Source organism: Marmota flaviventris, chromosome 10 (assembly GCF_047511675.1).
Source record: "Marmota flaviventris isolate mMarFla1 chromosome 10, mMarFla1.hap1, whole genome shotgun sequence".
NCBI lineage: Eukaryota > Metazoa > Chordata > Mammalia > Rodentia > Sciuridae > Marmota > Marmota flaviventris.
This window is the reverse complement of record NC_092507.1, coordinates 118,508,549-118,754,617: the sequence shown is the minus strand read 5'-3', so window position 1 is coordinate 118,754,617 and position 246,069 is coordinate 118,508,549. Positions and strand designations below refer to the sequence as shown.

Here is a 246,069-nt window from a genome sequence, read left to right as displayed (position 1 = left end):
AAAATCATACTGGAACAAAAGGCCATATGTGATATGATTATGTGACATGTTGAGAAAAACAAAATCTGTAAAGACAGAAGGTAGATTAATGGTTCTCTGTTGCAGGGAGGTAGGAACAGGGAGATATATGATGTACAGAAAACAAAAAATTTTAAGTAAAAAATTTTTAATTTGTTTAAAGAAATTTAAAAAAATTAAACCTCAATAAATAGTAGAATATGGATTAGAGGCATTGATTCTCCCCAAATTGATTTATGAAGATATGATGCTATCCTGACCCAAATACTAGGAGTTTTTTAATTTTGCTGATCTTGACAAAATGATTTGAAAATATTTGTGCAAATACTGCTGTGGTTGTAGCTCAGTAATAGGAGCACTTGCCTCACATGTGTAAAGCCCTGTGTTCAAACCCCAGTACTGCAATAATTTTTATTTTAAAATGTTTCAATCCTACAGGAATGTTGGAATACTCAAAAAAATAATAATAAAGACAATGTAATCTTCACCTACATTCAGTTGTTAACATTCGTGTTATTTTTATACACATTTATTTTGTTGCACCGTTTGGAAGTAAATTGGAGACACAGGACAACCCGCAAGTACATCAGTACATACATCTTAAGAAGGGTATTCTCAGGCTGGGGATATAGCTCAGTTGGTAGAGTGCTTGCCTGCCATGCAAATAGTCCCTGGGTTCGATCCTTAGCACCACAAAAAGGGGGGGGGGGGGGGGGGTGTTATTCTACATGACTATATCATCATACCCAAGAAACTCATCTTGATGCACGACTCACTTTCTCCAGTTCAGGTACCAATCAAGGATTTCACATTATAAACTGTCCCACAGTCTAGATTTGTTTCCCTCAGATTAGATAAAAGTTGAACGGTTTGGGTATGCATAAGTCATGGGTTATATGTTGTACTTGCCACACTACGTCATTTTAGTTTGTTGCATTATTGGTGATGATAAGGTAATCACTTGGTTAAGTATGATATCCATTAAGTTTCTCCATCAAAATTTTACCACTTCCCCAATTGTTAATTAAACAATCTGGAGTGTTACTTTGATATCCTCTCACTGTCCTGTTTCCCAAGAAATTATCACATGATGGTTTTAATATCCACTGATGATAAGCACCTGAATAAATTCTTAACTTGATAAATGCAATTTAAAAATTTAAATCTACCATTTTTAGCTGTCTTTCCCCCCCGCCCCCCTGGTCACTCCTAACACTTATTTTCCTCCTCCCCCAAGCTTTCTTAGTCTAATTATGTAGATTTAGGGATGTAAGGTACCTTTTTAAGCAGGGCATCAGCAGACAGATCAGGCAGAAGGATCACCAGTTCAAAGTCAGCCTCAGAAATTTAGCAAGGCCCTGAGCAACTCGGTGAGGCCCTGTCTTGAAATAAAATATAAAAAAGGGCTGGCGATGTGGCTCAGTGGTAAAGTTCATTGACCAGCTGGAGAACCTAGGGAAGATCCCGTCTCAAGGGGATGTGGCTCAAGCTGTAGTGCGCTTGCCTGCCATGCGTGCGGCCAGGGTTCGATCCTCAGCACCACATACAAACGAAGATGTTGTGTCCGCCGAAAACTAAAAAATAAATATTAAAAAATTAAAAAAAAAAAAAAAGGGCTGGGCCGGGCGTCATTGCAAACACCTGTAGTTTCAGCATTTCTGGAGGCTGAGGCAAGAAGATCACATGTTCATAGCCAGCCTCAGCAATTTAGCAAGTCTCTATCTCAAAATAAAAAGGGCTGGGGATGTATATAAATACAAAAAAATCATTTGTGATATATTCATACAACGGACTAGTCTGCAGCAATGAAAATGAAGTAGATACGTGATGGAATACGGATGAATTTCATAAACGATATTGACAGAAAGAACACATACTCTGTTACCTAATGTCCTAGCTAGACCAGTCCCCTGGGTTAAAATCCAGTAAGGCTGACTTTGGAAGGAGTGTGTGGGAGGATTTAAAGGAGCTTGTTTCCTGGCAAGGTGTTTTGTTCGCGAGTTTGTTTTCGTGGGGGGGTGGGGGGCGGCAACCCAACCGCTGAGCTACGTCCCCAGCCTTTTATAAATATTTCATTTGGAGATTTAATTTAGAGACAGGGAGACAGGGTCTCGCTGAGTTGCGTAGGGCCTCGCTAAGCGGCAGAGGCTGGCTTTGAACTCCTGATCCTCCTGCCTCAGCCTCCCGAGCTGCTGCGATTACAGGCATGCGCCACGCGCCGGCTCTCACAGGGCTTTGTGTTGTCTGTGGAGTTATTTATTAACTGGCATAAGTGTGATGGGACAAGAGGTGAGAACCTTTGTGACCCTAGTCATTGGTGGCGCCAGATGAGGCGCAAAGAAAACCGTCGAAGAATGCGCGATGACGCGCAGGCCTGTAATCACGGCGACTCAGGCAGGAGCATCAGAAGTTCGAGACCAGCTTCAGCAGTTTAGCGAGACCCTGTCTCAAATTTAAAAATAAAAAGGTCCGGAGATGGGATGTAGCTCATGGTGGAACATCCCGGGTCCAATCCCCAAGATCAAAAAAAAAAAAAAAAAAAAAGTCCGCAGCATGGCGCCGCGGCGCACGACTTCCGGCCCAGCCTGCGGTCGCGGGGCCCCGGGGCAACTACGGGAAAGCGGGACTGGACCACGTCAAGGAAGAGGGGCGGGAATGATGGGCAGGGTCTCGAAGTCATTTACCCAATGGCAAGGGACGTGTTTGTGGACCAATAGGATGCAGAGGACGAGGCCACGCCCACAGGCCTGTGGAGCCAATCGGCTAGGAGCAGCGAGCGGACTGGCAGGGGCGGTGGGACCGAGTGGAGTGGCGAGGCATGGCGGGCGGGGCCGGAGAGGTGCTTACGCTGCAGTTGGGACATTTTGCGGGTTTCGTGGGAGCGCACTGGTGGAACCAGCAGGTGAGGTCTCCTAGTGGCTGTCCCGGCGAAATCCTTGGGGATCCACAGTCCTGACGTGCGGCCTGCGCCGCTCGCCTCCTCTAAGTGCAGTCCTCCCTCCTGCCTCCCCCAGGATGCTGCGCTGGGCCGAGCAACCAGCGCCAAGGAGTCCCTGGGAGAACTGTGCCCTGACGTCCTGTACCGGACGGGCCAGACGCTGCATGGCCAGGAAACGTACACGCCGCGACTCATCCTCATGGATCTGAAGGGTGAGACGGTGTCAGGGGTCGGCCAGTGCTCAAGTGTTTCCATTTCGCGTCCGGAGTCTCTAGCATCCCCTCTCTTAAATTAAAACTCTATAGTTAGGCGTGGTGGTTCACGCCTGTAATTCCATCTACTAGAGAGGCTGAAGCAGGAGGATCGCAAGTGTGAGACCAACCTCAACAACTTAGTGAGACCCTCTGTCAAAAAAGAACTAGGGATGTAGCTCAGTGTTAAAGCGCCTCTGGGTTCAATCCCAAGGATCCACCTCCCACCCCAACCCACCCCCAAAATGACCTCTAACCATTGTAGGTTGAAGGACTAGAAATGAGTATTCTAACACCAGAGGTACGCAGGAAGGCAAAACTTTGCTCAAAGAGCCATCTCTAGAATAGACTGCTTGCCTGGAGACAGGTGTTAAGAAATGCCACACTCCTGTATGACTATTGGAATTTTTTTTTTTTTTTTTTTTTTTTTTTTTTTTGCTCCAAGTACCACATCTACTGATTAAGCCGGGATCAGAAAGAGGAATTCTCCTAAACCAGCTCCCCACCCACCCGTGCAAATGGGCGCCTAAGAAAGCCTGGAAAGCCAGTGCAGGAGGGATGTTGACAGCAGGTTGTCAGGAGATCAAGATTACCCCTTCCCTGGGAAGAGAAAGGATGCCCTAGGATTTGACAAAGCATTGCTTATTCTCTCTGTACAGGCAGTCTGAACTCCCTAAAAGAGGAAGGTGGACTCTACTGGGACAAACAGCTAGACGCAGCAGTAGCTTGGTATGTACCTAATATATGGAGAGGGGTGGGAACAGGCATGTGCACAGAAAGCTAGAGCTCTCATCACAATGAGTTTCTTTGATTAATCTTGAAATCTTTTCAAGGCATGGGAAGCTTACCACACACAAAGAGGAAGTCTATCCCCAAAACCCTCATCTCCAGGACCTTCTGAGTGCGGAGGTGAGGGCCTCTATCCTGAACCTTTTCACCCCATGCTACAACCAGAGTGCCTCCACTGGGGTAGAGAAAAGAGGATTTTAATCACCTTAAATGCCTTAGAATGGTATTTTGAGAAAAAGCACATCTTTTCCTAAGGATTGTTTCAACCTAAACAGGAGGAGGCTGCAGGGATGGCCAACATGCTCAGGGAATATAAATCAGCCTTTGCTTCTAAACTATCTGAAACTAAATATAGATTTTTCTCACCTGTGCCAGGGAGTGCGGAGTAGTGATGGTTTCTGGAGGGTCAAATCCATCCCTAATGGCAAAGGTGAGAATTCTGCAGATATTAGATTTTCGCAGTACAGATGGGGACCTAAGCAGAGAAGGAACATGGCAAAGGTACATCTCTCCGGCTTTTTCTTCAGGTCCCCCACCAGTCACCACTGCTGCAATTCCAAAACCACTAGAGAGCAGTGTCAGAGTCTGGTCAGACTTCCTCAGAGTCCATCTCCATCCCCGGAGCATCTGTATGATTCAGAAGTACAACCATGATGGGTATGGGGACCTCAGAGGCTGTGAGGCAAGAGGCTTACCCGCCACCAATGCTGGGGATAAGATTCTTTGAGGCCATCTTTCCCCAAAACAAGAGATCTGGGAGTTGGAGTGGGGAGAGGATTGGAAGTCTTGCCTCCTATTCGTTTGTGGCAGGGAAACAGGTCGGCTGGAGGCTTTTGGCCAAGGGGAGAGTGTCCTGAAGGAACCCAGGTATCTGGAAGAGCTGGAGGACAGACTGCACTTCTACGTAGAGGAATGTGACTACTTGCAGGTAGCTGTGGGCAAGGTGGACAGCAAGGAGAAATTCTTCTCATCCTGTTCTCTACTGTCTTTGATCCTTTGCTTCTCTCCAGGGCTTCCAGATCCTGTGTGACCTGCATGATGGTTTCTCTGGGGTAGGTGCCAAGGCTGCAGAGTTGCTACAAGACGAGTATTCAGGGCGGGGAATAATAACCTGGGGCCTGATCCCTGGTTCCTGCAGTCTTGGGGTGAGTAGAACATGGGAGAAAAAGAAGTCACAGTGGGGAGGAGCAACAAGAAAAAGTCGCCATTGAGAAAGTTGCCTGATGCACACCCCTCATTTCACCAGGAGCCTCAGAAAAACATCTATCGCCTGTTGAACACAGCATTCGGACTGGTGCACCTGACTGCTTACAGCTCTTTCGTCTGCCCCTTATCCTTGGGTGGGAGCCTGGGCCTGCGACCCCAGCCACCTGTCAACTTCCCTCACCTGCATTATGATGTAAGGCTCAATGCTTGTTCTGACTACAGCTGACCCTCATGTTCCCCAAAGAAGCCTCTGTTAGGAGGTCTCTTCTTAAACTTAGCTTGAACTCAGCTGTGATGTGGCCTCTTAGATCTGTCTTGTGCTTGTCCACTCTTGGGCCAACCACACCCTTGCTTCACTCTCTGGACCTCTCTGTCATTAATGCCCTACCTCCACACATCCTTTTCCAGGTCCCAAAGGCTTAAGTGCTCCTCTTGTATCCTCTTTGTAGGCCACTCTGCCCTTCCACTGTAGTGCCATCCTGGCCACAGCACTGGACACAGTCACTGTTCCTTATCGACTCCGTTCATCTCCAGTTTCCATGGTCCACCTGGCTAATATGCTGACCTTCTCTGGGAAAAAGGTATGAAGCTCTGTGTGGGGCTTGGGTCAGCACTGAGAAAAAGATCTGTAATCTTATCTCCTCCTGCTCTTTAGGTGGTGACAGCAGGAGCAGTCATCCCCTTTCCCTTGGTTCCAGGCCAGTCCCTCCCTGATGCCTTGGTGCAGCTCGGAGGAGCCACCCCATGGACCCCACTGTCTGCATGTGGGAACCCCTCGGGAACACGCTGCTTTGCTCAGTCAGTGGTACTGAGAGGTATAGACAGAGCGTGCCATACCAGGTGAGCACTGTTGGTCCTTAGGAGCCCTCGTCAGGTTTTTGTTTATGTCCTCTTCTCCCTAATATCCAGGCATTCTAATGACATTGCTTCCTCCCACCCCCCCAGCCCCCTTACTTTAAAAAAAAAAAGAATGAACAACCTGATCCAGCTGATTGTATCCAAGAATTCTTAGTTCTTATTAAGCAGCCACAGACTAAAGGTGGTTTTGGCTTTGTTCTGATAGTCAGCTCACCCCAGGGACACCTCTGCCTTCTCCTCTCCATGCGTGTACCACTGGAGAAGAAGTCTTGGCTCAATATTTACATCAGCAGCAGCCTAGAGTCACAAGGTCAGTGTGATGCTTGCTCTGCCCTCCTCAAGGACCTCCACCCTCCCCTGACTTCTTGCTCACCGAACTGCCATTCTCTGTCCCCAGTTCTTCCCATCTGCTGCTGACTCCCTGCAGGGTGGCTCCTCCTTACCCCTACCTCTTCTCAAGCCTCAGCCAGCAGGGTATGGTTCTGGATGGTCCCCCCAGGGGCACAGGTACGTAGGAGGTGAAGAAACCTAAGATATCAAGCGTGGGAGCAGTTTTACTCTCCCTTCCTGGATTAAGAGTGCTTAAAATGTTCACAGTTAAAACATTTCTTTATTGCCCTAGGGCTCCTGAGAAGTGTTCTTCCTCGGGAGTACTGATATACTAAGGGGGACAGCAAACAAAATTCACCGAGTGTGCTTTACAGTCAAGTCTTTCAAGTGCCCAGACTTCCCTATAGACATGAGAGTCCCAGGAAAGAATATGATCCATTTGGTCTCACTCCTCTCTCCCTCCACAGCAGTGCACAGCATCCCAGTGTTTGGGGCTCTGTGCTCCTCTTCGTCCTTGCACCAGACCCTGGGAGGCTTGGCCACAGAGCTCACCAAACTGGACCTGCGACGCTGGGCCAGCTTCTTGGATGCTGGGGTGGAACAGGATGAGATGGAGGAGTTGCTGCAGGAGCTCCACAGTCTGGCCCAGTGCTACCAGGATGGCGGTGGCCTCATGGACTAGAGTTCCCGGGCAGGGTGGGGGGAGGGCCAGAGCTAGTTGGCAATAAAAGCTGCTGAATTTAAGAGCCCAGTGTCCTCAGGCAGAGGAGCTTAGTGTCTTGGGACTGGCAACACGACACAGGCATTTATTACACTTGGAAACACTGTGAGTAGATCACAGAACAATAAATATGTACCATCAGAAAAAGAAAACTGTCGAGTAAGCCCCACTGTCCCTTGATGCTATTTACAGAGTGGATTTATAAGTTCTTCATGAAAGATCCTGAATGAGGCCCAGGATGTGGAGCTCCAAGGCCCTCCTCCAGCCTTGGTGTGTACGTGTCCTCAGCTCTGCTCTCTAGTTCCGGACAGCACAAGCAAAGTACAAGCAGCCTCTCCTGGAGTGCAGGGGCCTGCTGGGCTGGTCCTATGTGATAAATCCACGTGTCCCCAGAGTCTCACTCATCTGCATCCTCCTCAGAGAACAAGTCCCCATGATCAGATAGTTGGTCCGTGTTGCTGGTGCTGGTCGCATCGTCCTCATCCTCAGAGCTGGCCTCACAGGCCGTGTGGAAGAGCTGCATGAGTTCTCGGAAACGGTGGGCAACCTGGCACAGGAGAAGGGCTGCGTTCACTGTTCCCAGTTGGTAACATTGTGATATTATCAAGCTCCAGGTACCAATTTTTAAAACTTTTGTATTTGTTTACACAGTAAGGTTGTGAGAACTATGTCCTCCTTCTACATAAGGAAACTCCAGGGACTAAATATTTCCCCAAAGTTATACTCCCCAAAACAACTAGTAATGGAAACCAGATTCTACCTCTGAATCCAATGCCCTTTCTTTTCTAGAATCACCACCACCCAAGAAGTCAGGCCCTGAGGTCACCCTTAACAAAGCCCTTGTCTCTCCAGTTGGTACCCCTTCCCCTCCTTGCCATACCTTCTTGGTTCCTCTGGGCTTGAGGCTCAAACAGGACATCCCCACCTTCACACACACACACTCTCTCTCACACTTACCTCAGCAGGGGTCTTATTTCCCAGCTGCTGAGAGATGATGCTAAAGGTCTGTGGCTGTGCTCCTTGTTCCTGGCACATGGTGAGAATCACACGATCAGCTTCCCTGTAACCCACACAAACAGGATTAATCCTGTAGAGCCTCATAGATGTGTTCTATACTCTTCTCAAATACTTCCTATATCCTCACCTACCTTGTCCATAGGACAACCTTCTCCCCAGTGGAGCTGACCTTGCTGTTGTTGGCACAAACTGTAGCTTCTGTGGCTTTTGGCTGCTGCTCCCACTCTGGACCCCTGCCCTGTATTCCACTGTCTTTAGCCAAAACCCCTCCTGGGGCTTCAGGAGAAGCCTTTGAGGTGTCAATTCCTGATGAAGATTCAGGGACGGGAGACATCCGGTTTGCTGTCTTCACCTCAGCTCTACTTGAGGGCTTCCAGTTCTCTTGAGTATCTGGTTTCCCAGACACATGTCTTCTCCCTACATCTCTGGTCCTTGAGGAAACAGGACTCAGGAAGGAAGCAGGGGTCTCAGCAGCAGTAGGCAATTTTTCAGTTTCTGGTGCATCCCAAACCAGCATGGAATCCTCTGAGTCACCCACCACCTTTTGGCCTTTCCCTTCATTCTGAAGTCCAGAATGTGCACTGGGGCAGGAAAGAATCTCAGGCCCAGCCTGGTTCTTCCTCCCAGGGTGCAGTACAGCTCCAGTTTGTAGGGGAAGCTGAGGAGACTCTGGTGAGCAAGATGGTGGGCCGTCCAGAAGCTGTTGTGTAAGGGTCACTTCTTCTTGAGGGGATGAAAAACTGCTTCCCGCTAATAATCCTGCTTTGGAGGAAAATTAAAAATATCTGAGGCTACGGACAGGATCAGGATGCACCCAGGGCCTGAAAACTACCAGAGAGACATTGTGTTGAGCTACTGTGATAAGGTTTCCACTGGAAAGAGTGGGTTGCAGGTGAGGGGTAAAGTCACTGACATAAGGATACCAAGCTGATAAGGATCCAGCCATTAGAATATAAGTAGAAAGGATTTGTATATAAGGGCAAGGGCATCAGAATTAAACACAGAAAGAGAATGCTGTAGCATGTGGACTCAACAGCACTCTTGATTCTCCAAGAGAAATAAAGCCTTAGAAGAGAAAATGCAGGCAGAGTAGCAGTAGAGTTCCGTCAGTCTACCAGGGAGAGAGAGGCTATGTCCACTCCTGGAAATTCTGCTCCTCATCCAGGCTCAGAGGTTCCTCCTTAAATTATGAGAATGAAACAGAACTAAGGGGAGAAGGGCCAGCAGTGAGATCACTCACCTGGAATGGACGCCTCTCCCTTCCTGGTGGTCCTGCCAGTCCTGCTCTGGGTTACTTCAGTGCTCTCCTGCTCCTCGGGGACTTCCTCTTCCACCACATCCATGCCCTGCCCTGCTTCCTTAGCACCAGGCATAGGACTGGCCTCTCGGTGGGGGCTGCTGCCCACCAACTCGTGGAGCTCCTTGCTCTTGTAGGATTTGCTGTCACAGACCTGCAGGGATGGCTTTCTGGTCAAGCGTATCCAAACCTCCTATGTCTAGAGGACCCACCAAAAAGAAGCCCTGTCCCGCTGCTTAGCAAGTCAACAAATATGTACAGGCTCCAGGGACATTTAAATGGCTCGGAGTACAGTGTGGGGTTCCACCCGTCACTCCCTCTCTTGGGTTGCCTTTTTGCTGCCAACCAACTCTAAAGAACCAGAATGACCTTAAGAATCTACATTCCTGGTTTATTTCATTAAAAAATAAGAAGGAAATATTCGAACTGTGACTTTTTTCTTTTCCAATTCCAAAAGCTTGCCTTACAGAATTCTCTTTAGAATGCAAAATCCAGGAGCTGGGGCTCTAGCTCAGTGGTAGAGTACTTGTATGAGGCACCGGTTCAATCCTTAGCACCACATAAAAAAATAAAGTAATAAACAAAGACATTGTGTGTCCCTCTACAAAAAAAAAAAAACAAAAACAAGATCCATCATGTATTTCTAAAAGATTCTATTTATTTTACGTATGTACACTTATGTGTATACTGCTTGTTATTTGTAGATGTTATATGTTTTAAGAAATCAAGAAGGTTCAAGTTTGTGGTAGCAAGCAATACCTCAGAAAGCATGTCCCAGAGTTGCCCTGATGTCTCTCGATACCCTGAGTCCTAACACCCTGGTACCTTCCTCACCTTAGTGCTACAGTGGCTACAATTTCTCCTCTTGCTCTTCTTAAGCTTGGAATCAGGGCCTCCTTCATGGCAGGAACAGGAACAGTCCTTGGCCCCATCTGTCCACTCAGTCTCCTAGGAGATACCTGGGCTTGATTAGCAATCATGTATTTTCAGTACTATAAGAGGAAGCTGGGCTGTGAGCCATCTGAAGAGGTCCCTTCCCACTACCTCCTCCCCTTTCTCTTTCATAACACACCATCTCATTACATTGCCTGGGAAAATCAATGCCCAACCTGGATTGAAGCCTATTATGAATCCCTGAAACAACCTCTAAGTGACCCAAAGACACATATCCCAATTGTCCAGATGTTTTGAGACACATATAAGTCAAACAGATTTTGAGGCAGTCCCTGGAGAGCTCCACTGTGAGATATGATCTCATCTTTGTTTCTGACTCCCTGTGCCTTGAGTTCCCTGCCCCTTCCAAGTCCCTTGAGAGAGCGCTTTGTACATATTGAAGGCTCCCGGAACTATATACTCTCTACTTAATAAATCCAAGACATAAGTATCATTATTATCCCAATTCACGATGAAGAAACTGAAATACAGGTTAAATAAGTCATCCAACATCACTTAGCTACTAAGAATCAGTTTCTCCCCAAGAAAAAGTAAAGACATACAATAATTAAAACAAAACAAAAAAAAAATCATGGATTTAAAAAACTATTTCTTAGAGCCTGGTGTACCTTATCATGATTTTGAACCCCAACTTCTTTTCTTCTCTTGTTCTTGGAGGCTGAGGGTATCTTGGGAGGTTCTTCTTCCTCTTCCACGTCAGGCAATGCCACCTCTTCAAAGCCATCAAACTAAGGAGAATTTGGCGCCACTGAGTGCAGACTCTAGGCTGATTTCCCTCCTGAAGGTGGCGCCAAGTAACCCCCTCATTCCCCTTCACACCCCTAGGGCAGCCTCAGGGCCTGTACCTCATACTCTTTCTCCTCAGTCCAGTTGATCTCTTCAAAGTCACCCATCCGGCTAGCTGCTGGGCGCAGATGGTCAAAGAAGACAGAGAACTCATCCTGTAAGTGGTCGTGGCCCTTGAGGAGCTGCCACATCTGTGTCTTGAGCTGAGGAAAATTGTAGAGGCAAAGATGGGTCTCCAGAGCCTCCCCAGACCACCCTTCAAACCACTCTCTCCACTCCTACATTCTGCTTTCCTAGACACATGGAGGCCTCTCTTTGATAAGTAAGAATTGTCAAACTTCTCTCTGCTTGCTCACCCACAGGAGAGGAGTGTTAGTCACAGATGTGATTCCCAATGATAGCACTCTTTACTGCTGCCTGACTGGTCCCCAGCTAGGGTAGAGCTCAAGCGGAGGAAGGAGGCTGAATCCCTTCCAGTCTCATCACTTCCTTCCTGGAACATTCCTTCCTTGAACATCCCTTCCGGAGCACTGAAAGCACGCCTGAACCCCTGAGGGTCAGTCAGGCTCTGGATTTGAGTGGCCAGCCTCTCTGTCCTTATGCTTTACGCTTTAAGTAAACCTAAGAAACCCCTACCTTCTTCATCTCCAGGAATCCCTGGTACTCCAGGGGCAAAAGGATATGGTACAGGTTAAGGAGAAAGAAAAGGGAAGGGCCTGAGGTCCAAATGACGATAGTAAGGAAACAGGACAGGAAGGAATACCTCAGTGATCTCCTGAGGAAGACAGTCTGCACAGCCCTGGAGGACCTTGATGATCTTCTGGTGATGGGAAGGGTTCTCTGCAAAGCAAATCTCCAGCTGCCGAAGGAACTTGCGACTCTTCTCAAAAGCCTGCTGCTCCTCAAACTACCAAAGTGGAAGGAGGGCAAGAGAGGAGTCACCCACACATCTAGAACAGGACTTGAGGGCCCTATGGATGAGAACTAAGAGCAATGACCTGCAGGCTTAGGGGATGACAGGACTCTAATAAATTCTAACACCCAACTACCTTGGGCCCCTGGCATCTACCAACTTAAGAAAACTAAGATGTGAATGAAAGATTCAAGAGATGTGCATGTCTCAAGTTGTTTATTATTTTATGGGTTGTGAAATCAAACACACACTCTCACATGGTACTTCACAATTTACAAAGAATTTTAGCATATGTGTTCACCTGATCCTCACAATAATGCCAGAAGAGAAGATGAACATTATATGATCACTCCAATGTCATTTAGCTGCCATAAGACTATCAGAATGCCCTCATATTCCCTTTATTCCTATTGTCACCCTTATGAAAAAAAGCCCAGGGCTACGAGAATATCCCTCATGCTTATTTGTCAACATTGCAAATATCATCTTACTGCAGGGGCCTTGCCAACATAGCCCATTCCCTTTACTTACAACTCACTTGTCCCCTTTTCTTTAGTTTTCTATAAACCATTATATTCTAAATTCTATTCACTGCTTTTTTTTTTTTTTTAAATATTTATTATTTAGTTTTCGGAGGACACAACATCTTTGTTTGTATGTGGTACTGAGGAACGAACCCAGGCCGCACGCATGCCAGGCGAGCGTGCTACCGCTTGAGCCACATCCCCAGCCCCTCACTGCTTTTTTTTGTTGTTGTTGGTACTGGGGATTGAACTCAGGGGTATTCAACCACTGAGCCACACCCTCAGCACCATTTTGTATTTTATTCAGAGACAGGGTCTCTCTGAGTTGCTTAGAGACTCGCTTTTGCTGAGGCTGGCTTTGAACTTGTGATCCTCCTGCTTCAGCCTCCCGAGCCACTGGGATTACAGGCATGTGCCACGGCGCCCGTCTATATTCATTTTATTTTCATAACATAGATGTAGCAAAATTTATATATTGTACATATTATCACCTGAGTTTCCCCATGAAAATGTAAGCTCCATGAGGGCAGGGATTTTTTTTTTAAAAACGCTATATTCATAGCACCTGAAACTTTGCCTGACATTCCATAAACATTTATTAAAAGAATGCCTGTTATACAACTGTGAGGAGCAGAGAGCACATGACTTACCTAAGGTCTCCACTGGCAACTCAAAGTAAAATGCTCTCATTTCCCAAGTAAAGAAAATGGAAGAATGGGGTTGGAGAGAGCATCTCCCGAAGAGAGGGGCAAGGGGCAAGAGGAAAGGGGCAAGGGGCAAGGGATAGGCCTGTCTGGAAGCAGTCAAGAGACTGGGACAGTCTTACTTGACTTCATCCGACCCCAGTCACTCTGACTTATGAGTCCTGTGTACTGTTTCTGCCCATCAACTTACTAATCCACAGGCCAAAGCTTGCTCAGGCAGCAGGAAAGCAGCAAAGTCCTTCAACAGTTGAGGCCAGTCTTGGAGCAGAATTTGCAAGCTTTTGTAGAGATCCACAGCAGTCTGCCTCTGGGTGCTCGACTCAAATTCATAGATGACTTGAAGAAAGTCTTCATACTTGCCAGGGATATGCTGTAGGGCTTCTCGTACCTACACAGGGAGACTTCCAATCATGAGCACCCTTTCCTTGGGCCCCAAGAAGAAGTAAGGATACAAGGGAGAAAGGTCACAATAAAAGAGCTCCAAGAAGTATCCTTCAGAAGCAAGGCCCTGAACACGTTTTTCAGATCTGATGGTTAATAGAAGACACAGAGAAATGAGCAGGGTAGAGTTCTTTTTCTGATAGTGGGCAACAGGAGAACCTTCATTTCCAGAGGCCAGAACCCTGACTTCAAAACTGATAATGCTTTTCTCTAGGCTCTAAGTTCTTCTTCCTGATTTCGGTCCCATAATGATATAGAAAAGGAGTGTTTCGTATTTCAGCATAGTGTCATCTGAGGGCACATAATACATACATTTGAAATGTTGGTTGAACACTGGGAGATAAGAAAAAGCCTCAACTATGCTGCTACTACCTTCCTTTGCTGGAAGGATAAAGGAACCAGCTAGTTACTGAAAGAGAGCTACTAAGGCACAACTAAACACAGGTGGGCTCCCATCTGAAGACCAAGGTACTTCCCTGAAATCTGCTCTCTGGCCAGTGTACCAGCTGTCTTTTTTCCTCAGGCCAAAGGGCTCAGTGAAGGTTTTTATTACTCCATAGATAGTAAAGACACAATGTTCTACTGATGATAAGGTATCACTCCCCCCCTCAAAATCTGCACAAAAGGGGATTATTTTTGGTGTTAATCATCAACTCACACTAAGCTCTGTGCCTTTGGCTCTCTCACAAGACCTCTTTTGGTAGTTCCATGCAAGCTAAGGCAAAGACAGACAGTGCCAGCTATATAGTCTTTAAAAACAAAAACAAAAACAAAAAAAAACCCACCTTTTTTCTTCTTTGCAATACTGGGGATAGAACCCAGCGCTCTGTGTATGCTAGGTGAGTGCTCTACCACTGAGTTATACCCTCAACCCCAGACTTCATTTTTCATTTTTTTTAATGTTTTTTTTTTTTAGTTGTAGATGGATACAATAACCTGATTTTATTATTATTATTATTATTATTTTTTTTAATGTGGTGCCAGGGATCAAACCCAGTGCCTCACACATGCTAGGCAAGTACTCTTCCACTGAGCCACAACCCCAGCCCCTCAAACTTCATTTTTAAAACATCTCCCTTGCCAGGCAAGGTGGCACACACCTGTAATCCCAGAAGCTCAGGCAGCTGAGGGAGGAAGATCACAAGTTCAAAGCAGCCTCAGTAACTTAGAGAAGCCCTAAGCAACTTATAAGACTGTCTCTAAATTTAAAAACAAAAACAAGAAGAGGTGGGATGTGGCTTAGTGGTTAAGCACCCCAGGTAAAATCCCCAGTACCAAAAAACACAAAAAATAAATAAATAAATAAAGCATCTCCCTTAAAGGAGAAGAAACCACATTCATAGGGATTAACAGTAACAGAAGCAGCATTTGCCTACCCTAGTCAGATAAGCCTGGGCAAAGGCCAAGTCCTTCTGCTCCCTCAGTGGATCCCGCTCAAGAATGTCCTCATCGTAGAGCAACAGCAGCTTGGAGGTGTCCTTGCTGGCCCGAGCCCGACTTCCTCGCTTGTTGCGAGCTCGATGATTGCTCCGGGCCTTTCCAGCAGCTTTGATGCTTTCTCCTTGGAGTACATATGAAAAGGATTGTTTCTTGGTCCCTGCAACCTCTGCTCCTCCCATCTACCACATGTGCCCCCTCTCCAATCCTAGTCAATGTCACAGAGCAACTTGGGAAAAGAGTGGCAGGGAAGTGGTAGGAGAGGCAAGTTGGCCTCTATCAAGTCGGCTCCATGCAGAGGCTCCAGCAGAAGTGGGTTAACTAGGACAATAAGGAGAGGAATTTCAGGGTTTTTTTTTTTGTGTGTATTTTTGGTTTTTTGCTTTTGTGGTAGTGGGGAATGAAGGGTGCTCTACCACTGAGCTACATTCCAGACCTTTTTATTTTGAGATGGGATCTCATTAAGTTGCCCAGGATGTCCTCAAGCTTTGATCCCCCTGCCTCAGCCTCCTCAGCAGCTGGGATTACAATTATGTGCCACCACACCTGGCAAGCCACATCTTGAAAAAGGAAGTCTAAAAGTAAGTGTGGCTTTATGCTGGGCTCCCAAGAGACTTGATGAGGAAACAAGCAGTGTTTTCTGATACAAACACAGCTCTTTGCCTCATCCATGATAAACGAGGGAAGAAACAGTATGAAAACTTAGAACAAACTATTACAAACCCTGCGGCTGATGAGAATCAAAATTTTCTAATCATCTCTTTTCTGCAAAGGTACCACATTAAACATCTGTTTGGGGGAAGGGAGGCTACAGGAAAGATTCAGATTTCCTCTAGAATCATCCAGCTGATTTGTAAGCAACCCACTCTGCACACCCTCACAATGAAGCCCAGTGAGACCTGACTCTAGGCACAGGCCTGCCACCCTCACCTGGTGGGGTTCTGCTGGTCTCCACTTCTGGAGCAGTCTTTGGGGAGGCCAAGGTGGAAGGGGGCTTCTCAGCAGCATCTCCAACTGCTTCATCAGTCATCTCATCCTCTTTCTGTAGATTTTCCATTCCTTCAGCTTCTTCTTCCTCCTCTTCTTCCTGCTCAGAGTTCTCCTCCTGGGAGTTCTCTTCCTCAGACTCACACTCCTGACTCATGCGCCTTTCAGATGCCAGCCAAGTCAGCTTCTCCATTGTTTCCTGCCATCCCCCAAAAGAGTATTTATAAGGGCTCCTGGTAGCTCCCAAATGCTGAAGCATAGAGCTGTCTCAGGAGAGTCTGAGGTTAATCAATGGGCCCACTACTCCCTGGGTTAGGAAATGGGCCTGAGAGAAGAGGAGAGAAAAAGAATGTGCCTTTTGAAAGGGTTCTCTATTCCCTTAAGATAAGTTTTCCTTTGCCACCATCCATACTTGTTTTTAATTTATTTTCTCCCTTCTCTTCTGTATTGTTGGAGGTCAAACCCAGGGCTTTAAATGCTAGGGATTTAAGTGTGCTCAAGTGATTATATCTAATGTTTTAATGAGTTTAGCTCAAACATCATGAGTGAAATTCTACCCTTTCCCTCAACCTCAATCCCAAAACTATGTCCTACATTCAAAAGCCAAATACAAACCGATTTGGAACTATCTGTAGATAAGAATAAGCAAGCAGATGGCATGTCAATAAATTAAACATACTACTGAGTCCCCAAATCTTTTAAAAGTATTCCCTGGCTCTTACTTGTAGTTCAGGGACAGAAAGCACAGATTCCTCAGAAGCCGATGACATCTCGTCTTCCTCATCTTGGGTGAGGTCATCAAAGTCTTCTTCTTCCTCTTCCTCTGGCCCATCCTTCTCTCCCCCCGTTTCTGGCCCAGCTGGGGTCCCCACTGAGTGGCCATCAACACTGGATGAGTCTTCAGGCTTCCCTGGAGGACTGCTTAGCACCATGTCAGGGTCCATGGAGGAGGGCACATTCTTTGGAGACCCTTTGTTCATGTCTCCCCCGGTGTTTCCCTGGGCAGTAGGCGCTTGCCAAGTGGCAGGGGGTTGAGCTGACTGTCTCCTCTCCTCCTCTTCCTGCTGGCCCGCCTGTTTCTTCACCTCTCTAGCATCACTCAACTCTTCCCTTAGGGAACCAGTGTCCAATTCCAAAAGCTGCTCTTCTTTGATTTCATTACAAATGTCCTGCTCAGTGGACCTACTGGAGATCTCCTCCCCAGGGTCTTCAGGTTCCATCTTGATGATTGTCTTTAAATCCTCACACGGAGACTTTAGAGATTCCTGGAAGCCTTGAGGCACTGGCTCCAGAGCCTGCCTCCCCTCCTCTGTTTTCACAAGAGTCCAGCGATAGGCACTGTTCTCCAACAGTGCCTCCTGGCTTTCTCCATCTGCTGGCATTGGCCCTGGGCTGTGCTCCTCCTTGGGGAAGACAGCAGTACACAAAGGAGCTAGTTCCTGGGGTTCTAATTTGGGTTCCAGGGTTTGAAAGACATTTTTCCTTTCAGTCAAAGGACAAGCAATGTCCACATTCCTTTGGGCCTTATCTTCAGGGGTGGATGGTACAGGAAGATTCACAGAATTGCCAGAAACAATTAAGGGTGAGATGGAGGAGGCCACAAGAGGCTGGTTCAATGGACAGGAAAAGGAAGTAGGGTTGACCAGGAGGGTGGTGATAGGAATGGTCTGGGGACTTGGGGCCACAGCTGCATTGACAGGCTGGATTACATTACAGCCACTGGTAAGGCTCACCACCTTCACAGTGGTGGCAGGAACAGTAAAGATAACAGGTGCAGGGTGGATGAGGTGGGCAGTTTTCAGACAGGGAGAGGCCTTGGTCCCCTTTCTTCTTGAGGGTTTCCGTCTCACACATGGCTTTCGAAACTTAGAAGGGGCAAGTGCAGGCAGCATTACTTTGGGCACAGGGGCAGAGGAGAGCAAGGTCTGTGGCTCAGACAGAGGGAAGCCAGTCCTAGCCTTAGGGGGAACCGTAGACATTGCTACAGGAGACTCAAAACTGTCGTCCCCAGTGACCCCCAGTGTAGGGACACCTGAAACTGGCTGTAAGACAGTGGCTGGCTGGATAAGGTGAGGGAAGCGAACAACCATTTTGCTTGGAGGGGCTTCGCATTGAGTTGACCTGGCTGGTGTTTTCCCAGGGTTGAAACTAGGCTGGAGAGAGGGGCTGGGTCGGATCAAGAGGGGCTTTAAGACCGATGATCGCTTCTGTCTCCAAGCCTTCCTGGAAAGACGGTCAGCAACTGGCTTCAGTTTCAGTACTACACCCTTGGGCAACAGCAGTGGGTACTGAGTTTCACTTCCCAACTCTGATCTGGCTTTTTCAAGGTCTTGTTCTGCTTTGATCTCAGTGGTTCCAGTCACAGTTCCTAGCTCTCTAGCACGATCAGCCATGTGCCGCAGTTCATCCTGGATAGATGGCAGACTGGCCTATTGGAAACAAGAATACTCTGATCAAGCACATGTCAGAATTTGGTGAGAAAAACAGGGCTTTCTTCATTTTAGGAACCTTTCAAACAGTTTCAAGATAACTTGAAGAAGAAGGGTTTTTCTGCATATCAAATTTCTAGGATGACCTCATTCTAATCATACATTCTACATACCTCTTCTCTGAGTTTCCTTTAGAAAATCTGTTATTTGAAAAAGGCTATAAAATCAGCTGGAGGAAGGGAGGAAAGGAAGGAAGGGTGAACGAGGAAGATTTCTTAAGTCCTAGTTTTATGACTCAAGTATTAGAACCTTAAAGTAGCCCTCTACAGACTTTGAGAAGGAGAACTGTACCTTTAACCAGAATGGGAGCCGGTGTTCTTCCCTCTCTACAGGTGGCTTCCACTGATGGGGCTGGATCTCCTCACAGCACTTTACCAGTACTGGCAGCTGTTTGGTCTTCTTATAAAACTGAGTATAAATAAAGCATGAGTTATATTCCTTCCAGAAATTCACCCTCTGTCAGGCTGGGGCATGGGGTGGGTATTGAGTACACACGCACACACACCAGTAGCATATGCTGAATGTTTCTGCATTTCAAATTAAACTCACCTATAACTAATAATGATTATATAATTACTTGATCTTTCCCACCTGACAATCTCCATTCCAGATACCAGGAAGGGGGGAAAAAGTTAAGGTCAAGGAAACACATGGTCAGAATATCTTACATGAGATTTGCTCCTGTTTAGCAGCTGCAATAACAGAATCTTAACTGTCATCTTGGACACATGAAAGCTTCCTTTTATGTAAATGATTGTGTGAAGGGCAATAGAAGGGAAGGGAAAGAAGAAAAAAGACTGTGGCAGTCCTGTTTTAAGAGTAAATGGAAAGGAAAACTGAATTTAAACCTCTGACAAGAAGCACCATGTATTCCACATATAGTGAGTGCCTTCTATGTGCCAAACCCTGTGCCACAACCTGAGCATACAAAAAGAGAAGCAATTCATACTCAAGGAGCTCACTTGCAGGCTGGTGGGGACAGTCAAGCAAGTAGACCAAAAAAAAAAAAAAAAAAAACATTCTAGCAGGGTGAGGTAATCCCAGTGGCTTGGGTGACTGAGGCAGGAGGACTGTGAGTTCAAAGCCAGCCTCAGCAATTTTGGGAGTTCCTAAGTAACTCAGTGAGATCTTGTCTCTAAATAAATATAAAAATAGGGCTGGGGTTGCTGGGGTTGTGGCTCAGTGGTAGAGTGCTTGCCTAGCATGTGTGAGGCACTGGGTTCGACTGTCAGCACTGCATATAAATAAATAAAGGTCCATCAACAACTAATAAAAATGTTTTTAAAAAATAGGGCTGGGGATGTTGCTCAGTGGTTAAACACCCTTGGGTTCAATCTCTGGTACCAAAAGTTAAAAAAAAAAAATCTAAATAATAAAGAAAATACAAAGATGCTCATAAAAAAATTACACAATTCAAAATTGAACAAAAAAGTTTTTTCTGCAACAGGTATAACTAAAAATGGATCTTTTTTATTATTATTATTTTAATTATTATATTATTTAATTGTACACAATACCTTTATTTTGTTTATTTATTTTTACGTGGTGCTGAGGATCAAACCCAGGGCCTTGCGCATGCTAGGCGAGTGCTCTACCACTGAGACACAATCCCAGCCCTAAAAATGAATCTTAATGGAATAGAATTTGCTACATGAAGCATGAGAAGAAAAAAGTTTACAAAATGGGCAAAACCATGAATGTGTTTAAAGAACCGAAAGAGATTGGTCTGGCTAGAAATAAAGCAATGTGGAGGAGAAATTTCAGGAGACAATGTCACAGGGAGGGCGGTAGGATAGTAGGCCTATGTGCCAGGCCAAGCAAGCTGATCATTACCCTGGAAGTAGAGCTGTCTATGGCATCCACAGGAAGGACAGAATCAATGGAGAAGAATTAGAAACACCAATAAGAAAACTACTTCATTAATCTAGATATAATAAAGCCCTAAATAAGGCAGTATGCAACAAATCAGAAAACAGAGTAAGATCACTGAGGATTGTGACAGACAACCTGTGAGTGATCAAGCAGAAAGCATCGAGGATAAGGCCCAGGTTTATGGACTGTAATGTCACAAACAAGGACAAAAAAAAAAGAATACAACTTAACACCAAAAAAAACCAAATAACCCAGTCAACAAAAGGGCAAAGGAACTGAACAGACACTTCACAGAAGAATAAATATGAATGATCAACAAATGTATGGAAAAAATGTTCAACATCACTAGCAATTAGAGAAATGCAAATTTAAACTACACCGAGATTTCATCTCACTCCAGTCAGAATGGCTATTATCTATAATACAAGTAACAATAAATATTGGCAAGGATGTGGAGGAAAAGGTATACTTATACATTGCTGGTGGGATTGCAAACTGGTGCAACCACCCTGGAAAACAGTATGAAGTTTCCTCAGAAAACTTGGAACGGAACCACCATCTGACCCAGTTATCCCACTTCTCGGCATAAACACAAAGAACTTAAAATCAGCACACTATTGTGATCAGCGACATCAGTGTTCACAGTAGCTCAATTCAAAATAGCTAAGCTATGGAACCAACCTAGGTGCCCTTCAATAGAAGAATGGATAAAGAAAATGTGGTACATATACACAATGGACTATTAGCAATAAAGAAGATAGCCTCCAGTTCTATCCATTTATGAGCAAATGCCATTTGCTCATAAATGGATAGAACTGGAGGCTATCAAGCTAAGTGAAGTAGGCCAATCCCAAAAAACCAAAGGCCAAATGTTCTCTCTGATATGCGGATGCTGACTCACAAATGTGGGGGCGGGGGACAGGGGAGGTTCACCGGATTAGACTGTGGGAATGGGGGATAGGAATGGGAAAGACAGTAGATGGATTCAGACATAAATCTCCTATGATCATATATGAATTCACGACCAGTGTAGCTCCAAATCATGCATAACCACAAAAATAGGAAGTTATACTCCATGGATGTATAATATTTCAAAATATACTCTACCTTCATGTATAACTAAAAATAACCCAAAAGAAAGAATTAAACTGGGAGTGGAGGGAAGAATAGAAGTTCATTGGATTAGACAAGGGGAATGAAGGGAAGGGAGAGGAGATGGGCATAGGAAAGATAGTACAATGAATCAGACATAACTTTCCTATGTTCATATATGAATACATGATCAGTGTAACTCCACATCATGTACAACCACAAGAATAGGAAGTTATACTCTATGCATGTATATTATGTCAAAATATACTCTACACTCTACTAAAAAAAACAAATAAATTTTTTTTAAAAGAGAGAAATCATAGAAGTTGAGAAAAAATTTTGATTACTATTAAATAGTCGATTGTCCTAAACATTGTTTATGTATTTGAAGCAATATAATGATACACATAGAAGAGTTTTTGACCTTCAATATAACTGTGTCCTGGATTGGCCTAAAGGAGACTATTTCTCTGATCTGAAAATTTATTTATTTTTTATTTTATTTTATTTTTTGTAGTTGTAAATGGACAGAACACCTTTATTTTGTTTGTTTATTTTTAGGTAGTACTAAAGATTGAACCCAGTCCTTCACATATGTTACACAAGCACTCGGCCACAGAACTACAGCCCCACCAACCCCGATCTAGAAATTTTGATTGGAAATAAAAATGTCTCAGAGACTTAAAAAAAAAAAAAAGTGACAATTATTAACTTGCTACCTAGATTATATGTGGAGATAAACACCATTCCCCCCCCCAAAAAAATGCTGGTTAGCAGAAAAAAAAATCTTTTTTTTTTCTCCATAACAAGCTTCATAGACCACTCTTAAATCATTTAAATATTTGACCTTTGATATATACAGAAGTTTGGTATAAATATCTAAATAAAAATGCAGAGTTAAGGGGAAGAATATAAGTGGAATATTTTCTACATTTATAAAGTTAAAGTAAAAGAAACAGACTAGGCTGGGAATGTGGCTCAAGTGGTAGGGCGCTCGCCTGGCTTGCGTGCGGCCTGGGTTCGATCCTCAGCACCACATATAAATAAAGATGTTGTGTCTGCCGAAAACTAAAAAATAAATATTAAAATTCTCTCTCTCTCTTAAAAAAAGAAAGAAAGAAAGAAACAGTGACTGGCCAGAAGGAGTCAAGGATTTGTGAAATCTTTTAAGACTTGAATATCTTCATACTTAAGGGAAATATCCATAAGAATACTGAAGGTATTCCACACGAAAATAATGGATTAATGCCCCCAAAAGGGCAAAAAGGGAATTAATCTAGTGTATACGTGGGAAGAATTAGTCCTACATATAAGAAGGTCCCTCTTTTAAAAAGAGAGAAGGATAGACACACAGAGGTGAGGTAGTGGATGGAGCTTTCTGGAAGCACTCACTTTAATGATGTTGTCGGGAGCTTTGTTCAAGTTGAGGTTCTTGATTCTCACCGTCAGCTGGTGGGCAGTCTTGCAGGTTATTAGGTACTTGCTGATTAGAGGCTTTGGAGACTCAGTCCCTTCAAAATGCTTCAATCCTAAAGCTAACAAACTGAGAAAGGTACAATGAGGCTAAATCTCACCTTGCAGTCCTTTCTTCTAAAAACCCTCCCCAGACGACTCCATACATTTTACAATCCACTTTTTTACGTTTTCTTCCTTCTGCTTTCCAGTACTGGGGATTGAACACAAGGATGCATTACAAGTGCACCACTGAACTACATTCCTAGCCCTTTTTATTTTTTGAGACAAGGTCTCAATAAGGTGCTGAGGCTGGATTTAACCTCCTGCTTTAACCTCTCAAGTCCCGGAATTATAGCCATGTGCCATTGTACCCAATTTTCAGTTCTCTTCTTTACATCTAATTCTTATACATGTTGATGGCTACTCTATATAAAAGTTCAGCTATTTAGAAAGCTCTAAGAACTATGAGTAAGCCGGGAACAGTGGCACATGCCTCTAACCCAAGGAACTCAGGAGAAACAAATTCAAGGCCAGTCTCAGCAACTTAGAGAGACCTTGTCTCAAAATAAAAAATAAATAGGGCTGGGAAAGTAGCTCAGTGGTAAAGATCCCTTGGTTTCAATCCCTAGTACCTCTTCCTCCCGAAAAAAAATAATAATTAAAAACTGAGAGTAAGACCAAACAAAAGGGCTGGGGATGAAACTCAATGGTTGAGCTGAGCTCGGGGGCACACACCTGTGATCCCAGCAGCTCAGAAGGCTGATGCAGGGAAGATTGAGAGTTCAAAGCCAGCCTCAGCAACAATGAGGTGCTAAGCAACTCAGTGAGACCCTGTCTATAAATAAAAATACAAAATAGAGCTATGGATGTAGCTCAGTGGCCAAATGCCCCTGAGTTCAATCCCTGGTACCCCCCCAAAAAAACAATAAACTCAACGGTAGAATGACTGCATGGTATGTGTTAAGTGCTGGGATCAATTTCTAGCAACACAAAAAAAGAGCGGGATGGGAGTAGGGGTGGAGAGCTTTTGCAAAAGAATCAAACAGGAGTTTTCACAAGTAAGCATGAAAAGGAGAAATAATGCATAAAGCATTAATAAGCCAGGCACAGTGGTGTGGGCCTCCTGTCCCAGCTACTCAGAAGGTTGAGAAAGGAGGATCACATGAGCCCAGCAGTTTAGGTCCAGCCTGGGCAACTTTTTTAGGAAGTTACCAGGGATGGCACTCAGAGGCACTTGACCACTGAGCCACATCTGCAGCTCTATTCTGTATTTTATTTAGAGACTGAGTCTCACTGAATTGCTTATCGCCTGGCCTTTGCTAAGACGACTTTGAACTCATGATCCTCCTGCCTCAGCCTCCAAGCCACTGGGATTACAGGCATGTGCCACCACTCCCAGCTCTGGGAAACATTTTTAAAACAGAAAAAAACCATTAATAAATATAAGATCATAATGAGTTTTACGCTTTTTTAAAAAAAATTCAGTAGTAAGACCGAGCCTAAGGCTTCACACATGCTAGGCAAGCACTCTACCACTGACTTAGATGAGCTTTATATTAACCATACAAAGAAAATTCAAAGGGAATACAAAGGAAAGAGAATTATTCTAACAAAACAAACATAAAATTAATAATGGGTGCCACTGACAATTAAATCAACAACATGATCCCTAACATCACATACAAGATTATAATTACATGGGGGTGACAGTTTGGTTTATATATCAAGAACCATGATAACAGACTTTATTTAATAATTCCACTATTGAAAATTTACCGACAGGAAAGAACTTAAAATAATTTAATGCCAGATATAGTGTTATATGCCTGTAATCCCAGTGACTTGAGAGGCTGAGGCAGGAGAATTGCAAGTGTGTGGCCATTCTGGGGAACCTGGCAAGACCCTGTCTTAAAATAAACAACTATATAGCATTGTGTAGCTCAGTGTATAGCAACCCTTGGTTCAATCTCCAGCACTGAGGGAAAGAGAGAAAAGATTTTTTTTTTTTTAGTTGAAGATGAACACATTACCTTTATTATTTTATTATTCTTTTTAATTTTTTAATATCTTTATTTATTTTTATATAGTGCTAAGGATTGAACCCAGTGCCCCACATGTGCAAGGCAAGCGCTCTGCCACTGAGCCTCAATCTCAGCCCAATTATTTTATTATTTTTATGTGGTGCGGAGGATCAAACCCAGGGCCTCCCATGTGCTAGGCAAGCGTTCTCCTATTGAGCCACAACCCCAGTCTGAGAGAAAAGATTTAAAAAAATTTTTTTTTTAAATTTATATATGACAGCAGAATGCATTACAATTCTTATTTTATATATATAGAGCACAATTTTTCATATTTCTGGTTGTATACATAGTATATTCACACTAGTTCGTGTCTTCATACATATACTTTGTATAGTAATGATCATCATATTCCATCATAATTAAGATTTTTTTTTAAATATTTTTTTAGTTGTAGATGGACACAAGACCTTCATTTATATGTGTTGCTGAGGATGGAACCCAGTGCCCTCCACATGCAAGGAGAGCACTCTACCACTGAGCTACAACCCCAGCCCCGAGAGAAAAGACTTCTAAAAGCTGTATGCACAAAGATCCTAGTGTAAGCCCCACATACAATAAAAAAGGTGGAGGGAAAGCTAGGTTGTGGCTCAGGGAAGACAGCTTGCCTAGTATGTGTGAGGCACTGGGTTCCATCCTCAGCACCACATAAAAATAAATAAAATAAAGGTCCATCAACAACTAAAAAAAAAAAAAGAGGGAAAAAGTGGTCAATGAAAGGATTATAATGGGGCAATTTAAATGGAGAGTAGTTATACAAGAAATACAAAGAGTAAAACCATTGTTTGGGGTGGTATGAGAATAAAAACTTCCTCATCAAAGCTTTTCCTTGCATAGTATTTTTTTATTTATATATGACAGTGGAACGTATTACAATTCTTATTACATATATACAGCACCATTTTTCATATCTCTGGTTATATACACAGTATATTCACACCAATTTGTGTCAAATGAAAAGTCTGAATTTTTTTTTTTTTTCTTTTGGTGCTGGGGATGGAACCCAGGGCTTTGTGCACGCAGGGCAAGCACTCTACCACTTGAGCTACATCCCCAGCTTCCTTGCATAGTATTTCAAGGATGGTCTTATGGTAAGTAAAAGATAAAACAATGATTCTTAAACATTTCAAATCAGCAGTATTTAGCACTGCTTGAACAAGTACACACTACAGAACTCAATCCACTACACTGCTTTTCTTTTTGTTTTTGTGTCCCTGACTTATTATACATGTTTTATTTCCCCTAACCACCTGAAGAGGAACTGCCTTCATAAAATAGTTGGTTCTTCTGAAGCCCCACAGTAAACACTTACTTGTCCTCAGCCTTGGTGAAGATGATCTTATCCTGAGGATTCTTTGCCTTCAAGGAACATACTGGAAGTAGCTCTGGATACATGAAAACCTTACTTGTGGCCAGGACCCAGGCCACTTGCTTGGGCAGACAGGGCAATTCACAGGCTATAAGAAAAAAACATCTGTGATAAATAGAATTCTAGGACTAAAGAGGACTTCAAAAAAGCTTATGAATGCATGTTTGTATTTAAGTAGAGCTGCCCTTATCTGACTTGGTCCCCTCCCACCCTCCTTCCCTCACCAAAATGTGTCCAGTTTTTCTCGACCTAATATACACCTAAGGGAAGTCCCAAAGTCAATAAAAAGTTGATTCTTTCTTTCCTATGTGGGATACTTAACACACTAAGTAACATAAACACAAAGCATCTAGTAATACCTGGCACATAGTGGATACTCAAAAAAATTTTACCTCCTTCCCCCTTTAAATCCTTGAAAGATAAGAGACCTTCAACAATGCTTTCTTTCTTCCAGGATAAGATTCCAACTTCTTTTATCTCCCTCACAAATCTGGTATTCCAAATTTTTATTTTTATTTGATTCTTACTTAACTTTCATTAAGTTCTCCCAGATTCCTCCTGAAGTTGGGAACAAAAAAACCATAAAAGGAATGAGACAATTCCGTCTCATTCGTTTCTGTCTTCCTATCTTAGCCTCTTAATTTAAGGTACCTCTAACTTTCCAGAGACAGAAACTACTATATTTACACTTAGACCGTAAAACAAGCAGTCAGGGCAATGAGCCCCATAAAGCCTTTTCTAAATGTAAAAGTCACTCCCTAAAATTAACCTGTATAAATATTCCAAACATTCCAGCTGACTGCTTTGTTCTAGAGTGGTGGGAAAATTAGAATGGGCCAGACCTGAGTGAAGGCTATAGACTCAAGGGCTAGGAGGGCACAACTAATCAGGAGGTCAGGAGCCAAATCAACAGCCTTAATTAGCACTCTTCTAATAACTGTTTATCTTTATAACTTTTATTTTTATCAAATAAAAATACCTATTTAGCACTAGACAGTAATCAATGACCCTACCTGCTAGCTATATTAACCCCTAGACTAGCACACCTGAATGGAAACCTGCTATCAGGTCCCCTCTCGCCTGGCAAGACCTCTGTTTCTTTTCTTGCTGGAATAAATCCTACTCTTTCACTCCCACCCTCAACTGTCCATGGGTTTCACTCTTTGAATTCATGAGACAAAAACCTAAAGGTCATTGGCAGGTGGCCTGGGTTTGCTGTGATGCTAGAGAACTGGAACACAGGTCCAACTCGCCAACACCCAAGAATCTGTCCTGTCGGCTGAGACCAGTCACTATGGTGAGGGTACCACTTGTAGCAAACAGCTACAGCTACAGCCAAGGGGTCTAATCTAACTACAGAAGGAGAGGTTGATTATCCCTTTTCAATACTTCTTCCAAAACTGTTATTTTTAAATCACCAATAAAAACATAGAACACTAGGTGTAAAAATTATTACTATGTTTGGTATTTAGTCAAGTTTTCATTACCAAAATACAGCTATGAAAGCAGGATGGCATCAGTGCCATATTTAAATTGAACTATATTCAGTTACTATAAAACTCATGGATATATTTATTTTATTTTCATTTTTTTTTGAGACAGTGTCTCACTAAATTCCTTAACCAGGCCTTGAACTTGGAGTTCTCCTGCTTCAGCCTTCCAAGTCACTGGGATTACAGGTATGTGCCACCACACCCAGCAAGATAGGGATTTAAAATCAAATCCATACACAACCCCAAATCCACAACAACACACAAATAATTTGCTAAATCAGAAAACAAATAAGAAGCAAATATTTGGTGTTAGGGAACAAAGAAAATATTTTCTTAAAAAATTTTAAACCTACACAAGATAGAAACTAAACCTGAAAATTTCTTCAAAATATTGAACATGGCAAATGTATAACATCTCTAACTTGGGAATCTAACTGCCCTATCAGCATTTCATTCAAAATGAGGATATTACCTTCTCTCTATAATCATTATGGGAAATAAAATAATATGGTCTTATGAGGAAGAAAATAAAAATCTTAACATGGACAAATTTCACCACTTGACTTACATCTTTACCAGACCCCAATTTTCTAGACAGGATAACTAATACCTACATATAATTCAAGTCCACTTATTAGCAGAGTCCCACATCTCTACTCGTATTCTGTCCACTGACTCCATGCCTTATCAAAGCACAAATCTTATGTAACTCTACAATACAGATAGAGTGCAAAGGAAGGATAAAAGAGAAAAGAAAGAAATTATATGTATTCTGTGTCCTCCCTCCTAGGAAATTATCCCTAGGAAATTATTTAAGGCTCCCATCTTTTGTTGCAAATAAAAACTTGAAGTTGACATATTTGTCCCCTACCAGTCTTCTTGACAGTTTTACGAGGGCTCCAGTCAATGCTGACATGTGTGTTGAAGTCTTCAATGAGCTGCATAGCTCCCATTAAGTTACAGGGTTGAAACAAGGTCTGAAACTTGGGGTTGAACTGATGATGCAGGGCAATGGAGCTTTGAGCAAAGGTTCCCAGCTCTTTCTAGGAAAACAGAACATAAAGAAGAACATAAGAAATTCCTGACAATTAATACCAGCAGCCCTTGGCCTTTGAATGATAAACTGTCCCTCCTACTTCAGAATAAAAACAGGTAGAAATTATAAACTCTTTCATAATTAATATTGTTCCATGAAGAATTCTCTCTTTTTTCTTTTGGTACCTGGGATTGAAACCAAGGGCACTTAACCACTGAGCCACATCCCCAGGCCATCCCACCCGTTTTTCGTTTTTAATTTAGAGTCAGAGTCTTAATTGATTAGGACCTTGCTAAATTGCTGAGGCCAGCTTTGAACTCACAATCCTCCAGCCTAAGCCTCCCAAGCCACTGGGATGACAGGCATGTGCCAAAAGACTTCTCTTTTGCTGAGTTCTCAGATATTAAGGGATTGTGTAACAAATACTTGATTTGTTCATGTTTTATTCTCAGATTAGATGTTCAGCAGACTTGTCAATGTATGGTCTAATTACCAAGGTAGAATTAAGACTCTTAAAATTAAAGGTCATTATTTTTATTTATTTTTTTAAATCTTTTGGTTTCTCTGAGTATCACCTAAAAAAAAAAAAATTCTCCTCATGATCTTCTGAACACAGAGGTGAATACACCCTGCTGGACCACCAAGGGACCTTGGAGCACTAGCAAATACACTACTCAAATCCCAAAGAGGTTTATCCAAGGAGCAGAGAATATCATCATTATCTATCCAAAATTACAGAAAATTTCTCCAGAATACTTTAAAGTATCACGCAAAATTAATTCTATACATAAAGCACTGATATTGAGTCTAACAAATGAACGATTATTTCAACATCTATAAATATATCAGTACCTAAATAAATAAGAAGTCAGGATAAATCCAAAGATAAGGAAATTGAATACACATCTATCATTTCCCTGGAATCAATGGCTTATGTTCTGTAAGCAAATAGGAAGCTGCAGGACAGAGTAGGAATAGCAACCAAAGACATGCAGAAAAGAAGAACAAATGTAGATTATAATCAGTGAATAACATGAGAAATGACTTGCCAAGCTAATTTTACACTCAAGTCTTTAGAGTTAGAAATATCTGGAACCTTACAAGAAATATCCTGGTGGTACTGGCCTCCAAACTGAGGTTGGGGTTGGAGATAGCGAGAAGGTGGATTTGGGTCAAAAGCTGAACATGCTGGGGAGGGAAAGAAAATAAAACATTGACATGTTATGTTACCATTTCAGGTACACAAGGAGACCTTACCAAGATGTTGCAAATTTATCACACATATTTTGCTTTCTGGAGAAAATATGAAGAACAATGCAGGATCTTGGCATGAATTTCTCAGACATATTCCCTTGAGCAAAATGATAGAACCAGAGAAAATTTAACCTCAAACCAGAGGGACTGAGATCAGAAAGAAGAAGAAAAAACAATGTCTGATATTGAAGGCTATTAAATTTCAGAATGGGTTAAAGATTCTTTGTAATCTCCAGTTCTGTTTTTTTTTTTAACTTTTTTTTTTTTTTTTTTAATTTTTAGTATTTATTTTTTAGTTATCGGCGGGCACAACATCTTTGTTTGTATGTGGTGCTGAGGATCGAACCCGGGCCGCACGCATGCCAGGCGAGCGCGCTACCGCTTGAGCCACATCCCCAGCCCAATCTCCAGTTCTGAATACTATCAGGATCCTTATGTTCATTCTTGCCTGAGCCATCTAGGAATGAACATGAGGATCTCTCCAAAATCCTAAGTGATGTGAAGATGAGATGCTCCCCAGTTTCAATGGGTAGTAAGATGGCCATCTCTGACTTTTACAATGTTGCTTATTTGGGGCTTCAGTGTCAGACCATGAGATAATCCAAAAATCACATGACCAAGAAGAGTGTTACCTGCTGCATCTGCTGTTGGAGTCTCTTCCTTTGTGCAGAGTCTAGAATCAGAGTCTGATGAACTTTCTCACTCTGAGGCTTAAGCCTCTCCACCTCCTGTTGCTGTTTGGCTGAAGATTTCTTCATCTTCAGTTGTTCAAGTAGCTCCTTCACTGTCCGATGTTGTTCATTTAGCAGGTTGGCCAGTGGTTCCTCAAAACTATCCCCAAAAGGGAGATGATTTATTTAAATATTTCTCTAGGTCATCAACACATTCAGTTCCTCCTAATAGTATGCTAAAATAACCTGGAAAATGTCTACTTACTGCTAATCCTCAAATCCCATTTTAGACATCAAACTCCCAATACTGTTACACAGATTCAGTAAGATGATTCTGGGGCTGGGAATACAGCTCGGTGACAGACAGCTTGCCTAGCATGGTTGAAGCTCTGGGTTTGATCTCCAGCACCCACTTGTATAAAACTTTCTAAATAAATAAAATGATTATGAATTGTGTCCCCATCATATTTTTCTACAATTACTCCTCTAAGTAGTATACAAATAGAGAGGAAATTAAACAAGCAAGGAAAGAAAAATAGGAACAACAAAACAGCAAAGAGGCTGTGGTCACTCATTATTCTTGCATTATACTGACACATCCATATTACTCTGTGACTTGTTCTAACAGTGATACAGAATCTTCCAAATGAACAGCATTTGTTCTCTAATTTACCTACTACTCCCATCTTAGGTCTAACTTCTCCCATGTACCTCTCCATAAGGCTTCCTAGCCTTCCCTTCTTAAAAAGTCAAAGCCCTTCTTGAATAAAGTAGAAAGAATATTATTAAAACATATGATTTTATATACTGATTACTATATCTTGTCTCTTCCACTAAACTGAAATGTTTATGAAGGCGTAGCTTTCAGAGGAATCCCAGGCTTTTTACTAAGGTAATATTGTTAAGTGAAACCACAGGACAGGGGCTGGGGCTATAACTCAGAGGTAGAGAACCTGCTTCACACATATGAGGCAGTGGGTTCAATCCTCAGCACCACATAAAAATAAATAAAGATATTGTGTCCATTACAACTGAAAAATAAATTAAAGGGCTGGGTCTATACCTCAGTGGCAGAGCGCTTGCCTATCACGTGTAAGGCTCTGGGTTCCATCCTTAGCATCACATACAAATAAAATAAAGGTGATCTGTCCATTTACAACAACCAAAATTTTTTTTAAAAAATAATAAATTAAAAAAAAAAAAAACAAAAAAACACAGGACAGCTGGCACAGTAGTGCATGCCTATAATCCCAGGGCTTGGGAGGCTGACAAAGGAGGATCCTGAGTTCAAAGCCAGCCTCAGCAATGGGAAGGCACTAAGCAACTCAGTGAGATCCCGTCTCTAAATAAAATACAAAATAGGGCTGGGGATGTGCCTAAGTGGTCAAGTGCCCCTGAGTTCAATCCCTGGTACCAAAAAACAAACCAACACTGGACAAATGAGAGGTCTGCTAGCTTTTGCTGTGCTCCACCCATGGTACACACTGCATCCTAGCCTTTAGCCATCCACCTAATAATTGTATGCTGCTACTCACAATGGATAACAATAGATTAAAGTATAGATTCAAAACTATTACAAAATTATTTTCTGGGTTTAAGAATGCCAACTTCACTGGGCGCAATAGCACATGCCTACAATCCCAGAGACCCAGGAGGCTGAGGGAGGACGACTGGCAAGTGCAAGACCAGGCTCGGCAACTTAGCAAGACCCTCAAGCAACTTAAAGATACCCTGCTTCAAAGTTTAAAAGCACCTCTGTTCTGAAAAGAAAAAAGAAACACCAACTTCCTGTGAAAAGGTCAATACATGTGTTTCAGGCTCCTAGGACATTATTGCAGGTGCTTCATGGTTTGCTCAATCAATGTGTAAGTGACTAATAATTTTTAATAACATCTACTAGATATTAATGGCAAATAAAGAAAACAAAAGGGACACACTGAATATTATAATTTAGGATAATTTCTGTGGCTGGCCACACAGAGTCCTTCACACCTCTCCAGTACCACTCACCTGGAAAGGTTGCTCTGAATGCCAGCTACTGTTTTCTCTCCCTTCCCAAACAGATACAGCTTGCACTGTAGCTGCACTGCCCCATAACAAGGAGACTTTTTACTTCACACCTAATTTCCCACAGGACTCTGCGTGCTTATAAAAGTAACATGTGGTAGTTGAAGATGGGGAAACTGTTAATTATAACTTTCTAAAAACTTTTTCAGAAATAGACTTTTTCTCCACTCTTAAGCCTCAAGGTCCTTGGCTAGCCTACCGTAGGGCTTGAGGGGTATTGAAGTTAGGACGAGACTCAGCCACTCGTTCTTCCTCCTCTGGGCCATCATCTTCCATGTTGGAGAATCCCATCTCATCTTGAAACTATGGGCAAAGAAAAATTAAGTTTTCCTGGGAAATGGGCCTATTTAAGTCACTCCAGCAGTTACATGATTAAGTGAAAATTAATAAGAAAGATCAACCAAGATAAGAATGACCAAAGGTGGAGGAAAAGACATTGGGATACAGTCACAGAGGTGGGTAAAATCAGCTTTCTCAAGAAAACAGATGTGTTGTCAGCTGCCTCAGGAGAATAGTCTGTCTCAACCCTGACACACAGGGGTCCTACAAACCTCAAGGGCATAAGAAAGACTAGCAAATATGTAACTCAGAATCATCAATCTTTTACACAGAAATATCTTTCATGAGACAAATTTATGAAAAGGTTATGTATTTGTGCTCGAGTATTTAAACTATAATCTTTAAGGGAACACAAAATGATAGTTGGGGAGGACATCAAAAATTTGTAAGGAAAATCTCACTAGGAATAAACTACACATGAAAAATCAAGAATTTCCTAGTTAGTAAAATGTTCTCACCACAGTATTTATTTCTGGATGGACTAACAGGGGAATTACTCAGGCAGACCACCTTTTGGAGAAAGAATTCCATAGACCAAAGGTCAAAGCTTGCTAGAGAATCTACTTTCCTTTCTTTTTCTTTTTTCCCCCATTATAACAAATTTTCAATTTATTTGAAGCAATTCAGTTTCAAAGACTTTAAATTATAGCAGTCACAGAAAAAAACAAGGCAGAGTCAGAAACAATAAAAGAATGATCAGGAATACTGTTTTTTTGTTTTTAACAGTCATGGGTTTATTCAAAAACACAGTTGCACAAAAGTATTAACTTTGAAGTTTTAAAAGGGAGATTCTTTTTTAAAAAATTTTAGTTGTAGATGGACACAATACCTTTATTTTAGTTTTGTGGGGTTTTGTTTTGTTTTGTGTGTGTGTGTGTGTGTGTGTGTGTGTGTGTGTGTTTTTAATGAGGTTCTGGGATCAAACCCAGTGCCTCACGTGTGCTAGGTAAGCACTCTACAAGTGAGCCACAACCCCAGCCCTAAAAGGGAGATTCTTAAGGAGCTTTACATACCACATCCATACTGCAATATGAAGAGCATTAAAATGGGACCACTAGTCATTTACATGAAAATACCGACCACAGGGAAGGAGGAGTGATACTGGCCAAACTCTATTGTTAAATTGTGTACATGTGCAAAGACATAATGACAAATCCCCATCATTATGTACAACTATAATGCACCAATAAAAAAATATGGAAGAAAAAGAAAACACCACCCACAAAACTAAATAGGCTGTATATGTGGAATAGGATGTTTGTTAAAAAAATCAATATATACATTTCATTTTAAAATAAGTATTTTAGCCAGTGCAGTGGCAGATGCTTGTAATCCCAGCAGCTCAGGAGGCTGAGACAGGAGGACTTCGAGTTCAATGTCACCCTCAGCGATGGTAAGGTACTAGGCAACTCAGTGAGACCCTGTCTCTAAATAAAATACAAAACAGGGCTGGGATGTGGCTCAGTGGCTGAGTGCCCTGAGTTCAATCCCGGTACAAAAATAAATAAATAGGTATTTTATAATATGGCACAGCATGTAATGAGAATCTTTGAGATTAAAACAGGGCATTTGGGGGCTGGGGTTGTGGCTCAGTTGTAGAGCGCTCGCCTAGCACATGCAGGGCACTGGATTCGATCCTCAGCACCACATAAAAATAAATAAAATAAAGGTATTGTGTCCACCTACACCCCCCAAAAAATTAAAAAACAAACAAACAACAACAACAACAAAAAAAAAAAAAAACAGGGCATTTCAATTGTTAAAATTAGGAGCAAAATGTTAGCTTTTTGTAGTTTCCAATCCTTCCATAAAATTTATTCCAAATGTCTTCCTTCAGTCAATTGTACAATTGTTTTAGTTTCTCCACAAATAATATAATAAATTTTATTTTAAAATACCAAACCCTACATTTTAAACTAAAAAATAAGCAGCAGCAGTACCATACTAAGTATTTTAAATATGTTCCAGTACAGAATTATAACTTCAAATAATTTGCCTTTTTTTTTTCGGTACTGGGTATGGAAGCCAAGGATTCTGTGCCACTGAACTACACTCACAGTTTGTTGTTGTTTGATACAGGGTCTCACTAAGTTGCTCAGGGCCTCACTAAGTTGCTCGCGATCTTCCTGCTTCAGCTTCCTGAGTCACTGGAACTACAGGCATGTGCCACCCTGCCTGGCACTAACTTTTTAAAAACTTATAAATACTTGGGCTGGGGTTGTGACTCAGTGATAGTGCACTTGTCTGGCATGTGTGAGGCACTGGGTTCAATTCTTAGCACCACATATAAATAAATAAATAAGGGGCTGGGGCTCAGTGGTAGAGCACTCATCTCGCATGTGTGAGGCCCTGGGTTCGATGTTCAGCACCACATATATAAAATAAAAAGGTATTGTGTCCACAACTAAAAAAATATTTAATAAATTAATTAAATATAATAAATCGTGTCCATCTACAACTAAAAAACATATTTTAAAGAAACTTACAAATATTTAAAGAGAAAAAACTTTAGATAGTCAAGAGTAAGCACTTATCTTAAACATGGAGCTGGCATGACAAGAAGGGAAAAGTACTTATCTACTCATTATATTTTATTTTTTTAAATGTTTTTTTAGTTGTAAATGGACAAAATACCTTTATTTTATTTTTTATGTGGTGCTGGGGATCGAACCTAGTACCTCATGCATGCTAGGCAAGCATTTTACCACTTAGCTACAGCCCTAGCCCCTATTCATTATATTTTATAGTAGCCATGTAAGGAAGCATACACTTACCCTTAGGCCAAATATTTTCTTCTATTTTTAATGGACATTTGCTTAAAATATATCTGAATTTTAATATTTAGCCCCAAATAGTTTTCTAACATCTATTATATTCCAATTAAATGCTGTATCTGGTAATGCTTTAAAACAATAATAATAATAACTAATGGTTCTATTCAGAAATTATAAGTATTGTGCAGGGTTCGTATCCATATCATTGGTGAAGCCAACTTAAAAATATGATTTGAAGCCAGATGTGGTAATGCATGGCTGTAATGCCAGCAGCTTGTAAGGCTGAGGCAGGAAGATCCTGTGTTCAAAGCCAGCCTCAACAACTTGGTGAGGTGCTAAGTAACTTAGCAAGACCTTGTCTAAAATTTAAAAAAAGGCTAAGAATATGTCTCAGTGGTTAAGTGCCCCTGATTTCAATCCCTTGTACAAAATAAATAAATAAATAAATAAATTTTTTATATATATATATATATATATGATTTATGATTTGAACATCTCATTAATTATCAACAGGCAATCATTCTGACTATTGAGAAATACTGCTGCTGCTTCCAAAGCCTCCCCTGCTTTTCTTCTTCCTACTAATTCAGTCTTACATGTTGTCAGTCAAGAAAGATTTACAGGGCTGTGGATGTGGCTCAAGTGGTAACGCGCTCGCCTGGCATGCGCGGGGCACTGGGTTCAATCCTCAGCACCACATAAAATAAAGATATTGTGTCCACCGAAAGCTGAAAAATAAATATTAAAAAAAAAAAAGAAAGAAAGATTTACAGGGCGGAGTTGTGGCCCACTGGTAGAGCATGTATGAGGCCCTGGGTTCAATCCTCAGCACCACATAAAGATAAATAAATAAATAAAGATATTGTGTCCATCTACAACTTAAAAATAAAAAAAAAAAATAAAAGATTTACAGTAAGGAGAGCTTGCTACATAAAATTGTACCTATAGCAATATTCATTATCTCAGAAAATTGTCAATTTCTTCCACTTTATTTAAAACCCAAACAGGTCTGAAAAAGTGGTAGAGGCATAAGACTAAAGGTTGTCTGGGTATCCATAAGTGCCTAACATTCTTTTGGTACAGAGAAAGGAGAATGAATCAAGAAGGTTTTAAGGTGACTGGGCTGGGGTTGTGCCTCAGTGGAAGAGCACTTGCACATGTGAGGTGCAGGGTTCATTCCTCAGCACCACATAAAAAGAAATAAAATAAAGGTATTGTGTCCATCTACAACTAAAAAAAATATTCAAAAAAAAAAAAAAAGAAGGGAAGGTGATCATAAAAAAATTGTTAAGAGGAGAAAAATGCAGACCCAAAACAAACGAAATAAACAACCATCGGCATGTTATGATTTGCAACCTGAAGAAAGGGCACACCTGCCTGTCTCTGCACTTAATATAAGCAATTTTTCTTTAAAAAAAAATCTTATCAATCATTGCAAAATCCATGAACTATTCAATCTCCAGCACCACCAAAAAAAAAAAATCCATGAACTATATTACTGACTAGAACCTCCTCCCAAATCCACAAACTCTATTGCTGAATAGAACCTTTATTATTCTACATCTATTTTCTAACTAAATTTGTGTAGAAGGGTGGGGGGTACCACTCAAATACACTTAACCATAAAAAAAAGCCAATGCCTTCAAACTAAAGATCCCTGGATCACCTCTAAGAAAACAATCTACTTCTTTACAAGACTACTGTATTTTCATATTATGGTAAGTCAGGTATCGTGATACCCCCATCATTGCTTTTTTGGCTCTAGTTGCTTTGGCTATCCTGGATCCTGGGCCTTTTATATTTCCAAATAAATTTTAGGACTGTTTTTCCTAGTTCTATGAAGAACACCATGGGTATTTTGATGGGGACAGCATTGAAAATATATACTTCTTTTGACAGTATGGCCATTTTTAACAATTTATTCTGCCTATCCATGAACATGGGAGGTCTTTCCATCTTCTGAGGTCTTCCTTTCTTCAATGTTCAATAGTTTTCATTGTAGAGATCTTTCACCTCATTGGTTAGATTTATTCAAAGCTTTTCTGTCGCTGTTGTTGTATTGAATTTGAGGCTACTATAAATCGAACGGTTTTCTTGATTTCTTTTTCAGCAGATTCATTGTTATATAGGAAAGTTATTGATTTTTGTATGTTGATTTTGTAATCTGCTACTTTGCAGAATTTGTTTATTAGCTTTAGTAGTCTTTTGGTGTTTTTTTGGATCTTCTAAATATAGTACCATATCATGTGCAAACACTGATAATTTGACTTCTTCCTTTATTATTTATTATTTTTGTCCCTTTTATTTCCTTCTCTTGCATAATTGCTATGGTTAGAATTTCAAACACTATACTAAATAGGAGTGGTGAGAGTGGACATTTGGTCTTGTGCCAGATTTTAAAGGAAATGCTTTCAGTTTTTCTCCCTTTACTATGAGATTGACTTTGGGTTTTTCATATATGGCTTTGTGATGTTGAGGTTAGTTCCTTATATTCCTAGTTTCTTCAGTGTTTTGTTGTTGTTGTTGTTTAATCATGAACGGGTGTTGAATTTTGTCAAAGGCCTTCTCTCCATCTATGGAGATGACCATTTTTACTAAGTGATTTTTCTCTATTGCGGTGGTGAATTACATTTACTGATTTGCATATGTTAAACCATCCTTGCATGTCTAGGATAAAGCCTACTTGGTCATGATACACAATCTTTTTGATATGTTGTTGAACACAATTTGCTAATATTAAAAAAATTTTACATCTAAGTTTGTCATGGATATTATTCTATAGTTTTCTTTCTTTGATGTATCCTTGGTTTAGTTTTGGTATCAGTGTGATACTAGCTTCATATAATGAATTTGGAGGTGTTACATTCCTTTCTATTTCATGGAATAATTTGAGGAGTATTGGCATTAGGTCTTTTCAAAGTCTGGTAAGATTCAACCAAGAATCCATCTGGTCCTGGGCTTTTCTTTGTTGGAAGTCTTGTTATTACTGCTCCTATCTCGTTAAGTCACCAGTCTCCCTATGTTTTCTATCTTCTAGATTGAATTCTGGCAGATGGTATATGTCTAGATTTGTATTCAACATAGTCCCTAATGATCTGTGATGTCTGTGGTGATTTCTACTTTTTCATCTCTAATTTTATTAATTTGGCTCCTCCTCCTCTTTTCCCTCCCCGCTTCCTCTCTCTATAGTACTAAGGATTAAACCCAGGAGTGCTTTAACACTGAACACGTTCCCAGGCCTTCTTATTTTCTTTGTACAAGATCTCGCTAAGTTGCGTAGGGCCTCACTAAGTTGCTGAGGTTGGCCTTCCTTATGATTCTCCTGCCTCACCCTCCTGATCGCTGGGATTACTGGCATGCACCACTAAACCCAGCAGATCTTCTCTCTTATTTTGGTCAGTAAAGCTAAGGGGCTTATCAATCATGCTTATTTTTTAAAAGAACCAATTGTTTCATGATACTTTGTTTTTTTATTCTCAATTTTCATTGATTTCAGCTCTGATCTTAATATTTCCTTTTTTCTACTGGTTTTGAATTTTTCTCCCCCCCAAGGACCTTGATAAGCAACACTAGGTATGTTGCACTTAGGATCATTCTGACTTTCTCATGTAGGCACTCAGTTATGAAGTTTCCTCTTGGAATTGTCTTCATAGTGTCCCAGACATTCTTGTATATTGTATCACTGTTTTCATTTGAGTCTAAGAATTTTTTAATCCCCCCCCCAATTTCTTCTACTACCCATTCATCATTCAAAAATGTACTGTTCAATCTCCATGTATTTACATAGTTTGTCATGTTTTGTCATATTGATTTTCAATTTCATTCTATTATGATCTGATAACATACAAGAAATTATATCAATTTTTTTGGATTTGCTAAGAGTTGCTTTGTGATCCAGAATATTGTGGTCTATTTTGGAGAAGGTTCCATGAGCTGCTAAGAAGAAAGAGTACTCAGTTGTTGTTGATAAAACATTCTATAGGTATCTGTTAAGTCCATTTGATTAATACCATTTTTCAGGTCCAGAGTCTTTACTGAGTTTATATCTGGAAGACCTATCTAATGGTGAGAAAGGTATCACCCAGTATTGAAATCATCCAGTATTATTATACTGGGGTCTGACACTTCAATTTGAGTAGTGTCTCTTTTTTGCAATTAGTTGCCCCTTTATTGTTATTGTTATATCATATTTTATTATTCCCTTTGCCAGTATAAAGTGACCCTCTTTGTCTCTTCTGATTAATTTTGGTTTGAAGTCTGCCTTATCAGATATGAATAGCTATTCCTGCTTATGCTGGGGCTCCATTCACATGGAAAATCAATTTCCATCCTTTCACTTTCAGCCTGTGGCTGTTTTTGCCTGTAAGGTGAATCTCTTGCAAACAATATATAGTTGGGTCTTTTGTTTTGTTTTTGGTACTGAGGATTGAACCCAGGAGCACTTAACCACTGAGCCACATCCCTAGCCCTTTTTTATATTATATTTGGAGACAAGGTCTCGCTGGGTTGCTTAGGGCCTCAATAAGTTGCTGAGGCTGGCTTTGAACTCATGATCCTTCTGCCTCAGCCTCCCAAGTTACTGGGATTACAGGTATACACTACTGTGCCTGGCGGGGATCTTATTTTTTAATCCATTCTGACAGCCCATGTCATTTAATTGGAGAGTGAGACCATTTACATTCAATAGTATTATATAGAGAAGTTTATTAATTCCTGACTTTTTGATTTATTGATAATGTTTAATTTGGTCCTGTTTCTCATTTGCTTAGTTACTCTTGAAATGCAATTTCTTCTTTTGTGAGTTCTAGGTTTATTTTTATTTCTTCTGCATTGACTATTTTTTTTAACATTTTTTTAGTTATAGATGGACACAATACCTTTTTTTATTTATCAATTTTTTTTTTATGTGGTACTAAAGATCGAACCCAGCACCTCACATGTGCTAGGCAAGCATTCTATCACTGAGTCTTCCAATCCTTAAGTTTTTCTTAAGTTCTGTAGTACTGGCCTAGTAGTTTCTGCTTATTTTGGAAGGCTTTTATTTATTTTTGATTTATTATTATTATTTTGGTACCGGGGATTGTATTCAGGGGTGCTTAACAACAGAGCCAAATCCCCAATCCCTTGTATTTTTCCTTTGAGACCGGGTCTCACTAAGTTGCTTAGGCTAATCTTGAACTCATGGTCCTCTTGTCTTAGCCACCCTAGTGGAAGGGATTATAAGTATGCACCACCATGGCTGGATCTTTTACAATTTTGAAGGATAGCTTTGCTAGCTATAGGAAACTTGGTTGACAGTTATTCCATTCCCCCCACCATAACCCCCTCAGGACTTGTAACGTCATTCCAAGCTCTTCAAGGTTTTAGATTTTGAGCTGAAATCTGAAGTAATTCTGATTGGCTTATGTCTAAATGATACCTGATGTTTTTCTCTTAAGGCTTTTAAAAATCTGTCCTTATTTCTATATGTTATATGTCATGGAGAGGTTCTTTTTTTTAAACTTGTCTATATGGGGGTTAATGCCTCCTGTATCTGGATGTCCATCTCATTCTTAAGGTTTAAAAAATTTCCTATTATTTCCCTAAAGAGGTTATCCATTCCATTGGCCTGCATCTTACAACCATCTTCAATTCCAATCATTCTTAAATTTGGTCTCTTAATGTGGTCCTAGAGTTCTTGTATAATCTTTTAAATACTTTTTTTTTAGTTGTCAATGCACCTTTATTTTACTTATTTATATGCAGTGCTGAGAATCAAACCCAGTGCCTCACATGTTAGGAAAGTGCTCTATAGCCCCAACCCAAGAATTTTTTTTTTAATATTTATTTTTTAGTTGTAGTTGGACACAATACCTTTACTTTATTTATTTATTTTTATGTGGTGCTGAGGAACGAACCCAGGGCCTCGCACGTGCTAGGCAAGTGCTCTACCACTGAGCCACAATCCCAGCCCCGAAGAATTTCTTAATGAGAAAAGGATTGATGAAAAATTTTTCTCTACATACAGACTAGTGAATCTTGGAATGATAAGCAAAAATAGTAAAATCACACTTTTTCTATAACAAATTACACATTATCTTCTATAGGAATAGCTGTTGTACGTGAAAAAATAAAGATGTAACCACTATGTTGCACACCCAGAAACATTAGGGAATTTGGTCTTAGAATGATTTAGTTACCTTTTCCTGTCCATCATCTTTTCTTTTCCTTTTTTTTTTTTTTAAAGAGAGAATTTTTTAATATTTATTTTTTAGTTTTCAGTGGACACAACATCTTTATTTTATTTTTATGTGGTGCTGAGGATCGAACCCAGCGCCCCGCGCATGCCAGGCAAGCATGCTATCGCTTGAGCCTCATCCCCAGCCGTCTTTTTTTCTTTTTTTTTTTTTTATTGTTGTTTTTAGTTGTAGATGGACACATACCTTTATTTTATTTAGTTAGTTTTATGTGGTGCTGAGGATCAAACCCAGTGCCTCATGTTAGGCAAGCGCTCTACTACTGAGCTACAACTCCAGTTCCCTATCTATTATCTTTAATATCTCATTTCTTCTTCTTCCCCAAAAGACCTTCTTCCTCTTCTTCTTCTTCTCCTTCTTCAAAATAATCATCAGCATCTCCATCCTGAATTCCTTCATTAAATATAATAAGTTCACTTCCTCTTCTCTCTCTCCCAATTCTGGCTCTGCTACATCTTCATCCTCCTCCTTATCTTCCTCTTCTTTCTCATACTCTTCAGATGAACCAGCTTCATCTTCTTCATCTCCATCCTATTCATCTTCCTCTTCTGAGTCTGGTCCTTTGTCACCCTCCTGACCAACTCTATCTGAGCATGTAACTTATTGCAGCAGTTCAAAAATACTTTCTCTATAATTTTCTAGGTTTGTGATCTCAAGGTTAAACAAGTCAAAACTCTTCAAATTTTTAATGTTTTGCAGAGCTTCTACTATATTGAGATGTTTGATTTTATTTCCATTCAGACTGAGGTAGATAAGATTTGGACATGGTTCTGCCAGGACTTCCAAGCCTCCAGAAATTAAATTGTCAATAAGTTCCAACTTTCAAAGTTTAGATAAGCTGATAAGTTGGGCCAGAGAACTTAATTTCATGTTGGCTATACTCAAAAAATCTAGTTCTTTAAAAGTGTCATTCAGGCCCTCAATTTCCCCACTGACACACAGGTAATTATCAAGAACTAACTCCACCACCTCCTCCACACTTTGTTCTTTAATCCTTGCTACTCTCCTCCTTTCCCCATTCCTGCCACTCCCACTATCCCCCAACCCTAAAATTTTAAAACATTTGGAAATCAATGAAAAAAAAAACAAATATAAACACACACTACCCCCAGATAGGTGTGGGGGACAAAGAAAAGAATTAGCATATGGAGCCAAGGAGTTGGGACTCCAGCGGCCCACGCCTCCTTATATACACATGCATGCATGCACACACACACTAGACATTCCTTCCCCTTCAATGGCTGAGCCTCCAAGACAGGGCAGTGCCAACCAACCCCCTACTCTACATTCCCAAGAATCTACTTTTGCCATCCCATGTTCTCACTCAAGGATCATTACTCACAGTTTCAAACAGTTCTTCCATCAGTTCATTCACTTCCTTTTCTGTGAAAAAGCCAAAAAGTAGGTTGTTGGCAGAAATTATTTTCATTTTGCAGTAAGGGAATATCTATGGAGACAATGGATGCTGTTTCCCACAAAGCATCTAACAAAATCCTCATCTCTATCCTTCATTTATTCAAATCAAAAACACTTATGGAACAACAACTATACTACCCGTTCAAGGTATCTGGGATACAGAAGAGAATGAAAGAGAAAGTTCTCCTTTCATGAAGCTTAAATTTTAGTGAGAAGACATCAGAAAATCTGACCTGAATGATTTTACAATTAGATACATTCATAGTTGGTTGGCCTGTTTAATTATACAGCACTGACTGGATTCAAGAAGCAAGTCTTACAGGGCCCGGTATATATACCTGTAATCCCAGAATACCTATAATCCAGGATACTGGGGAAATTGAGGCACGAAGATCACAAGTTTAAGGACAGTCTGGACAACCTGGTGAGACTCTGTCTCAAAATCAAAAATAAATAAAGGCTGGGGCTATAGCTCAGTAGCAGAGTACTTGTCTAGCAAGTGTGAGGCAATGGTTTCGATCCTTAGCACCACATAAAAATAAACAAAAAAATGTATGCTGTCCATATACAACTACAAAAAAATTAAATACATAGATAGAAAGGTAAATAAATATGACTGGGAATACAGCTCAGTGGCAGAGTGTTCCTGGGTTCAATCCCCAATAATGCAAAAAAAAAAAAAAAAGAGAGAGACAGACATAAGTCTCCAAAAGTGTGTCACAAAATTGATGCATCTTTGAATCTAAACCATTCAGCAACTACATCAATGATTTAGAAGATTCAGAAAAAACTCTTATTAAATCTGTAGATAACAGGAAGCTAGAAGGAAATGCCAATCCAACTAATCACAGATTTAAAAATCAGTATTCTCAAATCACCTAAATAGAATGGGTGGGGATAAATTTAAAGTCCTACATTTAGGATTTTAAAAAGTCAGTTTCTTAAGTACATAAAAAGTTGACATGGTTTAAAAACAATTAGTCTGAAAAAGACCTAAAAGTTTCAGTTTACTTCAAGGTCAGTATGATACAGTTGCACCAAAATGATGCTCATATGCAAGAAGACAGGCATATCACTAACTACAGCAGAGCCTTAGATCACATCTAGAGGACTCTGAACTATAAAAGTCCTTCTTCAGAGAGCATAAGAAAGTGTAAAACTGCTAGGGATATAGTTCTGTGGTATAGCACTTCCCTAGCATGTATGAGGTCCTGGGTTTGATTCCTAGGATTGGAAAAAAAGAAAAGGTTAAAATCCAAATGTTTATTTTTTTAAAAAAATGTTTAATAGTAAGTAACAAAAGCTAAAATTCATTTTAAAAGTTAAAAAAAAATTGAAAAAAACACCTTGGTGAGGATGTGGAACAATTAGAACTCTAATAATAATATAAAATGGAAAACTGCTTTGGAAAATGATCTGGAAATTTCTTATAAAACTAAGTTATATAACTATCAAGGATTTACTGATTCCTCATCTAAAGAGTTGACTCAGGAGAAATTAAACATATAAGCACAGAAACCAACACAAGAAAGTTGAGCAGAATATATTAATGATAGCCAAAAACTGAAAAGAATCCACATGCCCAGTAACACAAAAGTAGATAAACTGTTGTATATATACATGAAATTCTGTAAAATTCTGTAAACTGTTGTATATATACATGAAATTCAGTAAAAGGGGACAAACTAATGACATATGTTATGAAGGATTCTTAAAAATATACTAAGTAAAAGAAGCCTCACACCTAGAGCACAAATAATCTGATTTCATTTATATGAAGTTCTGAAATAGGCAATTCTTATTTGTGATTAAAAAAAAAAACAGAAAGCGGGGGAGGCGGGGGAGGGGGGGAATGACTGACTTGGAAGGGGCATGAGGGAACTTTCTACAGTGATGATTCTATGTCCTGATAGGAATATGAGTTACACAAATAAAGGTATGTCAAAATTCATTAAATGGTATACTTAAGAAATGTGTGATACGTTGTATATAAATTTACATAAATGAGAAGTCACAAACAAATATTGAGCTCTAGTTCATGATATGCAAAGAGAAGTGTTTTTTTTTTATTTTATTTTTCTTATTTGGTACTGGGGATTGAACCCAGAGGTGCTTTACCATCAAGCCACATCCCAGTCCTTTTTATTTTTGCTTTTTTTATATTGAGACAGGGTCTCACTTGAGTTGCTTAGGGCCTCATTAAGTTGCTGAGGCTGGCCTCGAACTTGCAAACCTCAAGCCTCAGCCTGAGTCGCTGGGACTACAGGGGTGCACCACCACATTCGGCTGGAGAAGTGCTTGAAATCAAAATATAACTCACTCTTAAATGCATTTTTTAAAAGATGAATTCATAGATGAACAGAGATAAATGGAGAGCTGCATGATAAAACAAATGCATATTCAAAGTTTCCCCCAGGGCTGGAGTTGTAGCTCAGCGCTTGCCTTGTATGGGTGAGGCACTGGATTCGACCCTCAGCATTACATAAAAATAAATATATAAATACATAATTAAAATAAGTTAATTTTTAAAAATAAGTAAATAAAAATTAAAAGAAAGATATTGTGTTAATCTACAACTAAAAATATTTTTTAAAAAAGGTTTCCCGGGGTTGGGGATGTGGCTCAAGCGGTAGCGCGCTCGCCTGGCATGTGTGCGGCCCGGGTTCGATCCTCAGCACCACATACAAAAAAAGATGTTGTGTCCGCCGAAAACTAAAAAATAAATATTAAAAAATTCTCTCTCTCTCAAAAAAAAAAAATGTTTCCCACTTATTCATTCTTTATAGCTATGCTAAAACATTTATATTAAAACATGTTCACTATACAATTCTTCTAATTCTTCTACATGTTTAAAAAAAAATTTAGCCAGACATGGTCATGCATGCCTGTAATCCGAGCAGTTTGGGAGGCTGAGGCAGGAGGAATGCAAGTTCAAAGCCAGTCTCATCAACTCAGCGAGGCTTTAAGCAATGCAGCAAGACCCTGTCTCTAAATAAAATATAAAAAGGGCTGGGGATGTGGCTCAGTGGCTATGTAACCCTGGATTCAATCCCTAGTACCATAAATAAATAAATAAATTCTTAATAAAATGTAATGGAGAAGTTTAAAGAAAAATAAAGGTTAGAATCCAGAGGAAGTAACATGGATGGTGCCCTTTGGAGAACTAATGAAACTTGGCATGTTTTACATAGGAAAAAAAAAAACAACACTTAGGAAAAGAAATATCTTTGTGTGTGTATGTGTGATACTAGAGACTAAACTCAGGGTTTTGCACATGCTACACATGCTCTACTACTGAGCTACAGCCATACCCCCAGCCTTTTTTTTTTTTTTTTTATAACTTTTGAGACCAAACCTTGTAGTAAAGTTGTCAAGGCTTGCAATCCTCCTGCCTCAGCCTCCTAAGTAGCTAAAGAAACATCTTTTATATGCACAAGGGCTGGGGATGTGGCTCAAGCGGTAGCGTGCTTGCCTGGCATGCGTGCAGCCCAGGTTCGATCCTCAGCACCACATACAAACAAAGATGTTGTGTCCGCCGAAAACTAAAAAATAAATATTAAAATTCTCTCTCTTAAAAAAAAAAAAACACAAAGAACAAACAAGAAGAATATGGAAATGTTAATTGAGCAGTTGTTCAGACTAGAACACACTGTATTTGCAGAACTGATGCACTCCCTCTCACTGAAGATATACAAACAGAGATAAAAAGGTCATATCACAGAAATTATAAACAAATTCTCAAGTGGGAAAAAATATGACCCCACAGAACTTTAAAACTATGATTTTATGCTTTTTTATTATTTTTTTTATTTTAGTCACCCATATAAGGATAAATCCTGTTGAAGGGATTATAATTGAATAATATCACAATGTCACATTTGTTTTATGACAAGGAGTAGGAAGAAAATTTATATTTTACCCTAGTTTTCACAGATCTCTCACTAGAAAGATGGCTCTTCATTCAGGCATCTCAAAAAAGTTCTTTACTTAATTGGCAAATATTGCCAGTACTGTGCTAAACGTTGACTTTACAGCAGTAAATAACACAAAGCCGTGGAGAAGCTCCCAGTCCAGGGGAAAAAGAGAGATGCTAAATAAGAAATTATCAGAGCAATGAGTATATAAAAAAAAAAAAAAAAACATTAAAAAATGGTATGAGAGTGCGAAGCAAGATGATCAATTCTAATTGAAGAGAGTGTCGCTAAGAAATTATATGTAACCAGAAATAACAGTAGATAAACAATAAGGGAAAACAAGTATGTTCCAGCTGACGGATGAACAGAAATAAGATAGCCTGATTTTCTGCTTGAAGCAGAAAATTTCCTTACCTGCAAATGACACTACAGACAAACTCCTTTTAAAAAGATTCTTTCCTTGTCTTCTATGACACTACATTTTCTTGTGGTTTCCTAGTCCCTCCTTCGATGTTTTCTCAAAGCCTAAACCCTCCAGCCTTTTCATTCCACGCATCCTCTTTAACTTCTGGTGCTTTCTTTCCAATGCTTCCTCTAACTCTTTTTCCCCTTGCAGTACAAGAGATTGAATCCAGAGACTCCCCACATGTTTAGGCAAGCATTCTACCACTGAGTTACATCCCCAGCCTTTTTTTTTTTTTTTAGTTGTAGATGGACACAATACCAAAGGTATTTTATTATTTTTATGTGGTGGTGAGGATCAAACCCAGGGCCTCACATGTGCTAGGCAAGTGCTCCACCACTGAGCCACAACCACAACTCTCCCCAGCCCTTTTTATTTTGAGACATGGTCTCACTCAATTGGCCAGGCTCAAACTTGCAATCCTCTTGCCTCAGGCTCCAGAGTTGCTGGGAATACAGTTGTGTGCCACTAAGTCCTACTCCTCTAAATTTAATTGTTACAATAGATAATTTGGATAATTTATCAAAATAAATAGAAGATCTTCATAAAGGAGATGGTATTCTAATCTCAAAAGCAATAAAATAGAAAGTCTAAAGTACTGTAGGAAATATACTGCATTATTTAGACACACAGTAAATATTTCTGGAGGCCTAAAAAAAATCTCTGTACAACTTGGTCAAAAGGTAAGACCTTGCTTTCTCCACATTGTACATATTACTCCAGCACAGGGTCATGTAGACCCTTTGTAAAAATCAATGGGTTTTTTTTTTTTTTTTTGGATACAGGGTCTCACTATGTTGCCCAGACTTGACTCCAACTCCTAAACTCAAGTGATCTTCCACCTCAGCATTCCAAGTAAAAATAAATGATTTCTGAAATATAAATTTTCCATGACTGGAACACTAGCCAATGATACAATTTTTTAAACAAATTACTCAAAGTTATCAAGATTATTTTATATACTACAGTCTTGCAGCAGGTTGTGGCAAAAGTGATCTGCCATGGAATTTATCTGGGCCTATGTCCTCAGACTAGTTTAATATATTAATTTTACCCATCAAATACATTAAACTAGTATTAAATCAAATACCAGTTTAATCTTTCTAAAATCCAACTCAGTTTCTATTGATTTTCTACTTAAAACTTCCCCATAATCTGAACACTACTTATGTTTAGTACCACCTCTCACACAACTCCACCTAATTAGATATTTTCTAAACACATTTTTTTGATGCTTTATAATTTTGTGGTTTGCAGATGCTCTTGTGTTTGCATTATCCCTCTTTGTTCCCAATCATCAAAAATCTCTCATACCTTCTTGAAAGCTTGGCTAAAACATCTCATCTTATGAATCCTTTCCTAAGCCTCCTACCCTATTCCATACCATACTCTAGGAGATGACAATCTCTTTAGGTGACCAAGTGTACTTTACACTCAACCTGTTTGGCACCTATCATGTTATACTGAAATTCTTTCCCTTGACTAGTCTCTCACAGGGCAGGGACTGCTCGAATTTTTCTTGGTATCCCAACTACAATCTTTGCCAAATAATAAGAACTCAATACATCACTATGGGATATAAAAATAAAGTACTGCATTCTGAACATATACCTAAATTTAAAGAATTACAGAAATAAGCAGTAGAGGAAACTTAAATGTCTTAACTTAAACATGCTGCAAATTTCACCAACAAAAATCTACAAAATAAACAAAGGTAGATGCAGAACAGACAAAACCAGGATTTGATAAACATACTCACTGGTAATTCTCACTGCCCGGTCAGTACGGAAATCCTCTGTATCTGGTTCATCAAGATCTTCTAGAAAATTATATTCTGGATCATCATCATCATCGGCTTCATCTAGGGGGGAAAAAATGTTTTATACATTCCCAAGTTCTGAACTCATTACCAATAAAATCTTAGTATTTTCGCTTTTTAAATTTTTTATTCTTTTTAGTTTCACATGACAGTAGAATATATTTTAACATTATACATACATGGAGTATAACTTCCCATTCTTTTTTTTTTTTTTTAAAGAGAGAGTGAGAGACAGAGAGTAAAGAGAGAATTTTTTAATATTTATTTTTTAGTTATTGGCGGGCACAACATCTTTCTTTGTAGATGGTGCTGAGGATCGAACCCGGGCTGCACGCATGCCAGGCGAGCGCGCTACCGCTTGAGCCACATCCCCAGCCCTAACTTCCCATTCTTGCGGTTGTACATGATGTGGAGTCACACTGGTCATGTATTCATACATGAAAACAGGAAAGTAATGTCCAACTCATTCTACTATCTAAAATCTTGGTATTTTCAACACCTTAAGAATCTGTTCCAATAAATAATGTACATTTTTTAACTTTTTAAAGAACTGGTTTTCTCCTCAGTGCCTCTGCACAGATCATTTCCCACAGCTGTCATCTCACCTACTTTCTCCAATAAACCAGGTTCTGCCCCTCCTTTCAAAATAAACTTAAGGCTATCAATATGTAGCAGAAGACAGAAAGCTGCTAATCTCTCTTTGAGTAGTACATCCCATGAAAATGAGACACAGAAAGATAGACCACCCACAGGCAGTTAGGGAAAGGGTCACAGAGAAGGAGGAAGACATGATTAGAAAATCAAGCTTCAGACCCCACCTAGTCCTAACCACAGGATATTTCCTTAACTACCCTTAGCAATGACTTACCTAGAGAACACTCACCCCCACTGTTATGCTAATAAAGGCTCAGACACTACTCTCTCCAGGGGCTGGAGTTGGAGCTCAGCAGTAGAGCACTTGCCTCTTACTGTGAGTCACTGGGTTTGATTCCCAGCACCATTCATAAATAAATAAATAAAAATGGGTCCATCAACAACTGATATAAAAAAAAAAAGAAAAAGAAAAAAGAAGAAGAAAGAAAGAAAGAAAAGAAACTGCTCTCTTCAGATTAGCTGAAGTCAAAATAGAATTGATTGGTCCCTTTCTGAATCCTATATTTACATGTCATCCCACCAATCACCTACAGAGACAGATCAAGCCCATAAAACCCCCTAGACAGAAGACAGGCCCCTGAGACTGTACCTTCCCTCAGAATCACTCCTGTATTCTGGGAGCCTTTTCTGCTTTAAATAATCTTGCTTTTCTACCCTTCACTTGTACATTTGTCTATGGATCTCATTCTTTGAATTTGCCAAAGAACTCACCTGACATCACACTCTGTTTTTCAAAATTAGTACTTTTTAGCTGGATGCAGTGGCATATGCCTGTAATCTCAGGAGGCTGAGGCAGGAGGTCCTAGGTTTGAGGCTACCCTCCTCAACTAAGTGAGATTCTGTCTCAAAATTAAAATTTTAAAATATAAATAAATTACTAAAAAGGGCTGGAGATACAGCTCAGTGGTAGAATACTTGCCTGCCATGTGTGAGGCTTTGTGTTCAATCCATAGTACCATCAAAAAAAAAAAAAAAAAAACTTTTTGTAAAAGCTATTTGTACACTATTGATGATAATAATAATAATAAAAAAGGAATGGCATAAATTACATAGCCACTCCCAACAATTAGGGAGTGGCTATATAATTATAATATCTTGGTGTGATAAAATAAAAAATGTGAACATACAGCATTCTATAAATGCTTAATACATGCATGACAGTAGAGCATAATTTCTGCATACATAATGACAATAAGTATGAAAGTTACATATCTGCAATGATAAGAATCATAAATAAATAAAAATGTACAAAAATAATAAATGTTATGCTAGGGTAGTAGAAATACTGGAAATACAGGTGTTTTTCTAATTTTCTTTTATTCATTGATTGGTTTTTTTTGCAGTACTGGGGACTAAAGTCAGAGGCAGTCTACCACTTAGCCACATCTCTAGGTCTGCATTCATTTATTTATTTTTAAATTTTGAGACAGGGTCTCACTAAGCTGCTCAGGGAGGCATCAAATTTGTCATCCTCCTACTTCAGCCTCCCAAGTCACTAGGATTACTGTGCTACTGTGCCTAATGTTTTTCTTTTTTTTCTTTTCTTTTTTTGTGCACACTAGGCAAGCTCTCTATTGCTGAGCTACATTCCCAGCCCCCATGATTTTCTTTAATGTTAACATTATGACATCTTTTCAAATTTTTTTTTTTTTAAAACTGGCATCTCACTATGTTCTTCAAACTCTTAATTCCTATGCTCAAGTGATTCTCCTTCCTTAGTCTCTCAAACAGCCAGGACTACAGCTGGGCACCACTATGCCCAGTTTCTTTTCAATTCCTTAATAAAAACTGTAGAGTCATTACATTATATTTTTTCACTCCTGGAAATTGAACCCAGGGGCTGGCACATGCTTAGGTAAGTACTCCACCACAAGCTACATCCCCACACCTAGATTACAGAATTTGAGGTGATATTTTTCCCAGACAACTTTAGATCAGTATTTTCTAAGAAAACTTTCTGCAATCATGGAAATGGTCTACATATGTACTGTGCAATACGATAGCCACTAGCCACATGTGATTGCTGACAACTTGAAATGTGGCTAGTGAAACTAAGAAAATTAATTTAAGAGAAAGAAATAAACTACAAAAAAGAAAAGAATTAAATTCATAACAACTATGTATCCATTAAACAGGAGAAGAAATTTCTAGGTATTATGATGAAAAAAATCTAAATTATATCATTAAGTAAAAAGAACAATCTGCAGATCAATAGGTATAATAAGATTCTTTGTGTGAAAAACTTTCTCACTTAAGAGAAATATATGCTTAAGTGAACACAAAGAATATCAAAAAGCGCATGAAATTAAAAAAGACTGAAAAATAAAATGCTTTTTCACTTTCTACCCTTTCACAGTATTTTGTAATATGAAATGAGCCTCTTCCGTTAAAAATAAATATGCACTTTTTTTCTTTAAATATTTTTTAGTTGTAGTTGGACACAATATCTTTATTTCACTTTTTTATTTTTATGTAGTGCTGAGGATCGAACCCAGGGTCTCACATGTGCAAGGTGAGTGCTCTACCACTGAGCCACAACCCCAGCCCCCACACTTTTTTTCTTTTCTATAGTTTCTAATATGTTGGCCATGCTAGCCTTCAACTCTTGGGAATCCTTCCACCTCAGTTTCCCCATTCAAGAGTCCACAGATGCTACCACTATGCCTGGCTTACATATACTTTTTTCTTGTATGCTTTTTCTAGAAACAAGGTCTTGCTATGTTACCCTGGCTGGCCTTGAACTTGCAATCTTCCTGCAAGCCTCAGCAGCCCAAGAAAAATGGCATCAGAGGTGTGTGACAGCCATTGCACCCAGCTTTGTATATACATTTTAATTCATTATCAATTGAAAATTTATGCTAATTTACCCAAATCTACTTTGATAATTCTTTTATTTAAATATTTATTTATTTTTTAGTTGTAGTTGGACACAATACCTTTATTTATTTATTTTTATGCTTGCTGAGGATCGAACCCAGGGCCTCACATGTGCTAGGCAAGTGCTATACTGCTGAGCCCACAAACCCAGCCCCTACTTTGATAATTCTTGACTCAATATTTGTACTCAATTTGCTGGGCGTGGTGGTGTACACCTATAATCCCAGTGGCCTTGAGGCTGAGGCAGAAGGATCCTCAGTTCAAAGCTAGCCTCAGCAAAAGCAAGGCACTAAGAAACTCAGTGAGACCCTGTCTCTAAATAAAATACTGGGGATGCGGCTCAGTGGCCGAGTGCCTCTGAATTTAATCCTTAGTACCCTCCAAAAAACATGAGCAAATAAATTGTACTCAATTAATAATATGTTAATTTGCATTGTTAATTCATAGCTATTTAAATATCAAGTTTTTTTCCATCTATTTCTGGGTTTATCTTGCCATTACAAATTCTTTGGTTCCTAGGAAATGAAATCCTATCTTCCTAATCTCCACAATACATTTGATGTAGATCTCTTTACAGCAAGATCTTTACCAACACTGTTGAATAATCAAAGTTCTCGGGAAAGCCTATCACATATGGGTAGTGTGTACAGGTTTGGATCCCATCTGTTTGGGTGCAAGAAGTGCAACAGATGGCTTCTGCCCACACCACGCAAATGGGTCAGTCAATATTTTTCTCCAAGAACTTATTTGGCAAACATGCTGAAAAATCATTTAATAGGATTTCTTCTGAGTTCTGCTTAGCTCTTGATATTGTGGTGGTAGAATGTGCTCATTGATTAATAATGTCAACATTTACCCAGATAACCTTAAGTTGGTATGCTCCTCTAGTGATGTTTCTTAATTATTTTCTGCAAGTAAGATTCTGACTTTTGCCAGGTATGGTGGCACATGCCTGTAATACCAGCAATGTGGGAATCTGAGGGAGGGGGATTTCAAGTTCAAAACCAGCCTCAGCAACTCAATGAGGCCCTAAGCAACTTTCGAGAACCTGTCTCAAAATAAAAATAAAAAGGGCTGGGAATGTACATCAGTGGTTAAGTACCACTGAGTTCAATCCATGGTTCCAAAAAGAAAAGACTGACTTTTAATAACATGTAGATCAAATGGTACTAGGAATATGTGAAAATAACCAAAAATGCTATAAAAAGTATATAGGCCTATGGCATAAGTTTGGTACTAGGATACCATATCAAGCATCATTTCCTGTTTACCAGCCCTGAGTAAATTCAGCTGGTAGACTTAGGGGCCAAACACTCTAATCATTGGCTGTGTGTGTGTGTGTGTGTTTTGTTGTTGTTCTAACAACTGAACCCAGGGATGCTTTACCACTAAACTATATCCTCAGCCCTTTTTTATTTTGATACAGGGTCTTGCTAAGTTACTGAGCTGGCCTGGAATTTGTGATCCTATTGCTTCAGCCTCCCAAGAAGCTGGAATTACAGGTGTGCACCACCATGCCAGGCCTCTCTCCATTACTCTTTTTTTATTGTTCTTTTTTTTTTTCCAGTTGTCAACGGACTTTTATTTTATTTATTTATATATGGTGCTGAGAATCAAACCCAGTGCTTCGCATATGCTAGACAAGTGCTCTACCACTGAGCTACAACCACAGTCCTGTCCATTTCTTTTTGCATAGATTTGGAAGCTTGGTGTAAAAGAACCTCAGAGAGGGCTGTTAGAAAAAATAAATTCAAAAAATGAACTTCAAGGGCTGGGGTTGTGGCTCAGTGATAGAGCATTTGCCTCACACACATGAGGCCCTGGGTTCGATCCTCAGCACCATATAAAAATAAGTAAATAAAGGTATTATGTCCATCTACAATAAAAATATTTTTTAAAAAAATGAACTTTAAGAAATATGTAGAACCAAAAACAAAATATCATAAAAATTTTTAAGTCTGTATAGGGAGGGAAAAACTGCATAGTTCTCATCAGATTCTCAAAGGAGAATTCCTTTGAAAGGAATAAATACTAAAAAATTCAGAAGCTTAGTATTATGGTTTGGATGTGAAGTATCCCCCGGAGGCTCATATGTGAAACAATGCGAGAAGGTTCAGAGGAGATAGGATTGAGTTGTAAGAGTATTAAACCAATCAGTGAATCCTGACAGGGATTAACAGAGTGGTAATTAAAGGCTGGTAGGGTGTGCCTAGAGGAGGTGGGAATTGGGGGTGTGGCTCTGGGGTATATATTTTATTTCTGGGAGTGGAGTCTCTCTCTTCCCCTCCTGGTTCACCATGTGAGCTGCCTCCCTCTGCCACACTCTTCCACCATGATGTTCTGCCTCACCTCAAGCCCCAAGGAATGGAGCCAGCCTTCTATGGACTAAGACCTCTGAAACTATGAGCTTTTAAATAAACTTTTCCTTCCCTAAATTGTTCTGATTGGGTCCTTTTAGTCTAAAACATTTAGACTTCTATCAGAAAGACTAAAGGGCTGGATGCAGTAGCGCTGGCCTGTAATCCCAGCAGCTCAGGAGGCTGACACAGAAGAATCATGAGTTCAAACCCAGCCTCAGCAACAGTGAGGCACTAAGCAACTCAGTGAGACTCTGTCTCTAAATAAAATACAAAATAGGGCTGGGGACATGGCTCAGTGGTCAAGTACCCTTGAGCTCAATCCCTGATAACAAAAAAAAAGAAAGAAAGACTAGTAGGAGTGTTGAAGATGTATCTAAGTGGTAGAGAACTTGCCTAGCATGTACAAAGTCCTGAGTTCAATCCCCAGTACCACAAAAACAAAAAGAAAAAAAGGCTAGCGGGATAACAAATAAGTCACTGATTATTGAAGAACTGATTCTCCAGTTTATTTGATCAATTTCAAACTTCGTATTTTCCTTTGTATACAATTTTATGCATTTTGAAACCTATTAGTGTCCCTGGAATAGAGGAAAAATAGAAAAAAAGAAAACGGCTAAGATTCAAAACAATCTGTTTCTTGTCATCTATCTTTTCTAACTGAATGAGAAAAGTCCTAAATTTAAATTTAGGACTAGAATTCTATTCTTCCTCTTCCCATATTAATGTAGAAAACTAAAACTAACCAACTACGTATCTGAAAACTCTTACAGATGCATCTCAAACTATTATCAGGGGTCCCTCTGGGGAAAGACAGTGTCATCCTGGGGAAGAGCGTTAGCACTTTTTTTAATATTTGATTTCTTTATAACAAGCTTATATTACTCGTATACTTTTACTAGAAAAAAAAAAGAACTCTGGGAAGGATATATCCAACAGAATCCACTATGCGTATTTATCTGCCACCTCTCTATCCTTCCTTCCTATCATGGTTTTCAAAAATATTTCAAAGGTCCAGTTCAATTACCTACCTCTTTTATGTAGCTATAGTTTGTGGGGAGCCACACTGAGTTACCACACCTTCCAGTCCTCATGCACCACAGGGATCTGAAAGATCACTGTAGTCTGGTGTGGTAGTGCCATGACTCCTGACTCAGTCTTTTCCCCTGCTGGATAGCAAGGCCAGTTTCACGAGTAGGCATACCCCTGGGGTTGAGCTACACTCACCTATTCTTTTGTAATCCTACCCCTTTGCTCTGTTTGGGATAGAATGTTCCATGAAAACTCCCTTTTTGTGTCCCTTTCTCTTGCTCTGCCTTTGGGTGTGCCTTCCTAGATGTCAGTCAATCTGCTGACAGCAGACATCACCAAGCTAGGCTCAACCCCCTGAAACCTGACCCCTTGCCTCATGGCTTCCCCTCAGTAAAAGGGTTCAGCATGTGCTCTCAATCTCTGTCTTTCTGTGGACCCCTAAGGTCAGAGGAGCAGTCACAGGACCCAAAGAAAAAGGTATCTGTCTCTTGTATGATTACTTCCTACAGCCCAGTTCATCTGGGGTGACCCTGAGTGTTTTAGTCATGGAATTGGACAATAGTTGATCATCCTAAACATGAATTATCTTCCCCTCTTCTAAAACCTTATAACAAGCCCGGTACAATGGCCCACACTGGTAGTTCCAACTATCAGAGAGGCTGAGGCAGGAGGATCACATGAGCCCAGGAGGTTAAAGCCAGCCTGGGTGACATAGCAAAACCTCATCTCTTTAAACAAAACAAACAAAAAAATTAAATTAAATGTATTTAAACAAACAAAAAAATTAAATTAAAATAAATGTATCATGAACTAACAACAGACCAGATGTCCTTTCTTTTTTTTTTTTTTAATAATTTTTTTTTTTAAGTTGTAGATGGTCCCAATACCTTTACCTTTATTTTATTTTTTTAACATGGTGCTAAGGATTGAACCCAGTGCTTCACACATGCTAGGCAAGTACTCTACCGTTGAGCTACAACCTCAGCCCCAGATGTCCTTTCATTTTCAATATATGAGCCTTTATCCCTGAAGGATCCAAGTACAATGCCTATATAAGAAAAGTATTTATTAAATTTTGCCAAATGATATGCAATATGATTTTTAAAAAAATTTTTTTTTAGTTGCTTAAGACAATACAATGATCTTGACATATCATACATTTGATTCAATGGGGTATGAATTCTCATTTTTTCATGTGTACAGATTGCAGGATCACATTGGTACAATATGATTAATAGTATCAGAAGTACATTCAAGTGCTGGGGTTATACCTCAGTAATACAGGGCTTGCCTAGCATGTATGAGGCACTAGGTTGGATCCTCAGTACCATATAAAATAAATAAATAAATAAATAAAATTAAGGTATTGTGTCCATCTATAAGTAAAAAATGAAAAAGAAGAAGAAGAAGAAGAAGAAGGTATGTTCAAACACTTAAGAGGATAATTGAATAAGTCACTTGCCCTGACATTCCTGGCCTCACCTATCTACCCATTTACAGTCTATTTCCATCCAAACTTTTATTTCATCAATATTCCTTCCCCACTTCTGGTAACACTCTTCTTTTGGGTAACAGCATACTCCAACCACATTGCTCTATGAGGTTCTGTCAACCAAGGACTCCATGCCAAAACAGTCTCCCTATGGGTACCACACACCACCAACAGACCGGGCATGTGATCAAACCAAGCCATTCTGAGTTGTTCCCCAGATTTTTCAAATTGGCATTTATAGTGCTGACAAAGTAAAAAGTAGTCATTGCGGGGGGGAAAAAAAATTGAGAACTGAACTATGTGATAAAAAGAAATACAGAGGGGGCTGGGATGGTGGCTCAGCGGTAGAGCGCTCGCTAGCATGGGCGGGACCCGGGTTCGATCCTCAGCATCGCATAAAAAAATAAAGGCATTGTGTTGTGTCCATCTACACCTAACAATAAATATTTTTAAAAAAAAGAAAAGAAAGAAAGAAATACAGAGGGAAGGAGAATCCTAACAGTTCCACTGTGGGTTTTCCTGTCTTTCCCAAAGCTTGGTCTTATTTAATCTCAACAAGATAGAGGTAGAATTCTTTTACTTGCATTATAAAGACCCTTAACTAACACAATGTTCTTGTAGTGAGCCAGTGAATCCTCATGAAATAATATAGAAAATTATGTGTGTGTTTATGTTTCAGAAGAGGATCCATAATATTCAAAAGATTGCTAAAAAGGAAACCAATAGACTAGAAAAAAGGGATCCAAGAGAGGGAGAAGGAGAGAGAAAGGAAAGGGAAGTGCATCAATTTAAAAAGATGACCTTAAAAAGATGCCCCCCAAAAAATTCTTAACCAAGACAGAGAGAGAGAGAGAGACAGAGACAAACAGAAAACAGAGAAATTACTGATTTAAACTAAATAACTTACATAAAAATTAAACGAACTCAAAACACACCTATGATATGACAATATGTATATATACTTGGATTTGGTTCTGTTTTGGTACTGAGCCCAGAGGAGGTTTACCACTGAGCTACATCCCCAGACCTCTTTGAGACAGGGTTTTGCCAAATTACCCAGGATAGCGTCAAATTTGCAATGCTCCTGCCTCAGCCTCCCAGGAAGGCTAGGAATAGAGGTGTGTGTCACCTGTGGGTTTTTTACCACAATTCCTGGCTCATTAACTTCCTTACCAGGGCACAGAAACTCTAATCTTCCCCTGCCTTTAGCTGGCCACAGGAAATTTTCTGACCTACCCTATTTGACAGTAGACCATGAAACCCTCCTTGGAGGAATGAATGCTCTACAGAGAGGCCAATCTGAACCATCTCTAGGTTGACAGCATTAGAACTGAATGTGATTAGAGGACATCCAACTGGTATCCACTGCACAGAATTGCTTACTTACTGGTAAAGAGAAATCCCCACACTTCCATACCTTTTGAGGTCTCAGAAGTCCTCTGTGTGATTGTAGTGTGAAAATAAGGGGGAAAGTCTTCTTATTTTTTTCTTTCAACACAATCCCATTCTTTTTTTTTTTTTTTCAGTATTGGGGATATCTAGGAGTGCTCCACCACTGAGCTATATTACTAGCCCCTTTTTGTTTTGAGAAAGGGTCTCACTAAATTGCTTAAGGCCTTACTAAGTTGCTGAGGGCAACCTCAAACTTGTCATCCTCCTGCCTCAGCCTCCCAAACTGCTGTGATTATAGTTGTATGTTACCATGCCTGGCTACAATCCCATTCTTTAAGCTTTTGATTAACAAAAATTTTACAACATAGATAGTGGACAGAAATAGATAGTAAATGCAAACATCACTTACCTTCATTCCCCACATCATCATTCATGAGTCCCCCCAACCACATCTTCCAGTCCTCATCATCAGCTGTATTGGGATCATACATATCTGGGGTGATATCTGGAGCTCGGAGCTCTGCCTCTAGTTGCCCCAGGGGAACATCTTTCAGGGGCATCTTAGAACGGGTTCGGAATGCAATGAGACTATCATCCATGGGCTAACCAGTGGAGAAAGAAAAAAGCCACTAAGCAAATATGTTTTCAAATTCTTTGAACTTCATCCATTCCTCATCCTGGCTAAAACCACAAGAACTCTTCCCTAAACAATTTGGTTTTTTTTGCTGTTTATCTGAAAATATTAAGAAAAACGATGTGTTTTAAACAAACATTTCAAGAACATCTATTGAGATATGTATTTATACACCATAAAATTCATCCTTTTAAAGGGTATAATTGAGTGGATTCAATATATCACAGAATTATACAAACATCACCACTAATTCCAGAATGTTTTCATCATCCCAAAAAGAAATTTCATACCAAAAGTGCTAGGGAGGGATACTGACCAAATTATAATGTTATATTGTATATTATGTGCATGTGTAACAAAAATCCCATCAGTATGTATTAACTATAATGAACCAATAAAAAGTGTGGAGAAAAAAAAGAAGTCCTAAACCCATTAACAGTCACCCTTTTTTTCGCTCTTCCTCCCAGCCCCTATTAACCATTGATCTTCTTTCTATCTATATGGATTTTCTTCTACTAGACATTTCACAAAAATGGACTCATACAATGTGTGGCCTGTCTCTGGCTGCTTTCACTTGGCATAACATGTTCAAAGTTCATCCTTGTACCATGTATCAGTACTCTACCACTGAGCCACAACCCCAGCCCAGTAATTTTTTTAAATTACTGGATCCTGACTTGAGTAACTACTGTGGTAATATAATAAGAGAATTAATTTTTAGAAAACACACGAAAAGTTTTTAGGGGTGAAAAAACATCATGGGGGGGGCGGCTGGGGTTGTGGCTCAGTGGTAGAGCACTTGCCTGGCATGTATGAGGCACTGGGTTCAATTGTCAGCACCACATATAAATAAATAAATTAAATAAAGGTTCATTGATAATATATTTTTAAAAAATCATGGCGGCAACACAGCTCCAAAACAATTTTTTAAATGTATATATAGAGAGAGAGAGACAGAAAAAACAATTGTGATAAAACAATTGTGATTCTCAAGAATCTAGGTGAAGGTTGTTTCTATGATGCACATTTCGTAATGCTGTCACAAAGTTTATTCCTTCCTTAGAAACTGCAACTCAGGGGCTGAGGTTGTGGCTCAGTGGTAGAGAGCTTGCCTAACATGCTTGAGACACTAGGTTCAATCCCAGGCACCCCATACAAATAAATAAAATAAAGTTATTGTGTCCTTCTACAACTAAAAAAAAAAATTTTACAAAAGAAAAAGAAACTGCAACTCAGGCAAGACAGAACAAAACAAAAAGAATATCAAAGATTAACAATTTCATGACTCTTACATATAAGAATTTAATCTCTTTCTCTTCTCCTCTAGACATGAGCAACAACTAAATTACCACATTTCACTTTGTCAGTGATTTGGAGTTAAGACATTTACCTGAAAAGAATCCATGCAGACAGGACTGGACGCCAGCTCCTCATCTACAGCATGCAACTTCTCCATGAAAGTACTATCCCTGGTCTGTTTTGGTTTGGGAGGGGGCGGGGGCCCCATAGGCACTACCTCAGCACTGATGTGCCTGACAGCTGGTGTGGTGACTTTCTCAGCCTGATTAAAAAGAGGCACCACGTTAAGGAAGGAAGGAAAGAACAAAGAAATGAAGGAAAGGAGAAAAAGAGAAGGAACTAAGAAACAGGAGAAAGAAGCAGGTCTTCCATACCCTATTGACCCTTTTCTTCTTATCTAGACAGAGGTACATGAGAATATGCATTGTCAAGCATATAGATCTAACTAGGTTTTATTCTATTTCCAGTGAAGTCAACACAATGCTACTTAGGTTAGCAAAACATAGGAAATCTAATAAAATGGCTTTAAGGACAATATCAAATAGACAGGAGAAAAGAAACTCTGCTAGTACATTTTTTTTGCCCCTTAAGAGAACTCTGAAAAGCTCTTTCCCTAATACTAAGTTCTAGTCTTGACTGTTCCTTGAGCTAAGGGACGTGGAAAAATGGTAACAGCACAGAATCCCCAAAAATAAATCATCTACTTAATTGGTTAATTAATCTGCTTATACAGTTACATCTAAGTCTCTTTATTTGATGCTGATTTACCTCTGATAATATGCCACTCTCCTCATCAGTTTCAGTCATCTCAGAAGACTGCCTCAGTTTGCATTTCTTTGCCCCACGTGGAGATGAAGCAGTGCTTTCAACATCACTTTCCAATAAGCTCTACAAGACAAATTCAGTCCACTTTTATATACATATGCCTCTGTCTCAATCTACCGAGTTTGACATCTCAACAGAATAAATAAAAGAAGGAGAAAATAAAAATTGTTTTTGAGAAAATAAAATTTAAATAGCTTAATATCCTAAAGTAGTGAGGAGGCCATGGATCAGATCACTATCCTCATTTGTATTATAAACTCTATAAAAGTATAAGGCAGGGGCTGGGACAGTAGTTCAGTGGCAGAACACTTGCCTAGCATATGTGAGGCACTGGGTTCGATCCTTAGAACTACATAAAAATAAACAAATAAGGGTTGGTATTTTTTTTTTTTTTAAAGAGAGAGGAGAGAGAGAGAGAATTTTTTTTAATATTTATTTCTTAGTTTTCGGCGGATACAACATCTTTGTTTGTATGTGGTGCTGAGGATCGAACCCGGGCCACACGCATGCCAGGCGAGCACGCTACTGCTTGAGCCACATCCCCAGCCCCAAGGGTTGGTATTGTAGCTCAGTGGAAGAGCACTTGCCTCGCAAGTGTGAGGCCCTGGGTTCAGTCCCCAGCACCACATAAACAAATAAAAATAAAGATATTGTGGGCTGGGGCTGTAGCTCAGCAGCAGAGCGCTTTCTAGCATGCGTGAGGCACTGGGTTTGATTCTCAGCATGACATAAAAATAAAATAAAGGCATTCTGCCAATCTATAATCACAAAAAAATAAATAAAAATAAAAATAAAAAAATAAAGATATTGTGTCCATTTAAAACTAAAAAAACAATTTAAAATAAAAATAAAAAAATAAAGGCATGCTGTCTATTTACAACTACCAAAAAAAAATTTTTTTTTAAATATAAGGCAGCAGTTTAAAATTTCTTTTACAAACAAGTCAAAGAACAAATTAACAAGCCTTAAAAATGCACAAAGTATGCTACAAACAACAGCATACATGATTTTCAAAAGCATAATATTGAACAAAAATAACAAAGCCAGAAACAAAGGAACACATACACTACGGGTCCCAGTTACATAAAATTCATAAATAATAAAAATAGAACTATAGAGAGATGCATACTTAGGTGATATAACTACAAAGAAAGACAAGCAAGTAATTTCCAAATAATGATTATTTTTAGGGGGAGGGAGGTGACAGGGGTTGGGAAGGACATACTGGGGTAGTCCTGGCATTGTTAAAATTCTCAACTTTCTTTACATTTTATTCTATATACATTTATGTGTGGGGCTGGGGATGTGGCTCAAGCGGTAGCGCGCTCGCCTGGCATGCGTGGCGGCCCAGGTTCGATCCTCAGCACCACATGCAAACAAAGATGTTGTGTCCGCCGATAACTAAAAAATAAATGTTAAAAAAATTCTAGCTCCCTCTCTCACTCTCTCTTTAAAAAAAAAAAAAATACATTTATGTGTTATGTGTTACGTTTCATAATATGTGCTAAAAAATGGAGGGAGTATGAAGAACAGAAAAATACCTCACAGCAAAAAACTCATTAGAAAAAAATAACAATGGGCTGGGGATGTAGCTCAAGTGGTAGCACGCTGGCCTGGCATGCATGTGGCCCGGGTTCAATCCTCAGTACCACATACAAACAAAGATGTTGTGTCCGCCAATAACTAAAAAATAAATATTAAAGAAAAAAATAACAATTTTTCAATCCTCTTTATAGATGAGGTAACCATACTAAGAAAGCAAAGCATACCATGTCATATTAAGCAAAACTTTTTCTCACTAACCTCTTCAGCAGTCTCATCTTCCTCTTCTTCATCTGGCTGGTACTCTTCATCAGAGGAATCATCTTCTTCAAGGTGGATATCCACAAACTGTGGAGGCTACATTAGTACAATTAGAAAGAAATGGAGGGCTGGAATTGTAGCTCAGTGGTATAGTGCTTGCCTAGCACATGTGAGACACTGGGTTCAATCCTCAATAGCACATAAAAATAAATAAATAAAATAAAGGTATTGTGTCTATCTATAAGTAAAAATATTAGAAAGAAAGAAGGACAAGCTGCCTGGGCACAGTGGCACACGCCTGTAATCCCGGCAATCGCGAGTTCAAAGCTAGCTTCAGCAACTCAGTGAGACCCTGTCTCTAAATAAAATACAAAATAGGACTGGGGATGTGGCTCAGTGGTCAAGTGCCCCTGACTTCAATCCCTGGTATCAAAAAAAAAGAAAGAAAGAAAAATGGAGTAGGACTCAAGGGTGGAGTATGTGCTTAACATGCACAAGGTCCTGGGTTCAATCTCCAACAGCACAAATAATGAACTAATAATAAACACAAATTATAAGTATTTGGAAAAGAAGGGGAAGAAGGCTGGGGTTGTTGCTCGGTGGTGGAGCTCTCGCCTAGCACATGCAAGGCCCTGGGTTCGATCCTCAGCACCACATAAAAATAAATAAATAAAATAAAGGTATTGTGTCCAAAATAAATATTAAAAAAAAAAAAGAAGGTGAAGAAAGCAGTGCCGGAAAAACAAATTCTAAGAATATAATGTGCAGCTACAGCAAACAACACAAAGCAGGGGTTAAATGACTCCATGAGATGCACACCCTACAGCAGTGGAAAGGGAGAAATCAAAGTCAAAATTTAAAGAAAAAAAAAAAAAGGTTTAAAAACAAATAGAAGAGAAATAATGAGGCTTCAAAACTGAAGTCTTTCTGGAAAACAAGAATGACAAAGACCTCTCCCAAGTTTACCTTAATTTCATTGGCCTTCTTAATTGGTGAAATATTCCATGTTGGAATTACCTACCAAAAAGAATATAAATAATTAATTGAAATGGATTAACTTTCTTTTTTACTTTCTCTTTACCATTACAAAGAGCCATCTACCTAACAAGTAGCTACAGTGATCTAGAGGTGCTGATTATTCTCGGTATCTTCTCAAATGTCTGTGAAAGTTTAACCGGAGAAAAAGAGGGAAGAATCTATTTGTCATTTGCATTTATGCTGTAATCCTAGTAAGATTCACTTTTATCTATAAATGGAGGAAAAAAAAAATGTATGTCTTGCAGCTCAGGCTCATATGGGGCAAACGATAGGAAAACTATTTAACTACAACACTATACAAAAACTTAAGATATTATAGTTACAGCAGCCATTTGACATCAGTATTTCTTTTAATCAATTACATAAATCTGCCACCAGTATGCCTCTAAAAATCCAACCATAAATAGCTCTTACAGAAATATTTAAGTGTGAAGTATCATATTATCCACTCTTATTTTCAAACAGTATAAGAAAAAACAATAATTATAAACATAAAGCAAATATGATAAAATGTTAATCTTGGAATCTAAATTGTAATACTCTTTCAACTTTTTGTTTGACATGCTTCACACAGAGTTGGAGGAAAGGCTTTTTTGTTCTTTTAGGTTGGTTGTTTTTTATTTTGTGGTGCTGGGAATTAAACCCAGGGATTTTCTACCACTAAGCCAAATCCCTAGTCCTTTTTATTTTTTATTTTGAGAAGGGTCTGGATAAATTGCTGAGGCTAGCCTTGGGGACTTGTCTTCCTCCTGCAACAGCTTCCCAAGTTGCCAGGATTACAGGCAGGCACCACCATATCCAGCTCTATCTATCCATCTATTTATTTACTTATTTATTTATTTATTTAATCTCTTTATTTATTAATTTAATTTTCTTTTTCTTCTTTTTTTTAAATTGTCAATGAACCTTTATTTATTTATTTATATGGGTGCTGAGAACTGGAACCCAGTGCCTCACACATGCTAGGCAAGTGCTCTACCACTGTGCCACAACCCCAGCCCTTATTTTTATATTTTAAATTTTGAGACAGGATCTAAGTTGCCAAGGCTAGCCTCACATTTTCACTACTCCTGCCTCAGCCTCCTGAGTAACTGGGATTATAGGCATTTACTACTGACTGTTACTGAATTTTTTAAAAACTCTTATTATATACTGCAGATAAGATGCCACTGAGAATATATAATTTCTTGCCATTCAATTGTGACCCAAACAAAATCATCTTATGAACAAAGACAATCAACTACTAGGTTCTGTCTCTAAAGAACCTTAGGTCTTCACATTTCCTCAGTCCTACCATATTCTGACAACTTATGTAGTTCTGTATAACTCGGACCAGTACAGGGTCAGCAGTATGACTATGATTCAGGTCCAGTTCCCTTCCCACGTCATTTTCTTAACCTATTGCCAAACCCATCCAGAAAGCCAGCCAGCATTTAAAAGTGTGTTGGAGTCAGTCTATTAAGCATTAAGACCTGGACTCTTCACCTTTGCTCTCCCACATAAATTAATCTTACGGCCTCAAATCTGTACACTATATTCACGGTCAAAAACATAATCCAAAGTTTGATGTGGATCTCATTGGCTGTTTTTGTTTTTCTAATCAAACACAAAATCATTGTTAATTATACTCTATATGTCATGTAGATATCACAGAACTTCTGTCTCATCATCGCAACCATATGTTCACTGGTGATTATTTTCTGAAGAATGATGAAATTTCAATTTATACAACAAGGATTATTTAACTAGACAAAAAGTGTGGTATGTCTGCCCCTCCTGCTCAAAAAAAAGTCAACATAGCCTTGGGTTGTATTAAGAAAAACATGGTCTCTAGAACACTGAGGAGATATCTAACTAATGTAGACTGTTAAACCACGTTTGGTTTAGTAGATTCCATTTGGGGCATACTTTTTTTTGGTACTAGGGATTGAACTCAGGGGCATGTTACCATTAAGCTAAATCCCCAGCTCTTTTTACTTTTTATTTTGAGACAGGGTTTCACTGAGTTGTTGAGTGTCTCACTAAGTTGATGAGGCTGGCCTCAACCCTATGCTTAATTTCCTGAGTTGCTGGGATTATAAATGTGCCCTACCACACCTGGACTACAAATAAATCTTTTAAAGGAGCAAACCCAGACCATAATTTTTCCATATTTCTTCCCTATGAATAACCTAGAATTAGATCCTATTTACCAAGCTAAATAAATAACAACAAAATAGGGCTGGGGATGTGGCTCAAGCGATAGCACGCTCGCCTGGCATGCGTGCGGCCTGGGTTCGATCCCCATCACCACATACAAACAAAGATGTTGTGTCCGCCAAAAACTGAAAAATAAATAAATATTAAAAAATAATAATAATAAAATAAAACACAGAACACTTACCACTCCTTTCTCCACCACTTCCTTCAGTTTAGAGCGAGTCATTTTAGGCTCCTAAGGAAAGAGAAACAGGATCAAAAATCAGGGCTTTTGTGTTTGGGTGTTTTTGTTTTGCAGTAGTACAAACTAAACCCAGCAACACTCTATCACTGAGCTATATCCCCAGCCCTTTTTATTTTTCAGACAGGGTCTTGATAGGTTTCCCAGGATGGCCTCAAATGTGGAATCCTCCTGCCTCAACCTCCCCAGAAACTGGGATTATAGGTGTGCACCACCACCCTGGCCATAAACAGGTTTTGAGATACTAACTTTGCCCCAAGCTATTAAAAGGTTTATAAACTCCCAAGTGACTTCCTACACTTGGCCAGTTTACAGGTAATTCTTCCATGACATTAAAAGACTGATCATCAACTACTTACAAACATTGGCATGTCTTCTGTTTCACTGATGGCTGCTTTCATCATAGCTACCACATGTTCATTTGTGATTACTTCCTGGAGAAAGATGAAATTTCACTTTATGTTCACATAAAGATGTTGTCATCTAGAAAATACTCATCTGTATGTAACTCTGTTAAACCTACATGGAAGATTAATGAAAGCCAGTCTCCAGCTTCAGACTGGGATAAAGCAAGTTGACTCACCACAAAGAAGGCAGAAAAAGTTTTAGATAGAAGCACAGAGTGTGAAACAATGTAGTAGCAAATAAATCAATCATATTAGCTGCTACTAGGAACAGCAATAAAAGTTGATTCTAAAGTAACCATATGCTACAGGAAACAGCAAAATCTTTATGAATAGCTGAGTTTGCAACATATCTAAAATACTGTTGATAAGTGTGCTAAGTACAATCAAATGCTAAATGGGTTTCTTTTCAGATGTATCACCCCACATAAGTAAATCCACTATGAACATTCTTATCTTCAAATCTGCTAAACACATTAAGCAAACCAGTGGAAGGAAGCAAAGACAGTTATCTTCACAATTAAGTTCTTCTTTAATATGTGTTCAGATTTCAAATTTGTGCTAAGTGCAGAGAAAGTTATCTTAAGATATAAAATGCTTTGTCACAGGTAACCCACAAAACTGGTAATTAATCTACCAAGAGTCAAGAATTTGCTGAGTCTGTTTATTTGCTTTCCATAAGTTTCCACTGCAATGACAGAGCGGCCCAGTCTTACTCACATGAAGAATGTTTCGCACATTGACTGCTGTCAGGTTGTGCTGCTTGGCACCATCCTCTAAGGTACGATCAAGCATGTCATCCAATTTCAGGTCACAGGCCAAGGTCCCTTGTTCTTGACCCTTTCCTTCTCGTTTCCTCTTGGTACCCTTCTTCTTTTTTCTCCTTTTCTCACTTTCTTCATTGTCTTGTTCTTCTGTTAATAAACCAACTTTATCACCATAATCTCCAAAATAGCTGCTCTTAGAACTAAGCCCAAAAAGGCAATAGTAAAAGAAAATCAAGCTAATGGTACTGTAGTAGCAATAATAACTAACATTCACTGAATATTTATGTCAGACACTTTTTTTTTTTTTTTTTTTGGTACCAGGGATTAAACCCAGAGTGCTTAATCATTGAGAGACATCCCCAGCCCACCCACCATTTTGGGGGGTGGGATACCGGGGATTGAACTCAGGGACACTTGACCACTGAGTCACATCTCCAACCCTATTTTGTATTTTATTTTATTTTGCAATTGTACATGGACAGAATGCCTTTATTTCATTTGTTAATTTTTGTGTGGTGCTAAGGATTGAACCCAGTACCTTCTCACACATGTTAGGCAAGCACTTTGCTACTGAGCTACAGCCCTAGCCCCCTATTTTGTATTTTATTTAGAGACAGGGTCTCACTGAGTTGCTTAGTGCCTTGCTTTTGCTGAGGCTGGCTTTGAACTCGTGATCCTCCTACCTCAACCTCCAGAGCCACTGGGATTACAGGCATGCGCCACCTCACCCAGCTGTCAAATACTCTTGTACATACTTTATAGATCTTAATTCATTTACTCCTATGAGGTATTAATTCACTTGCCCTATCTGGTAGAGACTATTATTTTGCTACCATAAAGATGAAGAAACTGAAGCAGAGAGGTTAAGAAACTTTCCTAAGAATAGTAAATGGCAAAGTCATATGTTGAATCCAAGCATGCTGGTTACAGAATCTACAACTGAAATTATTACTCTATACTATCCAGATAATATATCAAAGCTCCCGGGTTTGTGCCCTAATCCTACAACCTAAATGGGTTACCTTGGTAATAGGATTTCAACTTTTTTTTTTTTTAATACTGGATATGTACCCTTTAGGGAGATCATGCAGATCAAATAATATTTAATAATCAAAGTACTTTATAATCAATAAAATATCATACAAATATAATTTATTATTACTATTATACTATAAGTGGAAAACAAGAAGGGCTGGGGATGTGGCTCAAGCTGTAGCACACTCGCCTGGCATGCACGGGGCACTGGGTTGGATCCTCAACACCACATAAAAATAAAATAAAGATGTATATATTAAAAAAAAAAAAAGGAAAACAAGAAACAAACCAATAAAAAATCTACAGGAAGGAAGGAGAAAGAGAAGGAAAAAAGAGAGAGAGGAAAGGAAGGTGAAAGAGAAGAAAGGAAAGAAGGATGGAAGAAAGGAAGGAGAGAGTTGAGTATCTTTATTCTTCAGGGAAAGGTCCACATATATAACCAAAGGAAGAACTCTAAAATTCTAGTACACCTTGGAATAAATAATATAGATTAACATAAAACACCAATCAAACCAATATAACTTTTTAATAATATTTTTAAGCAATGGGGAAGAAAAAAAACCAAGTAAATAAAGAGTGGAAATTATCCTAATATTGATTTTAAGGGGGAAATTTCAAAAAGTACCCCCAAAGTAATAAAACTCTTTACTAGTGATCATTTAAGGAAGCAGCATAGGGCGAATTGCATGGCATAACACATAGTAAAACTTCCTACAAACCTTGGTATACACTACTTTCGCCAAAGTCTCTGTTCTCACCTCATTACTCCTTTTCTCCATAAATTCCAAAGCTTCTCTCTCTTCACCACTCAGATCTCCTCTCTGTCCCCGCTTCTCTCTTACATCTTTTCTCATATAGACCAACCTAGCTGGTTCTTGGTTTCTGCCATCCACCTTTCCCTCATTTCACCAGCAATGTAACAATGATCTGGTAGTTGCAGAGTAAGAAAAGGACTTCTGGCCAGGGAGGAAGTTTTGATTCAGCTTTACACTCATATCCTATCCTGTTGTTAAGTCACACGGTTAACAGTAAAACTGATCCAAAAAATAAAAATTTGAGGGGCTGAGGTTGTGGCTCAGCAGTAAAGTGCTCACCTAGCACATTCAGGGACCTGGATTTGATCCTCAGCACCATATAAAAATAAATAAAATAAAGGTATTGTGTCCAACTGCAACTAAAAAAATGAATATTTTAAAATAATTTTTGAGGGGGCTGGGGATGTGGCTCAAGCGGTAGAGCGCTCGTCTGGCATGCGTGCGGCCCGGGTTCGATCCTCAGCACCACATACCAACAAGGATGTTGTGTCCGCCGATAACTAAAAAATAAATATTAAATAAAATAAAATAATTTTTGAAAAAATATATAAATTAAAACTATGAAATGATGCTGTAAACAATAAAATTTGATGTTAACTAAAAATGACTCAGAGGAATCAAATCTTCTTTATAAAAATTAGATATACAAAATTCATAGGAATAAAGGCCAAAAAGGGAACGTTTTAGAAGCAGCTAAAATTCATAAAACTTTGTATGTATAAATAACTGATAAAGAATCAAAATGAGCCGGGTGGGGTAGCGCATGCCTGTAATTTCCAGTGCTTGGGAGAATGAGGCAGGAGGATCATAATTCAAACGTAGCCTCAAAAGCAAAAACAAGGCTCAAAGCAATTTAGTGAGACCCTGTCTCTAAATAAAATACAAAATAGTGCTGGAAGATGTGGCTCAGTGGTCAAGTGCCCTTGAATTCAATCACCAGTAACACCCCACCTCCCCCCCAAAAAAAAATCAAACTGTCCTTTAAAACACTGTTTTCAAACTATTTATTGCAAAGAACCAGTTTTGCTTTGTACGAATTCAGTACAGACTTACATTTTTACAAAATAAAAATGTAGCCATTGTTAAAATATTTAACATTTTTTCTAAATTTTATTCTTAGTTGCCCTTAGTTTTTTGAGGTTGCTTTTTTTCTTGGGGGGATGGGTACTGTTGGGAGGCCATCAGCCACGAATGAATTAGCATGCAAAGACCACTGAAAGCCATACAGAGCCTTACACTGGGGGCTTGGTACGTTATAACTTCCCCCAGTCTTAAGAACCCTACCTTATCACTGAAACTATGTCACAACTCCCAAATCACCCTAACAACCAAATATCAAGACCTTCACAAAACTTGATGAGGCTATTAAAAGGGAGCCCCAACTGAGCTGGGGTTTGGCTCAGTGGTAAAGCGCTTGCCTAGCACGTTACGTGTAAGGTACTGGGTTCGATCCTCAGCACCACATTAAAAAAATAAATAATAAGGTAAAGGTATTGTATCCATTTACAACTAAAAATACATATTAAAAAAAAAAGAAGCCCCAATTAAGGGAGCAGGAAACTGAGGCAAAAACAGGGTGACTCAATTTCCTTAAAAACTCCTACCCTATGAGTACGACACCATCCATTCTCAGAGGTGGTACATGCAAGCTCCTAGATTGTCAGTCAAAAGTCAGAAGGTGGACTTGGGCGGAACTCCAGAAGCTTTCCTGGAATTCCCAATAAAAATTAGGGAGCAGGAAGGGCTCATACTCCCTCTTTCCCTCTGAGAAGAACCACACTGTCCCTAGAGAGTGGCCCCTTTTCCTTTTATCATACCTTGAAATAAACTCATGTTACTAGGGGAACATATCTAAAATCCTTCTGAATTGTTCACTTCAGGGTTTGAAAGAAGCCCTTCATGCTGCCTCAGTTTCCTGGAAGCCCCCAGCTCTGTAATATTTGGCTTTTCAACCCACTCTCTGAACCCCTCTCACTTGGCAAGAGCTCTGTTTCTTCTCTTTTCACACTCACACTCCATTGTCCCTGAATTTCATTCTTCAAGTTCATGAGCCAAGAACGCAGAAAGGAATCTCAGGAAGAGCCACTGCTGAACTATAACACAAGCAGGCATGGGCGTGCTCTGGAGCTGGGAGAGCTGTTAACACAAATGGGTCCTGCATGCCATAATCATAACAGCAGAAAATCCAGTTTCAGCACTGGGAATTAAATCCACAGACCTTTAATCACTGAGCTACGGCCCCAGCCCTTTTTCTTTTTTATTTTGAGAAAGGTCTCGCTAAAGTTGCTGAGGCTCTGGCAAAGTTGCTAAGGCTGGCCTTCAACTCGGGATCCTCCTGCCTCAGTCTCCCAAATTCCTAGGATCAGAGATAGACACAACTCTGCCCAGCTGCCATTAGCTATTTTGTATCAAACCTGTAAGAGTATACAGATTAACACAAGTCCTCAGACCACACTTTTGAGTTGCACTGCTTTTGATTTCCACCAAAATGCACAATCCAAATAAAAGTAAAACAAAAACGCAAGATACAATTTAAATGAATTACAAAGAAAGTTTATAACAGAATTTAAAATAATAAAATTCACTGCAGAAAATACTTTCCCATTGAAAAACCATCAGGATTATCATAATTACATTTAAATTACTATTTAACCCACACACACACCTTTTTTTTTCACTGCTATGTTTCAAACAAACCCAGGACCTTCCACATGCTGGCAAGTGCTCCACCACTTAGCTATGCCTCAAGGTCCTAAAATAACTATCCCATAAACATGGAATCAAAACTGGAACTATGGCCAGGAGGGATGGCACACACATGTAATTTTAGTGACTCAAGAGGCTGAGACATGAGGACTGTAAATTCAAGGCCAGCCTCAGAAACCTAGTGAGGCCCTAAATAATTAATGAGACTGTTTAAAAAAAAAAAATACAATAAAATAAAATAAACTGGGGATGACTCAGAATGATAAAGCATTCCTGGGTTCAATCCCTACCAAAAAAATAAAATAAAATACTGTCACTATGGGTTAAACTATCCCCATGTCAAATTTACATCTGTTTTCTGATTTTGATGTTGAGTATATTGTGGAATGTGAGTCTATAAGACAAATCCAAAGAATTCAAATTCTAACACATTGCACAGATAATCTAAGAAAATATAACATGGTTACATCTTTTTCTGTTATGGAACTAATCCGTTATCTTACTTTTTAAATACTGGGATGCCAGTGACTCTAAAGGGAAGGACAGCAGAATAAAATAGACCTTATTATTGCTGTGGGTATACACGTGACTGCATGACCAATGTAATTCTGCAACCTGTACACTCAGAAAAATGAGAAATTATATCCCATCTGATTCAAATGTATGATATGTCAAGATCAGTGTTCTGTGTAACTAATTAAAACAAATTATTAAAAAATTAAAAAATAAAATTAATCATAAAATTAAAATAAAGAATAACTGAAAAAGATAAAAAAGAAAATTTTTCCTTTCATAAAACAAATTCACTAGAGAAAATGGCTAGAACCAAAATATCCCTTGAGAAGTAGACTTAATAAAGTAACCAATAAATTTAAAGTAAAATGCACGATGGTAAAGTGGAGGAGATCAGTAAAAATATGGGGTAGATTCTGTTAATATCTAAATCAACAAAATTGCTTTGACTTCTTAAAATGTTGCTTAACATTCCAACATTAAAAACAGTCCCAGGACATTTGGTTTGGGTCATAACAAAAAAAATTTCTTTTTTCTTTTTTCAGAACAACCATTCCATGAAAAACAACTATAAAACTACATAAACACATACACATATACAAAGACGGTCTAAAGGCACTGGAGAATAGCCACTGAAGACAGGATGTAAAGAGTTGTGATCCTTGAAATAAGGACTTCTAAGATGAAAGCATCAGTTTTGCCTGGCTAAAAAATCATTTGGGGCAATTGAAGAAGCCAAGGCAACCAAAGCAGCTGAGTTAGAGAATCAAATCCTAGAGAGTACCAGCGGCTCAGGAGGCGGAGGCAGGAGGGTCTCGAATTCAAAGCCAGCTTTAGCAATTTGGTGAGATGCTAAGCAACTCAGTGAGCCCTGTCTCTAAATAAAATTCAAAATTGGGCTGGGGATGTGGCTCAGTGGTTAAGTGCCTCAGTCTGGCTGGGCACAAATCACGAGCCACTCAAGCAGGAACAAACTTTATTTCTGAACTCCCAGAACGCCACCCTCCAGGCCCTCCTAGGCACACCACACACCAACCGGAACTCCCTCCACCGGAACTTCACCAACCAACAGGAACTCCCCAGGAATCCCCACAAGAACTCCAAAGTAGCGGGCGCCCGAGCCGGACAGCAGGGGTCTATATACAATTGAATACACAACCTGTTTCATTCCAGCATCATCTTAATGGCTCGCCTCTCAACCAGTACTTCTGGCAAAATGCCAGGGGCCATTCCAACTCAGCTGTGGCTCTTAACACTCACTCTCACACTCTCTCTTTAAAAAAAAAAAAAAGAAGATGTATCCGCCGAAAACTAAAAAAAATAAATATTAAAATTCTCTCTCTCTCTCTTTTTAAAGAAAAAATAAAAGTAAGAAAAAAATTTCCTTAATCTGATAAAAATGTTTCTATGAAAAGCCTACAATTATCATCATGCAAAATGGAAGAATACAGAACATTTCTCTCCTATGTTCAGAAACAACATGATACGTACTTCCACTACTTCTAACCTACGTAATAATGGAACTCTAATATAAAAAAAAAAAAAAAAGCCAGCACAGATGCTCACTTTAAAGCCATTTGTTAAGATGAATAAATGTCTATTTGTCTGTACATATTATATTTCACAATAAAAATTAAATATTTTGAAAGAATATAAAGGTGGCCTAAGCCTATGAGCTAGCATCCAATATAAAAAAAGTGAGGGCTGGGGTTGTGACTCAGTGGTAGAGTACTTGCCTATTATGTGTGAGGCACTGGGTTCAATTCTCAGCACCTCATATAAATAAATTAAATAAAGGTCCATTAAAAAAAAAAAGTGAGCAGGTTCACACACAAAAAAAAAAAAAAATCCTGGTAGCATATTCACAGCAACACCTTTGAGCGCATCATACAACCAGAAACTATCAAAATGCCCATCAAGAGTTGGATGGATAAAGAAAACAAAGAATATTCAAACAACAGAACATTAAATGACAATGAAAATAAACAATCTAAAACAGCATTCTGCACCAATGTTGAGTGAAAAAAAGGCAATCACAATCCTATGCGGTACATGCCTATAATCCCAGTGGCTCAGGAAGCTGAGGCAGGAAGATTGAGAGTTCAAACCAGCCTCAGCAACAGGGAGGCACTAAGCAACTCAATGAGACCCTGTGTCTAAATAAAATACAAAATAGGGCTGAGGATGTGGCTCAGTGGTTGAATGCCCCTGAGTTCAATCCCCAGTCCCCCGCGACAAGAAAAAAGAGGCAATCACAAAAAGCATGTACATGTGATTCTATTCATACAAAAGAAAACAGATGAACCAATATATGCTACTGGAAGTCAGGACAGTAGTTACCCATTAGGTGGGGGTGAAAATGAAAGAGAATAAAATGGACTTCTGAACTCAAGAAAGAAACTCAGGATATCTTAGAATATGTGCAGTTTTCTACATATTATACTTCAATAGTTTGTTGAAAAGAAAAACAAAGCCTACCCATTGGGATAAAGAGTCCACCATCCTCTATCTCTTCCTTAGCTTGGTAAGCCAGAGTCCTGAGTGGCTTTTCTTGAGGAGAGGCACAAACATCTGGCTGGGATGGTTTCCTAGGCTGGACTCCTGGTTTTGCAGATTGGCTGCCTGAGGGCGGTAAAGGAATCTCCCCTCCAGAATGCATCTGAGGTTTCCCTAGAAGAATCACAAACATTGCTCCATACTTTGCCCATTCTCAATTATACTCTGTTGTAAAAAATCAGCATCTTGTTATAAAGTCTTTTTTGTTAAACAACTTCATGAATGAAGTTTACTATACATACAAGTATTCCCCCTCTCTGAGAGGCAAGAACCTAAGAAAAACACTGAAATCGAGGTTCAGACACAAATGACCCATCTGTAATACCAGGGAGTTGAACTAGATAATTGCAAAGATCCTTCCAGTTCTAAGATGCTTTGAGCTTTATAATATTTCCTATAGAAATATCAGATTCAAGTCTGCATGCTGGCACATGCCTGTAATCCCAACAGCTAGGGAAGTTGAGGCAGGGGGATTTTGAGTTCAAAGCCAGCCTAAGCAACTTAACAAGGCCCTAAGCAACTTAGCAAGAATCTGTTTCTAAATAAAAATATAAAAAGGAGCTAGGTGTAGTGGCACACACCTGGAATCATAGCAGCTCAAGTCCAAAGCCAGCCTCAGCAACTTAGCAAGGCCCTAAGCAAATAAATGAGACCCTGTCTCTAATTTAACTACAAAAAGGTCTGGGTATGAGGCTCAGGGGTTAAGCACCCTTGGGTTCAATGCCCAGTACCAAAAATAAAAGAAAAATCAGATTCTTATTTGGGAAAGGGGTTCTGATAACAAAGGAAATTTTTTATAGATAACCATTAACACTACTGATTTAGTCAGCTTTTTCATCACTATGACCAAAAGTTCTGACAAAAACAACATAAAGGGCTGGGTACAGTGGTGCATACCTGTAATCCCAGCAGCTCAGGAGGCTGAGGCAGGAGGATTGAAAGTTCAAAGCCAGCCTCAGCAAAAGTAGGGCACTAAGCAACTCAGTGAGACCCTGTCTCTCAATAAAGTACAAAATAGGGCTGGGGATGTGGCTCAGTGGTGGAGTGCCCCAGTACCAAAAAAAAAAAAAAGAACAACAACATAAAGAAGTTTATTTGGGGTTCATGGTTTTAGAGATCTCAGTCCACAAAAGGCCAACTCCATAGCTCTGTGCCCAAGGTGAGGTAAAACATCATGGCAAACGGGTATGTCAGAGGAAAGCCCCCCAGAACATGGCAATAAGGAGAGGGAGGGAGGGAGAGAGAGAGAGAGATATCTCCGATCACCAGTGACAAAACAGGAAACTCAAAGGCAAGCCCCCAGTAACATGCCTCCTCCAGCTTACCTGCCTACAGTTACTGCAGTTAATTCAAATCAGTGGATCACTGACTAGGTTATGACTTTCACAATCTAATCATTTTACCTCTGAATGTTCTTGCATTGTCTCACAAATGAGCTTTTGGGGGACACTAACTATCCAAATCAAACAACCAAATTTATCAACTATAAATGATATACATATAAAATGTCTTGACTATCAACCAATGTTACAGAACATTGTAAATATCACCATAAATTACATAGTTCTACAGTTCATTAGACAACTTTCTCACCTTAACTCTTCTTGGGGATGGAAGGGAGGCACGGGTAGCATTAAAAAGGGAAAGAAACCTTCATGCAATATAGAAAGCGAATCAAGAGCCAGGCATGGTGGCGCATGTCTATAACCCAGAAGCTCAGGAGGATTGCAAGTTCAAAGCCAACCTCAGCACTCAGCACTCAGCAACTTTGCAAAGCCCTAAGCAATTCCATGAGATACTGCCTCTAAATAAAATATTTTAAAAAGAGCTGGGGATGTGGCTCAGTGCTTAATTGTGCCTGGGTTCAATCCCCAGTACCAAAAAAAAAAAAAAAAAAAGCACGAATCAGTCCTGAATTCTATCAATGTCATTATGTCTTTTTTTTTTAACTTCTGGAGCCCATAATTACTTCACAGGATCAAAAGGCTAAGAAATCCCCCTTTTTTTTTTTTTTTTTTTTTTTGTAGTTGTAGATGGACAGAATGCCTTTATTTACTTGTTTGTTTTTATGTGGTACTAAAGATCAAACCCAGTGCCTCACAAATGCTAGGCAAGTGCTCTGCCACTGAGGTACAGCCCCAGCCCCCAAGGCTTTCACTTTAACAAGGATTGTACATCAATCCATAAAAAGTTCTTCTCAGCCAAACTGGGAATCTCAATCCATACCATGGCATAGCTTAATCAATAATCTTTAATAATTTTTAGAATTAATGATGTCTACATTTTAAAAACTAAACCTAGGCAAACAATTTTTTAAACAAACATACCAAAAACTTCAAATTATGCAAGCATTACCCTTCAAAATAGAGAACTTTAAGCACTGGTATAGCATGCAGGAGACCTGGGTTCAATCCCTAGCACCATTGAAAAAAAAATAAGAAAAAGAAAAAAAAAAAAAACAGAAGTTTACTTTGGTACACAGAACTTCTTCCACTCCCACATCCCAGTGGCTTGGGAGGCTGAGACAGGAGCATCATAAGTTCAAAGTCAGCCTCAACAACAGCAAGGTGCTAAGCAACTCAGTGAGACCTTGTTTCTAAATAAAATGAAAAATAGGCTGGGGATGTCGTTTAGTGGTTGAATGCCCCTGAGTTAAATCACTGATTAAGGAAAAAAAAAAAAAAGTTGTTTTTTCAGGTATGTTGTCCCACTGACAAAAAGCTAATAACAACATATTTGGACTACTCTAAACAGTCCCTACAAATATTTTGTCAGCTGCACCACAAGATCATTTTTTTTTTTTTTAAATATTTATTTAGTTTTAGTTTTCGGCGGACACAACATCTTTGTTTGTATGTGGTGCTGAGGATCGAACCCGGGCCGCACACATGCCAGGCGAGCGCGCTACCGCTTGAGCCACATCCCCAGCCCCCACAAGATCATTTTTCATGTATCTATATTAGTATTCCTTTTCTCTGCAACCTCTTTCCCTTAGACTCCATCACATTGGTTTTCAATTTAATTCATTTGCTTAAAAACTCTAACATCCCCACCCTTTCTTGACTTTTTAAATGTTAGGTACTTAAAGATCTCAGAAAGAGAAGCCAAGTAGTATGAGAGAGACAGAAGGAAAAATCATAAACAGAGCATTGATAAGTTGTTTAATAACAGCCTGATAATTGTAAATTGATAACACAAAAATCATTAGCTGAGAACTGTACAAATCAAGGTGAAATCTGACTATACTAATCACTTTTAAGAGGTAAAGAAAAAAAAGGGATAAGTAGAAAATAAAGTACAGGGCTGAGGTTATGGCTCAGTGGTTGGGTATTTGCCTAGTACGTGTAAGGCACTGGGTTCCATCCTCAGCACCACATAAAAATAAATAAAGGTATTGTGTCCATCTACAACTAAAAACAAATTTTAAAAAAAGCAGATGTTAATTCACAATAAGGGAAGACTAGGGAAGAATAGAGGTACTTTGAATTAGACAGAAGGAAGTAAAGGGAAGTAAGGAGGTAAGAGAGTAGGAAGGTAGTAGAATGAATCGGACATTATTACCTTTTGTGCACAGATGATTATACAACCAGTGTAACTCTACACCATGTACAACAAGAAGAATAAGAAGTTATGGGCTGGGGTTGTGGCTCAGAGGTAGAGCGCTCACCTAGCATGTGCGAAGCACTGAGCTCGATCCTCAGCACCACATAAAAATAAATAAATAAAATAAAGGTATCGTGTCCATCTACAACTAAAAAAAAAAAAAAAAAATTAAAAAGAATGAGAAGTTATACTCTATGTATGATGTGTCAAAATGAATTCTACTGTCATATATAACTAATTAGAACAAATTAAAATGAAATAAAAGAAAATAGAGTAGGGATTAGAAATAGAGCTTAGTGGTGAGCACTTACTTAGCATAAGCAAAGTCTGGATTCAATTTCCAGTACCACAAGGAGAAAAAGGAAAGAAAAACAAAAAGTAAGGAAAAAAAAAAAAAGGAAGGAAGGAATAAATTAGTGTACATAAATAAATTTAAAAAGAACAAGTAAGGCTGGGGGTGCAGTCAGTAGTAGAGCACATGCTTACCATGTGCAAGGCCATGGGTTCAATCCCCAGCATTAAAAAAATTAAAAACAAAAATACATAAGGGAATAAGTAAAATTCTATTATAATAAGCCCATTAAAGAGAAAGGTTTAAGGGGGTGGGGGATGGGAGGATTAAATGAACTCTAGATAGGGAAAAGGGGAGGGAGAGGTAGGGAAGAGGCATAGGGGAAGGAAAGATGGTGAATGCAATGGTCATCATTATCCTCAGTACATATATGAAGACATGAAAGATGTGACTCTACTTTGTGTACAATCAGAGATATCAAAAACTGTGCTCTATATGTATAATATGAATCGTAATGCATTCTGCATCATATATAACAAATTAAAATTAAAAAAAAAAAAAAAGAGAGAGAGAAAGAAAAATGTTTAAGTCTGAAGCTGGAGGATCACATTCAATACCAACCTGGGCAACTCAGCAAAACTCAAAATAAAAAACAAAAAGGGGAGGTAGCTCAGCAGTAGAGTGTCCCTGAGTTGAATCCCCAGCACCATGAAAAAAATAAAGAGAGAGATTTAGGGGCTGAGAATGTAGCCCAATGATACAGTACCTGCCCAGCATGTATAAGGACCTGAGTCCACAGGTCCTTTTTAGTGCCACAAAAAATTTTTTTTAAACAATAACAAGATTTAGTCAGCTATGGACATTCAATGCCTATAGTACAAGCTAACTGTGGAAGCTGAAGCAGGGGGACCACTTGAGCCTAGGAAATCAAGGCCAGCCAAGGCAACATTTTCCTGTCTTAAAAAAAAAAAAAAAAAAAAAGGTGTGGGGGGTGGTTTTCACCACTCACACCGGCAGTCTAGAAACTTGCTTTAACTATGTACAACTTGTAACAAAATGACAATACCTCAAAATTGTGCAGATGTCTTTTCTACATTTTGTTCACTTTTTCTACAATGAATATGATGAGCTGCTTTCATATCAGAAAACTAAAATGTTACTTGGAAGAAAGCAAACCAAGCCCATCTATAATTACAGACATTCAAGAGGCTAAAACAGAGGGATAGCAAATTCAAGGCCAGCCTCAGCAATTTAGCAAGAACCTGGCTCAAAATAAAAAACAATAATAAAAATAAAAAAGGGCTAGGAGTATAACTTAGTGGTAGAGTGCCCCTGGGTTCAATCACCTGTACCATCAAAAAGAAAAAAGCAAAACAAATATAAGAATATGCACTAAAACTTCAGTAGAAATTATTCTGAGTAGTAAGATTATGGGTGATACTTTTTTTTCAAAATTCTCAATACTTCCAAAATGCAACACGTATTTTTTTTTCTTTTTTTTTTTTTAGATGGGGGGGGGGGGGTTGTTCTCACTATGTTGCCTAGGCTGGCCCTGGATCAATTTGGTTACCCAACTTAATGAAGTGGAGCAATATTACAGATAATCCTAAACAAAATTTTTTTAATTTATCTACATTTGGATATCTATAAAATAACCATTTTTTTAAAGAGAGAGAGAGAGATTTTTAATATTTATTTTTCAGTTTTCAGTGGACACAACATCTTTTTCTATTTGTATGTGGTGCGAGGATCGAACCCAGCGCCCCAAGCATGCCAGGCGAGCGCATTACCGCTTGAGCCACATCCCCAGCCCTAAAATAACCATTTAAAAAAAATCTCTAGCTGGGCATAGTTTTGTTTTGTTTTTGTTTTATATATTTTTTTAGTTTTTGGTGGACACAACATCTTTATTTTTTTATGTGGTGCTGAGGATCGAAACCAGCACCCTGCACATGCCAGGCGAACGCCCTGCTGCTTGAGCCACATCCCCAGCCCTGGGCATAGTTTTACATGCCTGTAACCCCAGCAGCTTAGGAGGCTGGGAGGGGATTGCAAGTTCAAAGCCATCCTCAGCAACTTAGCGAGGCCCTAAGCAATTTAGCAAGACCTGTCTGAAAAAAATAAATAAAAAGGGCTGGGGATGTGGCTCAGTGGTTAAATGCCTGGGTACCAAACTTTCAACCCCTAGTTATTTATCAATTCCTTTTCTAGCATTTTAATCTTATATTATCCTCCAGCTCCTCCTGTCTTCAAGTGACCTACCTTGAAGAAAATTCAATAATATTCCTGCTTCCTCTAGCAAATTCCCATTCTCCTACTGCAAAAAGTATCATTAGTGCTTTCCTCCCTACCTCTTTAACCCCAATATGACATTCTCTTTCCAAAAAACTCTTCTGTATCTATTTTTGAAGGTCCTTATCTCTCTTTTGCTACTTACTTATTTTTGCAACACTGGGGATCAAACCCAGGGCCTTACTCTAGGCAGGTGTTCTACCCCTGAGTGCACTCCCAATTCCTACCACTAAATTTTAAACTCTCCTCCAGCCTTTGACATTGTTGTTGTTTTTTCCCCTCCCCTTTCTTTCTTGCTAAGTTGCTGAGGGTGAGCCAGGCACAGTGGCACACATGAGCAATGAGCAACTCCGGAAGTTAGACAGGAGGACTGCAAATTCGGTTACAAGTTCAAAGCTCACCTCAGCAATTTAGTGAGACCATGTCACAAGGTAAAAAATTTAAAGACCTAGGGGATGGAGCTTAGTGGTCAATGCCCCTGGGTTAAAGCCCCAGTACAAAAAAAAAAAAAAAAAAGCCAGGTAGCACATGCCTATAATACCAGGCTGAAACAGGATGACAACAAGTTCAAAGGCAGCTCAGCAACTTAGCAAGGCCCTAAACAACTTAGTGAGATTCTGTTTCAAACCAAGATTTAAAAAGAGCTGGGGATGGGGCTGGGGATGTGGCTCAAGCGGTAGCGTGCTCGCCTGGCATGGGTGCGGCCCGGGTTCGATCCCCAGCACCACATACAAACAAAGATGTTGTGTCCGCTGAAAACTAAAAAATAAATAAATAAATAAAAATAAAAATAAAGATATTTTCATATATACAAATGAGTATTAAAAAAAAAAAAAAAAAAGAGCTGGGGATGTAGCTCAGTGGGGAAAGTGTCCCTGGGTTAAATCCCCAGTATGGGGGGGGGGGGGGGGAATTGAATTGCTCAGGGTAACCTTGCATTTGCCATCCTCCTGCCTCAGTCTTCTAAACAGCTGCGATTACAGATGTGCCCCCACTGCGCCCAGTCCTCCTAGAACTTTTACTGTAACTTCTCCAGTCATCTTCCTCAAACCAAGGTAGTGTTCAATCTGCTGCTCCTCTCCTTCCAAATGAAATATAGTGCTCCAGAATCAATATGCTAATACAAATTACTCTGAATGTGGTTATAACAATAGAGCCACTTCAATTCCCAGTATCAAAATTGGGGGGGCGGGGGGACACAGCCTTGACAAGGGCTGATTCTATAGGAAGGTACTTTTCCCAAAGATCTTCCATCTTTGAAAATGTGCTTCAGATAATTCATCTACTTCATCAATTTTCAAACACAGTAGAGTCAGAAACACGAAATTTTGCTGTACAAACACAGTATCAGTACTAACACAGTATGTTTACTATGAAAAAAGTCACCAGAAGGACAAAATAAGACCAAGGGGGCCGACTTAAAATGCAACAAAAGAGAACACAGCATAAGGGGCTGAGAATATAGCTCAAATGGGAGAGTGCTTGCCTCCCATGTACAAGGCCCTGGTTCAATCCCCAGCACCACACACACAAAAAAAAAAATCAGCATAGGGGCTGGGGTTGTGGCTCAGTGGTAGAGCGCTTGCCTAGAACATGTGAGGCCCTGGGTTCGATTCTCAGCACCACACAAAAATAAATAAAATAAAGGTATTTTAAAAAAAAAAAAAAAAGCATAAAAGATATTGAAAATAAATGATTAGGAAGAGTTGATGTCTTTTCTAAAGCATACATGTGTTCTGTTCATCCATTAAACAGTTATTTCCTACTTTCTAGAAAAGTTCAAACACCTTAGTACAAAAAACAACACCCTTGACAACCTAAGCACAATCTACCACTCTGAAGTCAGCCCCTACCACTTTTTCCAAGCAACTATGTTCCCATCCTCTTCTACCTTTGCACGAACTATTCTTGGCCTAGGTGCCCCTGTCACCATTCTGTCAAATGCAGCTCAGCCTTCAAGACCTAAGAGTTTCTTGTCTCCACTGAGTTTCTCCCAACATCTCTAACAGTAGTCTCTCTTTTAAGTCCCTTACACTGTTGCCTTTCTCCCACAAATCTCACTTTGTGGACATCCATCTAATCACAAGACTATTATTCACAGTTTGCCTCTACAGACATGCAGAATAAAGCATGAGAGAAAGTAAAGAGATAAGGACACAGATCAAAAGAATAAAAAGGGAAAAGGAAATCTCTATTCATATAGATCACTGCTGACAATAAGCTCCATGGCTCCCAATTCCATAGCAAATCAGTAAGCCCTTTCGGAAACAGTGTCTGTAAAGGCACTACAGAGAAAGCAATGACAGAGTAATACAGAGGTTGAATAACCCTTATCCAAAATGCACGAGTCCAGAAGCTTTTTGGATTTTTTTATTTTGGAGGATCTCAGAATATAATGCACATAATGTGCTATCTATCTTGATGACAGGATTCAACCTAAACAAAAAATTCATTTAGTTTTCATATGCACCTTTTTAGTATAGCCTGAAGGTAATTTTATACAATATTTCTAGTGCACCTGCATTTTAACCACAATGCCTCACATGAGGTTAGCTTAGAATTTTCCACTTGTTAGCATCATGCCAGCACTCTAAAAGTTTCAAATTTTCGAACATTTTGAATTTTTGGATTGGAGATACTCCACCTATACTAACGAGGAAAATATAACCTAGAGACCTTACACATCTTACCTTCTTCTTCCTTGACTTCTTCACTAGGCTCTCCTGTAAAAGGCTCCTTTATGATAGAATGATCACTTCTGTCTTCTTGGGTAACTGACCCAGGCCTGAGGACAGTTTTTTTCCCTCTCTTTGAGGCACTGACCTGGAGTTTTCCTTTACCAATGGATATATTAAGGGGATGGGAAGACACCAAGGAAGGTAGGGTGATTTCCTGAGAGATAGCCACATCAACAGCTTCCAAAATTGGCAAATTTGTGTCCTGGATGAGTGTCCTAGAACTTAAAGATGAATCCTCCACACCAAGCTGATTTCCTGCATCCTGCAAAGATTGAACTTCAAGGCCAACTGCTCTGCCATGATTTGGACCCCAGGATATTGACACAGACCCCAAGTCTTTAGTCTGGTTAGATTCTGGTTTAACAGCTGACTCTACATCTAAGTTGTCTTCCTCTGGGTTGCCCTTATGCTGTGGAGATTCTGTTGCTGTAGTTCTTCTCTTCTTACACGGCATCATTTTAAAAGTCCCACTTTTATTCCATCCTAAAAGGATAAAAAAGTTCTTATCAACTTCATATTAATTAATGATAATAACATTTTATCAATTATCTTTTCATTTTATTCACATCCAATCACAAATACAATTCTTTACACAAAATGCACAGTATTCCATTAGGTAGAAGAAGAGAAACAATGATTAGAGTGCCTGAGTTCAAATTCCAACTTTACAACTGATTAGTATGTTACCTTGGCCAAATGATTAAAACTCTGTAAACTTCTTTTTTCTCAACTGTTAAAAAAAAAAAAAAAAAAGTTCAAAAAAATTATTCTCACCTGAATTGTTACAAATATTAAATGGTAGCATAATATTTTTTTAAAAAAATTAAATGGTGGTGATTAATAAATGTGTTATTATTGTTACCATCATCAAGAAGGTAGAACAGTATGATGCTGAAAGCAAATACATACTCTAACTGGATTTGTTTCTCAAGTTAATTTCACTCCAGCTTTGTAATCTTGCATCAATAAATTAACCTAAAGTTTAGTCTCTCCAGCTATAAAATGAAATAAAAAGTGCACCCACATCATTAGCTGGTAAGAAAGATTAATAAATGTTTGCTTCTGATGTATTCATAAACAAGTATATCTTTAACAGAAACAATCCAAAAGCAAAAGCAAAGTGTGTTTAGTTATATTAACACAAAATTTCTTTTGGAACGAGGAAGAGATTTCTACTGTTCTCTCCATTGTTACTCCTGGACTCTTGGCTTCAATTCTAGTTGTCATATTGTAAGGACAATAACTAGCCTAAATGCAGCACACCTTCCTTTATATCCTTAGAGCACCTATTTGCAAACTGCTTTTATAGTATTTACTACCTTTGTAATTATATCTTTACTTTTATGTCTTCTTCCTCCAAAACTATGAGCTTCTTGAGAGAAATGACTCCTTCACCTGGCATCCCTAGTATCCAGTAGTATTTGGATATTGGAAATACTCAATATATATTCCCTGAGTAAGTGAATGAATGAAAGAGGGCTTGAACGACTGCGCAGCACTTGGATTAAGCATTATGTGGAAACAGCATTGTTCAACCCAGGAATACTTTACTCTCATAAGTAGGTCCAAGACAGAATAAGCTGCCTTGAGTTAACAGAGGATTCTCCATCAATGACAATATTCAACCGAAGTCTGAATGCCCACCTAATAGGGAAAGCCTGGAAGCCTGGACTACCTCTGAGAGTTTGACCTGTAAGATTAGTATTAAACCTCCCTAATTCCGTTTCTTTAGAACATCGGTGGAAACGCCCAAATCAGCCAATGTTCTTATCTTGACAAACTTCAATAACGGGAAGATGTCTGGTCCCTGTGAGGGAGGGTGGTAAGGGAGTAAGGAGTGGCGTGGGAGTAACTTACACGACTCCTTCATTTACAGATGAGTTACTGAGGGCCAGAAGAGAAAGGGAAGAAATTAGAAAAAGCAAAAGCTGCTACTATTCAGTCAGGAGCGTGCAGGGGTCGGCTCCAAGCACCTCACACACTGCAGTAGCTCAAGAGTCCACTCCCTCGGGAGCCTGAGTCCGACCCCAGGATGAATGAATGCCAGTCCAGAGGCAGCCGAGGCGCGGCCTCCTCCAGGGAAAGCTTTTCAAAAAGAGGTCCGAAATGCGCTATTCGCCTCGGCGCCAAGCGCTGGCCAAGTCCCACTACCAACCAGACAACGTCTCGCCCCTAACTCCCGTCGCGCACCCGGCACCCACCTACCCACCCGACGCCCCTCATCCTGGACACCCTACTCACAGGCGCCCGGGACCCCACCTGCCTCTTCCCGCCCCACCGCGCACTACCCAGTACCCTCACAAACCGGCCTAATCCCGCGGAAACTCAGCTCCTGCACCAGCGGAAGTCAGGCAACGGCAGCGACTGACGTGCGCGCCCCCGAGTCGCGGTGGGCGGCGACTAAGAAAGTCAAGGAGCATGCGCAATATGCTAGGCGCCATCCTCTTCAGGGTCAAATGAAGCCAGCGCTAGTACGTCGGTTACTGGCAAAAAAAATTAAAGGCATGACTTCGCTTTTTCTATCGATGAAACTATCTTGCTCAAAACTGGGGATTGAGATTCAAAACATCCCTACATCCCTACGAAACTTCCGGGACACAGGAAGAAACCAAGACCTAAAACTTCAGAAAGAGGGATCTAGATTATAAACAATACTAGTTCCTGCCGGCGCCGCGCCAGTCTGTAATCCCAGCGACTCATGAAGCAGGAGAATCGCGAGTTCAAAGCCAGCCTCTGCAAAAGGGAGGCTCTAAGCAACTCAGTAAAATAAATAAAATATAAAATAGGGCTGAGGGTGGTAAAGCGCCCTTGGATACAATTCCTGGGGGGAAGGGGGCCCAGATTCCTAAATAAAACTAAGGCTGATTGGGGCGCAATAACACACACCTCAGCACCGGGAGGTTGAGGCAGGAGGGTCGCAAGTTCGAGGCCAGCATGGCAATTTGGCGAGACCCTGAATCAAAATAAGAAATAAAAAGGCTGGGAAAGTAGCTCAGTGGTAGAGCGTCCCTGGATTCCATCCCCAGTAAGGGGTGGGGGACTGGGACCAGCAGGACAAAACAAACAAAGGCCGATTTGGATTCAAATTACAGCAAATTATTTAGATCTATATAATACTCTTCATTTTTAAAATGCTTTCACTTACATCATCTTAGATAGTTTGGTCTTCAGAATAAACTGTGAGCCAACGGACATTATTATTTAATTTTCCAGTTTGCAAAGGACAAAGTTCTGGCTTAGCTGAATAGGTGATTTTGCCTAGGTACACCCTAGGAAAATCAAGGGCAATCAGGCATCTGGTATCCTAACTTTATCTCCTAATGCGTGACTCATGAAGGAAAGTTTCTGGGGGCATAGTCAATATTCAATAATTCGATTCATGTATTTTGAATGAATGAATGACATCTAGGACCAGGGTCTTTTTGTGTGTGTGTGTATGTGTGTGAACTGGGGCTTGAACCCCAGAGGCGCTTTACTATTGAGCTTTATCCATATCCCCACCCCTTTTCGGTTTCCGTGAATTCCTTGGGGGCCTCACTTAATTGCAGAGGCTGGCTTTGAACTTGCAATTCTCATGCCTCAGCCTCCACACGCCTGGTTCTTTCCACTTTTCTGGAAGGACAGAATGACCAAGCTAGGAAAATGCGACAGGCGTAGTGGCGCACTCCTGTAATTCCAGCAGGTCGGGAAGCTGAGGCAGGAGAATTAGAAGCTCAAAGCGAGCCTCAACAATTTAGGAGACCCTGTTTCAAAATAAAAAGGGATGGGTATGTAGCTTAGTGGTTAAGTACCATTAGGTTCAATCCCTGGTATACCCCTTCCCCCTCAAAAAAAGTATTTCGCTCCCTCATTTTACAGGTGAGCAAAATAAAGGGTGAAATTAATGTAATCATGGCTATAATCGCCAGTAGTTTGACGAGAATCACATTGTCTCATAAATTAGCAAGGAAGTGTCCAAAAGTTTGGAAGTTTCACTTCCGTTCTCTCTCTCTCTTTTTTTTTTTTTTTTTTTTAGTGAGGGGAAGACAAGAAATCTGGGGATCTGAAGTTGCCCTGACTGGCCTCCAATTTATAATCCTCCTGCCTCGACCTTTGGGTAGCTGGAATTACAGGTATTTTCCACCGTTTCTGCCTTGTGTCCTTTTGACCTACAAAATACACAGATCTTTTGGGTTACTGCTCCTACTCCTCCTTTCCTATTCAACCCTAAGCAGTTACCACTCATAGAAGAAGAATATTCAACACTAATTAGGCACTTTAACACTAATTCAATACTTAGGCACTTTCATAATTTTTTTTAAATGGTGGGTTTTTTTTTTTTTTAATTTATAAACCACAAAAATCCATCAGTTTTCCATAAAGAGTTCAATGATTTTTGTAAATTTTCAGAACTATTGCACCTCCTCTCCAGGTGTGGTCTTTAATCAGAGTTTCTAGAGTTTTCTACAATTACCTTCAGCGGTCTCAGAAATGTGAGACAATAATGGCAATCAGATACTGAAATCCAGGCAGTATAGGATTTTTCCAAAAACCTGAACCCACAACATTCTGCTCCTATAAAACACCCCTGAGAACCAGATCTAAAGAATCGATGGACTCTCATAGAATAATCTACCTACACTTTCTCCCTGCCCCGCCTCCAGAGCCCAGGGTACTGGGAATTGAACCTAGCGGCTTTTTACCACTAAGTTGGCATCCCAGCCCTTTTTCATTTATTTATTATTTTTTATATATATATCAAGACAAAGTCTTGCCCGAGACTGGCCTTGAACTTGAAATCCTTCTGCCTCAGCCTCCCAAGTAGCTGGAATTACATACAGCTGGACCTTCCTACCCTTCTTTCTCTGGTTTGGGGACTTTCGCCTCAATCACCCACAGCCGGCCAGTGGGCGGGACCTCATGCTGAGGAAAACTCGGTGGTGGGAGGGGTTCCCGTCGGAGGTCTTCCGGAAAGGGGAGGGACCTGCATTCCGGAACCTTTCGGACAGAGGCGGAGTCTCCTACCGAGGGCCTTTCGGAAAAAGGCGGAGCCTATCTCTCATCAGGACCAGTCTGACTGCACCTGCATCCTTAGCTCAGAGCATCCCTGGAGCATCTTAAGAGGAGGGCGCAGCTGGCAACCAGGGATCGGACCGTCGCAGGGGACGTCCGCCAGATACCTTCCCCCTCCCCTGACCTACAGCTCCACAGCGGCGACCTCGGTACTGACCAGGGGTTCCCAGAGTTGTCTGACCATTACGAGAGCATTTATAGCAACAGCCTCTGATTACGACATGGCTGAGATCACCAATATCCGACCTAGCTTTGGTAAGTAGAGTCGGGAAAACTAAGCTGGAGGTGGTCAGAACCGTGGCAAAGCCAAAGGGCCCGGCAGTGGGCTGGGAGTGAAGCCCAGACAGAGCTTTCAAAGTGCCAACCCTGCTAGGATCGGGCCTCTGGTGGCGGGTAGCGGGGAGTGGACGGCGCCTGAACTTGAGCTGTGGGCTGCAGGGGCTGGCGAGGCCAGAGCGACACCGAGGGCGGGGAAGTCCAGGGTGCTAAAACCTTGTGTGGTGCACTGTCAGCACTGCTGGAGGTGAGAAACGGCGACGGTGCGGAGGACGTGAACCCTCCTTCTGGGGGAGGAGAGGTGGGGTAGGCCGAGCCCTCCCCCTTGGGGCACGCAGGGCGGTGCCCCTACCTCCCCCTCCCACTTCTAAGGACTGCGGGGGAGGGAAGTGGCAAGGGGGATGGGGCATCAAGATGGCAGCTTGGAGACTGTGGGCTGTATGGCTGGCAGCCAGGGGAGGCGGCGGCCTCTGGGGAAGAGGGGTGCGGGGGTGGGAGCAAAAAGGAAGCCACTCCTTAAACCGGTCAGCTGGATGCTGGTTCTGGGAGGAAACGTGAACCCTGCAAGCTCCATTCTGCATCGTAATGGTGGGGTCCAACTGATGCTACCAAATGGCGCTAGGCGCTGCTGGGCTGGGGGATGACGTGATGTCTATTTCTGGGCCTCCTGGCAGCGCCTAGGCTCTCCTTTCGGGGCCTTTGTTCCCTGTTTCCCCGGGCTAGCTTTTCAAAAAGGGGACTCACCCGCGCTGGTGCTGGCGGGGGTGCGTTCCAGGCCGGAGGGGGAGGGGCGAGAGAGGCCCAGCCCTGGGGAGGCCGCTTTGTGTACCAGAGAAAGCATTACGTCATCTCGGAGCGGCTGGTCCCGGACCCAGCCCTGTGAGCTTCAAGATCAGTTTTACACTCCTGGGGCAAAAAAGTGAGTGGAAAATAGAGAAAATGTGAGAGAAAGACAAGGTTAAGAAGCAAGTTTTTTCCTCTTTGGGAATTCCTCCAAAACGTACTAGGAGAGCAAACTTCTTATGCTGTGCTTCCTGGTCAAATAAATAAATTAAATTGCCCTGCTCCTTCCTCTCTTCTACTACAGTTTAGATTGGGGGAAGCGAATTAGAGTTGCTGCCAGACTAAGAACCTTGCTGTCCCTTAGGGATTCTATCCCTCAGACAGAAGGTTTGAGGCATCAGATTTCAGTATTTAGGGTAGGCACATGAGCCAGATAGAAAATGGCTTTTCTCACTCCCCAGTAAGAACTATATGGAAATAAGCAGACTCTTAATGTGCTCCAGCCCCTGGAAATAAGGAAGAACAATCAGACTAGGGGAAATAGCCAAAGAACAGATCTTCACACCCATTAACTGCTTGTTCCCATCTATTCCACATGGCTGAATCTTGATGGTATTTCTTTCTTCCCCTTCACCTCCTGCATCTCTATCCTGAGTCCTAAGTTTCTAAAACTGAAGTCCCTTTTTGTGATCACATGAGCAACCCATGATTTCTTCCTGCTCTTTTTCTCCTTATGTCCTCTTTCCAAAAGATACCTTTCTCTAAGTGCAGTTCCAGAGTCCTTGAAAAGTAGATGATGCAGAATACAATACAGTTATTTCCTTTATAGGGAATAATAGTAGAAAAGGGGAAAATACATTTCAGCCATTTGCATACAACATTCTATTTCGTCCTAAAAAGTACCTTCTGTTGTAGGTATAATTACATAACAGATAAGCATACAAGCTCAAGGAACTTGGCTAAAGTCAAAGGAACTAGTGAGGGTAGTGCTAGAATTGAATCAATGTCTGATGCCCAAATTCATTCTCATTTTACTATATTATGGCCAACTAGACAGTGAAGGGCTATGTTTAGGAAAAGAAGGTGTAAATAAGCTGGTGTGAGCTGGTTGTGTGGCATTAGCCTGTAATCCCAGCAACCTAGGAAGCTGAAGCAGGCAGATCCAAATTTGAGGACAATCTCATCAATTTAGTGGGGTCCTAAGCAACTTAGCAGAACTCTGTCCTAAAATTTAAAAAATAAATAATAAGAGCTGAGAATGTATTTTAGTGACAAAGCAGCTTTGAGTTCAATCCCCAGTAAACCACCCCCCATTGCCAAAAAAATCAGGCCTTCTCAAAGATGAAGTAGCTAGAGTAGTTGGATTTGGCCCAGATGTGTCTTGCAATTCTCTAGACACTTACAGAGTCTCCTCCATAGAGAACTGCTGCTTCTGACTTCTGGCTTCTTCACAACTCATTGAGTACTTCATTTAAAACACTCAGAGCATTAGGTGAACACACCAAGCCAACAGTAAATTATCCATGACCTTGGAGGACAAAAGGAGCAAGCAACACAGGTCATTGCAATGTACAGCCACTTTAAATCACTCACTTCAGTCATTAATTCCAACTTCCTTTCCCACCAGGCTTTTGAGTAAAGCAAGACAGAAGGCTTTGAGTTTCAACATATCAGATTTTTCTCCTTCACTGCCTTGGGTGTTGAGGACAGAGGCAGGAGTTAACAAATTCTGAAATAGAGAAAGTAGGGCAAAGGTAGGAAACAGGATGAGGGAGAGCACCTGGGTAATCTGTAGATGGGTTCACCTGTTTCTCTTCTTTCCTTCTCTGTCCTAAATTATGAGACTCTTTCATCTCTCTTTGCCATCTTGTCTCCATTTTCTTGAAAAAGTGGATGTATTTAAGCAGCAGTTAGTTCCTTCACAATCCCAGAGTAAATCTATGCTAGTGCCAAAAGAATTGCACAGATGTTTTCCAATCTGGGCCTTTAGTCTTCCCTTTCAAATCATTCTCAAAAATATACCTTTCTTTGTAGTTGTCAGCTTTTCTCTTTTTACAGGCAATTAGTGTTGAATTTCACTAAGCAGTAGAAAGCAATTTGTAGGAAAGCCCCTGATTGAGGAGTGAAAAGCCACTCCAGATTGTGGCTGATCTGATTGACAATGAGAATCTAATCAGTTGTTCAAATATTTACTAATCTCCCATTAGATGTATAAGACACTCTGAGGGATTCAGAGACAAACAAAGTGTTATTCCTGCTTGCCCTCAAGGAGCTTACCACTAAGGATGCCTCTAGTTTTTGAAAAACCCCTAAAACCTGCATATTTCATTTCATATTTGAGACAGAACTGTGTCCATGGACATAGACATAGTTACATTAATTTATTTTGGTAATGATGGTTTTGGGGGTTGGAGGTGTAGCTCAGTGGTAGAGCATTTGCTTAATATGTGTAAGACACCTCAAAGAAAAATAATAATTGTTTTACTCCTCAGATATATTATTTTAAAATGTAACCCCTTCTTTTCTTATTGGTTCCCAACTTTTGTAGAGCCATGGAATGTTGAGGTAGAATTTCTGAGCCATCTATTCCAATTCCTGTTAAAGAAATTCCTTTTCAAACATGCCCGAATTATCATTATCCAACTTCTTTGTTTGAAATTTTTCTATTGGAGAATAGCTCTCATCAAGCCATCCAGGTTACTGTGAGGCAGTTCTTTGTTTTTGTCTTGATTTGGTTTTTGGTACTTAGGATTGGGCACAGGGATACTTTACCACCAAGTTACATCTCCATCCCTTTTTTAATTTTGAGACAGGGTCTCCCTAAGTTGTTGAGGCTAGCCTTGAGCTTGTTATCCTCCTGCCCCTGGCTCCCAAGTCACTGAGATTACAGACATGCGTCACCACACCTGGTTGTGAGGCAGTTCTAATAATAATTTGACTCTTTTCATTGAGTCAAAAATCTGTCTTTGGGGCTGGGGCTGCAGCTCAGAGGCAGAGTGCTTGCCTAGCATGTGTGAGGCACTGGGTTTGATCCTTAACACCACATAAAAATGAAACAAAATAAAGGCATGCTGTCCATCTACTACTACAAAAAAAAATTTTTTTTGAATGTGTCTTCCTATAACCTGTGCACATTGGTACTGGCCCTGTACTTGAATGGATCAAATCCAGCATCCTTCCATCAAAATATCTAACGTAATTTTAATTAAAGATGATTATTATTCTTAGATACCCCAGCTCTAGTTGCTTCAATTTTTCATTTGATATAGTTTCTAATTTTTTACTATAGTGATTATTCATGATGTAGAGAATGGACTATGGTATCAGGCAGACTAGAATTTAAATCTAGTACCATTTTTTAGTATGTAGCCTTAGACAGATTTCTGAATTCCCAGATTTCTTAATTAAAAAGGAGAGATATTAATGATCCTATTCAATGAGTTCTTTGATTCAGACATATCCCTGGCAGGGACATGATAAATGCGTGCACACACACACACACACACACACACCAAAAAAAAAAAAAAAAAAAACCAGCAGTTTTATTATTATCATTGCTATACAGAATGTTCTATATGTGCTGTGACCAGTGCAGATGAAATTATATCTACCCCTTGTGAGATCTGGATTTCATGCTTATGGTACAAGTTGATTTAACCTAAATTTAATCCAAGCCTCTGCTCACCGAAACTACTAAGTCATTTTTGTCCAACTTTATCAAGTGAGGTTATTGCCAATAGGTAGGTTTTTAAGTCCAAGTAGAAATTTATATTTATCCCTGATATGTAATCATACTGACCTCATCCTCGTTTTCTAATCTGTGGAGGTTAGTTTAAATTAACTAACTCAGTTGTTCATTGAGCAATTAGTATATACCACATGGTTCTAGAACCTGAGCAGTGAACAAAACAGGCAATGTCACTGTTATTAAACTTATCTGGTGAGGGAAGCCAGACAAACATAAGTCAGGGTAATAAACACTATGACGAAAATTAAGGAGGGTAATAGGTATATTTTCTCACTTGAGGCAGACAGGAAATGCTTCTCTGATAAGGTAGGGTTTGAGCAGAGCCCTGCAGTAAGTGAAGCAATAAGCCATGCAGACGCCTGGGAGAAGGATGTTCCAGGAAAAATATGGAATATGCTGAAATCACATTTATTTCCTTAGCTCTCCCTGTCTCCTGAGTCTTTCCTTAAAAAGTAAGGTGAGGGCTGGGGCTGTAGCTCAGTGGTAGAGCCTAGCATGCATGAGGCCCTGGGTCCAATCCTCAGCACCACATTAAATTAATAAATAAACAAACAAACAAAATAAAGGTACTATGTCTGTCTACAACTAAAAATATTTTTTAAAAAGTAAGGTGAAAGCTACTAGCCCTTTCTAGAGCTATAAAAGCCAAAACCCCGGGCTGAGGTTGTAGCTCAGTGGTAGAGTGCTTGCCTCGCACATCTGAGGTCCTGGGTTCAATCTTCAGCACCACATAAAAATAAATAAAAATAAAGATATCGTGTTCATCTACAACTTTAAAAAATAAATAAATAAATAAATAAAAGCCAAAACCCAATTTCCTTCAGTGAACTTGAGATAAGGGGAGGAGCCCAAACCTGATTATCTAAAGCAGGGTCCAGTAGTTGTGGAAAGAGACAAAATGAGGAAAAGTGAAGATTAAAAAGATCTGTTTCTCATTAGTTATTTGTTCATCAAATACATACATACCCACTGTATTTTAAGCACTGGGGATACAGCAATGAACAGAGCAGACAGAAAGTCCTACCCTCTTGAGGCTCACATTCTAGAGAAGATAAAACAATAAATAGTAAAATTATGGGTGGTGTATATATTTATTTTTCTTACAGATGTGTGTATTTTTCTTGCATGCATGTACAAATATGTGAGAGATAATGACGAGGCATATGAAAACATTAAACAGGACGGGAAGTGCGGGTGTTGAAGGTGGAGAAGGTTGCACTTTTTAAATAGGGTAATCAACACTGGGGGTGCCTCTCAGTGGTAGAGTGCTTGCCCAGCATGCAAGAGGCCCTGGGATACATCACTAGCACCATGATAAATAAATCAGTAGGGTAGTCAGGAAAAGTCTTGCTAAGAAGGAGACATTAAGATGTGACATTTTCCATAGTCCCTATTTCTTCCTATTTAAAATACTTTAAATATCTTGGAGCTGAAATTTTGAAATATATTTTGAAAGTATGCAGATCCAGAGTTCTTTTAACTATCCATAGTCTTATATTGCCCTTGGTCACCCCACCAAGACCATCTAAATTTAATTCCACAACTTCCCCCACAACCTGGCAGTCTACACCGGATCACTGTTTTCAAACCCTATACTGGGTGCTATGGAATGTCCTCCTAAAACCAAAGTTGCAGCTTATGCCCTTGTATAAGAGTTGAGGTGAACAGGTCCCCAGGGAGAAAGGTGACCTTAGAATATAGACAGAGCAGCTTTATGGGAAGCATAGATCAATATGATCAAACCAAGTCTGTAACTACTGAGAGAAGATCAAGAAAAGAACAGAGAGACAGGTGGGGCACTTCAAAGACAGCTAAACTTCTCATCCGGGTTTGGCAGAAAGGAAAAGGCATGAATTGGATGGAGAGGGTGGGTGAAGGCATCTCTAAGAGAAGGGAAAAGCTCCAAAGACCAAATGAGTATCTTCTCCTTCAAAGGATAGGTTGCAGGTTAGCTTGGCTCCAGCAGAGGCACTGAGCGGGAGGCTCTGGACAGGGGTTGAAATCCACCTGCCTTGACACATCTCTGGTCTCTGCCTTCAGATGTGTCACCAGTGGTGGCTGGCCTCATCGGGGCCTCTGTACTGGTGGTGTGTGTTTCAGTGACTGTCTTTGTCTGGACATGCTGCCATCAGCAGGCAGAGAAGAAGCACAAGACCCCACCGTACAAGTTTATTCACATGCTCAAAGGCATCAGCATATACCCAGAGACCCTCAGCAACAAGAAGAAAATCATCAAAGTGCGGAGAGACAAAGATGGCCCTGGGAGGGAAGGTGGCCGCGGGAACCTGTTGGTGGATGCAGCAGAGGCTGGCTTGCTGAGCCGAGACAAGGATCCCAGGGGGCCCACCTCTGGATCTTGTATAGACCAATTGCCCATCAAAATGGACTATGGGGAAGAACTGAGGAGCCCCATTACAAGCCTGACCCCTGGGGAGAGCAAAACCACCTCTCCATCATCTCCAGAGGAGGATGTCATGCTAGGATCCCTCACCTTCTCAGTGGACTATAACTTCCCGAAAAAAGCCCTGGTGGTGACAATCCAGGAGGCCCATGGGCTGCCAGTGATGGATGACCAGACCCAGGGCTCTGACCCCTACATCAAAATGACCATCCTTCCTGACAAGCGGCATCGGGTGAAGACCAGAGTGCTGCGGAAGACCCTGGACCCCGTGTTTGATGAGACCTTCACCTTCTACGGAATTCCTTACAGCCAGTTGCAGGACCTGGTGCTACATTTCCTCGTCCTCAGCTTTGATCGCTTCTCTCGGGATGACGTCATTGGGGAGGTGATGGTGCCATTGGCTGGGGTGGATCCCAGTACAGGCAAGGTACAACTGACCAGGGACATCATCAAGAGGAACATCCAGGTGAGGAGGAAGAGCATGTTGGGGAGGGAAGGTGGGTTGGGGGAAACAAGGGGATAGGGAAGGGGGATTGGGAAGGATAGCAAAAAGGGCTATAGAGAGGTTAATGCAAGTTCTTGGTTATCAAGGATAAGCAGTGGTCAAAATAAAACAGAGGTCCTGGCGGATTACTTCCTCCAAGGGCTGGGGATGTAGTTCAGTGGTAAAGCATTTGCCTAGCAAGCATGAAGCCCTGGGTTCAATTCCTGATACTCAAAAGTGAAGAGGAAAAAAAAAAGATTTAATTCTTCCAAGAAACAACTTTTAAAAGTAAAGCACAGTGGCACTCTACTTTCTAGCTTAGACAGTAGCAACGAGGTCAGGTGCAGTGGAAAAATGACTGTGATTTTAGCAATTGGGAGGTTGAGGCAGGAGGAGTGCAAATTCAAGGCCACCCTCAGCAACTTATAAAGACCCTGTCTCAAAAAATAAACAAGACTGAGGATATAGCTTAGTGGTAAAGCACCCATGGATACAATTGCTAGTATCCAAAAATAAATAAAATTGTAAAAATATTTCTTTAAAATTTTTAAAAAATATTTCATATAAGGAGCATATGGAAATGCCTCTCATAGGGCATGAGTTAAGTAAACTTAGCCATCAGTGTTTTTTCTGTCTCTCTGTCCTCTCTCTTTTTATTATTTTACTTTGATTTTGTTTTTTAATGGTACTGGGAATCTAACCCAGGGCCTTGAGCATGCCGGGCAAACACTCTGTCACTGAGCTACACCCGCAGTCCCACCCTTTAGGTTTTGAAATTGAAGTTCAAGAGGAAGTACACTTTTAAAAAGATTTTCATGGTTTTTCTCTGCTAGATTAAAGCCCTCATTTTGTCCTTACTCATAACATACATATTGTCAGTTCCTGATTGTATCCATGGGAAGTCCCCACGGCCAGTTTAAAATCACAGGCTGGTTGCCCTTGCCAACCAGAATGCTTCTGGGCTGTTTCATTTTGCAACTTGTCAGAATGTGATCAGAGAACATAAACTCACTATGGGCCAAAACCAAATGGAAAGCAATCCCTTGTGAAAAAGCAAATGAAATGTCTGCTAAAACATCCAGAACCAAGCTGTTTTGAGCTAGGGATGTGGCTTACTGGTAAAGTGCTTGCCTAGCCTGGGTGAGGCCCTGGGTTCAATCCCTAGCACAACAGAAAGAAAAGAAGAAAAAGAAAACCTCAGCCATCCAATATGGTAGCCATTAGCTACATGTTTATTTAAGTTTTAACTTAAATTCCATTAAAATTTTAGTTTCTCAGGCTGGGAATATAGCTCAGTTGGTAGAGTGCTTGCCTTGCAAGCACAAGGCCCTGGGTTCGATCCCCAACACTCACACGCAAAAAAATTCAGTTTCTCTATCACACTTGCCATATTTCAATTGCTCGATAGGCACATGTGTGTAGTAACTACCATATTGGCCAGTCCAAATATAGAACATTGGACAGCACTGATCTAGAAAGAATTTTGGTATTGAGGATTGAACGTAGAGGAGCTTTGCTGTGGAGCTACATCTCCAATCCTTTTTATTTTATTTTATTTTTATTTTTTTTTTGAGACAGGGTCTCCCTAAGTTGTTTACTTATGATCCTCCTGCCTCAGCCTCCTGAGTTACTGGGATTACAGGCATGTGCTCATCTCTGGAAAGAATTTTGGATTAATTTGGCTATTGCTCCTCTCTGTTTGCATGGAAAATAAAATGTTAACTAGGTTTAATGTCTATTTCTGGGGCCATGCTTGAATACTGAGTATCTAAATACTTCATATAAAGTCTTTGAATATAATTTTAACTTTACATGTAGAAAAAGAATAGATTCGGGGGAAAAGGAAAGTTGGTTTAAAAAACAAAGAAGTTTCTTTTCTGCGTGTGTGAATGATTCTGGGGGTTGAACCCACAGCTTCATGTTTTATTTATAAGAATAGTTTTATTTATAAGAATAGTTTTATTTATAAGAATAATATTGATTATAAGATTATAGCTTAGCCTTAGCAGCTCGGGAGGCTGAGGCAGGAGGATTGTGAGTTCAAAGCCAACCTCAGCAACGGTGAGATGCTAAGCAACTCAGTGAGACCCTGTCTCTAAGTAAAACAATAAATGTGGCTTAATGGTCGAATGCCCCTGAGTCCAATCCCCGGTACCTAAAAAAAAAAGATTATAGTTTAGGTTCCCTGATTACTTGTTTAAACTGTTTTTCAAAATCATCTCCTGTAGCAAAATCTTCATAATCAAAATGACTGTCCTTTCTTTTGTTCTTTGGAAAAGTAGACAACTTCTATTTATCCTTTTGATTGTTTTTTCCCCTAAAATCACTTCTCAGGAACTTCTTCCTCTGATTGCCTCCTTCACTTTGGGCCATTTTACTTGGGCAGAATGCCCATCCCCACTCAGCTGCCCCTTTGTGATGCCCAAGTCTGCAGCCACCACCTGAATGCCCTTCCATTCTGCAGTGAAGGCCAGACCTTAATGTAGTTCTCTCTCCCTCCTTTTCTCTTTCCACCCAATTCCCATTCCAAGCAGCACTGTCAATGGCTCTTTCCTGTGAAAAGAGCCATTGAGGGCTGGGAGAGAGGCTGTTTCCCAGCCCCTGGGCCTAGTGAGGCAAAGAGGGTCTTGTGGGGGTGGGGCAGGCAAGCAGAAAGACAAGGGGGAGAAAGGATTTTAACCATGCCTGACAGTTTCTGCTCTCAGAGGGTGGGCTCCTTCCTCATTGGTAAGACAGAGGACCAGGAGCAGGGACCAGAGGAATGCATTCAGATGAAAGAAAGACTAGGTGAGGGTAAGTCTGTTTCCCTATAATTAGCGGAGCGGCCTCTTTCAGAGTGATATTCTGGCCACAGAGTCTGCCCAAGCAAACCCATGCACCCTCAATAAACCTTTCTTGGGGCCTGAAGTCCTGAGAGCCACCTCCGCCCTAAATCACAACCATGAAGAAACAAAAGAAACAAAACCTTAAAATTCCACCACATCCCCCTTTTCCCTCCCCTTAATACACATATGTGACAACTCTCTTTATGTTCCAGGAAAACTGACTGTTCCTTTTACTTTCTCTCTTTTCAATCTCAATAGCTAGACTGGATGGCCTCTAAGGTCCTTTGTAAGTCTTGAGATTTTAAGAGCCCTCTTATTCCCATGACCATTGTCCCAGGTCATCAACATGACCTGAAGAAATTCAGAGCACTCTAACAACTCTCTATTATCTACTTTGTCAATCATTTCTTTCCCACTGTGCCCTCCTTATCCCTGGCCTGCACCACCTCCCTTCTCTTTATGGGGGGGTTTATTATGGGATAAAATGCAAGAAAACAAAGTTGTCACTTAAAAAAAAAATAGTTTCAGGCTATGGATGTAGCTCAACGGTACAGTGCTTGTATAGCATGCATGAGGCTCTAAGTGGAGTACCAGGTATTAAAAAAAATAAATAAATAAAATTTTAAAAATTAGTTCCAGAAGCTAGCTCAAATATATTGGGCATTATAGCTAATACTGTTACCTCCTTACATCAAGAATTAATTCCCTTTTAGACAGCAAAGTAGAGGGAGGTGTCTCATTATGTTGCCCAAGCTAGTTTCAAACTCCTGCTCAAGTAATTCTCCCTCCTCAGAATCTCAGAGGAGTAGCTGGGACTACACACCATGTGGCTGAGTTCCGGTTAATTTCTGAAGCTTCTTATATCTTTCTGTATATTTATGAGGGAGAAAATTGTGCTCCTAAAGTGATCCCATTGGCTTTCATCATCCAGCCTAGAAGGAGACTAAGGCCCGGAAAGAATATTTATTCGCTCAGAGTCAGGCAGTGAAATGGACAGTCAGAAATGATGACCAGTCCTGAGCTTCTTCAAATGGACACTGACCAGGCATGGTGGCGCACACCTGTAATCCCCGCCGCTCTGGAGGCCGAGACAGGAGGCATGGCGAAGCTCAAAGCCAGCCTCGGCAACAGCAAGGCACTAAGCAGATCAGGGAGACCCTGTCTCTAAATAAAATACAAAACAGGGCTGGGGATGCGGCTCAGTGGTCGAGTGCTACTGAGTTCAATCCCTGGTACCTAAATAAATTAATAAATCTGAGGGTTAGCTTGGGGGTAGAGTGCCCCTGTGTTCAATCTCCAATACAGGGAAAAAAAAAAAAAGTTGTAATAATGAGGAGGACAAGAAATTAATATTTTGCTTGGGGTAGGGGGTTGTCTATAAAAATGTTATTCTTACCATTCTCTACCCAGGTATCTTTGGAGGAAGAGAATTCGGTCCCACGCTGTGGGGGGATGCCCTACACAGACCAGGAGAAGACTTCCCTGCATGTGTATAGTTCAGAGCAGGTCTAGCTGATGTTCACCAGAAAAGGCAGACTCACTCTTGGCTATAGTCAGAAGGGTCTGGGGTAGACATTTGGAACTGCACCCCTAGGAATCACAAGGATTCATGACCAGGGAATACCAGCATGGGTCAGATGAAATAGTCCTGTCCATAAGCATTGGTAGGGACACATGGGAGTGCGGCTGTGGGGCTGCACAGGCCCAGACGTCTTGTCTGGAGCTTCTCCTAGGAGATATGTTGCTCAGGATCCCAGCCCTGGCTTAGCCCTCATGAAAGGAATTAATAAAGTGGAAACAAACTTGGCTGTTGCCAAGAGCCCCTGGCAGTTTAGCAATTGCCATTGTCTGTCCTCTCTGTCCAGTGCCCTGGATTTGAGACTGTTTTGTTCCCAGCCCAAATCAGTCCCTTCCCTTGCCAGTCTCTTCCCAGCGGCAGCCTGGCATGAAGCCATCCTCTTCCATTCACAGTCTTGGACTGCCAAGTGCATGAGCTGTGCGGAGGAGTCGGGCTGGTCAGTGGCTTTCCCAGGTTCGTGGTTACACTGTTGAAAGGATCCTCCTGCAAGGAGAGAAAGATAGATGAAACAGGGAGTGGAGCAGCAGAGCTGCTGAAAGGGGTGTCAAAAAGGGACTAGGGGTGACAGAGGCCTGAGGAAAAGAGATGGGTTGTCAGAAGAAGGCAGAGAAGGGGATGAAACACTTTCTCCATCTCTATTCTTCTGACTCCATCCTCAGAGGATGCAAGGATCTCGCAGTGTTTGGCTCTAGGATGTCTCATTGTAACCTAGAATTGAACCAGCACCCCCTTTATGCTCTGACTGAATGCCTCCAACTTTCTTCCAAATTCTTGGACTTCCCTGGCCCCTGGGGATTGGATCTGAGTGTGCCAGGTGGCAGAAGCAGTTTCTCTGGGCATGGCCACTTGACTGCAGTGGGACAGGTGCCTACTACACAGCAAAGAGGCAAGAACACACACCCAGAGGGTATGTTCCTGCTCCCTGACCCATACCCCTGGTGCAGTGTGAGTCTTCAGTGGACGAGCGTTCCTGGACACTGACTGCATCCCCACCCCTGCTGGTCTAGGAGATTCTTCTGTCCATTTCCGAGCCCTCTGATTCTCCTCAGAGTCTGGAGTGGGCTTGCAGGTGGAAAAGACACCAAGAGAGTCGTGCAGCATCTATAGGCAAGGCTCTTTCTAGAAGATGTGCAGTTGTTTTTCAGTGGCCTTTCTAAACCTCCTTCTCCACTGATTCAGGCTTCCTTATCTTTCTTTGCTTTGTCAAAACCAAATATTAACATCTACAAACCACACATAGCTCCCAGGTATCAAACTTGGTTAATAATAGATATAATAGTAATGGTCACAATTTACTGAAGTCTTACTAGGTGCTAGGTGGCATGTAAAGTCACCCATTTTACTTTATTCCTTTAAGAAACTAAGGCTTAGAGAAATTAAACAGCTTGCCCAAGGTTGTTTAGCTGGTGGAATTTGGATTTAGAATCGGTCTGATTTCAAAGTCGTCACTATTATCCACTTACGTTTACCCTGAAAAAAGAGTAAAACTCTCTCTATAAAATTTCAGCTAGACAGCCAGGTGTAATTGCACATGCCTGTCATCCCAATGGCTCAGGAGTCTGAGGCAGGAGGATCATGAGTCCAAAGCCAGCCTCAGCAATTGAGCAAGGCCTTAAGCAACTCAGTGAGACCCTATCTCTAAATAAAATATCAAAAAGGGCTGGAAATGGAAATGCAGGTCAGTGGTTAAGTGCCCCTGCGTTCAATTCCTGACCCCCCCAAAAAAATGTATCCAGACACAATGGCACACTCCGATAATTTCAGCAACTTGGGAGGTTGAGGCAGGAGAGTCACAAGTTCTAGGTCAGTCTCAGCAAATTAGTGAGACACTATCTCAAAGTTTAAATAAATAAATAAAAGGACTGGGGATGTAGCTCAGTGGTAAAGCATCCCTGGGTTCAGCATCCAGTACCACACACACACACACACACACACACACACACAACAATAATAACAATAAAATAGAGGCTGAGAGGGGTTGAGTAATGTACCCATTGTCACCTAGGAGGAAGGAGTGAGCTGTAAAGTGAAGGCAAGCAATTCTGGAGAAAGCCCAGTGTGTAACTACAGCATTAGTTTGCTTCCCCAGTTATGAAAGAAAGGACCCATGAGCTAGTGGGATGGGATAGAGACACTTCCTATATTCCTCAGCTAACCCAAGCCAATGTTGGCCCCCTGGGAAGAGGGGGAGAAAAGGCTCTCATTCTCCTTCTGATGCAAATGGGGAAAGGAGGAAGGGAGAGGGGGAGGCCTATATGGCAAAGGGTTGGGACTGGAAGGGTGAAGTAATTCATTAAATCAGATGTATAAAATACTTATAAAAAGACCGGTACATGAGACTATTTATACCCCTACATTTGGGGTGGGAAAAGGGATCTTAGAGAAAATTACTCAACTATGTTTTTATTTTATTTTGTTTTGGTACTGGTGATAGATCCCAGGGGTGCTTAGTTAGCCATTGAGCTACATCCCCAACCCTTTTTATTTTTTCTTTTGAGACAGGTACTCACTAAGTTGCTGAGGCTGGGTTTGAACTTGCACTCCTCCCGCCTCATCCTTCCAACTCACTGGGAATAGCAGTGTGCACAACCACAACCATATCAACCCGAACTAGTTTTTTGAGTTTCTCAGTAGTGAGAAATAAGTTCAGTGGAGGAAGATCACATCATTTTGGAGAATTAATTAATTACTCCCCAGGTTCCTGATGTAATGAAGGGTCTAGTACTGTGGTCCAGCTTGTTTGAGGCAAACTGGACACAGCATCTGGATGCTGACCAATAAGTGAAATTTTAGAAGTGATTTTGATCTATCTGCTCTTCTCCCTTGGGAAGTTGCTATTTCTCTCTCTCTCTCTCTCTCTCTCTCTCTCTCTATTTTTTTATTTTTTGGTACTAGAAATTGAGCCCAGGAGCACTCTACCTCTGAGCTATATCCCAAGTCTTTTTTATTTTGAGGCAGGGTTTGGCCAACTTGCCCAGACAGGCCTTTAACTTCCAATCCTCCTGCCTCAGCCTCCAGGGTCGCTGTGATTATAGGTGTGTGGCGCCGAACGCAGCCAGTCTATTTTACTCAATCAAAGCAATCCTGGAGTAGGTGACAGTTCTTTGGGGTCTGAAAGAATACAAAGAATGCAGTTTGATAACAGGGAGATAATATTGTCCCACATTTAACTTCTGTCCTAAATTCCTCCTTTTTACTTTTTTTCTTGTCTCAGCCTCATTTCTGTTTCCTTGTCCATTACAGGTGCCTCTGACTTTGACCTTTCCCTACTTTACTTCATTCTCCAACTGTCTCTAAAGTCATGGTCATTTTAATAAAATAACAGCATTGCTACTTGTATTCTTACAGACCTCCTCTTGCCTGTGAGTGGCAAACTGCCATTTTGTCCCTACAGTTCATCGCCCACTCACCCTCCCAGGTTTCTGACAAACTCCCCAACTTCACACACCCTCACCTCTCACCATTCTCTGAACATTGCATACACTTTTAGGTCCCTGTTGCTGGGCTGTACACGATCTTTCTGCTCATCTGTTCATTGCCTCAGACTTATTTTTTTCCCTAGTTCTGGGAGTTGAATCCAGGGTATGAACTATACCCCTCAGCCCTTTGGAAAACTTTTTAAGCCAGTGTGTCACTAAATTGCTGAGGCTGGCCTCAAACTTGTGATCCTCCAGCCTCAGCCTCTTAAGTCGCTGGAATCACAGGTTTGTGCCACTGCACCAAGCTACCTCATATATTTTTTTTTTATTCTCTATCAACTCAGCCCAGATATCAGCTAGAAAAGTCAACTCTGCTTCTGCAAGCCGTGTCAGCCTCATTCTTCTTGAGTACCCAGAGCACTTAGAACAGACTTCTTATTATTCTGACAAGTACACGTATATTTGCATCTCTATGTCTTGCATGCTAAACTCGTGGGGAACAAGAACTGAGTCCTGTCAGCTTTGAATTCCTAGTATGTAGCATGTAGTAAATATCCAAATGTGGTTCAAATGTTAAAGGCCAGTTGGTCATGATGGTGCATGCCTTTAATCCAGTCACTCTGGAGGCTGATGCAAGAGGATTGCATGTTCAAGGCCAGCCTCAGGAATTTAGTGAGGCTCTAAGGAACTTAGCAAGACCCTGTCTCTCAAAATAAAGAATAAAGGGCTGGGGATGTGGCTCAAGTGGTAGCGCGATTACCTGGCATGTGTGCGGCCCGGGTTCGATCCTCAGCACCACATGCAAAACAAAGATGTTGTGTCTGCCGAGAACTAAGAAATAAATATTAAAATTTAAAAAAATAAATAAATAAAAAATAAAATAAAGAATAAAAAGGACTGGGGATGTAGATCAGTTGTAAAGCACCCTTGGGTTCAATCCCTAGCATAGATTGATAGATAAATAGAGACGGAGGAAGGAGGTCTGGGATGGAATATAAGTAAGAAAATGTTTGCCTAGCCTTCAGGAACTCCTGGGTTCAACCCCCAGTACTGCAAAAATAAAAGGTAAATAAATTTTAAAAAAGTTCTTCAAAGCATAGAGTTTTCCCCAGAATTCAGAATACAGCCTAGAATAAATGAAAAGACATAAGAACAAAGATGAAGAGGCAGATAAAAGGGCATCTTGGAAAAGGTACTGAAGTGCACGCACTGAGGCAGGTAGAACAGGTATGGATATTCACCTTGCAAAATGGAGGAATAAGCTTCAGAAAGTTCAAGGCCTTGCCCATGGCCTCGTGGTAAGTGGCAAAGACTCAAACCCACATCTCCTACCTCCTCACCAAGGTCTTCAAAACTTTTTGTTTTCTCTTTCTTCCTTCTGTGATGAGGACTGAACCTAGGCCTTGTGCACACTAAGCTTGCACCCTACCACTGAGATACACACCCAGCTCCAATTAAAAAAAAGTTTTGTTTTTCCTTTTCAGTGTGGGGATTGAACCCAGGACCTTGTGTATGCTAGGCAAGTGCTCTACCACTGAGGCCTTTTTTGTTTTTTATTTTGAGACAGGGTCTCACTAAGTTGCTGAGTCTAGCTTTGAACTTGCAATCCTCCTACCTCATCCTCCCGGGTTGCTGGGGTGACAGCACCACTGCACATGGCAAAACTTAATTTTATCCCTAGAATCAAATGAGAGAATACTAAGTGCTGGGCAGTGTTGTAATTTCCAAATTTGAACCCATTTGATCCTAATAATCCTATGAGGTAGGTATTATTATTATTAGAAAACTAAAGTACAGAGACGTTGAGTAACTTATCCAAGGTTGTTGATATGAAATAGCACTTGCCTCAACTTCCCTGATGTGAAAAAAATTTAAAAAGAAAGAAAGAGCAGTCTAACTCTGAAACCAGGCCACTCTGGCCTCGGAGTCCATGCTCCTAACTGTGAGGCTATGCTGCTCTTCCATGCCAAGGATCGTACTTAATTTCAGAAGAGATTCTGCTTCCTTTCCCCTGTGTTAAATAGGATCATAACTTCCTCTCAGAGAATGAACATCTTTCCTGTTCACCCCTGCTTCTCTTTCCACTCCTCTGCACAATTTCTGTGCCATGCCCTGCTCCCTCCTTCTGGATTCTCACTTGCTCTTTCTCTCTTACAGAAGTGCATTAGTAGAGGGGAGCTCCAGGTGTCTCTGTCATATCAGCCGGTGGCACAGAGAATGACAGTGGTGGTCCTCAAAGCCAGACACTTGCCGAAGATGGATATCACCGGTCTCTCAGGTAGCAGCTATTTACTTCAACCTACGTGTGACCGTCTGAACCACCCCACAGTCCTTGCCTGTGGCCCAGACATACCCCACATTTCAGGAGCCCTTGCCTCTGTCTTTATGTCCAATAGGTGGGGAAGTGCTTTGGGTGAACAAAGGAGGTATTTACATTTCACTAGGCATCCTAAAAGGTCTGCAGGCCAGGAGCTGAGCATTGCTCCAGAAGTCATAACTTCTCAAAAGGACTACAGTCATTGTTAGTCCCCATGCTCTCGAAAACTTCCTGATACAGGAAGAAAATACCCCTTAACTTCCCAATGATTGCATAAACACAATTTATATCTTTTTTACAATACCTTATGATTATTAGAGTGGACTTTAGGCTGTGGTATTCAGAATTCATTAAATTATCTGTGGTAAATTCATTAAATTATACTTATAAAAATCATGTAGGGGCTGGGGCTCAGTGGTACAGTACTTGCCTGGCATGTGTGAAGCACTGGGTTCGATTCTCAGCACCGCATAAAAATAAATAAAAATAAAGGTCTGTCAACAACTAAAAAAAAATCTTAAAAAAAAAAAAATCATGTAATTCACTGGGTATGGTGGTGCATAACTGTAATCCTAGTGGCTCGGGAGGCTGAGGCAGGAGAATTGCAAGTTTGAAGCCAGCCTCAACAATGTAGTGAGACCCTAAGCAACTTAGTGAGATCCTGTCTCAAAAGCAAAAACAACAGGGCTGGGGTTATGGCTCAGCGGTAGCGCACTTGCCTGGCATGCGTGAGGCAAGTCTCGGCACCACATATAAATAAATAAATAAAATAAAGGACAATCATCAAACATTAAAAAAAAAGAAAGAAAAAGGGCTAGGGATGTGGCTCAAGTGGTTAAGTGCCCCTGAGTTCAATCCCTGGTACCAAAAAAAAAATTATGCAATTTAAGGATAAACTTGTTGTAAGTCTTATATAATATTGATAATATTGTAAGTTCCTTACAACCATTGACCCATTGATTTAGGTCAACATACTTAATGACTTTTCCATTGGTAATAACTGGGAGTGGAGGAAAGTGTTTATTGTACAGTATCAGAAGAACAACTTTATAAATGCCTTCATGTGGTGTTATCTTTATACACTGAAGCAACAGCTTTGCAACAAAATTAAAAACAAAATATTTAACTTCAGGGAAAAAAAAAGGGCTGGGTTTGTAGCTCAGTGTTGGAGCACTTGCCTAGCACATGTGAGCCACATAAAAATAATTAAATAAAGGTATTGTGTCCATTTACAACTAAAAATATATTTTTAAAAAACTGCTTCTTTGTTAACTGGGCTTGGTGGCATATGCTTATAATCCCAGTGACTTTGGAAGATGAGATAGGAGAATTGTAAGTTCAAGGCCAGCCTCTGCAATTTAGCAAAATAAAACATAAATAAATAAAAATAAGGGGGGTGATGCAGAAAGATTGTAAATTAAGACCAACCTCTGTAAGTTGGTGAGGCCCTCAGCAACTTAAGAAGATCCTTCTCAAAATAAAGAATAAAAAGACTGGAGATGTAGTCAGTGGTAAAGTGCTCCTGGGTTCCATCCCCAGTACCAAAAATAAAAAATAAAAATAAATAAAAGTTTTGCTGGCGATGTAGCTCAGTGAAAGACCACTCCTAGGTAAAATCCCTAGTGTGACAAAAAAGAGAAAGAAAATGCTTGCTTCAGTCCTGATGAAGGAAGTTGATCTGTTCTGCTCCTGTTGGTTTTCTTGGCCCTCTATCAAGCGGACAGACTCACGTGTAGTGTGTGTACATTTAGGAAGCAGTCCCTGGAGACTTTGTTGGGGTGGTCACCAAAGCTCTGAGTAGCAGAGTCCCAACATGAAATGATCGTTATATAAGAGAGGACCGTGTCATAGGCTTGTCTCTCTTTTTCTTGTCTCCTTGGGGGCCCCAGATCCTTATGTCAAGGTGAACGTCTACTACGGCAGAAAGCGCATTGCCAAGAAGAAAACCCATGTAAAGAAGTGCACTTTGAACCCCATCTTCAATGAGTCTTTCATCTATGACATCCCAACCGACCTCCTGCCTGACATCAGCATCGAGTTCCTCGTCATCGACTTCGATCGCACCACCAAGAACGAGGTGGTGGGGAGGCTGATCCTGGGGGCACACAGTGTCACAAGCAGTGGTGCCGAGCACTGGAGAGAGGTTTGCGAGAGTCCCCGCAAGCCTGTAGCCAAGTGGCACAGTCTGAGCGAGTACTAATCCTGTTCTTCTCGCCTCTAACCCTGGGGCCAGGCTGGGGAGGGACGTGGTGGGGAGAGATGTCAGAGAAGCGGACTCAAAACCTCATTTTAGTTGTAGAAAAAAATTTCTTACAAAACAAACCAAGGAACATCCCACATCACCACAGCCGCAGATCAGTTCTTAGCAAAGACGATTTTTTTTCTCCTTTGCAAGGCACTAGAAATTCTTTTGTTTTTTTAAATGGGGCGGGGAAAGAGAGGGAAAGACCCCTACAAGTCTATATATAACACTGTAACCTTATACTTGCATGTCTAATACAAACTGAAGAAATTAGCCTAATTGCCAATATCAAGTTGCAGATTTTAATCCATGAAAATTGTGTTTTGTGCCGAATCGTATTTGCTGATTACCTGAAATTGGCCTCTTTTTACTGGGCTTCTCTGGAGAGTTAGTCCTTCTCCCCACCTTGGCAGAAAACAAATTTTTGCTCTTGTAAAGCCTCATGTTTTCACTATCTCCATCTTTTCTCCCTGTTACCTCTCACGTCTCTGCTCTTTGGCTGAGACCAAGGTCCAGAGGTCTATAGTAAGCCAAGAAACAAAGGTTGAGTGAAAAGGCAGGGTTTGCAAGGGAAGGAGTAATTGAGCAGGGGGGTATTTTTGCTGTTAATCTTCCTGCTCTGAAGGGGTAGTTGGTAGTCTATGACTCACTGGTAGCCCCAGCAAAGCACATAAAACTCATCAGACTTACCAGGAAGAAGTTGGATTTACAAAACTAGACAATTTCTTTAAAATGAGCTTTGGAGGCTTCAAATTCAGCTCTAGGAGAATACCAGTGAACTCATCCAGATGATTCCAAATGTTATTTGCAGGTATGAGGACAAGGAGGAGAGAAATGAGAGGACCTCCATCCCCTTTGGTAGTTATATCCGGTAGTGACAGCCATTCCTTAGCTGATGGGTTGGAAGTCCTCAGAGGTTGGAAGGATTACATCGGCCTTTGTTTTTCCAGGAAGGCTGACCATGGAGAATAAGAATCTTCTCAGTTGACTCAGATGTTACAATGAAGTAAGTTTTGCTTCATGAAAGGCCCTCAGAAATGATTATTTCTCCTTGAAATTTTCAATAATAGCTCTTAAAAAATAACAGTGTGGCTGAGTAGTAATGGTAACTTGGGGTGGGCATAGTGGTGCCAACTCTGGAGGCAGAGGCAGGAGGATTGCAAGTTAGAGACCAACCTGGGCAACTTAGCAAAACCCTGTCTCAAAATAAAAAATAAAAGGGCTAGGGATATGGCTCAGTTGGTAGAGTGCTTGCCTCACATGCATAAGGCCCTGGGTTCAATCCCCAGCACCACAAAAAAAAAAAAAAATTTATATATATATAAATGAATAAAAATAAAAAGGGGTAGGATGTAGCTCAGTGGTAGAGTCCCTGGGTTCCATTCTTAGGACCGCAAGATAAAAAGAAAAGTAACCTGAATGTTTTCAGAACCTCTTTTCCCTCAAAACAAAGTGCATCATTCTTGGAACTTCTGAGTCTCATGACATGGTAAAGGGATGAGGGAAACACTGGGCAGAACAGGTTGAGAGATTCAGTGTTGTGCTGGAATTCGAATTCAGGACTCCTCACTCCTAGTGTAGCCTTGTCTCCACAGTTGAGACTTTTCATATGGCAGAGGCCTCATTACCCACAGGTGAGCTTGTACAGGCAGTACAGATTTTTTTTCAGTCTGAAGAGGAACGCAATCAAATAAACAACAGCTTGATTAAGGGCCTGAAAGAGTAACCCAGATTGGATTGTCCACTTCAATCCACAAGATCCTTCCTTTCCAACTTGCTTCTGAGAAGGGAATACAAGAGTTGAGTCTGCATGGACAGGGTGGTATGGTAACATTGCCTTTGTTGTTCCCTTAGCTCTAGTGGATTTAAATCCCATCTGTATCCCCCACACACTCCAGTTCTTTTGTTTGGTTTTTCTTTGAACCCATATTTCTTGACAATGCAGAGCAGTTCTGTGCAGGCACAAAGCCCACTCTCTGTTTGTATTCCTGACATTCCCCCTCCGGTCCCCATAATCCAACTCACTATCTCATTCATCATCATTTGGGGTCACGCACTACTAGTCTCTGTCCTTTAATCTATAGAGTGTAAATACTGTATCATACGTAGAAGAAAATAATTTTTGTTTTCTAAAAATGCATTTCAAGATAGTTTAATGTAAATTTGGCAGGAGCACTCTGAAGCCCCATTAGGAAAACTTTTAAATGGTTCCTCTTCATCGCCTTAATGTCTAAAGATCAGAAATCGCTAAGCAACCCGCTTTTGTTTCCTTCCCAGAAACAATGCAAAGCAACAGGTGGAGGTAGTCTGGTCTTTGCCCTGCTCTGTGTGCCTCTGTAGCTCCTCCTGACGTCAGTCTGGGAAGACAACCTCACCCCACTCCTCTCTCCCCCACCTCCTTGTAGCTTTATACCTTTCATTCTTTGGGTCTACGGAGCAGTGGATGGTGAGGTGCCAGGGGAGGAACCAGTGGTAGGCTAGGAGCTGCCTCCGTGTCTTTGCCAGAAAAAGGCGAAGAGGTGGACAGTACAGGGTTCCCCCCTCCTACCTCAGGCCTGATCCATCGTGCCCTGCATTTTGCTGTCCCAAAGTTTCTTAGCTAACTTTGGTTTTCAAATTTGTTCTTTCCAGAGCTAACTGGGAAGGGTGGAGTCAGTTGAAAGACAAGAGAGTCACATCCTACCTTTTGCACAAAGCACTCGTGGTCAGGAATAGGTTAGGGAATGGTCACTTCTGATTTTCCAAGAGCCAGTCCTTCTGTCTGTATATCTTGATTCCCTTGAGACAAGAGTTTTTCATAATAACAGAAATCCCTGTATGAGTTATTCCTTATTTCAGTTCTCAGAGGAGCACAGCCAAGATGTACATGTTGATGGACTGTGCTCTAGGTATGAGAACAGAGCTGGTTTGTGGGACAGGGGTGGCTTGCTCAGGAGAGGGAAAATGCAAGTCCCTTTTGGAAGGCTTTTACTATGGCCATGACAGTGACATTGCCCTCACCATGATCCCTCTCCAAAGTGGTCGTCTTTCTTTACCTTGTGTCTTCTCTTGTAAAAATGAAACAAAAATAAAATGTGTCAAATTAAAAAAACAAAAAAAAAACAAAAAAACAAATGAAAAGCTAACATGAATTGTGTGAAATTGCATAATGCTGTAACGCTAACCTACAATATGTAATGCTATCTTGTATGTTGAATTTGTTAATGCACCACACCAGTGCAAAATAAAGACTGATTCACATTAAATAGGCACAGTAATGTCAGCATGATTCTCTTGGAAACTGGTTGACCATGAATGAAGTTAACACTCAGACCCCCCAGGATGTCCTAGGGCATGTTTTCCCAAGACCACCTGATTCCGAATCATCTGGGGCATTTGTTTAAAAGTGCAGATTCGAGCCAGGTGTGGTGGTGTATGCCTATAATTCCAATGACTCAGGAGGCTGAGTCAGGAGAATTGAAAGTCTGAAGTCAGTCTGGACAATTTAGCAAGACCCTATCTCAAAAAAATAAAAACAAAAGAGGGGCTGGGGTTGTGGCTTAGCGATAGAGCACTTGCTTTGCACATGTGAGGCACTGGGTTCAATCCTCAGCACCCCATAAAAATAAATAAACAAAATAAAAATATTGTGTCCATGTATAACATGTTTTTATAAAAATGTTTTTAAATAAAAAATAAAAGGGCTGAGATATAATTCAGTGGTAGAGTGCCCTGGGTTCAATTTCTAGGACAGTACTTAATATATGGTGAATCTCCTGCTTCAGCTTCCAGGATAAGTGAGATTATAGGCATGTACCACTGGTGGGTGCTTTTCTGTCTCTTGTGCCCTGTGCTGGGGATTGAACCCAACTGCATCCACATTTCATATTTCCTTTTTTTCTTCCCTTCTTTTTTTATAATTTTTTAATTTTTTATTTTTATACTAAGGACTGAGCCCAAGGGCACTTAACCATTGAACTACATCTCTACTTTTTGTGTGTGTGTGTGGTGCTGGGGACTGAACCCAGGACCTTGTGCGTGCAAGGCAAGCACTCTACCAACTGAGCTATATCCCCAGCCCCTCCACCCTTTTTATTTTTTAGACAGAGTCTCACTAAGTTGCTGAGGCCTTGCTAAATTGCCCAGTCTGTCCCCGAACTTAGAGATCCTCTTGTTTCAGTCTCTCAAATTGCTGGGATTTTAAGTGTGTGCCATCATGCTCAGTCCTAGTTCATATTTTATTTTATAATTAACACTTAAAATTATACATATTTATGATGTGCAGCACAGTGTTTCATAATATGTGCACATTGTGGAATGGCTAAATCAAGCCAAATAGCATATATATAACACCTTGCATTACTTATGCACTAGTTATCATTTATTGGTGATGAGAACACGTAAATTCTACTGTCAGCAATTTTCAAGTGTACAGTACATGGTTATTTAACTATAATCACGTTGTACATTAGATCTCTTGAACTTATTCTTCCTGCGATTTTATATACTTTAATCAACATCTTCCCAATATATATCCCTCATTGTTTTCTTTTTAATAATAATAGCAAAAAAAGCTAGGATTGAATTTTTTTTCAATACTGGGAATTGAATCCAGGGGTCTTCTATCACTGAGCTACATCCCCAGTACTTTTTTTTTTTTTAATATTTGTTTAGTTGTAGATGGACACAATATCTTTATTTGTTTATTTGCTTTTATGTGGTGTTAAGGATCGAACCCAGGGCCTCACACTTGCAAGGCAGCCGCTCTACCACTTAGCTACAGCTACAGCCCCAGTATTTTTTATTTTTTCTTCAAGATAGGTCTCACTAAGTTTCCCTGACCAGCCTGGAACTTGTGATCCTCCTGCCTCAGTTTCCCAAGTCTCTGAGATATTACAGGCATGTGCCACTGCCCTCAGCTATGGATCGAATATTTACCAATTTGGATATATTTTAATCATATAAAACTCATTTATATCTTATAATCCTGTTGGAAATATACTATTATTATTCCCATTTAACAGATGAGAATAATGAATTCCAAGAGGTTAAATAAATTGCTCCAAGTTCACATAGTCCATAAACAATGGAGTCTGAGGCAGTCAGACTCCAATTTCTGTATATTTCCACCATTGCTACTGGTGGAGATTTCAAAGACTCATAATATGTGCACATTGCAGAATGGCTAAATCAAGCTAATCAAAAACTCAGAGCCTGATGGGAACTAATGCAAATTCGATTGTGCTCATGATTTGATGCCAATGACCTCAAGAATGTTTTAGAGGATCAACTGCAATAGTATGAAGCTGAACATTTTTATAATCAATGTTCACTCACATCAAATTGACCTCTTGTTGGACATTTTTGCAAGTTAATATTGGATTAGTGTTTACAGAGCAGTTGAAGTTGCTGCTTGTCCCTTATTCCTCTGCCTTTCCCATTGTAAGATCCAAATCTCTCATCAGATTTTTGCACTTTATAATTAGAGGCGCCCATAGAACAGAACTCCAAGAACTGTGTGCTTATTTCTATTCACTTGAATTTCCAGTGTCATCACAATGCCTGGCATGCAGCAGGGGCTCAATAAAGGCAGGAAGGCAGGGAACAAGGCCTTGTCTGGGAAGCGGAATTTAAGAAAACATGAAAAGATTTTTCCTCTTCTCTTTACTTATGAGTTGGAGTTTCAAAAGAAGGTTGGTCTAGGGCTGGGGCTGCAGTTCAGTGGTAGAGCAATTGCCTAGCATAAACACTACCCCTCTCTTCAAAAAAGAAGTTTTGGTCTAGAGTTGAATTTTTTTTTTTAGCATTATTAGGGATTGAACCTAGGGGGCGCTCTACCACTGAGTCACATTTCCAGCCCTTTTTATTTTTTATTTTGAGACAGGGTCTCAGTAAGTTGCCTAGGCTGGTCTTGAATTTGTGATCCTTCTGTCTCAGGCTCCCCGAGTATCTGGGATTACAATTGTGCAGCATTGCACCTAGTTTAGGGTTGAATTTGGGGTGGTTTTTTTTTTTTTTTTTGTATTTCTTCTTTCTTTCTTTTCTTCTTCTTCTTTTTTTTTAATGGTGTTGGAGATTGAACCCAGGGCCCTGTGCATTCGAGGCAGGCACTCTACCACCTGAGCTATAGCCCCAGCCTAGTGTTTTAGTATTGAGGTTAACCCAGGCATGTTTTACCACTGATCTTCATCCTTAGTCTTTTTTTTAATTTTTTTTTTATTTTTGAGACACGTTTTCACTAAATTGCTGGGATTACCGGCACGCTCCACAGGGCCTGGTTTAGAGTTGAGTTTTGATTTGGGGTCTTTGGTGGTGGTGGGCGTGTATTACCTGCAAGCAGGCTCATAGTCTTGTTTTTAAATCAAGTTTTGTATTTTATTTTTATTGTTTCTTTTTAATTATACACAACATTGGAATTCATTTTGAAGTAATCATAAAAGTATGGAATATAATTTGTTCTAATTCTTTCCCCGGCACTTCCCCTTTCCTTCCCTTCTTCCGCCCCCCCCCCCCCCCATTCCCTCTCCTGTACTCTACTGACCTTTCTTCTATTTATTTATCATTTTATTTTAAATTAGTATCTTTGGATATACATGATGGTGAGATCACTGTGAGAGCCATATATGTACATAGGAAACTTAGGTCAGACTCATTCCACTGTCCTTTCCTTAGGCCATCCCTCCTCCCTCCTTCCCTCCCCTTTGATCTCCTTTGTCAACTCCACTGATCTAGTTTATTGCCTTTTTATTTTATTTATTTATTTTTAGTTGTAGTTGGACACAATACCTCTATTCATTTATTTTTATGTGGTGCTTAGGATCGAACCCAGGGCCTCACACGTGCTAGGTGATCACTCTACCTCTGAGCCACAATCCCAGCCTGGTATTTTATTGATTTTTATCTCCCCACCCTTATTTTAGATTAATTTCTGCATGTCAGAGAAAACATTTGACCATTTACTTTTTGAGACTGGCTTATTTTACTTAGCATGATAGTCTCCGGTTTCACCCATTTATTGGCAAATGCCCTAATGTCATTCTTCTTTATGGCTGAGTAACACCCCATTGTGTGTATATATACCACATTTTCTTTATTCATTCTTCTGTTGAAGGACTCTTAGGTTTCTTCCATAGCTTGGCTATTGTGAATTGTGCTGCTATAAATATTGATGTGCCTGCATCACAGTAGTATGTTAATTTTAAACCTTTTGGATATATACTGGGGAGAATAGCTAGGTCAAATGGTGGTTCATTTCCTAGTATGCTGAGGAATCTCTATACTGCTTTTCAGAGTGTTTGCACTAGCTGTGTGTGGTGGTTCATGCCTGTAATCCCAGCAGCTAGGGAGGCTGGAGCAGGAGGGTCTTGAATTCAAAAACAGCCTGAGCAACTTAACGAGACCCTGTTCCTAAATAAAAATTATTAAAAGGGCTGGGGAGGACTGGGGCTGTGGCTCAGTGGCAGAGCGCTTGCCTCGCATGTGTGAGGCATTGGGTTTGATCCTCAGAACCACATAAAAATAAATAAACAAATAAAGTTTTGTTTTTTGTTTTTTTTTAAGGCTGAGGATGTGGCTCAATGGTTAAGCACCCCGGGTCCAATCCCTGGTACAAAAAAAAAAAGCAGAATGGTTTTGCAGTCCCACCAACAATGTATGAGCAGTACACCCCTCCAACATCTTCACTAATGTTTGCTGTTGTTATTATTTTTTGGTGGTGCTGGGAATTGAACCCAGGGCTTGTGTATATGAGGCAAGCACTGAGCTATATCCCCAGCCCCGATGTTTGTTGTTATTATTTGTATTTTTTGCGGGGGTGGGGGTACTGGGGGATCAATCTCAGGTGTTATTGACTACTAACCTACATCCCCAGCCCTTTTTATTTTTTGAGACAAGTTCTAACTAAGTTGCTGAGGATGGTTTTGAACTTACAATCCTCCTGCCTTAGTCTTCTGAGTTGTGGGGAGTACAGGCGTGTGCCACTGCCTGCACCGTTTGTGTTTCTTCATTTTTTGTTTTTTGCCTTTTTTTTTTTTTTTTGGTACTAGGTATCAAACCCAAGGGTACTTAACCACTGAGCCATATCCTCCAGCCCTTTTTAAAAGTATTTTATTTAGAGACAGAGTCTCACCGAGTTGCTTAGGGCCTCACTAAATTGCTGAGGCTGGCCTTGAACTCTCCATCCTCCTGCCTCAGTGTCCTAAACCACTGGGATCACAGGCATGCATCATAGTGCCTGGCTGTATTTCCTCTTTTGAAAAGTATCTACTTAGTTCTTTTGCCCATTTATTGATTGGGTTCTTCTTATTTTTTTTTTTTAAACAGCGTACGAGGCAAGTGCTCTACCACTGAGCTAAAACCCCAGTCCTGGGTTCTTATTATCATTATTATTTTGGTATTAACTTTTTTTAATTCTTCGAATGTTCTGGATATTAACGCACTGAGGAGCAGGTGACAAGGATTTTCTCCCATTCCGTAGGCTTCAAATTATCTTGAATAATCTAAATTTGTAAGCGTGAAAGCTGGATTTGGTGTCTGCCCCCCATAATCTCACCTGTTCAGGAGGTTGAAGCAGGAAGAGGTCAAGTTCAAAGCCAACCTCAAAAACCTAGCAAGACCCTCACTAAAGTAGTGAGACCCTGTCTCAAAATTAAAAAAAAAAAAAAAAACTGGCAATATAGCTTAGTGGTAAAGACCCCATGAGCTGAATTACAAGTACAAAATAATAATAATAATTATGTAGCCAGAATGTTCTGGATGAGCCTATAGAAGTACTTCTGACTGACTGGTTGGATGCACATACCTTCTAATCAGCAGATTTTGTTTGATTACACCGTTTATGAGCATATATTTGGACTCACCTTCATATTAACCTTAAGTTTCTCTGCCCCTCACCTGTGTGCTCCTCTTCAAAGAAATGAGGGAAAGAAAGCACTTGGTATGGGATGTTTCAGGAGCTACAGATGTTTTTCTGGCTCAGGGCAGATTGTAATAAACTCTATGGCAATAACCAGCTCTGGGAAGGGCAGGAAATGAGACATGTCCCCACCCCAGCAGCTTTGTTCAGAAAACTGGGTGACTTCATGACATGATCATGTGTGCTGAGGAATGTATGTACTGAACCAGAAGAAGCTCACCAAGGCTTTTTTTTTTTTTTTTTTTAATTTATTAGACAAAGCTAGAACATTTCAGTAATTTTGTCTTATGACCAATTCCTGTTTAAAGGTTGATTAGAGATTTCAGAATACCCCAACTATTAAGACCTAATGGTTCTTTGTTCTATCCAGTGATTTCCTTCATAACAAGATGTGAGTTTATTTATTTATTTTTTTTACTCGTCCCTGTCAGTCAAATCCCTTGTTTCACTGGGTGTGGCAGAGCATACCTATAATCCCAGCAGCTAGGGAGGCTGAGGCAGGAGGATTGCAAGTTCAAAGCCAGCCTTAGCAACTGAACGAGAGCCCATGTAAGTTAGTGAGGCCCTGTCTCAAAATAAAACATATGATGAGCTGGGGAGGTAGCTCAGTTGTTAAGCCCTCTGGGTTCAATCCCTGGTACCAAAAAAAAAAAGGCAAGGGCAGAGGTCAGCAAAAGATCATAAGGATTGAACTACTTGAGTGGAAAACCTTGAAAGCTGGTCTGGAATGTTGTGCATGGTTCCCAAATACCTGCTTCTTCTGGGTCAGAAGAGCTACAGAGTTGTTTTATATTTCTCACTTCCTGTCTCTGGAAATTTCAATCTGATACTCAGACAGGATTCAGGAATCTATATTAAAACAAAAACCTCTCCAAATAAATCTGATTGCAGCCATGCAGCCATAAGAAGATTAGGAGTCACCAGGCTGGATGGTGTTGAAGTGTCTATGGAACTCCTTGGAGGATTGTGTAAAGCCATGTTAAGGTTGTAGTTAATTGATGTGGAAAATTTTAATAATTTAACCGGAATAGTGTATGATGGGGAATAGTTGAGTGAGCAATAACAAGGATGCTATAACTGAGATCAAGTGAGGAAACAAGGGGTTTTTCAGGGGAGGGAGTGCTGGGGATTGAACACAGGGATACTTTCCAATGAGCTACATCTCCAGCCCGTTTTTTTTTTTTTTTAAATACCTGCTCTGTTGCTAAGGCTGGCTTTGAATTTTACATCAATCCTTTTACATCAACCTCCCACCTGTAATCCCAGGTGGGTTCCACTGAGCCCAGGTTGTCCTTACCTTTTTGAAAAACTATTTTTTTTTTTTTTTTACTTGTAGATGGAACAATACCTTTATTTTATTTGTTTATTTTTATGTGGTGCTGGGGATCAAACCCAGAGCCTCAACATGCTCGGCAAGCGTTCTACCAATGAGCCGCAACCCTGGCTTTACCCTTACCTTCTAATATCTAGATTCCTTCTCCCGGCTCCTATCAACTATGCTTATACTATTATTATTATTATTTTTTTAATGGTGGTAATGGGGATTGAACTTAGGGTGCTTTTCCTCTGAGCTACATTCCCAGCCCTTTTGATTTTTTGAGACAGGGTCTTGTGAAATTGCCCAGGCTGGCCTCAAACTTGTATCCTTCTGCCTCAGCCTCATGAATATCTGAGATTACATGTGTGCACCATGGTAACTGGCTTCTAATTTCCTACTCTAATTCATACTATTTCTAATTATTTGACAGAAATTCATGGTGAGGAGGAAAACAAAAATAATTTGTGCACTGAGATTGAATACTCTCAGATATTTTGAGGAATAGCCAATAATCTCTTGAATCAGAGAACAAGGACTTCCAATTACTTTCTTTTATGTTTATGCCACCTAAATTTCTGTTCTAGCTAAATCGATGAGATGTGGTAAGAACAATTTGAAAATAAATTTTAATTTGAAACTAAGTACAGGGTACAGTAGTGCACACCTGTAATCCCAGTGACTCCAGAGGCTAAGGCAGGAAAGTGGCAAATTTAAGACCAGTCTGGGCAATTAAGACCCTGCCTCAAAAAAAAGTCTGGGCTTGGTGGCACACACCTGTAATCTCAGTGACTCAGGAGGCTCAGGCAGGAAAATTCAGTTTGTTCCAGGCCAACCTCAGCAACTTAGCAAGACCCTGTCTCAAAATAAAAAATAAAAAGGGCTAACGATGTTGTTCAATGTAGAGTTTCCCTGTGTAAAATCCCCAGTACTAGGGGGAAAAAAAATGCTAGTGATATACCTTAGTGGTAGAGAGAGTACCCTTTGGGTTTATTCCCCAATACAAAAAAAAAAAAAAAAAAAGAAAGAAAGAAAAGAAATGAAGATAGAAAGGAAGGAGAGAGGGAGAGAAGGAGGTCAAAGTTAACAAGGACAACTAAAAAGTAAGATTTCAGCTGGGCATGGTGGTACATGTCTGTCATCTCAGCTACTCAGGAAACTGAGGCAGGAGGATTGCAAGTTTGAGGTCAACCTTGGCAATTTGGTGAAACTATCTCAAATAAAAAGTGTTTGGGGGTGCTGTGGCTGTGGCTCAGGGGTAGCGCACTTGCCTGGCATGTGTGAGGCACTGGGTTTGATTCTTAGCACCACGTATGAATAAAATAAAGGTCTATCAACAACTATAAAAAATATTTTTAAAAAAAGTGCTGGGGTTGTGGCTCAGCGGTAGAGTGCTCGGGTCAGTGCTCGCTAAGCATGTGCTGGGTTTGATCCTTAGCACCACATAAAAATAAATAAATGTATTGTGTTCAACTACAACTAAAAAATATATATTTTAAAAATAGATTTATTTATTTACTTATTTACTTATTTATTTTTATGTGGTGCCGAGGATTGAACCCAGTGCCTCATACATGCAAGGCAAGTGCTTTACCACTGAGCCACAAACACAGCCCAAAAATAAATATTAAAAAAAAAAAAAAAAGCATTTGGGATGCAGTTATTTTGCTTGCCTAGCATCCACAAAGCCCTGGGTTTAATTCCCAGAATCACCAAAATAAATAAATAAATAAATAAATAATAATAATAATAATAATAATGATTTCAAAATCTATGTCTTACCTTTCTCAAGATTGGGTTTAGAAAACTTGTAACACCAACAATTATTTATAAAGTGTTTATCAAATTTATAAAAAAAATTCAGATTAATCTCTCCAATTTCCTTCTTTCTTCCATTAGCTCCTAAGGAGTTGGGGTCCTTTTATCTGCCATGGACCTTACTAATTCCTTCCTCTTCTGAAGTCTCATAATATTCTCAGTTTGGAGCATATAAGTTCCTATACTATAACCTACTACACCTTAAGATTGGTTTTAGGGCTGGGGTGTAGTCTGTCGCAGTCAATCAGAGTCAGTTACCTAGCATGCTTAAGGTCCTCAGTTCACCTGAGCCCCAGTACTACAGAAAGGGTAGGGTAGGAGGAAGGGAAGAAGATTGATGGTATATGGAATATTTGAACCCAAGGCCTCATGCATGCTAGGCAAGTGCTCTACCACTGAGCTAGCCCTGTGTATGCAAATTTTATCTAAACTCCAGAGTGAAGATAGTATTTTATATTCCTTTGAATCCTACTATGCTTCATGCTTACAGAAGAGGCACTTGGGCTGAACTTCATTACCTATGCTAACAGAGATTACATTAAAAAATGGAAGGCCCTTTCTCCATTACCCTTGTTTCAGTGGTAGCCAACATTGACTCATTCATGAGTTCATGGACATTTGGGCTATCATTCAAAAATATTCCATCACTCAAAAAATGTTAAATAATGAGTAAACAAATATATTTCTTCAATGTCCAAACTAGGTCATGTTAGTTACCAACACTAGTACCTATTTAAAGTAGTGGAGATAAAAGCAAAGACTTTCATATAAGCTCAGTGCAGTAGTGCATGCCTGTAACCCCAGCAACTAGGGAGGCTGAAGCAGGAGGATCACCAAATTCAAGACCAGCCTCAGCAATTTAGCAAAGCCTTAAGCAATATAGTGACACCTGTCTCAAAATAAATAAAAAAGAACCTGGTGAGGTGGTACACACCTGTAATCCCAGTGACTCAGGAGGCTGAGGCAGGAGGATCACCAAGTTAAAGGCCAGCCTCAGCAATTTAGCAAGCCCCTAAGCAACTTAGAAAGACACTGTTTCAATACAAAAGATTAAAAAAAAAAGAGCTGGGGATGTGGCTTATCAAGTGCCCCTGGGTTCAATCCCTGTTATCTAAATAAATAAGTAAAGGATGGGGGTTATATCTTAGCGACAAAGCACACAGTGGTTTAATCTCCAGTACAAAAAAAAAGTTATTCTCATTCTCGCGCATCTTAGTTTATACATATTTGAAACAACTGCATAATCTTCAATTAGGAGGCAAATGTACTATTGTTTTCCATTTGTGTTTTCCTATCTCCTCACAAAGGAGTAATCTCTGAATCAATACTCACTAGCAGTTGACCGTATATTATAGGCACTCAAATATTTTTGAATAATGGAATCAACCCAAATGCCCATGAACACATGAATGAATCAAGAATGAAATAATGACATTTGCCGGTAAGTGGATGAAAATGGAGAACTTCATGCTAAGTGAAATAAGCCAAACTCAGAAAATCAAGGGTAAAATGTTTTCTGTCCTATGTGGAAGCTACAGCAGAATGAGGGAAAGTTGGTGTGTGGGGGGGATTTCAGATAGCATAAACTGAATGGGAAGATCAGTGTAGTAGAAAGTGGAGAACAAGAGGGAGGAGGGGGAAAGGGCAGAAATACGTAATGTATTTAACAAAATCAATATAATCATTTTTAATTTTATTTATTTATCTGGTACCAGGGATCGAACCCAGGGTGCTTAACCACTGAACTACATCCCCAGTTCTTTTTATATTTTATTTAGAGATAGGGTCTTGCTAAGTTGCTGAGGATGGCTTTGAACTCGTGATCCTCCTGCCTCCGCCTCCTGATTGCAGGCATGTACTACTGCACCTGGCTATATATATTTTTTTGAGTCAGCGTCTATCTGAATTGCTCAGAGCTTTCTCAAATTGCTGAGGCTGTTCTACAACTTGCAATCCTCCTACCTCAGCCTTCCAAGTTTCTGGGATTACAGACATGCTATATTTTTTCCTTAAAATGAGCTTTCTATAATGATTCCAAATATTTCTACCCACTCATATAAGTAAAAGAAAAGCCCAACAAATTCTTTGAGTTTTGTATTGTCATACAAATTGTCTTCATATACAAGTGCATAAATGAAAAACTTCCCCCAAAACATCACAGTAGATGAAATTTTGCTAATATATCACAAAGTTAAAACATGTCCCTTTCTGAATTCTAACCAGCTAATTTTAGACATGAGTTTCTGAATCTTTTAATTTACTGATCTGATATGGACATAAACTGTTCCAGTGCCTTTAAATGTGTCCCTGAATTTTTCTCTCTTCAAAGTTCCAGGCAGTAATTAATCTTAATGCCCTTGAATTGGATAAAGCTGATTATTTAGAGCTCATAAATTATCTACACTATATGACCACTAAGAAAAGAGATATGACTTACACATATTAGACCCCTCAAACTATCTAGCACCATGAATGAACAGAATTCTCAGTACTAATTAAGCGACTAGTTTATCCAGGAATCAAATATGTGTCAGTAATAAGTCTTAAAAACACTAATCTTATTTTTTGCATATGCAATACAAATTTCCTTCAGTCTTACAGATTTCCTGGCAACACTCTACATTGCAATTATATAACTGTCATTTTCTTGCTTAATGCTAATAATTCCCTAGTTCATTAGTAATGAGAAACTAAGGCATTAAACTTAAAAGGCTCTAAGTTAGTTTAAATGTGGTAAAATACTGTAATAGAATTGCACTGTATTTCTACTTCCATGCTTCTCCAAAGTGCAATGGTTCCCGTGAGATTTTTGTTTTGTGCAGACTCAAATTTTGGGTCTTTCATTTTTAGATGGCTGAGTATCATAAAGCATGATTTATTTGGTAGCAAAAACGTTTTCAGGAGTTTCAAAAAAAACCACTACTCAGAGCTAAAAAAATGTCAGAACTTTTCTTTAAATCTAGACCATAAACAGTTAGTTTATAAAGAAAAACATAACAACCCTGTCGTCCTGCTTCTAACAACAACAGAAAACAGTAGGTTGAGCTTTCAAAGAGGTGCTACACAAAATCATCCTCTGAGAGTGACACAAATAGTGCTTCAATGACGTTGAATACTCAACATGTGACTCATTCCTCTTAGCTCTTTTGCATTTACTCTCCACAGGTCTATTTGGATAGCAAAATGATTCTGATCCTCAAAAGAGAAGTTACCAGCAATATTTAAAGCAATTTCTTTCTAGGACTGTAGTTTCTCAACTACATATATGGAGAAAAGTGGTTAGGCCAAACTGTCAAGGCTCAGACAACCCTGAGGTGAACTTAGTAAGTCCTCTTAAGGAAATCTTAGGATTACAAACCCAATGTACAAATATTAAAGCTTTATGACTGACCCATTAAACAGAAAAACCACAGACTTTCTTTGAGTAAAGTCTAGTGACTGTTGATGTCAAGGAGGCCACATGATTTTACTCCAACTTTTGAAAATAAAGTCAGTTTAACAAAGGGCTTAAAAATCATTTTGCCAGGTCTTGCTCTTCCAAAGAGTACAAGAAAGATAAGGGAAAGTACTAGGAAACAATGTCTTAGTGTGTGTAACTGTGGAGAAAAAATAAATTTGTACAAGGCAATGGCTGTCCCAACTAAGGACAAACAAAAGTTTAGCAATCCAGTGTTTACCTTTGAAGGTAAAGAAAGGCAAAACCCTGAAAAGAACTTAAGAACCTCCAAGGAGAAATTTCCATTACTTTTCATATGCTTCTGTCTATTCTTACCCCTCCCAGTGTCTGGACCAAAGGTGCACTTCTCAGAAAAGCCAGGCTTGTACTGGGAACAATGTTCTGACCCTACCTTTTTCTAGCCAACTTCCTGCAAGCATCTGATCTGATTTACCCAAATCTCATCACTCCATAATCTGAATAGATGTCAGCTCCATAGCTATTTGCTGAACTTTAGCACTGATCTCTTTAGCACTGATTTCCCTGTATGATTTTTATTCTGTGACACGGAAGCTCAGTATGAATAGATGAGACTGAGGTCCTTCTCTGGGACAGTCCCAAGAAACCGAAGTTAAAGGATGATTGGGGAGTGTACAGCACATTCCTCTTGCGAAATCATCAAACACACATGGTATACATATTCTCCCAGGATATAAAAAATTTACATTAATTAATTAACATCAGCAAAATAACCCAAAACAATGGTAGATCAAATTCTAATGTGACAATGTAAAAGCAGACAGTGCGTCACTGGGTTAATAAATCAGAATCAACTAAGAAACAATACTTTAAATACCACATTATTGAAAACTCCTAGTAGGCACGTCCCCCTCATCAGTTACTTTTAAAATAATGGTCATAACAGGAGAAAGAGCAAGCACCATGCTTACTACTGCAGGTTACTGGACTGCTTCGATCAAGCACTGCAGTTCACAGATAAAAACACTTCACATCTTCCCTTCAAGTTACTGAATCTTTCTTCTTCCGGAATGGGGATTTTAGCCTCTTCCATACACTGCTTTTGGGTTTGGATTTTTTCTCCATAGCCAGCACTGCCTCCTTCTCTTTCTTCCGTATCTCCCGTACAAGTGCATGGAAGACATCATCAATGTAATAGCGGTATGCGGCCGAAGTCTCAAAAAAAGGACAGCTGAACTCCCGGGCCAGAGCCAATCCTTCTTCCTTGGTGACCTTTAAAAGTGCAAACACGAGCAAATTTAGAGGGCTAACAGAAAAACCATTACAACCGTATAAAAGTAAATAGGCGGGGCTGAAATTGTGGCTCAGTGGCAGAGCACTTGCTTGGCATGTGTCAGGCCTTGGGTTCGATCCTTAGCACTTAGCACTACATATAAATATGTAAATAAAATAAAAAAGATCCATTTACACCTTAAAAAAAAAAAAAGTAAATAGGCAACCTTAACAGGAGGAGAACATCTCAACTCTGAAGGTATGCAGACAGAATCCAGGCACTTTTATAATTTGGGGGGACTAGATTACATGGCTTTTTCTGCCTTAAAATTATATGGTTCTATTTCTAATCTTTTTTCAAGATAACTTTTAAGAACAGATTACTAAATTGATATGGACATCAATATGCAAGACTAATTTTCTCCACACTTTCCATTTTAAGAAAGAAAAGCAGAAACAAAAGAGATATATACTTAAACTATAATACTGAAAATTTTGAGGAACCCCAAATCAATATATCCAATTCTGGATAGGCCATAATTTCTCCTACTTTTGGGCAGTAAGACTGTTTCTGATTTTCTGCTACCATAAATAGCCTGGCAATGAACACTTTGCATATAAACTCTTGAACAGATTTTTCTAAGGCTTAACAGAGAAGCATTACAAATTGACCCAGGTGTAGTAGTGCATGCCTGTAATCCCAGCCACTATGGAGGCTGAGGCAAGATTGCAAGTTTGAGGTCAGCCTCAGCAATGTATCTCAAAATAAATAAAAAGGGCTGAGGATAGAGCTCAGTGGTAGAGCCACACCTGGGTTTAATCTCCAGTTACCAATAAAAACAAATAAATAAATGGAAAGAACAGAAATATTACAAATTTAACAACTGTCAAAATACTTTCAAAAGATTTGTATCATTCATTGCTTTCACTTGTAGTCATGAATGTTTTACTATATTTTCAACCTCTACCATAACCAGCAATTTTAAATATTATCATTAACTTGAAAGTTATCACTTTTTTTTTTTAATGGTATAGGGAATTCAATCCAGGGGCACTTAACCACTGATCCACATCCCCAGCCCTTTTTAAGTTTTTATTTTGAGAAGGGGTCTCACCAGGTAGGCCTCACTAAGTAGCTGAGGCTGGCCTTGAACTTGTGATCCTCCCGCCTCAGTTCCTGAGTTGCTGGATCACAGATGTGTGCCACCACACCTATACTGTTTAAACAGATTTATTTCTGAAGTTTTAGTCAATGATCATTCCACGACCTTTTATTTGATGGATATTCTATTCTATTCTGATCATAACCCTGTGGCTTCCTGTAAACTGAGTCCCCAATCCAGATTTTATCCATAATATTTTTTTTAATTTTTTTTTTTTGAGAGAGAGGGAGAGATTTTTTTTTTTAATATTTATTTTTCAGTTTTCGGTGAACACAACATTTTTATTTTTATGTGGTGCTAAGGATCGAACTCAGAGCACCCCCCCGCATGCTAGGCGAGCGCGTTACTGCTTGAGCCACATCCCCAGCCCTTTTATCCATAATATTAGCAAACAGATACAGCAAAATTTTCAAGGTTAGGGAGAAGCTAATTTTGATTTTTTTATTTTAAGGCAAAGAAATCTGTAAACCAAGAAACATAAATGACTTATTCTACAAGATGTTAGACAACATTTTCTTCTCTTTCCTCACCTGTCTTAGTTGTTTTAGGTCAGACTTGTTTCCCACAAGAACCACAGGTGTATCATCAGTACGTCGAACTCGATAGATGAGCTGTTTGAACTCCCGAACTTCATGGAAACTTCGGCGATCAGTGATAGAATAACAAATGATAAACCCTTCTCCTGCCCTCATATACTGATCCCGCATGGCTGTAAACTCTGCCTAAAGAAACACATAGATCAATAATGTATTGATGTAACCTAGATCTATATACACTAGCTATTTATTTCAGTTTAAAGAAGAGGTAAGTCGATTACCTGCTATCCTGAGTCAGAGTGCATGAAAAATTAAGAGAGATAAACTAGTGATCTCTGCATAAGCCTTCCCCTCCCAATTACTAGAGTAAAACAGCCTTTACTCATAGCTTTCTGGGATTTAATACCTGTCCAGCTGTATCCAAAATGTCCAGATTGGCAGGCTCATCATCAATACGGATTCGGATTTTATAAGCGTCTTCTACAGGAAGGAAGAAAGGTGTACTATAAATCCATACACACAGAATGAAGTGTCTATTTTAAAATTCATGAAGATACTGAAGTTGATTCCACCCCCCCCTCCCTTTTTTTGTACTAGGGACTACACCCAGAGGAGCAGGGCATATCCCCAGTCCTTTTCATTTTGAGACAGGGTCTTGCTAACTTGCTGAAGCTGGCCTTGAATTTGTGATCCTTCTGCCTTAGCCTCCCAGGTCACCACACAACCTCTAAACTTTTTTTTTTTTTTTTTTAAGCTTACCACTGAGCTATATTCCTAGGCCTTTTTATTTTAAGACAGGGTCTTGCTAAGTTGCTAAGGCTGACCTTGAATTTGAGATTCTCCTGCTTCAGCCTTCGGAGTCACTGTGATTACAGACATGTGCCACTGTACCCAGCTCTTTGTATTAATAGTATAGATAAAAGAAAAACCATAACTTACTTTACTACACTTTCTAAATAATCCATATTGTCACAATTCTTCCCTTATGTAAGACATTTTATTTTATGCTTATTACTATTATTATTATTATTTTAAGGAGATGGGGTCTTATTTGATCCCAGGAGACTGGCTTTAGTCTCCTGGGATCAAATAATCCTCATGTCTCAGCCTCCTGAGTAGCTCTACTCATGCAGGCTAGTGTACCTGGTTTCTTTAAGGTATGTTATTTTAGTAACCTTGGAAATCATAGAAAAGAAGAATAAAAAACCCACTCAAGGATTGGGGTTGGGATTGTGAGGCACTAGCATCAATTCTCAACACTGCATATAAATAAATAAATAAACTATCAACAACTTAAAAAAAAAAACCCTCTCAATATTTTCATACCTCAAAACAACTGCTATTTATATCCCAATATATTTCCTTTTAATATTTTTTTCTTGAATCCCTATTTCTGACCTTTTAATATTTTTTCTTGAATCCCTATTTCAGAGATGAAGAGCCTATTAAATCAGTGTTTCTCAAACCACAAGTCATGGTCCTTTAGTATTAGTAAGTTGTGACATAAACCTAATGGGGGAAGCCAACATTAAAATAGATAAGCAAAGACTTTATGGGTGTGGTAGCACGTGCCTACAATCCCAGCAACGATGGAGGCTTAGAGTACAAGCTTGAGACCTTGTCTCAAAAAATAAAAAGGAGGGGCTGGGGTTGTGGCTCAGAGGTAGAGTGCTGGCCTGACATATGTGAGGCACTGGGTTCGATCCTCAGCACCACATAAGGTAAAATAAAGACACTGTGTCAGCCCATAATTATAAAGTAAATATTAAAATAATAATAATAATAATAATAATAATAATAGAGGGCTGGGGATATAGCTCAGTTGGTAGAGTGCCTGCCTCACATGCACAAGACCCTGGGTTCAATCCTCAGCACAACAAAAAAGAAAAATAAAATAACAAGGAGTGGTGATGGATGGGGCTGGTGTTGTGGCTCATGGTAGGGTGCTTCCCTAGCACGTGTGAGGCACTAGGTTCAATTCTCAGCACCATATAAAAGATAAATAAAGGTATTGTGTCCACCTACAACTGGGGGGGGGGGACTTGGGATGTGGCTCAATGGTTAAGTACCCATGGGTTCAATCCGCAGTACCGCCAAAACCAAAAATAGAGACGCAAAAGCTTAAATAAGAGACAAAATCCTAGAGAACATTATATTTAGAAAGGTAAGCAAAATTTCATGATATTTTAATTTGCTACAAACATACCTGCATATGTATAATAAGTATCCATCAGCAAAATATATTCATACTTATATTTTTGTATCAGTTACAATGTAAAGTTTTTCGTCTTATAGTTTGTAGCCAAAGTTTAAAACAAAATGTAAACTGGGTGAGAACGGACACCATATCTTTTTGTTTGCCACTGTACCCCAGGGCCTACCCCAGTTCCTGGCTCATAACAGCAACCCAAGAAACCTAAGTAGCTGCTGTTGAATCAGACAGCGTCATTAGATAATGGGAAAAAATATTCACTAATATCAAAAAGTACTTCATGTGGCTAGGGACATAGTTCTATGGCAGACCATTTAATTTTAGCAACTGTAAGGCTCTGAGTGTGATCCCCAACACCAAAATAGATAGATAGATAGATAGATAGATCTGGTATAGTACCTGAAAAACAAAAACTGTTTCTATTTTTCCCAAATCCACAGAAGTACCTATTGTATAAAATGACCACATCCAAAACTGGGCTACCACTGAACACTCTTTTTGGCTTTATGGAAAACAGCAGCAGGGGCCTGACCTGATGGAAAGTCTTTCTAGAGACCCAGTATCATGGCAAAGTGCCACATACTGAAAATAACAGTGGTAAGGCCGCCTTTCTGTGTCCTCCCTCACCTTTACTTATTTATACTAAGATATAATCCCTTAGAATTAAACCTGCTTCCTTAAGGTTTAGGGATGACACTAGTGTTCTTAGTCTTAGGAGAAAAGAACAATTAAAACTAAAAAGGCAAAACAAACAAAATGACTTTTTTTACTCTATCAGCATTCTGACAATAAGAGAGTTAAAAACTACAAATGACAGGGAAAACGATACCACTGTATAATGAACTTCAGGTATAAGGAAGTAAATGAAAGGCTTCAAGTGGAATAAGTCCAGGCCGTACATGCCTGGGTTGTAAGAGTTCAGGAGGCTGGCTCTACTTGTTTTTCTGCTTCCTTTTGTGGAAGTTCAAACCAGCTGACTCATACTTACAGTCAGTTTCAAGTCAGACCCTTAGAGAAGTGATAGTAAGTAAGTGGCCTTTAAGCTTTGCCTTTAGTCTAACCATACAGCACACCAACCAAAAAAAAAATATATGACAAAGAAAGTTGTCCCATTAATACTCAGCTTAATTCAGAGACTAAAGAAGGCTTACGTTTAAAAATCTAGAAAAAAAGAACTATTCAATTGTTTACCAACCACTATTATATCCTTGTTTCTAAATAAATCTGAATTAGATGATGAAAAAGGCTCAAAATATAAGTAGAAATTTAACAATATTTCATGGGTTTTTTCCCTCAGGTTAATATGCTGTTTCTGGTATTGGACCAAATAAACATGTTTGAAAGGTTTGTTTCTGCAAAGAAAAACTGAGCATTTATTATTAATTGTTTTTTAAAATTGACATTTACCAAACATTTAACAAGATACCCCACCCCCGTTTTTTGTACTGGGGATTGAACTCAGGGGCAGTTGACCATGATTCACAAACCCAGACCTTTTTATTTTTATTTTGAGAGTTGCTGAGGTTGGTCTTGAATTTGCAATCCTCCCATGTCAGCCTCCCAAGTGGTTGGGCCTACAAGTTGGCACCACCAATTCCGGCTCTAAGATACTTTTACAAGGTGTATTTGGAAACCTAAGAGAGAATCTGACTTACCAATGGTGGGGTCATGATCTTCTGGGAATCTGTGGCTGATGAACTGCATGGTCATGGCTTCAAAACAAGAAATGAAAGTTAAAATCCTCACCAAGGTGACCCACAGAAAGGATTGAAAGTATCAACATTGCACAACAAATAGCCAGTAACCCCACTGGCTTGGGTAGAGGTCATTTATTTGAAGTTCCTGTTCATCCTTACATATAAAATGGAAAATGTCACCTACCACTCTTCCCCACACCACCAGCACCCAGCATCACTAATTTGTACTCCCGTGAGAGCCCTGCAGGGTTGCTACAGCAGCTACCAACAGGGCGAGTTCCAGAATCCATTGTCCTTTTGGGAAATCCTGGGCAGCCTCACGGAAAAGCCACCTAGAAGGAAAGCAAAAGATATCTAATGCAGGGTGGACACGCCGTGCCGACGGTCCCGAAGCGCCCTACTTTCCCAGACATATTATGGCCTATTGCTCCTAACACCTCAGAAACCTTTCTGGGGCCCCAAGAAGCCCCACATCCTCACTCTCTCTCCGAGATGCTACCGTCGTATGACACATCACAGGTTCCCCCACTTACTTCTCCCACAAAGAAAAAGAGACAAAGAAATTTACAATCTTTTCAGAACGGGGCACCAAGACAAGAAAGGGAGCCAAATGGGAAGCCTGGGGTCTGGGGACCAAACGCAGGCTGCTGCTGGGCTGCAGGGGCTCGCTCCACCGAGGCGCGAGGTTCCGCCCCCTCCCCATTCCCGGCCCCACCGTTCCCCAGGCCCTGGCGCCCCCGTCACCTCTGGCCGCTGGGCCCTGCGGTCCGGCTGGGCACCCACCAGGTGCTCCTTCGCTGGCGGGAGGATCGGGCACTGACCTGTGACCCCCTCCCGCAGCCGGGTAAGATGGCGCCACCGGCACTGCGTCCCCACGGGAGGGGCAGGGCCGCCCCGTGACGCCTGCGGGTGCCCCGCCCTCGCGGGGCGGGACATCGCCCCTTCCAGGTCCCCAAACCTAGTTCCGCAATGGGCCACAAAGGCCCACTGGTCACGTACTAGTTTCAAGGTCTGCAAGTACAGACGTGGTCATTAAGGCAACAGCATAAAGTGAACTGACTAGTCAGGAGGAGGCAGCGCGTGATACGCAGGGGACCTTTCAAAGGAGCATCTGAACAGTGGCGTTTGCTGGTGGTTATCGTGGGACAGACAGAATTTAAACCAGTTTAAGGCCAAAACAGAGCAAATGAGGAAAGGGATCACCTCACACCTCAAATTCTCCCAAAACAAGGACTGAGATGGAATTTAGGGATGACGACTCTCCTCCATTGCAGAAATAGCTTTCATTTCACAAGCACAACTTAGATCCTTTTAATTAGGAGCCAAAGGGCAGATGTTCACAACCATCTAGTAATCCTAATCACAGGTCTTTATGTATTTTAAATATATCTATAAAACGTTAAAAAACCTGCTTCAGGGCAACCGCATGCATTGGCCCCTGGCTTCCATTCTCAGTACTGCCCTTCAAAATTGATTTTTTTGAAATATTACTTCTCTCTGGCAGGAAAGGATATAACTCAAGAGCTTATAAATGCACATGTATCTCCAGGCAGCACACACATGCACAGAAAATTTTATACTGGCAAATTCCTGATGCCCACCACTTTATAAAGATTGTCTTCCCAAGAAAATATTAAATCTGCCTTAAAATATAAAAAAGGAATACATTGAGCTCAATATCCTTCAAAATTTTCATCCTGGAGTTGGGCTGGGGCTGGAGAGCTGTGATGGAACACTTGCGTCACATGTAGGAGGCACTGGGTTCATTCCTCAGCACCACATAAAAATAAATAAAATAAAGGTATTATGTCCATAAAAAATAAATAATTTTAAAAATTAATTCCTGGAGTTATGTGCAAACCTCGGAGTCTGTGTATGTATTTTTTTGTGAGGTTCTTAACTGCAATATGCTGAGTAAAAATGTTAATTTTAATGTAAGGATGGATTGTAGAAGATCAAAAAAATAAAGAAACCACAAGCAGAATATTTATACATTTATTTATAATGAAATTATGGTCTAATTATTTACAACATATAGGAAACCAGAGGATAAGTTTATACAAAGCCAGCCTGCAAAGTATTCAAATGTGCAAAAATGACAGTTCAGTATCTCAAACTACTCCTGGTTCAGCAGACTAGCTCCTTCACTTTCACACATCAATATTTGATACAAAAAAGTTCTTTTGGCAAAACCTGTAATGCCAAGAAAAAAGGACAAGTTGCAATCTCAGTCACCAAGTCCACCATCCTATTTGGTGTAGTCAAATCTCTCTATTTTAGTTGCAAGCAGTTCTGAGAGAGACAGACCACTGTGTTTCATTTCTGTGATGAGTTCTCACCAGATTTTAGTCAAGTAGTTTTCTCTGACCCAGCTGAAGACAAGGAGCTTAGAAGGGCAATAAAAACTGCAATGGCTATGTAAGACAAATGTGCCTGAAGGTACCCGCTTTGGATCATCCCAATAAAAACTCACAATGAAAAAATAACTTCATTTTCCTAGTCAGGATCCAGCTGCATTTGACAATTTTAAATTAGTAAAATAGTATTTTCAAAAACAGAAAGAATCCAAACTGAAGCAGGGATGAGGATTTCTTAGAATTAGGTACTGAAAAGAAAAGGATGATCTTAAAATCATTTCCCCACTAATAAATAGTAAGGCGTTGTTTGTAACCAGTTATCAAAACTGACCCAACAGTAGTAAAATACAAAGAAAACTTCATTTGAGAGTAGAGGCTGGATCAGGCCAAACATCTACAGGAATGACCCTGTTGGGATGCTTCATTAGACAAGCACATTTCACCAACTGTTAAAAAGCTTCTGAGACAAATTTGTGATTCTAAGTAAACTTTAACAGATGTTAATGCCACTGCAGAAATGAGAATTTCTTAAAAAAAAAAAAAAGGAACCCCTTTAAGTAAGGGGGCACTCCACCTCTAAATTCTGCAAAGGTCCAAGATGGCTCCCAGTACAGGCCCCAGAGTCTTGTTAAATCAAATGCATGCATTATTGCTAAGAAGAGTCATCGAGGGTCAAAACTGTTCCACTGTTTCCTATGGGGCCATCCAGAATGGCATCTGTTGTTTAGCTCGTGGTTGTGATGAAGGGTATTGATATCCCAAACTCCAGCCCTGTGGAAAACTACTTGCATTTTTATGACCTCCATGTTCCTCCTCTTCATCAGATGAATCTGCAGCATAAGCCACCAAGCCAAATCCCTTCTCTGTAGTTTTCATTTTTTTGGCTGGATAATCTAGAATAGAGAAAACAACCCCAACCCCATTCCCCACCAAGGGAAAAAAAAAAAAAAAAAAAAGATAATACCATAAATTCGTTAATAAAAAAAAGACGTTAATTTTAAGTGGTTAGTTGGACACCATTTTGAGGTCACAAGGTCAATGGTCACCCAAAAACGTTGAAGATCACACGAAAAACAGCATCAGCATCAGCAAATGTGAATCCACCAGAACCATGTAAGAAAACAGAGAAAGAAAAAGAAACACACAAAAAAAAAAAAAAAAAAGAAAAAAGAAAAAAAGGAAAGTTAGCAAATGAGTCTTTGGGGGCTGATATTCACCTTTTAAAGAGTTAAAAGAAAGGAAGTTAAGAAAAGAAAAATATGTATTTTCTTCTGTTCATTTTTATTATGACTACAGACAAAGAACCAAAATGACCCCATGCACCACTATGGATTTAGAGTTTGGGAATGTTGTGGCAGCCACAGGCTGCCAGGGAGATGTGCTTCAGCTCCCAATACAAAGGAAACTGATCTTTTAAAGGAAAATAAAATCTATTAAATCTGTATGAGATCACCTCCAGGTATTCAGACGACATTAGCAATAGAATTTTGAAATGACCTACCAATTATTAGTATTTCCTAGGGTTTTAATGTCACTGATGCTACATATAAAATAAGTTGACTGATTCTTTTCTAGACACACGTCGGTTGAAAATAAAAGGCTGTAACTATACGCTGTCCTTATTAAAAAAAAAAAAAGTATTCTCATTAGACAGTAGATTATAGAGGATGGATTAAACACCTGAATAAATATCAGGTTAGGAAAACTTATAGCTTGAGTCCAGTCCTACTTAGTCCCCTGTTCCCCCAGCTCCACCTTACTCACCATGGCTCCCTGTTAAGGTCCCAGACCCATTCCTTTCATCAGACTCAGTTTTTATTCCAGTCACTGGAAAGGCTGGTGGAGGCATCAACTGCCTGTTAAAAAAATGAAAATCCGTTTGAATTCAATTTTTAACTTATCTGATTCTAAACAGTAAAAGATATATCGCAATATTTTCCATTACTGCATCAATTACAACAAAGAGGAGTTTGATTCATGTGAGCTTTAGTACACTGCAGCTCGTAGCAATAACCATTACTTACACAAAATGGTGCGTAAGAATGACAACTAAATGTATTTGTATAATTGATCAAACTAACTTACCTGTCCCTCTCTCGCTCTTTGCCTGAGGAACTTGCTGGCTTCGATCCTGCGCCTTCAATTTCATTCTGACTGGAGAAGCCTGTACCTAAATTAGTCATATGAATGGGTCCATGCTATGAGCAGAAAAATACAGTGGCATTAGCAAACCTACAACTGCTTTAATGACTTTAGCTCCTTAATGTAACTGTCAAGTGCCTCATCTTTCTGATAAATTGAAATAAATTAAACTGTACTATATACTCCGGATTTGGAAGATAACTGTAGTCAAGTAGGGATTTTTTTTTTCTCTCTAGGATTTAAAGATACTACAATTCATGCTTCATTTTGAACCAACCACCCATAATTCAACTGGTTTCTACAAAACTGTAAAAAATTTGCTGTCTTATAAAGAATGACTGAAGGGGGGCTGGTGTTGTGGCTCAGCAGTAGAGCACTTACCTAGCACATTCAAAGCCTTGGGTTTAATCCTTAGCACCACATAAAAATAAATAAAAAAAATAAAGGTATTTGTCCAACTACAATTAAAAACTAAAAAACAATGATTGAAGGATTCTGGCAAGATGTATAGATGCTTCTGTTAAAACTGTACCAAAACCATGTACTTTTTAAAAAAATTATTATTTCTTTCTGTGGTGCTACAGATCAAACCCAGGGTCTCACACACGCTAGGCAAATGTTTTGCCACTGAGCTTCAGCCCAGCCCTCAATCTTTAACTTTATGAATGATTATGTTTGCAATTATGTGTATTAATCACTCCATTTCCAACAGGTGTGTGTAGGGGAGTATGGGACACACACACCCCCTTAATTTAAAGGGGTTAAAAAAAAATTGAAAGCCAAGGTTTAGACATTGGTATATGGATAGCTTTTGGTGAGATATGCTGCAAAGTAAGAACTATCACAGGCTTTCAAGAGTCTTGTATGAGTAAGAAAAAACAGATTTCTATACAACTCTTTCTAGAAGTTATTCATGGTAAACTTCTCTCCAGGTGGAGAGTTGTGTATTTTCTTTTCTTTTTTAAAAATATTTATTTTTTAGTTTTAGATTTACACAATATCTTATTTTATGTGGTGCTGAGGATCGAACCCAGTGCCTCATGCATGCTAGGCGAGCATACTACCACTGAGCCACCACCCCAGCCCAAGAGTTGTGTATTTTCTTATCACAATGAACCCAAAGGCAAAACCCACCCAAAGGAAATCACACTTGCTTAAATTAATTCCTCAAGAATAAAATCCTAAGCTAAATGGATTCCAGAAAGCATAAATCCCGATACTAGAAGGACAGTTAATATAGACGTAAATTTATTTCTTTCTTTAAAGGGAGAATATAGTAGGAGAATAAGATGAGGAAAGGAAAACAAGGTATTTTATTTAACCTGGTATCCAAGAAGTCCAGATTCCCGTTCATCTGGTAGCTCCTCTGTGAATCGTCTCTTCTGTGCCTGGGGTTGAGTTGGGAGTGGGGGCTGGGGCTGGGGCTGGGGCTGGGGGCCAGCAGGCAAGGCAGTTTTGACAGGAGCAGCAGGAATAAAAGGACCACTCATCGGACTCTGGGACCAAAACAAACCAAGGAGGAAAAACAATGTAACACTGCTCAACTAATGAATAAGTAAATACTTATTAGAATATACTTCATGTATCACATGCAGCTTTATCTCCTTCCTATATAATTTAAAACAGTATCACCCAGCCTCCCACCATCATCCTAGGGACATGAAATTAACAATCTATATACAGTTCTTTGAATTTTCATTGTGTATCTCTGAGGTATTAGGAATAAACATAACCATTAAAAAACAATAGCAACTTTAGCCACTTACTTCCGAAGTCATGAAGCAGGAACTTTCTCTTATTTAAAGCCCTTTCATCAATCTGAATCATACAAGCAGCTAATGCGTGTGGCAGAGACAACTTCATTTAGTACTACCATGGTTATTATTAAGTTGTTATAACAAGAGCAAGTTTAAGCTGGGTTCAGTAGCACATGCCTGTAACTCCAGCTGCTCTGAAGGCTGAGGAGTTCAAAGCTAGCCAATACAACTTAGCAAGGCCCTAAGCAACTTGGCAAAATCCTGTCCCTAAATAAAATATAAAAAGGGCTGGGGATGTGGCTCAGTGGTTAAATGACCCTGGGTTCAATCCCTGGTACTAAACCTGGCATGATGGTGCATGCCTGTAATCCCAGCAGCTCAGGAAGGCTGAGGCAGGAAGATTACGAGTTCAAAGCCAGCCTCAGCAATTCAGTGAAGCCCTAAGCAACTCCACGAGACTCATCTATAAATGAAATACAAAAAAGGACTGTGGCTGTGGCTCAGTGATTAACTGACCCTGTGTGTTCAATCCCTGCTTTAAAAAAAGCAAAAAAGAAGGCTGGGGCTCTGTGGTAGACCGCTTGCCTAGCACGTGTTCAATTCCCAGCACAGCATTAAAAAAACACTAAATAAAGGCATTGTGTCCACCTAAAACTAAAAAAAAGAGCAAGTTTGACTATTTTTTTTTTATTTTTATTTTTTTAGTTGTAGTTGGATGCCATACTTTTATATTATTTATTTTTATGTGGTGCTGAGGATCGAACCCAGGGCCTTGCACATGCTAGGCGAATGCCCTACCGCTGAGCCACAACCCCAGCCCCTTGACTAATGTTTTAAGCAGTTATTCCAAAAAAAGAATAAAGAGTGATCAAAACACAGTATACATTAGAGATAATAGCATTTCTAAAAGGAAAATTCACACAATCAATAACAAGCAACTAACATTTATAGACCGTTTGGATCATCTTAGTTAATCATTACCACTCATGGAGATTTTATCCTTATGACCATTTTCTTGATAGTTCAAGTTATATCCCAAGATAAAAAGGCTTAAAAGGGGAAAGCATGATGTACCCTGGCAACCTAACTGGAAACCTCCAGCTCTTAACCACTGTGCCATGATGCTTCACAATTATAAAGGGTTTCAACTCAAACTCAAGGAACTACAAATCTCATATATGTGTGTGTGTGTGTGTGTGTATATATATATATATATATATATATACATATATATTTATTTATTTTCGTTGTAGATGGACATAATTTTTTATTTATTTTTATGCAGTGCTGAGACTCGAATGCAGTGCCTCACGCATGCTAGGCAAGCACTCCACCACTGAGCTACCCCAGTCCCAGAACTACAGATCTTTCTGAATATAAAAAGGAACCTGGCACTGTAGAGTAAACCTAAAGTATCCAAGTTTGAGGCCAGCCTGGGCAACTATGGGAGAATTTGTCTCAAAATAAAAACAAAAGGCTGGGGATGTAGCTCAGTGGTAGTGTTCCTGGGTTCATTCCTCAGTATCAGAAAGAAAAAAACAACAGTACAATTTTTGACTACAGCCTGAAAACAGAATTTAGTTTACATGCTTTTGTTACAAACTGTGCAACCTTCTTCAGTGCTCACAGCCCACAGACAAGGAAGCCGGGCAATGGTTCAAGGCTGCAGTTTACTCTGGCATGGGTACACTATGAGAGGCCCACAGAGGAGGACCTGCCATAAATCCATTACCATGCTCCCATTAGTCTCTCCCATCTCCCAACTGTTCTACATCACCCACATGGAGGAGCTAGACAAATCTATTCTTTTCCTAAAATTTCACTTTCTTACATAAAAGACCTAGCATAATTTATAATCCTGGAAAGTTCATATATCTTTTAGGCTAGGAACATTTGTCAGAAAAAGATTAGAGCTGCTAAATCAGTTCTGACCCTTCAAAGGAGGGCTGTAACCAGCTTCCTTCTCCGAGAACTCAGTTCTACTACAAAGTTATGGGCAGGCAAACTATGATTCTGGCTTGGCACTCATTTTTGTAAATTAAGCTTTAATATAAATGTACCCACTGTTCATTTAGACAGTGTCCATGGCTGCTTTGGTGCTGTAATAACAGAATAGAGAGCAGCTGTGACAGAGACTACCTAACCCAAAAAGCCTAAAATATTTACATAAGGCTCTTTACAAAAATTTGGCCGGCCATTCCCACTTTAAACTACTATTTGGTGGTAAGACTTATGAAATTAAATTAACTCTAGGATGAGAAACAAAAATGTACACACTGTGATAAAGTATTCAGGTAGGTTAATAGTAGGAACACAGAAGACAAAAGGGAAAAAAAATCTCACATTACATGGATTTATTTCTAGAAGACAACCATTTCCCCAGTTCCCCCCCACCCTGCCCCCTAAATCAAATGACAGCATAATGCATTCCCTGGCATCCTACCTGTCCAGTGCTAGCTGGAGGTTGCACTTGTGTTATCGGGTATTGTGTTGGCACAGGTGGGACTCCAGTAGGTAATGCTGGCAAGACTCCAGGTGCCAATGAAACAGCTGGTGGCACTATGCTTGGTACTCCATAAGGAGGTTGAACTGGCTGCTGAGGAGGGGGAACAACAGGGTAACCAGACTGATAGCCATTGGATGGATAATATGGTGGTTGAGGAGGGACACTACTTATAGCAGAGGGTTGTGTATAGCCTGAGGGGGGAAGAAAAAAAGTGTTTAATCAGCTGCAGCAGAATGAGACATTTTAGCTGAATATAAACTTAATATCTAGGGAAAAAAAATACTGAGGCATGACTGGCTTTCCAAATTACCCTAAGTTGAAGGAACATTATTAGTGCCCTGGCACAGTTACTCTAGCCTCAAGTATCACACACAAAAATATCATTAACAAAATAGTTCTTAAACACTTCAAGATATACACACCTGGTAAAGGTACAGCAGTATTAATTTGATTCACAAATCTAGAGTACTCAGCATGAACCTAGAGAAGGAAAAACAAGTCAATAATTTGAATAAGGCAGATCTACAAACTATTAAGCCACCTCATTGGAATTAGAAACATGTACAATCCCAAATCCCCCCAAACTAGATTTAATTCTGTGGCATAAAATCATCCAGAAAGCCAAAAATCATAACAACGAAGAAATTTCTTTTTCTTTTTTTTTTTTAAAGAGAGAGAGAGAATTTTAATTTTTTTTAGTTTTCGTTTTTTCGGCAGACACAACTTTGTTTGTATGGGGTGCTGAGTGAGGATCGAACCCAGGCTGCACGCATGCCAGGCGAGCGCGCTACCGCTTGAGCCACATCCCCAGCCCAACAACGCGGAAATTTCTAAACTGCTAGTACTAGTCAAAATTAATCATATCTACTGGCTGATGTGTCCTCAAGCTCCCTATTTTCTTCAATCTCTTCTTTACTACAAGCATCCTATGAACTGTAATTTCATGTACTAACAAAGAACAAGGAAGTTCAAGTGTTGGTAAATCAGGTTATATGCACAAAAACAAACAACAGTTCCCCAACAAGGTGCCCTTCAATACCAAAGAACACAAGGTTCAATGTATTCAACAGGAAACCCAATTTTTCATTAAGTGCTACAGAAAGTACTATGATTTACCTTTCAGTTATTTGTTTATAGAATAAAACAAGTGGATGGGCTGGGGTTGTGGCTCAGAGGTAGAGCGTTTGCCTTGCACATGTGAGGCGCTGGGTTTGATCCTCAGCCCCACATAAAAAAAAAAAAAAAATAAAGATACTGTGTCCCTCCCATGACAATTAATTAACTAATTAATTTGAAAAAGATAAAACAAGTGGAATGAATATCGAGCAACTATCCCAAAAGCACTGCTACTTGGTTTTATTTCATTATTTTTTTTCGACACCTGAGCTCACGGGTTGCCCAGACTGGTCTGGAACACACACACTAAACCAATCTTCACTACTGCTCCTGAGCAGCTAGGACAATAGGCATAGTGTCATAGCTCTACTCTGCTCTTTGTTATGCTAACATAGCCAAAGAATGCCAGTGCAACCACCAAAAAACAACTCTAGAAAGAATCAATCCTACCAGCACCTGGGTTTCAGACTCCTGGGTTGCTAAACACAGAATAAATTTCTGTTCTTTTAGTCAACGCTATCCACAATACTTTGGTAACGCAGTCCCAGGAAATTAATACAGGTGGGAAAAAAAGTCCAACCCATTCCAAAATGGCAGTGGGTCTTCTGAATGAGTATTAGACAAATATAACTGACTGTTGGGACTGAGATAGCTCAGTGGTAAGTGTATATTAAGGAACACTTACCTAAGCATGATAGGGGCCTTGTGTGGGCACCCGTTTTCAATCCCCAGCACCAAAAGAAGAATGAATACATATACAGAGAAAGAAATATATATAATACATATTTATATCAGTAACTCACTGTTTGCAAGAGATTCTCACAGAGCTTCTTGGCAGCAGCCAGACCTTCTGGTTTGGGATGACTGCAAAGAAATATGAAGCAGGAATTCAAAGGAGAAAATACAACATATAATTCTGTCTCATTTTTCATGCTATTTTGTCTTTCTCTGGGCAATGATACTTCTTGGCATAAGAAATACTTTAAGTTCATAAAATATTAGCTTTAACTGGAAGTTATTTTAAGCTTATCATAGCTCATTTATGATCACAGACTTATATAAGACCTAAGGACCTGAATATTAAAGACACACAGACTTAATTCAGTTATTTTTATTAACTAAATATTAAGTGATTACTCCTAGTGTTTACCTAAATCCCTAATATCATTAAGCCTTTTTTGCTTGTTTGTTCTGAATCATTCTAGCTTGTTACAGTCAAAATGACAAGAATTCTGCCCGATCCATCCGTACCTGATGTAAATATACATAGGTTCAAAAGCTTCTCGGCCTGATGCTGGCTCAATGCAGCCTGAACCTTTGCCCCGTAGGAAGACTTTGGCACCTGTTTCAATCTGAATGTGCTGCAAATAGGAGCAGCCTGGACCTTCCACTTTCTCCTTCACATTAAAAGTGGGCACAGCATGTTCTAGACCCACAAATAATTTATCTTGAACATAATGCATCTGTAGGAAGAACAAAATACATCAGATTAAACAGAAATTAAATAGTTAAATCCTAATCCTCGGGGTGGGGATATAGCTCAGTGTTAAGAGTGTTTGCCTAGCATGTGAGGCCTTGGGTTCAAACCCCACTACTTCCCCACACAAATACATACAAAAATCCTAATACTGTAGAAAACTGTTACACAAAATATTTTAATCCCCAAAACACATTTGATCACTTCTACAAGAATACTCTATAATTTCTAATACAAATTCTATCAAAAAGCTTAATTTAAATAAAAACTTCAGGTGCTGCGAGTGTAACATGCCTAGCATGTTCTAGGCCCTGGGTTCGATCCCCAGCACCACAAAAAAAAACATAGAACAAAAACAGAAAACCCCTTCATATTCATGCATCTACCTTACCCACAAAATAAACACCTTATTCTATTCAACAAGAGATATTTGCAAAGCAAAAATCCAGGATCCAAATTCGAATAAGCACATTCACTTCCCTTCCACTGATTCAAGTCAATCAAAAAATCACAGCACAGAGTGGGCTGTAAAACTGGAGTAGAATGTTGGGTCGTACAGTCAGCCCCAAAATTTTCTCCAACGAGGGCTGCTCTCTTCAACCCTTTTTTCTAGGAGGAGTGTATCAGCAAAGTCTTGCTTCATCAGACTCAGCCTTCTTGGTCCTCCAGTTGCCATGAAGTTTACAAATACAAAATTAAAACTATTTTCACGTTGTACTGTTTATACCCTTTGCTCTTCTCAATCCCCTTCCTACATTATATCAGAATAAAGATATAGTGAGAACGTATTAGTAGCACACTAATAGGATACCAGTAGCAGATTAACTCTCAGGTCAGAATTTTAGGGGTTTTCCTTCACGCGTATTATGTGGTATATAGCACATACCATTTTTATAGAAACAACAACCCCTTGCCAAAACATACCCCTGACTGGAAGGGAGGCTTCTGGCTAACAGCTGGAGACAGCTGAGTAATGGGTGCTGGTTGGTGATAGACAGTGACTGTTGCACCATTAAAAGTTGGACTTGTCCCTGTGGCAGCCTTCACCACCCCATTGGTGATAATTTCCTTGATTCGGTTTACAGCTCCTAGGGAAAAATAAAGACAGACAGTATACTAAAGAACTGAATGAACTGACTGGTGCCCAATGACAAAGACAGGAGAAATGTTCAATTATTCAAAGCACTAATCCACTTTTTAGGTTAGCCAAAATATGTGGCTCCCCATACATGCTGGTGTGTAGCTCGTAAAGACTTCAGAAGAGCCATCAGGAACAGCTTGCAGATTTGATATACACAGCCCAAAACTTTGCGCTTCCCAAGAAATAATATGTGAGCCAAAAACATTACTTACTGTCCACTAATTCCCGTGTCTGGCCCTGAACATGAAGATACAATGGACGATCCCTACAAAGAGAAATGCAAAAGGCTGATCCCAAACTGGTCAAAAGCAAAGGAGCCAAATGGCTCACCAAAATTTTGAGGGAAAAAGGACTGAGGGGATTAGGGACCGAACCCAGAGGGGCTTTACCAATGAGCTATATCCCCAGCCCTTTGAACTTGTAATTCTCCTGCCTCAGCCTCCCAAATTGTAAGATTACAGGTGTACACCAACATGCCTGGCATGGCCAAATCTAATTTTTTTTTTTTTAAAGAGAGAGTGAGAGAGAGAATTTTTTTAATGTTTATTTTTTAGTTTTCGGCGGACACAACATCTTTGTTTGTATGTGGTGCTGAGGATCGAACCCGGGCCGCACGCATGCCAGGCGAGCGCGCTACCGCTTGAGCCACATCCCCAGCCCCAAATCTAATTTGTAATGTTTGAAGTTTACAAACAAGAAACAGGAGCTTTTGCTGGTAGTTTCTAAGAACATGGCTTTATAGCTGAGGCTATAAATTTTCCTTGTTAAATGGCCCACAGAGAGGTCAAATCTGCTCATATGGATTCATGCAAATATAGGCTTGAGTATCCAAAATAATGGGGAAAGAGTGATAACATACAAACTTTTAAAAGGTCCTGCATCGACTAAGAAGACACTTTAGATTCTAAAAGTCTAAAAGTTTAGATTTATATAATGAAGAAAGTAGTCAACGATTACATATGGCTAAGAAATGGCAGGTTTTAAAAAAAAATTAATAACCAAGTTCAAAACAGCAGCTAAAAAACCAGCCCTTTGTATTTTTATTTTAAGACACATTCAAAATTAAAAGCCAATATTAAAAACACTGAATTTCCTGTTAGTGATGTAGCAAGGTGGAGAGCACAAGCTTAGCATGCTTCAGGCCCAAGGGTTAATCCCCAGCAGAAGAAAATATGTTTTAAAACAAAACAACAGCTGGGCGTGGTGACGCAGACCTGTAATCCCAGCTGCTCTGCAGGCTGAGGGAAGAGGATGATAAATTTAAGAGCAGCCTAGAAAATTTAGCCAAGACTCTGTCCAAAAAATGTTAAGGAGCTGGGGATGTATCAGTGGTAGCTTGCCTAGCATATTATGAGGCACTGGGTTCAATTCAGAGCATCGTATATAAATAAATTAATAAAACATCTAAAAAATATGTATATGTATATATATATATATAAAAAAGGGATGGGGATGTAGTTTAGTGGTAGAGCACATGCCTATTACTCACCAGACCCTAGCTTCAACCCCCCCCCCCCCCAGGACAGCAAGAAGAGATAGGAAAAACTTTAAAAAGGGTAAAATTTTATTTGTAATCTCAGGGACTAGGAAAACTGAGGCAGAAGGATCACAATAAGTACATAAGTTGTAACTCAATGTTCAAGGGCCTCTGGGTGCAACTGCCAGTACCACAATAAAAAAATAACCAAGGCCATAGGTTCAATCCCTAGGTAGGCGCGCGCACACACACACACACAAAAAAAAACCCCCACAGGGCTGGGGATATAGCTCAGTTGGTAGAATGCTTGCCTTGCAAGCCCTGGATTCTATCACCAGCACCACAAAAAACAATAACCAAACACCCCAATCCCCCAAAACAGGGCATGGTGGTGCATAGTTGTTACCTTAACAACTCAAGAGATTGAGGCAGGAGGATTCTAAGTTGGAAGCCAGCCTCAGCAACTTAGCAAGACCTTGTCTCAATAAAAAATAAAAAGGTCTGAAAATGTAGCATGCATCTTGGTGTTAGAATACCCTGGGTTCAATCCAGTATCACTGGTGGGAGTGGGAGTCGCTCATTTCCTGAATACTTGTCAACTGAGAGTAAAGCTAAAATATTAATAATGAAAGAAAAAAATCTATTCTGCTGCCCTTCCTATCCCAGCAGAATACAATAGACTAGTATGGCAGTTATGTAAAAACGTGGATGTGTAACCGATGTGATTCTGCAATCTGTATACGAGGTAAAAATGGGAGTTCATAACCCACTTGAATCAAATGTACGAAATATGATATGTCAAGAGCTTTGTAATGTTTTGAACAACTAATAAAAAAAAATTTTTTAAAAAAGAAACAAAAATCTAAATTGAGATTAATTGGATAATCTACAGCTAATGATCATCATTTAGTGTGTGTGGGGGTGCTGATTAAACTCCGGGACACTTAACCATTGAGCCAGCCCTTCCAATTCTTTAAAAATTTGATACAGGGTCTTGCTAAATTACTTAGGGCCTGGCAATATTGCTGAGGCTGGCTTTGAACTTGGATCAATCCCAAATCACTGGGATTAAGACATGTGCCACTGCGCCAGGCTGAAATTTTATTTTAGGTACTGGGGATTGAACCCAAAGGTACTTTACCATTGAGCTAGATCTCCAGCCCTTTGTATTTTTATTTTAAGACACATTCTCACTAAGTTACTGAGGCTGGCTTTCAACCTGTGATCCTTTTGCCTCAGCCTCTCAAGCCACTGGGATTATAGGCATGCACCATCAAGCCTGACTGAACTTTTCCTTATTTAAAGGGAGGGACCAGAGATAAGTCAGTGGTAAAGCCTGTGCTTAGTAACATACATGAAGCCCAGGTTCAATCCTAACCCATTTGTGGGGGGACAAATTCCACAGGAAAAAAGTTCAGAAGCATACATGTTAAATTTTAACCATTTGGAGAGGGGTTGTGACTCAGTGGCAGAGCGCTCGCCTAGCACATGCTAGACCCTGGGTTCAATCCTCAGCACCACATAAAAATAATAATAAAAAAAATGTTAACCATTATTACGTTCTTGTATGATTTCTTATAATTTGTTTCTTACAATTTAAAAAAAAGTGAAATAAAATAGGAAAAGTGACAGAAAAATACCTGTCAACATCTTTTTTTTATTAAACTTTCAGTACCCAGGATTAAACATAGGGGCACTTTACTACATCCCCAGTCCTTTTACTTTTTATTTTGAGATGGGGTCTTGTGTAAATTGCCTAAGCTAACCTTAATTTATGAATCTCCTGCCGCAGCTTCCCAATTAACTGATATTACAGTCGTGCACCACTATGACCAGCTAGCTGCCAATATTTCTCACACCTATTTAAGAAGCCCAACATTATGCTGCAAATCATGCACCCCCACCCCAAACCAAACATCCTTTACATATATTACCTAGAAATGAAAAATATGAAATGAGTCAAATGCCCAATCCTTCCCCAAACCAGAGGACAAGCATACACACACACCCTGGTCCCACTTTAGCTTTCTCCTCAGTTGTCATGAACCTCCCTCGAGTTGACACAGCAGCTCCACTAAGTCGGCTGATCTAAAAGAAGAAAACATTCTATTAAAAAGATTATATATACATATCAAAAAGTCACGATACATATAAATGTATACATAATTATGAATACATAATTATGTTGATAAAAAGATGCGGTACTTATGGATTTCAATGACAGCAAGATAAATTTCCATCAACTCATTCATTCTATCAATTAAGGCAGGAAAAACTTCTATATCTTAAATTCTTATTCTATGGTTTCTTAAACAAACGGGATTCACCCATCTGTTTCATTACCACTTCTGCAGTTAAATTAAACTCGATCTGATTTTGAAAACATGAACCCAAATCCCCCTCACAGATATCTGACTTCTACTTGAGCTCAGACGTGTTTTTTTCTTTATTCACATGCCACCTTTCCCAAGAGTCCCAACTCTTTCGCACCTCGTCTTGTGTCTGTCCTCGAGTCAGCAAGTTCCTACACGTGAGGGGCACATCATTGATTTCTACTTCAGCTACCACCAGGTCATCCTTGCTTTTATTGCTAGTTAGGCCTTTGCCAGGGGCCTGAAGCTACAAAGACAAAGAAATTAGATTATGGTGTTTATATATAAAATACTCATTTAGTTGTCTAGTTTAAAACTATCCCTTTACTATTTCCATCACCTCTTTAATTCTTTACCTACCAACACTTTTTAAATTCAGTCTTCATAAAAGATATAAAAAGGAAATAAACAATGACACCAAGTACAGACAATTTATTTGAAGGCCACCATCAAGATTTGTGACCTTGACCCTGTGTGCACTTTTATGACCCCATCATCATGGAAACTCTATGAGCTAGAAGCTGCAAAATTCTAGAAAGAAAAATTAAAGGTCCAAATTTACAGTTCAATCCAGGGACTGTACATATAGTAAAATATACAGCATAGAGAGAATGCACAAACCCATACATCTCATTCATACAATAGCCAAGGTACCTTCTGGTAACCCTTAATCACAACTCATCACATTCAACTAATTCTCTCCTTGCAATAATCTCAAAATCCCTTCAATATGAAAAAAAAATCTAATCTGATTTCAATTTATTTTTAAATATTTTTTTTTAGTTGCAGTTGGACACAATACCTTTATTTTAATGTGGTGGTGAACCCAGGGCCTCGCATGTGTTAGGCATCTGCTCTACTACAACCCCAGCCCCTAATCTGATTTCAATTTAAACCATGAACAACTCTAGAGCTGGGTCTGACAGTTACCTGGTGGTGGTGGTGGTGGGCCTGTTCAAGAAAAATGAAATGCTGTTTTACAGCACATGCCTACCATGAGTGAGACCCTAAGTTCGATCTCTAGAACCAGCAGAAAAAAATTTAAAAATAAATAAATAAATAAGTAAAAATAAAAACCTTGTTTAATGTAGATGTTAGATGCATTTTTTTAAACGTTGGAGGCAAGCTGGGCATGGTGGTACATGCCTACAATCCCATCAACCTGGGAGGCTAAGGCAGGAGGATCCCAAATTTGAAGCCAGGCTCAGTAATTTAGCAAGGACATAAGCAACTTAGCAAGCCGGTCTCAAAAAAAAAAAAAAAAGGGTTGGGGTGTAGTTTAGTGTTCAATGGTAAAGCATCTCGGGGTTCAATTACACACACACACCTCTAAAGGTAAATATCAAAATATCTATATTGTTGGACAGGAATTTGTGATAATCAAGTGTTCTATATCTGAGCAGTCCAATATGGTTACCATTAACCACCATGTTTCTCTATAGCTCTTTAAATGTGGCTAATGTGACTAAAAAATAGGATTTTACATTACATTTAATTTATATGGCTGTACATAACTGCAACTACCACACTGGACAGTGCCAGTATGTATTACCTATTAGAAAACTGAGGTTCAAGAGGGGATTTGGGGATAGTAAAGATGGTGGAACGTGATGGACATTATCACCCTAGACATATGTATGACTGCATATATGGTACAATGCTACATCATATACTGAGAAATGAAAAGTTGTGCTGCATTGTGTACAATGCATCAAAAACGCATTCTGCTATCATATACACCTAATTAAATAAAGAAAACTGAGGTTCAAGATGTCAAACTGAGGTTCAAGATGTCAAAGCCAGGTAGTATTTCGTCTAAATCCAGTATACTTTTATATTTCATGTTGCTTCCAGGAAATTATCCAGGGGTAGAGGGGGTTGAAACCAGGAATTGAAACCAAGGCCTTGCAGGCTAAGCAAGTGATATAACACTAAGCTACATTCCTGGTCCTTTTTATGTTATTCTGAGATAAGTCCTACTATGTTGCCCAGGCTGGCCTTGAACTCGTGTTACTACTGCTCCAGACTCTTGAATCACTGGGATTATAAGAATGTACCACCTGGGCTGGGGATGTGGCTCAAGCGGTAGCGCGCTCGCCTGGCATGCGTGCGGCCCGGGTTCGATCCTCAGCACCACATACAAACAAAGATGTTGTGTCCGCCGATAACTAAAAAATAAATATTAAAAAAAATTCTCTCTCTCTACTCTCTCGTAAAAAAAAAAAGTTAAAAAAAAAAAGAATGTACCACCCTGCCTCAACTATCATTTTAAAGATTAATTTTAAGAGAAAAAAAATGAGTCTAAATATTCAAGTACTATTCCTTTGCCAATATGCTAATTTTGTTGTTGCAGTACTGAGACTGAACCCAGGATGTTCTTAACCATTGAACTACATCCATACCCCTTTTTATTTATTTATTGTTTAAATTTTGAGACAGGGCCTTGCTACATAGCTCAGGATGGCCTCAACCTTTCCATTCTCCTGCCACAGGCTCTGGAGTTGCTGGGATTACAGGTGTGTGCCACCATTCCCAGCTGTCAATGTGCTTTTAATTTTTTATGTTTTTCCTCAAAGACCTTAGAAAGGGATAACTGACCTATATAATCTTTGCAAATCATAAAAAATACTGATTGTGTGTGTGTGTGTGTGTGTGTGTGTGTGTGTGGTGTGTGCTTGGGATTGAACCCAGGGCCTTGTGCATGCAAGGCAAGCATTCTACCAACTGAGCTATATCCCTAGTTCCTCTATACTGAATTTTTAATTCACTAAAATTTCTCTCCAACTCTCAGAACTTTAATATTTCAGCATCCAAACAGGTTATTTGTTTTGGCCTTACTGATAAACATTCTATAGAACTGGAAGGCTCAAAAAAAATTGCATATTCAAACATAGAACTTATATCTTCACAGGAATGATGGGACTGTAAAGACTAATTTAAGTCAATTTTTTTTTCAAGCAGTAATTACAAGGGAAAGAGATACTATGGAACACAATTCTAGAGGCTTTCAACCAAAAAAATGAACAACCAATTGTATGAGGTGACCTTGAAGTCACCTGTGCCTGTGCCCACAATTAACAAATCTTGTGTTACTTTATTCTCACGAGCCTAATTTTCTTCCTGTGTTAACCAGTAATAATCATGATTGCAAAGATTTTTTTTTTTTTAAGTTTATAAAGGACCCAGGTGGTGATGCATGTCTATAGTCCTAGCAACTGGAGAGGCCGAGGGAGGAGGATTACAAGTTTGAGCCCAGTCTCAGCAACCTTGTGAGATTCTGTCTCAAAATATAAAATGGGCTGGGGATGTAGTTCAGTACCTGGGTCAAATCCTCAGTACCCCTTCCCCCAAAAAAAGTTTAAAAAGTTTACAAAGCATATTTTGTAATTATACCACTAGACATTATCATCATTATTCTGTATATAAATTCTTGCTTTCTATGGCTAAGTAAAAGTTTCAGGGCTGGAGCTGTGGCTCAGCAGCAGAGCGCTCGCCTTGCATGTGTGAGGCCCTGGGTTCGATCCTCAGCACCACATAAAAATAAGTATAAAATAAAGGTATTGGATCCAACTACAACTAAAAATAAATAAAAGTTTCCATCAGCTGGGTTCCGTGGTGCACACTGTAATCCCAGGAGCTTTGGAGGCTGAGACAGGACAACTTCAAGTTCAAAGCCAGCATCCGAAAAAGCAAGGTGCTAAACAACTCAAGTGAGACCCTATCTCTAAATTAAATACAAAATGGGGCTGGGGATGTGGCTCAGTGGTTGAGTGCCCCTGAGTTCAATCCCTAGTAACCCCCCCCCCACAAAAAGTTTCAATCAGACCCCTTCTAAGCGTTAGATTCTAATTATACCAGAAATTTTATAAAATAACACCCTCATAATCTATACGAAAATAACACACTAACCCAAATACAAATTATAACTCTATTTTAGTTAAAGTTTAATAACACAGTTATTAAAGTTAGTAGATTCTAATTAGAAGCAACACTCTTAAATTCAGTTAATTTACTTGAATTATTCTGACTTCAGGAACAAAGTAAGTATATCAAAAACAGATTTCAGGGCTGGGGTTGTAGCTCAGCAGTAGAGCGCTCACCTAGTGCAAGGCCCTGGGTTCGATCCTCAGCACCACATAAAAATAAATAGATAAAATAAAGGCATTGTATACAACTACACCTAAAAAATAAATATTACAAAAAAAAAAAAAAAAAAAGATTACAGAGGCTGGGGTTATGGCTCAGTGGTAGAGCGCTTGCCTAGCATATGTGAGGCATTGGGTTCAATCCTCATTACCACATATAAATAAGTAAACAAAGTTCCAACAACAACAAAAACAGGTTACATTGCTTTTAAATGATTAAATCAATAGAACTTGAGTGAAGCATACAAGCACAAGTTACTCAATCCATAAATGAAACCAGCCCAATCAAAACTGCCATCTAAAATATCATCAGTAATGCTCCAAAACTAAACAATATTTAAATTACAGCATCCCTATTCTCCTTCATTAACAGTAACAAATATGAGATTACAGCATTATAAAACTCCTAAAATTGCAATTAGCCCAGACGTTGATTTTGAATACCTTCTCAGCAGCATTCTGTGTTGGTTTCAGCTTCCCTTTGGCCATGAGCATGGCATTGATCTTGGCAGCCACAGCAGCAGCAGCATCCAAGGCTCCTGAGGGAGCAGCTGTGGCACCCCCAGGACTTCCCCCACTGCTAGAGACCTCACCACCTGGGGCCGCCGGTGGGAGGAAGAGAAGTGGGGCTGGAGCAGGTTGGTCCCATTTGCTGCGGCGCCTACGGGTAGAAAAAGGAAAACATTAAGCCCTAAAGCGTTCTTGTGTACCATTCTTCCCTTACTATGCCTCAGCACCCCATTTCCCGTCTATCATGTTCCATATTCGTCTACCTCCTACCAGGTCTAAAATTCCCATCTCTCATTAGACAAGTACAGCATTTCCTTCAAACCCCATTTCTTTCAATCCTTTCCTAAACTCTTCCTTTCCCCATAACCTCAATCGAAAGACTTCTCTCGGTCCCACATGCCCTTATTTTTTGCCTTCTCCTTGCCTCGCACTTCCATAAATTCCTGGTTCCCTTCCCCTCCGATCCTTGCCAGCCCTTTTCAGGGGCCCGAGGCCTGCTCAATACCCTTCTCCCTAAAAATCTGGCCTTCCATTAAGCTTAAGTACCCCTCCACGCATACGCAGCTTCCCATGGTCCCTCCGCCTCTACTATGCCCTCAAACTCGCTACGATGCCCTCGCCCACGAAGCTTTACCCTCCAGCTCCAGGATGTGTCGCGCTCCCCGCGGACATGGCGACCGGCTCTACTCAACCACCCGCCAACTACCCCACTACCACTTTCCCGTCACTTCCGCCCCCAACGCCCTTACGCACACCCTCTTCCGGTCGCGAGGCCGAGCGGTTCCGGTGAAAATGTCGATTCCGATTGGACACTTGGTGATTTAATGGCGTCTGGAGTTTCTGAGACAAGGTAAGGTGTGACTTTCCGGCTTGCGCTTTGCCCTCAAGAAGAATGGCTGCTATGCTTAATTTAAATGCATAGTTTTCGGGGCGGGGGCGGAGCGGGCTGCCTGAGAGAATCCATCTTTGTTGTGGGCACATTGGTAAACGAGGAGACAATACGCATGAGTCAGGGAATTAATCAGGTTTTCCCCCGAATTCTAGTGCGTTTGCGTGGCGTCTAAACCTCTACCCAGGGCGAAAGCCTTCCTGTGGCTCCCATTTCGTTTCAGTTACCTGTTAAGGGAAAGGGAAATGATTCGTTCCAAAGGTCATTTAAAGCCTCTCTGGTTTTGTTTTTCATTTCCGTGCGCCTGGCAATGTGTGTCGAGACATGCCGCCGTCTTGCCGTTCTGTACTCGACGTGGCCGAATAGCGCGCGGGCAACTACGTAGAATAGAGTTGTATAGTAAGCATCAGGACAAGGTGCTCGGGTTGCGGGGACAATTAAGAAAAGGAAGTTAAAACGGCCGGTTGAGGCCTGGAGAGGCCTAAGTTATGAAACGGGCTCTTCTGGGGTCTGCGACATTTGGTTTGGCCGGCCGGATAACGGGGCTAGATAATGAAAAGTCTTGACTGCCAAGGCGTTTGAGTTAATACGGGAGGCCAGTTTTTCTTTTTATCCCTTTTCCGTACTGGGAATTGAACCCAGGGGAGCCTTCCCACTGAGCTACATCCCCAGCCCTATCTATTTTTTATTTTGAGACAGGGTTTCGTTAAATTGCTTAGGGCCTCACTAAATTGTTGAGGCTGGCCTCCAACCTGTGAGCCTCCTCAGCCTCCCAAATCGTGGGATCACAAGATTACAGGCCTTCGCCACCAAACCAGACAAGGCCAGGACATTTCAACATATAGGGTACCTTGGAGATGCCAGAAAATCTAGATGGAATAATAAATAATATAGAATGCTTTCTTTTTCAAAGATGTTTACATTGCAAATATGATTAATAGAATACAAATTCATTTAAAAATCGACTTATGGTGTTTTACTTTCAGTATTTAATAAATAAAGTGAATTCCTTACAAAAGCCATCTTTATCATGTGAACCGGCAGGTGTATACACACACACACACACACATATACACACGGGTGCCATTATATTTCTGGATTATTTTTATTTTATTTTATTTTGAGACAGGGTCTTGCTAAAATGCCCAGGCGGGCCTCCTGCCTCAACCTCCCATGTCACAGAGATTTCAAGTGTATGCCACTACACCTAGTTTAACAAGAATTTTTTGCAGGGTTGGGGTTGTGGCTCAGCAGTAAAAGCACTCACCTAGCTTGTGCAAGGCTCTGGGTTTGCACCGCAGCACAACATATAAATAAATAAAGTAAAAAAAAAAAAGAATTTTTTGCGGGAACAGGTGTTAAATTTTAGCAATTTGGTAGGATTGATGTAATCTTATAAGTATTCTTTTTTTATGTATTATTACAAATAATTCTGATACTAGACTTTTTTTTTTTCCCCCTGCATGTGTGTGTTTTTTTACTGCGGATTAAACTCAGGGCCATCTACCACTAAGCTATAAACCCCAGCCCTTTTTTATTTTTTCTTTGAAACAGGGTCAAAACTGAATTGCCAAGACCAATCTGGAACTTGTGATCCTCCTGCCTCAGCCTCCCAGTTACTGGAATTACAGGTACACAACAAATCACCTATGTTAATGGTAGTTTTCTTAATGTTGAACACTCCTTCTATTTTCAAATAATCTAATTCATCTTGAGACATCATTCTTTTAATACACGACTGGATTTGATTTTCTGATATTTTGTTTATGAGTTTTGCATCAGTATTCACAGGTGAGCTTTTGGTATTTTAAAAATTGTAATTGGGGCTGGGGATGTGGCTCAAGTGGTAGCACGCTTGCCTAGCATGCGTGAGGCACTGGGTTCGATTCTCAGCACCATATAAAAACAAAAAATAAAGATATTGTGTCCACCTAAAACTAAAAAAATATATATATATATATTTTTTAATGTAATTGTGGGGACTAGGGATGTAGCTCAGTGATAAGAGTGTTTGCCTAGCATGGGCCAGGCCCTTGGTTCAATCCCCAGTACCCCCTCTCCTTAAAAAAATAAAGTTATGAATTTATGCTAGCTTTGAAAAATTACTTGGCAAACATTTAATTTTTTTTCTCTTCTTTGAGTAATTTAGGGATTATTGTCCCATTTAGATTAGATTTGAGGTGGGCCAGGTGGCATATGCCTGTATCCCAGCAGCTTGGGAGGCTGAGGCAGGAAATTCACAAATTCAAAGCCAGCCTACGCAACTTAACAACGCCCTAAACAACTTAGGGAGAAGTTGTTGCAAAATAAAAAGGGGTGGGGTGTGGCTCAGTGGTTAATGTACCTAGGTTCAGTCCCTGGTATGGGGATTGGGGGGCTGGACTAGAGCTAGGGACATAGCTCAGTGGTAGAGTGCTGGACCTATATCTTATGCAAAGCCCTAGGTTTGATCCCAAGTACTGCAAGGACAACAAAGGTTAGACTGACCTGGCTTCTAAAAATCATCAGAATCTGGAAGCTTTACAGTGATCCTTGATACTTTAAAAACTTTTCAACTTCTTCTTTTTTTTTTTTTTTAACCAAATTAGATCAAGCTTATATTGTGTACAAGAGAGTTGGCCAGCGGCTATCTCACCCGAAACCCAGGACAGAGAACAGCCCAGCTCTCAGGGAAGAAAAGGTCTTTATAGCACGAAAAGTTACAAAGGGGGTTGTCTTAGGAATTTATAGCCAACAGGGTTCTGGCAAACATAATACAAGAGCAGTTAACAGATTAATGATTTACATGGCTTGATGTTTCAAGGTAGGGAGTAAATTCAGATCCCAACATCAGAATTTATAAGACGCTGCTGAGGTTTCAGAGAGGGGTGTTATCTGGTCATGGAGAGCCAGGCATGGATGGTCAGCTCCTTATGTAGTTATTCATCTGTTCAAGATTCTTATTTTTTTTAAATAATTTTACTCATATAATTTTCCTTAAAAAAGCTCATCCATTTTACCTAGAATTTTAAATGCTTCGCTTGAAATTTACCATAGGACCCTCACTTTTTATCATTTATATGGCTATTTCTCTTCTCTCTTTTTGGTTTTCTCTTTATTTTCCTTAGCCTGGCTAAGATCTTGTCTATTCATAAAACCCAGCTTTTAGTTTCATTCATCAATTTGTTCATTAATTCCATGTTAATTTATTTTTATGAATTATTTTTTTTAAACCAGGATTGAATCCAGGGGCACTAAACTATGAGCCATATCCTCAGTCCTTTTTATTTTTTTAAGTTACTTAGGGCCGTGCTAAATTACTGAGGCTGGCTTTGAAGTAGCAATCTTGCCTCAGCCTCCCAAGTTGCTTGGATTACAGGCATACATCACTGCACCTGGCTATCTTTGCACTATTCTTTTTTTTTCCAATTTTTTTCCTTTTTTATATATATATATATATATATATATATATATATATATATATATATATATTGTCAATAGACCTTTATTTATTTATGTGTAGTGCTGAGGATCAAACCCAGGGCCTCACACATGCTAGGCAAGCGTTCTACCACTGAGCCACAACCCCAGCCCCCTTTGCACTATTCTTGTACTTTCTCTGTAAGTCTAAAATTTTACTAAAATTTTAAAAAGGAAAAATGTTTAAAGATTTTTTGTGTGTATGGTCTGGGAATTGAACCTGGAGGTGCGCTACCACGGAGCTACGTCTCCAACCCTTGTTATTTTTTCTTTTGAAACAGGGTCTCTCTAAATTCCTTAGGTTGCCCAGCTGGCCTCACACATGTAATCCTCCTGCCGCAGCCTTCAGAGTCACTGGAATTATAGATGTGTGCCACTGCACCCAGCACAGGAAGAAAACATTAAATAAGGCAATACATTATTAAAATAACAAACCTTTAAAGTAAAAAAGTACAGGTATTGGGGGATAGTGCAGTGATAGAACACAGGCCCTGGGTTTGATCCCCAGTATCACAGAAAGAGAAGAAAAGGGGAAAAACGGTAAAAAGGACAAACAACCCCCTGAAGCCCCCCTTGGGAATTGAACTGCCAGAAAAACACCAGTCTTGAACAGGTGAGTCTTGGTTCGGCTCAAATCACTGTGACGGGCATGTCTGCCTCTCCAATAAATCATGATCTCCAGTGCAAGGGATAATGGCAAAAAAGAACCATTACCACAGTTAAATTCATGTGAGGACATTTTCATCAATCACCCTCTCAAGGATGATCTGAAGGGCTGGGGATGTGGCTCAAGCGGTAGCACACTCGCCTGGCATGCGTGCGGCCCGGGTTTGATCCTCAGCACCACATACAAAGATGTGTCCGCCGAAAACTAAAAAATAAATATTTAAAAAAAAAACTCTCTCTCAAAAAAAAGAATTTAAAAAAAAAAAAAAAAAAGGATGATCTGAATAGTGGTGGCAAACAGAAACTTCCTAGTAAGCAAAATTTGTGACATAATCCAATTTTCTCACCAAGGAACTCACATCGCTTCAATGAACGTGGGTCACCCAACTGGTACTGGGAACTGACTTGTCCTGTCACATACATACCTTGTCACCAGCTTTGACTACCCTTTCAGTGTTAATGGGGTACCTGTCAGTGTGCCTTGGGGGATGCGAAATAACTTTCAAAGTTTGACTGGTACGTGGCACTGATCTAGAGGGTTTGTCTATTTTCTCCCTTTTTTTTTAATATTTATTTTTTAGTTGTAGTTGGACACAATACCTTTATTTTATTTATTGATTTTTATGTGGTGCTGAGGATCGAACCCAGGGTCTCGCACGAGTGAGGTGAACACTCTATCACTGAGCTACAGCCCCAGCCCTACTTTTCTCCCTTTTAATTAAAAATTCTGCTAGGGAAAAACTATACAGCCATGGTCTGGGTAAAGATTATTTAGATTTAATTCCAGAGGCTCAGACAATGAAAGAGAAAACAGAAACACAGGATTACATCAAAGTAAAAAGCTTCTTAATAGAAAAGCAAACAATCGACAGTATGATGAAACAACCTACAGATTGGGAGAAAATATTTACAAATCACAGCTGATAAGAGGCTGATATCCAAAACACATAAGGAACTCAAACAACTCAATAGCAAGAAGATAAATGAACTGATTTTAAAATGGGCAACAGCTGGATGCAGAGGGACATGCCTGAAATCCCAGTGACTCAGGAGGAGAGATAGGAGGGTTATAGGTTCAAGGCCAGCCTCAGTAATTTAGTGAGAAGGCCTAACAACTTAGTGAGACTCTGTCTCAAAGTAAGAACTAAAGTGGGCTGGGGAGTGCAGCTCAGTGGTAGCACCCTTGGGTTCAATTCTCAGTACCAAAAAATAATAAAAAATAAATGATTTAAAAAATTAAAAATCGGCCTAAATAAATATTTTTCAAAAGATGATATACAAATAATCAACAAATATATGCAAAAAAGCTGAATGTCACTAATCATTAGGGAAATTCAAATTAAACCAAAATGAGATTATCTTCTCACACCTGTCAGAATAGCTACTATCAAAAAGATGAAAGAGGCCTAAGGCTGTGGCTCAGTGGTAGAGCACTTGCCTAGCATGTGTGAGGCACTGGGTTCCAGTTCTCAGCACCACATAAAAATAAATAAAATAAGGTCCATCAACAACTATAAATACATTTAAATAAGGGGGGGGCTGGGAATGTGGCTCAGCAGTAGAGCATGCGCCTAGCACATGTGAGGCCCTGGGTTTTGATCCTCAGCACCACGTAAAATAAATAAAATAAAGGTATTGTGTCCAACTACAACTAAAAAAAATAAATATTAAAAAAAATTTAAAAAAAAGATGAAAGATACCAAGTGTTGGTAAGGGTATGTAGAAAAGGTAATCCTTGCATGCTGTTGAAGGAATGTAAATAAGTATAGCTATTCTGGAAAACAGCATGGAAGTTCTCAAAAAACTAAAAATACCATATGTTTTATTTCTATGTATATAGCCAAAGCAATTGTATTAAATATGTTAAAAAGATAATCTGCATTTCCATGTTCATTGCAGCATTATTAACAATACTCAAGTTATGGAATCAACCTAAGTGGCCCATCAACAGATAGATGGATAAAGAAAACAGGGTGGGCCAGGCATGGTGCCACAGGCTCGTAATCCCAGCAGCTAGGGAGGCTGAGGCAGGAGGATCACAAGTTCAAAGCCAGCCTCGGCAACTTAATGAGGCTATAAGCAACTTAGTGATACTGTGTCTAGAAATAAAAATATAAAAAGGGATGGGGATGTGGCTCAGTGGTTAAGTGCCCCTGGGTTTAATCCCTGGTTGAAAGAAAGAGGGGAGGGGAGGGAAGGGAAGGAAGAGAAAGGAAGGAAGAAAAGAAAGGAAGGGAAAGGGAGGAAAGAAAAGAAAGGGAAAACATGGTGGGTTTGTGTCAGGGCACATGCCCATAATCCCAGCTGGCCTGAGGCAGGAGAATTAAAAGTTCAAGGCCAGCTGTGGCAATTGAATGAGGCCTTCTCAAAATAAAATGGGGTCCAGGGATGGAACTCATCGTCAGAGTGCTTGCCTAGCATAAGCAAGGCCCTGAGATAAATCCCCAGCTACAAAAAGATGAAAATGCAATATAGTGCACAATGAACACAATTCAGCCTTTAAAAAGAAAATGCCTTGTGTGCTGGTGAATGCCTGAAGTCCCAACAACTCAGGAGACTGAGGAGGGGAGGTCATTGAGCCCAAGATTTCAAGCCCATCTCAAATAAAATGAAAATGAAAGGAATTTCTATCACGTGCAACAACATGGATAAACCTAGAGGATATTATGCTAAATAAAACAAATACTGTGTGATCTCACATGCTGAAATTAAAACAAATGAACTCATAGAATCAGAGAGTAGAATGTTGATTACTAGAGGCTGGGCCAATAGGGGACCACGAAGATGTTGGTCAAAGGGTACAGTGTTTCAGTTAGACATATTATATGTAGAGTTTTTTTTAGACATAGCCTAGTGACTAAAATTAATAATAGTGTATTTTATATTTCAAATTGGGAAGAGTCAATTTCAAACATTCTTACCACAAAAAATGATAAGTATTTAAGTTAGGTGCAGTGGTGCACACCTATAATCTCAGCAGGTCAGGAGGCTGAGGCAAGAGGATCTGCGATTCAAAGCCTGCCTCAGCAAAAAGCAAGGCACTAAGCAACTCAGTGAGACCCTGTCTCTAAATAAAATACAAAATAGGGCTGGGGATGTGGCTCAGTGGTCGACTGCCCCTGAGTTCAATCCCCGGTACCAAAATAAAATAAAATAAAAATAAAAAAGGCTGAGAATGTAGCTGCATGGTAGAGCACCCCTGGGTTCAATCCCCAGAACAGGGGGTCAGCCGGGGGTGGAGGGATGGCAGACAGAGGATTTAGTCCGTGTAGAGATGCAAGAGAATGGAGCACTTGTGCTGAGAGAAGCAGAAAGAAGAACCCAGTGAGAAGCAAAATAAGAATTGAACTTCCCTGAAGGCTGTTCTGTTCTGTCTTTCCATTATCTCAGCTGAATCTGTTCAGATCTACTGAAATTGTAAAATTGCATTTAGGACCCTAAACTTTCAGGCTAACATTCCCACACACTGCAGTGGAGACTGGGAAGAGAAGATGGACATGGGGAGGCAAAAGGGTGAGAATTTTTGAAGGGTTCTGACATAATCAACTTCACCCTCTCCTTGGATATCTGGGTCATCATTAAGTGGCCACTTGGGGAATTTCTGTTACTCTCAATGAAACAGGCATTATAGAAAACCTGAAGGAAGGGAGTGACCGTGGAACCTGATCTGGAAAGAAAAGGATTTAAGAACACATATGGAGCTAGGGGCAGTGGTGCATGCTTGTAATCCTAGTTCAGGAGGCTGACGCAGGAAGATCTTAAGTTCAAGGACAGCCTTCCCACTAGCAAAACCTTGTCTCAAAATTAAAAAATAAAAAAATAAGGGGCTGGGGCTGGGCCTCAGTGGTAGAGCACTTGCCTCACATGTGTGAAGCACTAGGTTCGATCCCAGCACCAAATAAAAATAAAATAAATATATAAACATTTTTTTAAAAATAAAAAGAACAGAATGCCCCTGGGTTCAATCCCTAGTACTGCAAAGACAAAAACAAAACCAGAACACACATGGAGGGATTGACCTTGAACAGAAAGAGCTACTTCTTCCTGAGAATCCAAAAAGTTCTTGAACCCACCATGGTGGCATGATCATGCATGCCTGTAATCCCAGTGGCTCCAGAGGATATGAGGCAGGAGGATCACAAGTTCAAAGTAGCTCAGTGGTAAAGCACCTGCCTAGCATGCATGAGGACCTGAGTTCAATCTCCACCATCACATGAAAAATAAGCAATAACAGGAAAATCATTAAAAAGAAGAAGCAGCAGCCAGCCTCAGCAACTTAGTGAGACTCTATCTCAAAATCAGATAAAAAATGGGCTAGGGATGTGGCTTAGTGATTAAACCCCCTGGGTTCAATCCCTGGTACAAAAACACTTTTTTTTTCATGAATTTATAAAGAGATTGATTTAATTATTCTGTAAGCATAGTAATACATAGCTATTAGTACTGTTTACACTTGTTGAATCAGTCAACACAAGTTTGCCTAAGTGAACACCATCTGATCAGTGTCAGCCCCTTGCTTCATGAAGTCAGACAATTGTCAATAAACTGGCCACTATCAGTCTTACCAGAGTAACCATCTGCTAAAGATAATGTCTTTCTACTTAAATCTGTAAAAATCTACCAATCCCTGAACTCCAGCCTCCCCAGAATCCTACAACTAGAATATTTGCACTCTGCTCTGCTGGGAGAGATGAGTATGCCTACCATCTCTCTTTTACTAACGTAAGTAATAAATTTGGTAAACATAGTTGTCGCCAGCTGGCTGGGCTGGCAAATAAAAACCCACACGAGCACAGAAATATCTTTTTCCGGGGTCAGGTACAGCTCTGAGACCTCAGCTCCCATGCCTGAGGGCAAGGGGAGCAAGGGAGGCAAGAGGCAAGAAAGCGAGCCACCCCAGCCCCTCTATTCATTTAGGGGAAAGACATTTATAGAATATTCCACCCAAATAAGGCAAAGGATTGGGCTTGGAAGGGTGGAGTCTTGCTTGGTGATGTCCTGTGGTCAGCAGGTTGATTGACATCTTGGAAAGCCACACCCATCTTAGGTGCTATGTGGGATCACAGGCAGAGCAAGAGAAAAGGCACACATATGTGACACAGACCAATCAGGCAGCAACGTCAGGCCAGTCCCCTCATACAATCAGATGCGCATAGCTCACATCCACAGCCCATGGCTGGCTGGCAACACATAGTCTGCTCCCTTCTACCCTAAAAATTACTATTCGTCAATCCTTCATCCCTTCATTCAAGCCAGGATGCTTCTCATTACAAAAGCAGAAAATCAAACTCACAATGACTTAATAATAAAATGTATCATCTCCCAATACTAGAAATTTAAAGATAGTGCATGCTCAGTTTCTCTACTCTGTCTGCCTCCATTGAAGTATGGGACTTAGATTGGCTTCCTTCATGGTGACAAAATGAGTGCAGGCACAGTTGGGCCACATGCTGTTAGGTCCAACAAGAAAGAGAAATACCCTCTGCCACTCAGAATAAAAACCATTCTTCCATTTTGGTCTGATTGGGTTAACTTGTGCACTAACAATGGTCATCTGAGCAATATCATGAATTGATTAGCCTTTGGTTTAAGCCTTGGCTCTTGAACCATTTGCAGCCTTGAGATGGAGAAATCTCTTTGTGTGTGTCTGTCTCTCTCTCTCTCTCTCTATATATATATATACACATATATACATGTAGAGAGAGATTATATATATATGTGTATATATATATTATATATATATATTATATGTATATGCATATATATATGTATATATATATTATATATATATTATATATATATGCATATATATATATATATATATATGCATATACTTTTTTAAAAAAACAAGAGACAACGTCTCACTAAGTTGCCCAGGCTGGTCCTGAGTAGGTGGGACTATAGGCATGCACTACCACATCCACTTTAAGATGTGTATTGTAATTGGTTAAACTAATCAGGATCAACTCCTAGAGTTAGGAATAGATTTAGCCTCTTCCAGGTCATGTAGGCTTATAGGGGAGGAATGATATTGGAACAAAATTAGGTCCTTTATAAAGGAGGAAGGGAGAAATGGATTTGGGAAGGCCACCAACAGCATTCGGAGAGCTACTGGACCTTTTCTTCCATGGGTTTGTCCAATACCCACTTTCTTCCTAAGACTCCTAAATCCACATCTTCAAAAGATGATGTCTATTTCCATTGGCCAACTGCATATTGGATCTGCTATAACCAAGTGGTTCACAAACATTTTGACCCATTTCGACCTGTTTCCGGCTCCCTTCCTCCCACCCCCTCTCTCTATTGTGTGTGTTGTGTTTCCCTCTGTGCTGGATATCAAGCCTAGGGCCTTCTACATGCCAGGCAAGTGCTCTGCCATTGAGCTATGCCCCCGTCCCCTCGTTGTGGGTTGTAGTTTCAATTTGCTTTTTCCTTATGATTGATGAGGATGAGCATCTTATCTGCTTATGCTATTCTCATTTCTTCTTTGGTGAAGTAGCTGTTCAAATCTTTTGCCCATTTTAAAAATAAGCTTGGGCTGTGGATGTGGCTCAAGTGGTAGCGCGCTCGCCTGGCATGCGTGCGGCCCGGGTTCGATCCTCAGCACCACATACAAAACAAACATGTTGTATCCGCCGATAACTAAAAAATAAATATTAAAAAAAAAAAATTCTCTCTCCTCTCTCACTCTCTCTTTAAAAAAAAAAAATAAGCTTGTTTTCTTTTTACTAGTGAACTTTGATAAGTCTGTTATCAGCACTGTAATTTGCAAATATTGTCTCACAGTCTGTGGCTTGTCTTTTCATTCTCTTAATCATATTTTCAGAGTGGAAATTTTTTTTTAAATGTTTGTTTCTTAGATTTAGGTGGACACAATATCTTCATTTTACATTTATGTGGTGCTGAGGATTGAACCCAGTGCCTTCTACATGTTAGGCAAGCGCTCTACCCCTGAGCCACAACCCCAGCCCCCAGAGTGGAAATTTTATTGAGTGAAAATTTTATTGAAGTTCAATTTATCAGTTTTTAAAAATATTTTTAAGTTGTTGAGGGACGTTTATTTTATGTATTTGTATGTGGTGCTGAGAATTGAACCCAGTGCCTCACACATGCTAGGCAAGCGCGCTACCACTGAGCCACAACCCCAGCCCAATTTATCAATTTTTTATTTTATAAAGGCTTTTGATTTTCTAACTGAGAAATCTTTTTTTAAAATATTTATTTTTTAGTTTTAGGTGGACACAATATCTTTATTTTATTTTTATGTGGTGCTGAGAATCGAACCCAGTGCCTCACGAATGCTAGGTGAACGCACTACCACTTGAGCCACATCCTCAGCCCTTAACTAAGAAATATTTACCTAAACTACAGCCACAAAAGATTTATCCTTTGCTTTCTTCTAGAAGTTTTGGGGTTTATGATCCATTTTGAGTTATTTTTTGTGCATGATGTGAAGAATGGATTGAAGTTTTCTCTTTAAAAAAATACTTTATAGTTCTAGATGGACACAATACCTTTATTGTGTTTATTTATTATGTGGTGCTGAGGATCAGATCCAGCGCTTCACATGTGCTCGGCAAGTGCTCTACCACTGAGCTACAGCCCCGGCCCTGAAGCTCTCTCTTGTACTCTTTTTTTGGGGGTGGTACCGTGGATTTCAACAGAATGCTTTAATACTGAGCTGTATCCCCAGGCCTTTCTTCCTTCTTTTCTGTCTTTCTTTCTGTATCCATTCATTCATTAGTACTGGGAGTTGAACACAGAGGCACTCTACTACTGAGCCACATCCCCATTCCTGTTTACTTTTTATTTTGAGACAGGGTCTCAGTAAGTTTCTTAGGACCTTGCTAAATTGCTGAGGCTGGCCTGAAATTTGCAATCCTCTTGCCTCGGCCTCCTGAGTTTCTGGGATTACAGGATTACAGGCGTGAGCCAGTGAACCCAGCTTCTTGTACACTTTTTAAAATTGTAGCTATTCAAATGCTACAGAACCATTTGTTGACAAAGACTATCCATTTTTCAATGATTTGTCTTTGTACTTTTGTTGAAAGTCAGTTGACCATAAATATGTGAGTCTATTTCAGGACTAGATGTTTTTCCATTAATTAGTGTGTCTATTCTTTTGCAAAACCTCACTTTGTTTTTCTGGTACTGTAGATCAAACCCAAGGCCTCACACATGCTAGGCAAGTGCTCTATCACTGAGTTACACCTCCAGTGCCAAAACCACACTGTTTTGACTGCTCTAGTGTTATAGTAAACTTTGAGATCAGGTAGCACAAATGCTGCTCCATTATTATCTCTTTACAAAATTATTTGGCTATTTTAAAAAATTTTGGGGATATTTTCATTTTCACATGACTTTTAGAATGCTTGTGTGTGTGTATATATATACAAAAATTACACACACACACACACACACACATATATATATATATATATATGTACACACACACACATTTAAAAGCCTGATAGGATTTTGATTAGGATTGTTGAACCTTTAATTGTGAGAATTAACATTTAAGAATATTTTTGCAGGGCTGGGCTTATAGCTCAGTAGTGGAATGTTTGCCTAACATGTGTGAGGCACTGGGTTTGACTCTCAGCACCACATAAATATAATAAAATAAAAGTTCATCAACAGGGGCTGGGGATGTGGCTCAAGTGGTAGCTCACTCGCCTGGCATGCGTGCGGCCCGGGTTCGATCTTCAGCACCACATACAAACAAAGATGTTGTGTCCGCCTAAAACCAAAAAAAAAATTAAGTAAATAATATTAAAAAATTCTCTCTCTCTGTCTCTCACTCTCACACTCTCTCTAAAAAAAAAAAAATAAAATAAAGTCCACGAACAACTGAAAACTAAACAATATTATTGCAGCCAGGTGCAGTGGTGTGTACCTGTAATCCCAGCCACTTGGGAGGCTGAGACAAGAGGATCACAAAATCAAGGTCACACTGGGCAATTTAGCAAGCCCTGTCTCAAAATAAAAAATTAAAAAGATCTGAGCATACTGAGAGGCTAAGGCAGGAGGATCAGGAGTTCAAAGCCAGCCTCAGCAAAATCGAGGCACTAAGCAAGGCACTTATCTTACTGATAAGACCCTGTCTTTAAACAAAATACAAGATAGGGCTGGGGAAGTGTCTCAGAGGTTGAGTGCCCCTGAGTTCAATCCCCAGTACTCACCCTCCGGAAAAAAAATATAAATTAAATAAAATAAAAGGTCTGAGCATGTAGCTCAGTGACAGTGCATCTATGGGTTCAACCCCCAGTATTGCAACAACAAAAAAAAGGAATATATTCTTTTGCCACTCAAGAACACATAAACACAGTATAATTCTTCATTTGTTTAGATCTTCTTTGGTTTTTCTCAGCAGTGCTTTCTAGTTTTAAGTATACTGGCACTGCACATCTTTTTTGTCATTATCTCTAAGATTTTATTAATTTTTTTTTTGCACTGGAGTTTTAACATAGGCGTACTTTACCACTGAGTGACATCCCCAGTCCTTTTTATTTTTTATCTTGAGACAGGGTCTCACTATGTTGCTGAGACTAGCCTAGAACTTGGGATCCTCCTGACTCAGCCTCCTGAGTCACTGGAATTATGGTGTGAGCCACCACCCCAGCAGAAATGCTTTTTATGTAAGGCAGACAACCATAATCTACCCCTACAGGTCCTTGGACTCTGATCAGGATAGAAAGTGGGACTGGTAAAATATGGCTTTCAGGGTAATGTGAACAGGATGGATAGCAAAGCTTATTTGTTAAATCTAGTTCCTCCTCTTCTAGCACTTGTGACTAAGGCACCATCTCTAAAGGAGTTGTCACTGTCCCTCTGCATCCTGATGCCATTTCCCTCTGTAGTTTTGGCGTTTCCAAGGATAGGGACTGGAGCTTGTGGCACTCAGGAAGTGGGAAGGAGATACTGGGTGGAAAGAAGCACCTACAGAGTTTCAAAATGTAGTGAAAAGAGCACTTTTCTAGTAGTCAAGGGACTCTTATCTCAAATCCTGCTTCTGCCATCACTTTCCTAGTGGCCTTGAACAAGTCACTTTCACTGTATAAAATGAAAAATTGATTCAGATGAGATCCTTTCTATCTCAAAAAGTTTATTTATTTATTTTATTGAATCCAGGGTCTTGGGCATGCAAGGCAAGCACTCTGCCAGCTGAACTATATCCCCAGTCCCTCCTTCTCCTCCTCTTCTTCTTCTTCTTCTTTTTTTTTTTTTTTGGTAGTACTGGAGTTTGAACGCAGCAGTGCTCTACCACTGAGTTACATCCCCAATCTTTTTCTTTCTTTTTTTTTGGGGGGAGGGGTACCAGGGATTGAACCCAGGGGCACTCAACCACTGAGCCACATCCCCAGCCCTATTTTGTATTTGTATTTTATTTTGACACAGAGTCTCACTAAGTTGCTTAGGGTCGCTAAATTGCTGAGGCTGACTTTGAACTTATGATCCTCCTGCCTCAGCCTCCCGAGCTGCTGGGATTATAGGTGTGTGCCCCTGTGCCCAGACTGAATCCTTTCTTATCTTTATTTTAGACAAGGTCTTGCTGAGTTCCAGAGTCTGGCCTCAAACTTGTCTTCCTCCTGCCTCAGCCTCCAGAGTAGCCAGGATTATGCACCATTACACAGGCTGTTTATTCTTTTTTTATTAGGAAAGCAGTCATATTTCATTTTTGTCTCCCAGAATCTAGCACAGTGCCTGATACATTGTGAGGGTCATAGAAATGCTGTGATTAGTGAATGAATGAATGAACGAATGAACAGAGTACTACAAAAATGAGGTTCTGGGGCTGGGGCTGAGCGGGAGCGCCCTTGCCTGGCATGTGTGAGGTTCTGGGTTTGATTCTCAGCACCATATGTAAATCAAACAAAATAAAGGTCTAAAACAACTAAAAATATATATAAAACAAAAATGAGGTTCTAGCCGGGCATGGTGGCACACGCCTGTAATCCCAGCAGCTCAGAAGGCTGAGGCAGGAGGATTATGAGTTCAAAGCCAGTTTAGCAATTTAGTGAGGTCCTAAGTAACTAAGTGAGTCGCTGTCCCAAAATAAAACATAAAAAGGGCTGGAGATGTGGCTTAGTGATTAAGCATCCATGGGTTCAATCCCCAGTATCAAAAAATAAAAATAAAATTGTCAGGTGAGGTAGTATATGCCTGTAATCCCAGTGGCTCAGGAGGCTGAGATAGGAGGATGCGAAGTTCAAAGCCAGACTCAGCAATAGCAAGGTGGCAAGGTGCTAAGCAACTCAGCGAGACCCTGCCTCTAAATAAAATACAAAACAGTGCTGGGGATGAGGCTCGATGGTTGAGTGCCCCTGAATGAATGAACAGAGTACTACAAAATCAATCCTGGGTACCAAAAAAAGAGGTTCTTAGACCTGACAAGCCATGGGATCACCTCTGTACATAACCACAAGGGAGTGTTGATGGTCTCAGACCAAGGGAAAGCTTTAGATTAGACTAAAGACTAAAAAAAGAAGAAGAGAGGAAAAAGAGAGAGGAAGGAAGGAAAGGAGGAAGAAAAAGAATTAAGGAATCAGTAGCTCAGTATTTTATAACCTTTAAAAATCTTTTTTTTTTCTTTTTTAGGGGGGTACTGAGGATTGAGCTCAGGGGCAGTCAGCCACTGAGCCACATCCCCAGCCTGATTTTGTATTTCATTCAGAGACAGGGTCTCACAGAGTTGTTAAGTGCCTTGCTAAATTGCTGAGGCTGGCTTTGAACTCATGATCCTCCTGCCTCAGCCTTCCCAGCCGCTATGATTACAGGCGTGGGCCACCTCTTTAACAATCTTCTAAAAAAGACTGTACCACTTAAAATAGTATTCTCAAATGAGAATTTCTGAACTTTGATAACATATTTTCCTATATCAAATTCATAGGTGTTTTTTTTTTTTCTTTTTTGGGGGGATGGTGGATACCAGGATTGGACTTAGGGGCACTTGACCACTGAGCCACATCCCCAGCCCTATTTTGTATTTTATTTAGGGACAGGGTCTCCCTGAGTTACTTAGCCCCGTGCTTTTGCTAAGCCTGTCTTTTTTTTAGTTTTAGGTGGATACAGTATCTTTATTTTTTATTTTTATGTGGTGCTGAGGATTGAACCCAGTGCCTCATGTATGTTAGGCGAGCACTCTACCACTGAGCCATAGCCCCAGCCCTAAGCCTGTTTTTGAACTCATGATCCTCCTCCCTCAGCCTCCAAAGCCACTGGGCTAGTTTTTTCTTTTGATGCAAGTATGTCTTTGGATCTTTCCCCTCAAATATGTTCATTACACTTTTCTTGATCCCATAGGGACTGACTATTACATGCTGTATTTTCTGGGTTCTGTTGCCTTCCTATTGGGTTTGGCCAATTAGACTGTGACACGAGATTGGAAGGCTGGAGGAGGGGAGAGTATTTCTCCACTGCTGTCTGCTCCAGGTGGCATATCTAGCAGTCCATGGATCCAATTACCCAGTGTGTTCCAGAAGATACTTAAAAAAAAAAAAAAAAAAAAAAAAAATATATATATATATATATATATATTTAGTTTTAAGTGGATACAATATCTTTATTTTTATGTGGTGCTGAGGATCGAACCCAGTGCCTCACACATGCTAGGTGAGCGCTCTACCACTTGAGCCACATCCCCAGTACTCTTAAGTCATTGTAATAAATTCTCTTTTATGCTCTAAAAAAAGGAGAAGACGAAGAAGTAAGAAATCAGAGGGCCATGGGCTGGGGTTGTGGCTCAGTTGGTAGAGTTTTTGCCTAGCATGAGTGAGGCACTTTAGATTAGACTAAAGACTAAAAAAAGAAGAAGAGGAGGAAAAAGAGAGAGGAAGGAAGGAAAGGAGGAAGAAAAAGAATTAAGGAATCAGTAGCTCAGTATCTTACAACCTTTAAAAATATTTTTTTTCTTTTTTCTAAGTGAGCACCACATATAATAAATAAAGGTCAATCAACAACTAAAAACAATTTTTTTAAGAAATCAAAGGGCCAGATATTTTAATGGGACAGCAGAAGCCTGGAATTCTGTCCTACCTTCTTTTCTCTAGTGAAGAGAAAATAAATCCAATGCATTGAAGTTTTCATAACTGCCATATTGTTAAGGTAATTCTGGGAGGGCAGAAGAGTATACATGGCCCTGAGTGAGTGACTAGCACAAAGTCACACAGGAGCAGTCAGAAAGTCCAGGTGGTAGCCCAGAGGCTCACCTGACCCAGGACTGGACATTCTTCCCTGTCATCCCCTCACACTCATCCAGACCGCATCTCTCTCACCTCTGAGTTTCTCATATGGAGTCATCAAGTCTCATGATGATTTATTGTCCTGAAGAGTCCCTCTGCTCCCCAGCACCCCAGGAAGACTAAACATCAAACATGATCTTGGGCCAGGCCAAGTGGTACATGCCTATAATCCCAGCGGCTTAGGGGGCTGAGGCAGGAGGGTTGCGAGTTGAAAGTCAGCCTCAGCAATTTAATGAGGCCCTAAGTACTTAGTGAGACCCTGTCTGAAAATAAAATAAAGTTTTAAAGGGCTGGGGGTATGGTTCAGTGGTTAAGCACTCCTGGGTTCAATACCTGCTATCAAAAACAAACAAACAAATCTTCGGTACCGGGGGGCAGAGTGCCTGGCCCATCCTTCTTGAGTGGCATCCCCAGCACTGCAAAAAAAGAAAAAACAAAAACAAAATCCCCAAACATTATCTTAATTAGCCAGCAGAGGACAAGATGTTGAATATGTTTGAATCCTTGAAAAAGCCTCACTCTTTTACCTACCCACCTTGCATGTTGTCCTTTACCCAGTGCAGCTCCTGCTGCATACAGAGAGATGGCCAATGAAAGGTGATGACCGAGTGGGGCATTTTTCCAGTTGGGACTGAGATCATGGGGAGACAGGACGAGGTGTGGTGACAGCATGTCTCAGGGCCCACAGCTCTGAAACAGGGTTTGGGGAATAGAGGAGAGGGTGGGGTGCTGTTGAACTCTGGCTACACAGATCTGAGTGGGAAAGGTGAAGTGGCAGTGTGGGTGACACAGGTGGAAGGACGAAATAATACAGAGCAGAATAAGAACTGAAGGCATGTCCAGGTCCACCCAGGTCCCCACAGGCCCAGCATTCCCTGCAGGGGGCGAACAGGAAGCTGTGACTTCCTCTCTCCTTTCCCTCTCTGGGCTTACCCTCAAGGTTATTTGCTGCTGAGATGAATTCCAACCTGTGTTTTAGTTGGCACTGTGCCCTGGGCATGATGACAATAGCTGCTCAGTGTCCAGCTCCCCTGCACCACAATCGCCCCAAACTTCTCCTTTGAAATAGCAGTCATTCCTGCACAGACATACAAAGTGCTGTCTCACACGTATTAACTTAATTCATTACACCAATTTTGTTAGAGACTTTTTTTTTTTTTAAACTGGGGATTGAACTCAGGAGCACTTAACCACTAAGCCATACCCCCAGTCCTTTTATATTTTATTTAGAGACAGGGTCTCACTAAATTGCTTAGTTCCTCGATAAGTTGCTGAGACTGACTTTGAACTGGTGATCCTCTTGCCTCAGCCTTCTAAGACACTGGGATTACAGGCGTGTACCACCATGCCCAGCCAGACTTTTATCTGAAAAAAAAAAAATTTCCCCTACTGAGAACTGAATCCAGGGCCTTGCACGTGCTGAGTAAGCAAGCACCCTGCCACTGAGCACTGAACTGTACCCCCTCTCTCTCCACATTTTCTTTTTCTTTTTAAGCTGGGTCTTGCTATGTTGCCTAGGGAACCTCAAAACTCCTGGATTCAGGTGGTCTTGCTACCTCAGCCTCCTATGTAGCCAGGACTACACGTGTGTCACCACGCCTAGTTAATCCTGAAAATTTTGTTTTGTGGTGCTGGGATTGAACCCAAGGTCTCGTATCACTGAGCTATAGCTCCAGTTCTTTTTATTTTGGAGGGACAGGGTCTCACTAAGTTATTCAGGCTATCCTTGAATTTGGGATCCTCCTGTCTCAGCCTCCTGAGTAGCTGGGACAACAAGTATATGCCACTGCACTTGGTTAACTCCTGGAACTTTTAAGCAAAGAAATAAGCTCAGGAAGTAAAATAACACCCAAAGGCACACAGCTAGTGAGTAGCAGATGTGAGACTCAAGACCCTCTGCTCCCTCTTCTCAGACACTTGTCCTGATTCCTGCCTCTGTGTCCACTCCTTGGCCCTCCCCTGGGCCCCAAGAGAGCACTTTCTGCAGAGGGACTCTGCACACGGTTGGGAGTAGAGGGAAGCCAGGAGCATTGGCACACACCTGGGATTACAGACTTGAGAGGCTGCGGCAGGAGGATCACAGTTTGAGGCCAGTCTGGGCATTTTGGGAGAGACCTTCTCTCAAAAACAAAAAAATCCCCCAACAATAGAAAAGGCTAGGGATGTAGCTCAATGACAGAACGCTTGCCTAGCATGGATGAAGCCTTGGTTTGACTCCTGTTATTCCTGAGCTGTCTCCCGGAGCGCCCTCCACAGTGAAGTCATTCCCTCTTCTCCCCTTCCTCATTGCACAGAGCTCTCTCGCGCTCTCTCTCTCTCTCTCTCTCTCTCACACACACACACACACACACACACACACACACACAGGTTTCAGGTCCCTCTTGGTATGCCCCACCCACCACTGGACTGGCCCAACAGGGAGCAGGCAGCTGTCCTCACACCCCTCCCTCTGAGGTGTGGGTGTGGGCTGCGGCTCCTGGCTGGCGGCTATAGGCCGCAGAGAAGCACTCACACCCTGAGCCTCCTGCTGAGCGCCTCAGTGGCCCCTGCCAGCCTGGCAGGCACTTGCTGGCTCTTTATTCAGCACCACCAACCTCCGATGCCCTGCGATGCCCACACCCAACACCTCCTCCCCTCTACCCACGTTCTTCTGGGTCAACGCCTCTGGAGGCAGCGCGCTGAGTGCCGAGGATGCTGGGATGCCCGTGCAGTTCCTCGCCCTCAGGGTCACGGTTGCTTTGGCCTACGGGATGGTAGGGGCCATCGGCTTGCTGGGCAATTCGGCTGTGCTGTGGGTGCTGGGCAGCTGCGCGCGGAGAGCCCCTGGCCCACCTTCCGACACTTTCGTCTTCAACCTGGCTCTGGCGGACTTGGGGCTGGCCCTCACTCTCCCCTTCTGGGCGGCAGAGTCAGCACTGGACTTCCACTGGCCCTTTGGAAGTGCCCTTTGCAAAGTGGTCCTGACGGCCACTGTCCTCAACATCTACGCCAGCATCTTCCTCATCACAGCACTGAGTGTCGCCCGATACTGGGTGGTGGCCATGGCTGCGGGGCCAGGCACTCACCTCTCACTCTTCTGGGCCCGTGCGGCCACCCTGGGAGTGTGGCTGGCGGCGGCTCTGGTGACAGTGCCCACGGCCATCTTTGGGTCTGAGGGCGAGGTGTGGGGTGTGCGCCTCTGCCTGCTGCGCTTCCCCAGCAGGTACTGGCTGGGGGCCTACCAGCTGCAGAGGGTGGTCCTGGCTTTCGTGGTGCCCTTGGGCATCATCACCACCAGCTACCTGCTGCTGCTGGCCTTCCTGCGGCGGCGGCAGAGGCGGCGGCAGGACAGCAGAGTTGTGGCCCGCTCTGTCCGTATCCTGGTGGCCTCCTTCTTCCTCTGCTGGTTCCCCAACCATGTGGTCACTCTCTGGGGTGTCCTGGTGAAGTTTGACCTGGCGCCCTGGAACAGCACTTTCTACACCATCCACACCTACGTCTTCCCCGTCACCACGTGCCTGGCACACAGCAACAGCTGCCTCAACCCCGTGCTCTACTGTCTCCTGCGCAGGGAGCCGCGGCAGGCCCTAGCAGACACCTTCAGGGACTTGCGCTCAAGGCTGTGGCCCCAGGGCCCAAGCTGGGAGGAACACGTGGCCCTAAAGGAGGTAGGCAGGCAGTGGGCAGCCAGTACGCCCCAGGAGAGTGGTCCTTCTGCCATGCTCATGAACAGGGACAAAGGGACACCTGGGTGAAGGGTACAGTAGGTGCAGGATCCACACATTCTAAGCTGCCCTGGGCCAGGCTGCAGTGTCCTCTGGGAAAGTCTGACCTTTGATCACCAACTCTGGGTGTGGTGGAATGGGGGAGGCCAGGGCCTGGGGCCAGGGGAGAAGGGCTGGGGCAATGGCTCACAGAGGTGGGAAAGAGGAGGAACCGAGAATAAACCTCTGTCACCTACAGGTGTCTTGACCCTTCATCCTTGCTCCGCCTCCAGGACAGTGCAAGAATTCTCAGGACATTTTCCCCGTAGGGGTCTAGGCTCATGGATCAGAGGTCGGTGCCCATCTCCCTCTGTCCGTCCTCCCCACCCTCACCTCTAAACAGACTATTTCTTTTTGTATATATATATGTATATTTTTTAGTTGTCAGTGGACCTTTATTTTATTTATATGTGGTGCTGAGAATTGAACCCAGGGCCTCACTCATGCTAGGCAAGCACTCTACCACAGAGCCCCAGCCCCAGACCTAAATGGGTTATTTCTTTTCCTTATTTGGTACCAGCACTTACAGTGCCCTCTTCCCCTGGCCACTTACCAATTTAGGGGTACCACAGAAACTTGATGCCAGAAGACTCAGCCTCAAGAGCTGTAGCTCCCCTGCAGCTCCCTGCGATGCCAGCTGTGGGGTCTTGCCAGAATCCCTTGCACCTGCCAGACCCGTGTGTAAATCCCTGGTGCTGTGTCTCTCCTTGAATTAGGATTTGGAAGGTTATCACTGGTGCCTATAATCCCAGTGGCTCAGGAGGCTGAGGCCCGAGGACTATGAATTCCAAGCCAGCCTCAGCAATTTAGCAAGGCCCTGAGAAGTTTACTAAGTGACCCTGTCTCTAAACGAAATGCAAAAAAGGGCTGGGAATATGGCTCAGTGGTTGAGTGCCCCAGAGTTCAGTCCCCAGTAGTACCCCCCTCAGAAAAAAAGTGATAACAGCAAGTCAAAGACACGTATGGGGCAGACGGAGGTGAAAGATGCAGAAAGGAGTGGAGGGAAAGAAGGCGAACGGTAGGGCTAAAGAAGTGGAAAATGGTGCGAGTCTAACTCCCTACCCTGAATGCATAGCTCCAATTCAACATAGCTAGAGCACCTGATTTTCACCTTTACCTCAGACAAGTTACTTACCGCTTTGTGCCTTAGTTTTCTAATCTGTAAAATGGATTGTTGAGGGTTCAACGATGCAAGAAATATAGTGTTTTTGCTATTATTCTCACATCCCATGTAAAATGGGGACGAAGGGAAAGGAGGAAATAAAGGGCAGCTGGTCTTTTTGGAAGTGGTTTTACATGCCATGGGTTATAAGGAAAGTCTCGCAGTAAACCCCTCTCAAAGATGGGTCTCTAGGACAGAGGGCTCGACTTGGTTTATTTTTGGTACCAGGGATTGAAAGCAGGGACACTTAACTACTGAGCCCCATCCCCAGCCTTTTTTGTTTGTGTGAGTGTTGCTTGGAATTGAACCCAGGGCCTTGTGCATGCAAAGCAAGCACCCTACCAACTGAGCTGTATCCCCCAGCCCTCCTTTATATTCAACTTAGAGACAGGGCCTTGCTGAGTTACTTAGCGCCTCTCTAAATTGCTGAGGCTGGCTTTGAACTCGCAATCGTTCTGCTTCAGCCTCCCACCTCCCAAACTGCTTGGATCATAGGTGTGTGCCATTACACACTCCCATTTGTTTGTTGGGTACCAGGGATTGAACTCATGGGCACTCAACCACTGAGCCACATCCCTACTTCCATTTTGTAGTTAGAGACAGAGTCTTATTGAGTTGCTTAGCACCTTGCTTTTTGTCAGTGCTGGCTTTGAACTCATAATCTTCCTGACTTAGCCTCCTAAATCACTGGGATTACAGGCGTGAACCACCACCCCTGGCCTCCCGTTTTTAATGATGGTTAGCTATTAGAAGGGAGTTTTAGGGGGAGAGTCCTTGGAAAGAAGGTAAGAGGCAGAGGGAGGCTGGGCTGGAGGTTCCACTTCCATTGCCCTCCACTGTCCGCTCTCTGGCACACCTTGTAACCCAGGACACCAGCACCCTCTCTGAAGGGGAGACCATGTGCCTCCAGGCTCCTTTCCCTGCCCTGTACCATTCAGTTGCTGAGAAGAGGCCACCCAATTCACAGCATATTAAGCAATGGGAAAGAGATTTAATTAGCCCACTGATGTTTAATTTCCTTTTTTTGATAATGTTTAAACTGGTTCCAAAACTCCAGGTCAGTTCCCAGCCAATTCAGGAAGATGGAAAATGCTCCCCTACCTAAGTATCCCTCTTCCCACCTCCAGCAGCCTGCGGATATTGGCTCCTCTGGGGGCATCTTGGCTTTATGGGAACCGGAGGTAAATATTGACAAAATTTACAAAGGTCCAAGTCAGCGACGAGTTAATGCACATAGACTTGCCTTTGGAGGAGAGTGGGAGAGAGGAAGGGCAGTGGAGGGGGAAGCCTGGGCAGGGTGGGATGCGGCAGGCTTGGATCTCCTCTGGGAGTGGAAGGCGCAATGGAAGGCTTGACTTGGAAACTGCAGTAGGATGCCTGCCCGGTGGGGCATGCCTAGAACCCCTGCAGTTTGGGAGTTGAGGCAGGAGAATCCCAAGTCTCGGGACAGTCTCAAAAAAACAACTGGGGATACAATTCAGTGGTAAGGCACCCTTGGGTTCAGTCACCAGAACCAACCATCCACCACCACCACCAAAAAAAAATATAAAAAAAGCAGCAGGAGGCATAGAGGTCCAATCGGAGTTTTCAAAAGTAGAATTAAAGAGGTGACAAGGGTCAGGATGATGAAAGCTGGGAGGCTCTAGCTGTCGGGGATCAGCATCAGAGAAATGTTTTGGCACCACATTTTGGGGCAGAAGACAAGGAGCTGCTGAGGCCTGGGTCTGTTTGAAACTTGAAGCTCTGACATTCTCAGGCAGAGAAGTGAAGGGCTGGAACTAGGACTGGCTTTTTCCTGGCTTGGTGACTTTTTTGCACCCAGCCTATAAAATGAGGACTTTTTCTACCTCCTAGGATTCCAATAATGGATGAGATAAAGCCCCTTGGAAGATCCAGATGCGGGTTAGTGTCTCCATGCAACCTCAAGTCTTCCTAGGCGGGCTTTTGAGCCCCCTTCTTCTCATCTCACCCCGCAGGCTCCAGCAGTGTGCACAACCAGCACGGACACAGCCCCATGCTCTCCACCCCTGGCCCAAGTAAAGGGTGTCAACTAGAAATGAGAAGTGAAATGAGGTGAAAACAAGAACCAAAACCAGAGGCAAAGAGCAGACGAGGAGCTCGGGTGAAGGCTGACACTGGGGACAAACCAGAGCAGGAGGGGAGTTGGATATGAAATGAGTGACACTGGGGAGGTTACAAGAACCGGGCTAAAAGGGGCAAGAGGCAGACAGGACTTCTAGCACAGCATACAAATAAGATGAAAGTAAGCTTTGTAATATTGGCTGCTGGAACCTGAGTGCCTTTTTTTTTTCTTTTTTTTTTTTTTGGTACTGCGGATTGAACCCAGGGGTGCTTAACCACTGAGCCACATCCCCAGCCCTTTTTATTTTTAATTTTGGAACAGGGTCTCACTAAGTTGGTTAGGGCCTTGCTAAGTTGCTGAAACTGCCTCAAACTTGTGATCCTCCTGCCTCAGCCTCCTGAACTGCTGGGATTACACACATGATCCACTGTGCTGGGCTAGCCCTTTTTCTGAATTTTTGGAGACAGGGTGTCACTCAGTTACCCGGCTGGCCCTGACCAGGCAATCCTCCTGCCTTAGCCTCCTGAGTAGCTGAGATTACAGGCATGTGCCACCATGTCCAGAATAATTGTTCATTTTAAAGATCTGCATGGCTTCATTCATTAGTGCCCCTTCTCTGCAGTGAGGCAGAGGGCCCTTCTGGTGAGACCACGAGACCCAGAGGGGAATCTGGGTCACTCCTGCTTGCTCTCTCACCATCACCCTCAGAACTAGCAGATATTAGAAGACAAAGCACTTCATGGGTTTTTAGTCTTTAATTTTCCCTGCTTGATCTTTTTCTTTCTTTTTTTTTTTTTTTTTAACAATCATATTGGCAGAAAAATGGTTGGAGCTGGTGGGCACTGGGGGAGTCCACTGAAAAACCCCCCAAATTCACGCTGAGGTTTCAGGTTATGGTTACTGAGGTGGGAGATGAAGTCAGGATTCATACAGCTTCCCCAACCCACCCTAGAACTTCTTCCAAATGGCTGATAAAGAGGGTCAGATAGGAGCTCCATTACTCTAGATGAAGGGAGAGGTCACTCTCCCCATTCTTCCCTCAAGTTCAGAGTTGGAAAGAGAAGGCTACGATCTCTACTGCCTACAATCTTCTCTTAAAAGTATAAAACACGTGCAGTTGGCTTTGGTACAAAAAAGAAAAAAAGAGTAAAACATTCTGGTCCCTGTGGGTTTTTTCCCTCACCCCCAATAAACCATTATGGCTGCCCTAACTTCTATGCCACCAACTCTAGGAAGCCAGGTCCTCTCTCCCTGGATTTCCTGGAGGATGGAGAGAGCAGTAGTAAGAGGTGGAGGGGAGCAGGGAGAGGGGTGTGGCCCTGCCCACAGCCCTCCTTAAAGGGGCAGTAGGGTCCTATGGTTGTAGCCTCTTGTTGAAGATGTGTGTTGCTGGGGAAGGATGTCAGGGCCAGAACCTGTCAGCTCATGGCTAACCCTGAACACACCCCAGTAGTGTTAAAGGACAAGGCCCCCTGATCCCTATGGCTTGGTTCCCATGTCCCTGGTCCTTTAAATCGCCCCTCTCCCCCCATAACTAATAAACAATAAATAAATAAATTTTCCTAAAGTAGAGGGAAGAAGGCATGAAAAATTGGCATCTGTGGTGTAGCTTTTGGATGCCACCAAGGGGATACGGTGGCCTAAACCCCCTGGCTTGCTAAATGGCCCCAGGTATCCAAGGATTCCAAGAGCTGGCAAGGATGATCAGCAGTTCTTTCAAACGTTCCCTCATCATTAGCAGATTGGAGTCACCAAGGTTTGCCCTCCTCAGTAATGTTCTTCAGTGGGGTGCAGCACAGGGAGAGGGAACCCCTTAGCTCTCTGAAGCCACAGGCTCCCCATCGCGGCTCTCTATCTCCTCTGGGATGTCCTGCATTCGAGTGAAGTCTGCAGAGGACAGGGTAAAACAGTGAGTGAGCTGAGTCTCCCATGAGGAACTGTCCCCTACACTAAAGCCTTCCCACCTGAGGGCTGGGGGACTCTGAGTGCTAGGGAGGATGACTCCTTGGGACAGGAGAAAACCATCAGCAGCATGTCCCCACCTAGATACTTGGTATAGTTCCTAAATACACAGATATACAATTTGGTCAATAAAATACAAAACACTTAGAATATAATATGAAATTATAATCTAGCTAGTTATTTTGTATTTCCTGAACCAACTTTTAGAACTCGGAGATCTCTGAAATCAATTTACTTTTGGGTGTGTGTGAGTGTTACCAGGGATTGAAGTCAGGGGCACGTCTCCAGCCCTTTTCTGTATTTTATTTCGAGACAGGCTCTTTCTGTGTTGCTTAGGGCCTTGCTAAATTGCTGAGGCTGGCTTTGAACTCGCAATCCTCCTGCCTCAGCCTCCCGAGCTGCTGGGATTACAGGCACACACCACTGTGCCCAACCACTCAGTAATTGTTTATTACTTTGAAGCTCTATTTTCATGGGCTGAGAGTATGGCTCAGTGGTAGAGCACTTGCCTAGCTCACACAAGGGTCCTGGGTTTGATTCCCCACACTGCAAAAAATTAATAAAAATCTATTTCTTTTTAAAAAAGTTGGGAGTCACCAACCACTCCTTATTAGGCAAAATATCTGTCCCTCTCGAGAGTTACTGTGGCCTGGCTTGCTGGCACATTCCTATAATCTCAGAGGTTTGGGAGCCTAAGGCAAGAGGGCTGCAAGTTCAAAACCAGCCTCAGCAACTTAGTGAGATCCTGTCTTAAGATAAAAAATAAAAAGGGTGGCTCAGTAGTTCAGTGCCCCTGGGTTTGATTCCAGGACCTGGGTGGTCAGTTAGCACCCACCTGGAAGCCACAGCCCAAGAGCTGCAGCTCACCTCCACTGCAGATCCCACCAGGGTCTCACCTCGTGGACTGTGGGGTGGGGACAGACGGCTGCTGCCTTCCTCCTCACTGCCAGTGTCAGGGTCACTGCTGTCTTGCAGCCGCTCTTCTGGGCTACCCAGCTCCTGCCTCTCACGGTCCTCAAAGGGTCGGTGGACAGAGCGAACAGTCACGGGCAGATCCAGGCGGTCATGTCCCCGGCTGGGCTGTGGAAAGCGGGCAGAAACTACAGCGGGCTGGACAGTGTGAGGACTGCAGGCTCTGCCTCCCTGGGGGTGGGGTGTCCAAAACCCACTCCTCAACAGTGACTCCCTGGGGTAGACTCCCCACCAACTGATCACTTTTCTTGTGGCCATCCAGGTCATTTTCCTTCAGCACCCATCCCTGTACCTGGGGAAACTTCTTTGTTTTCTAACCAATCTTTTTTTTTTTGACAGTACTGGGGATTGAAGCCAGAGGCACTCTGTCACTGAGATCCATTTTTTAAAAATTTGAGGCAGGGTCTCCCTAAGTTCTGAGGCTGGCTTCAAACTTGGGATCCTCCTGCCTCAGACCCTGGAGGCCGAGACAACAGGCCTGTGGCCACCCCACGCACCCAGCTCCAACCAAATTCTTAGTATTCTTCCAGGTTGCTGCTTGATTTCATTGTGGGGGGCCCTCTGTCACCTGAGGCTGGGTTACCACTCTAGGCAGCCCTACCTGGGGGGGCGTGAAGCTCAAGTACAGGGCGTCGCCAGCGGGGAGGCTGCGCCTGCGCGGATCCAGAGGCCGGCGCGCCCAGGGCGCCTCGGCAGGGAGCGGCTCGGTCTGGCCCAGGGCGGCCAGCTGCCTGCGGGCCTCCTCAGCCTCGCGCTCCAGCAGCGCGCGGGCCTGCTCGCTCTCGCGGAGCCGCGCCTCCAGGCTGCCCGCCTCGGTGGCCCGCTCCTCGCCCAGCCGCCGGCAGCGCCGCAGCTCCTCCTGCAGCAGCGCGTGTTGCCGCTGCAGCAGCGCCAGCTCGGTGGCTTGCTTGTCTGGGGCCACGGTGGCGGCCGCCGCCCTGCCAGCCTCCCCATCCCGAGAGTTGGCTCGGGCCAGCTTATCCCGCCGCTCAGGGCCCTCGGGGAACCGGGCTTCCATCAGAGTGTCCTGCTGGGCCACAGCCGCCTGGGGTAGGACAGGGACAGAAGGGTATGTCAGACAACCTGGTTCCCGGACCCCTGGCCCTCAGCCTCCAGCCCTGTTAGGACGACTGTGCTCAACTGTGCTCATTCCACGGTCTCGGCCAGGCTCCGCCCTCCGGCCCGGGGGCGGTCCTCGCCTACTGACCTGCAGGCCATGCAGAAGTCCATAGAGATTGACCACCCGCTGTAACGCCTCCTGAGGACAGAGGAGAGGGTGGGAACAGTGCCCAAGCTTCAGGACGGGAGAACTGCCCAGAAGTTGAACAAGAGTGGGTGTGGGGACAACAGGATCTCGAGACGCTCCGAAGTCCACACGCTGTCCCCCGCACCACTCCAAATTGGGGTTTTTCAGGCTGAGAATACCGCCCCCCCAACAGGCTCCTGTGCTATCAAGTTCCCGCCTCACCTCTTGGGGGGATCTCAGCTGGTTTCCATTTCGATCCTGCAGAAATGGGCAAGGGTAGGGAGTCAGCAGACCCCCAAGTCCCTGGTGCCTGCCCCTGAGAACTCTGTGCCGAGCACCCACTGGTCTGCTATCCCCTGCCCAACCTCCAGCTGCATCCTGGAATCTCAAGGACCCACCTTCTGGCTGGAGTCGGAGTCGGCTCTGCAGAGTTCAATGGAACCATTGAAGGTTCTGGCCTCCCCATCTGTTGAGAGGTGGAAAAGGATGGGCTAAGCTCAGTTTCCCAGGGCCCTGACCTGCTCCACCCCTGGCACTGCCCCTCCCCACAGTCTTTTCAGCTCCTCCCACATACTGCGTTGGTCCCCTGCCCTGGCACTCACTGGCAGTAACCCCAGGACTCGTGTTACCACCGCTGTCCGGTTCCAAGGGCAGGGCCAACTCTCGGGGCGTCAGGAGCAGCTCCACTCCAGGGCCCACCAGCAGGTCTTTCAAGCCCTCCACTGAGGGAAAGAGGAGTAGGTTAAGGACAGGAATGACAGACCGCTCTGAGGTGTATCATTCACCCGACAGACACACACGCCACCCGAGCCAGACCCCTCCAAGGACAGTGGGGTTTAACCCACAATCCCACAGGAGACAAAGGGCATCGAAGAAGCCCGGTAGGGAGCAGGAGCAAGTGCAGTGGGAGAGGTGTCAGCAACCCACCCGCCAACTGGCACAGGACGGTAGGCTGCGGGGTACACCTCCTCCGCCTGTGTGTACCCAGATCTAGCCACGAGTCCATATTCTGACGGTGAGCACACAAGCCCATCTCCCCCAGAGCCCCCTCACCCTCACGGATAGCATCCTGCAGCAGCCGCTCGCCCCGGGGGGATTCCAGGGACTCAGAGCGGAAAAGGCCCCTGGGCAGGGTGGGCAGGGACATTCCACTGCCACCGTCTTCTTCTGCCTGGAAGTGGGTCATCTCAGCAAACAGCCCGACCTTCTCCTGCAGCAGCTCCACTAGCGCGCGGTCCTTCTGCTGCAGCTCCACTGCAGATAAGGAACAGATGAGCACCCGGGCCCGGGGCCCAGGAGAGCCAGTGGAGGGCTGGGCGGAGTGGCAGGACTTCACTTTGGGCGCTCAACCTCTGAGCCACACCCCAAGCCCTGTTTTATATTTTGAGACAGGGTCTCACTGAGTGGCTTAGCGCCTCGCTTTTGCTGAGACTGGCTTTGAACTCATGATCCTCCTGCCTCAGCCTCCTGAGCTGCTGGGAATACAGGGGTACGCCACTGGGCCGGCTATTTTATTTTATTTTTATGTGGTGCTGAGGATTGAACCCAGTGCCCTCACACATGCTAGACAAGCGCTCTACCACTAGGCCACAATCCAGCCCCTCCTTTATTCTTCCCTGCTAGTGGGATGCAGATGTGATGGTGGAGCTGAAGAAGCCACTTTGGATGTAGAGATGAAAGTTGAAGATGGCAGTAACACTATCTTACACTTCTTACTCTTGGACTCTTAAATAGGAATAATCTACATTTCTGGTTTTTTGGGTACCAGAGATTGAATCCAGGGGCACTTCACCACTGAGTAATATCCCTAACCCTTTTTATTTCGAGACAGGGCCTCACTAAGTTGCTGAAGCTGGCCTTAAACTTGCAATCCTCCTGCCGCAGCTTATTGAGTTGTTGGGATCACAGGCAGGTGGCACTGTGTCTAGCCAAGAAATAATCTACTTTTTAAAAAGGGGACTTTTGTTGGTATTTCTGTATAGCAGTTAGGTCACATATACCCTATATTAAGGCTCTATGATAAAAAAGTTAAGTTCCTTGCCCAACCCTGGTGTTCCTAATTTCCTGTTCCAGACGCAGCCACAGTAATATCTTTCTAGTAATATCACACACATACACACAGACAACATGTATGTAATTATATCTATTCACATTTTGTAAATGTGTATGGGGTACTAAGGATTAACCCAGGGGCACTTAACTACTGAGCCACATCCCCAGCCCTTTTAATGTTTTATTTTGAGACAGGGTCTCACTTAATTGCTTAAGGCCTTGAACTTGCAATTCTCCTGCCTCAGCCTCCCTAGTTGCTAAGATTACAGGTATGAGCCTCTGCACTAGCTAGCACATTACTTTCTTCTTCTTCTTTTTAAATATTTTTTTTTAGTTGTAGTTGGACACAATACCTTCATTTTATTTGTTTATTTTTATGTGGTGCGGGGGATTGAACCCAGTGCCTCACGCATGCTAGGCAAGCACTCTACCTCTGAGGCACAACCCTGGCCCCTCCACATTACTTTTAAACAAAGTGTAGCATACACTTTACATTGTTTAAAATTTTGCTTTCAGGCTGGGGATGTGGCTCAAGCAGTAGCGTGCTCGCCTGGCATGCGTGCGGCCCGGGTTCGATCCTCAGCACCACATACAAACAAAGATGTTGTGTCTGCCGAAATCTAAAGAATAAATACTAAAAAAATTCTCTCTCTCTCCCTCTCTCTCTAAAAAAAAATTTTTCTGCTTTCTTCACTTAATGTGTTTGGTTTTAGATCTATACCAGCCCTCATGGAGCTATCTCATCTTTTAATAGTTGCGTAGTATTCCATTGTGTGGATATGTCATAAATCATGTGACAAGTTCCCTATAAGTATACATTTTTTTAAGTTGTAAATAAAATGTAAATTTATTTTCTCATTTTTATGGGTGCTAAGAATCAAACCCAGTGCCTCACACATGTCAAACAAGCACTCTACTACTGAGCTACAACCTCAGCCCCAGGGGGACTTACTCTTGATCCGCCGTAGGTATGCCTCATCCTCCGTCTCAATCAGGGGGAAGTCCTCCCTGGATGGGCATCTGGAGGGGTCACAATTTGGACAGGGTTTAGGAAGACACTAGGTCACAAACCCGGTGTCGGCCTTCCCTTACTTCCCACACATCCTACACTCCCCTCGTCTAGTCAGGCTCTTCATCTTCAGTTCATGCCCTGATGGCATTCATTCTTTTTTTTTTTTAATATTATTTTTTAGTGTTAGGTGGACACATATCTTTATTTCTATGTGGTGCTGAGGATCGACCCAGGCCCTCATGTATTCTAGGTGAGCGCTCCACCACTGAGCCCCAGCCCAGCCAGATGTCACTCATTCTTGACCTCTCCTCCTCTTTTCACTGTCTGTGTTTGAAGGACATAAAGATTATAAAAATCCTGTCTAGGGGTGTAGCTCAGGTTCTAGCATGTGAAAAAATAAGCAAAATACTTCAGAATTCTTTGTTGTAATTTTCTTTTCTTCAATAGCAGATTGAGCCCAAGTGCTCTACTACTGAGCTACATCCCCAGCCCTTTTTATTTTTATTTTGAGACAGGATTGTTGCTAAGTTGCCCAGAGTGGTCTCAAACTTGTGATCCTCCTTTCTCAGCCTCCCAAGTTGCTGGGATTATGGGCAGGTGCCACCACATCTGGCTCAAGAACTCAATCTCAACATCGCAATGTGCTTTGATTTCTTTTTCCATCACAATTAAACATGCAGTTGACTCCTCAAATTTAGTGTGTGCCCTAGAGATTTGCTGCTTTAGCACATCAACCAGTTTCCTTCTTGCGTCTATGATTTTGAGTCTTCTCTCTAGCATCAACGCTCTCCTGTTTCATTCATTTTTAGAAAATAAAAGTAAATCGCAATATGATCCAAATCACGTCCCTGTGCCTGCACACCAAGTGGAACCGTCCTGCTGGCCGGCAGGTGTCCCCCATGGCAGCTCTGAGCCTGCGACTGCTTGTCAGCTCGTGCTGCATCTGAAGGGTGGCTGGCCTTGTCAGCATATAAAATATGACGACGGGATATAAAGATCATAGGGGACCTTTCTGTTCTGGCCCACCTTGTCTCTCCCCGCGTCTCTGCCTCCGCCTCTGAATGCTGGTTCTGTCCTCAGCACCATGGCCTGGGACCCAAGGCTGCGGGAGAGTCCATACGCACATACAGGTAGCAAGCAACACTCACACGCGCACACTCTGCTGAATGACACGGATCCAGGTGCTCCGGTCATCCCGGGACGCTGTATGCACCTCATACATCTCGGGCGGGGCCGCGCTGATCAGGAACATCCCTTTTTCCTGGTTGGCGATGTCCCGCACTATCAGATTCTGCAGCGACACCACTGAGGGCTTGTCCTGCCAGTCGGTGGAGAGGAAGGATTAGGATTAGGAATACTGAGGTGCTTGGATCTTCAACCCAAGATTGCCCCAAGGATTGAGGAGGACCTCCTACAATACAAGTCAAGAGGCCAGGCTCCAGTGCCATCTAGGAAAAACTTAGAGCTAGGAGCAATGGCGCATGCCTGTAAACGCATGGGCTCCGGGGCTGAGACAGGAGAATCATAAGTTCAAGACCAGTCTCAGCAACTTAGCCAGACCCTGTCTCTAAATAAAATATATTAAAAAAAGGCTAGAAATATGGCTCAGTGGTGAAGCACCCCCTGGTTCAATCCCTGGAACCCCCCACCTTAAAAAAAAAAGGAAAGAAGAATGAACTGGGCATGGTGGCACATGCCAATAATCCCAGCGACTCAGGAGGCCGAGGCAAGAGGATCACAGGTTAGAGTCCAGCCTCAGCAGCTTAGTGAGGCCCTAAACAATTTATCGGGACCCTGTCTCAAAATAGAAAATAAAAGGGGTTGGGGATGTGGCTCAGTGGTTGAGGGCCCCTGGCTTCAATCCATGGTAGCAAACAGAAGGTGTCTCACCAGGGCAGGAAAAATGTACTTCTGGTCCTTCTCCTGGAGAAATAGCAGCACATCCGTCATCAGCAGCATCAGCACATCTGGTTGGGGAATGAAGGCAGAGAAACAGTCAGCACTAAAGGGACTGACAGGTGCTGCCTCGATCCCAGGGACCAGGCCCACCCTGTCAGCAGGAACTTCCAACCCCTCACCCTGCTCTCTTCCCTCTGGGTCACTTATCCCACCTTCTCAAGACTTCCTACCTCCCCATTTTTGGAGCATAGAGAGGGAGGGGCAAAGAAAGATGCCTCAGAGGAAACGCTTTTGGGGCTGGTAGAGACCACGGGTCACAGTGCCTTTGGAAAGAACTCCGTACCCTTACTCAGGTTTCTGAGCCAAGGGTCTACAGACCCCTAGGGTAGCCACTACTTCAGGGCTCTAGAAACCCTCTGAAGTTTTTACATATTAATAGACACACATGTATTTTTCTGGGTGAAATGGTCTAAAATTTTTTGGTTTTATTTTACATTTTTTTTTTCTTTTCTGTGGGTCTCGCATCCCAGTCTCAAACCCCTGGACTCAAGTGGTCCTCTTGCTTCAGCCTCCCTAGTAGTTGACACTGCAGGTGTGTGCTACCACCTCCCAAGAGGCCCAAGATGTTTTTTTTTTTTGTACTGGGGATTGATCCAGGGGCGCTCTACCACTGGGCTACATCCCCAGCCCCACCCTTTTTTTGTGGGGTTGGGGATTGAACCCAGGGCCTGTGCATGCGAGGCAAGCACTCTACCAGCTGAGCTATGTCCCCGGCCCCTGATCCTCAGCCTTTTTTGGAATTTTTTTTTTTAATTTTCAGACAGGGTCTTCCTAGGTTGCTGAAGCTAGCCTCAAACTTTTGATCCTTCTACCCCAGACTCCTGAATCACAGTGGCACACCTGGCAGGTCCAAGATTTTTGTGAGTCATAAGATTCCCAGAACAAGAGGGGCTGTTTTGGGGTTTTTTCTTCCTTTCAGACTTTAAGTGTAACATCTACCTAGTGTTAAGATCTTTTTAGGTATCTGACCTAAATTCCCCCTACCCTAACATATTCCCACTTCCCACTCTGCGCTCAGCAGGGAGGAAGAAAGTTAGTTTCTTTCCACTAAAGCAGGACTGAAAGGCCAGCCTCCCCGTCTGTCTCTGAACAACCCCATCTCCTTGGATCCCAGCAGGATCTGCTTCATCTCCCTTCCTGCCCCCCCTCCAGGCTCTCAGATCCTTTGTGGGCCTGCACTGCAAGACGGAGGGGGAGACAAAGGTCAATTCTGTGACACGTGGTGTCACATACTCACCCTTTGCCCTTGGGGATCTTACTAAACTGTGGGCACACAGAAGAGGAGGGTTTTTGCTAAATGCTTCAGAAATAGAGCTCTCCAGCCTTGCTATTTTTACCCCCCCCTGCTTTATATTCTTAGCTGCTGCGTGGGAGGGACGGGAAGGAGAAAGGGATGGAGGGAAAAGCTGATGAAGACTGACAATATCCAGGCCTGGAGAGGAGGTTTCATGACCTCCATAGAGAAGCCCAGGCAGCCTCCAGCCTCAGGTACCACATTACAGTAGCCCCCATTCCTCGTCCTCAGAACCAAGGCTTGCCCTCTGCTGGCCCTGACTTAGTTAGGAAAGGCTTGCAGGTACAGACCAATTCTGGAAAGTACTCCTGGGAAAGTGCGCGCTGCCCTCCAACATGGCCCCCCTCCTCTGCCCTGACTGTCCCTCCCTGGGCTCAGTGCCTTCCTCTGGGACTTCCCTGGTTGCATTCCCAGAGCTCTGGTGGCTGGGATTCCAGTAGGGGCAATCAACCACCCTGACCTTGTCTTCTGCTCTGAGTGCTTCCATGTCTTCTTCACCAACACTGATGGCTCGTGGGCCAGGTCTGTAACTCAGCGACAGGACACTGGCCTAGCATGTGTGAGGCCCTGGGTTCAATCCCAAGTAGCACCAAGTAAATAAATAAATAGAGCTGGTGGCTCTCTGAGCACGCAAGGACCAAAGAAATAAATCCGTACCGACAAGTCCCTGTCCTGTCCATGATGTTCAATGCACAATGGAGACTTTTGCTACAACAGACACCATGTCTTTTCCTCCCACTGAGACTCGCCCCTGGGTCAGGACTGCACAACAGGGTCCTCAAGGAGGGTACATCTCCCACCCTCCAAGGCTGGACTCTTGCTGGGTCAGGTTACTGACCTTTGAAGCGCCCAGTTGCTGTCTTCCAGAGCAGGCAGCCATCATGGATGAGCTTGCGCCGTAGAAGTTCCTCTCGGCCAAAGGGCCCCTTGCCAGGCACCGGGGCCTGGGCCCGAGGGTCCATGCGGTTGTAGATCTCCTGCAGACGGGCCCCTTTCTCTAGCTCGTGCACATCCTGGTCCACGTTGGACAGCAACTCCTTCACCAGCCCCAGTGCCGCTGTTAGGTCCTGGCGCTCCTCCTCAGCCCCTAGTGCCAGAGGGTGGGCGTAGGGCATGGCACACCTGGCTGCACTCCAGCCCCAACTCCCAGGGGCCTGGATTCTACCTGGAGGCTGCCCAGGGTCCCACGCCTTGTAGGGCCACCGCGAGCCTTTGCTCATCGCAGGCACCCTCTCTACCCACACCTGCGAGTCCCGCTCACCATGGGAATGCTGTAGGATGCGGTTGATGAGCACTGGGTACTTGGTGATGCGCTGAGTTACCAGGAGGATGCACTCCTGGACCCCATGCCGCTTCAGCACAGCTGAACGGGTCACTTTCTGAAAGGGAAGGGGCGGGGCTTGGGGTCATCAGCCATTTACCTCATACTAGGTGACAGTGCTGGACAAGTGGATACCAACACCACGCATCCGTGGTCAGGACCAATCTGATAAGGTGTGAGAAGTATGTGGGGAGCTAGCACAAAGTGCTCTGCCACCATGAGGGGTGACTGCTGATCGGATCCAGGAGTGGACAGGTCCATAAATGGCGAGCCCATGAATGGTCTGGACCAGGACAGGTGGCTCTGAGCACAGGTCCTAGGGAGGCTTGCTCACCCGAATGAACTGCTGGAAGCGTTTGTCTCGGGCATACAGCTCCTTATAGAGCTTTAAGGCCTTGGTGTGCCGGCTGCAGAACTCTGCATAGGTCTTCCGCATCTGCTCCGCACTGGGACCTGAGAACTAGAGGTCAGGGAGTGAGGCTAGCTCAGCATTTCCCCCAAAGTCACAGCTTCTCCCCTGGACTCGCCTTGGGCCTCCTGCCAACAGGCTGGCTTCTTGCCCCTCCAGCTAAAGTTCTGTTGTAGGCAAGAAACAAGCCCACCCCACCCCCAGTCACACCTCCATGAACACTGCCCAGGGGTCCTGCCTCTCCTACCTGGCTGATGAGCAGGTCACCCAAGCGATGGATGACAAAGTTCCGGGAGCTGCCAGGGCACAGAGCCTGCCGTCGGCGTTCTAACAGCTGGCTGAGGAAGCGCGTATGGATGTCACTGAGCTCATCCACACAGGGGAACAGGCCCTGCACAACTCCTGGCTCCAACTGCAGCTCTTCCAGCATCCCCGTGCGGAAGAGGCGGGTCATGATCTTCAGCGTCCTCACATGGTGCAGCTCCGTCTGAATCAGCTCTGTGGGGACAATGGTACGCTTGGTTTTCTGCTCTGGCTTGGCCATGATTTGTGGGGCCCTAGGTTGGTCCCTTCCAGGTTAATATCTCCATTACTGTGATCTTAGATAATATTTTTGGTACTGAGGATTAATCCAGGGTGCTCTACCACTGAGGTACAACCTCAGCGCCCCCCCCCTCTTTATCTATCTATCTATCTATCTATCTATTTATTTTATGTGGTGCTGAGGATCCAACCCAGGGCCTCACTCCTATGAGGCAAGTGCTCTACCACTGAGCTACAGCCCCAGCCCCCAACCTCAGCCCTTTTTATTTTTTATTTTGAGACACTAAGTTGCCAAGGCTGGCTTGAACTTATAGTCCTTCCACCTCAGCCTCTCAGTCACTGGGATTATAGGTGTGCACCATTAGAAATGTCTGGAGTCCCCAGCACAGTGTTGGGTATGGAAAAGATACAGAATGGGGACTGAATTGAAGAAAAAATAAAGGTGGAGCCTTGGAGCCAGGCATGGTGGCATACACCTTTAATTCCTGTGACTCGGGAGGCTGAGGCTGGAGGATTACAAGTTCAAAGCCAGCCTCAGCAATTTAGTGAGACCTTAAGCAACTTAGCAAGACCCTGTCTCAAAATAAAACATTAAGAAAAAATGGCTGGAGATGTAGCTCAGGGGTTATACGCAAGTGCCCCTGAATCCAATCTTTGGTACCAAAAAAAAAAAAAAGATGGGACCTTCGCCATAGAACAGAGAGGTAGAGGTCCAGAGGGAAACCTGATACCAAGCAGGGTCGTGGAGGTCAACAGGTTAGGAGGCAAAGGTCGAAAGAGGCGGGAGATGGCAGAAAGTAGGACACAGAGAAACGGGACCTGGTGAAGGAGGAGGAAGGCGAGGGTGGGCGTGCTCACCGTAGATGACGTCCTGCTGCTTCATCACCTCCTTCTTGTGCTGCTGCAGGAAGCTGCTATCCACAGCAAGGCTCCAGGAATCAGCCGCAAAGTCCTTCTCATCCATTTCAAAGTCGCTCATCAGCTCATTGTAGATCACCTCTGCACCTGGACCCCAGTGGGGGCAGCAACTCAGTCAGACCCTCTTCAGTGGGTCCTGGGCCCTCCCAGGTGCTTCCACCAGCCACTCATCTCCATCCCCTCTTCGTCTTCTCCGGGTCAGCCCCAGGCCCTGGCCACACTCACCTTCATCAATGAGGGACTCCACCGACAGGGTTCGGTTCCGCATGTTGAGCGAGTCTGTAGACTGAGAGAGGATCCGACGCAGCCCCAGGGGCGTCTCATCATTGAAATGTCTGAAGGGAGTGGAGGCTGTCTGCATCACCCTCACTCAGGCCAAAGATCCCTTCCCCGGCGGGGACCCAAGGTGGGATCTGAGAGGTGGTCCCCTGTGTTCTCCTTACTCCTATTTTTGTGGCAGTGCTGGGATTGAGCCCGGCAGTACTCTACTACTGAACTGCATCCTCAGCACCTCTTGTTTTTTTATTCTGATGCAGGGTCTTGCTAAGTTACTCAGGGCTGGCCTGCAACTTTCAATCCTCCTGCCTCAGTCCCCCCTGAGTCGCCGGGATCACAGGTGTGCACCACCCCACCACCTGGTTCTCTGTCTCCAATTCTGAACTCAGGGACAGAAGACCCTCTCAGCTCCCTAGGGCTCCCTACTCTCTGATGCCTAGCTCCCCTTCCCCAAATAAAGGCTCACCCAGCAATGTTGGTGGTGGAGACACTCTTGGCTAAAGACAAGGAGGAGCGGCCACGGCGGGAGCCCAGAAGGGACTGCCGGAAGCTGTCAGCGGGGTAGATGGCTGAGGAGGGCCGCTCTCGGGTGGCTGCTGTTGGGGAGACACGGTGAGCAGGCAATTCCAAACGCTGGTGCCCTCCCAGGATTTGGAGCTCCTAGGCTCCTCCTCACTGGAAAGGAAGTGTCCTCTCCTGCCTTCCCTTTTGTACAAGAGAGATGGTCACAGTGACAACAATGCCACTGTCCATTTACGCCATCCTCCAGTGTTCACGTGTTGGTGACACATCTCCTCCCCCAAACAGCCTGAGAGCACACTGAAGCTCAGGAAAGCAGAAAGACCTGTCCAGGGTGACCCAGGGATGGCGAGTAGGGACACAGGCTCTGCTCTTCCTGCCTGAGCATCATGTTCTTTCTGTCATACCAAAGCTGTCAGAACGGACACTTGACAGCCACTGCCAACACTCCCCCAAATGTCGTGTGTACAACTGACAAAAACAACAAAGGACGCGGCCAACTCAGGTGACCAGCCATCCCACGGCTTATCACATTGGGTCTCTCCGGTTCTGCCCCTAAACCCAGGAACCTGTGCCATCCCTAAGCCCCACTAGCTGCCTCCACTAAGGAGAGGAAGGTGCTGTGCCTGGGAATGACCTCAGGGGGGCAGCAGAGCCTGTGGACTGAGCTGCCCGAGGTTCAGGGTCTCAAGGGAGCTCCCCACTCCCCACTACTCACTCTTACTGCGAAGGGAAACAGACTGCAAGGCAGTGTTGTTCTTCAGCAGGGCGGCTTTCTGTTGCTGTGAGACAGAGCGAAAGAGACACCAGGAACAGCTGTCACCCAAGGATCCCCCCCGAGGCCTGGGGTAGGAGCTGGGCAGCTGGCCCCTCAGGAGAAAGCTGGCACTGTGGTTAGGGCATGGGGTGGCTGACATAACTCCAATTCTGTGGGGCTGTGTCTAGAGCCATAGGCCTGGCCACTCAGGGGACCCAGGGCCGGGGGTCAGGTTCTGGGTTGCCCTGTGGTGTGGAGGAGGTGGCAGGGGATGAATGGAAAAGGCTCGAGGTCACCACGCTTCCTGCCCTCTCCCCCAGCCCTCTGCCCTCCCTGCCGTCTCACCTTCTGCTTGACCTTGGTACAGTTGGCGAGGGTGTCTTTACAGCGGTTGTGGATAGTCACATTGCAGGCTGGGAGGGTGGGGTAGAGAGGGTGAAGGGAGGGCCAGGTGGTACAGGAGGGGACACACCCACATGCAGACACCCAAGTCCCCCTAGCCACATGGTCCTCAGACACTCTCCCCCTTCCCAGACTTCTCAGCCATTGCCACACCCCACTCCCTCCCTCCCACAGCCCTTTCCTTCAAGCAGGAAGTGGAGAGGGGGGTCTGGGTGTGAAATGAAATAAAGCAATCAGGAGAGATGGACAACCCTGAACCAAAAATGGCCGTGACGGGACAGGAGGGAGAAGGGGTCATGCTGCCAGGGATGAGCTCAAGCACAAAAGAGGTGGAGAGTGGCAGATGGGAGCCAGGACTCCCACAGAACAGGAGATGACACCGAGGCAGCCGAGATGGCGGCTAGGGCAGAGGGGGACAGTAACATGCCCTGAGCAAATGCCCAACCTTTAATCTATCCCATCAATCCTTGGAGGCTGACTCAACTATCCTCACTTTACAAATGAAGAACGTGTCCTGGAGAAGCTCAATCCCCTGCTGGTGGTGAAGCAGGCCTGAATTCAAAGACCAGACTCCTCCCGTTGTCCCACAAGGATGCCACAGACTCTGGCCGGGTCTAAGCAACTCCAAGGTGGACGGATCCAGCGGGGAAGTTGAGACAAGTCCCTGCCCTGCCCTGCCCTGCCCTGCCTGCCAGCCTCCTCTGTGGCTTGCAGTCAGCCTGCCTTCTCCCTGCCAGGCCTGGGGAGTCCTATTCCCCATGTAAGGCAAACCCACAGCTCCCACACTCCATCTGCTGCTCCTCACCCCCCACCCCACCTTGCCACGGGGTAGGAGAGAAAAGAAGGGAGGAGGCGTGGCCAAGCTCCAGTGTAGGACCACTGCCATCCCCTGCCCCAAATGCCCTCATCCTCGGCCTCCCCAGCTTCCCCTCCCCCACCAACACCACCGGAAACTCTGCTAACTCCTTCAGACAATACCCAGCACCACGCTCACTTCCACAAATACAAGGCCAACAGGGTGGGGCCCAGGGGCAGACAGTGGGGCCGCGCGGTGCTAACCCCCACTGGAGCTCCCTTTTCCTACCCCCAACACCTAGTGTCTCTGGATCGAACCTCCGCTTTCCACCTGCTCTCAAAATAGGGCTGCCCGCCTCCCCAGTTCCCCTGGCAACAAGCTTCCGGATTGGATATTTTGTCAGGTCTCTAGAGGGATCTAGATTGGGGTTCCCTCCTCGCCCTCCTAACTCTAAATCAAGCAAGTGAGGAAGTAGAGGGGAGACCTCACTGGTTCTTTCTGGGGGCTTCTCCCCCCAGTTCCACGGGGATTTGGAGGGGCAGTGCTTCCGCTACGCTGGCCAGTACCAGTCGGAGGCATCTCGGCCATAAATCTGGGGAGAACCGGGGGGAGGGGTAAAGTGGAAACCCTCCACATAGGAGTCGCAGGGAAGGAAGGAACTCCTTGTCCATGCTCCAAATCAGGTTTGCCCTCAGACCCGGGTGAGCACTGGGTGCCCTGGCCCCTTGCCCTCCTCCACACGTCCCTGCTGGCTTCCTACGCTGTCTCTCAGATTGGAAACTGATCTGGATGATCAGATGGGGGGACCTCATCCCACCCTCTCCTTGAAACAGGGATTTCACAGACTCCACCCACAGTCAATAGATAGGAAGGGCAAAGGGACCCTGAATGTCCAGTTCTGCCCAGGAAGATGGGCGGAACCAGCTGCAAGGTTGGTAGCTTTCTGGCCAGATCCTCTCTCACCCCCCTCTGCAGACACATTCTTGCTTCTTCTCCAATCACTTCCCCTAACCCTCAACAGCTGTTCAGGAGCGAGAGGGATACCCAGTGGTGACAGCTGCAAGCAGAGTCCTCCCAGCCTCCCCTCATCCACATTCCTCAATAGACCCGCTCATGCCACATTCCAACAGCCACTACCCTCAGGGTGAGAAAGGGAGCAAGCATCTGGCCCCGGCACTTGGGCCCAGCTGGGGGTTCAGAAAGGGAAAGTCCCCCCTGTATGGATCCAGGGCAGACAGGACAGATGGGAAGACAGGGTCGGTGGGCACCGGGTCTGAGTGACAGGGGCCAAATAACTTACTTGGGCAGACGAGGGCTTCCTTGGCGGTGATACTCTTGTTACAGGCATAGCACATGGTCATGCCCGAAACCGTGATGGTGGTGAAGAGGTGCCCGTTGGTATAGCGGGCATCCTTGGCTTCCTTCATCTTCTCCTTTTCCCGGGCCTGTGGAAGGAGCAGGAGACACAGGAAGTGAAGTTGGACAAGGCCAGGGGCCTGGAGTCAGAGACAGGCTGAGGGCAGTGAGGGAGAGAAGCCAGCCTGGGCAGGCTGCAAAGACACCAACTCCACAGCAGGACTGCCCCGGGGCTCAGGGTGGCTGACCAGAAGTAACCAGGCCCCGAGTGGCCAGTCCCGAGAGGGTTTCGGGGTCCCTGACCCACCTGGCCCCTGCGGCTGGGTTGCCTCCTGTTGCCACTCATCTCCCTGCTCTGGAGCGCCGCGTCCTCACTCCACCTCCCAGCCCCAGCTCTGCTCGCCCCCGGGCTGCTGTACTCCCTTCCCTGTGCTGGGGGAGATGCGCAGAGCGGAGGGAGAGCGGGCGAAGCAGAGGGTGCCAGCTCACCAGCGCTTTCCAATCTATGGGAGTGAGCTCCTCTCATAACCATGACAACCGGTGTTGGAGCGGCTGTCTCTGTGGCAGTCACGGGAGTGGGGTGTCAGGGATGGGAGGGCAGGAGATCCCCATATTAGATTGGCTGAAAGGACAGAATGCCTCCAGGGCCACCCCCAACTCAGGGGTCAGGATACCAAACCTTTAACTCTTCTTACCCACTTAGTCAAGGTCACATGCTGCCTCCTCTGGGAGGCAGCATGTCCCCCACTAATCTCTAGGCAGGGGGAACCTGGGTTTGGTCTCAGGTCACTCCTCCTCTCTGGGACCTTTAAGGACAGAAACAGCCAGCCAGCTTGGTGGTCCCAGCAGAAAATCCCCCCTGCAGCTAACTTTTACCCTTCTCAAATTACACTCCAGAGACAAGACCTGTAAGAGCTCTCAATTGCTCCTAAACCAAATGGTCTCCCTCATTCTATAAGTCCTTCCTGACATCTACCTCCCTCCTTCCAGCCCTACTCTCTGCAGAGATGGGGCACACCCCACATGGCCCCTCCAACCTCAGGCGGGCCTTTCCCATCTCGGCCTTCCTTCTCCAGCTGCCCACTGGCCTGTGAGTCAAGTCATTCTCTCTGACTTCTTTTCTGTCCTTCCTCAAAAGCCTATGAAGGTGGGGGTGGGGCTGGGGCTGGGGCTGGGGCTGGGGCTGGGGCTCGATGGTAGTGGCTCCCCTAGCATGCGTGAGGCACTGGGTTCGATCCTCAGCACCACGTAAAAACAAAATAATATGTCCACCTAAAACTAAAAAAATAAATATCTTAACATTTATTTACATAAATAAATATTTTAAAAAGGAAAAAAAACACCTATGAAGGTGAGAAGACTGGGAGACCAGTCACTGATCCCAGAACCTTCTTCAGTTATCACCTCAGGTCTCTAGATCTCTGTCCTCCAGAGCGGAGGACAAAGCAGGAAGGGAAGCTAACCACTCCCTTCAAGTTCCCTTTGCCTTTCAGAAATCAAACACCAGAGCCAGCCTCGATGGCACATGCCTGTAACTCCAGGAACTGGGTAGCTCAGGCAGCAGGATCACAAGTTCAAGACCAGCCTCAGCAACTGAGAGACAAGGTCTCAGAATAATAAAAGGGGCTGTAGAGGTAGTTCAGTGGTTAAGCACCCCTGGGTTCAATCCCCAGTACGAAGGAAAAAGAAAAAAAAAAAAAAAAGCAGGATTCAGATGATCCAGGATATGAGCCCCAAAGTTGGGGACCTTGGTGGGGAGCCTTCAACCTGGGCCTGAGGAGGCTGGCCCTGACTGGTTCCAGTCCCACTGGCAGGAGGTGGGGGAGGGGAGAGACGCAGACCAATGCTCAGGGCAGAGGGGGTAGAAAAGGGAAGTACAGGGGCTGAGTCAACAAATAGGGCCAGAGGGCACTGGGCTGTGGTGACCTGGAGCCCAGGGCACGCTGGTGGCTCCAGATCCTCCTCCCAGCCTCTTCTCAGCCCGGGTTACCTGACAATGAGCAGGGCCCAGAGGCCCAGAGGCCAGTCCTTGTCCCCGCCCCATGCACCTCCCCACCCCCACACTTTTGTTTCTTTCCTCCTGGCTTATCCATTTTTTTGGTACCCAATTGAACCCAGGGGTGCTTGACCTCGGAGACACATCCCCAGCCCTTTTTTTGTGTTTTATTTAGAGACAGGGTCCCGCTGAGTTGCCAGGGCCTCGCTGGCCACTGGGGTTATAGGCACAAGCCACCTGCGCCCGCTGGCCTGGCCTTCCTTCTCTTCCTGTCTCCTGGTCCTCAGCTCTCAGTTCAGGTTCTCCCTCCTCTGGGCCTTCACCTGTCTTCCTTCCCTAGGTGGCTTCCTTCAGCTCCGCCCCCACGTGACCAGTGAGGGCCTCGGTGTCCCTCCCCTCCTCTTCCCTTCCGCCGCCTCCTCCTCCTCCGCGGTGCAGGCCACTCCTCCTCCCTAGTCCTCCAGCACTGTGGCCTCCCGTTTTCTACACTGGCACCTGCCTGCCTCAATCACCAGAACAGTCTCCCGCAGATCTAATCTGCGGTCTTGCTCCAAGGTGTAGCTCTTTGGTTGATCCAGTGTTTTCAGAAGATCACAGCTGCCTCTGAATAATAACCTTGTGGGACCCTCAGAGACCAAGTCCAGATCCAGATCGCCCTTCTCACTGCCGTGCACTGTCCCTACCTTCCTCATCTCCTGCCCTTCCAAAGCAGTGGCACTTATGACATTTGAAGTCAAAGCAAGCAAGCAAACGTAAAGACAGCATTCAAAAGAGCAGCGTCACTGGCCGGGGTAACTCCAAAAGGGGCAGTGTTTCAGATCTGTCCTGGTGCTGCTAGAGTTCCCCTTTCCCAATTTCCGCACAGCCCTCCCCCTCCCCTCTCTCTTCAAGTGCGTGACACTCACCTGCTTGGCCAGCTCTGATGAGCACAGCAAAGGGAGAGGACTAGGGCAAGCAGAAAGCCATCTCTAGTGGCCCTTCCCCTCTCTGGCACAGATGCCCCAGTGACAGCCAGGGTACCCTGGGCCCTGCCTGCTCCACCCCTGAACACTCACCCTCTCTCCGAGTGACCCCCTCTCTAGGTGGGCCAGCAGCGGGCAGCAGCCCCAGCAGCAGCACATCCCAGCAGCAAGCGGCCCTGGCACTGCCTAGCACTATTGTCCCAGAGGTGGCCTGTGCCCGCCCCAGGGCTCCGGCTGCTGAGGATGGAAGGACATGGAGCCTGCTCTCCAAGGGAATCGGCTCCAAAGGTGGGATGAGTGGGCTGGTTTGGATTTCTGTCCTATTCTCTTCCAGGTTGGTCGTTTGGTTTCCTAAAGGGGATGTGACCCCACTGAGCCATATCCCCGGCCCTTTTTTTTATTTTTTAGAACCCAGGGGCACTTTGCCCATGAGTTATGTCCCCAGCCCTTTTTAATTTTAAGATAGGGTCTCACAAAGTTGCTTACGCCCTACGTTGCTGAGGGTAGCCTTGAACTTGTGCTCCTGCCTCAGCCTCAGGAGTTGCAGGAATTATAGGCATGCGCTACCATACCTGGCTCGTCCAGGTTTGTTTTTTAACAAAATCACATTGGGTGCTCACTACTAAAATTGGAACCATACAGAGAAGATTAGCATGGCCCCGTGGAAGGATGACATGTAAATTCATGAAGCGTTCTATATTTTCAAGGGAGGGGGCATAGGGGTAGGAAAGATGGTGGAATGAAATGGACATCATTACCCTAAGTACATGTATGAAGACCCAAGTGGTGTGACTCTACTTTGTGTACAACCAGAAAAATGAAAAAGTGTGCTCTATATGTGTACTATGAATTGAAATGCAATCTGCTGTCATGTATAACAAATTATAATAAATAAATTTTTTAAATGTTTTTTTAGTTGTAGGTGGACACAATACCTTTATTTATTTTTATGTGGTGCTGAGGATCGAACCGAGTACCTCACACGTGCAAGGTGCACACTCTACCACTGAGCAACAACCCCAGCCCCATAAATAAATAAAATTTTTAAAAAATAAAATAAAATCACATTGGAAGCCAAACACAGTGGCACATGCCTGTAATCCCAGAGGCTCAGGAGGCTGAGACAAGAGGATTGCAATTTCACAGCCAGCCTCAGTAAAAAGCGAGGTGCTAAGCAGCTCAGTGAGACTCTGTCTCTAAATAAAATATAAAAAAAAAAAAATAGGGCTGGAGATGTGGTTCAGGGGCTGAGTGCCCCTGAGGTCAATCCCTGGTACCCCACACATACCCCAAAAAAAGAAAATCACACTGGGCTGGGGTTGTGGATCGGTGGTAGAGCGCTTGCCTTGCTCATGTGAGGCACTAAGTTTGATCCTAAGCACCGCATAAAATAAATAAATAAAATGAAGGTATTATGTCCATCTATAACTAAAAAAATTGAAATAAGAAAATCACACTGGTTCCCATTTACCTACTTCCAAGCAGGACAGACCTTCACCTGCTGCATGTTCCAACCTATCCACTGAGAAAATGCCCATCTACAATTCACAACACCCTCAAGGGCCTGAAGCCCTCCTGCGCTCCAGCCTCCTGCTGTCTGGCAGCCAAGGGTCATTCTGCCTCTTTCTCACAAACCTCAGGAACCCTCTTTCCAGCCTACTAACCTTCCTCTCTGCCACTGCTACATCAAAGATCAAGTGAAGGAACAGTGTGAGCACACCTAGCAAAAAGACTGCCAGGCAGGTGGCACACTGTGATCCCAGAGGCTCGGGGAGGCCAAGGCAGGAGGACCGCAAGTTCAAAGCCACCAGCCTCAGCAACTTAGCAAAGGTCTAAGGAACTCAGTGAGAATGGCAGGGAAGAGAAGGACAACAAGATCAAGCACATCAAGAGAAGGACATCAAGACATGGGGGTCTCAGCAGCACCCTGCTCTGGGGACCCCACTCATTTCTTACACGGGCCTCCAAGTCGTCCCCTGCTCCACAACCACTTTGGTTCCAGGTGCAGTTAGCAGCAGCCCCTTTCCCAAGATGGTGAGGCCTCTGCCCAGACCAGAGCCTAGAGAGTCTAGAGGGGTGCACTGGGGGGTTTGAGTCACCTGTAGCTCAGCCCCCAGACAGCAAAGATGCAGAGTCACTAAGTCAGGGGGGACAAACCAGAAGCTTCCTGCCCATGACTGAGAAAAGAACCTGGGATGCTCTCAGCTAGGCCAGGCCCCTTTAGGAGCTTCCAGGGACAAGATGAAGACTGGAGGCCAGGAGAAGGCGGCCAAATAGAAAACACTAGTTCCAAGGGCAGAAACAACAAGGAAAATAGCAGTGAACACACACAAAGGCACTTAATAAATGCTTGCTTAATGAACGAAGATGAGACCGGTAATGGGAGCCAGCACATTGGTGAAGGGCACTTAGGGCCACAGGGAATAAAATGAGGCTAAAGACTCTGAGACCCAGTCACCCTGGACCCCAGCCTGCCCCCTACCCCGCCACACCTGTCAGGCCAGGAGAGAGACAAGCGGGGGTGGGGGGAACGATGCAAACAGACGGGCATTTGTGCAAGTGAACAATAGCCGTGCCAGGACTCCCTGCCCTCCTGGCACAGGGCAGGCCGGCTGAGTCGGGAGGGGGCAGCTGCTGCCTGCAGCCTTCCCCCCTCCCCCAAGGGGACACAAACAAACCCAGCCGGCCCAGCCAGCCAGCGTTTCTCAGCCATTTCCCCTACCAGCTCCAGAAACCCTGACCAGTCCACTCATTGGGCTCCTCCAAGATTCTTTGAACCAGAGGCCAAAGCTAAGAATGGAACCACTTCCTCATGTCCAGAGGGCATGATCCCCTACTCTGGTGTCCATACTGCAAACAGTAACTTAGAGCACAGCGGGACAGACACACAGAGGAACATACCCCAACACTCAGGTAACATGCACACATGGGATTCACATTCCAATCCGTCCCTTCCTGGATTCCAAGGTCACAGCTCCAGAGCCAGGGGATTGACATCGGACAGACAGATGCTTCTTGAACTCCTTGGTCACCCCCAGCAGGTCCTACCTTAGGCACCCCTAGGTACCGTGAACCTCCCCTCCCTCCCCCCCCCGTCCCCCCTTGGTGACTTAGGCTTTCAGTTCCCTTCCCCCATTCTTGTTTCTCCCCTCCCCCTAGGTCCTTTCCCTAACCTCCATGACCCTCAGAGTCCTTCTATGTCCCCAAAAGCCTCTGCCTCCAGGAGGACCCCAATTTTTCAACTTTCCTCCAAAGCCATCAGCCCTCCGGACTCCCTCCTGGGCGCCCCCAGCCCTCCTCTCTAGCTACACCGTTGGTCCTGCACACAAAGCCAGCCACCTCTCTAGTACCCAGAACAAAGAAAGATCTCTCCTCCTCACTCCCCATTCCACCTGCCCACCATACACTCCAATGCTGGGGTCCCACAGATCCCAAGGGGACCGCCAGCCTCCAGAGCCATCCCTACACCTCTGGCCCTGGTTGGCAGAAAAGGATCTTTTGTTCGGAGGGACCTGAAGGTTAGGGCTGGGGAAAGGAGGGAGGGAAGAGCAAGGGACGAAAGGGAGAGAGAGGGGATCTGTGGGCTTTGGGGTTTGAGGAGGTAGGAAGTAGAGCAGAGAGAATTAAGGGGGTGGAGATCTGAAGACAAGCCTGGAAGAATAGAAACGGAGTGAAAAGAAAAAGGAGCCTGGGGGGGCGGGGGCTCACAGAAAGATCCTAAGGGGTGGGAAGAGAAAGAGGCAGGTTGTACTCCAGTTCCTCCTCCTAGGAGGAGCTCCGGGGAGTAGGGCAGGGACGGGGAGCAGGTGGGGTGCCGGACCCATCTCCCCACATAGGTAGCAGGGAAGAGACCATCTTCTTCAAATAATCTCCTTTCCAGTGCCCCCCTTCCCACCACAGTATAAAAAGAAAGGAGACAGCTGGCGTGCTTGGGGGAGGGGGAGAGGGGACCCAGGGTTTGTTGGCTAAGAACCAACTCCCCCCTTCTGTAACCACAGCTTTCCGGAGGTGGCAGTGGTGGCCCTCCCCTTCCGACCAGCCCAAACTGACACCCTCCTCTTGTGGCCTCAGTGCCCTCTCAGATCCACCCACTCAGCCCCCGCACTCCCCTTCCCCCAGCCAGATTCCCAAATACCCCCTCCTCAGCCAGCTCCAGGGCAGAAAGAAGAACTGGGTTTCCGGATGCCCAGTTCCCTACTGGGGGAGGTGACAATAAACAAACAAACAGCTACAAAAAAAGAGAGCACAGGTCCAGGTATATGGCCCCTGGCCCCCTCATTAATGGAGAAAGGACCCCAGTATCTAACCTCTGGAATCTCTCCCTGTGCCCCTCGCCAGGTCTGCCCCTCCCCCGTGGCTTTCCTTTTTAGGGTGGAACCGTATTTCCGTGGTTTCAAAAAGCCTCTCCCGCCCCCCCCTTGGCTCTACTCCAGGGTCTCAGCTCAAACGGTTGAAAAAATAAACAGACTTTTGGAGCTGGGGCCTGGCTTGGCGCAGGGTTGTGAAGAGCCTGTCTGCCACCCCACTGTTCCACCACACTTCAGCCACCGCACCCTGGCCCTCTGTTTGTCTTAGGGGTTACTCAAATCCCCGGCTGCTTTCCGGTTAGCAGAGTCTAATACCAATCCCCTGAGAAAGTCCTAAAGCCTCCTTCTCTGCCCCTCTCCATCCCCACCTCTGCCCTAGGTTAGACCTTCTCCCAGTTAGCACCAAGACAGGTAGCCTGGCTAAGAATCAGCAGGGAGGTGGAGTGAGGGGACTCCATCTCCTGGAGGGCTCCAGGGGAGTACCCTTCCCTTGCCTGAAGATGGTAATCAGCTAAGCTGGCCACCCAGCAGACATGGGAGGAAAGCCAGAGATGAAGATCAAAGCAGCTCTGGGCTGGGTTCTGGCCTTTCTGAGAACCAGCGCAGTGTGGAAGCCCCACGGAGCTGGAAGGTGCTGTCTGCATACACCACCTTCCTCCCAGTTCCCAGCTGCTCAGCTAAAGTCAGTTTGATCGTTTTCTGGGGCCTGGGGTGTAGACGGGTCATAGCATTTGGGAATGGATCTGGATACAAAGACAGGAATAAAGGATACTTTAAAAGCAGTGGCCAAGAGGTCATGGTGTGTGTGTGTGTGTGCGCGCGCGCGCGCGTGTGTGTGAAATTATACACCCAGACTCGAGATGACAGGTAAAGGGCCTCCAGCACCAGGAAATAAGAGAATAGGCGCCGAGGACGGCAGAGAGGGGCAGGAAGGCAGTGCCCAGGTCGGTCCGCCTAAGGCTTTCGTGATTGGGAGAACAAGGAGCTTGGAAGGCTGGTGGAGCAGAGAGGGATGGGGACCACCCCGCGTTCCAGGCTCAGGGGTGCTCCGTGGGGAGGAGAGAATCCCAGCTACACAAAGACTTCTGCTCCCTTCACCTGGGGTGATGGCCTGGGGCCCGGGGTGGGGAAGGGGGATGAGCGTCGCTCAGCGGTCCTGACCCCCACCACCCGCCCACCCGAGGGGAGAGCTGAATCACAGCTGGAAAGCCCATTTGCGCGGAGAGGAGGAGCTGACTTTTGTCTTGGAGGGGTGGTGGTGGCGGTGGCGGTGGTGGTGGGAGGAAGCTGGGAAACCACCCCTCCCGCCCCCTCCGCCGGATGGCGGGGACAAAGGGGGAACGACCTAGCCGGCGGCCGGGGCGGGGGTACGGCCGGGGTCGACCCGGCAGCCGCCCGGCCAGCGGGTGCGGAGAGAGCCCACCTCCGACCCGAAGCGCGCCTCCCTCTTCCCGCTCGGTCCCTTACCGGAGCAACTTTCTTCTGAGCGACAAAAAACACCCGGTGGCGCCCGATCGGAGGCGACCGAGCCCAGCCTGCTCTCCCGGGGTCCCGGCAGCGAGTCCGCGCGGCGGAGCTGGAGGCGCGGGTCGCGTCCCCCCGGCCCCCCCGCCCCGCTCAGTCCCCACCCACCCGTCCCGCCGCGCCGCGCGCCCGACTTTGGCGCCCAGAGCCGACCCGGGACGCGGGGCGCGGGGCTTGGCGGGGGCGGGGGCGCCCGGGGGACGCGGCGGGGGGCGGGGGCGACCGGGGGACGCGGCGGGGGACTCGACCCACCTTGCTGGCCAGCTCTCGGCTCCGCTCGGTCCGCGCCCGCGTGAGGGACTCGATCCGGGACATGCTCCGGCGCGAGCCGGGCGCCTGCTATTGTGGGGAGCCGCGAGGGTCCGGGCCGCCGCGCCGGCGGGGACAGGAAGTCGGACTCCCCTCGCCCGGCACCCAGCGCCAGTTCCTCAAACCCTTGTCTCCTCCCCGCCGCTCAGGAAGGGGGGGCGGGGCGCGGCGAGGGCGGGGGCCGGCGCGCGGGACGGGGCGCCGCGGGGCCAGGGGTCCCGCCCTGCGGAGGGCGCCCCGGCCCCAGCTCGGCTCTCCCGGAGCCCGCGGGTGCCCGGCCGCGCAGTCCCCGCCGGACCCCAGGCCTTCCTTCCCCCCCCCCCCAGCACTTCACTTTAAAGACCCTCGGGCTGCAGGACTCTCCCGCCCCCAGCTCTCCAGGGGCCCGGGGCCAGTTCCTCCCCGGCCTTCGGGGCCCATCGAGCAGCCAGAATAAACAGACCCCGTGTACGACTGGGGGCAGGGGTGGCGAGAGGGAGGCCAACTCGAAGAACTAAAAGACGAATCTTTAGTAGGTTTATAGGAGAAGAGTCGTTCCCAAAAGTCAAAAAAGAGTCGAGAGGACAGAATTCTCCCACAAGCCTCCACCTCTCCGGGCCCTTCCGGACCACACTCTGCCCATCCTCCTCCTAGCTCCGCCTCTGCCAGCTACTTTGGAGGGTGTAGGTGGGAATTAGCAAGCTTTCCTGAAAGCTAGGGAGCTGAGGAAGTCCTTCCATGGGTCTAACCTTGGTTCTCTCTGTCGCTACTTAAACCGGAACCAGAAGACTAGAAAACAGCCTGCCCCAATCAGAGAACAGTTAGGGCACAACCAACTGTCTCCATTAGAAGGAAGATGGGGCCAGGCGCGGTGGTCAGCCTGTAATCCCAGCGATTTGGGAGGCTGAGGCTGGAGGATCAAAAATTCAAGGTCAGCCTCAGCAATATCGTGAGACCCTCAGCAACTTACCAAGACCCTCTTAAAGTAAAAAGGAATGGAATGTAACTCAGTGGTAAAGTGCCCCTGGATTAAATCCCCCTTACCAAAAAGATGGCCCCAACCTGTGCCAATCTCCACCTTCGGTGAGTTTCCTGCTGTTTTCCTCCTCCAGTCTAACTGTAATCACTCATATTGCAGTTCATTTCCTCCTCTCGGGGTGTCCCACTTCTATGTAGAAATCAGAGCACAAACAAAGAGCGCTAGGACAGAGCATACTATGTTTGCAAGGTCCTGCCTGATTCCATGTGCAATTGGTGTGGGAGGAGGAGGGAGGGAGAGGAGGCCCTGCCCAGGTCCAGCAGCTCCCTGCTGGACTCCTCAGTAGGACCAGGCTGGAGGTTTCAAGCCCAACTCAGCGCTCCTGTAGGTGCCAATTTTAGCCTCTGCCTCTATTTCGGGCTTCACTGCCTCACCGCTCGCTGAGCTGGTTGGGCTCTTCACCCCCAGCACCACCCCCACGCTGCTCCTCTCGTTCTCCCCCTGCCTAGCAACTCCTTCTTCACCTTCTTCACCCATTCTCCTGATCAGGATCCTTATATAGCAAAGAGCAGAAAAAAAGGAGAGGGGCTGAGCCTGGGGGCACAGGCCTGTGCTCCTAGCTACTTGGGAGGCTGAGGCAGGAGGACAGAAGTTAAAGGCCATCCAAGGAACTTAGCGAGACCCTGTCACAAAACTTTAAAAAACAGCTCGGCGCCTGGATTACATTCTCAGAATGGGGGCAAAAGGGAGGCAAAAGAGGAAACAAACCATACAGGCCCAGGCTGGGTGACAAGTGGAAGAAGAAAGTGCTTCCTCAGGGCCCGGGCTGTTTTCTCCAGGGTTGCACCTGCCGGGAGACCATGGGAAGGCTGCGAGAACACTCCCAAACCATCAGGCCTGAGGTTCCTGGCCCCAGAACGCCAGGCTTACCTCCCCTCTGGTCAGCCAAGACTCTGGAATGTACTAAATTTAAAAACAGGGAGCCAAAGGCCAGAATCCCAGCTTCATGGCTCCACCCCCTGGGGGCTCAGAGACCAAGACTGGACTGGGACCTCGGCTTTTCTCCCAGGCTGAAGGTTCTGCAAGCAGAGGATAGAATCTTAAAGGGCCAAACTCTACCTGGGTACCCAATAAGCCTAAGATTTGAACCCCAGGCTCTTTTTTTGTCTCTTTTGGTAGTGGGAAATTGATCCTAGGGGTGCTTCACCACTGAGCTACATGCGAGGCAAGCGCTCTACCACTGAGTTATAACCCAGCCCCCCAGTCCTTTTTATGTTTTCTTTTGAGACAGGATCTCACTAAGAGGCTGACCTTGAACTTGTGATCCTCCTGCCTCAGCCTCCTGAGTCACTGGGATAACCTGGGTGAGACACCATGCCCAGCTGTACCCCAGGCTCTTTAGGGACCTCTCAGTACATAAACACAATATAGAAAGTCTAGGGGCTGGGGACATAGCTCACTTGGTAGAGGGCTTGCCTCGCAAGCACAAGGTCCTGGGTTCAATCCCCAACAACACACACACACACACACACACATAGGGCTGGGGCTGTAGCTCAGTGGCAGAGCACTTACCTAGCATGTGTGAGGGTTAGGGTTCCATCCTCAGCACCACATAGAAATAAATAAATAAAATAAGGTATACAAAAAAAAAAAAAGAAAGAAAGAAAAAGCTGGGTTCCCTATGGTGGCACAACTTAGTAACACCTTGTCTCAAAATAAAATTAAAAAGATGGGGATGTAGATCAGTAGTAGAGTGCTCTGGGGTTCAATCTCCAATACCAAAAAACAAAGGAAAGAGAAAAGGAAGGAAGAAGACTGGCTAGCCTAATCCTTTTCTGTCTCCTTTCAGTGACACCCTTTCTCAAAATAGTCAACTATTATTCTTTTTATCTCCTTGCTGTTTGTTACCCTGCTCCTCATTATCCCCTTAGAAGGGCCGGGTTGTGGCTCAGTGGTATGGCGCTTGCCTAGCATGCGTGAGGCACTGGATTCAATCCCTGGCACCATGTAAAAATAAAATAAAGGTTAAAAAAAAAAAAGACAAAAATGAGCCAGTGGTGCACACGTGTAATCCCAGTGTCTTGGGAGGCTGAGACAGGAAGACTGCAAGTTCAAAGTCAGCCTCAGCAACTTAGTGAGGCCCTGTCTCTAAATTAAACATAAAAAAGGACCAGGAATGGGGCTCAGTGTAAAGCACCCTTGGGTTCAGTCCGTGGTACAAAAAAAAAGAAGAAGAAGCAGGAAAGAGGTAAAGAAAGCTGATCTACCTTTAAAAATGCCTGCATTCGTGAGCTAAGTCTGCAGCTTGACTCAGGGTCCATTTCCTGTGTCCTCCGGAACAATGAACACTTTTCCTTCTCCCACCACCCCTTTCTGAAAACTACTCCTTCATTCTAACACCTCCTCCAGTGATATCTTTCAGATTTCCAGAAATTAGCTTTTATACACACAAAAATCAAAATTTCTGCTAGAATCTAAAAGTTGCCACCACCTTCTTTAGCCCATTTAACTTGACAAAATATATCCCTCCCATTTCCCTGGAGAAGGACCCAACTGCCAGAGGCTGGGCCAGTGGTGGACAGAGCAAGCCCTGAGGATGTCTGGACCCAGACGCTGCAGGCGCCAGAAGAGCTCTGTTTCTTCTTGTTACTCTGGATCTCGTACATGGGGCAGGGCGGGGGGGGGGGGGGGGGTTAAGGCATAACTGACGCCCCCCAGCAGAGCCTGATGGAAGGAAGGGGACAGGCTGTTGGGTTGGGTTTACTTTAGAGAGGAGCAGAGGCAGCAATGTCAGAGCTCTGCCTTTTACTAGCTGCGGGATCTTGGGCAAGTAGTTTAGCTCTGGGTTAGCCTGTCTACGCAATGGAGATTAAAATACTTGTCTTTGTTCAAGGCCAGCCTCAGCAACTTAGTGAGACCCTGTGGGACGTGGCTCCGTGGTAAGGTGCCCTGGGTTCAAGCCCCAGTACTGAAAGAAAACAAACAAACAAATAAAAATCATTCACTTCTATTCCAAGTTCTTACAAGAATTAAATGAGGTGGCCTCTGGGGAATGAACTGCTTCCTTCCCTTTGGTCACTGCCTGACTGAGCTGCTGTCCTGCCCTGCCCCCTGATGTTTACCTGCCCTGTTCCACATCCTGAGTCCGAGGAGATGAAGTGAAGCAGGAGCACTTGTTCCCCAGAGGCTGGAAGGAAGCTGGGCCGAGGCATGGCAGGGAGGGAAACAGGAAGACAGGACCAGAGGCCCTGGTGGGGAAAGGCCAGAGGGGACCATATCCTGGCTTTCTCAGGTTCTTTCCTGTTGCTTGTCTGGGCTCCAAGGTCTGCCCACATTCCCTTTCATTAGGTTATTCAGCCTCCTACATGGCTGTTAGGCCAAGTGGGGGGGGGGGGGCACACACAGACCAACTGGGGCCAAGCTGAGCCCTGCACAGTACTGACAGGGTGAGGGGCTGGGGTTGTGGTCAGCGGTAGAGCGCTCGCCTATCACATGGGAGTCCATCCTCAGCACCACATAAAAAATAAATAAATAAAGGTATTGTGTCCACCTGTAACTAAAAAAGACAAGACAAGAGGGTGATTCCCCCAGCAGACTCACCTCCTCTGAACTCAAGGAGACTCTGGTGGGAATCCACCAGTCTCAACTCCTAACCAGGTGCTAAACAGGTGACCTGTTTACATCTCTCTCTACTTTCCCAGCCCACTCAGAGGAAGGGAATCTGGCTCAGAGGCTGGCCCAGGGAGCAGCACCAGGCCCTCAGGGAGAGCCAGGAGGAGTCCAAGCAACCCTAGTGTGGGAAAAACCCCTGGTCCTTCAAGATGACTAGGATATCTTCTCTGGAGTTTCTCAGTGCCCAGAAGCCACCCCAGCTTGGGAAAACACATGTACACCTGGGGAGGCTAGGGGAGAAAAGGAAGGTGGCTCCTTCTGCCAGTCAATAAAGAAAAGAGAGATGAATTTCAAGCTGCAGGCTCCAGAGAAGAGGGTAGGTCACCAGGAGGAAAGCAATATGCTTTCACTTACCAGGATCAGAACACACACAGCCACACAGGCACATGTCCTCCAGAGTCATACACCTCCCTGGCTTGCCCTCCCACTAGGGTCTTAGTTTAACTCCTTCAGCTGCCATTTCCACCCATGAAATTACGAGTGTAAAAGTCCTTCGCAAACTCTAATACTCTACGAAGAAGTACAGAGTCTTGCTGTAATTATTATCATTATCATGTCCAATAATAATGGACATAACATTTCTGCTGCCCACCTCTTAGCCGCAAGAGACCTAAAGTAAGGAAACGCAATGCCACGCCTCGGCTCCGAGCCCTCGTCCCTTTTTCCAGCTGTCCACAGCTGCCTGCTAAGCTGGAGGCGGGGGTAGAGCAGAGACAAGGCGATTTGCTGGGTCGCAGCCACAGAGGCTGGAAGAGTGAGCATATGTTCCCTCAAAATGTGAGCCTTGTCCTGAATTTCTAATAGGGAGGGCCAGGGAGGGGGGACATGGGGGGCTCAGGAGGAAGGGAACGGGGAGGGCGAGCAGCCCAGGCCCCGTCCCTCTCTAACTCTTACCTTTGACTTGCCCGTCATGAGGAAGAGGAAGCTGAAGGTCCTTCGCAAGGAGGAGCCTGCCCAGGCCCCCGAGTTCCCTTCCAGCTGGTTCCAGCTGCAGAGACAAGGAAGAGGTGAGAAGAGGGAGATGGAGCCGGGAAAGCAAACAAGATACTCCCAGAGAGATGGTGGAGAGAGCAAGGGAAGGCCCACGGCCCGCAGGTAGACATAGGAGGAAAGACTCCGAGGGGAAGGGTGAAGGTGAAGGAGAAAGAGGAGGGCGGAAAGGCACCCCACACACCTCCGACGGCTTCCCGGATGTGGACACTGGAGTTTTCCAGGCCCCTCTATTTTCCTCCCAGATACATGCAGACTCCCCCTTCCCACCTAATCCAGGCTCGGGATGGGTGGACCCAATCCCTGCTCTCATGCTGCTCCCCAAAGGAAGTGGAGTGGACAGAGAGCCCTCCAGGGGGGCATTTCCCCCCTCAGAACAAGAGCCCTGTGTAGACCCCCTGCTGTTTGGAAAGAGCCTCTGGGCCTGAAGCCAATAAGGACTGAATTTCCTGGGATTTCATCAGCCCCATCCCATGAGCTAATCCCAAACCCAGAGCCAGGAGGATGTGTCAGCTGCAGAATTTCAGGACCACAAATCAGAGTCTGAGATCTTAAAGGGCCCAGTACTCGCTCACACAGCCACACTGTCTTAGAAGACGGTCCCACTCAGACTTCAGTCACAGGAGCCAAATGAACAGGTGCTGATTTCACATGCTTATTTAGATAGTTATCGAAATCCCTCGGCTTCCTCTGTCTGGGTTCTTGAACTTGGCCTTCAGGCCCTGCCCTCTTCTGGGAGCTCTACAGCTCTTGCATAGCTCTCTTAGGACCACTCCCCAGTGGTCAATTACCTGAACCACCCAAAGCCCAACCTTGGTCCTTGGTCACTGTCTCTCCCTGACTGTCCAACAGCCCAACTGCCCATCCACCTTTATGTCTTTGACAACAGCAAACTCTCTTACCCAGCTGACACTCTGTGATATGGTTACTCCTTTTCTTTCCCTAATTTCTCCCCCATCCCATGGGGCTAACCCAGAGAAGAGGGAAAATTTTATGCATCTCAGGGAGAAGGATATTTGTAGATCTGTAATCAGAAATGTTAAAGGAAGTATGTGTCAGGAAGCAGATACTCTGGGGGCCACAGAATCCATGGCCCTGACCCATCGCTCCTCCCCGATCTTGGTCTTCAAAGGGATTCCAGTCCCCAAACTCACGGTTTGCTGAGGTCAGTGGCAGAGTACTGGGATGAATGTCCTGCCAACAAAGAAGGAGAAGAGGAGTGTCTAGCTAAAGCCAGACAAAGGCGCCCAGGGCTGCCTCCCCCACCCCCTCCACCTGGATCAGGTTCCCAAGCTGCAGGTGCATGTGACGCCATTCCTGAGGGCGGGCACTGGGGACCAGGAAGGGAGGGCGGGGTTCTGAGCAGAGCACAGCTGAAGAACTTAGGAACCAGGGTTATGAGAAGAGGGGGAGAGGGGCCTGATGTTTCAGTTCTGTTTCTGGTGACTGGGGAGGACTAAGGATTCACACTGAGTTCCCAGTACTCCATCTTGAGGAAAAGGTACATTTCAGATAACTGTCCTCCACTTTTGGTGACAGAGGAGGCTAGAGAGCCTCTCTCTGTCCTATGTCCCCTCTAATTGGCAGAAGAGTCTCAAAATGCCAAAGTCCTGAATTAAGATCTCTCATTTGAGTAATGACATTCTGGGGGCTCCAAGGGTGTGGTTGGAGGTTATCCAGGACATCTGGATGCTAAACAGCCGACGGAGGACTAGTGATGAGATGGATTAGAGAAGGGTCCATCTTTAATTCACTCCCCTCTTTTACTTACCATCTGGATCTGAGCGCTCCGAGTGGCAGTTGATGGCGCTCATGGATACAGACTTGGAAAGCATACCAGTGACGGAGTGATCCAAAGAGCCAGCAGATGGATGACAGGAATCCCGACCCTAAAATCATGTCAAGAGTTGTCATACAAAGGTCAGCTTCACCCACCGCCCAGCATGTTCTCCCCTTTCCCACAGCTTGGCATTTCTACAAACTCAGACCCTCCCGGGCTCCACGACCCATATCTGGGATATTCCAGCTGAAATAGTTCAGAAGTTACTCCTGCTCTCTTGTCATCGCTGTGCTGTCGTATACTTTCTTCTTCAGTTCTTTTTTTAAATTGACCCACCATAAGTCTGCATGTTAATACTACGCAGTGTGATGTCTCCATACATGTACACATTGGGTATCAGGCTTTTCAAATACAGAAAACATTTTCGGAGAGAAAATATTGACTCTGAATGATTTCCAGAGATGACAAACTCAACCTATAGGGGCGAGGTAGGGAATGAAATAAACTCGGGCATTCTGGATTTAAGGCAAGAGGAAATACGAAATACAGATGGTGGGTTCTTTAGACAATCTTTTCTCTATTCTTCCTCAAATCTGCAGGGAGCATTACAAAAACTGGCCACATATTATGTCATAAGGTGAATCTTAACACATTTCAAATAATATGTATCCCAGAGCAATAACCAGAAGTCCCACTTCAGCGGATTAAAGAATTTGTAATATATCCGGGTGGCAGTGCCATAAGCCTGTAATCCCGGTGACTCGGGAGGCTGAGGCAGGAGGGTCAAAATAAAAAAATTAAAAGGACTGGGGATATAGCTCGCTGGTAGAGGACCCTTGGAATCCCCAATACCTTAAAAAAAATCTGTGATATAGTTACATATTATTTGACAAGTAAAAACAAACAAACCACAGTTCATTTCACAATATGGATGAATCTTGAAAACACAATGTTGACTGAAAAAAATCAAGACCCAAAAGATTTATACACTGTATGACTACATTCATATAAATTTTAAAAGAGACCAACTATTGATTCTTCATATATATATTTATTTATTTATTTTATATCTATATTTATTTACTTATTTTATATATATTATTTATTTATTTTTTTAGGTGTACATGGACACAACACAATGCCTTTATTTTTATGTGGTGCTGAGGATCGAACCCAGGTCCCGGCCGTGCTAGGCGAGCGCTCCACTGCTGAGCCACAATCCCAGCCCCTGATCTATGTTTTTTGTTTGTTTGTTTTACTTGTTATTATATACGTGTGTGTGTGTGTGTGTGTGTGTGTGTGTGTGTTTGCAGCACTGGAAATCTGTTTTTTTATTTTTAATTTTACATTTTTAACCCAGGGGTGGTTACATGGGTATTTGCTCCCTAATTATTCACTGTACTCTACATGTAAGTTTTCTGTATTTTTCCATGTTATGTTACATTTAAATATTTTCCAATGGGGGGAAAAATCCCTTAAGTAAAATCAGAAAAAAAAAAAAAACTCTAGAGTTGGGGGTGCATGCAGCTCAGTGGTAGAGCACTTGCCTAGAATGTGCTAGACCCTGGGTTCAATCCTTAGAACCACAATTAGAACAAAACAATTTTTTAAAAAATTCTACAAAAATAAAAATAATGGGCTGGGGTTGTGGCTTAGTGGCAGAGCACTCGCCTCGCACATGTGAGGCACTGGGTTCTATCCTCAGCACCACATATAAATAAATAAACAAAATAAAGATATTGTGTCCATGTATAACTAAAAAAAAATATTTTAAAATAAAGTATAAAACAAAACTCATGGGATATAGCAAGTGGTATTTCAAAGGCAATTTGTGGCCTTAAAATTTCATATTGAATTTTTTTTTTAGATGTTGATGAGCTTTTATTTTATTCATTTGCTTATATTTGGTGCTGAGAATCGAACCCATTGCCTCACACACGCCAGGCAAGTGCTCTGCCACTGAGCCGCAACCCCAGCCTTGAAATTTTTTAATAGCTTGAAAAGTAATGAGTTATGCCCACTTAAGTTATAAAAAAAGAACAGATCACAAAGAAAACTGAGAGAAGTATATGATAAAGATAAAACCGTGCAGGCTATAGTGGTGCACACCTGTAATCCCAGTGACTCCAAAGGCTGAGGCAGAAGGATTGCAAATTCAAGGCCAGCCTCAGCATCCTAGTGAGACCATGTCTCAAAATAAAATACCGAAAGGGCTGGGGAGGGGATGTAGCTCAGTGGTAGAAACTTTGCTTAGAGTACTCCACAACCTGAGTTTGAGCCCAACACAATAAAGAAAGAAAATCAGAAATCAATGAAATACTAAATAAACTAGAAAGGGTCAATAAAACCAAGAGTTGTGTTTTAGGAACAGGCAAATAAAATGCACAAACACAAAAGAGTGATAAAGAGAGACGGCATAAATAAAATTAGAATGACTAGGTGGATCTAAGTACAGAAAGAGCAATGATTAAAAAGATGAGAGAAGGGGCTGGGGAGATCGCTCAGTTGGTAGAGTTCTTGCCTCGCATGTACAAGGCCCTGGGTTCAATCCCAGCACCAGGGGGAAAAAAAAAAAGAGAGAGAGAGAATATTACCTACAACTTTTTGCTAACAATTTTGAAAATGCAAACAAAATAGACAAATTCTTACCAAAAGAAAGAAATAGATATATAACTTACCAAAATTGAGTCAAGAAGAAATAGATAGTCTGAATGGTCCTATTAAAGAAAGGGAATCAGTAGTTAATTTTCCAAAAGCAAAACAAAACAACAACAGGCTACACTGTTCTGGACAAATCTTTCCAGAACAGATCACTAACAGGTTATACATGAAGAATTATAGAAATTCTTCCAAAGAATAGAAATAAAAAATAAAAATAAAAACAGAAGCACTTCGACTCTCTAAGACAATAAACTTGAATCTAAAATTACACATGGATAATACGGCAAAGGAAAATATGGGCTGATCTTTCTTGTAAACATAAGTACAAAAATTCCAAACAAAATATTAGGAAACTGTAGTATTTTAATGATCACAGATTACTTGCAGCTTTTCCTATTAAGAAGTTAAGAAGTCATCTAGTTGGGCATAGTGGTGCATGCCTATAATCCCAGCAACTCTGGAAGTAAGAGGATCACAAGTTTGAGGCCAGCCTGGATAATTTAGCAAGACCCTATCTCAGAAAAAAAGAAAAAAAAAGTGCTGTGGATACAGCTTAATGGTAGAATACCTCTGGGTTCAATCCTCAGTACCATCCCCCCCCCCCCACACACACAGAACTGTCGGCTGAGCCCAGACAGATTGCCCACTTATAAAATTGGAGCCAAAAATGGTTGTTTGCTAAGCCACTAAATTGGGGGTTAGTTTATTATACTGCAATATAAGTACCACAAATAAAACCTAGCAGTATATAAAAAAGATAATCTAGCCAGTCACAGTGGCACATGCCTGTAATCCCAGGAACTTGGGAGGCTGAGGCATGAGGATCACAAATTCTAGGACAGCCTGGGCAACTTAATGAGTTCCTGTTTCAAAATAAAAAGTAAAAAAATGGGCCAGGGGTGTAGTTCAGTGGTAGAACATCCCTGGGTTTAATACCCAGTAACACCCTCCCCCCCCAAAAAAGAAAGAAAAAGACAGCCTGTCATAACAAAATTACATTTATCTAAGAATACAAGGATGGTTTAACATGAGAAAAACTTCACTTGTAATTTACCTCAATAACGTATTAAAAGGAGAAAAAAATAAAATCATCGTAGCAATTGCAGAAAAGCATAAGGATAAAATCCAGCGCTCATTCATTCTAAAAATGAAAGTCTTGGCAATTAGGAATTGAAGGAATCTTCCTTAATCTGATAAAGAGAATCTTTCGCAGAGTACAGCCCCACAATCAATTTCAACAAAGAAACCTGGACTGAGAGTATAACTCAGCAGTGGAGATTGTGCTTAGCATGCATGAGGTCCTGGGTTCAATCTCCAGCAACAAAGAAAACCACGATAACAAAAAGTTAAATCTAAGATATTCTCCCTCTAAAATCGGGAACAAGACCGGCATGACCATTATCACCATTTCTACTTAGCAGAAAAGAAGAAATGTAGTTCATTTCAAGATGGCTAACTGTATGTAGCTCATGCCTATAATCACAGTTACTCTGGAAGGTGGGCAGGAAGATCAGAAATTCAGGCCAGCCTTAACAACTTGGTGAGACCCTGTCTCAAAATTTCAAAAATAAAATAAAAAAGGGCTGGGGATGTAACTCAGTAGAACATTCCTGGGTTTAATCCTCAGTGCAGGAAAAAAAAAAAAAGACACCGTACATTGACTAATTTTCAATTCTATTTCTATAAACCAAACATAATCATAAAATGTAGTCCAAAAATAAAAAAGCATTGTAATAGCAAGCAAACCTAAAAAGTACCCATAAATAAATCTAATGATGGGCAAGTCGAGTATGAAGAAACCAATATTTTATTAAAAGACATATTCTTAGAAAAGCCTAAATAAATAGATTTCTTTCCACACATGTGAATTCATCCTAAATTAATATTTTGGGGGGGGGGGGCTGGGGATCAACCCATGGGTCTCATTTATGCTAGGCAAGCAGTCTACCACTGAGCCATATCCCCCAACCCCTAAATTATTATTTTTTTTTAGAGAGAGGGAGAGAGAGAGAGAATTTTAATATTTATTTTTTAGTATTTGGCGGACACAACATCTTTGTTTGTATGTGCTGCTGAGGATCGAACCCGGGCCGCTACCACTTGAGCCACATCCCCAGCCTTTTTTTTTTTAAAGAGAGAGAGAGAGAGAGGAGGGGGGGGGGAGAGAGAGAGAGAGAGAGAGAGAATTTTTTAATACTTATTTTTCAGTTTTCAGTGGACACAACATCTTTATTTTATTTTTATGTGGTGCTGAGGATCGAACCCAGCGCCCCGCGCATGCCAGGCGAGCACGTTACCACTTGAGCCACATCCTCAGCCCCCTAAATTATTCTTTAAATTCAGTGCACCCTCAATCAAAATCCAGCAGGTATTTTTGCTTGTTTGTTTTAAGAAATTTGTAAGCTGATTCTAAAAGTTACATGAAATGCAAAAGACCTAGGGGAGCCAAGATCCTAAAAAGAATAATAAAGTTGGAGGACTTACACTGTTCGATTTTGAAGATTTCAACGAACGCTATATTAATTATGATAATGTCATGTTAGTATAAAGAGAAGCAAATAGCTCAATGGAATAGAAAAGGTCCAGAAATAGACTCACATCAATACAGTTGTTTGGTTTTCAATGAAAGTACCACAACCACAGCCATTTGCTGGGGAAAGTAGGGTCTTTAAAAGAAATGATAATGGAACAATTGGGTCTTTGTATGGGAAAAAAACAAACATTAAAATGTGAAAGACTAAAACAATAACCCTTCTAGAAGAAAATACTGGATAAAATCATCACATTCTTGGGGTAGGCAAAATCTCTGAAACATAAACAAAATGCACTAACCTTATAAAAAAGTTTGGGGGGATACCAGGGATTGAACTCAGGGGCACTCGACCACTGAGCCACATCCCAGCCCTATTTTGTATTTTATTAGAGACAGGGTCTCACTGAGTTGCTTAGCGCCTTACTTTTGCTGAGGCTGGCTTTGAACTTGCAATCCTCCTGCCTATGCCTCCCAAGCTGCTGGGATTACAGGTGTGTGCCACTGTGCCAAGCCACCATTAAAAAATTGATAAATTGCTGGGCATGGTGGCACATGCTACAATCCCAGAGGCTCTGGAAACTGAGGAAGGAGGATTGAAAGTTCAAGACCAGTTTAAGCAATTCAGCAAGGCTCTAAGCAACTTAATGAGACCCTGTCTCAAAATAAAAATAAAAAGGGCTGGGGATAGGACTCAGTGGTTAAGCACCCAGGTTCAATTCCCAGTACCAATAAATAAGTAATAAAAATAAAACTCAAAAACAAGACATAATATATTAGTAGGTAAGGCATATATCTGTGTTAAAACAATTTTTAAGGGCTGGGAGAATAGCTCAGTGACTTAGTATGTGTGAGACCTTGGGTTTGATCCCCAGCACCATGAAAAAAAAAAAAAAAGGTAAAACTTTTTGAAGTAAAAATTAAGGTAAATGAGTGATAAATTCAAGATTGTTTTCAGGAGACAGGGAAATAAGAGACAGGAGGATCACATAAACAAATTTAAGAGTATTGGTGATCTTGAGATAGGTGTTTGATTTATTGGGGATTCATTTTAAATAGTATATTAAAAAAGACAAAGGGGTGGGCTGGGGATGTGGCTCAAGTGGTAGTGTGCTCGCCTGGCATATGTGCGGCCCGGGTTCGATACACACCACATACAAACAAAGATGTTGTGTCCGCCGAAAACTAAAAAATAAATATTCATAAATTCTCTCTCTCTCTCTCTTTCTTAAAAAAAAAAAGACAAAGGGAAAAATACAACAGGAAATATTAGCCACTTGGACAAACTGGAGAGCACATTTAAAGACATCAAAATTTTTTAAAGTTTAAGCATCTTAGTGGCCAAACAAAATAAAATTTGGAGCAAGACTTGGCACATGAACAGTCTGCAGCCCCAGGCCTGAGCTCAGTGACCCAAGCTTTTAGTCACTGAGTGACCCAAACAGAGAGACAAAGAATATTAAGGGTGGCTGGGGATGTGGCTCAGTTGGTAGGGTGCTTACCTCCCATGCACAAGGCCCTGGGTTCAATCCCCAGCACCACCACCACCAAAAAAAAAAAAAAAAAAAAAATTAAGGATAAGCTTAAAGATGGGAGCAGAAAAGCACCATAGAATGGCATCTTAACTAGGTTTTTGTTTGTAGGGTTGGGGATGTAGCTCAGTTGGTAGAGTGCTTACCTCCCATGCGCAAGGCCCTGGGTTCCATCCTCAGCATCAAAAAAAAAAAAGGTTTTTGTTTGTGTTTGGGGGCAGTACAGGGGATTGAACCCCAAGGTTTGGGGTATGCTAGGCAAGCAGTCTACCACTGAGTCACATTCCCAGCCTTTTTAATTAATTTATTTTTCTCTCTCTTTTGAGACAGGGTCTTGCTAAGTTGCTCAGGCTGGCCTCAAACTTGAGATCCTCCCCTCAGTCGCCAGAGTTGCTGGATTACAGGTGTGCATCACCTGCCCAACTACACATTTTTAAAATTTAATAATTACAAGCTTAAAAGATAGTTTTATTGGCCAGGCATGGTGGCATACCTCTGTGGTTCCAGCTACTCAGGAGGCTGAGACAGGAGCATGGCTTGAACCCAGGAATTCTAGATCAGCTTAGGTAACACAGGAAAACTTTGTCTCAAAAAGAAAAGAGAAAGGGCTGGGGTAGTAGCTCAGTGGTAGATCACTTATCTAGTATGTGTGAGGTGCTGGGTTCGATTCTTGGCACCACATGTAAATAAATAAAGGTCCATTGACAACTGAAAAATTTAAAAAAAGAGAGAGAGAGAAGAAAAATGAAGGATATAGGAGTCATTTGACTCCAAAATCCTGTTCTTTCTACGATATCTCTGAAATGGGGCAGCAGATTGGGTGGGGCATGCAGAGATTCAGATGGTTAAAAAGCTGCTGATGGGTTAAGATGATTCTTTCTAGTTCTCAGACAGGCTGTACACAGCCTCTTTTTCTCAGTTTTTCTTCCAAGTCATATGCACCCCAAAAAAGGAATCCAGGATTGGAAAGCCTGGCCAGTCAAGGGATGAGCTCAGGGATGTATTCAGGGACTGTCACCTAGCAGAACCAGTGGTGTCTCCAAAGCTCTTTTGTATCCACAGTGGTCCTTAGGTCCTAGTTGGAGACACTAACCCTGAGTTATGTTCCCTTAAGCCAGAAGGCTGGGCAATGTTTATATCCTTTCTCATTCGGTACTCATGGCTATCTTGTTGGAGAACTTTTATATCTTTCAGGGTACTAGATGCCTAGTTTCATCCCACAAATAACAAGTCCAGCTTCAACCATGGGAATTGGGGCCCAGAGAAAGAAGTGGTTATAACAGCTAGGCAAACAGGGCCCTTTTAAGAAGAGAGGAACAGAAATATCCACATTAACAGAGACACAGAAAGGGAGAAACAGAGAGTCTTAGAGAAAGCAACAGAGGCCGGACGCTAAGAGTCAGGGCCAGAGTATACAGACCCAGGGAAGCAGACAGAGGGGTACAGATGACAGATTCAGTTTGGTCAGATAAAGTCAGAGCAATGCTTGGACCCAGAGAGACCCAGCAGCTGGCAGAACAGAAGAGGCACAGAGTGGTGACCGGACAGGCCAGGGGCATAGGAGGGGCGGAAAGCAAGACAAGAGCCTCAGTGGCGATTTGTCTGTCCATACCAGGTGGGAGGATTGGCCACTCTGCTGCTGTGATCCCAAAATAGTGTCCAGTTCTTCTTGGCTCTGTAGTAAGGGGGCTTCCTGGGGGCCTCGGCATTCCGATGCCTGCAGTCTGCTCCTGAAACACACATTGCCACCACTGCCCTCTGTAGTCAGTGACCAGTGATGGGCACCAGGGAGGAAAACTGCCTCAGCCCAGCCCTGTTGCTTGCCCCCAGCCCAGCCCTTCCTGTTGGCATAGGTGCAGCCCAGACTCGGGCTAGCTGTTCCTTTGGGGGCTCTGCTTTGGCAGAACTGCAGAGCTAGCTGCAGGCAAGGGTGGCCCCTGCTGGCCAAAGCGCAGTACTGCATGCTAAAGAAAACCTGTCAGTGTTGGAGGGGGGAGGGGAAGGGCAAGCTGGAGTCGCACTTCTCTGGTTTCTGATGCCAACCTTTCCCCTTATTCAGCTAAATAGTGTGCTCAGGGCTCCCTTCCCTCTGCACCCAATATGCCATATTGATGCCTGATCATAAAAGATGGCTGACACCGTGAACCCCTGAAATGCAGCTGGCACCACATATGGGGTCCCCAGGGCATTTCTGCTTTCAACTCTGCTCATAGGAAGGTGCCATGAGCTTTTCAGGCATTGCTTGTCACCTGAATTCCCACCCGCGCCAGTTCAGGAACAAGACCCAGCATGCTCTCTGCCCACTCAGCCCACAGCCAGCTGCGCCAAGGAGCTAGAGAAGGTGGTCCACTCACCAAAGCTAAGGGAGCTTGTCCAAGGGGACCACCGCCAAAGCAGAGGGACAGTGAACCTCCATGGATAGCAGGCCCCCACGATGACCACTCACACTGAACTCTTCATGCGGACCCCCGGGGCCTTCTCTTTCTGACTTCCTCTGTTTTTGGGGAAGTGGTCAGGGATTTTCCAGGGGAGGGGGAAGAGTTGGGTCCCTCTCCCCCAGTTCAAGCACATGCAGAACTCTGAGCAAGAGCAGCTGCTCCCCGCTGCAGCACTGAGCTGAAAATCAGCCTGAGACACCGTGGGTCTGCCTCAGCCTGGAACCAGCAGGACTGGAAATGGAACAAGCCCAGTGCCCCAACCCGGAGCCCACTTCTCTCGAGAAACATCCTAAATGGAACTGGAGACTCTCATGCCAAGTGAAATAAGCCAGTCCCCAAAAATGATATGTGGATGCTAACACACAACAAGCGGGGGTGCGGGAGGGAAGAACAGAAGGGAGGGGGCATGGGAACAGGAGAGACTGTAGAACGAAACCAGGCATAACTAACTCTCCTATGTTCATATGTGGGTACACCACCAGTGTAACCCACAAATCCACATCGTGTACAACCACGAGCATGAGAAGTTATACTCCATGTACGATATGTCAAAATACACTCTACTGTCATGAATATCTAAAAAAACCCAAATGTATGTGTATATATATATATATATATATATATATATATATATATATATATATATTTTTTTTTTTTAAATCCTAAAGTTCTTTGGGCCTCAGTTTCCTCATCTGTAAAATGAGGGGATTGGGTCATTTGATTTCCGAGTTCCTTTCAGCTCTGACACTATTGTTTGGTTCTAGGAAACCCAAAGTGGCACCCAAGTGTCTTGATCCTCACCCCACCTCCATTCCACACTAACCTGCTCCTGAGAACAGGTAGGAAGGAGGAGCCAGAGCCACTGGGGAAAGTACCCTTTTGGAAGACAAGCTCCATCCTCCCAAGGCTCACAGTTGAGCTCTGATTGTCCAGGGAGGAGACTAGAGGTCATTCCTCAGGGATAGTTGTCTCCCTGGGGAGATCTTTGGGGGGCGGGTAAGGACACAGAATATTTCTTCTCAACCCCTTTCTTCAAGGCGCAGGGTGGGGAGGAGGAGGCAGGGAGGAGGGCTTCATGCTTACCTGCTCAGGGGGTCCTGGAACTCCCTGCCGGGCTCCCAGCTATGTCTTTTGAAGGGGTCATAGGTGTGGCTATGGGCACGGAAAGCCCCCGACCTTCGGAGGGGTACAGCATGGAAACCATTCCCCTCCTTTTTTTGTCCTTCCTTTTCCTCCTCATTTTCTTTCTCCTCTTCCTCTGGCTGCTCTCTGGATTCCACTGCGGACAGGCAACGGCGAGTGCGGCCTCGGGGCACTGGGTCTCCACCTGCGAGGAACTCCTCTGGGACAGCTCTGTTCATGGGCGGCACACACAAGCCAGTCTGAGCCAAGAAGAGAAGGGAGAACGGAGTTCTAGAACTTGGGAACTGGAAGGGTGTCACAGTCAGCCAGGCTTCAGGGCAACCTAGTCACCCTCACTTTATGGAGGCACAAAATTGGAGAATGGCTTGCTCCGAGTCAAGCCACCTACAGAGTCAGGTCTCTGGGTTTTCTGGCTCCCAGTCCAGTGTGTGTGTGTGTGTGTGTGTGTGTGTGTGTGTGTGTGGTTTTTGTTTTTTGCTTTTAGAACTGGGATTGAGCTCAGGGATACTCTACTATTGAGATATACTCCCAACCCTTTATATTTTTCAATTTTGAGACAAGGTCTCTGAGTTGTCCAGATTGACTTTGAACTTGTGAACCTCCTGCCTCAGCCTCTCAAGTTGCTAGGATTATAGGTGTGTGCCACCATGCCTGGCTCAATGTTCTCTCTTTCTTTTTAGTACTGGACCCCAGGGATGCTTTACCATTGAACTATTTCCCCAATCCTTTCTATTTTTTATTTTGAGACACGGTCTCACTAAGTTACTTAGGGCCTTGCTAAATTGCTTAGGCTGGCCTTGAACTTGCAATCCTCCTCTCAGACTCCCAAGTCGCTGGGATTTCAGATCAATCATCTTTCTAGTACATAAGATCTTGTTTGAGCTGGGTGTCATGGCACATGCCATAATGGTATATCGGAAGGCTGAGGCGGGAGGATCCCAAGTTTCAGATCAGCAACATAAAGTATCAAAAAGGCTGGGGAGTGGCTGGGGTTTTAGCTTGGTGGTAGAGCACTTGCCTAGCACATGTGAAACACTGAGTTTGATCTTCAGCACCACATAATATAAAGGTATTGTGTCCTCCTACAACTTAATAAAGGGCCTAAAAGCCAAATGTTTTCTCTGATTACTGAATGCTGACCTATGATGGTGGGGGACATGGGAAGAATGGAGGAACTTTGGATTGGGCAAAGGGAAGGGTAGGGAGGGGTTATGGGGGGTAGGAAAGATAGTAGAATGAGATGTACATCATTACCCTAGGTACATGTATGATTGCATGAATGGTGTGACTCTATACCATGTACAACCAGAGAATTGAAATGTTGGGCTCCATTTGTATAGAATGAATTGAAATGCATTCTGCTGTCATGAACAACTAAATAGAACAAATAAAAATAATAATAAAAAAAATAGAAAAAAGAAAAGGGCTGGGGAGGTAGCTTAGAGGTAGAGTGTCCCTGGGTTCAATTCCCAGTATCTTTCTCTCTCTCTCTCTCTCTCTCACACACACACACACACACACACACACACACACAAACACACACACGCATATACACACAAAGACTTTGGGTTATCAAAGGAGTGAGCACATGTTACCAGTTAAGAGAATCAAACAGGGAAGCAGAAGTAAGCAGACAGTTTTTGAGCTATGCCTAGAGGGACAGAGGGGTTAGAATGTGGCCAGGGGGGGTGGGGAGAGGATTCTGCACTGATAAAGTAACAGGGAAAACAGGTTCATAAATGAAAGAATTGGGGTTGGGGATGTGGCTCAACCAGTAGCGCGCTTGCCTAGCATGCGTGCGGCCCGGGTTCAATCCTCAACACCACATACAAACAAAGATGTTGTGTCCGCCGAAAACTAAAATAAATAAATAAGTATTTAAAAATAAATAAATAAATAAAATGAAAGAATTATGATTTCTTCTAAAATCATGTGAGGAGTAAGACCTGTCCCCGTGTCACAGAGAGAAGGGCTCCAAGCATCAGCCACATCAACCTCATCTCCTGGCCTCTCTCCCAATCCCAAAGGAGCATTGTTCTCAACACCCAAACATCCTGGCTGGTACCAGGGCTCACCTTGGAGTGTCTCAGAGGAAGGACACTCAGGTGCTCTTGAGTTGAAAATAAGTCCCACTCCAGAAAGAAATACCAAATTCCAGAGTACCAAGGTGGTAGAGGGGCAGAAGGGAAGTACCATGTACTGGCCCTTCTGTTGGAAGGAGTCTCCCAGGCACCCTTTCTCCTGGGACCACCCCTAGCTACTCAGATGTTGAAGTGCACAGAAGGACCAGGACGTCGTGGGTCAGAACTTTCTTCCCAGGCCTTCTCTAAATGGTCATAACCACCCCAGGAAAAGTCCAGGTTATGGGAAGGTGGTCCTTCAGTCTGCTTCCCCCTCCTTGCTGCAATCTGTCCACTGCTCCCACCGCACCCGGGAGTGGAAGGGAGACAGGGGCTCAGTCTCTGCAGGTGGCATTCTGCTCCCCTGTGTGTGGTGGAAAGAGAGAAAGGAGAGGCTGAGGAGACTGGCCTGGGCCCTGTGCCCCACATGCTGTCCTATCTGGGAGCAGTGTTGGGGGATTCCTCAGCCAGTCCCCCGCTGAGATCCTCTCCCTTCTCCTTTATGCACCTGGCTCTGTGCCATCAGGAGTTCTGGGTGTAATCCGGATGGTCAGATCTGCAGGGTGCAGGATGGAGCCTGAGGACCAGGGCAAGGTCCCCGACAACCAGCAGCCTCTGAGATGCAATCCAGGGGCAAAGCAGCACTGTGAGAAGCACGGGTGGGGAGAAGAGTAGGCATGAGAAATGTGCACTAGGAAAAGAGGAACACGGGCCAGAAAGAGGGCAGAAATGGAAAGGAACCAGGAGGATCTTGGGGCTGTGATATCCAGTGACTTTACTCAGCCTCTACCTCCCATCTGTACTTGCAGGATCGACTTTGGCAAGAAGAGTGAAATGTAGTGAAGGAGCTGGGCGTGGAGGCGCACACCAGTGATAGGCCTGGGAGGCTGAGGCGGGGGGGTCATGAGTTCAAAGCCCACCTCAGCAATTTAGGGAGGCCCTAAGCAATTTAGCAAGACCCTGACTCAAAATAAAAAATAAAAAAGGGCTGGGGATGTGGCTCAGTGGTGAAGCTCCCCTGAGTTCAATCCCTGGTAACTTCTTCTGGAAAATGTGTTGCTAGAGGAAGAAGGGAAAGTACCCTGCAACCCCAGCCCTGCTGACAGACGCTGCTGATCCCCAGCCCCCAGTGCTGGAGAGCAAACCCAGGGTCTAGGGCACACTAGAAAGTTCTCGACCACTGAGCTACCCCCCCTCCCGCCTCCACCCCTGCTGCTAGTCTTGAGATATATATATATATATATTTTTTTTTGATGGGGGGGGGAACTGGGACCACTGAGCCACATCCCCAGCCCTATTTTGTGTTTATTTAGAGACAGAGTCTCACTGAGTTGCTTAGCACCTCGCTTTCACTGAGACTGGCTTTGAACTCAGAATCCTCCTGCCTCAGCCTCCCAAGCCTCTGGGATTACAGGCACACGCCACTGCGCCCGCTCAGCTTGAGATCTTTGTGTACCTCCTGTCTTCTTCCAGAGCGTATCAACTGGAGTCCAACCCTTTTCTCAAAGGTCCACCCTTTCCCCAGCATTTCATTCATGTCTCTGCCGTCTGTGAAAATGAATCTGTTGGACGGCTTTCCTCTCTCGGCCTCATTTCATTTCTCAAGAGTTTTTCCTGCTTTCTAACCTTCACTTCCTCCCGGGCTAACACACCAATAATTTTCATTCTTTTCTTCAAAGAGACGAGGCTTGGCAAGTTTTCCTGAACGACCTCCCAGAGATTTCCCTCCTCTCTTTTCTGAAATTCCTGCCTCAGCCCTTGTTCCTCTTTTCCTAGTGAACATTCCACCATTGGGTCTTTTCCCTTCTCCCATCCATCAGGTCTCTCCCCCCCTCCCACTTTCCCAAGCCTCCCGAGCTCAGGAAATGGTGCAAGGGAGTGGCCAGGACTGAGTCTCATAGAACGGCTTTTTTTAGCTTCTGTATGAGATCACATCTTGTCACATCACTGTTTCCGCTGAGCAGAGAGATAGGAGATTCTGAAATAGTTCTGGGATCAGACGCTTGAGTTGGCGGGGGGGGGGGTGGGGGGGGCAGGAAGGGGCTTATTTTCCTGTCTCCCTACCATCACCGACCATCAGTGTCTCTGGTCCCCTCCTGTGAGTGTATGATCTTCACTGATTGCACTAGTCATCAATGACTTGTTGCACACTCTGCTGGGTCATAGGATGAAAACTTATAATATTGCAATAGAAAGAGACATCTGCTGTTTAAAAACTTTGAGAGCATAATTTCTTTAGGGTGTAATAATGGCTTTAAAGACTGTTTGTTTTGCCAGGTGTGGTGGTACATGCCAGTAATCCCAGTGACTTGGGAGGCTGAAGGAGGAGGATTGCAAGTTTGAGGGCAGTCTCAGCAACTTAGGGAGATCTTGTCTCAAAATTAAAAATAAAAGGGCTGGAGATATGGTTCAGTGGTAGAACACTCCTGGGTTCAATCCCCAGTACCAAGAAAAAGGAAAAAAAAAAAAAAAGAGGTCTGTTAGTTTTGCAAGTTCTGCTGCTTTCATAATCGTAAGCCACATGACCTTGGGAACTTGCTTAGTTTTTTTTTTGGTACTGGAAATTGAACCCAGGAGTACTCAACCATGAGCTACATACCCACCGCTTTTGATATTTTATATAAAAACGGTCTTGCTAAGTTGCTTAGGGCCCTGTGAAATTGCTTAGGGCCTTGCTAAGTTGCTGAGACTGGCTTTGAACTCGTGATCCTCCTGCTTCAGCCTTCCAAGTTGCTGGGACTACAGGTGTGTGCCACTGTGCCCCCCTTGCTTAGCTTTTTGAGCCTCAGAATCATGTATGAGACTATAAACAGAGAATAATAATAAGGTTATTACCTTGTAAGGTTGTTGATAGATTTGATGATAATTTGTGCAATACAACTAATATTATGCTATTAATAATATACTATTGTTGTTACTTAGAGAGAAGGCAAAGCATGTTGAAATAGGGAGCTAGAGAGAACAATTTAAGACAGAGAAGAAATAGGCAGCATATGATGATGTTCTACTGTTTTATCTTGAGAGAGGGGTGGGGAGAAAATAACCCATAGTGACATTTACATACTGCAGTGGGGACTAGTTACAAACAGCATCTAATGGATAAATGTGCACAGCAGCAACCATGGCAAGAAGAGCAATAGCTTTTCTGTCCTTTGAGACCCTGATGAACCAACCCTCCAAAGAGAAGGGAGGAACAGATTAACTTCAGGTAATTTAGAGCAGGAGTTGGCAAACTATAGCCTGTGAGCCAGACCTGTCTTTTTTTTTTTTTTGCTGTTCTGGGGATTGAACCCAGGGGCCCTCTACCACTGAGCTTCATCTTCAGCTTTCCCTCCTCCCACCCACCAGGCAGGGTCTTGCTAAGTTGCCCAGGCTGGCCTTGAACTTGCAATCTTGCCTCAGCCTCCCAAGTGGCTGGAACAATAGGAGTATATCAGCATGCCTGGCTGTTTGCTATCTTTTTTTAAAGAGTTGAGGAAAAAAATAACAGAAATGAATACTTTGAGACACATAAAAACTATAAGAAATTCAAATTCCAGCACCCATAAAGAAAGATTTTCCCCCCAACACAGCCATGCTCGTTCTTTCATGTATTGTCTCTGGCTATTTTTGCATTAAGATAGATAGCAAAGCTGATAGTTGTGACAGAGACCATATGGCCCACAAAGCCTAAAGTATTTTTTTCAGGGTATTTACAGAAAGTTTGCAGACTCCTGATAGAGAGCAACTGGGTTTCAAAATCTCAAGAAGGACCAAAGAGACCAAAGAGGGACATTAAGGTTCACAGCATACCAACTAGTCATTCTGCAAAAATTTAGGGGAGGAGGGGACATGAGGATCTCAACATATCCATTTCCTAAATATCCTCTGGAGCCCACAGGGAAAGAGGTTTAACCCGTGAGTGTCCACATCCAGCCTGTGTGGTCATTACAACCATTGCTTGAAATAGACATTATTCTTCCTATTTTATAAGGAATCCCCTGAGCTTAAGTTGCTAGCTCAAGACCACACTGCTGGATTGAAGGTGGAGATGAGCTTTCAAAGCTGATCCACCACACTGAGTTCTTCTTCTTCTTTTATATATATATATATATATATATATATATATATATATATATATATATATATTTGTGATGGACCTTTATTTTATTTATTTATATGTGGTGCTGAGAATCGAACCCAGAGCCTCACACATACTAGGCACATGCTCTACCACTGAGCCACAACCCCAGCACCCCCCCCACACACACACACACACAGTGAGTTCTTTTCTGAAACCAGAAAATAAGCTCCCAAAGAAAGCAAGTGACTAGCTTGGAAATAAATCCAGCTGATATTGTCATTCACTTCTCAAGCCACCTCCTTGACCCCAGCCAAAGAAAGGCAGCAGGCTTCCAAAATAAATTAGCTGGGGGTACCAAAGAAGTTAAATTTGCCCTTTCTGTCCCCTCTCTTATCTTAGCAATGTGATGAGGTGATGGGGTGGGCAGGGCTCTGGTTTTGTTTGCTGCCAGCAAACACTGGGGGTAAGAACTGCCAATAGCAACCAAACGCGGGGGACTGATGGCTGCCACTTTGGAAGCCTGGGAGGCTTCCTGCATGTGACTTCAGGCTCCTAAATCTCCCCAAGGGGCAATAAAGGAGCAGATCTGAAAGAACCAGATAATAAAGACTGGGAAGGAAGGGAGAGGCCAGATGACATTGTCTACTGGCTTCTCCTCCAGATCTCCTGGCCTGGGGGCACAGGGTCATAGAAAACCCTTTGATGGTTCAAAATTTAACCTACCCTTTCTTTTCCCATAGAAAACCATTAATCCCACAGCACCCCACAAAGAGGGTTAGAGCAGAGCTTCTTTTAGCCCTAGGTGAAGGAGGCCCCTTGACAGCAGTCCCTTCCTCCTCCTACACCCTGGACCCCCATGCATGGCAGCCTTCCTTGGTTGAGCAGTGGTGTCCTGGAAATGTTCTCTTTCTCTGACTTTCCCATCAACTGCCAGAGAACAGTTCAGTCTCCAAAAGGAAAGGCAAGGGATGTGGAGGCTTGGTTCATTCGTCGCACACTACTGCAGCATGAACTGATAGGCACTGAGATGAGGACCCAGAAAGATCTACACATGACTACAGAGGTCGGGCAGGGGCTAGTATGGGCAAGAGCCATCTAGCCAGATCAGCTTCCGAGCTCTCTTTTTTACTTTCTATTTTTATAGTTGTAGATGGTCACGATACCTTTATTTTTATTTATTTATTTATTTATTTTATGTAGTGCTAAGAATTGAACTCAGTGCCTCACACATGCTAGGCAAGTGCTCTGCCACTGAGCCCCAGCCCCAGCCCTCTGGTTGACTCTTGATAGTACCCTTCTACATCCAGGGCCCATAGGGCACAGCTATGGACTTTATTATTAGTAAATTCTAGAAGTTCAAAGCTGGAAAGACCGTCGGGTCTAATCTAACCACAGGCCTTCTGCTGTGTCAGCAAACAGGCATCTCAAACACTTCAGTCACCACCGTCTCTATGATATACTAGGTGCATGAGTCAGTTGATAATCTGACTGCTTTGTATTGTTGTTGGGTTTTTGTTTTTGCATTACTGGGGATTGAACCCAGGGTTTTCCAGCATGTTCTACCACCGAGCTATATCCCCAGCCCTTTTTCTTTTTTTTATTTTGAGACAAGATCTCACTAAATTGCCCAAGCTGGCCTTGAACTTGTGATCCTCCTGCCTCAACCTCCGTAAGTAGTTAGGATTACAGGTGTGTGCCACTATGCAGGATGTTTTTTGTTTTTAATTGATTCGAAAATTGAATTTAGGGACACTTATCCTCTTTCTTTCTCCTGGGCCTGTGGCTGAATGCTTATTCTACCAGGGCCTTAAGACCCAGACTAGCCCATGATATATGGGGGACAGGGAAGAAAAGGGCTAAGACCAGCCAGTCCTCTTGTACCTCCTGCTGGTTTCCTGGCATGCACTTTGAGAGCTGTGCCAGAAGGGTGGGGCACTAGAGGGTCTGAGATTCAGAGGGACACACCTGAGAAGACTTGGCCCTCTGACCCAGGGAATTAACCTGTCAGATCCCGGGAAACAGCTGAAGAAAGTCAGTGGAACAAGGAACCCCTAATTTGGATGAGATAATCTGGAATCTGGAAGCCCCTGGCTCTCAGGTATGAGTTAGTGGCCCTTTCAATCTCACAATTAACCCCCCATCATAAAAGGAACGATGTTAGGCACAAGAGGAAGGGGACCCTGGGTGAACTAGAATATTGAGGTTTTAAGATTCCAGAGCCATTCTCAGTGTCCATATCTCCCAAGTAAGAAAAAGAGACCAAAAGACACTCTTATGGACTGACGTCAGATGAGTCTGAATCTCAGTTCTACAGTTTACCTCTTAATTGACATGGGTTAGTTATTTAACTTGTCTAAGCCTTTTATTAATATAGGGATTGGGTATGCCAACCCCATAGGATTACAGAGATTAAAATATATATATATATAATTTAGCATCATTTGCAGCACAATTTGTGTTAATTAACCATTGACCATTATTGTGACTGTTTCCTTACACACACACACAAACACACAGGCACGCACGCACGCACACTACCCCCTAATGAAAAATGAGAGCTGAATGCAGGAGGTTGGTTGGAGGAGCGATTGTTCTCCACTTCCTGGGATACTAAGGGATTCCTGGACATCTCTGCTTCCGGGAGAATGCCCATTCATCCTGGAAGGACACAGGAGAGGGAAGAAGGAAACTCACCAGGACTGGGAGCTATCCCAAAGACGGGGCACCTGTTCCTGCCCTCAGTTGGTGACTTCAATATAAGAAAGTCCTGCTTTCAGTCCGGGGCCTTCATGGGGGTGCCTTGGTCTTGTTTCTGCTAAGGGAACTGTTCATGGTCCAGAAGGTTGCATAGGAGACAGGGGGGACTCATTCCAGTCCAGACCAGCTGCCTCTTCAACTCCCCTAGCCCTTCCCTTCCCCGCCCTACTCCAAACACCCTACACTACACGGTGCTGTAACCAGGACTTTAACCCCTTCAATGCCCTGTCCCCAACGTTCCCTGAAAAAGGGCGGCCCCAGGAATCAGACTCCCATGGAAACAGGTGCAGGAAACCAAGCTGAGGTCACCAGAAGGGGAAAGGATGTGGGAGCCTGCCATCAGGGGGAACTTCCACCCTCCTTCCAAAAGCGACAGGGAGAAGCTAGGGAGGGGGTTAGGGCATATTTCAGAAAAAGAGCTGGGCCCACTGGCCACACCTGCAATCTCAGCTACTCGGGCAGGCGGCCTGGGCAGGGGGATCCCAAGTTCAAGATCAGTCTGGGCAACTTAATGAGATCCTATCTCAAAATAAAAAGTAAAAAGGGCTGGGGGTAGAGCACAGGTAGAGCACCCCTGTGTTCCCCCGCAAACACACAAGCAAAAAAATTGGCTTCAAAAGTGCTTGTTGGTCCCTTTAAGAGGCAGGTTATAGAAGTGAAGGAGGAAATTTTTTTTTTTTTTTTTTTTTTTTTAATGAAAGTGCAGGGAGGAGTGATTGCAAGGGCAGCCACATCTGGGGAGGGCCAACAGGAACAGGGGTGACCAAGCAACTCAGCATACAAGCGACCGGCTTGTTGTGGATACCAGGCAGCAGGATATTTGATCAGCTCTCCACCCCTTTCCCTGATAACAGCAGGGGTGAGTGGCTGACTCACCCCTCATGTCTTCCCCCAGAGCACAGGACGGCTTGGGCAGACATGGGACTTTTCGAGGTAGTGAGCTGCCCCCTCTCTGATGGGCCCCAGGTCTAATGGAAAGGGTTTGTTGGAGTTGGGAGATGTTAGCTGGCTCTGCCAACTCATTATGGGGACTTTGAAGAGTCATCTATCAGCTCATCCCCTCATCTGTAAACGAGATTGTTAAATGAGAAATGGTGGAACACAAATGCTGGATCTGTACAACTCAAATATGCCAGCTGTCACTTGCTGGTGACCTTGGATAAGCCACTTTTCTTTGTCTTTCCTCATCTACTAAATGACAGGATGAAGTTGGGTGATCTATGGTTCATCCTTGCTCTAAAATTCTTGTTCTAGGTAAGAGGGAAATGACAGATGTAGAACTTGTATCTTCCTGGCCTGGCCCAACCACATCATGACAGAGTTACTGTGTTGTTGTTGTTGTTGTTTTGGTACCTGGGATTGAATTCAGGGGCACTCAACCCCTGAGCCACATCCCCAGCCCTATTTTGTATCTTATTTAGAGACAGGGTCTCACTAAATTGCTTAGCGCCTCCCTTTTTTGCTGAGTCTGGCTTTGAACTCACGATTCTCCTGCCTCAGCCTCCCAATCAGCTGGGATTATAGGCATGCACCACCATGCCGGCTTTACTGTGTTTTTTGTTTGTTTGTTTTATTTGTGAAGCTGGACATTGACCTGGGACTCCACACAGGCTAGGTAAGTGCTCTACCACTGAGCTACAAACCCGCCCAGACAGTATTTGTTTCTTACTACATAAGAACACAGAAGCAGGAACAGTGGTACATGACTAATCTCACACTCAAGAGGCTGAGGCAAGAGGACAAGTTAGAGGCCAGCCTCGGTACCAAGGTCCTAAGCAACTTAGTGAGACCTTGACTCAAAATATAAAATGAAAAGGGCTGGGGATGTGGCTCAGTGGTAAGGGTCCCTAGGTTCAACCCCCGTATCAATAAATAAAGAAAGGCCTATGTTATCTTCTTGGTGAAGGGTCTTCAGAAACCCTCTCATTAAACAACCCTGTGATTGTCCAGATGAGGAAAGAGGCTCTGAGAGGCGGGTGGTGATTACCTGCGGTCACACAGCCAGTGGATGGTTGGTGAGGAGCAGGGATCCAGTGCTCCTGACCCTGTGGTCATTGCCGCCTCCCCGGCTGCTCTCTGAAGGGGTCAACCCTGAACCACTTTCCATCCTTTCACTGAATTACTCCTCTACTCCCAGGTGGGTAGAAATTCATTCTCGGACATGTTTCCCATCCACTCTCTCCAGGTACAGTCTGAAGGCTTAGTACCAGAGGGGGGCGGAAATCAAAGCACTTGCTCCTCCTGGTACGGGGCTGGGTGTGTGGGCGAGTCCATGCCGGTTCAAAGTGTGGACAATGTAGGAGGGTTAAAGGGCTGGTCTGCGGAGGGTGGAGGGGACCTGGAACGCGCTGGCAGCTGGGGTTACTATCTGTATTGCCTTTGAGGGAGGAGCCTCAGTGTGAGTACCCATTCTCTAGGAAGGATGTGGGATCAGTGTGCACTTTTCCCTCTCCCTCACAAATCTGTGTGCAATCTCAGGATCAGAGTTCACACCACCTTCCTGGAGTGGCTTGCTGTTTTTTTTTTTTTTTTTTTTTCCTTCTTGGTACTAAAGATTGAACCTAGGAGTGCTTTACCACTGAGCTACCTCCTCAGCCCATTTGATTTTTTATTTTGAGACAGGGTCTCATTAAGTTGCCAAGGTTGTCCTCAAACTTTCAATACTCCGGCCTCAGCCTCCTGAGTTGCTGGGTCGACAGGACAGGCACACGCCACAGTGGCACAACCCTAGGGTGCTTTTTGATTAGTGAACAGGAGTGCAGCCTGCCACTTGTCCTCCCATTAGATGATTACCTTGAGAAGTCAAGAATGCTCAATCCTAAAGCCAACTATTCCAGCTAAGTCTCCGTCCATAGATTGGAGAAACTCTTACATTCCCCAACATCACTACTTAGGAGAGGTTCAAATTCCATCCTGACTCCAAGAAACTCTCAAGAAATGAAGTATCTGATTTTGGCTGCTTTTCAAGGTGCCTGTGCCTTCACAATGCTTCTTTTGTCATCTGCGGGTTCCTGGATTCCCGTCTAGTCTTCCCTGTAACGTGCCAAGACACAAGGTAGGATAGACAAGTCTCCCCAGCTTTTGAAAAAGGAGTACCTGCAAGATCAGAATCTCTTATTCCCTTGGAGTGTTATGAAGTTCACCCATTCCCTAACACAGGACCCCTCCTCCTATAGGTTAGCTCATAGGCTGAACCACAGGTTTCCAGTGGAGAGCGCAAGTGGAAGAATGGGTTCTGCCTCCTCCAGAAACAGACATTTCAGAGTCCTAGAGAGCAAGCCAACATACAGCAACGTAGCTCACCTGCCCTTGCCCACACCTGTTTTCATCCTGAGCCTGACCCACTTCCCCTTTTACCGGAATCTTCTGAGCATTCCAGGTTTCCACCAGGAACACAATGAACAAAAGCAAACACAACCTTCTTGCCCTCTGACCTGGCCAGTCCTGGGGTGTCCAAGCCGCAGCCCCTGAAAGAGGGATGTGAGCTGGCCCAGGGCTACTCCATTTGGAGCGTCCCGTTGTCTCCATGTCCTTTTCATCTTCCAGGGGCCCAGAGGCTCCCAGTTCTGGGCAAAGGAAAGGTTAAACCAGTTGGGCAGGGGAGCCAGGGGGAGCAGAATCTAAACGGGGAAACTTGGTGGCAGGAACAAAGCGGGTGTTTGTTGGGCTTCCCTCCTGCCTGGGAGGCTGTTCCGGACCACGACATTCCTGGGTTGGACAGAGTCAGCTTACAGTGGCTTCTCCTTGCTGTTATTGCAGCCAAAGCCACTGCCTTTCCATAAGCCATGCTGAGGGCCCAAGTCAGGGGACCCAGCCCTTCTTCCCGGCCCGAGTTCAAAGCACAGAGGGATTAAAATAAATTTAAACTCAAGAAAAGCTAGTTCTTGGCCAGGTACAGTGGCATATGCCTGTGATTCCCAGCAACAGAGGAGGCTGAGACAGGAGGATTGCAAGTTCAAAGTTCAGCAATTTAGTGAGGCCTTAAGTAACTTTGCAAGACCCCGTCTCAAAATAAAATAAAAGAAGAAAGAAAAGGACTTGGGATATGGCTCAGTGGTAAAGTGCCCGTGAATTCAATCCCCAGTACCAAAAAAAAAAAAAAAAAGCTAGTTCTTAAATATGAGAATGGGCTAGAAATAGGCACAAGAGAGAGCTTTTTAAAAAATGATCAACAAACTGGTTGTGGGTGGTCATGCACGCCTATAATCTCAACAACTCAGGAGACTGAGGCAGGAGGATCTCAAGTTCAAGGCCAGCCTCCATGACTTAGAGACACTTTCAAAATAAAAAAACAGGGTTGGGGTTGTGGCTCGGTGGCAGAGTACTTGCCTCATAAAGCAGCACTGGGTTTGTCTCAGCACTGCATATAAATAAATTCTAAAAATAAATAAAGGTCCATCAACAACTGAAAAATAAAAAGGGCTGGTGATGTAGCTCAGTGGTAAAGTGCTCCTGAGTTCAGTCCCTGGTGCCAAAAATAAATGAATGCTAAACAGATACGGATCAGGACTCCAGGGCGTGAAAACAGCTGTTCCTCCATCTTCCCCAGCAGTGGAGAGCTAACAGGCAAGGAAGGCTCAGGACAGTAGGTGGTGACTGACAGGAACACTCAGAGGGAAGGAGGACTCACAGGGGGCAGAGACCACAACCCCGTGGCAAGGAGACCAGAACTTAGCTTGCTTGCCCAGGAGCGGGGCACGCAGGGCCTAAGCTCCCGCAGCAACCTTTGCTCACCAGGCTGGCGGGAAAACAGGCGAGTCAGTGTGTGGCATTTGTTTTTATTAAAAAACCCCATTTGGTAAGCGCTTCCCTAACCCAGAAGAGACTGGATAGCCTCTGAGAGTCCCACGGCTTTCATTTCATCTCTCACCCTCTTCTGAAAGAGGAGGAAGGGGACGGGGTGGTGTCAGGCATCTCTGAAAGGCCTCTCCTGGACCCGAGAGTTCACGTTGCCAGCGAAATACCAACAGCACCTCGGTGGGGCCCCAGAGGGCCTCTAGGCGCACGCTGGGGCTGAAGGCCGTCCTGTTTGTATGGCTTCACAGGCCGGGTCCTTCACTCTGGTTGAGAGCAGGGCAGGGTCCAGGAGAAGGTGGCCAAGGGTAAGGGGGAAGAGATTGCATCTGAGATCCCACTGGAGTCTGGAAAGCACCTGTTTTCTTGGGAGAGGAAGGCCACGGAAGCCCCACTCAGTTCTTCTTGGTTTTGGGGGTGTCGTATTTCCTTTTGCTGGAGTACCACAAGAGCAGGGGGATGCCGATGGACGGAAGGGTCATAACCCCGAAGGCTGCCCAGTCCAGCTGTGGAGGAAAACCAAGGCCTTGCTTAGAGGTCGATAAGCGCTCAGGAGAGCCCAGGGAAGGGGTAGGCCCAACAAGAAAAGGGAGTGTGTGGCACAGATTCTAAGCAGAACTTTGGCCACAAAGTTCCTCTGACCACTCCTGACACAGAAAGGCTTCTGAAGACCAGTCTTCAAGCTGTGAAACCAAAGGCCCCCAGACTGCTTCCAGACAGTGTTTGAGAACGGAGGTGCCCAGGTCTTGCCCCTAGCAGTCAGGCTTCCTCTGACCTCCCTGACCCCCCTCATCCCCCTCCTCCATCCCCTCACCTCACTTCTGCCCTTCAGCTTTGACAGACAACTCACCATTCCCCGTCATACCCTCTTGTCTGACATCTGATAGCCCCTTCTGTTTGGAACTCCTGCCCTCCCTAGCCTCCTCCTTGGATGAGCCCCCTGTGGCTCCTGAAAACAGGCCGGATGCTGCTGCGGTGTGCTCCCCTGGTGCCCTGCATAAGCGTCTCACGGTGTCTTCGCCACCTACCTGCTGGGGCCTATATGAGCCTGTAACAATCTCTTACCGGGAGGGACTACGCCTTGATGGCCATGCCTTCCCAAAGCAAAGCTCAGCAAGCACGTGATTAGGAACTTTATAATCACTCACTGAATGAAGGAATTCCTTCATTATTTCAGCCAAATCTTCAAAACATTTTCTCCTAGATCAAACCACCAAGTTCCTGCTTGACTTTCTCAATGTTCTATGACCCTTTAATTTTTTTTGGCACTGGGGATGGAACGTAGGGTGCTCCACCTCTGAGCTATATCCCCAGCACCTTTATTTATTTTTGAAACAGGACTTGCTAAGTTGCTGAGGCTGGCCTCAAACTGTGATCTTCTGCCTCAGCCTCCCAATTACAGGTATGCACCACCATGGCCAGCACACTATGACTCTTTAAACCTAGTCAGATACTCTCATAGACTTCCAAAAATGAGCTGGGCTCGGAGGCATACACCTGTAATCCCAGCAGCTTGAGAGGCTGAGGTAGGAGGGAGTTCAAAGCCAGCCTCAGCAATGGCGAGGTGTTAAGTCACTCAGTGAGACCCCATCTCTCAATAAAATGCAAAATAGGGCTCAGTGGTAGAGTGCCCCTGAGTTCAATCCCTGGTACCTTCCCCCCACAAAAAAAGATCCTCCATGTAGACCAGGCTCTGCTCAAGGTTGAGTAGAGAAAAAGGCCAGTTCTATGGTTCTGGCAATAGCAATCTCATTGATGAAAATCTCTGAGCATGGTTAAATCAGGATATTTGATAACTGTCTGTATCAGATACCAACAAAACAAAACCAAACTCAACAACAAAAAACCAGACAGGTGGGCTGACCAATGAAGTCTTTTAAGGAGGCCAAGAGGTTCCAGAACCAAGAGTGTTCACACCCCAGGAGAATGAGAAAATATTAGAAAGCTTACAAAATGAGGGGAGAACCTTCTGTCAAACTCCCGCTGAGCCAGGATTCCTCCCTGCCCAGGTGCACTGGTGGAGCCAACCTGAAGAGAAAAGAAAGACATTAAGGCAATCTCCAGTCGTCTCATCTAAGGAAGGAAGCAGTCCCCACATCAGATTTTTCAGTTCCCAAAGTATCCCAAAGAGTGCTCCAAGAAGATGAGGAAGGCCTTCTCACAAGGAAATGTGGCTCAGTGGCTGAGCCCTTGCCTTGCATGTGTGGGGCCCTGGTTCAATGCAAAAAAAAAAAAGGACAAGTATTTGAACCAGGAAGAGTCGGATGATTCTCCTAAGTGTACTGGGTGTTGGAAAGAATAGTAAATTAGGAGCCAGGAGACCTGAAAAACACCACCGGCTATGCATTTATTAAAAGGGTGGGCCAGGTATGCACCTGGAATGAAAGCTCGATCCTTCTGTCATAGCTTCAGACTCTGGAGAGTGAAACTGCTCACCACCACTGGCCCCTCTGCAAGGCCAGATGTGCAGTGGAATGACTCGCCTTCAGCAATCATTTACTTACTCCTCAAACAAAACTCCTCTTCTATACCTCACAGGGCTCACACGAGGCTCAAATGAAATAATGAGAATTATGAAAATTATAAAGCCCCCCCCAAGTGGACATTACAAGTGGAGGGCTGGGATTGGCCCACATTCCTTTGCTTTGAAGAGGAGGCCAAGAGTTTGAAGCACATTGCAAACAACTTTGTTCTAAGATGGCAGCTGAGTCTTAGATTTTTTTATCTATTAACCCATCAAGTATTGGGTAGAACCAGAGTCCTGAAGTTGGTTCTGAAAACAGAAATGATACAAGATGTGAAAACAGCAAAGATTACAAGAACAGGGTCCATGTGGTTTATGAAAAAATGAACGATTTGAAAGTGCACTGACTGTTATAGAATTTTAGATTTCTTTTAGTTCCCTGGACAGGACCATGTTTTACCTTCATAAATTTACAAATTTATGATCTAAGATTTTTGGGACTGGGATGGTGTCCTAATTTTCTTGGTATTTCCCAGAGTCTAGCACATCGTAAGGGCTCAAGAAATGTCTATTGATCTTTAATGAATCAATCAAAAGACTGAGTTCCTGTGCCCCAGGAGTTTATAATTAAATTGGGAGATGAAAAGAAGGGAAGACCTACATATAAGAAACAAAACTAATGAAGACAGTAAGCAACTAAAACTTTGGCAGGGGTAAGGTAACCAAGAATTAAACCCAGGGGCATGCTACCACTGAGCCACATTCGCAGCCCTTTTTTATTTTTTAGGGGTCTTGCTAAGTTGCTGAGGGCCTGGCTAAATTGCTGAGGTTGACTTTGAACTTGCAATCCTCCTGCCTCAGCCTCCCAAATTTCTGGGATTACAGGCATGTGCCGCCACATTTGTCAGAAGACAGTAACGAGGAGATATAGCTCAAAATTGGGTCTTGAGAAGACTTCTGCTAATGAAATGGAGGATAGAGAGTACTTCAACAGAACAAAGGCAAAGAATAAGAACAAAGGAAAGAATAAGCACTGAGAGGGGAGGGAGTGCAGGAAGGAGCTTGAACTAGTGAGGATTGGGATCTGTGTGGGTGGAGTGGGAAAGAGACAGGACAAGACTATTGGAGGGTGTGCAATGACAGGCAGGAGATCTTAGTTTCAATGCAACTGGCAGGACATTCTAAGCAAGGGCAAGATGGGAGCAGTGGAGCCTGTCGATCATCTGACAGTGGCTTAGAAGGTAATGAAAATTACCCAGCATGCCCTGGGTTCTCAGCACCACAAACAAAAACAAAAAATGACCAGAAAGGCAAGGACAGCAAAAAATTGGACAGCAAATGACACATTCCAGAGTAAAAGGAATGCAGAAGGAATGAAGAGGAAGGGAATGTTATGAAGCTCTTTTTCCATCTATTTCAGTGACTCTGTTCTATATCTCTACAAATTGAATCACACTTATTAACAACATCAAGTTTTTGGTCAGTCTTATCTCTTTCACAACCTAGAGGCTACGGTAGAAATTCTCTAGGAATTCTTAAGGGCAGACAGATCCAAGCCCCATCCAGCCCAGGACTTGGGCAACTCACCACAACAGGACCGTCCTCTTGGGCCAGGTACGTAATTGTGGCTGAGGTGAAGTTGAAGTAACCAGCCTTGAGAGGACGCAGGACCACGGTGTGGGAGACGTTGCTAGCACTGGTCCAAGAGTTAAGGAAGGGAAAATGAAGCTAAGGCGGTAAGAACCTTTCAGCTTGTAACCTAAGCGCACCATTCCTAAAATAGTTGCCAACATGTGATTTCATATCTGCAATACGCCATAGGAATCAAAAAACCGCTTAAAAAAAAAAAATCTAACATGTGGTGTATTGTGATGTCTTTGCTAAATTAAGGGGCTCATGATATATCAAGGTTTTTGAAGTAAACTTGCAAATATATTACAGATGAAAAATCATACCCACTTAAGCTCACAGATCTCTTTCATCGACTGTATGTGAACAAAGTTTTTGAAAATACAAAAAACAGAAAATGAGAAAAAATACAAAGAGTACATTTACCCTCCTGAGAAAAATCTAAATATACTTTAATTCACAAGAGAAAATAGGGCTGGGGCTGGGGATGTGGCTCAAGCGGTAGCGCGCTCGCCTGGCATGTGTGCGGCCCGGGTTTGATCCTCAGCACCACATACAAACAAAGATGTTGTGTCTGTCAAAAAAATAAATATTAAAATATTAAAAAAAAAAAGAGAAAATAGGGCTGAGGATGTAGCTCAGGGAAGAGTGTTTGCCTAGCATGCACCAAGCCCTGGGTTCAATCCTCAGGACCACAAAAGAGGGAGGGAGGGAGGGAGGAGGAGGAGAGGGAGGAGAGGGAGGAGAGGGAGGAGAGGGGGAGATGAGGAGAGGGGGAGATGGGGAGAGGAGGAGAGGGGGAGAGGAGAGGAGAAGGGGAGTGGGGAGAGTGAGAGAAACAAAAACATCAAGTATCTAATCCAATACTTAGGAAATAACTGGTAGATCAGAAAAAGAAACTCCTTGAATTAGAGACTTCAAAATAGTCACCCAGGTTCTCCATGCTAGTATCCCATTTAATTTCTTCCCTTCTTCCCTTCCTCTCTCCTTCTTTCTGCACTGGGGATTTAACCCAAGACACTATACAACTGAGCTACATTCCTAGCCTTTTTAATTTTTTGTTTATACAGGCTCTTACTAAGTTGCCCAGGCTGACCCTGAATTTGTGATCTTTCTGAATAGCTGGGATTATAGCCGTGTGCCATCATGCTCAGATTCACTGAATTTCTTTTAAAAAATATCTTGGGGATAGGGGTGACCGTCTTAAACATCCATGCCTGGCCACAGACATCTTTGTGTCTATAACTTTCTAATATAGTATGTTTCAGGGCCTTACAACCAAAACTTCAAGAACCCCTCTTCAGGTCTTCTTGAAATCATGCTCACACAATTTACACTAGTCTTTCCTGCCTCATGTTCCCAGTCTACTTCAAGTACCCATGCTACTTTGCAGGCAGTGGCCTCCTTCCCCAGTCTCCAACACCCAGAGCCAAGAGGATACGGGGCAATCCGGTCCCATTTGACATTGAGCATACCGGAGACAATGCCAAAGTCTTCTGGAGGGAAGGAATCATCAGATAATTCCACATCTAATGCAGCACTGAAAACAGAGGAAACAAAAAGAGTAGGTAAGGTTAATAACATTAAACTACTCAATCAACAATCAAATTTATGTTAAAAAGTCAGAACTCAAAAAAGAGATTCACATAATAATTTGAGTCTGTGGCACTGAAGGATTTATGTTGAAGACTAGATTCTACCACTCAGATATACCAAAAATATCTGAGCATCTAGAAGGGAATGGGCCCAAATTCATTCTTGTCTCAATTTCTTTGTGTGTGTGGGAGGGGTTGGAAGAGAGGACAAATATGGGGAAAAAAATTAAAGGGAATAAAATGAAAGAATGGCAATAAAAATGCTCATGAAGTAGTGAAAGAAGGAAGCTGAAACTTAAACCTTTGAGGTAGCAAAGGCCTGTATATTTTCTATGTCTTCATCTTCCCCTCTGGTTTCACAATTCTTGTGTCTTCTCTACTCTGAAACTCTTCCAACCTAAAAACTGGAATATGGTGTTTTGCAATGTAGGCAAAAATGTCCTCTACTTCCAAGAGTAGGCCCAATAATATCTAATGTTACTAGATAACAAATCCCAAAGAGAAATCACTACTCACCAAGATGTTCCTTATGCTCATCTGAGAACTAAGAATCCAGAAAAGGGCCCAGTCGGAAATCCCGGTGCCTCCTTACCTTGAGCCAACATTGTAGATGTTGTACTGTAAAGTCAGGTCTCGCCCCTCCACCGCATATCGGTTCAGCAGGGACTTGGAGGCCAGAAGTCTGGCTCCTTCTTCTGCTTGAGTGACAGCTAATAGAGCCACAACCGCCAGCAGCCTCATCTTTGGAGAAAAAAAGCAAAGTAAGTAGTCAACCCAGTAGTATGTGACCAAAATCCTCCTGACAGCCTTCCCTTATAAGTCCATCAAAACTCTCTTGATCCCCTATCCAAGCAGCTGCCCACTCCACAAAGCCCTGCGCAGGCTACCAGCGCTGACCACTGTCCAGACTCATCTCTGCGCGTAGCCCCGGAAAACGGCCCCTTTTCTGCGCCCAGGTGCTCATCAACTGGCGGGTGCCCTTAGCACGGGGCAGAACAGGGTTTTCCTGCGGTGTCCTGTGACCACCTCAGGTCTGCAGGAGCCTCTCGCTCTCCCTCACATGGGGACCCGCAGGCGGCAGCCTTCCCGCAGCAACGTTCCTCCCCCGCAGCTCCGGCAGGGATCCTCCTGAAGTCTCGTACCCCTCCCCACCAGTCCATCCCCGGGATCCCGCTGTCCTTGTCCCCGCATCCCTCCCGGGTCCCTGGGGGTTCGGTTTGATCTGCCCCCTGCTTCCTCCGGTCGGCCCCCACTCCCTCCGCCAAGGTTACCCGTCCTCCCGCCGGTGCGGCCTGCCCGCGCGAACCCCCGGCTACCGAGGGCTGTGCGGACCCGAGGCTATCACCCCTCCCGCTGCAACTCCCTAAGCCTCTGGACTCACCGTGTGCATCCCAAAGGCCCTTCGGGCGCCACCACGACCGGAAGAGAACGTCAGCACCCAAAAGACCGGAAATAAGCTCTGGCCGGAAACCCAATGCCTTGTGGGAATTGTAGTTCCTGGAAAAGCCACGCCTCTCCCTTTGTAGCGCCAGCCGGACTCTAGGATCTGAGCGCTGCAGGAGCGCTGCTCCGTGCGTTCTCCACGCTCTTCTTTTTTCAGATTTACTTATTTCTTGCGGTACTTGGGATTGAACTCAGGAGAGCTTTATCACTGAGCTACATCTCCAGTCCTTCCCATTTTGTATTATAAGACAGAGTCTTGGAAACTTTCCCATACTGACGTCAAACTTGTGATCCTCCTGCCTCAGCCTCCCGAGTGGATGAGATTACAGGCATGCATCACCTCAGTCGGCCTCAGGCTTTTATTCTGCCCTCCTGAGTGTGGCTTTTCAAGCTAGTTTTTACTACTGTATGTGACCAGCACCTGATTAGGGGCTTTTAGAAAATAGCAAACCTAGAGATTTGTCAAACTAGGAATTACAGAAAAGCTCCTACTAGCGTTCTTCCTATTCCCAGGTGAGGAACTTAGTCATCATGTTACATCCAGCAAGTCACCAAGCCCTGAGCTTTATTTAGAAGCCCTTTGAAGTGTCAAAAAATAGTTATTTTTCCCCCTTCATTCCCACTATAACTACTTTAATTCATGCTCACTACTCTATGCTGGTTTTATTTAAGTAGTCCTCCTATCTTAGGTTTTATGCTTTTGAATCAGTTCACAGCAAACTTCTCCAAACCACATTTTTGAACAGTAGACCCTCAGGTTCCGGAAATGGGACTGTGAAGTTAGGCAGCCATGAATCCAAGTCCCAATTCTGTCACTTACTGGGTAAAGTAATCTTGAAGCAAATGTTACTTACATAACACCTTGGTGAAATGAGAGAATTACAGTACTTTCAAAAGGTCAGAGGATCATATAAGATCTCAGATATAAAACTGGCTTGAGTGCAGTGTCATCCTAGCTACTTGAGGGCCTGAGGTGGAAAGATCACTTAAGTCCAGGAATTTGAGGCCAACCTGGCAACATGGTGAGACCCTGTCTCTAAAAACAAACAAAAAACTCTTAGTACAGGGCCTGGCAGATAGACGAATGTGCTCAATAAATGGTAACTGTCAGTATTAATGTTACTCTGTGTCTCCATTTGTAGTATTACTGCATTCAATATGCATTTATTAATCACCTACTTTGTGCCTGGCTTTGCTCTAGGTAGTGGAGAATACAGTGATGTACAGGACAGATAAGGCTTCTACTTTCTGAGGGCTTATATTGTTGTGGAATAATGCATATCGCCTGTATTTGTTTGAGTATATGTCTTCCCATTCCCCATCTCCCAGATCTTATTGTCCAT

The 246,069-nt window shown here is 43.1% G+C and overlaps 8 protein-coding genes, 2 long non-coding RNA genes, 4 other non-coding genes and 1 pseudogene across 41 annotated transcripts; 6 read left to right on the top strand and 9 right to left on the bottom strand.

Moving 5' to 3' along the window:
* The first annotated feature begins 2,795 nt into the window (after positions 1–2,795).
* Positions 2,796–9,843, top strand: Msto1 (misato mitochondrial distribution and morphology regulator 1). 7 transcript variants are annotated; one of them, XM_027921031.2, is made up of 14 exons: positions 2,796–2,920; positions 3,033–3,168; positions 3,867–3,936; positions 4,041–4,116; positions 4,372–4,426; positions 4,524–4,653; positions 4,807–4,924; positions 5,007–5,141; positions 5,243–5,395; positions 5,652–5,783; positions 5,858–6,042; positions 6,266–6,370; positions 6,458–6,534; positions 6,861–9,843. In XM_027921031.2, the coding sequence occupies exons 1-14, from the start codon at positions 2,837–2,839 to the stop codon at positions 7,070–7,072; spliced, it is 1,668 nt and encodes a 555-aa protein (XP_027776832.1). In that variant the 5' UTR covers positions 2,796–2,836; the 3' UTR covers positions 7,073–9,843. The 7 variants fall into 7 exon arrangements, with proteins under 7 accessions (XP_027776832.1, XP_027776831.1, XP_027776830.1 ...); XM_027921030.2 differs by having other exon boundaries at positions 6,858–9,843; XM_027921029.2 differs by having other exon boundaries at positions 6,458–6,567.
* On the bottom strand, positions 6,651–87,930 carry Gon4l (gon-4 like). Of its 9 annotated transcripts, none has more exons than XM_071618351.1 (33): positions 87,878–87,930; positions 86,260–86,302; positions 85,525–86,055; positions 76,570–76,761; positions 68,976–69,169; positions 68,211–68,285; positions 67,795–67,845; positions 65,340–65,390; positions 64,374–64,469; positions 62,514–62,633; positions 61,837–62,007; positions 60,222–60,414; positions 49,949–50,050; positions 43,739–43,779; positions 33,247–33,350; positions 30,942–31,140; positions 30,157–30,243; positions 28,891–29,062; positions 26,470–26,614; positions 23,017–23,167; positions 18,952–19,068; positions 16,894–18,600; positions 16,115–16,370; positions 15,124–15,308; positions 13,497–13,694; positions 11,929–12,072; positions 11,225–11,368; positions 10,988–11,107; positions 10,260–10,373; positions 9,369–9,579; positions 8,260–8,890; positions 8,069–8,171; positions 6,651–7,658 (listed from the first exon to the last, which is right to left on the bottom strand). In XM_071618351.1, the coding sequence occupies exons 3-33, from the start codon at positions 86,027–86,029 to the stop codon at positions 7,509–7,511; spliced, it is 6,729 nt and encodes a 2,242-aa protein (XP_071474452.1). In that variant the 5' UTR covers positions 86,030–86,055; positions 86,260–86,302; positions 87,878–87,930; the 3' UTR covers positions 6,651–7,508. The 9 variants fall into 9 exon arrangements, with proteins under 9 accessions (XP_071474452.1, XP_071474457.1, XP_071474459.1 ...); XM_071618356.1 differs by having other exon boundaries at positions 8,260–8,887; XM_071618358.1 differs by having other exon boundaries at positions 68,976–69,166.
* On the bottom strand, positions 42,015–43,707 carry LOC139707331 (acidic leucine-rich nuclear phosphoprotein 32 family member E pseudogene; annotated as a pseudogene).
* Positions 87,931–89,629: 1,699 nt separating the features above from the next.
* Syt11 (synaptotagmin 11) lies at positions 89,630–113,947 on the top strand. Its single transcript, XM_027920916.2, has 5 exons — positions 89,630–89,684; positions 90,647–90,879; positions 97,472–98,298; positions 108,297–108,420; positions 110,346–113,947. Exons 2-5 carry the CDS (start codon positions 90,846–90,848, stop codon positions 110,654–110,656), a joined length of 1,296 nt encoding a protein of 431 aa, XP_027776717.1. The 5' UTR covers positions 89,630–89,684; positions 90,647–90,845; the 3' UTR covers positions 110,657–113,947.
* Positions 113,948–124,805: 10,858 nt separating this feature from the next.
* On the bottom strand, positions 124,806–133,894 carry Rit1 (Ras like without CAAX 1). Of its 3 annotated transcripts, none has more exons than XM_027920890.2 (6): positions 133,841–133,894; positions 133,204–133,351; positions 132,978–133,034; positions 129,517–129,590; positions 129,105–129,296; positions 124,806–127,411 (listed from the first exon to the last, which is right to left on the bottom strand). In XM_027920890.2, the coding sequence occupies exons 2-6, from the start codon at positions 133,307–133,309 to the stop codon at positions 127,181–127,183; spliced, it is 660 nt and encodes a 219-aa protein (XP_027776691.1). In that variant the 5' UTR covers positions 133,310–133,351; positions 133,841–133,894; the 3' UTR covers positions 124,806–127,180. The 3 variants fall into 3 exon arrangements, with proteins under 3 accessions (XP_027776691.1, XP_027776690.1, XP_027776692.1); XM_027920889.2 differs by having other exon boundaries at positions 133,764–133,887; XM_027920891.2 differs by having other exon boundaries at positions 133,803–133,866.
* A 1,106-nt stretch (positions 133,895–135,000) lies between these two features.
* Khdc4 (KH domain containing 4, pre-mRNA splicing factor) lies at positions 135,001–154,743 on the bottom strand. 2 transcript variants are annotated; one of them, XM_027920927.2, is made up of 14 exons: positions 154,654–154,743; positions 153,954–154,170; positions 149,483–149,611; positions 149,001–149,080; positions 145,728–145,780; positions 145,299–145,462; positions 144,149–144,360; positions 143,701–143,761; positions 142,204–142,261; positions 141,719–141,972; positions 138,841–139,014; positions 137,462–137,574; positions 137,141–137,232; positions 135,001–136,269 (listed from the first exon to the last, which is right to left on the bottom strand). In XM_027920927.2, exons 1-14 carry the CDS (start codon positions 154,689–154,691, stop codon positions 136,070–136,072), a joined length of 1,845 nt encoding a protein of 614 aa, XP_027776728.1. In that variant the 5' UTR covers positions 154,692–154,743; the 3' UTR covers positions 135,001–136,069. The 2 variants fall into 2 exon arrangements, with proteins under 2 accessions (XP_027776728.1, XP_027776729.1); XM_027920928.2 differs by lacking the exon at positions 135,001–136,269 and having other exon boundaries at positions 137,144–137,232; positions 137,462–137,546.
* LOC114079694 (small nucleolar RNA SNORA42/SNORA80 family) lies at positions 140,876–141,012 on the bottom strand. Its single transcript, XR_003580518.1, has one exon. It is a non-coding gene; the product is annotated as a small nucleolar RNA SNORA42/SNORA80 family (small nucleolar RNA).
* LOC114079690 (small Cajal body-specific RNA 4) lies at positions 144,916–145,044 on the bottom strand. Its single transcript, XR_003580515.1, has one exon. It is a non-coding gene; the product is annotated as a small Cajal body-specific RNA 4 (non-coding RNA).
* A 44-nt stretch (positions 154,744–154,787) lies between the features above and the next one.
* LOC139707295 (uncharacterized) lies at positions 154,788–187,757 on the top strand. 3 transcript variants are annotated; one of them, XR_011708950.1, is made up of 3 exons: positions 154,788–154,869; positions 156,463–156,539; positions 187,319–187,757. It is a non-coding gene; the product is annotated as an uncharacterized lncRNA (long non-coding RNA). The 3 variants fall into 3 exon arrangements; XR_011708951.1 differs by lacking the exon at positions 154,788–154,869 and adding an exon at positions 155,001–155,062; XR_011708952.1 differs by lacking the exon at positions 154,788–154,869 and adding an exon at positions 155,188–155,307.
* Positions 174,406–176,350, top strand: Rxfp4 (relaxin family peptide/INSL5 receptor 4). Of its 2 annotated transcripts, XM_027920753.2 has the most exons (2): positions 174,406–175,924; positions 176,220–176,350. In XM_027920753.2, the coding sequence occupies exons 1-2, from the start codon at positions 174,887–174,889 to the stop codon at positions 176,226–176,228; spliced, it is 1,047 nt and encodes a 348-aa protein (XP_027776554.2). In that variant the 5' UTR covers positions 174,406–174,886; the 3' UTR covers positions 176,229–176,350. The 2 variants fall into 2 exon arrangements, with proteins under 2 accessions (XP_027776554.2, XP_027776553.2); XM_027920752.3 differs by having other exon boundaries at positions 174,406–176,350.
* Arhgef2 (Rho/Rac guanine nucleotide exchange factor 2) lies at positions 180,006–211,775 on the bottom strand. 8 transcript variants are annotated; one of them, XM_071618348.1, is made up of 22 exons: positions 211,682–211,775; positions 197,004–197,148; positions 194,851–194,918; positions 194,467–194,530; positions 193,696–193,825; positions 193,179–193,288; positions 192,894–193,040; positions 191,740–191,990; positions 191,418–191,543; positions 191,024–191,141; positions 190,601–190,849; positions 188,400–188,476; positions 187,658–187,827; positions 186,450–186,517; positions 184,499–184,699; positions 184,048–184,167; positions 183,844–183,911; positions 183,668–183,703; positions 183,407–183,457; positions 182,801–183,244; positions 182,124–182,307; positions 180,006–181,152 (listed from the first exon to the last, which is right to left on the bottom strand). In XM_071618348.1, the coding sequence occupies exons 1-22, from the start codon at positions 211,697–211,699 to the stop codon at positions 181,079–181,081; spliced, it is 2,919 nt and encodes a 972-aa protein (XP_071474449.1). In that variant the 5' UTR covers positions 211,700–211,775; the 3' UTR covers positions 180,006–181,078. The 8 variants fall into 8 exon arrangements, with proteins under 8 accessions (XP_071474449.1, XP_071474448.1, XP_071474447.1 ...); XM_071618347.1 differs by lacking the exon at positions 211,682–211,775 and adding an exon at positions 206,101–206,273 and having other exon boundaries at positions 192,894–193,034; XM_071618346.1 differs by lacking the exon at positions 211,682–211,775 and adding an exon at positions 206,101–206,272.
* Positions 200,620–200,721, top strand: LOC114079693 (U6 spliceosomal RNA). Its single transcript, XR_003580517.2, has one exon. It is a non-coding gene; the product is annotated as a U6 spliceosomal RNA (small nuclear RNA).
* A 1,811-nt stretch (positions 211,776–213,586) lies between the features above and the next one.
* Positions 213,587–222,031, bottom strand: LOC139707294 (uncharacterized). The gene is made up of 3 exons (XR_011708949.1): positions 221,893–222,031; positions 216,236–216,274; positions 213,587–213,666 (listed from the first exon to the last, which is right to left on the bottom strand). It is a non-coding gene; the product is annotated as an uncharacterized lncRNA (long non-coding RNA).
* On the top strand, positions 220,220–220,292 carry Trnag-ccc (transfer RNA glycine (anticodon CCC)). Its single transcript has one exon. It is a non-coding gene; the product is annotated as a tRNA-Gly (tRNA).
* A 15,532-nt stretch (positions 222,032–237,563) lies between the features above and the next one.
* Ssr2 (signal sequence receptor subunit 2) lies at positions 237,564–244,730 on the bottom strand. Its single transcript, XM_027920926.2, has 6 exons — positions 244,665–244,730; positions 243,876–244,024; positions 243,130–243,228; positions 241,647–241,755; positions 239,546–239,623; positions 237,564–238,101 (listed from the first exon to the last, which is right to left on the bottom strand). Exons 1-6 carry the CDS (start codon positions 244,671–244,673, stop codon positions 237,991–237,993), a joined length of 555 nt encoding a protein of 184 aa, XP_027776727.1. The 5' UTR covers positions 244,674–244,730; the 3' UTR covers positions 237,564–237,990.
* Between the last annotated feature and the right edge of the window lie 1,339 nt (positions 244,731–246,069).

Coding starts and splice junctions, on each gene's coding strand:
- Msto1 (XM_027921028.2), top strand. CDS start 2,837: ATGGCGGGCGGGGCCGGAGAGGTGCTTACGCTGCAGTTGGGACATTTT. Junction 2,921..3,032: donor CGCACTGGTGGAACCAGCAG/GTGAGGTCTCCT, acceptor TGCCTCCCCCAG/GATGCTGCGCTGGGCCGAGC. Junction 6,371..6,457: donor CAGCAGCCTAGAGTCACAAG/GTCAGTGTGATG, acceptor CTCTGTCCCCAG/TTCTTCCCATCTGCTGCTGA.
- Gon4l (XM_071618351.1), bottom strand. CDS start 86,029: ATGATGCCGTGTAAGAAGAGAAGAACTACAGCAACAGAATCTCCACAG. Junction 50,051..60,221: donor TGATGATGTGGGGAATGAAG/GTAAGTGATGTT, acceptor TTTCCCCCCTAG/ATGAAGCCGATGATGATGAT. Junction 23,168..26,469: donor TTCACCAAGGCTGAGGACAA/GTAAGTGTTTAC, acceptor TACCTTTCTCAG/TTTGTTAGCTTTAGGATTGA.
- Syt11 (XM_027920916.2), top strand. CDS start 90,846: ATGGCTGAGATCACCAATATCCGACCTAGCTTTG. Junction 90,880..97,471: donor CAATATCCGACCTAGCTTTG/GTAAGTAGAGTC, acceptor CTCTGCCTTCAG/ATGTGTCACCAGTGGTGGCT. Junction 108,421..110,345: donor TATCACCGGTCTCTCAGGTA/GCAGCTATTTAC, acceptor TGGGGGCCCCAG/ATCCTTATGTCAAGGTGAAC.
- Rit1 (XM_027920890.2), bottom strand. CDS start 133,309: ATGGATTCTGGAACTCGCCCTGTTGGTAGCTGCTGTAGCAACCCTGCA. Junction 133,035..133,203: donor TGGTGGTGTGGGGAAGAGTG/GTAGGTGACATT, acceptor CTTGTTTTGAAG/CCATGACCATGCAGTTCATC. Junction 129,591..132,977: donor AGATCATGACCCCACCATTG/GTAAGTCAGATT, acceptor TCCTTCCTGTAG/AAGACGCTTATAAAATCCGA.
- Khdc4 (XM_027920927.2), bottom strand. CDS start 154,691: ATGTCCGCGGGGAGCGCGACACATCCTGGAGCTGGAGG. Junction 149,612..153,953: donor CACAGAATGCTGCTGAGAAG/GTATTCAAAATC, acceptor TTGTCTTTGTAG/CTTCAGGCCCCTGGCAAAGG. Junction 137,575..138,840: donor CTGGACTTCTTGGATACCAG/GTTAAATAAAAT, acceptor TTCTGCTCATAG/CATGGACCCATTCATATGAC.
- Rxfp4 (XM_027920752.3), top strand. CDS start 174,887: ATGCCCACACCCAACACCTCCTCCCCTCTACCCACGTTCTTCTGGGTC.
- Arhgef2 (XM_071618343.1), bottom strand. CDS start 197,591: ATGGTTATGAGAGGAGCTCACTCCCATAGATTGGAAAGCGCTGGTGAG. Junction 184,168..184,498: donor GCAGGATGCTATCCGTGAGG/GTGAGGGGGCTC, acceptor TCTTTCCCTCAG/TGGAGGGCTTGAAAGACCTG. Junction 181,153..182,123: donor CCCACCCCACAGTCCACGAG/GTGAGACCCTGG, acceptor TGTCCTCTGCAG/ACTTCACTCGAATGCAGGAC.
- Ssr2 (XM_027920926.2), bottom strand. Junction 243,229..243,875: donor ATCTACAATGTTGGCTCAAG/GTAAGGAGGCAC, acceptor CTCTGTTTTCAG/TGCTGCATTAGATGTGGAAT. Junction 241,756..243,129: donor AAATGGGACCGGATTGCCCC/GTATCCTCTTGG, acceptor CTCTTGGACCAG/TGCTAGCAACGTCTCCCACA.